The sequence below is a fragment of the Cololabis saira genome, chromosome 22, assembly GCF_033807715.1.
Source record: "Cololabis saira isolate AMF1-May2022 chromosome 22, fColSai1.1, whole genome shotgun sequence".
Lineage (NCBI taxonomy): Eukaryota > Metazoa > Chordata > Actinopteri > Beloniformes > Belonidae > Cololabis > Cololabis saira.
The window spans coordinates 5955071-6240449 of NC_084608.1; the positions used below are offsets into that span (position 1 = coordinate 5955071).

Here is a 285379-nt window from a genome sequence, read left to right on the forward strand (position 1 = left end):
ATTAAAGTACCGGTAGGTTGAGCATGAAGTTAACTTCCCACCCACATGGGGACTTTCCGTGGCCTGTGGACAGTGGTTGTTTCAGGGCATTCTGGGTAATGGTGTCAGTAGAGGGGTAACGTAATGTCCTTGCTTTGCTGGCATCTTCACCCCTGAACAACATCTGCACCATTTCACTTAAATTCTGCGATCACAACAGCTCACCCACCGAGTCCATTTGAATTTCTGTCTGTCTACATACCACTATAGAGGAGCGCACTGCAAAAACTCAAAATCTTAACAAGAATATTTGTCTTATTTTTAGTTAAAATGTCTCATTTTTAGTCCAAAAAAAATCTCATTACACTTAAAACAAGACTCATCACTGGAAAAAACAACAATTTTCACCTGTTTCAAGTAGATTTTCACTTAAAATAAGTAGAAAAATCTGCCAGTGGAACAAGATTTTTTTGCTTGTAATGAGAAGATAAATCTTGTCTCACTGGCAGATTTTTCTACTTATTTCAAGTGAAAATGTACTTGAAACAGGTGAAAATTGTCAAATAACAAGTTATTTTTCTGGTAATGACTCTTGTTTTAAGTGTAATGAGAATTTTTGACTAAAAATGAGACATTTTAACTAGAAATAAGACAAATATTCCTGGTAAGATTTTGAGTTTTTGCAGTAGGGGGGGGGGGGGGGTTAAATACTGGCTGACTGTCCATTGGGCTCTGATTATCAAAGATGGAAGGAAGTCAGTATCTGCAAAAGCCTTTTAAAATGGTAACCATGGGTGACTTCAGCTTTCAGCTCACTAGCTTATTGATATATATGTATATATTCCCCCCCATCACTTGGAAGTTGTAAAACCGGTTCTTATCATTAAATAGAACCCAGAGGAGGGGACCAACGTTGAAGGCCAGGAGTTTATCCAGTTTAGGTGGGATGAATGTAGGTGATTTTGAACAGCTGTTTAGCCATTATGTCTCTGCGGTGCTTTATTTTAAGGACCTGGGCCAGTTCATGAGTCACAACAAGATGTCAGCTCGGGGGGGGGGGGGGGGCACCACCTGTCCATGGCTGCAAAAGCTAAGCTAAAATTGTCCTTCAAGTGTTTCCTGTCAGTTTAATGTGCGGTGGTGTTGAAGCTGGGTTTGCTGTGTGCTAGTGTTAGCTCTCAGGTTAGGGATGCTACGCCATCTCATTCAGTCGCAACATGCTTCAAGGGTTACCGGGTGTTATTTCTGTCCAAATTAATGTTTTTTGCAATTTAATGTTGCAGCAGCTTGAATCTGTAGGACGGATATGAAAAAAAGACACTCCTTTAAAGAGGGCGGGGGCTCGGCCCATCCCGCTCAAAAAAACGTGACAAAACTAGATATGAATCCATGGTTGAGAAAGGAGGAGCTGGATTGCGTATCTGTGGTATTCTGACCAAAGCGTGTCACAGGCAGATCATTAAGACCTCAGGAAATTGTGTCCATTTGCGAAAAAAAGGGCATAGTATGTCTCCTTTAAGGGCAGTCTTGGGGTCCTCTTTCAATGTGAACCCATGACGTAACATCTTTCACCAGTCACATCCTTGTGGCCTTCTGAAATATAGATTTAAAATATATATAATAAATAAATATATATGTATATATATATATATATATATATATATATATATATATATATATATATATATATATATATATATATATATATATATATATATATAGTGTGTATACAGAACTGTCTCAGAAAATTAGAATATTGTGATAAAGTCCTTTATTTTCTGTAATGCAAAAATGTCCTACATTCTGGATTTATTACAAATCAACTGAAATATTACAAGCCTTTTATTATTTTAATATTGCTCATCATGGCTTACAGTTTAAGAAAACTCAAATATCCTATCTCAAAAAATTTGAATATTCTGGGAATCTTAATCTTAAACTGGAATCCAGAATGTATGACATTTTTTTTTTTTGATTGCATTACAGAAAATAAAGAACTTTATCACAATATTCAAATTTTCTGAGACAGTCCTGTGTATATATATATATATATATATATATATATATATATATATATATATATATATATATATATATATATATATATATATATATATATATACATATATACGTATATATATGTGTGTGTGTATATATATATATATATATATATATATATACATATACATACATATATATATATATATATATATATACGTATATATATGTGTGTGTATGTGTATAGGCAAACACAGATAAAACCGGTGTTCATGCGTACTGTGGCTTATCCGTATGGCTCCGTGTTAGCAGAGTTCAGGCTCCTACATGTATATGTATATTCAGTGAAATGCCAAGGGTCTATTCAAGCTAGTGATTGTAGAAATGAGTACTGTTTGCAGAGTTAGTAAATCCACAATGGACATGGTTGAATCTCCGACCCGTTGTTGCCAGCTCATATATGCACCTGTGGAACTTTGTGCACCCGACTGAGTAGAGTAAATATAAACTGTTGTCACGTCCAGGCAAATATGCTATTTTATACTCTAGATTAATACAGAGCTCTTTGAGAATATTTATGCTTGTGATTGGTCCTGCAGACCAGCACTGAAATGTTTGTCTGCTTCTTCTTCTTTCTTTCTTTGGGAGGTGGGGTGGGGGGTTTGGAGATGGTGCTGATTAATGTCTTATTTCTTGGGAAGCCATTTCTACATGGCATGTAGCTCTGTTAACGTCTGTCCGTGTTTATCTTTCGTATGAAGAAAAGAAAATTTACAGGGTCAAGTGAATGTACCTAAATGTTTAAAAAAAAAACTTACCAAAACTATAAATATATATATATGCTATTTAGACTTATTCTACAGATAGAATATATAGATATATTCAGAGCAAAAAGATATATATTTACATAGAGTCACTTGTGAATCTGCTGTTTTTGTTTTGGGTTTTTCCCGTCGCGATGGATGAGTTCTGCACTCGTCATAAACCATTCATGCAACAGAAGCCATTTAGAGCTGTGCTTTAGTGTCTGACACGAAGCACCAGACTACGATAGGGACACTACGGGACAGTTGAGGGTTCATCGGTGAATTGTCCTTTTTTTCTTTTTTTTTTTCCCTCTGCAAAAGCCAGGAAATGACAGAATTCAGGAAGCAGCCTCTTCTTTCCTCAGCTCCATGAAAACATACTTTACTGTCAGCACAAGTCTGGGAGGCGGAAGCTCTCACATTAGGTGATTTATGTTTGACTCACTCGTTACGTGACTGTGTCCCCTTAGAGGAGAAAAAGAGACTGAAAGTGTTTGTGCTTGTGGCTGTTTGTGTACCTGAACAACCTGATGTGAGAATAAAGTTATGCTTGTTGGAAACATTGTGTTTAATCTGCTTATTTTGAACGGGGATATTTAAACTCCTGGAGGACTTTTAACTAAATCTCAACATCGTTCTTTGTACACGATGGACGGACATGTAAATCAGTCCATCATCTACAAACAGTAAATCAACAAGTGTCTTGTCAGATGATTAAATTCAAGATTAAAAATGTGTGGTGGTTATTTTTGTATGAAGTGGTGTGCTATATACATATATATATATATATATATACCTTTATTTAACCAGGAAAAAAGTCTCGTTGAGATTAAAAATCTGTCCTGGCCAAGACAGGCAGCAGCACAAATACAAAGTTGCACAAACCAAGAATATCAAAACAGTTAAAAACAAGTCAGAAATACAAATCACAAACAAATCAGCAGTCAAAGCATCTACAGCCAGTTGTACTTGCGTCCAAGTCTTTCAGAAGAACCTTAAAAGCATCAAGTGACACCAGATTATTCAATTTTAAGATTTTCTGCAGCTCATTCCAGCCCTGCTACCTTGTCCAGTGCTGACCCTTGGTACAGTCAATAAAAATAAATCCTGCAACCGAAGATTCTGACTCCCAGTGCTTTTTTGAGATACCTACCTCCCCAAATAATCTGGAAGCAGGACAAGCACGTTATGACCAAAAACCACAAATCTCTTGGGTTAAGAAACACTTTTCTCTAACTTCACCCCATTTTACATCGTCAACATTTCTTTATGTTTTATATTTTTACCAACTAGCTATTATTATTATAAATTACAAAGAACATTTATTTTTATTTACTTTTTGTATTTTGAAAATAACTGGATCTAGAATTTTTTCCATTTCATTTCATTTTATTCTTTATTTCATTCATTAAAAGAAAAACAAAACAGTTCAATATAATTATAACAAATCTCTTTCCTTGAATGAAAGGGAACAGAAAGAAGACTAAGCTTATTTTATCTGTCCCTTTTTCCTAAGAAATCAAATTTCAATTAATGTAATAATAAAAAAAACGAATTACTTTCCAATAAACGTAATTTAAAAAAAAAAAAAACTACAACAAAGTTATAAAATAACACAAAATAGCTGTCGTCAAACACAGATAGTCGTATTCTTTTTTGATTCAAAGAAAAAAAATATGACAATGGTGCTAAAAAGAGAGGGAGAAAAAAAAGAAAACCCACCTAACTTAACAATTATCATGATATTTCTTCATCAAACTGGATTTTATTCTTCTTTTAAATGTAATGTTTGATTTGCATTCTTTGGCTTCTGTATCCAGATTGTTCCATAAACTGATACCTTTTACAGAAACACAACGTTCCATTAATTTTGTCCTGAATTTTGTTTTTTCTTTAAAGATCTCTGTTCCAAGTTATACTTATTTTCTCTTTTTTCAATTTTTTTCTGTATATTGATTGGCAAAATTTTCTTATGAGCTTTCCACATAATTTGCAGAATTATGTGGTCCACTAATTCAAGACATTTCAACAGTTTTAACTGAAGGAATAATGGATTTGAAGGATGATGACTTGATAATGATGTCAAACAAGGGTTAGGAAGCATAAAACCAAACCTTTGAAGGAATATTCCAGCGTTGAAACCACCCTCCGTCTACTACTGGGTAGTAAGGAGTGTGAACCTTCATTAGGGACAGAAAGCGATGTGAATCTAAACATTTTTGAGTCAGAACAGAACAGCAAAGAGGCAATAATGTCAGCAGCTGGTGCAATAGACAAAACAACGGACTATTTTGACAGTAACAAGACTCCAAACTGTAATTCCACGTAAGTGAAGGTATGGATAAGGTATGTACATAAATATAAACACTCCTCACCATGTAATAAAAGACCTATGGTTGTTTAAACTCCAGAATGTCCCTTTAAGGACTGCAGGTGGACGCTCCAACAACTTTGATGATAGATATGATCATGAGCGAGTACACACCGTTCAATCTTCTTCTGTGACAAGTGACAAGTGTTGCACCTTCCAACTGTGTCCAATTATACATGGATTTTTTCCTTTCTCATGAATAACCATTTCTGCTGTATCTATGGAAGGGAAAGATAAGAAATCAGAAGTACATGACTTCTAATGTTTCTACAAAGACAATATATATATTTGTTTGAGTCATTATCAGCTTCTGCAGTCAAACATTGTGGCAGGAGAGGGTTTGTGGCAACGTTGACCATAAAACTTTTGAGATCCCTGGGATTTCGGGCCCAAAGCCAGCTTCCGGACATCAAAACTGCAGCAGAGAAAAACAGCCAGTGGTTGTGGATGAAGAGGGAAGATCCTTGCTGCGCCCTGAAGTCGTAGGCCAGGAGGTCTGACCCAGGGAATCGGACCCTCCTGCCATGCATAGTCCCTTGGGATGTCTACCAATTAACAGCAGGGAAGCTCTCGTGACTAGTTGAGTAAGGTGATGCAAGCTCTGGGCTGATCATCCTGTTGCAGGACGCTTTTGGTAAGAGTTTATATTGTGAATGGTTGAAATACCCATGAACCAAAGGAGCATTTGTCCCAAATGAATCTTTGAATCCAACCACAGCACCACTACCCATAGTCTAGTCATCTATGAACTACTCTGGGCATCCTCAAAGGATATTAACATTTTGTTCTGTGTTTTTGGAAACTGAGAGTGTGATCAAATCTTCAATCTTCAAGGAGATGACACCGGTGAAGACCAAAGAAACCTCAGAAAGCTTATTCTCACCAGATATCACTTGGCACTCTGTCTCAGACGTGTTTAAAATGTCTTTTGATCTTATTGTTCATTCATTCATTCATTTTCTACTCCCACTTTGCAGGGTCACTGGGGTCTGCTGGAGCCAACTCACCACAGGCAAGAGGCAGGTCTCCAGTCCATACCAGGGCGAAATTACTCCAAAGTGGTTCCCTAAGATCACTTTGCCACTAATGGAGATAGCTGTGTGGACTCCAGCATCCTTTTAAACTGGAACAACGTTTACAACCATCTTTTCATAGTTACTGTCATGCAGTGGAAGAGACTCCTGGAATTACCCAGGCTTGCAGCATAACTGACCGTAAAATGTGGTCTGAAAATCATTCAGTCACAAACAGACAAACGTAATGTGCTCCAGCTGATAAAACTCAAACAATTTAACGTCTCTCTTCGGGAGATTTGGTCTGGGCTCTGCTTGGCCAGCCCTGAATCCTGGTTTGAGCTTCTCAACTCAATGCTTTTGTTTACCTTTCTGTGTTGAGGAGGAAGTGCCATGAAGCACTGCACTGCCAAAGCGCTCCGAGGTATTGAGTTTGCGAAGGATCTTTTATGAAATTCATTTTAAATTCTAGTTAAAAAAAACTTTATTCATCCCCGAAGGGAAACTAACCATTACAGTAGTCTTTAAATCTTTTCAAAGAGCCATTGTCCAAGGTCATCGAAACTCGGTTCGGAAACTCAGTGAGCGTTTATCTGTTGGTTTCCTTTTCCTATGAAAGAGTTGCAGCTGACTAATTAGAGACAGCAAACGCTTTAATTGCAAACATTGCACCGTAAACAAAAGAGTTGATCTTCATTCTCCTTCTCATTGAGTTATTTTTTGCGGAAATTCAACCATTACTCCACCATTGAGAAAGAAACACTGGCTTTGTTGCTTGCTCTCCAGCACTTTGAGGTGTACCTTGGGTCTTGCCATCTGCCGATTGTAGTGTACACTGATCACAACCCTCTTGTATTCCTCCGTCAAATGTATAACCACAACCTAAGACTTATGCGGTCGGCTCTGATCATTCAGGAGTTCCAGTTGGAGATAAAACACAAAAGGGGTGTTGCCAACTTCATAGATGCCTTATCCAGGTCCTGATACCATGGGGGTAAAGGGTGAGTTTGACAATTCCTTTAACTGTACATGTTTGTTTGGCTTGGTGCCTGAGGTAACACAAACCCCTTTTGGGTTTGTGTCTTGAGGGGGGAAGTGTTACATCCCACAGCCACTAACTGCAACTTCCATTCAGGCCGTTGGAGAGCTGTGTAGGTGCTCGGTGATGACTGGCTGTGCTCCGTTCCTGGTTGGCTGACTTTACCATCCCCGGACCAGGGGCCAGATTCACCAATATGTTCTTAAGAACGATCTTAAGAAATGTCTTAAGATCTAAAATTAAGAAGTTCATAAGAAAGTTCTTAATTGCGATTCCTCAATATTTTCTTAAGAACCGTCTTAAGAACTGTCATTTCTTACGAATTTCTTATTTTTCCTACTTAAGAACTTCTTAAAATATGTTGCATTGCACGCGCCAACAAACAACATTTATACGGGTAGTTTGGTCTTAACCGTCAGTCACTCACTAAACATGGAGAAGGAGAAAAAGAGATGCAGGAGCTTGAGGTTATGGTGGATGAGATTAATGTACAAAAAAAATACTATTGGGGAAAATTAATAATAATTAACTACCACGCTAACTAACATGCTAACAAACAGTTAACAGGCTCTTTGTGTAATTAATTACAAAGTATATCCTCAAACTATGACCTACTAGTCTAAACTTGTCTAAAATGTGTTGAAAAAGGTGATATTAGAGTCTTACCTTTTCACAGAAGACATTTTAAGACAGGTCAAGGTTGTCTTAAAGTTAAGAAAAAAGTCAAGAACAAATTTGAGAACTTTTATTTCAAGAATACCATTTATTCTTAAGAAGAAACTTAAGAAGAAAGTTGAGAAAATACTTAAGAACTTTTTTGGAGAATATGACTTCTTCTCTTTTTTCTTCTTAAGACTGAACTTAAGAAAAAAATGACACTTAAGAAGATTTTTTTTCTTAAGAATGTTTTGTGAATCCGGCCCCAGGTTTGGCCGCTTCCTCTTCTGCTGCAGCTGGTGCCTGATTGCCAGCTCTATTTGAGGAGCTGCCTGACACTTACTCAGGTCAGCTGTGTGTAACCTGCTCAGCTTGCCACTGTTTCTTTGTGTTTGGAAACTTTGTAGTAGAATTGTTAAGGGAATTCTGTGACTGTGTGATTGTGACATTAGTTTTGGTAGACATTTATTGTAAAGCCTTAGGTGAATTGATTTTGCTATATCAGACTTTTAAACTTCCACTAATTTTGATGTAGTTTTCTGAGTCTTCTGATTGGTATGTCTTTGTTTAAGGCCTATTGTAATGGCTATTAGTTTATGCTATGTTACTTTATGGGAGGATGGTTTCAGTTACCTTTTTTTCTTTTTCTTCACTTATCACAGGAAAACAAAATAAAAAAATACTTTGAATATATTTTTAAAGGATTTGTTTTGGTATTGATGCTTGCAAACCCCTTTCCCCTGACGAGCAGGGGTTTGTAACAACCGTCAAAAACATTTGGAAGTACACGTGCAGAGTTCTGAAGCGGTGTTCATGTTCAATGGTGTCTATTTTATTGTATTTATTTTATTTAAAGCATAAATGAGGCTTAAAAGGTGTAATCACTGAGCCGGTGAAGGAAGCCTCAGTCATGGTGCTCCCTCCACCGTGCTTCACTGTTGGGATGATGTCTGGATGTTGGTAAGCTTTATCCTTTCTGTGTTCTGAGTATTCTTCCCAAACAGTTTTTTTTCTATCATCAGTCCACAAAACCACTTTTCCCGTGGCGCTACAGGATGTTGAGGTCGTCTGTGCCTACGTTGTTTTGCTGTGGTAGAAAAACATTACTGAGAAGCCAGATCTCCCTCATGGGTCCATCTTTACCTCATTATGTCTGAGGACTGATGAATCCCTAAACACTTCCATCCAGCTCCATGCAGGATCAGATTTCTTTTTTAACTCATGTTCACATCAGGAGATGATTCTTTTGAACACAAACTTGAAAGGTTTGATTGTCTCTTTCGATCTAAGTAGCTCTAAACCACACCTTTCAAAGGTGTTTCATTAAATGGACTCCATCCATGCAAACTAATGACTCCAAAGATTTTAATGATGTAATTAGTCTACGGGGATCAATTTTTGTTCCACGATTGCACTAAAAGGACTTCAATTATGTTTAAATTGTAATTATCAGCTTATATTGTGTTCTGTTATTGTAATTTAGATAAGATCACATTGAATGCACTGAACCATTTATTTCCAAGCGGTTCACATACCTCTTGTTGCCGCTAGAGTTTCTAGACTGATTGGTCCTTTAGTCTTTCCAGGCAACGCTTCATGGCTCATCACTTTGTGCCAAACACCATCTCAGAAACCATCAGTCAGCTCAAAAATAAGCCCATTTCATATCGTTAAATTGCAAATAATTTGGCTCTTTTAACATCTACAGTGTATAGTATTGTGAAAGTAGCCACATGAGCTCAGGAGCACTTTAGAAATCCATTGCTGACTGAACACAGTTGGCCCTGCAGCCAGAGATGTAACCTGAAGCGGTATTACGACATGTATCGGCTCTGCGTGGAAATAATCCAGACTTCTCTGTTGCAGAGCTCATGTCAGATGGACAGAAAGACTTTATTCTGCTTCTGGGGATACATCAAGTTCTACAGTTCGGTCCAGAAATTTTTGAACAATAACGTGCGTAGTTTTTTTATTATTTTGACTTTATATACCCTCACAATCGTGGAATAAAATAATCAAGATGTGATTGAAGTGTAGATTTTCTACTCTAAGAAGTTTCACAGAAATGTGCCACCTATTACAGGAATTACAGCCTATATATATATATATATATATATATATATATATATATATATATATATATATATATATATATAGATCTCCCTCAAATCTGAAGTGGACGATTGCAGAATCATTTCACTGGTGGAGAAAAAACCCTGAGAAACATTAACAGAAGTCAAAAATACTCAGGAGAAGGAAGGCGTGTCATTTTTGAAGTCTACGACCCAGAGCTGGTGTCATAGATATAAAGTAAATACAGAAGGTTTTCAACGAACCACTTGTGATGTTAAAAAAGCCAGGAAAACCAGATCTGACGTTAGCAGCATGTTCTGGAATCATATTTGCATTTTTCATCAAAAAGCATCTCCATATGTTGGCCTAATTATCTGTAGATACAACCTTGGCCTCATTCTGAGGACATTCGTCCTTCATCTGTCTCAGTATCACTTCATCTGTGTTTAGACTCGCGGTCTGCAGCTGGATCATTTCTCCTTTTTCCACTTTGCAATGTCGCATTCAGTCACGGAGGATACAAGTAATGAAGAATTTCATTTGTTCGTGTCTCCGATGCTTCCTGCAAGCACGTCTTGAGCTGAGCAACGGTACAGAGACATCATCACAGTTTTTTGAACTTCAGAAATTCTTCATACATTCTCTAGATAGGAAAGGTCAGGAGCACCTCAGCCGTGCCTGTGTAACGCAGGTTTTGCATTGTCTTGTTTAAAAATGCATGGATTTCCCTGGAAGAAATTAAGGCTTTGAAGGCAGCATATGTTGCCCTAAAATCTCAATGTTAAGCCTGTTTGTCCTATATTGTATAAACCATAATAGAGACAGGCCTAAAATAAAATAGGAGGGTTGGAGATTATTCCCAAAAGGCTGCTGAAGTTCAGAGAGAGGTGAGCATGTCATTTTAGGAGAGGAGCACAAAAGCAATAGTTGTGTCTTGAAATGGCCTCATAATTAATAAATGGAGATTTTATGCTCATCTCCATTGTCATTTGACATTCTTAGTCTGCTTTGCAAAGAGTATTTACATTTTTAAAGGAATAACCCAGATCCACACACAACGGAGGAGAGTGCAGCGTACAGTCGGGGTTCCTGCTGTGGGCATGAAGCCAGGCCTCGCCCCGCCGAGTCCACGCACCAGTGTGGAATGCACATTCTCGTCTCTAATTGACTTGGAGGTGCGTGACCCTGCAGCCGGGGTCAAGGGTCCCTTTGGTGGGATTCTGCTCAAACAAACAACTTTCACTCCAATAGACGAAACATCCATCCATTCTCCATCGCATATCTGGAACCGGGTCGCGGGGGCAGCAGTCTCAAAAGAGATGTCCAGACTTCCTTCACCCCAGACACTTCCTCCATCTCTTCCTCCAGCTCTTCCTTCCTCCAGCTCTTCCTCCAGCTCTTCCTCCAGCTCTTCCTCCACCTCTTCCGCCATCTCTTCCTCCAGCTCTTCCTCCATCTCTTCCTCCATCTCTTCCTCCATCTCTTCCTCCAGCTCTTCCTCCATCTCTTCCTCCATCTCTTCCTCCATCTCTTCCTCCAGCTCTTCCTCCATCTCTTCCGCCAGCTCTTCCTCCATCTCTTCCTCCATCTCTTCCTCCATCTCTTCCTCCAGCTCTTCCTCCATCTCTTCCGCCATCTCTTCCTCCAGCTCTTCCTCCAGCTCTTCCGCCAGCTCTTCCTCCATCTCTTCCTCCATCTCTTCCTCCAGCTCTTCATCCATCTCTTCCTCCGGCTATTCCTCCGGCTCTTCCTCCAGCTCTTCCTCCAGCCCTTCCTCCAGCTCTTCCTCCGGCTATTCCTCCGGCTATTCCTCCATCTCTTCCTCCAGCTCTTTCTCCATCTCTTCCTCCAGCTCTTCCTCCAGCTCTTCCTCCAGCTCTTTCTCCATCTCTTCCTCCAGCTCTTCCTCCGGCTCTTCCTCCATCTCTTCCTCCAGCTCTTCCTCCATCTCTTCCTCCATCTCTTCCTCCAGCTCTTCCTCCATCTCTTCCTCCAGCTCTTTCTCCATCACTTCCTCCAGCTCTTCATCCATCTCTTCCTCCGGCTCTTCCTCCAACTCTTCCTCCGGCTATTCCTCCGGCTATTCCTCCATCTCTTCCTCCAGCTCTTCCTCCATCTCTTCCTCCGGCTCTTCCTCCGGCTCTTCCTCCATCTCTTCCTCCATCTCTTCCTCTGGCTCTTCCTCCGGCTCTTCCTCCATCTCTTCTTGGCACAACGCGGAAGCAGCGCAGCGTTTGACAGCGTGGGAAAACGCTGAGAAAATTCTCACCTCTACTGCCGAGCTTACCGGATTGCTTACCGGATACCTTCTCACCTCACCGGGCCCTTTACTGGGCCCGCGCCGGTAAGTGCCTGTTCCTCAGGCTGTCCTTAAAGGATACAGTCATACCGCTCCTGAAACCTCAACGCTGTGGACCACACACCTTGCTGCCGGAGCTCTTTTTTCTGTTCTCCCCAGCTACACAATGCCAGCCCTGCCGTGTGAGGAAAACAAACTCCTCACACGAGCTAACAAAAGGATCACCGACCTGGAGGATGATGTCAGACGACTCTCCGAAGATCTGAAGCAGAAGGACTCCCTGCTCTCCAGCGTCATGGAGGTGGCGGCCGGGCAGTCCAGGAAGATCTCAGAACTGAGCGCGGCCCTCATGGATACAGCCGTGTGGGATCCTTCCACCTGTCCACGGCCCTCCTCCTGCTCCACACCGAACCGCGAACCACCCTGGTCTGAAGTGGTGGTTCGCGGCCGCAAGAAGCACTCAGGCGGGGCCGCCTCTCCTCCTCCGCCGCTGAGCCTCTCCAACCGCTACACGGCTTTGTCGCCGGATGAAAATCCGGTCCATCCGGCTGATGTCCCACCACCTGCGGTTTCAGCTCTACACCCGACGACAGCGCCGGCCGACACCACAGCCCCTCCACCGTCAGCTGGCGACACCCAGGAGCCCCAGCGACGCTCAACCTCATCCCGGCCGACGACCTCCTCCTCTGCCCGGCGGGAAATCCTGAGGGAGGCGGTGCTCCGGCGCTCCGGGGGCCCTCCTCGTCCTCGTCCTCGTCCGGAGCCGGCAGGAAATCCCCGTTCCTCGTCTGATGCCGCGGCCACAGCCTCACCACCTCACCCGTCTACCCGGGCACCCAGCGGGGACCCTGCATCCTCCGACCGTGAGTCCCCACAACCTTCTTCTCCTCGCCCCCTCTTCTCCCCAACCGCACTGATCGTAGGAGACTCAATATCCCGGAACATTAGGTTCTTCAACGCAGCCACTCATTGCTTCCCTGGAGCCACAGTCCCGGTGATTCTAGGGAAACTCCCCGCTCTGCTACAGTCTGCTCCATCCACCATTGCTCGCGTCATTGTCCATGTGGGATCCAATGATTGCTCCAAACCGCGCTCTGAGCTTTTAAAAAATGATTTTAATGAGCTGTTCACCTTCCTTAAAAACTGTGGGAAGTCCATTTTTATCAGCGGCCCGCTTCCAACGCTGTCCCGCGGAGCATGGCGCTTCAGCAGGCTGCTCTATCTGAACTCTTGGCTTCAGAACACCTGCAGAGCTCTTAACATTGGTTTTATCGACAATTTTAATCTTTTCTGGAATCGTCCCTCCTTTTACAGACCCGACGGACTTCACCCAAATAGGCTGGGGGGCCGCGTGTTGGCTGCAAACATTCAGCACGCGGTTCTGTCGGCTCCACGGGAGTGACTATTTTCTGGCCACACCCACACTCCCAGCTCTGGCCCGGAGTCTTCCTCTTCACCTGTGGAGCCAGCCGCTCACAGCACTGCCCCCCTCTCCAGCTTCCCCCACAGGTCACAGTCATCATTGCCACCCCCACCAGATAATTCTTCCATAAAACCAGCTACATCTGGCGCCACCCACACACCAGATCCTCAACCAATTCATCCCCTGGTTTTCCCCGTCAGATCCACAGACCCACTGGTTTTAACAGAGACAATCTTGTTTTTATCAACCCGGTACGTTGTGGTCGTGAGCGCACGTCCAACACAGACATTAACTTGGCTGTGTTGAACGTGCGCTCTCTTTTAAACAAAACCTTTATTTTAAATGATCTTATTGTGCATCATAAACTTGATGGTATTCTTTTAACAGAGACATGGCTTGGCACGGACGCTGCATTTTCCCTCATCCAGGCTTCTCCACCAAATTTTAATTTTTTATTTACTACACGGGGTGTTAGAAAGGGAGGCGGCACAGCTTCAATTTTTAAAAACATATTAGCTACAAAGGAGGTCTCTTTTAACAACTACTCCTCATTTGAACACCTTGCCTTTGTTTTTAGCAGTCCTCCTATTCTTTGTTTAATTGTTTATAGACCACCCCATCACTCCACTGTTTTTATCAGTGAATTTTCAGAGCTTTTATCAATCATACATACCACTTACAACAGAATTTTAATAACTGGTGATTTTAATCTACACATTGACAATACCTCCGACCCACTGTCGAGAGAATTTTTAAACCTTTTAAACTGCATGGATTTTACCCAACATGTCACACAGCCGACTCACAACAGAGGACACACCCTGGACCTAGTCATAACCTATGGCCTGTCCACCGGTGTGTCCTCTGTTGTCGATCTGGCTGTGTCTGACCATTACTGCGTGTTTTTTAACATCACCAGTCTTAATCATCAGGAAGCCTCGATGAGAACGGTGAGGAAACGCTACCTAACTTCTGAAGTGGCTGCAAATTTTATTGAGATTTTACAGAGCACTCCTGCTGATGTTTTACCTGCATCATGTGATTTTATTGTTGATAATTTTAACAGGAAACTAGAATCCACTCTGAACTCAGTTGCTCCACTTTAAACAAAAACCATAAAAACTAAGCCTACACCCCCATGGAGAACTGAGGAAGTCAAAAAATCAAAAAGAAAATGCAGGAGTGCTGAGAGAAGGTGGAGAAAAAGCAAACTTACAATACATTATGAGATATTTCGTGATCAACTCAAATCCTACAATAAAACCGTCAAACAAGCAAGAATTGCCCATTTCTCAAAACTCATTACAGACAATAAGAACAATTCTAAATTTCTTTTCTCCACCTTCGATCTTTTAACAAATGTACATTTTAAGAATTCCTCACAACCACCAACAGACAATCTTTGTGAGGATTTTGCAGACCACTTCAGAAGTAAAATTGACAACATTAGGTCCAGTCTTTTACCACATCAAAATGTCATTTTTAACACATCTGGACAGTTGCTTTTACCCGAGGAAACACTGGAGAGTTTTGCCCTGGTTGATGCGAGGACACTTGGTCGAGTTTTCTCCCAGGTAAACCCAACAACCTGCCTTTTAGATCCCATTCCCACATCACTTTTAAAGACATTTTATGAATTCTTTGAGGAACATATTTTAAATATAGTAAATTACTCTCTTCAGACGGGTGTCTTCCCTGCCGCCTTTAAAATGGCGGTGGTGAAGCCCCTTCTGAAGAAGAGTAATTTAGATCACAGCATTTTTAATAACTACAGACCTGTATCCAACTTACCCTTTTTAAGTAAGATTTTAGAAAAGCTGGTTTTTAACCAAGTAAATTATTTTTTAATAAGAAACAATATTTCAGAGAAATTTCAGTCTGGCTTTAGGATGAACCACAGCACCGAGACAGCCCTTTTAAAGATTTTAAATGACATCAGGTGCAATTTAGATAACCGCAAACTGACAGTCTTGGTTCTACTGGATCTTAGTGCCGCCTTCGATACAGTAGACCATCACATTTTATTAAACAGACTGAAGCACCTGGTGGGCCTCTCTGGTGCTGTTTTTAACTGGTTCCGCTCCTATCTCACAGATCGATCTTTCTTTGTAAGTTTGGATACATGTTCCTCCAGAATGCATGAAATTAAGTGTGGGGTCCCCCAAGGGTCAATTTTAGGTCCGCTTCTTTTTAACCTTTACATGCTTCCCTTGGGGGACGTCATCAGGAGACACGGCATCAGCTTCCACAGTTACGCTGACGACACACAGCTGTACATCGCCGTGTCTCCTGATGACACAGGGCCACTTGATGCCCTTTTTAACTGTATTTTAGATATTAAGTCATGGATGGCAGATAATTTCCTACAGCTCAACCAGGACAAAACAGAGGTTTTAGTTATTGGTCCTGAAGGCCAGAGAGAGAAACTTTTACCAAAACTACAAGATTTTAAACCTTCGCAACGTGTAAAGAACCTGGGTGTTATTTTTGACTCTGAGCTCACTTTTATTCCACACATAAAGAATATTACGAAAATAGGTTTTTACCATCTTAAGAACATAGCCAGAGTCCGCCCGTTTCTCTCTCAGGCCAGCACGGAGGTGCTGATGCATGCTTTTATCTCTAGTCGTTTAGATTATTGTAATGCCCTGCTCTCTGGTCTTCCTAAAAAGAGTATTAAGAACTTACAATTACTACAGAACTCAGCCGCTCGCGTGCTGACGAGGACCAGAGGGCGGGAGCACATTACACCTGTTTTAAAATCGCTGCATTGGCTCCCCGTCCGTTTCAGGATTGATTTTAAGGTTCTTTTACTGGTTTTTAAGTGTCTTAACGGTCTTGGGCCATCTTATTTATCTGATCTGCTTTTACTGTATCAACCCTCACGGACCCTGAGGTCCTCTGGCACCGGCCTTTTAACCATTCCCCGAACCGCGACCAAAACCCACGGTGAGGCTGCATTCAGCCATTATGGCCCTTCTTTATGGAACAGCCTGCCAGAGAACCTCAGGGCCGCAGAGAATGTTGATATTTTTAAAAGGAGGCTCAAGACACACCTTTTTAGTTTGGCTTTTATCTGATCTCATTTACCTATTGTTTTTAGCTATGTATTGTGTCTACTTCTTTAGCTCTTTTATCATCTCTAAAACTTTAATCCATTTTAGTGACTTTTTACTTTATGTTATTTATTATTCATCTTAAGTTTTATATAGATTTCTCTAAAATTTTACACTTTTAGGCATTTCTTATTTTCTTTTAATCTTTTAGTTTTTAGCTTTTAGATGGAGGAAGAGATGGACAAAGAGCCGGAGGAAGAGATGGAGGAAGAGCTGGAGGAAGAGATGGAGGAAGAGATGGAGGAAGAGATGGAGGAAGAGATGGAGGAAGAGATGGAGGAAGAGATGGAGGAAGAGATGGAGGAAGAGCCGGAGGAAGAGATGGAGAAAGAGCTGGAGGAACTTAAACTTAAACTCTTCCTCCAGCTCTTCCTCCATCTCTTCCTCCATCTCTTCCTCCAGCTATTCCTCCGGCTCTTCCTCCAGCTCTTCCTCCAGCCCTTCCTCCAGCTCTTCCTCCGGCTATTCCTCCGGCTATTCCTCCATCTCTTCCTCCAGCTCTTCCTCCATCTCTTCCTCTGGCTCTTCCTCCAGCTCTTCCTCCAGCTCTTTCTCCATCTCTTCCTCCGGCTCTTCCTCCGGCTCTTCCTCCAGCTCTTTCTCCATCTCTTCCTCCAGCTCTTCCTCCAGCTCTTCCTCCATCTCTTCTTCCAGCTCTTCCTCCATCTCTTCCTCCAGCTCTTCCTCCAGCTCTTCCTCCAGCTCTTCCGGGGGGAGTCCAAGGCGTTCCCAGGCCGAGAGCCATAGTCTCTCCAGCGTGTCCTGGGTCTTCCCCGGGGTCTCCTCCCGGTGGGACATGCCTGGAACACCTCCCTAGGGAGGTGGGACATGCCTGGAACACCTCCCTAGGGAGGAGGGACATACCTGGAACACCTCCCTAGGGAGGAGGGACATGCCTGGAACACCTCCCTAGGGAGGAAGGACATGCCTGGAACATCTCCCCAGGGAGGAGGGACATGCCTGGAACACCTCCCTAGGGAGGCATCCAGGAGGATCCGGTACAGATGCCCAAGCCACCTCAGCTGACTCCTCTCAATGTGAAGGAGCAGCTGCTCGACTCCGAGCTCCTCCCAGGTGACCGAACTCCTCACCCTATCTCTAAGGGAGCGTCCAGCCGCCCTGCGGAGGAAACTCATCTCTAAGGGAGCATCCAGCCACCCTGCGGAGGAAACTCATCTCTAAGGGAGCGTCCAGCCACCCTGCGGAGGAAACTCATCTCTAAGGGAGCGTCCAGCCGCCCCGCGGAGGAAACTCATCTCGGCCGCTTGTATCCGCGATCTTGTCCTTTCGGTCACTACCCAAAGTTCGTGACCATAGGTGAGGGTACAGTAGGTGCGTAGATTGACCGGTAAATCGAGAGCTTCGCCTTTCGACTCACCTCCCTCTTCACCACGACGGTCCGGTACACCGATGTCATAACTACGGACGCTGCACCGATCCGTCTGTCAATCTCCCGCTCCATCGTTCCCTCACTCGTGAACAAGACCCCGAGATACTTGAACTCCTCCACCTGAGGCAGGACTTCTCCATCCAGCTCAGCCCGAAACGGCGACATGGGCCCGCCTTCCCGTAGGCCCACCACCCACAGGAAGGTCCATGAGTGGCTGGTGCCATGTGGACTGGGTAGCAGTCGTGTCGGGGTGCCTCGACGACCCAATCCCTGGACCAAAACCCTCGCAGTAGGGACATGGAATGGAATACACGAAACATCATCTGCTAAATCTCCACCGATCACCGACTTCCTCAAACTACTTCACAAGCACGACCGGAGGTTCAGATGAGTTCCCCCAACTTCAGCTCCGGTGGAGCAGAGACGGAGCTGCAGCATCGCTCCACGTCGGGCCTGAATCCAGTGTCGCCATTGCAGGAGCAGATAAAAAGGAAAGCGCTATATGGTGTTGCATATTTCTTTTTAATCAGAGCTAACGTGTTTCCACCGTCTTCGTAGCGCACTCCCACCTCACCGTGGCTCTCAGGGGGACAGAGGAGATCAAAGCTACCTCCCCGCCAACACGCACACCTCGCTTGTACATGATCAGTGGGGGAACAGAGAACTGGGGGCTGCTCTCTTTCTTTAGCTCCTTTTTCTTCCCATAGTTCTTTGAGCTACTCCCCCTTAAACACCGCCGCAGCCATGGAAGTGTTGAGAATCCGCTTCGTTAGGGATTAATAACAAAAGGCTCCAGCGAGTACCTGTGAAGTTCCTGCGTGTCTCCTGTTGGTTATACCCTTATAAAGTGACCTGCTGATAGAACTGTGTCCCCCCCCCCACCACAGAGGATCTCCCCACCACTCAGGTGGGGTTTCATCTGATCGTAGCTGCAGTCCTCTCTGTTAGAGCAGCCACTCCTGCTCTCTCTGTTTCCAGTTTGTCTTAATACGCTAACATCCGCGACGCCTCTGTCAGCACGAGCACCATGTTGGTGATGCATGCGCACATTCATCAAAGTAATTCTATGGTTTCATCAAAGATTTATAAACTCGCCTGGATGTCAGGACTCAGATGTACAAATCGGTAGCCCTGCATCTCCGAGCACTCCCGGCATTACTCCCTTCTTCTTGGTCTGGAGATGCGATCCGCCCTTCCCTACCCTTCCCCTGCTGCCTCTTGTTCTCAGGTTTCAAAGCACCCCGTCTCTCCTCACCCTCCCAGATTAGTCATCTAATGAGCAGCAGTGCTGATCAGGTGAATAATTGATGGCAGGCGGCTGGAGAGGGGCATCGATCCAAGCCGGGGCTGTGGCTCTAAATGGGAAGCAGGGAAGGAGACACCTCGGGAGGATAAGCAGACGCAGGTACATCCCTGCAACACACATGAGCTGACTGGCTGTACGACTCCAAGCTTTCTGCAGCAGCAAAGCATGGGGAGCTCTCTCTGATTAAGGAGGGCGACCTCCTTTAAAACCAATCAACATCCAAAACGTTTGCATGAGAAGAGTTGTTTGTGTTGGGAGCTCCATCTCGGTTCACCAGATACATGTGACGTATTCAGTTTGGAGCCAACAACCTTAAACTCTTCAGCATGAAGGAAGACCGTGCAGTCAATCACAGCAAATCAAGAACACGCCTTTGATTTGTAACAGAGAGTTATTTCTGCAGAATAGAGGGTTTAACTGACAACTCTTTCATTCTTGGTGGTTCCTTCCAGAAACTACTAAAACGGAAAGTTGGACCTCTATGTCCAGGATCCATCCTCTCAGAAATACCTCAGAGATGTTGAATGATAGGAATGTGAAAGTTGGACCTCTATACCCAGGAACCATCCTCTCAGAAATACCTCAGAGATATTGAATGATGGGAACGTGAAAGCTGGATCTCTATACCCAGGATCAATCGTCTCAGAAATCCCCCTAGAGATATTGAAAGATGGGAACGTGTTGATTCGTTTCTATACAAGAGCTGCGACCAGAGCAACACGAGCACGTCGCCCCTGAATGTGGGACACTTGGTTCTGGAGCTGACGGACCGTTTTGTTGGTGCCATCGCTCCAAGTGAGACCCCCCTTTTCCATGACGCTTCGATAGGGAATCTGCTACGGGGATGCTGCTCGTTGCCTCGTGGTCCAGATGGTCAAAAGCTCCCAGTGTTCCACGTGGTGGGCTCCGTTAGCCTCGGGGGGAGCCCTGCCATCTGCTCCGGTCCTCTCCGCTCCGCTCATATAACTCAGTCCTCACACTAAATAACATACAAGATTTTTTCACAATTGGGGAGAGAACTCATAATTTGAGAGGCTATGGTGATTTTAAAATGCCTAAAGTTGGAACCACTCGTAAAAGTTTTTGTGTGTCTGTATGTGGTGTGAGACTTTGGAACAGTCTGGATATCCAACACAAGCAATGCAGAAATATCCACAGATTTAAAAAGTATAAAGAGAGTGGGTTTTAACACTATGTTAAATCAACTTCGGTCTTGAAATGTTGATGTGTACTTGTTGTTCCTCATTAGGTTGGTATGTATTGTCCATTACCTTCTGGTATTGTTGTCCTTACCATTGCTGCTATGTATTATAAATGTAAGTTAACTGTCACCCATGGTGACAATATACAGGACTGTCTCAGAAAATTAGAATATTGTGATAAAGTTCTTTATTTTCTGTAATGCAATTAAAAAAACAAAAATGTCATACATGTAAGCCATGATCAGCAATATTAAAATAATAAAAGGCTTGCAATATTTCAGTTGATTTGTAATGAATCCAGAATGTATGACATTTTTGTTTCTGTAATTGCATTACAGAAAATCAAAATATTCAAATTTTCTGAGACAGTCCTGTACATTGTTCCTAAATGTACACACATTGTGGTTATGAAATACAAATACTGTAGAATAATTTTATTATAATTTGATATAGGTCTTTTGTTCATCGTTCTGGTTTAAATGTTAAGACAGGAGGAAGCCTAAAAAAATCTGTCAAGTTATTGATGAGAAACAGGGGTGGGATTAAATAAGTTTTCTTCTTCCCACTCCCTTTCCAGTGTTAATGAATGAATTTGAATATTGAACCTGCACGTCTACTGTTAAAGGTATTTGCTCAATTTTCTGTTGCCCGCAGGTCAGTTATGTTGTAAATGTTGTACCGCTCGGAATAAATATGAACTGAACTGAACTGAACTAAACGGAACTGAAAGGCTGAAATCAGCCAGCTCTTCTTCCATCATAAGAAGAAGTGAACAAACAAAAAGAAGATTGTATTTACTGATGTCAGGATTGGCCTGTTAACCACTGTCCTAACCCGTGCTCTCACCTGCGTGTACGGCACGTGTGTGTCCAGCAGAATTCAGACGAGCATCCTTCTGGAGTCATCTTAGCTCTGGGGAATGTGGAGAAAGAAAAAAAAAAAACGGATGCTTATGCCGTTCTCTGCCTTTAGGGAATTACGTCTGCCTGAGCAGTAACCTACATTTACCGAGCATTCTTACGCATAAGGTTAAATGAATCAGGCCTGCTGGAGGATGAAGAGAGGACGAGACTTTACATAAAAGCACGCACACACACACACATGCGCTCAAACAAAGAGGTTTCTGTTTGCCGCAGTGCAAAAGCTAACAAGGTTAGCAAGTAAGCAGGCAACTGAATCTGTAATTAATTTATTTAGTCTGGCTCCAAGGAGCCATGGGCGTGGACCAATAAGAGGAAGAGGGCTCTTCTGCATAGAATTGAGCTAAAAAAAAATAATACCCTGAATCAAAAGCGGAAGCCCGTCATCTTTCAGTTTCAGAGAGACAAATGTGCATCGCAGACTTGACAAGTCGCTTAACTCTGGCTGTGGGAGTTGCTTTGATTGGAGCTCTGACGCTGGTGACTCAAGGCTTCCTGGATTTAAGCAGGTGCTTGGATTCAATGCACTTTTTCGCCAAAGCTCAAATAAAAGAAATGTGTCATATTACACAATAACTACGACGAGTAAGAACTGAACACATAAATATATACCTCTTACTCCTCATCTCTACCTACCCCTCTCTTATCCCCCCATCCACACACACACACACACACACACACACAACAGTGTCCCTGGCTGGGATCCACTCTCCGTCTTCCCCTTGGGGAAGACTGCCATCCGACTCGGGTCGTCAGAATCAATTACACTCACCCCTTTTTTCTCTGACAGCGTTTACATGAGTCACATTTTAAGACCCGTCTCAAAGCATCCTCTCTCGTTCCTTACTACTTTCTTTATTTCTTTATTTCTTTCTGTGCAACAACCCCCCCATTAGGGCCCAGGTATAATTTCCCTGGCGGTTCTGATGCTTTTTGGGAGTAAAGTAGCACAAGGTGATCAACGTGTGGGGATGTGCTGTGGGAAAATATGAAATGAAGGGAGCGGGAAGGGAAGATGGGAGTCTCAGCGACGCTTGAAGGTTAAACGGCACACCGGAGGGGAAAAATAACTGTCCATCCCAGAAAAATGGAGATAGAGTTAAACAAGAAAGTTGTTATTTTTTTATTAAATGTATTTTTTTTCTTTTACTTTTTCTGCATATATATTAATGGTTATTACCATGTTAGTAAAAACCTGAGGGATATATATATTATATTTTTTTTTTTTATTGATTTATTTATTTTTTGTATTTTTTGTATTATATATATATATATATATATATATATATATATATATATATATATATATTTTTTTTTTTTATTGATTTATTTATTTTTTGTATTTTATATATATATATATATATATATATATTTTTTTTTTATTTTTATTTTTTTTATTTTAAATGTTGTGGCAGGGTGGAGGAGCAGCAATCACTCAGGTGATGGGACACAGGTGTGTCCCATCACCCTCTCCACCCTGCCTGCCTTTATAAGGCGTGGCCGCACAGCAGCAAGGGGGCTCCCTGGGCTGCTGTTGGAGAAGGTGCTTGTGCACGTGTGGATCTGGTGAATAAAGAGTTCTTGCACTAAAGCCTGAGTCCTCTCTGTCCTGTCGGTCGGGCCCCCGTAGCACTAGCCTTGCTACAAATGTGAAGGGGAGGGGGGTGGGGGGTGACATCCGCTGCTGGTCTAAAACGCGAAAAACACAGGGAAATGACGAGCACACAAGCCTTGGAGATCTGTAAGAGAAAAACAAGAATGTTGTGTTATACAGGACTGACAAAGCGAGGTACTTACCCAAGGCCTGCGCTGCCTGCTCTTAAGGGGGGGCTACGTTGGCTTGCAGGATGCCATGCAGCTGGAAACCTTCAGCCCAGAAGAAAATAATAATAATTCTTTAACATCAATACGAAGCAGGATTATCTTGGACCTGCGATGCTCAGGTATCACGTTGAGAGGAAAACAGGAGATCTGTGACCTGGGGCTGATATGTGGGAGGATTCGTGTCCATCAAGATAATCAATACCATGTTGTTCACGAGAGCAGAGCCAAGGAGACGTTCTGGTTCTCACTGTATTTCTCATATTTGATGCCTGACTGATTTTAATAGCTCACACACCTCAGGGGCAGGGTGGAGGAGCAGGGCTTCAATTCCAGCTGGCATCTGCAGACCCCTCCAAATCCTTAGGAGGCAAACCTGGGTGTTTACCTGCCCCCGATGAGTAACATAAAACACAAACAATGCACAGCGTAATCGGCACTGATGCACTTTAAAAGCCCTCCTCCTCTGCAAACACCTGCAGCCCATGAAGACCGGCGGCCCCCTGGGAAATCACACATTAGCATTTACCCGTTTCATCTGCTGCACTAATCAGAGCCAAACGTTTCAATAATACAACACAAGAGCGGTTACGCAACCCAAAAGAAAGGGCTGAGTGAGGAGAAGGAGCACTGGGTAGAAGGTATTTCCAGAGGTTGCGAAGTATTTTGGCGCCCGTGCGTGGAGCTTGGATGGATCGGGGTGAGCCAGTGACCCCAACTGGCCTCTTGCTAGTTTTTCAAGGAATAACACTGTGAGATTTGTTCATTCACTCACCCAAGGAGCCGTGGTGGGTTACTAATGTACCGTAAAGTGTCAGCTCGGCCAGGCTGTACGTTGGTGCAACAGCGTTTACAGATTCCTGCTCACATCAGGATTACTTTAACGTCACGATAACGACACCAGCACAATGATTCTCTTCTGGGGACCTAGCTTGTTGTAATGCCAGCCCTGAGCGCAGCTGTGGCCATCGCCGTGTCAAGACAATCTGAAGCAGAGCTCTAAAAACGTGGCTTCACAGAAGATGTGCATCGGGCTCGTTTCCATCCCTTGCTCGGAACAAATAAGCGAAACCGCGTAGTGAAGTTGGGACGTGGCAGACTCGGCTAATAGAGGGAATGCACATGACGTCACAGATGCAACTTAACAGCGGGTTAGACCCACTGAGTGACAGAAAGACTGAGTGGCAGAAAGACTGAGTGGCAGAAAGACTGAGTGACAGCGTAAACTTTCAGTTTGAGCAACTGGAAAACATCTAAAATGCGAAAGAGCTGTTGTGTGATCGACTGTACTCATAGATTTAGCAAGAAATCGGAGTTATAGTTTTACAGACTGATGAAAAATAAGCTTAAGAGAGACAAATGGATCACTGCAATTCACAGAAACAACTGGATTCCAGACACTGAAACGTGGATTTGTGGTTCCCATTTTGTATCAGGTAATGTTGGATTTTTGGGTAGCTAACGTTAAACGGTCAAATCATAAAGTTCGGTGTCCTCATCACTTTAATTTCACCAACAAATCCTGCCTTGAAGTTGGACCAAGCGTCAAGACTTTTGTAAGCCTTCAAGCTTTGCTTCGTGTATTTCCCCGGCGTAGAAATGAAGTACATAAATATCAGGAAACTGGATTCATGGCCAAATATTAATGTCCATGGACCACTGGTTCTTGGTAACTGTACCAAATATTAATGTCCATGGACCACTGGTTCTTGGTAACTGTACCAAATATTAATGTCCATGGACCACTGGTTCTTGGTAACTGTACCAAATATTAATGTCCATGGACCACTGGTTCTTGGTAACTGTACCAGGTATTAATGTCCATGGACCACTGGTTCTTGGTAACTGTACCAAATATTAATGCCCATGGACCACTGGTTCTTGGGGTAACTGTACCAAATATTAATGTCCATGGACCACTGGTTCTTGGGGTAACTGTACCAAATATTAATGTCCATGGACCACTGGTTCTTGGGGTAACTGTACGGGTGACTGTCAAGTCCAACTGACGCTAATTTAAGCCGATAATCGGCTGTTATCCCATCTTCTCCACAGTTTCCCAGACTAGTTTGCAGCCATTTTTGCCACTCAGTGCGAGTAAGGGCCCGTAGTCCAGTGGGGAAGTGACGTCAATGCAGACCCTCTATAGTTGCCCGCGGAGACAAAGCTTGAATGAAGAGGCAGACAAACTGAAGAATCACATTATAGCATCCCACAGGACTATACACCCCACTCTGAAGTGATATTTCAGCAATCACCGGAGGAAACGTCGTTTCCGTTCATCCTCTGGGTACCATGCACATCTCTGCATGGCTGTGTGAAGTTTGGACGTCGGCTTCAGTCTGAATCATACCTGTGAAACCCTCTGTGACTGCTTTTGCTCACACTGGCAGGTTGCTTTATCTTGAACTTGCTCAGAAGCAACTACCCAACATTTCATCAACTTGGAACACCCCCCCCCCCCCCTCCCTTCAGAAGCCAACCTACCCTGCACTCTGCTCTCCCTTCCTGGAGCTTGGCAGCCCGTGATCAGCATCTCTGGCCCGCAGCGAGCAGGAAATGACCTATTGTTCCGAGATAATGTGAAATATAATGTTCCCCTGCACTCTTGGAAGGCATCCTGCCCTGACAGCCTCATTGCTGTGGGCAACAGTAGGCGCCAAATATATGAGCACCTGCCAAACGGAGACGTCCATCAGCTGTGCGGTGATGCTGGTTTACAGCAGAGAGATGAGAGGGGAATCCCCCGGAGACTTGAGGGAAAACAAGCACCTCTCACATCGCCGTTTCACAAAAACTCACCTCCACCCACTCAGTGCAGCCAGGGAGACTTTCTTTTCGAAGCACAATGTGGAAAAAAACACACCTCTGAGTGCATTTGAGGGCACACAGACAGAGAGGTGAAAGCAAAACAATGAAGGAGAGCTTCATCATCGTTCCCGCGGGAAGGAGCCAAGTCAAGCACTCACATCAGCAAAGTGTCTCCGCTCAGCAGATTCATTCCCTTAAAATCAGTTCATCAATCCACAGGATGAGAACTACAGCAGACAAGCCAACGGGAATCACAGTTTGTCAGTTCTCACCCTGACAGATGCATGTAAGAAATCAAATGTGACCACATGAGCCGCATTTCAATGGGGGCCTTGCTGCACAGATCAACATGACGCGGACCTCCGTTCATGTCAGATCCCGGTGCCTTCATTGATCATTACAATCCACTGTGGACGTGCGCGCTCCCTGCTGTGGAAACAGTGAAGGAGTGTGTTTATTTGAGTGCATTGCTCGCTGATAAACTCATAAATATCTCTGGCGGAGGTGCAGATTAACACTTCAGTTTGTTGGAGAGAGCCGCCGGGGGAGATGACCCGTGTTGTGTAATGGGAACAAGGTGGTGTTTAAAACTGAGAGGAGGTTTGTGAACGCACCACGAGTAACCACAACTTGTCACTCTCTTATTCCGTTCCTCATGAGCGTGATGCCAGAAACATGTGCATTAGCAGCTTATTACTGTCATCTCTCTCGAAACTCAAAACATTAGCTCCTCTGAAAGATGCTGCAATTACGGAGCTTGCCTTTCAACTCCTGATGGAATAATAACTGTGTTCATGAAACTTTATTTAGGACTTGCACTCCAGCAGCTGCCAGGACCTAAAAGTTAAACAGCCCCTGCTGTCACTTGAGGTTGTGTTACACTTCTTTTTTTTTTTTCCTTTTTCCCACCAAGTCTATTCAGCTGTTGTCTGAGATAATGTGTTCCAGGGAACCATGAAGAAACGCTCCTACAACTTAAACATTCTCAAATAGGATTCTCCGTGAGGTGAAATATGCGGAGGGCGGCATATTCAGGTAATAAAGGGGTGTAAATCTGTCAGATTAGTGACAAAAATGAGAGTGTGTGGGATTAAGGTAAAGCATGGATGTGGCTTCTTTTGCTTTATTACTCATCTTACATTCAACGGATCCTTTTTTTGAAGGAGGTACGCACCTAAATGGATTAAAGTCACAATTCACTCCTTGTACAAAGCAGACATTTAGGCATATATCCTCTGCTCTGTATCTTTGTGACTGTATGCTTTGATGTTCAAACCAGCCGCCCACTGTGACTTTCTTCCAGCGGCTGAATTGTCTGTTCAGCAGAGCTTAGGCTCAGACGTTCGGAGGTGCCTAACACTGCCATCTATTGTTCTTCTTCTTAAGGCTCCTGGGTTGGGCTGCAGGGTTGGAAGTGCATTGTTTCTCAGATTAAAAGAGCCTGTTGACAAGAATCCAAAAAGCACAGGCTAGAAGTTTTATGGAAGTACTTTTTCACGAGGCTGTGCACCTCAACCAGTCCTCGTAGTTTTCCATAATGACCAGCGTCTTATGAAAGTCAGATGGTCTCTCAAGTATAACTTTTGTAAAAAAAATGGAACCAAACTGTTGCACCTGCTTTGCCTCATCCATTGGCTCTCAATCCATCATCGTCAGCGGTTCATTTGTGCACTAATGGATAGAGTTTCTGCAAGTGATGTCCATCGCTCAGATGAACTGGATTGCACTCTATCAGGTCTTAAATCAAATGTAGAGGGAAAGTGCATGACGTCACAGATGCGACTTCACATCAGGTTACGCCCACTGAGTGTCAGAAAGACTGAGTGTCAGAAAAACTGAGTGTCAGAAAGACTGAGTGTCAGAAAGACTGAGTGGCAGAAAGACTGAGTGGCAGAAAGACTGAGTGGCAGAAAGACTGAGTGGCAGCGTAAACTTCCAGTTTGAGCAACTGGAAAACATCTAAAATGGGAAAGAGCTGTTGTGCGATCGACTGTACTCATAGATTTAGCAAGAAATCGGAGTTATCGTTTTACAGACTGCTGAAAAATAAGCTTAAGAGAGACAAATGGATCTCTGCAATTCACAGAAACAACTGGATTCCAGGCACCGAAACGTGGATTTGCGGTTCCCATTTTGTATCAGGTAATGTTGGATTTTTGGGTAGCTAACGTTAAACGGTCAAATCATAAAGTTCCGTGTCCTCATCACTTTAATTTCTAAAACAATCCTGCCTTGAAGTCGGACCAAGCGTCAAGACTTTTGTAAGCCTTCAAGCTTTGCTTCGTGTATTTCCCCGGCGTAGAAATTAAGTACATATAAATGTCAGGAAACTGGATTCGTGGCCAAATATTAATGTCCATGGACCACTGGTTCTTGGTAACTGTACCAAATATTAATGTCCATGGACCACTGGTTCTTGGGGTAACTGTACCAAATATTAATGTCCATGGATCACTGGTTCTTGGGGTAACTGTACCAAATATTAATGTCCATGGACCACTGGTTCTTGGTAACTATACCAAATATTAATGTCCATGGACCACTGGTTCTTGGTAACTGTACCAAATATTAATGTTCATGGACCACTGGTTCTTGGTAACTGTACCAAATATTAATGTCCATGGACCACTGGTTCTTGGGGTAACTGTACCAAATATTAATGTCCATGGACCACTGGTTCTTGGTAACTATACCAAATATTAATGTCCATGGACCACTGGTTCTTGGGGTAACTGTACCAAATATTAATGTTCATGGACCACTGGTTCTTGGTAACTGTACCAAATATTAATGTCCATGGACCACTGGTTCTTGGTAACTGTACCAAATATTAATGTCCATGGACCACTGGTTCTTGGTAACTGTACCAAATATTAATGTCCATGGACCACTGGTTCTTGGGGTAACTTTACGGGTCACTGTCAAGTCCAATTGCCTTTAATTTAAGGCGATAATCAGCTGTTATCCCGTCTTCTCCACTAGTTGCAGCTGTTTTTGCCACTCAGTGTGAGTAAGGGGGCTGATCCAGTGGGAAAGTGACGTCAATGCAAACCCTCTATTGCTTCTTTGAGATGTAATTCTCGTGTGGTTTAATGATTTTCTATCGGGGAGACAAGCAGAAAAGAAGGCAATGTGAACGGTCTCAACATTTTCTCTCTGTGTTTAGGGGGAATCAGAAAACTACAGATTCTATTGTTGTGCAACAGCCATTACGGCAACTGGAAACACGACACCGTTCTTACAGGAACGGCTTCAAAAAAAGGCCAAGTGCCTGCTCACAGGGGCAAGTGAAAGCGGGACGGGCCTATAAACCTGCAAGCGTGCATAAACAACAAAGCCTGGCCTGTCGTAGCCCCCCCCCTCCCTTCACCTCACTGTGTTAACTCAACTATAATTACTGCGCCGTGCACCAGGCAATCTGAGATTACAGGGGTGAGTTACACCTGATGCCAAGGGAAAGTAGTCCATACTTTAAATATTTAATCAGCTCCTTTCACCATGAAGCAAATGAGGCGAGGTAAAAGTTGTGTGTGTGTGTGTGCAGGAGGGGGAGGGGGGCTGCAGTGTTTCGTGCACATGCAGCGTGTCATTACCTCGTGATTTTCCTATTGATGGGTCTTTTACCAGTCTCTCATTTCAGAGCAACTTGAGCACCTCCAGGAGGAGGTGGAACTGGTGTGGGGAGGAGTAGGCGTGTGAAGGAGAGGAATGGGGCTGTGGGGGGGGTGGGTGCGACCTGCACACCTGCCCCCTGCGAGGGTCAGGCCGGCCGGGAGGAAACAAAGGAGGAATTCTCCTCCACGCTAAGCCCGTTTGAGCTCGACCTGCTTCGGGGCCGAGCGGCACGGGGCGGTGACACAATAAGGCGCTAAATCCTGCACGCCCTCGTACGTTCAAGTGGCCGTGAAATGAACCGCTCGCAGAGGTGCGGTTAAGCGACACATGATACGGTTTAAGACGCACCTGACGCCGAGCGCCGGCTCACGGAGACCAGCTGGACCGTTGCAAGAAGTTCAAAGCAACGACTCCAGTCGCCATCTAATCAGGCAATTTGCACCAAAAAATGAATGTTAATTTCTTGAAAGAGTGTGTTTTATGAGTTGGACTGTTGGAATACGCTGAGACCAGCTGTGGTCAGCACACTCACTGACCTCTCTGGCGTCCCAGCAACAAACACACCACACCACTTCCAGGACTGAACTGAGATTAAACATCTGACGTGACCTCTGATTCAAAATTCCTGGGATGTTATTGCACAACCTACTACATTTGTTGGGTTTTTTGCTTAAATCATTGAGCTGTTCAGATTTACAGGGTGCTGGGTCGTCACAGAACCAGACCAGAGCAGAATTATGGTGGTTTGGAGTATGGTGTGGTTTTACCCAACTTTAGCTTCCAATCATGCTCCATTATCTCCACTTTTGGCGCTTTTCCACTAGTACCTACTCAGCCAGACTCGACTCACCTCCACTCGGTTTGGTTCTTTCCCACCAGGGGTCTAACGTGCCGAGTAGATACTTTTCTGTAACTATTCTGCAGAGGTTCTAAACTGCTGAGTCGGCTGTATCTGACATCATCACACTACAGGCCACCGATTGGTCGGGGGGTTGGAGTCAGACGTCTGAGTCAGGAGGAGGAAATCAGAGAAAGAGACTCTGAAGGATTCTTGTTCATTTTATTCCACCAGCAACGGCAGTAAAAGTCTGTTTCATGATCCAACTCTGAGGTGCAGATGTTCATAAACCTGGTGCTGAGGAGAGAATTAAAAAGGGATCTAGACGGTGATAAGGAACGACCAGATCCACCAGGAGCTCTGTCACTTCATAGCTGCTGGTGGCTCCAGTTGACTTTTCAGCAGCGCCGAGACAAAAAAAAAAAAAAAAAAAAGCATTGCTGCTTGAAGTTTCTCTCACTCTCATTTTTTAACTTGATATCGAACACAAGCCACAGACCCAGCAGCAGGGCCGCCGCAAGGGGTGTGCAAACCGTGCGACCGCACGGGGCCTCGCGCTATGGGCTTTTTGGGGTTTTATGGGGGTTTTTTTTTCTTCGTTTTTTTTTTTTCCTTCTTTCCCTCATAATTATCAACAGTCACGTTCCATTACAGACCTAAATGTGTACTAGTAATCAATAAATATATGTGCAATGATGTGCTTGCTGACTGATGTCTCTGCGCAGCTGCGCGTGTCTGTTGTTCAATACAACTGCGTCAGACCAAGCGCAGACACAAGCTGATCTGATCCAGACGGGGGAGTTGGAACAAACTGTCACACAATGTCGAGAGAACGAGACAGATTCAGGAAATTTCCATCAGGGAATGAAAAAAGAAAAAAACTAAAGAAAATGGAAGAGTTTAATGCCTCTCTGAAAGGCTCGTTTGATAAATTTGTTACAAAAATCACCGATCCGACCGGGTCTCAAGCAGCCGCGGGGCCCCGCGTCGAGGCAAGATATGATGATGATGAGGCAGGGGAAGGTATCCAGTATTTTGCTAATTGGAGAGTTAAAATTGCGCATATAAACACCCGATCCGACCCGAAAAACCCTCACAAATCTCCAAGACGGCTCTGCCCAGCAGCAGATCTATCATCTCCTCCAGGTTCTACATCTTTAGTGTTGTTGTCTTCTTCCTTTAGATCACACAATCAAATACGTCACAGCAGCTTCACTCCAACCTCCTACTTCTGCTCCAGGTGCTGAATTGTTATGGAAAAGAAACCAGGACGAGTTGAGGTGAGTAGAGCTGAGTAGGTACTAGTGGAAAAGTGCCATTAGAAGGATGCTTGCTGCTGCAGTATTGGTCAGTTTACCTCTTTGTTTACAGGTTCAGTTGTTTTCTGTGCTTACACGAAGCCTGCAACCAAGCTTGTCTCAGCAGTAGCAGAAGACATCAGCGCTTCCCTCTCTGGGATCTCAAACCATTCAAAAGCTCAGTCTTCTACAAGTTAGTCATGATGCCAAGGCCTTTTCTCTTTCATCTACATCCACTGCAGTGGGCACAACAGTGATTTCATATCAGTACAACAGAGAAACAGATAAGTGAACTGTCTCGGTGAGGAAGGAAGGAAGGAAGGTGAAATAGATGAACGACAGGAGAAACCAAACACCAGGGGTGAAACTGATGCCAATTTCACACCATCGCAGCTGGTTGGGGGTGAATCATGCGCAACGTCCAGTCCACAATCAATCAATCACTGCATCTGAACTGCTCTAAAAAATGCATTAAAGACGCTCGCCAAAACACTGCAGAACAATCACTAACAGCCCACAGATAACTATCATGCAAAATATCTGGAGCCATCAAGCGTCTCAGCGTTTGAGCTACAATCGATACGAGAACGAGAGCCGGGACGATTAGGCCAAGAGAAACCTCAGCTGCGAGGGGGAGACGCTGGGCGTTTCTCCTTACGGTTCTTGTCTGTACTTGTGTCATCAGATGCATCGGTCCAATCCAGAGTCCACATCCAGAGGCTCTCAGGACTCAAGAATGGGTGTCAACCGAGCCGGCCCAAGGCATAAGCCAAATAACCGGCTGCTTAAGGCCCCCAAGAGTTAAAAGAGTTGTGTGAGTGATGATTCATACATTATCAAAGGTATGTGATTGTACAAAAACACAATAATTAATATTATTACATAAACAATATTATGATAACAGACTAGAGTAGACAACTGCTGCCATATTGACTGCTGCTTCTCGGCTCCAGAGCTCCATGTAAGGGCTTTGACTCAAAGGAGGACTCAAAATGCACGACTCCAGGAACAAAAGAGTATTTATTCAAAAAACTGAGCAAAAGGGTAATAAGAACAGAAAACACTCTTGACGAGGAAAATCAGAGGCTGAACAAAAAGCGCTCTCTAGGAGGATCAATCTATCACAAACTTCTAGTAAAATATAAATATGGCGACGTGATGACACATGACTATACTCGACATGAGGCAACAAACTGGCAACAAGACAAAGGGAGACACCTATTTATACATGAGGTAGGGGAACACAGGTGGAACCAATCAGGGGCGGGGTTGACAATCACAGTGGAGGGAAAATCACACAAAGGGGGGAAGTCAGGATCTGAAACGAGAGGGAGAAGGTGAGTATCAAAATAAAACAGGAAGTGCGTTGTGCCATGTCACAAAAACTGACATATCCCTCAGGAGCAGAGAAAAGAAAGAGGATGAAAGATGAAGAAGAGAAAAAACGAAAAGATAAAGGTATGTTTGCATGTCTTAGTGTAACGTTTGGTGTCAAGGAAATTGTGAAAAGTTTCCTCAAGTTAGGAAAGTCCCTCAATACCCTTGACATTGCGTGTGCGTGCAGCCTATAGTAGCAAACGATCTAACGTCAGCTAGTTAAAAACAAGAGAGATTTCTCTTTTTAACTGGTTGGTTAGATACAGTAGCTTACTATGCAAGCTAACGTGTTTGTGTTTGCGTAATACTGAGCTAAACTGAAACTTTGATTAAGTTGATTCTCGGTATATATATATAGCCTATATACAGTCATGGATTATTAACCCAACTTTGTTTTCCTTAACCTCCCGCCCACTCCAATGCCCGGCACCACCCTACATTTGCTTGGACAAACATAATAATAACCACAAAAATAGCTCATAAGAGTTTTATTTAAGACCTGATATCTAGCCATTTTCCATGGCTTTCTTGATAATAACCTAAATCACTTAAGTTTTTACATCAATAGCTATGATGTTTTATCTATCACTTCCAGTGGCCAGTAGGGGCAGTTGCTGACTTTCCAAAATATGAATTGAAAGATTTTTCTGCAAGTTTGTTAATCTGTTGTCTGATTCCATGGTCTTAATCACTGTGGATTACAATCTAACTACAACAAAAAGTTCTTCCATCTAGTTTCTGGCCCTCGGCAGGAGGGTCCCCCCTTATGATCCAGGTCCTGGTCCAGGTTTCTTCTCTCCTAAAGGGGAGTTTTTCTTGCCACTGTTTGGCTTAAGGTTTTTCTCCAACTATGGGAGTTTTTACCTGCCATTGTTTATGTAATAATTGCTCGGGGGTTTATGTTGTCGGTCTCTGGAAAGCGTCAAGAGACAACTTTTGTTGTATTAGACGCTATATAAATAAAATTGAATTGAATTGAATTGAATAGTTTTACACCTGTATTTGTAATGACAGGGAAGAACATGAAATAAGTTTATAGTGGATGTGTGAATGATCAATAATCAGTATTATTGGCAGTAATAGAGGGCCCCAAAATCACATTTTGCTTAGGGATGGAGGCTTGGGCTGGCCCTGGGTGTCAATAGAGCATCACCCTTAAAAAGAGGCCTGGATCGGGGCGGATTCACTTTATCATTGTGTTCTGACTCCAGGGGGTCAAAAACAAGTTCAGGGTTGAGATTCAGAGATGTTTGGATGTACCGTGCAATCTGCCAGAAGCCAGCTTTCATTAGCAAAGTAGCCATGTACAGTCTGAGTGCTTACCCTTACAAAAAGACTGAATGGGCATTCTTACATTTTCATTTCAGCTGTAAAAGAAAATGAAATTGGTGCTTTTCTTTTGTCTGGCATATATCCAGGAGTAAATGATTATTTGAGCTATTCACGAGCCCAGACGTTTTCATCCACAAATGTGGTTGATTTATCAAGATAGAGCAAATGTTCCCGGGTGTTTCAGCCTCGCGTGGGCTCGCCCGAACTCAACTGTGATGTCGTTAAATACACTGTTGTTTCAGACGGACTGAATTGCTCACTCCAGTTCTTCCCAGCATGTTCTCCTGAACTCAACTTGCCAAGTATGAGCGACCAATTACATCAGTCCACACTTGGCATACTTGGTTTTGAGAAACAGCCACCGTAGCGTTCAAGGAGACGCATCAGCATGGTTTAACTGAACTTCAGCAGGAGCACAAGTGACTTGATGAGCCTCACGACGCCACAACAGAGCCGAGAAACAGTCTCGTAGCAATAGTTTCTTCCTTGGGTCAATTTCTCAAATCACAATTTATAAAAATCCTATTTTTTCTGTGGTTGTGCATCATTTTCTGGTTCATTTCTCATGTACAGTATTTTTGTTTATAAGATGTGGTCTTGGTTGCCAACTCTCTGTAAAATAAGTAAGGGACACCTCATCTGCAGGGCCGGCCAAGCCGATTGCCTTCTCCCTTCTTGGCGTGGTGAATTTTTTTAGCCCCTTTTTTTGTGAGTGAAACGATTTTTTATCTATTTGACTCGAACCTGAATTGAATTAGATGCATATTTTTGAATGCCATGAACACATGGAAAACAAATTATTATCCAGCAATCCACTTTAATAATAAAATAAAATAAAATGAACTGAATAAAGTAAGTATCTTTCTTAAAGGGGACCTATTATGAAAAACAGGTTTTTTTCTTGCTTTAACATATATAAAGTGGTCTCCCCTCAGCCTGCCAACTCAGAGAAGGAGGAAAGCAACCAAATTCTGCAGTGTCTGTACAGCCGCCCGGATGAGCCGCCAGTGTGATGTGGATCTACGAGCCGTTCAGATTCTTCAGATTCTGCTCCCTTTCATTAAGTAACCAAAATGCGGTTTACATATTTTGGCCTCCGATGCGTGAAACCACGCCCACAACTAACTCCGCCGGCCGGAGCTTCCTCCATTTTTTCGTAGCGGTGTATCGCGTCATTCAGGCAGCCAATCAGCACAGAGCCTCATTATCATAGCCCCGCCCACTCAGAATCCTGCATAGATAATGAGGTTAGAGAATGGGAAGATAAAGACATGGCTCAGAGGCTGAATTTCTAATTTATTTAGCAAAAACAATCAAAAGCTTGTTTTTAAGACATTCAAGGCCTGTTTAAAATAGATATTAGATGCCATAATAGGTAACAAGACAGAAACCTGTCCTGCTTAACTTAAGATTGTATAAATTAATATAAAACAATAGAAAGAAAGCAGAACATCCATTCTGTAATAGTGCACATTTTTAGTGCAATAACAAAAGTGCAAACAGAAAGTCTGTAAAAAACTTATTTGTGCCTCAAAGGCCATGACTTTAGGCTATAGTTGTAGTAAAACAGAAACCAATAACTTATTGGCATTTTATGACTATTTTCTGACTCTCACAGTAATACGGGACAAAGTGCGTCCCTTTTCAGCTCAATACAGGACGCTACTTTAGTTTATAAATACGGGAAGATTCCGTTTTTCAAGGGACGGTTGGGAATCCTATGTGGTCTGTAAACCAAAAAGAGTCTGTGGCCGATCCCCAGTCACCCATCAGTCATGTATCGTGACCCAGAGACGCCGCAGAGTCATTTTAGGTGTGAACGAATGCAGGTTGAAGCCAGATGTCGGAGGGTGTTGATCCGTGGGAGAGTTTGAGGGCTTCTTCTGTGGACGAGCATATGCAGGATCAGCTGGAACAGATCTGTCACCGTTGTGGTTAAATGTGAATAGAGTGTATGCATTGACGTCACTTCCCCCCTGGACCACGCCCCCTTATTCATACTGAGTGGCAAAAACAGCTGCAACTAGTGGAGAAGACGGGATAACAGCTGATTATGGGCTTAAATTAAAGGCAGTTGGACTTGACAGTGACCCGTACAGTTACCCCAAGAACCAGTGGTCCATGGACATTAATATTTGGTACTGTTACCCCAAGAACCAGTGGTCCATGGACATTAATATTTGGTACAGTTACCAAGAACCAGTGGTCCATGGACATTAATATTTGGTACAGTTACCAAGAACCAGTGATCCATGGACATTAATATTTGGTACAGTTACCAAGAACCAGTGGTCCATGGACATTAATATTTGGTACAGTTACCAAGAACCAGTGGTCCATGGACATTAATATTTGGTACAGTTACCAAGAACCAGTGATCCATGGACATTAATATTTGGTACAGTTACCAAGAACCAGTGGTCCATGGACATTAATATTTGGTACAGTTACCAAGAACCAGTGGTCCATGGACATTAATATTTGGTACAGTTACCAAGAACCAGTGGTCCATGGACATTAATATTTGGTACAGTTACCAAGAACCAGTGGTCCATGGACATTACTATTTGGTACAGTTACCAAGAACCAGTGGTCCATGGACATTAATATTTAGTACAGTTACCCTAAGAACCAGTGGTCCATGGACATTAATATTTGGTACAGTTACTAAGAACCAGTGGTCCATGGACATTAATATATGGTACAGTTACCAAGAACCAGTGGTCCATGGACATTAATATTTGGTACAGTTACCCCAAGAACCAGTGGTCCATGGACATTAATATTTGGTACAGTTACTCCAAGAACCAGTGGTCCATGGACATTAATATTTGGTACAGTTACCCCAAGAACCAGTGGTCCATGGACATTAATATTTGGTACAGTTACCAAGAACCAGTGGTCCATGGACATTAATATTTGGTACAGTTACCAAGAACCAGTGGTCCATGGACATTAATATTTGGTACAGTTACCAAGAACCAGTGGTCCATGGACATTAATATTTAGCCACAAATCCAGTTTCCTGATATTTATATGTACTTAATTTCTACGCCGGTGGAAATATACGAAGCAAAGCTTGAAGGCTTACAAAAGTCTTGACGCTTGGTCCGACTTCAAGGCAGGATTTGTTGGAGAAATTAAAGTGATGAGGACACCGAACTTTATGATTTGACCGTTTAACGTTAGCTACACAAAAATCCAATATTACCTGATACAAAATGGGAACCACAAATCCACGTTTCGGTGCCTGGAATCCAGTTGTTTCTGTGAATTGCAGTGATCCATTTGTCTCTCTTAAACCTATTTTTCATCAGTCTGTAAAACGATAACTCCAATTTCTTGCTAAATCTATGAGTACAGTCGATCGCACAACAGCTCTTTCCCATTTTAGATGTTTTCCAGTTGCTCAAACTGAAAGTTTACGCTGCCACTCAGTCTTTCTGACACTCAGTCTTTCTGACACTCAGTCTTTCTGACACTCAGTGGGCATAACCCGCCGTGAAGTCGCATCTGTGACGTCATGCGCATTCCCTCTATAAGAACCTTTTTAGAAATGTTCACACATCCCCTTTTTGTTCTTGCATGCTGTTTCCTATCCTGGTAAATAAAATATACTTGTCTATAATTACACACAGATGGAATAAATAAGTCATGTATCTCCATGGTGGTTTTCTAAGCAGCACCCCGTTTGCAGTTAAGGGTTGGGTGGAGATGGGGCTGCGGTGCTGAGTCATGCCAGGCTGTGCTGACATCACCTGCTGGATGATGTACCTCCGTAATGACATCCCCTCACACCTCTGTCAGCGGAGAGTGATGCGTTCGAGGCCTGACGCCATCTCTGCCGTGTTTACTGGAGCTCTCTCTCCGTCAGGGTGACATGAGCGCAGCCTCTTTTCCCTGAAACCAGTGAGTCAGCCTCGCTCGTCTTCACGGGAGGACGTTAGAAGTAGAAGGTGATCAGGAATTACTTGGAAGGACATGATGCAGCCCTTCGAGCTTCCTGAAAGGGTGCGCCACACTGGACCGGACTATTTCCTGTTCCACTGGACCACATTTGTTTGTTCGTTTATGCTTAAAAGCATTTGTTTAAGTGTCTGCAGTGCTATAAGCTCCAAAACCTTGAGATAGCACAACTTTGTCACTTTGTTCAGGGTCATTCAGGGACAAGTTTATTTCTATAGCACAATTCAACACAATTCAAAGTGCTTTACATCAACATTAAAAGCGGCAAGACACTATTAAACAGTAAATAACAAATAAAAGGAAATAAAATGATAAGAAAAGAGGTAAAATAATAAAAATCATAAGTTGTTAAGAAGTAAGGGCAGTAGAGTACAGCAGGTACATCTCATTCTTAAAATGGCAAGAATTACGTTTCTATACGGTCAAAACATACAAAGACCGGGTCAAATACAGTATTACAAAAGTAATCTGTAACAATTTGTACGGTGAATTAAACCAATTTGACAATTCTATGCCACAATGCCTGTTTCCAGGTCTTATTTCACACAACTGACGAGAATTACGTTTCTATACGGTCAAAACGTGCAAAGACCGGGTCAATGGCAAGAATTACAAAAGTAATCTGTAACAATTCGTATGGTGAATTAAACCAATATACAGAGTAGAGTTGTCCACTTTTCTACCTTTAACTCTCCCCAGGTTGACATCACGCTGCATCCGCTGCACCTTTGAAATAGGTAGGGTGTCTTGCAAAGCCACAGTCTGTCAACAGGGGGGTCCCGCCAACGTAAAGGGGGCTGCTGACTCTGATCTCAAGGGGCCGTACAGAAACGGAGGTTCGTGTTGGAGCTGAAACAGAGACACCCCCTTTTTAATCAGCTGCTATGAACAGAGGTGTGTAGACACACTGAAAATGGAGCTGTTGTACCATCTCCCTCTTATTGTTTGACTAAGGGTGCTTTCAGACCTGTGGGCCGCTTGTTTTGTTCCGATTCAGGGGCTAAATTGATACAGTTGTTTTGTTTTTTGGCGTTTGTGTTCACAAGGCAATCATCTGTAGCGGTTCAAAGCTGTTAACAAATGCCATGAACCAACTGTTCTCTCATTGGTCAGAAATGAACAAGGAAGGAGTTTCCTCTTCCGTACCCCGGGAAAAACAACTATGGAGCATCGTAAGCGAGTGTGGCTAGTTTGTTTCTGTGGTTAATCGGTTGCTGTGTAGATTATGTTCTCACTGCAAACGAACCGCTCCAGGTCTGGAATGGAAGCGAGCCGAGACCACCTCTCCTAGGAGATCTCGGCTCGCTTGTTTTGTCCCGCATCCGAGCGCGATTGCTGTGTTCTCATATACCAAATCAACCGATCTTTAGGGGGAAACGATCCCTGTTTTGGAACAACTGCTACAAACGGGACAGGTGTGAAAGCACCCCAAAAAAGTGCTACTGACATTTTAGTCTCCTGCCAGGCAGTTTGACCGGTAAGGGTTATCTTGAAGGCTCGTCTTCTCCGGTTCATAATCACTACTTCACACCAGTCCTTCTACCGCATCTCAAGGGGGAGCTGAGGTTGCCGGAGGAGATGGACGGATTGGTTTCTGCTGAAGTTACAAGGAAGTGCCAGCGAAAGATGCTCGTGTGAATCTCTATGAGGAAGAGGGAAAGGAAGACGCAGGAGAAAGATTCGAGGTAGAAAACTCAAGTATTTGAGGAGAATTACATTCCGTGTTTCCTTTGCTGGTTTGTGAAGCGACACCGGTTGGAAATGCATTTTTCACTAAAGCAAGACAATCCACTGGTGGGAGTGAAGGTAGGTTACACATTGTCAGGGAGAGCATGATCAAACAAAGAAGTCAGCGCAAAAGTACTGAGAGAGGCAGCTTTTTCCTCTCATGTCTTTCCTCCTTTTCTTTGTTTTCCTTTACATTCTTATATGTGCGAGTGTGAATGTCAGAAAGAAGAAAGGCTAGGGGTTTGTTTCCGTACAGAAACTCTCTATGATTCATGTTTCCTCTGCTTTGATCTGCGAGCTGTGCAGAGCCTCAGGATAAACCATTTCAGGTTGTCTAAACAATTTCCAATCACTGTTTCCATATTTAGGGCCTCGCATGCAAACACACACACACACACACACACACACACACACACACACACACACACACACACACACACACACACACACACACACACACACACACACACACACCCTTCTCTGAGTGGGGAGGAGGGGGGGAACCTGATTCTATCCATTAGGACTGAAGCCAGAAATTAATATGTGCAGACGGAACATGCGTGCGCAAACAAACACGAGCGTGGGCAGACGTGCACATCTGCGCGGCCATATGCCCTGTGAGGTCAGCTTACCAACAAACTGAGAGTGCTCTGAGACACACCCACCCCAGTCGCTCATCTCACCCCACTAACACACATCTGCTCCTCTATGTCCCGGCAACCCCCCCTTGAGCTCCTATTAGTAAGCTCCTCCCTCTTCTTCTCTGCTCACCTTCCCAATAGAGGGTATGCATTGATGTCACTTCCCTACAAAAACAGCTGCAACTAGTGGAGAAGACGGGATAACAGCTGATTATGGGCTTAAATTAAAGGCAGTTGGACTTGACAGTGACCCGTACAATTACCCCAAGAACCAGTGGTTCATGGACATTAATATTTGGTACAGTTACCCCAAGAACCAGTGGTCCATGGACAATAATATTTGGTACAGTTACCCCAAGAACCAGTGGTCCATGGACATTAATATTTGGTACAGTTACCCCAAGAACCAGTGGTCCATGGACATTAATATTTGGTACAGTTACCAAGAACCAGTGGTCCATGGACATTAATATTTGGTACAGTTACCAAGAACCAGTGGTCCATGGACATTAATATTTGGTACAGTTACCAAGAACCAGTGGTCCATGGACATTAATATTTGGTACAGTTACCAAGAACCAGTGGTCCATGGACATTAATATTTGGCCACGAATCCAGTTTCCTGATATTTATATGTACTTAATTTCTACGCCGGGGAAATACACGAAGCAAAGCTTGAAGGCTTACAAAAGTCTTGACGCTTGGTCCGACTTCAAGGCCAGATTTGTTGGCGAAATTAAAGTGATGAGGACACCGAACTTTATGATTTGATCGTTTAACGTTAGCTACCCAAAAATCCAACATTACCTGATACAAAATGGGAACCACAAATCCACGTTTCGTCGTCTGGAATCCAGTTGTTTCTGCGAATTGCAGCGATCCATTTGTCTCTCTTGAGCTTATTTTTCGGCAGTCTGTCAAACCATAACTCTGATTTCTTGCAAAATCTATGAGTACAGTCGATCACTCAACAGCAAAGGTGTATAATCCAGATGCCATAAAGTAAAAATCCTGCCATGTTTCTGGATCAGCCTGTACATTTAGAACAGGGGTTTTCACTAATAACCTACCATCTACCTGCAGAGGAGCTGGTTTAGTGATGGTTGGAACAACTGCTGGACTGGATTTTTACTTTATGGCACCTGGAATATACACCTCTGCACAACAGCTCTTTCCCATTTTAGATGTTTCTGAGTTGCATATCCAAATCCACGTTTCGGTGCCTGGAATCCAGTTGTTTCTGCGAATTGCAGCGATCCATTTGTCTCTCTTAAGCTTATTTTTTGGCAGTCTGTAAAACGATAACTCCAATTTCTTGCTAAATCTATGAGCACAGTCGATCGCACAACAGCTCTTTCCCATTTTAGATGTTTTCCAGTTGCTCAAACTGAAAGTCTACGCTGACACTCAGTCTTGCTGTCAATCAGTCTTTCTGCTACTCAGTCTTTCTGTCACTCAGTCTTTCTGACACTCAGTCTTTCTGTCACTCAGTCTTTCTGACACTCAGTCTTTCTGACACTCAGTCTTTCTGACACTCAGTCTTTCTGACACTCAGTGGACTTGCTGTGAAGTCGCATCTGTGACGTCATGCACATTCCCTCTATTACCGAGGTCCCACTCCGCAGAGCAGAGCACAGCAACACTTCAGCTTGTCTCTGGAGGTTCATGCACGGGTTTGTGTGTGCTGCATGACATCATTCAGCTGTTCCTCTGGGCGGGAACCCATCCAGCCCATAATCCAGGGCCAGCTCCATAAAGCAAGGGAGTGCCGCCACATTCCGCCAGCCATGAAATAGTGGTATTAAGTCACCCTAACTGTCAATATCCCTTCTTTTCTCATACTGAAACATCACCACGTGCCCGTCTTTCATTTACAATTTACTGTAAAGCAAAATGAGCGACATCCCAGAATCAGCTTCCTGTCGTGGTATCGAACGGGGCAGGATGCCTGCAGCAGGTGGCTGCACATTAACCTTCACCCCGAGTGCGAGGACCGCGGCGGAGCACAGAGCACAGAGCAGGGGTCCGGTTTCAGCCCCTCGCTCTTCCTTCATCCCTCCATTCCCGCATCCCAACAGACGTCCTCTTTTTTGCACGACATCGGGGCCTCTGGACAGCTGTGCACAGCTGCGGCCAGAGCTGAGCAACACCCAGGATCCGCCCTGTCCTCGCCGGACCCACAAAGAGAGGCAGGGAAACCAACGGCATCCGTCAAGTCCACCTCTTTTTCCCTCCAAACGACGCTAGGGCAAGTCAATTTCAATTTCCAACTCAAACTTGTGGTTGTTGGTTGGTCACTTCATCTTAATAGGTTGTAAACCTTTAAAGACAGAAAAAAAAGTTAACATCTTAAACATTTCAAATGAATCAAATATCTTAAACATTTTAAATGAATCAAATATCGTAAACATTTTTAGGTAACGCTTTATATTAAGGTCCTCGTAATAAGCATTAGTTAATAGGTAATAAGGCCCTTATAAGTCCTTATAAGGGCCTTATTAACATTGTTATGTGTTTATAAGAATACATAAACATTAATAATGTAATTATAATAGTTTATATCAGACTATAAGACATTTATTGGAACTTATAAGAAACTTGTTAACAGTCTGTAGATGCTTAAGAACATTAATAAAAGCTTCGTGAGTATCTTATAATTGTTCATAATAGCATTACAAACATTTATTAACTCACCTAACCCACCCTTTAAGTCTTTGTCATCTATTATCAGTTAACTAGTCACTTGTTAACAGTTAACTATGCTTTTTGCAGCTACCGGGTCTAAAGCGAGAACAATGTCTTATTAAGGCTAATACATTTTTTATTATGCATTTATTAATGGTTAATGATTTTCACAACTTCCACATCTGGAATGAATACTACATGTGGTCAATTTAATCTTTTAAGCCTTTTAAATTGAATAAAGAAAATCTAATTTCATGAATTTCCCACATTTTAAGCCTTTTAAACCTATTCAATGGAATAAAGAAAAATCTTATTTCAGGAACTTTCCACATTTTTAGTAAAGTTTTAACATAAACTTGACCATATTAAGCAGCATGAAAGCAAATAAAACATTTCACCGACCATTGGCGTCTTTGGCCTGAATCCATGAGTGGACTTGGAGCTTCTTTCCTCTAAAGTGTGTTTGTTTGACTAACTGAGCTTCCCCCAGTCTTTATCGGGTTCTCAAAATCACAATAACTGATCAGGTGACCAGCAGCCTGCTTGCTGCTATTCTGGGAAGTGTAGATGGGACCCATTCCTGAGATTCAGCTCAACAGGATCTAAAAACTGACTTTTCATGTATTCAAAAAGTTCTTCATTGTGTTTTCGAGGATAGCAAGAGGAAAAAGAAACTGGGCCATAGTTGCTTGTTATCACCAAGTATTTCTTTCAAAGTGAGGAATGCAAACAGGTGTTGGCTCCACTTTCAATCCGCATGAAGCATAACAGCGAGAGAGAACAACTGGCTGCAGCACCTGTTCTCTGCCAGGCTGGGAAACTGGATCTCAACCCAAATCACACTCGGGCTCCCAAAACAAAGAGCACAATCCGCTGTTGTTTCCTCTGCCACACCCTGAAGGTACAGTAGTCCAGTGAACCCCCGTGCGCTCAGTTTGACGGACAGCTTGTGAACGTCCGTGAAGGAGGTTCCAGTTGTTGGTCTCCCTGAACGTTTCAGGCTGCACCATAGAGACACCATGTGGTGGCAAAGTTGTGGCAAAAAAGAACCACAAAAACATCATCCACAGGCCGTCTTGTAAATCATTCATGGATCGACTCTAAATACATAATCCGTCAAAAATCAGTAGAACCTGCAGCTTATATGAGATAGACAGAGTTTTTGTTTGAAAGGCTATGTTGTGTCCTTCAAGTGTGTTGTACCTGATCACCGGAGCAGCATGAAGACTGTGGATGTTACCTGTTACAAAAACTGTGTTTTTTCAGATGTTTTCCACATGTCACGTGTGTCAGGCCGAGACTCAAAGCAGGACTCAGATGCAGATATTAGATAACAAAAGGCTTTTATTGAATTCACCAGTGACCTCGGACCGAGTGACAAACAAATGACTATAAACAAAACTACACTCTATAGTCTGACTATAGAGAGAACTATAAACACTCCAAGGAGGGAAAAAAATAACGCTAATAAAAAGAAGCAAACACAAAATGCTATGTATGGTGGAAAAACCTGCCTATATAAAATAATTTGACTACAAACACAAATCACTCTTAAAGAAAAATTAGTCCAATGTCGCTTTTCCACTAGTACCTACTCAGTCCGACTCGACTCTCCTCCACTCGGTTTGGTTCTTCTCCACTAGGGGTCTAACGTGTCGAGTAGATACTTTTCTGTAACTATTCTGCCGAGGTTCTAAGCAGCTGAGTCGGCTGTATCTGACATCATCACACTACAGACCACCGATTGGTCGGGGGGTTGGAGTCAGACGTCTGAGTCAGGAGGAGGAAATCAGAGAAAGAGACTCTGACGGATTCTTGTTCATTTTATTCAACCAGCAATGGCAGCAAAAGTCTGTTTGATCCAACTCTGAGGGTCAGATGTTCATAAACCTGGTGCTGAGGAGAGAATTAAAAAGGGATCTAGACGGCGATAAGGAACGACCAGATCTACCAGGAGCTCTGTCTCTTCATAGCTGCTCACGGCTCCAGCTGACTTTTCAGCAGCGCCGAGACAAACTAACAAAATTAAAAAGCTTCGCCGCTTGAAGCTTCTCTCTCTCTCATTTTTTAACTTGATATTGAACACAAGCCACAGATCCAGCAGCACATCTATCATCTCCTCCAGGTTCTACATCTTTAGTGTTGTTGTCTTCTTCCTTTAGATCACACAATCAAATACGTCACAGCAGCTTCACTCCAACCTCCTACTTCTGCTCCAGGTGAATTGTTATGGAAAAGAAACCAGGCCGAGATGAGATGAGCCGAGCTGAGTAGGTACTAGTGGAAAAGTGCCATAAGGTTATATTTAGGGACAGATCTGTGAGACTGTGTTGTTTTTTAAAACTGGCTTGTATTCTTGCTTACAATGACATGACTGTGGCCACTGAAGCAAAGAAACGCTGCTCAAACAGGAACAGGAACATGAAGGCTTGAAGCTGAGCCTGTGTTTCTGAGGGGACGCGGGACAACATTTCCCCCAGTTGAGATCACCTGAAAGGCATAAGGTCAACCATTCCCAGGAGCACTACATGTGAGACAGCTGTTCCAGCTAGTCTGTCCACACACACACACACACACACACACACACACACACACACACACACACACACACACACACACACACACACACACACACACACACACACACACACACACACACACACACACACACACAGGAAGCTGTGACGGCTGCTTGGATCCTCTCCAAGGCCATAGGTGTAGTGTTGAGCCATATGGTCGTTCTGGTTCACCACCTCCACTCCAGAGTTCAGAGGTGCCCCATTTCTCACTGACATTAGATTAAAAACCTTTTTTTACCAGATTTAACCAGACGCAGACTCTGCTTCAACCCTCCGCTGCTCAAGTCACATTTAACCATTTTCCTTATAGCGGGGGTCGGCAACCCGCGGCTCTAGAGCCGCATGCGGCTCTTTAGCGTCGCCCTAGGGGCTCGTGGAGCTTTTTCAAAAATGTTTGAAAATGGACATTGATGGGGGAGGGAAATGTATTTTTTGTGTTAATATGGTTTCTGTAGGAGGACAAACATGACACAAACATTCTGAACGTTTTCCAATGCTGTAACAATGTGTAGAATAAATATTACATTTCAACATTTCTGTTAACGAAGATTTGTACGGAAGAGTGTTAGGGCCATGCAGGAGAAAAATATTTGAGAGGAGAACATTTTTTTTTATTGTGCACTTCGAGAAAAAAGTCAAAATGTCGAGAAAATAGTCGAAATGTCGAGTTTAATGTTGAAATACAATCTAAGAATAAAGTCGAAACTTCGCCTTTTTTCTCAACATTTCAACTTTTTTCTCAACATTTCGACTTTTTTCATGAAATTTTGACGTTTTTCTCGACATTTCAACTTTTTTCTCAACATTTTTGACTTTTTTCTCAACATTTCGACTTTTTTCTTGACATTTCCACTTTTTTCTCAAAGTGCATAATGAAAAAAAAATCTTCCTCCTCTAAAATATTATTTTTATTTTTCTCCTGCCTGGCCCTAATACTATTCTATAGATTCACGTAACAAAAAGAGTCATGTGGAAAGACATTAGCAGCTACATTTGCAGCCGATACCCAGTTCTAACTAATATAGAAACATGCAGCATGTGTTGTCTTCATTCTAAGGCTTATAAAGACTTTTCATGTTTTGCGGCTCCAGACATATCTGTTTTTTGTGTTTTTGGTCCAATACGGCTGTTTCAACATTTTGGGTTGCCGACCCCTGCCTTATAGGTTGTGAGGTTTTCTGAATTTGCAGCAAAGCCTTAACTCTGTAATGTATTGTTTCGTTTGAGTCGTTATCTAAAACCTGATCTCCTGGGTGGAGCAGTGATGTGGTGTCGGTCGCTGGTTCAGAGGTTTATTGATGACTTTGTAATTGTCTGTGGGAGTGAGGCTCACTCCCTTGCATGAGTCTTCATCAGAATCATTGATCTGTTCAAGAAACACACCTCTAAAATGATCCTGTAGTCTGAACGCCTTCCCCGTTCCAGCTTTCATCTCTCCAACCACGGAGTTGTGCAGCTCCTGGTTCACCTGCGTGGACCTGTCTCTTCACGGCTCCACCCTCGTGCTGGTTCTGTCCTTTCAACTGGATCCAGAGGTTATTTTATTCAGAGGGACCAACATTAGCACCAATCCGTTTTTTTTTCCCATCCTTCCTCTTCTTTCCTCTGCCTGCTTTCCTCAAATGCCATATGGAGCAGAGGGAGGGGCAGGGTGTGAAGAGCCTCCCTGGGAGTGTATCTTCATCAGCGTGGCCTGGTGATGGAGCTGCAGCCCACAGCAGTTTTTTTTTTGTTTTTTTTGTTAATATTTTTATTAGGGGGTAAGGCACGGTAGAACAGGAATCAATTATACATTTACATTGAGTATCATATTATTTCTGTATGGCAATCTATAACATATAGGATATTTGACACCATAAAAATACTGTGCATCTCGATGAAATGAGAAAAGGATATACAGTCTACCTCCTAGGATGTTTTTCTGGATTTAAGAACAGAACATTACACAATTCAATGAAAATAATGATAAATAAATAACTGAAAATTATTTTAAGTAATAATTAAGTATTAAAGCTACACAGTATACAGGGCTGTCTCAGAAAATTAGAATATTGTGATTTTCTGTAATGCAATTACAAAAACCAAAATGTCATACATTCTGGATTCATTACAAATCAACTGAAATATTGCAAGCCTTTTATTATTTTAATATTGCTGATCATGGCTTACACCTTAAGAAAACTTAAATATCCTATCTCAAAAAATTTGAATATTCTGGGAATCTTAATCTTAAACTGTAAACCATAATCAGCAATATTAAAATAATAAAAGGCTTGCAATATTTCAGTTGATTTGTAATGAATCCAGAATGTATGACACTTTTGTTTTTTTTTAATTGCATTACAGAAAATAAAGAACTTTTTCACAATATTCTAATTTTCTGAGACAGTCTTGTATAGGGTATTTGACACCATAAAAATACTGTGCATCTCGATGAAATGAGAAAAGGATATACAGTCTCCTAGGATGTTTTTCTTGATTTAAGAACAGAACATTACACAATTCAATGAAAATAATGATAAACAAATACCTGAAAATTATTTTAAGTAATAATTAAGTATTAAAGCTACACAGTATATATTAAAAAATAGATGAATAAAAATAAAAAAAAACAAAGCAAAACAAAAAAAAAACAAAAAAACAAAGAAAAAGTAAACAAATAAATTAAAAGGTAGAAGAAAGAGAAAAGAGAGGGGGGGGGGTACATCAATCAGGAGGCAGGGACTGGAGAGAGTGGAAGAATGTAAGAAAGGGAAGCCACTTATTATAAAATTTGTTAGAGCTACCTTTCCCTGAATATCGGATCTTTTCCAGTTTCAGAAAAGACATGGTATCGTTGAGCCACTGAGTTATAGAGGAGCTTTAGTCGACTTCCAGTGGAGAAGAAGGTGGCGTCTTACCAGTAAGGAAGTAAAAGCTAAAATGTGTAGTTGATTTGAAGTAAAGCGGCTCTGGTTCCTCTGGGAGCCCGAATACGGCAACATGGGGGGAGACTTTCATATTCACTGAAAGTATTTTTGACATGGTATCAAAATAATTCAACCAAAAGCGAGAAAGTAGTGGGCAAAAGTACAACATATGGGTTAAATTGCAGGATGAGGCATGACATTTGTCGCATTTGTCAGTGATAGCCCACAACAGTTTTATGAATTCTTCCTGAAGTCATTTAATGAAAGGGGTTGATTTAATCCAAATTGTTTGCTTCTTCGTCTTCTCTTCAAGATGTGAAAAGCAAGGACGACATGAATGGCGCTTGCATATTTGCCGGAGACCTCTCGGGGATTTCCCTGATTGAGGATGATTGAGTGGCACCCTTGGGCAGGGCTTTGACCCGCCTGAAGTGGCCCCGTCCCACAGTCCTCCCCGAGTAAATGGCCTCTTGTCTCCCACCAGCTCCTGATTACTACCCTTCATCTGAGGTGGTGAGGAGAATGGATTGAGGGCATGAAGAGGGAACGGTGTCTGAGTGTCTGGAATAATTAAAACCAGAAGGTGGGGAGGAGACTCCACCCTTCGCATCGGCCTAAACTGGATGAGAAATATTTGATATTCTTACTTTGTCCTTATTTTTTAAGTCCTTTACCTGTTTCAGGTGTATCACATAACTAAGAACATTATGTCCATCCTGTAAGTGTGTATGCCAACCTGTGCCCCCCCCGTGCAGCACCGTCTTTGCATCTCACACATCTGAATCAGAAAAAAGCCAAGATACAAACAACCTAAAGGCAGGTTTCAGAATGGCAGTCCACCGTCATGGTTTGGTACTTCCTGTTTTATTTTGAAGGCTGTATCTTTTTGTTTGAGTTCTGGTTTTGACTTTCCTGTTTCCCATCGGCCCTGATTGTCTGCACCTGTGTCTCGTTATCCTTTGTGTATATCTGGTCTTGTCTTTCCCTTGCTCCCTGCTGGTCCGTACTGTTTCCTCCCTCTGTGTTTTCCACGTCAAGTTCTGGTAGTTTTCTTTGTCACGTTCATGTTCTTGGTTCTTGTATCCTGCTCGGCAGCGCTTTGGTTTCGTTTTGGACGAATAAATCACTACTTTTTGGAACTCCTGCTTTCTGGTCTCCTGCATCTGGGTCCTACTCCAACCGCACTCTGTCAGTCCACAAACACAAATATCAAACCATCCTGAATTCCATCCACGGTAGTTAACATTGGTGGGAGCGCTGACCCGAGTAAGATGGCACCTGAGAAGAGGAGATCTGATCAGCCGTGCACGAAAATCCCCCTTTCCCCCAGAAAATCCCTAGGAATCCAGGTCCCTTACTTACTGTCAATTCTGTCGATGTCTAATACAAGAAAGGAGTGTGGTGTTTTTGCCCGAGCTCGCAGTAAGAAGAAGTCCCCACCATCGGTACACGCGGAACCCAATACGATGGCTTACATAGCAGATGTGCTAAGAGTCACGCTGCTCAGAGTTTGGACTAAGGCCCCGTTTCCACGTAGCAAAAACGGTGATGTTTTCATGCGTTTTGGCCGTTCGTTTACACAAAAACGAAGCTCAAAGTCACCAAAAACAATCATTTCTGAAAACTCCAAAGTGGAGAGTTGAAAAACTCTGTCTTCACGTTTGCTTGTAAACAGAGGGAAACTGACATTTAGGCTTCAGAACGTCACATTATGAGACAGAAACGTCACCAGCGTCATGTGTGCGACCTGTGTTTACAATTAGTTTGGCCACCATCAATATTTTCTTGTATTTTACTTGTTTTATATTCTAACATCACACTTAAAAGTAACTCCACTTGTGTCACTTCAAACGAAAGATTCTCTTTCATCTTGGAAGTAACTGGAAGTTACTCGTGTCATTTGTTGATGTTTTTTTCCAGGATTCTGATTGGCTAGCATGACTTTATCTTCTCGTTACACTGCCCCCTGTAGGTTTGGCTGCTCATAGCACCTTAACAGATATTTATGCGGTAAATTATGGTATTTTCCAAAACGTAGAGGGGGAAGTATCTGTTTCTGTAAATACCCGGCTATGTGTAAACGTGGACCAAAAGTGACCGGCGTTCATAACTGTCTTGGAGATGTTGCTAAGGCTGTAACTGGACTAGAGGGGGTTAAACAGGAACGTGTCCAAGTTTACTAAATGCATTGGAGCAGCAGAGATTTCCTGCCTGAAAATACAGGCGGGATTGGCTTCTGCTGTAAAACGGTTGACATACCTGGAGATGACGACTGACGACCTTTAAGAACCCAAGCATAAAAAATATTTGCAAGTGAGGAATTATATTTATTCTATGCAAAACCAATCAGTGGGTATTCCTGTACTATCACCCATAGAAGAAACTATCACAAAGAATTGCAATAATAGGGGCTTGATTTCATCAATATATAACTGGCTTGTATGTGGCTCTAATGAAACCTCATTGACTAAACTTGTGACATGGAGGGCGATCTTAAAAGAGGACATTTCAGAAGATGACTGGGAAATAATATGTGAAAAATCTCAGAAACAAACAGCAAATACAAATCTAAAGCTACTCCAATATAATTGGTTAATGCAGACATATACAACTCCTGTCAAATTAAATAAATATAACAGTAATATACCTGACAATTGTTTCAAATGCAATGAGGTTCAGGGAACATTTGTGCACTGTGTCTGGGAATGTGACAAAATTAAAACATTCTGGAGGGATGTAATTAATAAAACCATGCTTCTCCTGTCCTGTATGAATATTCCACTGGACCCTACCTTGTTATTGCTGTATTTGTATCCAGCAGATCTCAATGTGAAACCCCAAGAAAGTAAATATATTGATTTTTCTGTATTGCAGACAAAAAGGATTATTGCTCTTAATTGGAAGGAAACGGATGCAGCTACAATCAGTGCTCGGATCAAGGTTATGGCTCAATGTAGGTCAATGGAGAAAATAACTTATACATTAAAAAACAAACTCGGGATGTACGAGGAAATATGGAAACGGTTTAATCAATTCTTTAAAAAGGGAGATATACTGGTGCGTCTACGGGAGGAAAATGCAGAGCAGGAACCTAAATATCAGAGTAGTGATGGAACTAGGAAGGGGAATGGTCTTTGAGGGCGACAGCAAAAGTGTCATTTTTGTTTATGTGCTTTGTTTATGTATATCTTTAATTGGCTAGAGGTTCCAATGGACTGTACTTACAATACTGTCATGTGCTATTTTGTACTAATTTTGGACCTTATAAGAAGAGAAACGCAAAGAGAGAATGGATGTGGGTTGGGATGGGGGGGGGGGGGGGGGGTTGGGGGGTTAAGAGTCAAAAGTTGTTGTGAAATTTTCCTTTTATAATAATATCCTGTGTGTGAATAAAAAATCAATAAAGCGGAAGCAGGAGAGAGAACCTGTGTAAGTCTCCAAGAAGGTGGCACGGCTACGCAACCACTGTTTGACCTTATCCAGGAAATGTTACAGAGGTGGTTGGGACTAATTTCTTTATTAAAGTTTCTTAGTATGTCCGCAGTTGTTTACACATATATCAGGGTAAACAGCTACTTAAATGGGAGATGTTTTGTGCATGGCTGGTGATGGGTCAAGACTCACGTAGACGGCTCCTTCTGTAAATGTGGATTAGTGCTCTTCAGTATCTTTTTTTTTTTAAATATTTTTATTTTTTCCCCCATTATATCACTTAGTGCTCCTACCTAAGCTACAGTCCTGGACATTGCCATCCTCTACCAACCCCGGGAGTTCCTGCACTGAGCTCAGGTCTCCTCCTTAACCTGAGGAGTGAGCAGGCCGCATCTTTTCACCAGACAGGGTGGGGTTTCTCCGGCCGGACGTAGCGCGTGGAAGGATCACGTTATTCCGACCAGATCTGGCGCCCCGGTTGGCCAGAGGGGGCATGTATAGCCCAGGACTGTGTGCATGTTTTTGCACACCCAAGGGAACACGGGGACAACATGCAAACTCCACACAGAAAGGCCCTTTCACCAACCCCACCCAGGGTGTGGGCACTGAAGTCATGGGGGAACTAACACGCACTTCAGCTAGGGTTGCCACCTTTCAGAAATAGAAATAAGGGACGCCCCGATTTCAGCAGCGCAGGCGCCAAAAAAAAAAGCCCTAAAACTTCTAAACTGAATAAAAACGTGTTTATTTTATATGAAAAACAAAATGCTTTGATTTAAAGTTTAAAGTGCTCTAATAGCATTGAACTTGCATGACTGTACAGACAGACAACCATACTAGCAGCTGAAATAGCCTCCTATGCTATGTACGACCACATCAGCCAAGATGTATAATATAGCTACAGGTGAAGAATATGGTGTAAAAGTTAATTTATTTCAATAATTCAACTAGAATATGGTGTAAAACTTAATTCATTTCAATAATTAAACTAGAATATGGTGTAAAAGTTAATTTATTTCAATAATTCAACTAGAATATGGTGTAAAAATTAATGAAAATACGGGACAAATCGCGTCCCGTATTAGTTCAATACGGGACGCAACATTTTTTTCTCAAATAAAGGACAATTCTGTATTTTACGGGACGGGTGGCAACCCTAACTTCAGCGCCAACAGCTTCCCTGGCGGGAATCGAACCCAGGACCTTCTTGCTGTAAGACGGCTGCACTACCAGCTGCACCACCGTGCCCCCACTCCTCTGTATCTTTAATTAAACTTTGGGCACACGGGGAATGGTGTTGCTAAAATCAAAACACCAATATGTCTAAAATAGAAATCACTAGCTGGAATGTTAGAGGATTAAGGGGAAAATAAAACAGGTTTTAAACAGAATCAAGCAACTCAATTCCTAGATAGCTCTTTTTTGCAGGAGATAAATTAAGAGCAACTCAAGTTGATAGACTACAAAACGATGGACTGGTTTTGTCATGCTAGAGGCGTGCTTGTGCTTATACATAAATCTTTAGCGCTCCAGATCATGACAGTTATTTGTGGCCATTATGGTAGATATATCATGGTTCAGGGTGACATATCAACGCAGGCTGAACCCGGTTAGCATCTATGAAAGCCAGCATTCTCTCAGAATTTCTTCCTCGCCGTCTCCACCTTGCAAGGTATGTTCATTATCGGTGCTGACTTTAATTGTGCTTTAGTGTGCACAAAAGATTGTTCCACTAATCTTAACTCTTCTCACAGACAGACAGGGAAAATACTGCTGCAGTCGTGTAGAGATGAAGATCTGGTTGAAATGTGGAGGGAGCCTCATCCTGGAAGTCTAGTTACACATGGCACTCACACTTTCTGTCTCCTCTGGACTCTCAGCAAGACCCCGATGAATCGATAGCATTGTCATGAGCGACCATGCATGCATCATTTCATTTGCATATAGATAAGTCTACAACTGTAGGAGTTGATCATTATTTTGAAATGAATCGTGATCATCGTGATATTTAGCCTTTATTTAACCAGGTTAGTCCCATTGAGAGCGGGAGTCTCTTTTCATGGGAGACCTGGCCAAGATAGCAGCAACACAGTTACAGAATTAAAAGATAAAAAACAAACAAACAAATTAATTAATTACATAAAGACATAATTAATTAAAACAATTGCATACAGACAGTCTGAACTCCACTGTTTTCATCAGAGCTTTAAATTCTCACAGGTAGGTAGGTTTTGTAAATGCAGTTCTGATTGAAGTTTATTCCATGCATGGTTCTGAAAACCTAAAAGCTTTTCTTCCCAAATTCCTTTTCTTATTTTTGGAACAACAAAATGCAAAATGTCCATTGAGCGGAAATTATAACCTCCTTGTAATAACTGTTTCATACCTGTTGGTGGATATAAGAGGTGGTTCAACAAAGGCGTTGAGCAGAGTTCAGATTTGTCTGCAGAAGACAACCTGATGTCAAATAATCAGCTGTGTGAAAACTATGACACTCCAAGGAAACATGTCTTTAAATACTTGCAGTCAGGGCACTAACATGAAGATTGAACATTTATCAATATCTTATATGGGAGAGGGCAGGTTTCACTGATCCATGATCTGTTGTTAACGTATTCAAGAGCCCGCTTCCAAAAAACTGGAGGCATGACTGACATGAAGGGTATTCACCTCACGTTTAGGTTTTCACAATATTATCACACTTATCTTACACCTAGCTGAATCACGTATTCCCTGATGTCTGAGGTATTTGAGGAAAATGCAGAGGGAAAAGGTACGTTAGTTGGAAAGGGAGTTCCTCTGCAGGCCAAACTTTGTTTACTAGGAATATTTCCCCGAAGACTGTGTTGTGACTCAAAAGCATTCGCTCCTATCGACTGTGGACTTTTACAAGCCAGAAGGATAATTGCATTGTTATGGAAAGGTATGGCTGCATCTTCTACTGGTGTTGAAGATGTTGAAATTGGTGTTGTTACCATGTAATAACATCCCAGACACGGTGGCCAAACAGTCAGTTTGTCAAAGTGACTTCACTTCCTGTTGGATAAAAACACTCCCACACTCAAATAAATAAAAAGATTCACAAAATGCATACATTTAAAGGTGCGAAAGAATAGAGTTTTGTGTAAAAATATAAGACTTTCACTCTCTCACTGTCTGTAGCTGAAATGCGGATTCTCGGAGCGACTCCAGGTATTTGGTGTGATGTCTGAGATGACTTGTTGCAGAGCGTCTCTGAGTCGAGTACTGACTGGCAACTGCCAAATGGTTCACTGATTTACCCTCTCAAAAGCACTCTCAAAACGATGGAGAGAGAATGATCCTCTTCATTTAAGGCCCCGTTTACACGTAGCAAAAACGGTGTCGTTTTCATGCGTTTTGGCCGTTCGTTTACACGAAAACGAAGCTCAAAGTCACCAAAAATTATCATTTCGGAAAACGTGACGTACATGCACGAAAATCGGTACACACCTGTATCATGTTGCAACTTAAAGAAAAGTCTCTTGGCGCCATGGCCGAAACCGAACAGGAAGTCGGCCATTTTGAATTTATTGTATAATTTTCGCGCAATTTATGCCATTTCTTCGGCCGCTTCTTCGCCCAAACCGTAACGTGCACCCAGGTGTGTTATACATCAAAACGGCGTCTCAATCCTGCGACAATGCGCATTACTTTTCTCAGTCAAAAGCGTTACCGTGGTGACGGTAGGTGCCAAAAAGCGCGACCCCCCCTTCATCTGATTGGTCCATACTTGATAGTCCCTACTTTCTGCCATAACTTTTGAATGGTTTGACATAAAGACTCGTGGGTGGTGTCTTCGGACTCGGTTTTGAGTCCTAGAACAAAATCGGCATGAATTAGCCCCGGCCTTTCTTCTGATTGGTCGATATCTGATAGTTCCGACTTTCTGCCATAACTTTTGACTGGTTTGATATAGAGAGTCGTGGCTGGTGTCATCTGCTAAATGTCCAGGCCTGAAGAATCTACATGAAGTCATACAAGCTTCCACTGCAGCCTGAACGTGCACAAGGGTGCGAGGGCCCGTTCATCGCTGCTTGCAGCTTTAATTGGTATTATAGTCTGTTTAATGTGGTATTTAAGCTGCTTTTTAAAATTCTTTACTTCGTTTGGTTGAGTTTTAAAATGAAAAGTTTACAGATAACAAGGTTTAAGCCTAAGATGATGAGGTGGAAAGTGAAAAATAGCGAGAGAATTAAGCATGAAGCAACATTTACAGTTCTTGTTTTTATAACACATTGCTACGTGACAGTGGGTGGTGTTAAGAGCTGCCGCATGTGTGCAGTTAAAGGAAGTCTATCACTGTTGGACGGGATTTTAAAAAGAGAGCAAATATTTAGAAACCGTCCTGATTTCTCTGGCTCAAAGAAGGCAACTTGTTCATGTGCCACTTTAGCTTTGTTTAAAACAACGGCAGCATAGCTCTCTCCATCTGTGTCTCCCTCCTGCTCGCCTCCACACAAGGCTGCACGATGCGGCGCACGGGCTCCGTGTTCATTAGTCCAGGTAAAAGGCCGGTGCCGTCCCTCCGTCTGTAGCCCTCAGGCCAGTTTCACCGTGAGCTCATGAGCTCCACTTTTAATACATCTATTTCTCTCCAAATCCTGCAGAGACATTTGCTATTCATTTAGAAATGCTGTTTGCATTTTAATATTCTTTTTCTTTTTGCAAAATGTAATTTTCACTAAGTAGGCGTTGTGCATGTGTGTAAGATTGTGACAATGGATCACATTTATAAGAGAGAGCAACCAGAGAACTGCAAATCTGGCAGAAAGAAAATGAATACATCTCTACCTGTGTCCATATATGCAATTTTAGTCGTTAGTTTTATTCATCTGGCCCCTGAAATGAGACTGATTTACTTAAAAGTGACCTTAAACTGTATACGTGTCGTCGGCATTGCAGTTCAGCTCCCAAACAGCTGCCTCTTGGCCAACTGACAGCCGCTAAAATAAACCTCCAGCTTTCATTTATCTCTTCCAGGACTAGCCGAGCCTCAAACTTCCTTCCTCAGTTGTCTAATCACTCACTGCACTGTGTTCCAGACTCCAGCAGGGATGACGTAGCATCTGCTAGATTTGAAGTCCATAGCCTTTATTCAAAACAAGAAAGAGTTAAAAAGAGTCAAGCTGCAGGAAGTATGATTGAATACAATGTGTGCTCGGTGTAATAGATCACAGGGGCCTGTGTGTGTGTGTGTGTGTGTGTGTGTGTGTGTGTGTGTGTGTGTGTGTGTGTGTGTGTGTGTGTGTGTGTGTGTGTGCTAAAACAGGCACACGGCAACGCAACGACAGGCCATCATTTCCAACAAGTGATGTCGGGATGCAACGTCACTTCTGTCTGTTTCGGTAAGAATGGTTGAAAACTCCTTTTTGTATTTTGGTCACATTGAAAAGAGTCTCTCTCTCTGAGGGGAGACGTCCTTCAGTCAGGACCGCCGGGACTGAAGGACGTCTCAGTCCCAGTCGTCAGGGAAGCTGATGCTGGGGTGACCCAAAGTTCAATTCAATTCAATTTTATTTATCTAGCATCTACAGTATTACAGGGGTCGGCAACCCAAAATGTTGAAAGAACCAAAAACACAAAAAACAAATATGTCTGGAGCCGCAAAAAATGAAGTCTTGTATCAGCCTTAGAATGAAGGCAAATGGCGAAAGGCGAAATGTTGAGAAAAAAGTCGAAATGTCGAGAAAAAAGTCAAAATTTCGAGAAAACAGTCGAAATGTCAAGATTAATGTTGAAGTACAATTTCGAGAAAAAAGTCGAAATGTTGAGAAAAAAGTTGAAATGTCGAAATTAAAAAGGAAATAAAAAAAGGAAGAAAAAAATAGAAAAAAGGAAAAAAAGAAGAAAAAAAAAGAAAAAAAGAAAAAAAAAGAAGAAAGGAACAAAAAGAGAAAAAAAGAAGAAAAAAAGGAAAAAAAAGGTCAAACATTTTTGAAAAAGCTCCAGGGAGCCACTAGGGCGGCGCTAAAGAGCTCTAGAGCCGCGGGCTGCCGACCCCTGATCTATTACAACAGAAGTTGTCTCTAGGATCTTTCCAGAGACCAGAACATAAACCCCTGAGTAATTATTACATAAACAATGGCAGGTAAAAACTCCCCTTGTGGGAGAAAAACCTTAAGCCAAACAGTGGCAAGAAAAACTCCCCTTTAGGAGGAAGAAACCTGGACCAGGACCTGGATCATAAGGGGGGAACCTCCTGCTGGTTCAGCCTCGCTGCTGACATTATACAATCCCTGAGCCAATCTCTAATACAAACCTGTAGGATTTTTTAGAATAAAAACTTTTAAAAGAAATCAGTAACTGCATTTTTCTGACATTCATTTTTCTCCTATTTGAATAAAATGATAAAAGGTTTTATTAGTGGTATGTTGTATGGTTGACATAAATAATAGCAATGTTGTTCCTTCAAGTCTTCGTGTTATTATCTGGTCATCATTATCATCATTATCTGGATTAAAAACGGTTTTTATATACTGTATAAACCAGGTATAAATCAGGAAACAACATTTGATGTGTTTCCAGAAAAAAAGAAAAAAACATCATAACAAAAAATCATGAGGAAAGGCTTGTCAGTAATTTCAAACATCCAAATAAACATGCTTTTATTTTTTTTAAATCATATATTTGATTTGATTTATGATTACAGTAGATAGATACAGTAGATAGATATTATCTAACAGCATAACTCACCTGTTAGTCCTGACATATTGAAATAAGAAAATTGCTGCAAGGTTGAAGCTTTTGAAGACGTTGCATGATAACCTTCCTTAAGTTGGCCCAATTTTCAGAGGTTCTAAATGAAATCCTTGATATGTTTTTTGTCAAAATAAATACATAAATACTTGCATGGGCTGGTTTAGGGGGGTGGAGTATGGATATTTACTATATCACACCTCTTTCTTCTCAAAAAATCTCTCTTTTGAAATCCATGTTCGAGCCTTGCTCCCGTCCTTTTTGATGTCCAGAACACATGCCATGATCTAAAGTTGGGTGTAATAATAATAATAATAATAATCAATTTTATTTATATAGCGCTTTTAAAAGATCTCAAAGACGCTTAACATAACTATAACAAAGATAGACACGGAAAATAACTGTTATAAAAGTCAATACATCAAATAAGTAAAGTAAGTGCTACATCAAAGAGATAATTGGTTAACAGAAAATAAATAATAAAAAAATTAAAATAAGAAGGAGCACCGTTATGTATTTATCCACAACAAATTAAAACTTGCATCTCTCCACTGTATAATTCCCTTCAGGAGCCCTTTAAAAAGTTTACGTATTTGCCCCACTTTGCTTCATATAGATCCAGTCTTTTCAAACATTTATATGACATTTTTTCGATTGCTGCACCTCGTGCCATCTCCACAGCCCACTCTTGAAGAGAGGGCACTCCCTCCGTCTTCCATCCCCTGATAAGTATTTGTCTGCCAATCCTGATACTAGTTTGGACATAACTTTTAATATGTTCTGTCAGGACTGAATGATCACCCAATATAAATAATCTAGGGCTAAATGGCATTTGTATCTCTGCCATCTCATACAGATTATTATAAATATTAGTCCAGAATTGTTGGACTTTATCACATGACCATAAAACATGAACTAAACTACCTTCCTCAGACTTACATCGCCAACAATTTGATGTGGGTAATAATCCTAATCTAAATAATCTGGAGGGTGTCCAATAAAAACGATGTATAATTTTGAACTGAATGAGGCGTACTCTTGCATCCCTTGAAACTACTCTAATATTTTTACAAATTCTGCTCCAACCTTCATCACTAAATGTCAGGTTCAGATCCCAGATGAAGAAGAAGGTGAAGACGAAGAAGCTGGATAATTCTGATCCGGGTCTCCGATGGCAGAGTTCGCTGCAAAGCTGAATTGCTCTAAAATAACGTTGCGTAACCTCAACATTTTCGAGTCACTTCAGAAACCAAGACACAGACTTCTAACCACGTAGCTTGTTTCATGATTTGTAAACTTTAAAGTAGAAGCTAATGGTGACGTGTGAACATTTTCTATTTGTTTTCCATGTGTTTATGTCTTTGTTACTTCATCAGGATGTTGGGAGGCATCATGACGCACATTACTGATGTGTCCGATCCTTTACGCATCATTCAACCCTTTCAGAAATCTATAATCCATCCTTCAGTTTTCGACTGCATGTCCAGGACGAGGTGGGAAACAGTTTAAACAGATATCCCCAGACCTCCCCGTCCCTGTCCACCGCCTCCACCTCTACAAAGGCAGATCTTCTCAACAGAACCATGACATTATCCCACTCGGTAAGTGCTGGGACCTGCACCAAGGCCTCTTTCCAGTGAGACACATCCAAAAGTCGGGCTGCTGGAAGGTGTTTGGCAGGCTCCTCACCCGACGCTAAAACCGGCTCCACTGGTTGCTTTTGATGTGGAGAAGCAGCAAGTGTTCTCCAAACCCCTACCAGACGACAGGCCTCCTCACCCTAAACCTAAGGGTTAGCCTGGCCACCCTCTGGAAAATAGTTTATAATGGCAGCTTGTGTTTGTGACCTCAGTCTTTCATACACAACCACAAAACATGACCATAGGTGAGGCTGGAAAGTAAAACACTGAGATTTGAATTTCCTCTCTTTTCTGGGCTGATACGTAGCCTGCATGATGGTGGATAATGACTCAGTCCTCCCACTTCATTCCACTCTGATCCATGACCGAGACCCACAAAGATGCTTGAACTCCCACTCTTGAGGCAACATTTTCTATCCATCACTGACTGGGTAATCCACCCTCCTCGTGCTCAGTACTCTGCTTCAGACATGGAGGTGCTGGGTCTGGTCCCAGCTGCAAACCAGCCCAATGATTACTGGTCTGTACTTGAAGAAACCAACAGGACCACAACATCTGCTGACAGGAACGATGCAATCCTGGGCAAACCCCCCAACCCCTGGCTGTCCATGAAGACCATGACCAGAACCTGTGACAAAGGGCAGCCCTTGCAGAACCCAACATTCACTGAACATTGTCTGCCAGCAATGTCAACCGCCCTGTCAACCAGCAGAAGCCCACACACCAAGAAGGGGAGAGTGGCCATTAACAACGCCCTGAGGATCATAACTGGCTGCCTGAAACCCATCCCCGGGTTCTACCTGCCAGTCCTAGCAGGAATTGCGCCAGCCAACCTACGGCGAGAGGCTGCCACCCTCGCCCTGGCAAGGAAAGCCCAGGAACACGATTGGCACATCCTCTATGACACTACAACCATGGCAACACCTCCAAGCAGACTCAAGTCCCGCCACCCATACAACTTTGCGGCCCAAGAGATGCTCACTTCCATCCCGGAGGAACTGTCAACTAAAGCCTGGCTGGCGGCCGCATGGAAGCAAGAGTGGGAGTCAGCAGGACAGACACGAATACACCACTACATCCGGGATCCTGGAGATGGCGCTGAAGGAGAAAACCTACCTCAGCGACAATGGACCCTCCTGAACCGCCTATGCACCGGGGTTGGCTGCTTCAAACCATCCATGAATAAGTGGGGCCTAACAGACAGCGTAGCATGTGAATGTGGGGAGCAGACTGCCAACCACATCATCCCCGCTTTTTCCCTGCATAGACCACCTTCAGAGGAGGGCCTCTTCTGAGTGGGACCTGAGACGAGGGCATGGCTACATGACACAAAGCTGGACATATGACGATAGAACGAAAGAGGAAAGAAGTCAACCACCCTGGCTCCGCAGGAACCAAACAACCTATAGCTAAGGGCTTGATACTCCTGAAAGACCTTCTCAACAACACCAACAGGTCCCCAAATCACATGAAAACTGATTGCACATATGGCCACACCCTCTCCAGTGACCTAAAGGTGGCGAAGCCCTGGTCCAGTGTTGCACGAACAAGGCGAAAAGGGAATTGTTTCTTCTGCATGTGAGGTCCAGTCTCCTCTCTCCAGTACCCTCACGTACAGTAGCCACTCTGTTTGTGTGCGATGTTTCTCGGGCACATCCACACAGAAAAGCTCATCAGCACCCAGCACCTGGAGGGACTCAGAGCAAACCTCACTCATGTTCTACCACTGAACTGCATCCCTGGTTGAGGTCAGCAGCATCAATCTCCTTGTTGAAAAACTGCCTTCCTCTCCTGAGGCAACGAAAAGTTTACTAGAATTTCTGTGATGCTGACTGATCTTTTCCCCCAATTGAAGCTGCCCAAGCAGGGTCCTGCTCCACCTGTCGGTACCTGTCAGGTATATTTATTATCCTCTTAACATAATCAAACAGACTTGAATTATTCAATGCACTGAATGAATGTGAGAGTATAAATACTTTAGCACAGTGGATCCTTGTGGCCATTAATAATATGAGTACATTAAAAGGTGCTCTTCCTTTTTCTCAAGTGTCCGTACCAGCGTTGTCTTGGATACAAGAGTTCTTGTGTCCCAAGCACTAGTACCTCTAAACTATTCACTCCAGAATGCTGCTGGTATTGACCTCTTGTTCACCTTTGGTGTGTCATGCCATCAGTCTTTTTATCACTTAGCTCCAGTCCAGGTCCTCAAGCTCCAGTTTGCTATCATGGCTGAGTTGAGAGCAAATGGAAAACATGTTTTGCAGCTGGTGCACAATGACACTGCAGAAAAGCATCTGTTAGTCATAACTACTGCGCCCAAAACCAGTCAGAATATCATGTTATGTCACATTTATTTAATAGCGTATGGCTGTTAATCAAAGAGACATTTTATAAGAGTGTTGTGGTATTCTGAGATTGACATTATAGATGCTTACACACCTGTTCAGCTGTTTGGATTTCCCACTACAGTAACTATCTTCTATACAGACCCAGGAGCCATCCAGTAAGGTTATGAACTCAGCCATGTTTTTCACTCCTGGATGAAACTTCTTTGTAATCTGATTTATTTTCTCTGGCTTCAAACACAATGCCACAACTGGAGTGGTGCTGTCCAGCCACATTTCTGCTCCGGTTGTGTAATTCCCGCCGGTCAGTAGCTGCCCTCACCGCACCTCAGCCAGCGAGGAGGTGAGGAATGCAGGAGGTGTTCACCGCTGCGGCCGGCACAGCTGCCGATGTTTAGCAGCAAACATTTCAGCGCACAATGTTCACACTAATGTAAACACTCACAAGAAAGCATTCGCACATAGACAAACACGCGCGGCGGCCCTGTCCCGCCCGAGCATCGCAAACCACATCACAAGCCAAGACGAAAACAGCAGCAGGCCTGATGGGAGCACAACGTTCAGTCACGCTATGCTTTTGAGGGGTTTGGCAGAGAACCCGGGCTCCAGTCTTACCCGGCCAACCGGTTCTGAACACATTGCTGAGGAAAGATGGGAAACAGCAGCACTCTTCTGTTCAGGCTCCAAGGTGTGATTAGATGCCTGGGAAGGGTGATGAAAGGTATGTCTGCTTGTCATTATTCCACGTTTGCACGTTTTCCAAATCAAGTGTTCGATTGGATCAGTGGCAGGATGCGATTACCCGAGTCCTCTGTTAAGAAAATCAACAAAAAAACAGAACAATTTCATAAACAAAACATCTGGTGTTATCAGACATTTCCTCCCGTAACACATTTTGTCTCCGGTTTGTAATAAACCCAGGTAGTAAACATAAAAATAAACAACTCTTTCGGCCTGGATCTGTTCACTTCATGATAAAAAAAAAAAAATAATACCATATCTTATTTAACATCCTGTGTTCTTTTTTTGTTGTCTTGCTTTCAAAGGAAATGCTGATTGTGAGCTCATTTATTTGACGTTGCAGCTGGACTTCATATGCCGGATAATAACAAACAGGAAAACATATTCCCACGGATGGTTATTTCTTGGTGCCACAATTCGCTTTTAGTTTCACTGAGGATTCCTGAAGTCGTTTTTCAGCTTTGAACTTTCTGACTGATGGTGGAAAAGTCCCCCTCGGTCACGTGGCGAGCTTGGTGTTTACACACTACATGATGGCAGTCTCTGACCCACCTGTGACCGCCAGGATTCTGCTTGTTTGAGGTGAAGCAGCAGCCAAGTGAAACCACAGGAACCCCCGTATCTACCCATCTGCTCTCTGGTGACATCACCACCTCTTGTACCTCTCATTTATCTTGTTGCAACGTATGAATGCTGTTGATGCAGCCATGCAGAAGTCTCACATAGATAGATAGCTAGATAGCTAGATAGATAGCTAGATAGCTAGATAGATAGATAGATAGATAGATAGATAGATAGATAGATAGATAGATAGATAGATAGATAGATAGATAGATAGATAGATAGATAGATAGATAGATAGATAGATAGATAGATAGATAGATAGATAGATAGATAGATAGATAGATAGATAGATAGATAGATAGATAGATAGATAGATAGATAGACTAGTTATGAGCCTGGCACCACACAGACAGATTCAGGACTTCGTCTCCGTAGGCCAACTCGTCCCCACCTTTCATAAGTAACAGTATGACATCGAGTTATGTTGTTTTCTTCTCATAAGTCTCATTTCATTTGTCCGTTTTTTCATTTCAGATCTGCAACATATTAAAAGTAAGTGGGGATAGAAAAGCTTTTACCACTTTGTGATGCTGCCATTCTTTCACTCAGCATTGAGGTAAAGTGTTAAATATTCTAACTCACCACTTTAACAGGTATACCACAGGTATACTGCACATGTTGCAGCATCCTCTGCCGGTGGTGAAGAGCATCTCTGAATGCACAACACCGGAACCTGCAGCGTGGGAGTGAGAGGGGCAGGGTAACGGCCCGGGCAGACGGGGGAGAGGTTTGTCCGCCAAGACTCCTCTCCTTGGCCCTGGCCCTTCTCAACCTTTCCCCGACCCTGCACCCCAACCTGGGACTTGATGATTGGGCCGGAGCTTCAGGAGCTGCGTGCTGGCCTGCGGTCCCCACCCCTGGTCATCCCGTTGCTGCTTCCACCTGCCTGCTGTGCTGTTGCCGTCCCTGACCCACCAGTCTGGCCCTCGGCAGGAGGGTCCCCCCTTATGAGCCTGGTCCTGCTCAAGGTTTCTTCCTCCTAAATGGGAGTTTTTCCTTGCCACTGTTTGGCTTAAGGTTTTTCTCCCACTAGGGAAGTTTTTACCTGCCATTGTTTATGTAATAATTGCTTGGGGGTTTATGTTCATGTTCTGCGTCTAGAGACAACTATACTATACTATATTATACTATACTATACTACAAGGCGCTATACCATACTATACTATACTATACTATACTATACTATACTATACTATACTATACTATACTATACTATACTATACTATACTATAATACAATATACTATACTATACTATACTATAATACAATATACTATACTATACTATACTATACTATACTATACTATACTATACTATACTATACTATACTATACTATACTATACTATACTATGCTACGCTACGCTACACTACACTACACCACAACCAGGCTGATGGACTCATCCGTCAGCTGCTGGCCTGCTCAGTTTCATGTTGGATGGCAGCTCATCATGTTGAGTGACAGGGACGGGGATGTTTACAGATGTGGACACATGCACCAAGCGACAAACAAGCTGCACAGATGCATTCTGCGCCACATACAAAATCACTACCATGCTTTTCACCTCTATTACCCCTCGCCTCACGGTCTCCGCAGGACAGTTGGATGTGAGCCTCCGTGCAACATACACTCTCGCTGTCAGGTTAAAACTCTTTCCAAAGTCCATGCTGAGACTGAACAAATGTGCACAGCCGCAAAAAAGAACACTCACAACACCCCGCAGACTGGTGTACAAGTGCGTACACATGCGACCCCCACAAAGGAAGCGAGATTAGCTTTTTGCTGTTACTGTAATTCAGTTATCCTTCGCTGCCTGAGGCCAAATGGTGGGCAGGGAGTCGGATTCTGCTGCGCCTGTACTTTGTGTGGCTGGCGGCTTACTCATCTCTCCTCTGCACAGGTGAATGTCTCTTTCCCTCCCTGTCTACACTCCGGCCCCCAACCCCCATCCGCCCCCCATCGTTTTCTCACAACCTCTGAACGCGGTGGGTGCCCCCTCGCTGCTCATCTGCCATGTTAGATTTGCTGTTCTGATGGGTGATTTCTGACGTGATTTCACATCAGGACTTCTACGGTTGCCTCTACGGCTGCCATCAGGGTGTAGGGACAGCTAGACCCTGAAAACACATACTGTCACGTACAAATGAAGGCTCAAGCTCCCTGAAACGGGAGGTCAAATCTACTCCAAGGACACAATTAAAAGTAATCTGGTCCTTACCAGGTCTGAAAAGTATTCAGATAGAATTAGATTATCATTATCAGATGTGCAAAAAACTTGTTAATAAAAACAGAATGTAATGATTTGCAACTCTCACAAATCTATATTTTATTGTCAGCAGTTTTTTCATGACTGAGGGAGGAATGGAGCAGGAGACCAACAAACTGCATGTGCACAAACATGTACTCTACATAGAGGGTCTGCATTGGCGTCACTTCCCCACTGGACCAGCCCCCTTACTCACACTGAGTGGCAAAACTAGTGGAGAAGACGGGATAACAGCCGATTATCGGCTTAAATTAGCGTCAGTTCGACTTGACAGTGACCCGTACAGTTACCCCAAGAACCAGTGGTCCATGGACATTAATATTTGGTACAGTTACCCCAAGAACCAGTGGTCCATGGACATTAATATTTGGTACAGTTACCAAGAACCAGTGGTCCATGGACATTAATATTTGGTACAGTTACCCCAAGAACCAGTGGTCAATGGACATTAATATTTGGTACAGTTACCAAGAACCAGTGGTCCATGGACATTAATATTTGGTACAGTTACCAAGAACCAGTGGTCCATGGACATTAATATTTGGTACAGTTACCAAGAACCAGTGGTCCATGGACATTAATATTTGGTACAGTTACCCCAAGAACCAGTGGTCCATGGACATTAATATTTGGTACAGTTACCAAGAACCAGTGGTCCATGGACATTAATATTTGGTACAGTTACCCCAAGAACCAGTGGTCCATGGACATTAATATTTGGTACAGTTACCAAGAACCAGTGGTCCATGGACATTAATATTTGGTACAGTTACCAAGAACCAGTGGTCAATGGACATTAATATTTGGTACAGTTACCAAGAACCAGTGGTCCATGGACATTAATATTTGTCCATGAATCCCGTTTCCTGATATTTATATGTACTTAATTTCCATGCCGGGAAAATACACGAAGCAAAGCTTGAAGGCTTACAAAAGTCTTGACGCTTGGTCCTACTTCAAGACAGGATTTGTTGTAGAAATTAAAGTGATGAGGACACCGAACTTTATGATTTAACCATTTAACGTTAGCTACCCAAAAATCCAACATTACCTGATACAAAATGGGAACAACGTTTCGGTGCCTGGAATCCAGTTGTTTCTGCAGATTGCAGTGATCCATTTGTCTCTCTCTCATCCCAAATGTTTGCAGGACTGCAAACCTGCTGCAAAGCCATGTCTTTGTAGTGGTTGCAGTACGTGGTTCAGCATTAATGCCTTTCCCAGTCTGGATGGGGGCACGAGCTGCTCAAAAATCCCTAGATACCTTTCAGGTAACATGTTCTAGTACCATTCACACTAACTCTGACTCTCAACTTTACCTTTAGATTGATCCCTAATTATAGAGGTTTGTTTTATCTCTCACAGACAATCTTAAAGAAAATACTCGGGTAGAGTGAAAAAGATTCATAATCATACCAAAAGTCACTTGGTTGAGAGACATTTAAGTTTTTGACTCTGAGAGTCAAGTTCAAAACACAAGATCTAACTCTAAACACTATTTCAGATTCATTTTTGTTTTCATTGCGATGTAAGAGCTGTTATGAGAAAATGCAATTTCTTTGTTTCTCCACTACAGCCTGACATTTATGTTGAGTTCATGCACACTAACCCCCAAAAAACTAAAGCCAGAAGGTCTAAACTGGTGGAAAGGGGACATTTTGACGCTGACAGGGCAGTGCCAGCACTTTCAAGTCCTCAAGTCATTTAGTGAGTGTTTGACGATCCAGGGCCAGCTTAATTTAGGGTGCTTTCACACCTGTCCCGTTTGGAGCAGTTGTTCCGAAACAGGGAGCGTTTTCCCCTAAAGATCGGTTTGTTTGGTATATGTGAACACAGCAATCGCGCTCGGATGCGGGACAAAACAAGTGAGCCGAAATCTCCTAGGAGAGGTTAGGTTTCGGTTCTCTGCTCGCTTCCATTCCAGACCTGGAGCGGTTCGTTTGCAGTGAAAACATAATCGACACAGCAACCCACACAACTCACTCATAAGCTGCTTTCACATAAAGCCGTTTGCGCCGCGCCCACCGCCGGGTAGTCGGCGCAGAGTCGGCCCAGAGCCTCCACCACCTTCTCCTTTTGGACACAACTTTCTCTCTTCTCCCTTCTCTCTCTTCTCCCTTCTTTCCTCTTGGACGCGCCAAGATGTCGACACGTTGAAATTAAAAAATGTTCAATTCAGGCAGGCAGGCGCGGCGCCGCGGCAGGCGCCCTCTCGGGCGCCACCGAACTCGGCGGAGGTAGCACATACACAATGAATGAGAAAGCCGGCGGCGGTCTGCGCTTTGCGCCCTCTCTGTGAAAGGGGTTATAACCATTGTTGTTTTTCCCGGGGTACAGAAGAGGAAACTCCTTCCGCATTTCTGACCAATGAGAGAACAGTTAGTTCATGGCATTTGTTATCAGCTTTGAACCACTACAGACAGTTGCCTTGTGAACACAAACGCCACAAACGAAAAACGAAACAACTGTATCGATTTAGCCCCTGAATCGGGACAAAACAAACGGGCCACAGGTCTGAAAGAACCTTAGTGAACAACTTGCATGCATACATGCTACATGTAGAGAGTCGTGAGCGTATGCAATCATGCATGCACTCAGTGGTAGGCAGCCTCCTGGCGCAGGTTCCCCACAATCCGGGGCTTTTCCTCCCTCCACCACGGACCCCTTGCCAGGCCAATCTTGGAAAGAGGTCACATTCTCCAAGGTGTGTCTAAACAGAGATGACATGTGGATGTGCTGGCACGAGACGCAGCGCTCGGCTCCCTACCACCACATCTCGCTCCCCTGCCAGAAAAACAGCCGCGCTTGTTTTCTTTCCCCTCTTTTTTTCTCCTCTTTTTCTTCTCTTTCCCTGTGAACTGCAGCATCGTGCCAGAGAAAACAGAGTCATTGTTTGTTTTTAATGGTTGTTCCATTCCTCAGGTTTATCCAGACTTAAAAATACCGTTGGAGTGGGGAACGGGCTTGACAACTAGAATGATGCTTATGTTAATTTGGGTTTGCTATTGCCTTCCCTGCCCGAGGAGTTCTCTCTGTCATTTTGTATTAAATGGCTTTTCTTCTGACTGACATGTTTGCACAAATGTATCCTTGTGACTTACTCGCTTCACAACATGACAGCGGAGTATCAACAGTATGTGATGTACAGTCTGATCTTTCAGGGTAAGACATCTAAATAGACGGTGATGGGCAGCTATGAGAACAAATAGATGGATGAATTAAATATGTCATAAACGCACAAAGAGGCAGACACTGACATGTCCTGGAGGATTCTGATCCTGGCCACGTTTTACGACTCCTGGGAGCAGTTTTATTTGCGAGTGGTACCTTCCTGTGAAAGCAGGATGTCTCCATTTAGACTGAGGTGAATATCCCCTCCAGACAGGTTTTAAAACGCAAAAATACATTGCTTTGATTCATGCTCTGTTTGATATAAGGCTGGTATTTGAAGGAAGTTTATTTAAGTTGTGTAGTGGAATATCAGCGGGTTTGCATTGACTCAATTCTCATCTCTTCATCTGCTTGTGTTGGCGTGAGCAACAGTTGTACATACATACTGAATTATATGTTAAGTAACTGTAGGAAAAAAGCTTTGGGGAACTTGAAATGGACGGGGGACAACCACCGGTGAAGACAAGGTACTAGAGCTACCAGCGTCATCACAAGCACCGAGAGAACACGCACACTTCACACAGAGTGGCCTCAGACAGGATTCAAAATCGGGAGGCGACAGCAACATGTGCTACATGATTGACGCCTGATGCTGACACTTAAAAACAGAGACTCATCCCTGCAGTTCACCAGCAGCATTTTTTTTTTGGAAACTCCCCCTTCTGGTGCCACAACAGAAGTCCATGACTAAAATGGTAAAATGACGGTCCTGAATCCCCCGAAACAATTTGAAACACAGTGTTATCTACGTAGAGTTGAGCAACACATTCTACATACATCTGATTCATCCCAGCAGGTTCAGCTGGAGCTCTGAATCCACAAGTCCACATCAGGAGAAAGACGGGATGCTGAAGTCTTCCTTTCCTGTGTGGAGAAGGTTGTTTTTTTATATGTCTATGAGATACAGGTTTTGTTTTATGTACAACTTCTACATTTGGGGAAACGTTTGAGGGAAACTGTGATGACTAGCTTTGGCGCCTTGTCCTAGTCTTTTAGTCCCTATGTCAGAAATCTGGGTGTGATTTTTGATAGTTTTTTCAAATTTGACAAACAAGTTGATAAAGTTTTTATCAGTTACGCCTCCTAGCCAAAGTGAAATCTTTTTTAAATCGTCACGACCTGGAGAAAGCTGTTCACGCTCTAATCAGCTCCAGATTAGACTATTGTAATGCTCTATATGTTGGCATCTCTAAGTCCTCTATTAGCCTTCAACTAGTGCAGAATGCAGCTGCCCGTCTTTTAACTAACACTAAAAGACGTGAGCACATTACTCCGGTCCTCTATTCACTCCATTGGCTTCCTGTCCATTTTAGAATTGATTTTAAACTTTCAATGTTTGTTTTTAAAGCCCTCAATGGCCTTGCCCCACCCTATTTATCAGAGCTTTTAACGGTGCGTGAGCCTGGCAGGGCGTTGAGATCCTCAAACCAACTGTTGTTGGAGGTTCCCAGGTCAAAGTTCAATTCAATTCAATTCAATTTTATTTATATAGCGTCTAATACAACAGATGTTGTCTCTAGACGCTTTCCAGAGATCCAGAACATGAACATAAACATAAACATAAACATAAACATAAACATAAACATAAACCCCCGAGCAATTATTATATAAACAATGGCAGGTAAAAACTCCCCTAGTGGGAGAAAAGCCTTAAGCCAAACAGTGGTAAGAAAAACTCCCCTTTAGGAGGGAAGAAACCTTGAGCAGGACCTGGATCATAAGGGGGGACCCTCCTGCCGAAGGCCAGACTGGGGGAGTCAGGGACGTCAACAGCACACAGCAGGCAGGTGGAAGCAGCAGCGGGATGACCAGAGGTGGGGGGGGGGGGCGTCAGCAGCACACAACAGTCATGTGGAAGCAGCAGCGGGATGACCAGAGGGGGGGGGGGGGGGGGGGGGGGGGGGGGGGGGGTGTGCAGGCAGGCGGAAGCAGCAACGGGATGACCGGGGATGGGGGGGGGGGGGGGCGGGAACACAGGCCGGAACACAGCTCCCGAGGCTCCGGCCTGCAAACATGCACAAAAGAGAAAAAAGGGGGGGCCGGCACAAGAAACTACAGGAACGATGGACAAAAATGATAGCTATGAGATATTTATAATAAATAAAAATGGTAATGGAGAAGAGAGGCAGGGAAAAGGAGAGGAGAAGAAGGGTGAGAGGCACCGCCCAGCTGCGACTATGACTACTGACTCTAACACACTAGAGTTTACACCTAGAGATTTACCAACACCAGCTAGAGGTTTACTAAACACTAACTATAGGCTTTACTAAACAGAAAGGTTTTAAGTTTAGTTTTAAAGGTGGAGGTGGTGTCAGCCTCCTTAACCCAGATTGGAAGTTGGTTCCAAAGTAATGGTGCCTGATAGCAGAACGCCCGCCCTCCAAATCTACATTTAGATACTCTAGGAACTACGAGTAAACCTGCACCCTGGGAGCGGAGAGCTCTGCCAGGAACATAAGGCACTATCAAATCTTGTAAATACTGCGGAGCTAAGCCGTTTTGGGCTTTATATGCAAGTAATACAATTTTAAATTGAATTCTGAAAAGTTCAAGCGTTGGGGTGGCCGAGCCCCCGTCTCTGGAACAAGCTCCCCTGCAACTTACACACTATCTCTGACCTGGGCCTTTTTAAACCAAGGCTTAAAACCTATTTATTTTTTTATTCTATTTATTTTTTTGCTCAGTCTTATGATTGTATATTGTATTTCTGTATGTTTTATTCTGTAAAGCACTTTAGCTCACCTGGAGGTGGCTGTAAAGGGCTGTAAAATAAAGTACATTTACATTTACATGTTTTAATTTATGCAGGTAAAACAGTTTGGTGGCTTGTGACCGTTAGATCTTTCATTTTTCTAGCTTTATTTCCTCCTTTATCTTTCTGTCTTCATGTTCTGCCCTTCGTGTTTTTTTCAGTTGCTTCTTGGTTAAGTTTAGTCACCAAAGTACTTGAACAGAGACAGAAAAAACACCACGTTTTGGTGTAAAACAGAACATCGGTTTAACAGGGGAACATTTTAAAGGACGTATTCACACAACCGCAGCAGCTCGCCCGCGTAATCTGGATTGCTTTCTGTTTCTCGCCCCTCTGCGTGGATGATGACACCTGGCCGAGCCTCCCAGAAGCCTAACAGGCGACGACATCCGTTTAACATTCCAACACACAAAAATGCTGATAAGTGCAGTAAAATGCCCAAACCTTTAATGTATCTTGGGCTAAAATGTGACTGCTGCACTGATTTTAAAAGTCAGGAACGATCAACTCGTGCTTTTTGGAGCCTGAAAACAAAACAGCATTTTTTTTAGTTTCAGCCATCAAAACGAAGAGTTTCCAAGCAAAAACCTACACTACAATTAAAATGTATTTTGGTGTCCAACACTGCTCTTGTTCCTTCCCGGGCTGATAAGCTTTTTAAAGCTGACAGCGCAGGATCACAGCTATCTGCTAAATGGAAATGCGATGAAAGCTACCCACACTCAGCGGATTGCCTTGGCTTGCATCATTTTGCATCCCTGGCTGAATTAGTGCTTACTGGGGGCAATAAAAAACAAACTGCGAGCTGCAACGCTGGGTTCAGGTTGAAACTGGCACGGAATGGGCCCCGGTGTGGGTGTGGGGGGGTAAGGGTGGTTCCGAGCTCACAGGTACTGCTTTTCCAGACGGGCCAGGGAACTAAGAGGCTATCAGGTTCTGCTGCAGAAATCATCACATTCAAACGTGTCCTGGTTCTGATTTACCGCCTCCCTGGCACGGCGCGCAAAACATCACCTGCATCTGGTTTCCACTGACAAATCAAAGCCAGTTGTGGTGGGAGGGCACGGAGCTAACCAAAATGAGGACCTTGAACAGTTTTATGGGTAGTAGGAGTTTACAGGTTTTAAATATATATTTACATGGCCTGGCCTTCATTACTGGAGATAAATCACGGCGGTGAGGGAGACGGAGATACGGCGAGCGCCGGCGGGGCCAGGTAGCACGCAGGGCCGGGCGCGGCGAGCAGCCGCGAGGTCACCGGGGACGGCGGCGGGATCAGGTTCGCGTTGGACCCCAGAACCTGCCGCGGGAGCAGAAACCGAAACACGAGACGCCATCTGATATCTGTTGCAGTCAATAAAGTTGATGTCATTTTTTACAGTCATTATCCTCACGTCGGAGTAAGTGCACGCTCGCTGGCGCGGTGAGAGCATGAGGTAAGAACACACAGCGGCGTCCTCGGAGGAGCTGCAGTCTGTACCTGCGAGCTATCACCACTTACAAACTCAATAAAACAGCTTCTTCAGCAGAGCCGTTTACTGGCTGGAGCCAGGGCTGCAGGGATGAGATACTGGAGATCTGGACCGAGACCGGGAGCTTCTTCACGACCCAGGTGCCATCCAGTCTGCACGCTGCCATTTTCCTTTTCAAAGCCAGGTATTTGGAAATGGAAAAGGTAAAATAAGTGTTTCTCACAAATCACATGTAAAATCCAGATGTTTCCATTTTTGGGGAAAGTAAGGAAGGATCGGAAGGAAAATAAAAACCTGTTTCAGCTACGTTCAGTGTGCGAGTCCTACCTTTCACACCTCGAGTGTACTTCACATCTGTATTTAGGATGTGTAACCATGGTAACGGTCCGCCGGGGTCATGAAAAACAAAGGCGGAGACTCTTAAATGTCTTCTTTTTTTTTTGAGTGTACTCAGCTATGTTTCAGTTTGGGCTGCTTTCCAAATGGCGGAGCCAAGAAAATACTGCAGATAGACGAACATAACGTGTTTGCATTTCACCACGATCCGTTCAGCTCACTCTCACCCTCACCTTCACCCTCACCATGCATGCTTTAACACACAACTTGTTTACTTTCTGTATGAAGTGAATTAAGAATGTTGTGAGTGGCTGCTGCTCTAATAAGTTTGATTGAGTTGATAACAAATAAACTTAATTGCTTTGAGTAAAGTTGTTTAAAGGCTCTATTACTGTACATGCAGAGATAACAGTTGCACTTATAGTTTTATTTGGATCCCCATCAGCTACAGTAAAACTGCAGCTATTCTTCCTGGGGTCCGACACATAATACACAGTACATTACAACAAAAAATTTAAAGAAAACCTAAAGAGGTAGCATATAAAAAAATAAAGGAAAAACAGAAAATAAAGAAAAAATAAAAAGTCCTTCCATTTAACATTTAGATATAAATAAAATCAATACATATTCATACATTTTATAACATCAACAAATTCAAACCATGTATAGTTATCATAGTTTGCACCAATAACCATTTTTAATAAATATTCATTTATTTATATATATATATATATATATATATATATATATATATATATATATATATATATATATATATATATATATATATATATACACACATATAGATACACACATACATATCCATACATATACATACACATATATATATACACACATACCCATATACTATACATTATTTATTTATTTAATCATAATTAAATACGTTTTATATATATCTATTCAGGAGATGTTTCTTTACTAACAAATTGAATTCTTTTATGTCTGAACTTTAAGTTTAAAAAACAGCCAGCAACTTGTCAAAACAAATCAATATTTATATCAATATAATGTCCAAGTAAAGGCGTATATCACCTAACTTGCGGGCAGTATTTATACTACGGTCATCAGGCTGGTCTGCATACTTTACAATTCAGAGCTTTTAAATGGGTTGCAGGGTTACCAGGAAAATGAACAGATGAATGTTTATTTTGATCAGGTCTTCTTCTGTTCTTGTTAAAATGCTGTGATTCCCTCACGCAGCGGATGGCTGTCCATCCCTCCCATCCAGCAGCTCGACGGCAGCTCTGCTTTGGAGCTGGAGAGAAGATCACTCTCCGCTCTTCCACATGTATCTGCACGATGATCTGAAATCTGAGCGCGCACAAGCAGCTGAGACGGATGGAAATACCTTTTTGCTGTCATTTATAGGACTGGGGATCGATTGAAATGTCAAGAATCGATTAAATTCCGATTCTTAAGATTCAGGATCAATTATCACGCTTTGATTCGATCCGATTCGATTTGATTCCGATATCGATTTGGGTTAGTGTTATTAAAACAGTTTTTTGAGCTGTTGCATGAATGATATGACTGTAGTTCTGCAACATATTAATACTAGTATCATATTGAGATTCAACAGCAAGTATTGGCAGCTAATGATGCTGTAAGGAATGCTGATAGAACTGCTTTCAGAAACATCTTGTGGATTATCAAACAGATCCAGGGCAGCAAACAGAGGATGAATGAAATCGGTTTTATTTTTTTATTAGTATATAAAGCAAAGAAATATAGACAATTTATGCAATTATAACTGAAAACTTTAATGTTTTCATACCTTAAACATATTTAAAGGCATAATCATGGCACCAGTTATTCTGGTGTCCAACAAAACATTCCTTTTTTGGGCATAAACAAAAAAATACCAAAAGTAAAAAAAAATCGATCTTTAGACATACAAGTCGATTTTTAGGAATTCATATGAGAATCGATTTAGAATCGGAAAATTGATTTTTTCAACACAGGCCTAGTCATTTAATTGAAGCTTTTCATTCATCATCCATCATTTGAACCTGCTGGTGGCGCTGCAACAACCTTCAGGATTCATCCTGTGCTGTGTGTGTGTGTGTGTGTGTGTGTGTGTGTGTGTGTGTGTGTGTGCGTGTGTGTGTGTGTGTGTGTGTGTGTGTGTGCGTGTGTGTGTGTGCGTGTGCGTGTGTGACAGGGCAGTTGATATATTTGTGTCTGGGTCTAACTGGTAAACCCGCATCCCTGCAGCTGAATCAGCAGTGAAGCTAAACAAGTGATCCAGAGAATGAATCATGTTTGTGGGCCAAGAGCTCTCATAATAGGATTTAGTTTCAGCGTCTCACAGTCAAGCGTTATAGCACAGCTCTTCATTGTGTGACGGGTTTTTTCTCCTGCTGCAGCACAGCAGCTTATCTGAAGTGTCTCGCAGAGACACCTTGACTCCCGGTCAGAGCGGTTTTGGAGGGCAGGTTCAGGTCAGCGCTGTTGTCATGTCGTGTAAAGGACTGCGAAGGGGCGGGAACTTTCCACAAAACCTTCAATGGGAGGTTTAGCTTGGAAATTTTGGAAATATTCCATTTGGCATGGGAATAAAGGTGATGATTGTGAATTTGCAAGAGTTGATTTAAACAATTTAGTGGTACTTTATCATACAGACATGAATTAGCTAAATCAGAAGATGTTCACTGCTGAATCAGCATGTTCTGTGAGAGAAAGAATATCAATATTAGATAGGATGTGGTGAATATTCCTAGTCATTTATTTATGACCTGACGGAGAACTGGGCATCGTCAGGTTGCAGGCTCCAGCCCGGGAGGAAGTGACATGCTTTGTCACATCCGCAGGGCCGTGTTGTCGTCCTGGTACTTTTCCAGAAGCGGCTGTAACCTCAGTGTCAACGTTTACATTACTCACAAATATGGTCCTGTTGGTCAGCTTCCTGTCATCCGCCTCGCTGTAAAGATATCAGTCCAAAGGACATTTAGATGTTCCTGTGAAATAAAAGAGAACTGACCAGATGCAAATACCACGACAGCCATGACAGAAAGTCCCCATCTAACCAGGTATGGTCCAAATCAAGGTCACATCAAGTCGACACCTATGTAGCCTTAAACATCATGAAATAGTACCCCAGAATGCATTTGCATCAAGGAGAGGAAATATTTTAAGACATGTTCATATATGGTTCTTCTGAAGCATGAAATGTTTATTAGGGCCTGAGCACTGACAGTATCTGTAGGAATTTTTATTTTTCTCGTTTTTCTTTGACGAAACGAGGGCCTTTTTCCCCCCTAAACGTGCCCCAAAAGTCACCAAATTTTGCACCCAAGTCAGGCCTGGCGATAAATTTGATATTTAATGGTTTGCATTAATGGGCGTGGCAAAACGGCTCAACAGCACCCCCTAGAAAACTTCGTGCCTCAAGCCCCACAATACGGTTTGACGTACATGCACGAAAATCGGTACACACCTGTATCATGGCGCAACTTAAAGAAAAGTCTCTTGGCGCCATGGCCGAAACCAAACAGGAAGTCGGCCATTTTGAATTAATCGTGTCATTTTTGCACGATTTATGCCATTACGCAATTCTTCGCCCGAACCGTAACGTGCACCCAGGTGTGTTATACATCAAAATGTGCGTCTCCATCCTGCAACGACGCGCATTACTTTTCTCAATCAAAAGCGTTACCATGGCAACGCTAGACGCCAAAAAGCGCGCCCCCCCTTCTTCTGATTGGTCCATATTTTATAGTCCCTACTTTCTGCCATAACTTTTGAATGGTTTGACATAGAGTCATGGGTGGTGTCATCGGACTCGGGTTTGAATCCTTGACTTTTATTGGTGAAAATTGCACGCGCGAGGGCCCGTTCATCACTGCTTGCAGCTTTAATTGCTCTTATGTTTTTACATTACAGCGTCACATTATTACAATATAAATAATGATGATGTTTTATATTTGTGAGTTCAAGATTAATAGCAGAGACCTATGGAAGAGTATTAGGGCCATGCAGGAGAAAAAATATTTGAGAGGGCAAGATGTTTTTTATTGTGTACTGTAAAAAGTGGAAATGTTGAGAAAAAAGTTGAAATGTCGAGATTAATGTTGAAATACAATTTCAAGAATAAAGTCGAAATTTTGCCTTTTTTTCTCAACATTTCAACTTTATTCACGAAATGTTGACTTTTTTCTGGAAATTGTACTTCAACATTATTCTCGACATTTCGACTTTTTTCTCGACATTTCGACTTTTTCTCGAAGTGCATAATGAAAAAAAAATCTTCCTCCTAAAATATTATTTTTATTTTTCTCCTGCCTGGCCCTAATACTCTTCCGTAGAGAACAAATACAGTTAAACTGTTAAAACAATAAAACCCTTCTTGGGTGGATGAAGGTCATTAGGGGCTTCATCAACGTCTGAAAAGCTGAGCAGAATTTACACTCAATCAGCTCGTTTTAACCAAAACTAGACTGAAAGAGGTTTCTTTTCCATCTTTGTTTAACTTGTCTTTTACAGGCTGACCTGCAGTTTTGAACACGTCCAGTTTATTCCCATTCAATCCCATACATTCCTGTTAATTCCCATGGAAGTTTTCCAATACAACGCACAGAACTTTCACCCCCTCGTCCCATCTGCCGACCAACCGCTGATGATCCCTCTCTCTCTTCTCTGGCTAATTTCATTTAGCCCTTCATGGCTAAAGGTAAATCCATATTAGCCTTCTTTATTAAGCACTAATTATGTTTCAGACAGCGAGCAGATGTTTGCGCGCCGCGGCTCCGGCCCTGTTAGCATGCGTGTGTGGATGTGTGTCTCATAAATCAGAGCGTTTGTCACCTGAGGGGGGACCGTGCCCTAGCAGCAACAGGAACGAGGCCCCAGAGCTTCAGCTCGTCTGCTGGAGCCGGATGAATCACACCGGCAGTTTGGAGTCGGACTAAATAGAGGGGTTGTGTTTTTGTTTCCCCGGCTTTGGGGTTTTGGAGAGCACGGCGGCGGCGAGGGAGCCGGTCCTGAGGCTGAGTCATTCCCTCCTCTCCGTTACCTTGCTCGGTGTATGTGTTTTGATCCCTGTGTGTCTCAAATTATACACCTGACCTCCAGCCTGCGCGGCGCATGCTTTCGTCATGACACACGCAACCTTTTCCTGCCTCGCAAATTCAAGAAACGCACCGCCGGTACTCAAGCTTTAGCAGGAAACGGCTTCAGCCGTGAGCTGGTGAACCCACAACACGCACAATGGTTGCATTCGTCATTCAAATCGTGGTGCAGTTTTCAGAGGTGTCTTCAGTATTCACATTCATTACTCGGGTAGAAGTATAGATACTAGAGTTTAAAAATACTCCTGTAGAAGTTGAAGTATCAACTCAAGTTTTTTACTCAAGTAAAAGTATAAAAGTACTGGTTTCAAAACTACTTAAAGTATAAAAGTAAAAGTAATGTAAGGGGGAAAAAAGCCATTAAGGACCAAAGCCATTGAAAATGAATGTATCTTAGTATAATGCAAATATATTAAAGAAGCATATATGTGTACTATTGAGCATTAACATGTGTTTCAGAGAGCAGCAGATATGATGACTAGTTGCCTATAAGTATTGTAATGGTGCAAAAAGTCAAACTTCATGTTCATGTTATCATTTATCCTAACCTTTATTGGAATGTACATCCAAGTTTAGTTGCAGGAATCTGAGGGAACGGATGTAAGAACAAAACTGGACAAGAACATCTGAAACAACCACAACCAAATTCACTCTATCCGGATGGAGCAATTTAACTGGATAGTTTTTATTTAAAGGCCGAAATGAAATAGAGTAACGAGGCTGTTTTTAAAATGTAAGGAGTAAAAAGTACAGATAATTGTGTGAAAATGTAAGGAGTAAAAGTAAAAAGTCGTCTGAAAAATAATTACTCCAGTGAAGTATAGATAACCAAAATTTCTACCTACCGGTAAGTAAGGTAAAAAAGTATTTGTACTTTGTTACTTGACCCCTCTGGCAGTTTTAGTAAAACGCTCCCACCTTCCTGTACAGTGGCGGCTTGTCAATAGGGGGCGCTAGGGCGCCGCCCCCAATAAAATTACAGGAAAAAATATAGACACAGTACACATAAATTACGTAATAAAAAGTAATTATCACATCTGTGCACTCATAAAATGTGTTTGACTTTTAATTTTTCAAGCCTTCCCATCCCATACTGGGTTTATTCAGAGTTGTTTTTTGTGCAGACTGAAATACATAGGTTTCAATGGCCAAGTGAGTGTGTATTGTATGTTCTTAAACTTTTCTTCCATGTGACTTCATATTCAAAGGCAAAAAGCAAGACTCATCACTGGAAAAACAAACATTTTCACCTGTTTCAAGTAGATTTTCACTTAAAATAAGTAGAAAAATCTGCCAGTGGAACAAGATTCCAGATGAATCTTGTCCCACTGGCAGATTTTTCTACTTATTTCAAGTGAAAATTGAAACAGGTGATAATTATTTTTCTGGTAATGACTCTTGTTTTAAGTGTAATGAGATTTTTTGACTAACAATGAGACATTTTAACTAGAAATAAGACAAATATTCCTGGTAAGATTTTGAGTTTTTGCAGTGTTTCATTACAAAATTATAATTTCATCAAGCTTTCGCCGGAGGAAAAGAAGCTGATTAAGGAGCTTGGACCGGACCAACCAGACCTAAAAACAGAACAATCTTGCGAGGTCTTTTCCGAAACTGTCACTCTTTTAAAGATCCTGATCACCCATGACCACAGCTGAAGCTGAGAGGCTTTTCAACCTTGAAAAGAGTCACGAATGACCTCCTTATGGCCTCAGATAAGGGATTAGTGTCCATACTGGTTCTACTGGACCTCAGTGCTGCTTTTGACACTATAGATCATGGCATTTTACTGCACAGGTTAGAGCATGTTGTTGGGATTAAAGGGACAGCTCTATGTTGGTTTAAATCATACCTATCTGACAGGTTCCAGTTTGTTCATGTACATGAGGTTTCTTCAGAACAGTCAAGGGTCTGTTATGGTGTTCCGCAGGGTTCAGTGCTAGGGCCAATCTTGTTCAGTTTATACATGCAGCCGTTGGGAAGTATAATCCAGAATCACGGCATACAATTTCATTGTTATGCTGATGATACGCAGCTCTATTTGTCTATGAAGCCGGATGAAACAGAACCGTTAGTTAAACTTCAGGCATGTCTTAGGGACATCAAGGACTGGATGTCCAGAAATTTCCTGCTTCTAAATTCAGATAAAACAGAGGTTATCATTCTTGGTCCAGAGCATCTTAGGAAGGGATTAGATGGTGTTGCGATGGCTTCCAGTGCAACTGTGAGAAATCTTGGTGTTATTTTCGATCAGGATTTGTCGTTTAAACCATATGTCAATCAGGTTTGTAAAATAGCCTTTTTCCATCTCCGTAATATTGCAAAGATTAGGAAAATCCTCTCACAGAGTGATGCAGAAAAACTAGTTCATGCGTTTGTATCTTCTAGACTAGATTACTGTAATGTGTTGTTAGCAGGATGTCCAAGTAATTTGCTGAATAGGCTCCAGCTGATCCAAAATGCAGCAGCACGAGTACTGACAGGAATTAGCAGGAGAGACCACGTCTCTCCAGTGTTAGCGTCGCTCCATTGGTTACCCGTAAAATTCAGAATCCAATTTAAAATTTTATTACTTGCGTATAAAGCCCAAAACGGCTTAGCTCCGCATTATTTGCAAGACCTGATAGTGCCCTATGTTCCTGTCAGAGCTCTCCGTTCTCAGAGTGCAGGTTTACTCGTAGTTCCTAGAGTATCTAAATGTAGATTTGGAGGGCGGGTGTTCTGCTATCAGGCACCACTACTATGGAACCAACTTCCAATCTGGGTTAAGGGGGCTGACACCACCTCCACCTTTAAAACTAAACTTAAAACATTTCTGTTTAGTAAAGCCTATAGTTAGTGTTTAGTAAACCTCTAGCTGGTGTTGGTAAATCTCTAGGTAGTGTAAACTTTAGTGTGTCAGAGTCGCTCCTGTGGTTTCTTGTGCTGGCCCCCCCTTCTCCTCCCTTTTCTCTCTTTTGTCCATGTTGCAGCATCCTTTGCCGGACACCGGAACCTGCAGTGTGGGAGTGAGGGGGGCAGGGTAACGGCCCCTTTTGGGCGGGGGAGAATGTTCGTCCCTCAAGACTCCTCTCCCTGGCCCTGCCCCTTCTCAACCTTTCCCCGACCCTGCACCCCAACCTGGGACTTGATGATTGGGCCGGAGCTTCGGGAGCTGCGTGCTGGCCTGCGGTCCCCACCCCTGGTCATCCCGTTGCTGGCCCCCCCTTCTCCTCCCTTTTCTCTCTTTTGTCCTGCAGGTGGCCGTGGGTGGCTTGTAGCTTGCATTACGGAGCACAAGTCTTTTCCTGACCCTGCACCCCAACCTGGGACTTGCTGATTGGGCCGGAGCTTCGGGAGCTGTGTGCTGGCCTGCGGTCCCCACCCCCGGTCATCCCGTTGCTGCTTCCACCTGCCTGCTGTGCTGTTGCCGTCCCTGACCCACCAGTCTGGCCCTCGGCAGGAGGGTCCCCCCTGATGAGCCTGGTCCTGCTCAAGGTTTCTTCCCTCCTAAAGGGGAGTTTTTCCTTGCCACTGTTTGGCTTAAGGTTTTTCTCCCACTAGGGGAGTTTTTACCTGCCATTGTTTATGTAATAACTGCTCGGGGGTCATGTTCTGGGTATGGGTCTCTGGAAAGCGTCTAGAGACAACTCTGTTGTATTAGACGCTATATAAATAAAATTGAATTGAATTGAAAAAAAGAGGTAAAACCTTTCTCAGAAACACCAGGACCAGGAGAGGCTGAATGCACCGGCCATGCTCTCCATGGAAAACAGACTTGTTTGTGAAATGACAGATTTCAATCAGAACGTCATTGAAAAATTTGCTGGCCTGAAGGAGAGGAGAGCAAAATTGATGTTCAAGTAGAGTTTATAGTTGTGTTGTAATCCACTCGCCAGTGCGCCCCCTCAAAATGTTTTATCACCAGCCGCCACTGTTCCTGAATCCTCTTTCTCTGGTGCCGCCCACATGTAGATGGCCCTGCCCTCATCGTCACCCACCTGGTTAGCAACACCCAGCCTGCAGCTCCCAGCAGGCGGCCGGGCCGGAGGCTGGGCTGCAGGGAGGAGGAGGCGGGGGGGACGGAGGGGGGACGGAGGGGGTTTATTGGTGTTGATTAGAAGATCAGAGTCTGTAATGATGCCAGGTGGCAGTGGGAGGGCACTCACAAGGCTTGTCCCAAGGCTCTGATTTGGAAATGCGTTGCAGACACAAAGAGGAACGATGAGCAGAATGGGAGAGGAGCTCCCTCAAGAGGCAACATACTTTTTTTTTGTGATCAACTGTTTTTTTATTATTTTTTTGATGCATACAATTAAATCGAACAATTATGCACGCAATTGTGTAGCAAAAACCTTTAAATCACCCGTCCCCCCACCCACCCTGTAGCGATCCAACAAGACAACAATAACACAACAGGACAAAACAAGCAGGACAAGAAAGCATTCAGTCAATGTTCAGTTCTTTCAGGTTTTCAACGGCATGTGTCCATATTTTTTATGTCCTGGTCCCGCACCATGGATTCTTGCCACTGAAAGTTCCCTATGTAAAATGTCCATAAACAAATTAAACCAGTGACATGTTGGTAGATGATGTACTGGTTTCCATTGAAAAGCAAGCATGTTTTTAGCGGCTGTTAATCCTGCTAGGTACACAACTTTTTCTTTGTATTGTAAATTTAACTGAGGCCACGTTTACACATAGCCGGGTATTTACAAAAATTGATATTTCCCTCTCTACGTTTTGAAAAATACCATCATTTACACAAACCTGCATAAATAGCTGTTAAGGTGCTATGAGCAGCCAAACCTACAGGGGGCAGTGTAACGAGAAGATAAAGTCATGCTAGCCAATCAGAATCCTGGAAAAAAACATCAACAAATGACACGAGTAACTTCCAGTTACTTCCAAGATGAACAAGAGACTTTCGTTTGGAGCGACAGAGAAGTGGAGTTACTTTTAATGTGAATGTCAATGTCAATTTTATTTATATAGCACATTTAAAAACGACCGAGGTCGACCAAAGTGCTGTACAGTATACATTTAAAATGAAGCAATACCAAAAGAAAATACAGTACAGAGTGTAGAAACAATAAAATCACTAAAATCAATAAAATCACTAACGTACTAATAAAAATAATACCAATAATACCAATAAAATAGTAATAAAAAATAGAAAATAGACGGCAAACAACAGACACACAAAGTGCACAATCACTTCTCACAGTTGTAGGCCGTACACCAAAGTGTTTTAAGTGTGACTTTAGAATATAAAACTACAGGAAACATACAAGAAAATATTGACGGTGGCCAAACAAATTGTAAACACAGGTGGCACTCATGACGTTTCTGGTGTTTCTGGTGATGTTTCTGTCTCATAATGTGACGTTCTGAAGCCTAAATGTCCGTTTCTCTCTGTTTACAAGTGAAGACGGAGTTTTTGCAAATCTCCACTTTAGCCGGAGTTTTCAGGAATGATCGTTTTTGGTGACTGAGCTGACGGCCAAAACGCATGAAAACTCCACCATTTTTGCTACATGTAAACGGGGCCTGAGAGTCATCATTAATCAGGAGCACTCTGGGAGAACATGGGATTGCCTTTCCAGTGACATTGGATACATATGTACTGACTTTTTGCCAGAATGATAATACAGACAGGCATTGCCAAAACATGTGATGGAATAAGGCAAGAGGCAACATCCTTTTAATCGACTCGGGAGAGATGCAGCAGTTTTCCTTCTGGACCCTGAAACTGCGGTCGCAACCGAAATGCAGCCCGCACACACCGGAGTCACTAAAGCGAGAATTAAAGCCCACATGCAGCCCGCTGGGTTTATGTACCGCGGCGACCCGGGGAGGAGTCGCCACCTGCTGAACCTTGAAACGATCACTGCAACCCATTAAGCTCATGACAGATGCATTGTGGGCCACGGCAGGATTATTTCGGTACCCTGCCTTTCTGGAACAGTGACGATGTCATTTCTGAAACATGACGCGTGTTGTTTTGTTTTTCTCCTACCTCAAGCTTTCCCTTTACAGAAAGTCAGTCGACATCAAGCCAGAAACTGTCAGATAAGACGTGTGGATAAGGTCCCAGCTCGGTTGTTTTTAAGCTTTTCCTGCAAAGCCACAGTCCTAAAACTCGCAGCTTGGGTTGATGACTCCGTCTAAGTGGACGTGTGCGGCTCTTCGACGGCTCTGAACTTGTATACACTCTGTTGTGGGGACAGACCACAGAGTGAAACAGTGTTTTCCATGTAAAAAAAGAAGAAAACAACAAAAAAACATGTGTTTAAAGAGGACAAAAAGAGGTGAACACAAGTTTTCTGCAAGTGTTTTTCACCTTGATAAAGATAAACCAGAAGTAAGCCAAAAAGACAAAATAATCATAACAAAAGTTACAAATCCAGCATGAGGGCTGCAGACATATTGTACTATGTAATTGTGGTTTCCTGAAAATGTAACATTGCCACATATTTTCCTGGCAAAGTGGGACAAATGTTTCCTTTTTCAGATGTGCAGGAAAAAATGACCTCCTATATCTCATCAGTCAATACCTTAGGGTCTGATGTTGCTAAATCTCGCTGGTTTTCCGTGTCTGTCATTGAAATGGACCTGCGTGTGAGAGATCAAGCCGTCAGCGTTTTCCAGCCCTGGTTACCGAAATCTAGATATTGGCTAAAAAACTAAAAAAAGTTCATATGCAAACAGAAATAGCCCAAACGCGCTGGATCTTTAGTTCAGGATTACTTTAAAGCTCTCCGTCATATTACTTTCCATCTAAAAGTCAAAGTGTGCGGAGAGTAAAAGAAGTTAATTCCACCATAAATCTGTGGAATGAAGTCTGAACTTCTGGAGATCTCATCCGCCGGTGTGTGGTCCTCTCACTCCTCCAGATGAGCAGCCTCAGGTGCTGCAAACGGCCTCCATTTAGCTCTTAAAGTGACTCGTCCAGGTCTAAATTGGACATGAGGCTCGAACAGAGACGCCGCGAGCGCAGGGACCCGGGGCACGTGGCCGCGCTCCACGCTGTATAAATCCACACCACTTTTATGGGCTCCATCAAGATAGAGATCTAAATCTGGGTTAACAAGCAGAGCTCACCACTAAGAGCCCGGGGCTCCAGAAAAGAGGGGAAAAAGTCTTCTGTCTGAAATTCATTTCCCATAAATCATCTCAACTTGGAGCCTTTTGAAGTCGCTTTTGTAGACTCTGGACAGGAAGTGTTGGGCTCAGAGGGTTTTTTTCTTTTTCCAACCTGAAGCCGTAGAGGAGAGGAAGGAACACACATCTGCATTGTGACGCTGAGAGCGAGTAGTAATCCACACATAAATAGAAACAAAACGGAGGCACGGCAAGAAGAAGATGATGCACTAAGCCTAGTTTGGACTCTTATTGTTCCCTTGCTTGTCGTCGTGCTTGCATGAAGGGGAGCGGGGGGGCTGCAGGGGCAGGCACGCCGCCAAACGCAAATATTGGAGAATAAATGGCGCTGGAGCTAAACTGTGCCACTTTGCACCTAAGCCTGTGTTGAATTAACAATGTTATCATAAACAAAACATTATGCTACGGTGGCAGAGGGCTGAGCGTTGACAGATGGTTAAGAGCATTAGGGAGATACCTGCCAACGGCCTCTTTCACCCCCGTTTGGGGCTATTAGAATTCTCACGGTGCAAACGCACCCATGGCATATGGCCCAGTAAATATTGATTGATATTTTAATTACCCTTGGCATAATCTTATAATTAATCACCAACATCAGCATTTCACCTTTACCTGGCGCCACTTCTGATCACATCCTACTGTAGCTGTTCAGGTCCTGCATTACAATCCTGCCTCCATGCTGGGGCTGCAGAGAGCTGATGCTCAGGGTGAAGTGTAATCATGATATTGTTTTTAAATGAGCAGCTAAACACAAAAGCCTGAGTCGGGGAAACTGACCTCTGTTTTCTCTTTTCAGTACTTTACTTACGGAAGAGTATCAGGGCCAGGCAGGAGAAAAATAAAAATAATATTTTAGAGGAGGAAGATTTTTTTTTCATTATGCACTTCGAGAAAAAAGACGAAATGACGAGAAAAAAGTCAAAATGTCGAGATTAATGTTGAAGTACAATTTCCAGAAAAAAGTCTCGAAAAAAGTCAAGAAAAAAGTCGGAATGTCGAGAAAAAAGTCGAAATGTCGAGAAAAAAGTCAAGAAAAAAGTCAAGAAAAAAGTTGAAATGTCGAGAAAAAAGTCGAAATGTCGAGAATAACGTTGAAGTGCAATTTCGAGAAAAAAGTCGAAATGTTGAGAAAAAAGTCAATTTTGTGAATAAAATTGAAATTTCGACTTTATTCTTGACATTTCGACTTTTTTCTCGAAGTGCACGATAAAAAAAAATCTTCCCCTCTCAAATATTCTTTCTCCTGCATGGCCCTAATACTCTTCCGTATTTACTGAACATGCATATATGTGTATGTTTTACATTTTCCCTCCAGCAGCTATTGGTTTCCTGAATTAAAAAACTAAACGAGAGTGACAGAAGTGAAGGAAATGACCTTTCATGTGCTTAAAACACTAAACCTGGTTCCTCATTCGCTGACAGGGAGTGTATGGATTGTCTTTTTTAAGGTGGCCCCCCTCACATCTACACCTGACAGCTGAATCCAGAAAACTAGAATGTCCAGTTCTAGGTCTTTGCACTTCAACCATCAATGTTTGAACAGTAGACCAGTGGTCAAGAAGAGGATGAGCTCATTTCACCGGGTCCATGCACGTACTTCATATCATAGAGGCCATTTTTGAGAATGCAAACTCCCTAAAAACTTCCCAGGAAAAGGCAAACCATCCCGTACTGTACTTCTCACATACTGCAGTTTGCACAATTCTTTTCATGCTTCATGTTACCTTTGGTTAAAATCAATATACTGTATACTGTATGGCTCTAAATAAGACCATGGACTAGTTAATTTGATCATGGTCATTTTTGCAGCAGTAGCACACCATCTGTATCATTCCTTGCATGCTGCAGATTGTACAGTTGTCTGCATACTGCATACTACATTCTGTGCACTGGTAGTGTAGAATGCAGTTGTGACTAACGTCATCGGCTGGTCGTGTGATGGGAACATTAGGTTACACTTCTGACCTCGTCTCGTTTCAAGAGGCTCATATACGTTCGCAGGGCGCTTGATTGTCTTTCCTGCTAACGAGACGGAACACCAACAATAAACTCTCCGGGTGGCTGACGTGCTTCTTTCTCTGTACCTGCATGGAATTATTTTGCAGTATGAGCTACTAGTCGGATGCAAAGTAGTTTTGAAGGCCTGATCCAGCAAGAAGTTAAGATTGGTTCTGCTAGTAGAAAGAACGACACTCTGACGTCGCCGTTCTGAGACCAAAGATGTCTTCAACGATAGCACTGGGGACATGTCTAGGGTTGCCAACTCCCTGAAAAATAAATAAGGGACACCTCATCAGCAGGGCCGGCCAACCCGATTGCCTTCACCTTTCCTGGCGTGGTGAATTTTCTTAGCCCCTTTTTTGTGAGTGAAATGATTTTTTAACTATTTGACTCAAACCTGAATTGAATTAGATACATATTTTTGAATGCCATGAACACATGGAAAACAAATTATTATCCAGCAATTCACTTTAATACAAAATAACAAACTGAACTGAATAATAGAAGTATCTTTCTTAAACAGAAACCCATCCTGCTTAACTTAAAATTGTATAAATTAATATAAACAATAGAAAGAAAGCAGAACATCCATTCTGTAATAGTGCACATTTTTAGTGCAATAACAAAAGTGCAAACAGAAAGTCTGTAGAAAACTACAGTCACAAATATTTGTGACTGTAGGCTACAGTTGTAGTAAAACAGAAAAAATAACTAGCTCAATGCCATTTTTCATTGGCATTTTATGACTATTTTCTGACTCTACAGTAATACGGGACAAAGTGCGTCCCTTTTCAGCTCCATACGGGACACGTACTTTAGTTTATAAATATGGGACGATTCCGTTTTTAAAGGGACGGTTGTCAACCCTAGATATTTCTTCCTGTGGACATGCACATTTTTGTATTTTTAATTATTTGACACACAATCATACTGTGTTTTTGAGAAAATGACTGATTATCCTCTAGCGAACAGTCCGTTTACAAAATACTGGTGATGAGCTCAAACGGTGTATTTTAAAACGAGTTCCTTTTTTCCTCCTTGAAAAGCGTGATTTTCATCATAGGTGTATACAATAGTGGTGAACATTCCTCTGTTTGCATCCTGCAAAAGGATTGGATGCATGAAAAGAAAGCTGGTTGGAGCTGAGCACTGAAACTGGGCTCAGAGTCAAAACACACACACACACACACACACACACACACACACACACACACACACACACACACACACACACACACACACACACACACACACACACACACACACACACACACACACACACACACACCTGGCACCGGCGGTGCGTGCAGAGCAACATATACAGCACATCCCACCTTCTTGCAGGGGGGGGTCTGCTCTGAGTGGGAGGGGAGGAGAAGGTAGGTGGATACGCACTGAGCAGCCACATCAAACTCTTCACAGGCCAGATGAGTTCAGAGGAAGCATGTGTAACTGAATCTGCCAGCATGCTGCAACTTTAGCGTGCAACAGAACCTTTCTGGAAGAGGCTGCACCTTCTGCTCTCAATGCCGTCTCAGGGCAGGCCTCAGAAACACCCAGCACCAACCCAGCAACAGTTGCACGGACAGAGACCTGCTGGGTTCGCTACCCTGCCCTGACTGCATGGAGGTCGTCTCCAATGGAGCTTTTCCACTAGTACCTACTCAGCCTGATTCAACTCACCTTGCCCTCGTTTCTTTTCAATACCCAGATCAGAAGTAGGAGTGTTGGAGTGAAGCTGCTGTGACGTATTTGATTGTGCGGCACAAACGAAGAAGTAAAGGCGCCAAAGACGGAGAACATGGATGAGTTGATATATCTGCTGCTTGTTCTGTGGCATTTATTTGATGTAAATTTAACACAACGCCATTGTTCTTTGAAAAAAATTAACAAGGAGCTGGGAGTCGCTCTTGAAATGTATATAATCACGATTTAGGGGACAATTGAACTGAATCTCTGGTATTATGTTTGGTATAAGCTGTGTATGTGTATTTATATGTATAGGTGGTAGGTATGTGTGTACGTGTGAAAATCTATGTGTATATGAGTACGTGCACTGTATATGGGTGTAGATGCATGAATGTATCAATGTGTATGTGTGCGTACTGTATATACGTATGCTATATGATTTGATGGTATAAAGGTTAGGGAATCTATAAGCTCGTTAGCTTCAGCCCTAACCCTTTCGGTCAGACTTACGTACCCTTTCTTGTTTTGTTGGATGGACTTTTTTTTCAATGATTGCTGATCGAAATAAACTCAAACTCAAACTCAAATGATGTCACATCCTGACTCAGACGTCTGACTCCAACCCCCCCGACCAATCGGTGGCCTGTAGTGTGATGATGTCAGATACAGCCACTTAGAACCTCGGCAGAATAGAAACAGAAAAAGTATCTACTCGGCACGTTAGACTCCTAGTGGAAAAGAACCAAACCGAGTGGAGGCGAGTCGAGTCGGGCTGAGTAGGTACTGGTGGAAAAGCGCCATAATGGCTGTGGTTCTGTTGCGGGCCAAATGCTGATACCGAGAACATCTGACAGTGTTCAGCGCTGACGGTGTGCAAGTGTGTGGAGCTGGAGGCCGGCCTGGAAAATGAGACAGTGAGGTTTGACAGGCTGGACGGCTTTCACCTGCAACTCCATGTAGGTAACAGAGCGTTTAACAGGATCCACGCAGCTCTTGCGCGGAAACTCCGACAGATAAACAGTATTCATGTACCGGCTTCAACAGATAGATGTCCTGACTAAATTAATGCTTCATTAAGACTTGGCGTCCGCCCTATCAAATTAAATCAGCCTTTATTTGTTTAGCGCTTTTCATACAAAATAAAAAATGCAACGCAAAGCACTTTACATACTGGTTGAACTCCTCCCTCTGGACAGATCTACAGAGCTCTGTACGCCAGAAGCTCCAGACACAAGGACAGTATCTTCCCCCAAACTGTTGCTCTGATGAACTCTCATCACTCATAGAGTCTCAGAGAATCAATCACCGTGCAATAATAATAATAACAGTAATTATAATAACACCATCATATGCTGTAACAATGCACCTTCCAATAATAATCATGTCTACCTCATACTGCTGCAACTTTCACTTTTTTAAAATTGTATATATGTTAATAAGTGCCACATTTGTTTATTACTGTTTGCTACTTTTTAAATCTGGGTACAGTGATTGAAATAACCGGAGTCAAATTCCTTGTCGGGAAATGTTCAAACTTCGCCAATAAAGCTGATTCTGATTCTAATAAAACATATAACTTAATAATATAATATAACTTAAAAGAAAGCAGGATAAGATGCTTTCTTTTAAGTTATATTATCCTTATATTATACGCAGGATAAGATGCTTAAGATAAGATAAGTTAAAATGCACCCTAAAAGAGTTTAAAAGTATAACATAAAATCCTAAAACTAGGTCTAGAAAGCACTAGACCTGCTAAAACAACCATAAGAACAACTTAAGACCATAAGACCTGGGTTAAAACAACAAAAACAGCTGGTTAAAACAAGGGTATACAAGAAAGACTAAAAGGAATCGGCTAAAAGCCAATTTAAAGAGGTGAGTCTTGAGCTTTTAAAAGCATCAACAGTCTGTGGTCCCTGAGGTTCTCCAGCCCTAGGTCTTGTAGTTTGTCTCTCTCCCGGGCCAGCCCTCCGGGACGCCAGCCCTCCGGGACGTCAGCCCGGGGTTTCAGACTGGAGTTGAACCCTCTTCTCCTCCTATTGAACGGTGCCATGTTGCAGACCTGGGTCGATACAGCGCTGGGTAACAAACACGGTTCCTAGGAAACAGAAGTGACGGCGGCCAGCCGCCGGCTGTGCCAGGCACCAAAATAATCGATGAAAAATAATACCAGGCAATCAAAGTAATTGTTGCTTCATATAATTTTAAAGTTGATGTGCCACAAAAACAATCAGCTCTCTGTCTAAGGTTTATGGATGTGAAATCCAGCTGTGGAGGCCAGAATGGGTCTGAACCACAATTCTGTTCACTGCTCCTGCAAAGTTGGACCTGGACCGTGGAGACCGTCCAGGAGACTGACTTGCACTGGCATCCCAACCCCTGGTGGTCAGTTGGAGTACTGCAACTTCTTCATGTCTGTCCCACCTGGTCAGATCCACGCTGGGGATACTATTATACTGACTGCTTTTACCTAAATAATACATATACAAGGGATATTTTTTGAAAGAGAGGGAGGCTACAACCTCAGGGGTCAGTTTAATTTTAAAGTTCTCAACAGACGCACAAACATTGAAGAGTTTCTTTATGTCGACCTGCGGATGAAACTGTGGAACAGCCTGAACATGGAGATAAAACTAAGTCAAAACATATCACAATTTAAAAAAAGATACAAAGAAACATTTTATTAAAAATACAGATGCGAATAAACATGTAGATATGAACATGTATTAATATATGTAGATATATAGATGCATATTATGGATATAGATATGTTATATGTAGGTATGCATATAGATATAGTGAGTTATATTATACGTACAGTATTTATATATCTATATCTCTATTAATATATACTGATTTATAGTTATATGTAGATATGTCGATATATAGATTTATAGTAATTTTTATGTATATAATTGGAGGTAAATATAAGAACCAGTATATATAGCATATCTTCTCTTATATAGTTATTCAAGTATATTGTTATATCATTGCTGTCTATTGTTCTCTATTATATTGTATTATTATAGTAAAGTAATGATAATGTAATACTATGCATTATAATTACTTCTATTAGTACATACATACATAGTAGCACAACTTAATGCTGGGGGTTTGTTCTGTTTGCCTTGATTTGCTTTTGACTATATTTATATATAGATATAATTGAGTATTATATCACTGTATTGAACAGTTATTGAAACTCGTCTTGTTATATGTAAGAATGTATGTCAGATCCAGGGGTAGGACTGGATAAGTGGTTACTTCAATCCTACTCTGTTTCGAGCATGTTGGTGGATCCGTCAACTATTATTATATGAAGGGCTGTACCATATATATATATATATATATATATATATATATATATATATATATATATATATATTACATGCATTGTTTTTTTTACTTTTTTGTACTCCTTTTTTATCATGCATGTTCAAAATAAAATCTTCAAATCAAATTCAAATCATCTTTTTCTAATGTCTGGATGAAGAACACGTGACTAAAAGGACAAACACTTTAAGGATGTGATTGATCTGAATCCTTCAAGGAGGGGTTCACATTCCAGGTATCTGAGGTCATAATTAGTAAGTAGTTTTTTTTGATCTGCTGACAACAAGGAAGAATCCCTGGAGTCTTGGACCGGGTTCTGTAGTGAATAAAAACAGCGCAGCACCGCCCTCTAGTGGAGGGCAGGAGAACGTGCAGCCAAACACGCCGTCAACCTTGTAACAGAAGCTACAGAAATGTTACCTGCAGAAGAACAACACGACAAATGTGCCAACTTTAAAGGTTTATTTCTCTAATAGTTCTTTAGAGCACAAAAAAAAAATCTTGTAAAATGGATTTTAGGATCTGTATATAAACTGTACACAAACAAGGCACTATACACTGAAGCCACTCCATCAACACGCACGCTGCCTTCATCTGTAATCCAGCCTGTAATCTTTCTATGTGACAAACCTGCAATAATAGTGGTGCATGGATGTAAAGCTGCTTCATTAGTAAACAGCCAAAGGTGATCTGTACAACAGGCTCTGTTAACATCTAGCACTTAACACAGGACACACATCTCTGCAGCATCAAACACTTTATTCCATTATTCAATAGTATCTAAAGTAGTGTTTAGTTCCTATGTGGGTTTCATATAAATATAAATCATTTGTAACGCACAGACATTCATACAGGTATAACAGGGTGTGAGGGGGAGTCCGACGGGCTGCCAGACCCGCGGTGGCTCCCACACACGGCTGCAAGGCTGACAATGGAACTGCACTGGCCCTCTTGCATATGGTACATATGTACATACGTTAGTAGTAAATCTAGAGGAACACTAATAGCACGGCCACTCAGAGATGCGTCCTACTTCTCGCAGGCAAAGCATGATCACAGACTGGAGCAGCATGAAGCTCCCGTCGCGGCTCCTGGCGTGGCCTCTGACCCGACACTAACGGGCTGAACTCCGGAGCGGCAGTCCCCCCCGAGCTCCACGGCACACCGGCGTAAACCAGAGAAGCCGGAACAACATCCCGCCGAGGCTCTCGCATCACTTCAGAAAAGTCCTCGGGCTTTCTTCAGGTTCACCTGCTTCCATCCAGGCAACGTCCCGTACTCCTCTCTGCTCATGTCCAGAGCTTTCTGTGGGGGGGGGGGACACAGACACCGGCATCAAGGTAAGGCAGGTTTATTTATATAGCACTATTCAACACTAGGTCATTCAAAGTGCTTTACATCAACATTAAAAGCAGCAAGACACAATTAAAACACACTGCAAAAACTCAAAATCTTACCAGGAATATTTGTCTTATTTCAAGTTAAAATGTCTCATTTTTACTCAAAAAAATCTCATTACACTTAAAACAAGTGTCATTACAAGAAAAATAACTTATTTGACAATTTTCACCTGTTTCAAGTAAAATTTCGCTTGAAATAAGTAGAAAAATCTGCCAGTGGGACAAGATTTATCTTCTCATTACAAGCACAAAAATCTTGTTCCACTGGCAGATTTTTCTACTTATTTTAAGTGAAAATCTACATGTACTTGAAACAGGTGAAAATTGTTGTTTTTTCCAGTAATGAGTCTTGTTTTAAGCGTAATGAGATTTCTTTAACTAAAAATGATACATTTTAACTAGAAATAAAAGATTTTGAGTTTTTGCAGTGCATAAATAACAAATAAATTGAAGTAAAATGATAAGAAAAGAGGTAAAATAATAAAAAGCAAAAGTTGTTAAAAAGTAAGGGCAGTAGAGTACAGCAGGTACAACTCATTCTTACAATGGCAAGAATTAGGTTTCTATATGGCCAAACGTACAAAGACTGGGTCAAATACGGTATTACAAAAGTAATCTGTAACAATTCGTATGGTGAATTAAACCAATTTGACAATTCTACGTCACAATGCTTGTTTCACAACTGACGATAATTAAGTTTTTATACGGTCAAAACGTACAAAGACCGGCTCAAATACAGTATTAAAAAAAGTAATCTGTGCAGATTCGTGCGGTGAATCAAACCATCAAGCACAGGCCAGTCTACAGTTTCAGTCAGTCCTGCAGCCGTCATGGTAACAGTGATGTTTCAGACATGCATCAGGGATACAAAACACACACACTCTTCTAGTTCAGTGGAAACAACACCGTCCCAAAGCTGTCACATCTCCAGGACTCAGTCCAAACACGTGTGAACGTCATGCTGAACAAAATGACCATGTTAGCTCTGAATTAGAGAGCAGAGCCGGAGCACAAAGTGGCTTTAAGGTGACGATGTAAAACACGGAGTGAGGATGTGGCAAGTCCGAGACTTCCATGCTCAAACCAGTCGACTCACCTTCTCATAGGCCTCCACACCCTGGAGGTGGAACAAGTGATAGGGTGAGTTCACAGAGAAACCAGGGGGGAAAAGTAAATGCACGAGAGAAAAAAAAAAAACGTGAACCTCGATGGAGGCTCAGTAAAAAGGCCCAGAGACACGATGTTAACACACATTTCATCTATGACATCAGGGAGCTTCATGGGTTTCCATAACAACAGACTCTTTCATTCATTTTCCAAACCTGAAATACACCAAACTCCAGGTCGACTACGGTTAAGTACCTCCCTGCCTCTAATGATGCCTTTCTGAGACTTAAAGAAGGTAATAAAAATATATTGACAGAGTGGATTAAGGTGTTTCAAAGATGCTGCCAGAATGAACCAGCAGGTTCACCTCCAGGAGGACAGAGAGGACTGAGAGGATTTCAGATCAACCACACAGTTTGTGTTACATAGTGACTATACACTGATCTAAACTGCAGCAGAGAACTCAGATATAATAAGTAGAAGCCTCTCCTTCAGGGGTTCACATTTTAATTGATAATTTACTCAAAAGCTGCTTCCTTTCCTCTCGTTCTTCACTGACTGAAGTTCTGCTGCTTTGTGTTTGTTAGCATCTCTTTCCTGCCCCCCAACCGGTGGCAGCTCCTCCTGAGTCCGGTTCTACCTCCCCCCGCCACATACGCTCATGACCAGGGACTCAAAGGCTACGTTCACACTGCAGTTCCCAAGTGACCCAAATCCGATTTTTTGCTCATATGTGACTCAGATCCGATTTGTTTATGACAGTGTGAACAGGACAAGTCACATGGAATCTGATCTTTTCAAATCAGATTCAGGTCGCTTCCATATGTGGTTCTAAATCGGATACAGGTCTGATGTTTTGTAATGCGACCTGAGTGTGAACAGCCAGGTCGGAATTAATGCGACTTTGACGTCACACGCAGAGCCCCGAGCCGCGGGGGAGACACGGGAGACGGCGGGGGTCCCTCCGGGCCGCCTCCTCCTCTCCTCCTCCCCTCCCCCCCGCTCACCTCTTTATACGACCTCAGATCAGACGAGACAACCCGCTGAATTTAAGCATATTACTAAATAAAGAAGCTGAGGATTCAAATCAGCGAAGCAGTCGTGGTCGCATAACCTGCCCGTTTTACAACGAGCTGGACCGTGTGTTAGGTGATAAACCAGCTGAACGCCGGAGAGCAGAGCTGACACTCCGGGGAGCGGAGCTAGAGCCCTGCTATAGCGGGACTGTTTTCTTCATCCCGCTCCCGCTGCATTTCTGACCATTACCGCCCGCACCCGCAACGTGTGTGTTCCTTCCACTCCCGCCCGCGCCCGCAGTGTTTACATCCGCTCCCGCAAAACTCTGATTTAATGTTAACATGATAATTGTGGAGCTTGATGGATAATTGGCAGTTCATAGGCACCTGTTGGATGCAAATCCATCATTGTCATCATCACACGCCTCTGCGCATGCGGGTCAGTTCAGGCCGCGATGCGTTCACATTCGAGTCGGATATAGGACACATTTTAAAAGATAATGTGAACAGCCACACAAAAAAAAATCGGATATGGGAAAAAATAGGAATTGAGCATTAAGGACTGCAGTGTGAACGTAGCCAAAGTGAAGACTGAGACGTTTTTGTGAATTATTATTAAATCAAAGCAATTATAATGAATTGGAGTATAAATGAATTAATTTGGACTGTATTTTACTTTTATTATTCTATTCAAATAAAAAATAATTCATATAAATATGCATCTGGAGGCTGGTGCTGTGAGCTCTCTCAGTGCAGGAGACACCAAATTAAACCAATCCATAAGAAAGAAAGTGAAAACAACAGCGTGGTACATTTTTTAGAAGTGTACAAAAAAAAAAAAAATCACTCCCCAGGATGTGAACCCATGTCATCACCCAGGTTTACCGGGAAGGTAAGGCTTCATGAGGAATAAAGGGGGCAAGCATTTAGAGAGACCACGTACAACTTTCGTAAAAACGTCTTAAATTCAAGCTGCATTCTGGAAAAATGAAAAGAAGAAAAGGCAGCATTAGGGATGTCCCGATACCGATACTGGTATTGGTATCGGAGCCAATACTGCTCTCATATACTCGTACTCGCAAAAATTCTCCGATACCACGCACAGATACCCGTTCATTGTTGTTGTAGTTACTGGTTAGTGACTCTAGGGGGAGATGTTGAGCTGCAGTCAGCGTGGTGATGAGAAGAGAGTGATACATGAGTGAGAAGAGAGTGATACATGAGTGAGAAGAGAGTGATACATGAGTGAGAAGAGAGTGATACATGAGTGAGACTGGCAGCGCCGTTTCAGGCAAGATAGTGACAATTAATGCAGCGGGACGTCAGCAGTGTGGACATGTTTCAGAATAAGGGACGATAGAAGCAAGACAGACTGAAGCTACTGCTGCTAAGGTGTCAAGAGGAGGGAAGGAGAATACGTTGTTTAATACCAGAAACTTGATAATGGTAGAAGTATCATATCGGTACTCGGTATCGGCAAGTACACAAATTAAAATACTTGTACTCGGTGTGAAAAAAATGGTATCGGGGCATCCCTAGTCCGGATGATGGCATGAGCACGAATGGCATCCGCAGCCACAGGTTTACATGTGTTAAATGATGGCAGGAGGGAAGAAAGAAGCAGAAGTGGACAGGGACGCGCTGATGGATTAAACCCAACGATGTATCTGAATCAAAAGGGTTGTAAAACAGAAGCAGGGTCATCACCTCAAAGTCTTCGTCAGACAGGTAGACCTCCAGGCGGAGGGGGTCCACGCCCTCGGGCAGCGGCCGGGCCAGCAGCTCCTCCAGGGGGTACATGGTCTTACACAGCTGGGCCAGCACGTCCTCCACCAGGATGATCTGGTTGCACACTTCCTCCTCCTGAGATCACACAGAAACACTGGATGAGGCTTCCACCTGCAACAACTCCTATCCCAGACTGCTTTATTTTCATAGGATGTGTGTGTGTGTTAGGCCTGTGTTGAAAAAAATCGATTTTCCGATTCTAAATCGATTCTCATATTAATTCCTAAAAATCAATTTGTATGGTTAAAGATCGGTTTTTTTTCATCATTACATTACAACTTTTGGTATTTTTTTTGTTTATGCCCAAAAAAGGAATGTTTTTGCCTTTAAATATGTTTAAAGGTATGAAAACATTAACGTTTTCAGTTATAATTGCATAAATTGTCTATATTTCATTACTTTATATACTGTCTTGGGGTTACATTTGCATAAAATGCTAAAAACCCAATTCTCAAAACTTAAAAACCAAAATACACTGAACATGGAAAAAAATGTAAACGGAATGAGGGAAAAAATAAAACCGATTTCATCCGTCTCTGTTTCCTCCCTGGATCTGTTTGGTAATTCTGACCCACATGATGTTTCTGAAAGCAGTTCTATCAGCATTCTGGGAGCTGATTGGTCCTTACAGCATCATTAGCTGCAATACTTGCTGTTTAATCTCAATATAATACTAGTGTTAATATGTTGCAGAACTACAGTCATATAATTCATGCAACAGCTCAAAACACTGTTTTAATAACACTAACCCAAATCAATATCGGAATCAAATCGGATCGAATCAAACCTTGATAATCGATTCTGAATCTTAATAACCGGTCCACCCACCCTCTCGGTGATCTCGGCGATGTCCTCTCGGTGCTCCCAGCAGGGGAACATGTTGGTGAAGGTGAGCGGCTCCAGGCCCGCGTGGATCAGATACGCCTTGGGAGCTTTCTTCTCATTCTTCTCTGTGAAAACAAAAGAGCAACCCGTCTGTTCTCCAGTGGTCTCTACCAATCACACATCAACCCAACACGAGCAGGCGGCGTTGTGGACCTGACCCCCACCTCTGCAGTACTGCAGCACCGTCTCCATGGCACACTTCCTGTCCGAGTCCCAGCGGATCTGGGCCGAGCCCGTGCTCTCGCTGTCCTGCGGCCACCAGCCCTGCCACAGGTACACCTCGTGGTGGTTGTCCACCAGGAAAAGGGCTGAGCACAGAAAAGGAAGCAAAAGGATACAACTTTTCAAGACTCAAGTTTGATAAAAGACTTTTTGAACACCAAATTCAATTTTTATACAGAAAATAATTAGTTAGAGAAAAAGCATGTTAATTTGCCTCATTCAAATCATCATCTTGAAGTTTGCATCATAACTTCTCCTCAGCTGCCGGTTTACCTGCAGATCTTCCACCCACTTTTCTCCTGATTGTCGCTACGTTTCTCCATTTTCTGTTATCTCTTCTCTTATTCTCTTTTCTTTCTTACCCCTATTTTTTATTTTTCTTCTTCATGACTGTGGTTCGCTTTGGCCTGGGGAGTTAAAGGGGACCTATTATGGCATCTAATACCTATTTTAAACAGGCCTAGAATGTCTTAAAAACAAGCTTTTGATTGTTTTTGCTAAATAAATTAGAAATTCAGCCTTTGAGCCATGTCTTTATCATCCCATTCTCTAACCTCATTATCTATGCGGGATACTTAGTGGGCGGGGCTATGATAATGAGGCTCTGTGCTGATTGGCTGCCTGAATGACGCGATACACCGCTACGAAAAAATGGTGGAAGCTCCGGCCGGCAGAGTAACACCGTGTCCTAACTGCATGCGAGCGAGCGAGTGTCAGCGTCAAAATTAATTCCATTGCTTTATTTTCTATTGGACTGTCCTATCTGGACGCAGCGCACCGTTTTGAGCTGAACATTGTCGGACGCCCTGTTTCTATTTTCTTCCTGTCGCTCGCGTTGAAAGCCGGTTGAAAGCGCTGTAGGAAACAGTCATGATGAGGAACGGCACTTTTTCAGTCTTATTTCAATGCAAAAAACACCGTCTTATATTCGGGCCAATAGGGAACTGTAAACTGAAGAGTGAGAAACGTTTGCAACAGAAGGACAAAGATTTCTGCTGATTTGTGGATCCAAAGCCCATTGTAGTCTCCCAGCTGAACGATGGGTGATGTGTTGGGGTTGGGGGGTCCCTGGAGACCGGAGATCAGCGTGTCTGGTGTGTTTGCGAGCGCGTACCTGGCTGGGAAGCTGTGTACAGGTCTTCCTGCAGGAAGGGCATGGAGTTGACCTGCGCCGGGTCCCTGGAAGGGTAGAGGAACTCCACGGCTGCAAACTCCCCCGAGCTGCTGCTAAGCTGGTACAGGCGGGGGGTGAAGTTGAACCGGCCGGGATCTGAGGGTCACACGGTCAAACCACGGTCAAACCACCGTCAAACCATTGAATGTAAATACTATTTCCCTTGAACAGGTTTATGAGACAAAGGTGTTGGGTGTAATTTTAGATCATAATCTGTCATGGTCCTAACAAACTGATTCTGTAGTTTGCAAAATGGGAAGAGGTGTGTCACTAGTAAGAAGAATTTCTAAATGTTTATCTCTATATCAAGGGTCGGCAACCCAAAATGTTGAAAGAGCCATATTGGACCAAAAACACAAAAAACAAATATGTCTGGAGCCGCAAAAAAATGAAAAGTCTTGTATAAACCTTAGAATGAAGGAAACACATGCTGCATGTATCTATATTAGTTATAACTGGGGGAAGATTTTTTATTTTTTTTCATTATGCACTTCGAGAAAAAAGTCGAAATGTCGAGGAAAAAGTCGAAATGTTGAGAAAAAAGTCGAAATTTCGAGAAAAAAGTTGAAATGTTGAGATTAAAAAGGAAAGTAAAAAAAAAGAGTAAAAAAGGAAAAAACGAAGAAAAAAGAAAAAGAAAAAGGAAGAAAAAGAGAAAAAAAAGAAGAAAAAAAAGGAAAAAAAAGAAGAAAAAAGGAAAAAAAAAAAAAAGGTCAAACATTTTTGAAAAGGCTCCAGGCAGCCACTACGGCGGCGCTAAAGAGCTGCATGCGCCGCATGTGGCTCTAGAGCCGCATGTGGCTCTAGAGCCACATGCGGCTCTAGAGCCACGGGTTTGCCGACCCCCGCTCTAGATGTTAGGAGACAGGCTTTGAATGCTTTGGTTTTGTCGCAACTGGATTATTGTTTTGTAGTTTGGTCAAATACTTTAGTTAAGAATGTGAAGAAATTACAAGTGGCACAAAATAAAGCTGCACGTTGTGCTCTATTGTCCTTATAGATCTAATGTGTCCATCAGCATAATAATCTAGGCTGGTTATCTATAAGACAAAGGTCTACTTATACTATGTTAAATTTTCTGAGGAATATACTGGTGACACGATCTCCGAAACAACTGTATGACAGATTATACTATCAATTTATCACCATGTTTACAATACAAGAACTACATCAGAAAGGAGGTTCATACCAAGGGTGAGAACAGGTTTGATACAGAGAACTGTTTTTTACAGAGCCATGGTTGGCTGGAACTCTATACCAGTTCATATTTCTCATGTAGGTACTGTAGCAAAGATTGGTTTAAGATTCAGTTGAAACAATATCTTTTAAAATGTAATGAATTATGATTTGACATTTGGAAGGAACAGAGTGAAGGTTGAATAGAATTACAGGTAGTGTAAACCCTATCACAATAAAGGTGAAAAGTGGTCAAGAATTCTAAGATAAGGTCATTTCAGGCAGGTATTGTTTATGAAGGTGTTTTATTTGATTTCATTTCTATATATTTATGTCTGAGAATGATGGTGATTTAGTTTTATCCTCTGTGTTGTTTGTGATTAAGGGAGTTGTGTATATTATTGTGTTGTTTGTCATGTATAATGTATGTCTGTTATGTATTAAGTGTTAATTTGTGTGTTGTGTTTATGTCGGACCCCAGGAAGAATAGCTAATGCTGTTGCTAATGGGGATCCTAAATAAAACCAACCAGCAGACATGTTGGCAAAAGCACCGTTTCCAGAGTCCGCCTTGGTAAAGCAGCAACGGAGCGGCTGATGGAAAGTATGTCAAAGTCACAAAGTCAGAGTCATCTGTGTGTTTCACGTGCACTGCCCAGTTTGAGGGCGCATGCGTGCCCGTCCTGCTGCGTTTCTCCTACAACTGTTTTTCTTTGTGACTTTACGGAAAACAGCCACATCCTGTTTTTGTTTTAAATCCACGGCTCTCTGACAAATACAGCTGCTGGGACTTTACACAGCCAGAGTGTGCATGAGCGAGCCCACACATGCACACACCTGTATGTTTTTACTGTAAATATGGAACTACACTACATATTTATTTGACTAAAACCACAACTATGAAGTCAACAAATCCTGTCTCCTCCCAGAGGACGGAAGACGGAAGCAGTCAAAGTGTAACACATCGGTCCTGGAGAGGAGGTCCTAGTCTGACCGAATTGGGGGCCTAAGCGACATGTTATTTGGAGCCCCCCCACACCTCTCCCCATCCTGAATGTATCATTGGTAACAAATGACCGTATAACCCGCCATTTAACTTGACAACCTTTATCAATAATAACAAATGTACGGTATGTATAGATAAAGTAGTTTGACTGTATGAGTAAAAAAAAAATAAATTTAATCAGCCTGACATAAATAAATATTAAATAAAAACTTAAAACTGAAAAACAAAACCAAGTCACAAATAGGGATCAATTACTCATCAAAAGAAATTAACTTCCACCACCTCAAAACCACCATAAAAAGCCTCAAAGCAGGTCTAGCAGGTCTGAAATCAGAAGTAAACACGCATGTCTGCCTTTTACAGACAAACGTTCATCTCCTTAAAATAGTTACTTCTTAACAACATAAATTGATATAAAACTATAACCAATATGTTATACATTGGCTGGAAATTATAGCTTATATATGACCAACTGGTCATATACTTCACTCTTGTCACTCTTTTCCAACAGAGATGAATGCAGAGGGACGTTAACAAGGCGTTCAATAAATGTTCATCAGGACCGCTAGAAAAACACAATTCACCAGTCTAGACACGGATTCCTATCTTATGAGTGGCAGCTCAGGTGTTGGTGCTACACTGTTTTATTTCAATAACATCCCCACCTTCAACTTAAGCACGAGTTTCCTCGTGTTTTGCCTTTTTCTCTTGCTTGCTCCTGATTGGTGATGTCTTTTGAACGACATGTTGAATCTCCCCTTCTGTAGCTCTGTAAGAGCCCGCCTGCACACGCAGCCCTCTGATTGGTCAGATGTCGAGTGTTGCTAATCATTGCGTGGTCAGATTACAGGTCTCTTTTCCCTCCTCTGCCTCCCGGTCGCGCACATGCGTTACCGTGCAAATGCGTTACTGTGCGTCCCCTCGCGCAAAATGTGGCCCCTGTTGGAAGATGAGGCCCTATGCACAACGCGTGTTCTACGTTTAGGGAGGGGACATGCGTCCTGGAACAAGCGTGAGCCCAGAACAGACCACTTGCATGCTCACGGCTCCTGCAAGCAACCAGGAAGAGTTTGGTACAATCTGAACAGCTACCTTGCAGCATGCAGTCATATCCTTTCCTGTCCCTCCTGCCCAGAACTTCCCAGAATCCCGTTGGCTCGGCTCCCTCGTCGCACTCCCAGATGGTCACCTTGCTGCTGCAGTGGAGCCCCGTCTCCAGAGGACACCTGCACAGAAACCAGACGCTGTTACCACACGGTCACTTCAACCTGTTTTTTGCTCTTTAGAAAAGAAGGAGAAAGCTCCACTCACTGCTCTTTGAGTTTATTGGCAGCCGTGCACGCCACCTCTCGCGTGTGCGGCTGGGATTTGCAGCCGTGCCACAGGTACACGAGAGCCTGGCTGCCGCTCAGCAGCACCATGGAGACTCTGGAGCGCAGGCTGCTGCAGTGACAGGCCACCTCCAGCAGGTGGCCCTCCACCTCCCGCTCCCCGCGCACGCAGTACAGACGCCAGTCATCTGAGGGAAGAGAGGAGACGGAGGTCACGCAGGCACGCCTGGACCGGAGGCTTTGGTAGACATGTGGTCATTTTAGTTTACCTTAAACAGGTATTACACAGTCAGAACACACAGTTATATTGGATAACTGCCAGATATTGAAAGTTGAAGTTATCTTGGGGAAAGAATGGGCAGGAGCACTCATTCTTTGCACATTTGACAATTTTACAACCATAAAATCTAAATAAATCCAGGTGGCCTGAATGTAATTACAGATATAGAAGGGTTAAAGTCTTAGAAAGACACTGGTTTACCAGGCCTGCTCACAGTAGTTAATGTACATTAACAACATGTGCAATAACAACATGTGCAATATCTGTCTACCTTATAAACATCCTACTGTACCTGTTTTTTTTTTGGCACTGTTTTTCTTTCCCGTACTGCATTCCTTTTTATTTTTCATTCCAATGTATATACTGTTTATATTTTGAGCAGACTTACTCTGGGAGTTTTCTTCCTCTTCCTCCCTCTTTCCTGAGTGCACGACCATCCCTCCTCTGAAACACTGCAGGAAACACGGCGGCTCCTTCCCCTGCTGGACCTGGACCTGCAAGGTGACGAGAGTAAGGCCCCGTTTACACGTAGGAAAAAATGGTGGTGTTTTCATGCGTTTTGGCCGTTCGTTTACACGAAAACGAAGCTCAAAGTCTCCAAAAATTATAATTTCTGAAAACTCCAGATATTTATGCAAGTTCGTGTAAATGATGGTATTTTTCAAAACGTAGAGGGGAAAATATCAGTTTTTGTAAATACCCGGCTACGTGTAAACGTGGCCTAAGAGAAGAGTGATGTTCCCACCGCCGTGCTCTGACCAACTGTCTGGACACAGAGATGACAGAGGGACTGCTCTGCTCACCTGGGCCCCCCGCTCCTCGTCCAGCTCCACCGTCATGAGCGCCGACGTTCCCTTCTCGCTGACCGTGGAGTTGCGGCCCTGCCAGAAGAAGTAGCAGCACTTCTCCTTCCCCGCTCCCGCCGTCTTCAGCTGCTCCGGGTTCTGTCTCCTCCCAACTGGCGGCACAAGAACCACATCAGTGTGAGATGCAGGAACATCATGAGTGAGGTCCAGCTGATGACTTTAGCTTTAGATGTTGTGCCCACTGGAGACACCGAAATATAAGCTCCGGAGAACAGCAGGAGTAACCATTTAAAACTTAACTTAACTTAAAACTTATCTCTTAATAACCGATCTGCAGGGTCTGTACCAGTGTTGTGCATGAACGCGTTCAAATGAATGCCTTCATTGAACACGTTCATTTCTGTGAGAACGTTGAACTGAACGCAACATATTTGCAAATAAAGAACTTGAACGTGAACTTGTTCATGTGAGTTTCAGTTTCACTGTTTAGGTCCAATTATTACAGAATAATCCTCCTTCTCATTTCACCAGCGGGCGGCACATTTAAAATACTCGACGAGACGACTTCACACTACATTACCCACAATGCAGTGCACACTAGCATAACAACGGGTACCAGCTCCATGGCAACGGTGGCCTGAGCCCGGTGCATCTTTACATGACCAGTGAAGAGAGAGACGTTGCAGACGCAGATGATGATCCTTATCATTATCTGCAGGAATTTTACACATCGTCTCCCAAAGAGTCCGACGGAAAAAATCTAACCTTTCTTTTCAAATTCTGTCCACCTGAGAAAACAAGTCTGAGCTTCTGCCTCGTCAACTTCACATTGTAAACGTCATGTGGAGTTAAAGCATCCGTCCAGTGTGAGAAAATATCTGCAAGTCCTTGACAATCAAACAAAGTGATCAGGAAAGACCAAGAAGACCCAACAGCCCCAAACGACCCCAGTCATTGCTGCTCCTTCAGGGGGAGGATTTACCTGCAGAAACACTGATAATGGACTACAATGTTGGAGATTTACAGACTCTGAGTAAAGTTGAAAAGCCACTAGGACAAAACATGATTGTATAGTGAACAGTTTTAGGATAGGGGGGCGTTTCATTCGTACTTCTCACCTAAAAATATTGAAATGAACAGAATTTGAACTAGTTCAAAATGAAAATGGTGAACTATGAAAGTGAACTGTTCATTTTTAAACCATGTGAACTGAACTTTGAACTAGTTCATGAGAAGTAGGAACTTGCACAACACTGGTCTGTACCTACTTTTAAGAGCAAGCTAAAGACGCTAAAGACGCTAAAGCTCTTGAAGGAGCACTTGGGCATCTAGATGCATGCACTTATGACAAGATGGTGTCTTCTTAGACGTAGCTTTCTTATTTAAAAATATATATATTCTAGCATTAGCATGGCAGCAACCGTGTCCAACTGCACTCTCAGCAGTTTGACCAGCTCTGATCCAGCTGGACCTCATATGTGATTTCTTGCTTGTTTTGTTCTCTCAGGTGTAAGTCGCTTTAGATAAAAGTGTCAGCTAAATGACAGTAATAGTAGTAATAATAAGACAACCTAGGAAAGATCATTAAAACAGTTAATGTGCAGCAGCATTTGTCAACCTCTCTGGTCAACTGTTCACCCTGTGTGGGTTTAGTTTTGTGGAAGAGTTTGACGTCACTGGGCCTGGTGGAGACCAGCAGACGGGAGGGTCAGCTGCTCTGCATCTGGACGCATTTAGCCGTGTGAAGCGTAACCCGAGAGGGCTGGACGCCCGATCAAAAATCCGCTCTCATTTTTCCTAGACGTGCTCGGAGTAAATCGGCGCTCTTTCTCAGAGGAGAAGTTTATTTGTTTTGACTACCCTACAATAAACCTTCCCAAATCCAGGATTACATTGTACTTTAGAGCAATTTAAAAAACATTTACTTAATGAAAACCAGCCTCACTGAGCACTAAACTTTTTATCTCAACTGTCTTCAGATTTCCGTGAAGGATCTTTGAATCCAGATGATACCACATGTTAATGTTTCATACGTCCTCAATAGGCCTGTGTTGAAAAAATACATTTTCCGATTCTAAATCGATTCTCATATTAATTCCTAAAAATCTATTTTTATGTCTAAAGATCGATTTTTTTTTATCATGACATTACAACTTTAGTTTCTTTTGTTTATGCCCAAAAAAGGGATGTTTTGTTGGACATGAGAATAACTGGTGCCATGTTTTTGCCTTTAAATATGTTTAAAGGTATGAAAACATTAAGGTTTTCAGTTATAATTGCATAAATAAATTGTCTATATTTCATTACTTTATATACTGTTTTGGGGTTACGTTTGCATAAAATTATGAAAACCAAATTTTCTAAAATTAAAACCAAAATAGACCAAAAAAGGAAAAAAATTAAACGGAATGTGGGAAAACTAAAAGCGATTTCATACGTCTCTGTTTCTTCCCTGGATCTGTTTAGTAATTCTGCCCCACATGATGTTTCTGAAAGCAGTTCTATCAGCATTCTGGGAGCTGATTGGTCCTTACAGCATCATTAGCTGCAATACTTGCTTTTGAATCTCAATATAATACTAGTATTAATATGTTGCAGAACTACAGTCATATAATTCATGCAACAGCTCAAAAAACAGTTTAACCCAAATCAATATCGGAATCGAATCGAATCAAATCTTGATAATTGATTGGTGAATCTTAAGAATCATAATGGACTCCTGACATTTGAATGGATCCCCAGCCCTGGTCCTTAACCATCGAGCCGGCCACTGACCTGCCGTGCTGACCATGTATCTCCACTTGACCACGTAGGTGTCCCCCTCGTGGAAGTGTCCGATGCTCTGGCGCGGCAGGCGGCTGTAGTCGAACTCCAGGATGTGCCACACCTCCACGGCCTGCGTGCTGATCTCGTAGCTCCGCCAGTCCTCGGCCTCCACCAGGCCGTAGCCCCGGCCCACGCTGAAGCCGTCCAGCCGGGTGCTGACCGGGGCCTGGTGGACGGGCAGCATCAGGGCCGCGTCGTAGGGGCGGGGCTGCTCTGACCCGGGCTGCTCCTGGGGGGAGATTAAAACGGTCACGTTCTGGTCCCAGTCTGACAGAGATACAGTGTGCCACTCCAGTCCGCTCCACCCCAGCAAATGCAGTGTGATGTAGCTGGGTGGAGGACAGATAATTACCGTATTTACCAGACTATAAGTCACGTTTTTTTTCATAGTTTGGCCAGGGGTGCAACTTATTATGTAATTAAGAGTATAAGGGCCAGGCAGAAAAATAAAAATAATATTTTAGAGGATGATTTTTTTTTCATTATGCACTTCGAGAAAAAAGTTGAAATGTCGAGAATTATGTTGAAGTACAATTTCGAGAAAAAAGTTGAAATGTTGAGGAAAAAGTCAAAATTTCGTGAAGTTGCAATGTGGTGAAAATTCGACTTTATTCTCGAAATTGTATTTCAACATTAATCTCAACATTACGACTTTTTTCTCGAAATTGTATTTCAACATTAATCTCGACATTTCAACTTTTTTCTCGAAGTGCACAATAAAAACAAAATCTTCCCCTCTCAAATATTTTTTCTCCTGCATGGCTCTAATACTCTTCCGTAGACTTATGCTCTGGAGCAACTTATGTGTGAAATTATTAACACATTATTACGGGTATATAATTTCACATGTTATTTTCACACTAAACCACAGGAGGGCGCTCTAGGCCTAGGCTGGAATAATTGGAACTGCCACTGATGATGAGTCTGACGTAAGCGATGTAGACGAGGAAGTGCCGCATCTTCTACCTTTGGAGTTAGCGGAGTTGTTTAAAAGTGACACAGAGGACGAAGATTTCATTGGATTTTAGTTATTTGGAGAGACACGGATGGTTTGGTAAACTTCTTAGCATGTTATTTATGCTATAGTTATCTGAATAACTCTTAACATGTTATGTTAACATACCAGGCAAATCTCAGTGTCATGTAACGTAAGCATACCGTACAATTATTCAGCCTGTTCTGTTTTTAGGCTGCTTTCAGACCTGTGGCCCGTTTGTTTTGTTCCGATTCAGGGGCTGAATCGATACAGTTGTTCCGTTTCTCGTCTGTGGCGTTTGTATTCACAAGGCAAACGTCTGTACCGTTTCAAAGCTGTTAACAAACGCCATGCGCGAACAAGCTGCTCTCTGATTGGTCAAATGAACGTGGAAGGAGTTTCCTCTTCCGCACCCCGGGATAAATGACACGCCCCTTTCAGCGCAGCGCAGACAGCAGCCGTTGGTTTTAGGTTGATTTATGGTTCCGCGTTTCACCAACGCAGAGCCTACGGTGTAGGGTACGCCGTAGGCTCTGCGTCGATTTAACGCGGAACCATAAATCAACCTTTACCCATTCATTTATGTGCTACCGGTGCAGAGCGGAGCTCAGCGGCGGGCGAGAGGGCGCCTGCTGCAGCCGGTGCGCAAACCCTGCCTGATAGAACATCTTTTAATTTCACCGGTCCGTGCTGGGACGACATCTCGGAGAGAAGGTGGTGGAGGCTGCACCGACTCCTCTCCTTGCACCGCGGTCGCACATACACAATGAATGGCGTTGTATCGGTTGCTGTGTGGATTATGTTCTCACTACAAATAAAAAAAATTAACCGTTTCATTTCAGGTCTCGAATGGAATCGGGCCGAGACCACCTGTCCTAGGCGATCTCGGATCGCTTGTTTTGTGCCGTTTCAGAGCGCGATTGCTGTGTTCACATATACCAAAACGTTCTGATCTTTAGGGGGAAACGTTCCCTGTTCCGGTACAACTGCTTGAAACGGTACAGGTGTGAAAGCACCCTTAAATTGCCTTTCAAGATGACATGTTTGTTCTTGGTGTTGGATTTTATAAAATAAATTTCCCCCAAAAATGCGACTTCTATATGTTTTTTCCTTCTTTATTATGCATTTTATGGCTGGTGCGACTTGTACTCCGGAGCGACTTACAGTCCGGAAAATACGGTATACTCTGATCTGGGCCTGTGATGTTCTGCAAATCTGAACGCTTTACTTTAGCGAAAAGGTTGTAATGTTGGAGCTCTTAAGTTAGGGGTTCCTTTAAAAGGCCAAATAAATAAATAAAAAAATATTAATAAATAAATAAATGAATAAATCTTTCATCATTGGTCCCTTTTAGTTACAGGGAGAGAGCTTTGAAGGAATATTTATATTTGCACCTTTTGATCAGCGACTTGCTCGCTGTTGGTTGGGCTGGGAGTCTTCCTGGAGTCTCTCCAGTCCTGGAACTTCTCCTTGAACAGCGTGGTCTCGTTGTGCTGGGTGAGCCGGCCGAACACGGCCCAGTCCGGTCGGCCCTGGCCTTTCCTGCACAAACCACACAGAGGTCCACTGAAGCTGCAGTCAGGGTTAAGGCCGGACAACATCCCGGCGGTGACCCCTCTCAACATCCGGAGGGGAGAGGATGTGCTTCCTTACTTGGGTATAAGGGAGTTGCACTCCCCCGGATCCAGCGGGTTGATGTCACAGTTGGTGTAGTCGAAGGTGCCGTTCCACAGGTGCTTGGCCAGCTGGAAGGCCACCTTCCTCTGCGCCAGAGTCACCTCCTTCCCGTGCCAGATGTACATCTCGCTGCCAAAATCAAACACCAGAACCTGCACACACAGACACAAACACAGAGTGAGTTGCTGCAACGATGTCTGTGAGCCCACGTGCACCACTGTGGCTTTTATAAAATCTGCTCTGCCCAGCTGGTCTTCAGCAGGAGGTTCCCCCTTATGATCCAGGTCCTGGTCCAGGTTTCTACCCCCTTATGATCCAGGTCCTGGTCCAGGTTTCTACCCCCTTATGATCCAGGTCCTGGTCCAGGTTTCTTCCTCCTAAAGGGGAGTTTTTCTTGCCACTGTTTGGCTTAAGGTTTTTCTCCCACTAGGGGAGTTTTTACCTGCCACTATTTATGTAATAATTGCTTGGGGGTTTATGTTCTGGTCTCTGGAAAGATCCTAGAGACAACTTCTGTTGTAATAGACGCTATATGAATAAAATTGAATTGAATTGAATTAAAATCCCCCAGATGTGGTTGATGCCATTAAACCCCCCATCCCTCCACCCCCCCAGGAAGTGAATGGGGCTAGTACCCACTAATTACACTGGACTTTTTACCAACTACCTCCTCGCACTACTGTAAACACTTCCACACTCATGTAAATACTGCAACCACCCATGTAGATACTGTAATTCAAATCTGTGTAAATCATATAATCACATCTCATCTGTTCATAATATATATTATCATTCATTCATATCTTACCTGCACTTTATAACAATAGTTTATTTATTTTAGGGCTGTCAAACGATTATTTTTTTTTAATCGCGATTAATCGCATGTTGTCCATAGTTAATTCGCGATTAATCGCATATTAATCGCACATTTATTCACACATTTTTTTGCTGTTCTTAATTACCTTATTTTTTTATGTTTTTAATACTGTTAACAACATGAGAATATGCAAATATGCTGCTTTATGCCAATGTTTATTCAAATTTCAACAAAAAAAGCTTTTGACCTGAATGTAACATTCCTTCTTAAATACAAACACAATGTAGTCCCAACTTTACACTTTAGTCTTGTCCAGCGAAACATCTGGGCCTCTTTTTGAAAGTGAATTAGCTGTACTTTTCCTCAGGCTACGGGTGCTGTCGACGGCCAAACTTATATAATGCTTTTTTTTTTTTTATCCTGCACGTTAATTGCGCGTTAAAAAAAATTGTCGGCGTTGTGAGGACGTTAAGTTAACGCGTTAACTTTGACAGCCCTAATTTTTATATATACACATACATATATACATATATATATATATATATATATATATATATATATATATATATATATATATATATATATATATATATATATATATATATATATATATATATGTGTATGTATGTGTATATATTGTAGATTGTATTTATTTCACTGCATGAGCACTTCTGGTAGATGCTAACTGCATTTCGTTGCCCTGTACTTCGACTTGTGCAATGACAATTAAGTTGAATCTAAATCTAAAGAATCTAAAGAAAGTCCGACCTCTTTGGGTCTGAGCAGGGAACAGCGTGGCATTTTGGCCCAGAAATCGTCGTCCGGGACCAGCTTGTCATCCATCAGACGGTAGATGCAGTTGGTCTCCACGATGGCGCCCTCGTACAGCTCGTCTTCATCCGGCGTTCCTGCAGCTGCAAGAACAGAGAACAGAGACGGTCAGGGGGATCCAGCTTCCAGCAGCGTTTGGTCCAGCGCTGACCGGAGCCCGGCTCCTTACACTGGTAATTCGACTGTCCCCCGACAATCTTCCAGAAGTCCTTGGCAGCGTGGCCGTGAGCGCCGACGCCCTCATCGATGAGCTGGACGTGGTTGGCACGGCAACCCAGGTCTCTCTTGCTCTGGATGAAGTTGGCCAGCTCTGAAGCCTAAAGGAACACAGACAGATTGTCTTATTTGTTTATTTAAAAGGATCCCCATTAGTGAGGCGAAATGGAAAGACATAGAACAAAATCTAACAAGTGTACCTCTCCCATCTCTTCTAGGGGATAAAAACACTCCTAAAGCAAAATCTGGATACAATGACTAGTTGGATTAGAGTTCCCTTAAATATCTGGCACAAAAAAACTGCACTGCAAAAACTCTTCCAAAAATCTTACCAGGAATATTTGTCTTATTTCTAGTTAAAATGTCTCATTTTTAGTCAAAAACTCTCATTACACTTAAAACAAGACTCATCTCCAGATAAATAACTTGTTATTTGAGAATTTTCACCTGTTTCAAGTATATTTTCACTTGAAATAAGTAGAAAAATCTGCCAGTGGGACAAGATTTATCTTCTCATTACAAGCAAAAAAATCTTGTTCCACTGGCAGATTTTTCTACTTATTTTAAGTGAAAATCTACTTGAAACAGGTGAAAATTGTTGTTTTTTCCAGTGATGAGTCTTGTTTTAAGTGTAATGAGATGTTTTTGACTAAAAATTAGACATTTTAATTAGAAATAAGACAAATATTTCTGTTAAGATTTTGAGTTTCTGCAGTGTGGACAAGGGACTCTCCACAATGTACTTCAAATCCAGATGGGAGAAGGAAGCAGACGTACTTTTAACTGAAGATGACTGGCTAAACATTTGCAGAACACACTCCACCACCTCTAGTTCTGATCTGTGGAGACAATTTACCTGGAAGAACACACTAAGGTACTTTATAACTCCTAAAATCAAGAGTTCACAGACTAACAACCCAGAATACGACAGTGTTGGAGAGAATGTGGGAACAAGTCTGCTGGCCATTACCAGATATTTTGGGAGTTTCCCAACATCTCCACATACTGGGTTGATGTAGTAACAGCAATTAGAATAATAATAATTGACTTACAGCTGGATTTTAGTTTTGAAATTATTTACTTAGGGAACATACCAATTGGGCTGGACAAACAAGATAAGTATTTACTGAAAATACTGCTAGCAAGTAGTAAAAAAAAAGGCAATAACCAGGAAATGGCTGAGCCGGGAGTGTCCAACAATTTCAGATTTTAGTTAAAGAAATCCACAATATGGAACAACTAACGTTCTCCCTCAGACATGAATCAGATAAGGGAAACAAGTTCTAGAGGAAATGGAGACATTACATGGATTTGGGATGACGTGTTATAAGGATGTTTGTTTACTGTCTGAGGATATATGGAAGAACATGATGATGTAAATGCTACATGAACAAGGGATTGTCATAGAAAGACTGTTATGGCAGAAAGGAGCCCAAACCAAAGCTGCCCAGACTCTTAAGAGTGATGAAGACTTTTTTTCTTTCTCTTTTGCTCTAGATGACCCTGTCTGCTGTGTTTGTTTATATGTACTGTATTTGTTATTTTTACTGGTACAACGTATGTATTATGTAAAAAAAAAAGAAAAGTATTCTGTAATGTCAAAATACAAAAAAATAAAGTTAAAAAAAAAAAAAGATCCCCATTAGCTGACGACAAAACGAAAGCTAGTCTCCCTGGGGTCCAGACAATAAAATACAAAATCAAACATACAATCTCAATTCATAAAGTACATTTTTTTTTAAATAAAATTACAAATAAAAAATAAAGATAATTTGATGTATTGATCTCACTCAATCATATGTTGTTAAGGTGATGACAACAAATACATTCTTAGTCTTCGTTTCAAATCATCCTTTCTTTTGATGTCACCAATCTCACCTGGAAGGGTTTTCCAATATGCAACTGATGTATAAAGTACTGTCCTCTTCATAGAGTCAGACTTAGGTAAGGGGAACATAATCCCACCACTATTTCCCCCTCGAGTGTTATATGAATGAATATTTGAACAATAAGTTATATTATTATAGAGAAATGTAGGAGTCTGAGTGTTAATAATTCTATGGAAATATGTAAGTATATTAGTAGATATCCTATCCTCAACCTTATAGGGAGACCTTGCTGAATATTCACACAAGAAATTCATTATAGAGGGAATACGCATGACGTCACGGATGCGACTTCACAGTGGGTTACGCCCACTGAGTGTCAGAAAGACTGAGTGTCAGAAAGACTGAGTGTCAGAAAGACTGAGTGTCAGAAAGACTGAGTGTCAGAAAGACTGAGTGTCAGAAAGACTGAGTGTCAGAAAGACTGAGTGTCAGAAAGACTGAGTAGCAGAAAGACTGAGTGTCAGAAAGACTGAGTGTCAGCGTGAACTTTCAGTTTGAGCAACTGGAAAACATCTAAAATGGGAAAGAGCTGTTGTGCGATCGACTGTACTCATAGATTTAGCAAGAAATCAGAGTTATCGTTTTACAGACTGACGAAAAATAAGCTTAAGAGAGACAAATGAATCGCTGCAATTCACAGAAATAACTGGATTCCAGGCACCGAAACGTGGATTTGTGGTTCCCATTTTGTATCAGGTAATGTTGGATTTTTGGGTAGCTAACGTTAAACGGTCAAATCATAAAGTTCGGTGTCCTCATCACTTTAATTTCTACAACAAATCCTGCCTTGAAGTAGGACCAAGCGTCAACACTTTTGTAAACCTTCACGCTTTGCTTCATGTATTTCCCCGGCGTAGAAATTAAGTACATATAAATATCAGAAAACTGGATTCATGGCCAAATATTAATGTCCATGGACCACTGGTTCTTGGGGTAACTGTACCAAATATTAATGTCCATGGACCACTGGTTCTTGGTAACTGTACCAAATATTAATGTCCATGGACCACTGGTTCTTGGTAACTGTACGGGTCACTGTCATGTCCAACTGCCTTTAATTTAAGCTGATAATCAGTTGTTATCCCGTCTTCTCCACTAGTTGCAGCCATTTTTGCTGATGTTTTGCCACTCAGTGTGAGTAAGGGGGCTGGTCCAGTGGGGAAGTGACGTCAATGTATACCCTCTATAGGGAGACCTTGCTGAATATTCACACAAGAAATTCATTATTTGACAAAAAGACCATCATGTGAGCCGTGACTCCTCACCTTGCTCTTCTCGATGACGTTGGCGAACTCTCCGACCCAGACGAAGCAGTGGTGGGGCGTGACGAGCAGGAAGCAGTCGCCGCTGTTGAGCGAGGCGGCTCTGGGCTCCACCAGCCGGGTCTGGATGTGCCGCCGGCCTGTTCTCACACAAACACAGTCTAGTCAGGCCACATTTCTGTCCCCCTCTCTGATTACCACTGTCAACACGTCGGGTTTATCATCCCCACGGCTCCGGCTGTCGTCAGCTGACCCCGTTAACGCATCCGTCTGCTCCGGTCACACCACAGTCAACCCCACGTCCGTTTAACGTGGGCAGGAGAGCCGGTGGTCGACATGTGATGCAGTCAGTGCTTAATCAACGCTGTTCACACGGTCAGGACGGGGGAGCTGTAATACTGTATTTGACCCCGTCTTTATACGTTCACTGCAAAAACTCAAAATCTTACCAGGAATATTTGTCTTATTTCTAGTTAAAATGTCTCATTTTTAGTCAAGAAATCTCATTACACTTAAAACAAGAGTCATCACCAGATAAATAACTTGTTATTTGACAATTTTCTCCTGTTTCAAGTAAATTTTCACTTGAAATAAGTAGAAAAATCTGCCAGTGTGACAAGATTTATCTTCTCATTACAAGCAAAAAAATCTTGTTCCACTGGCAGATTTTTCTACTTATTTTATTAAGTAGAAATTGTTTCTATATTTTATTATTTACTGATGCAGAAAAACTAGTTCATGCGTTTGTATCTTCTAGACTAGATTACTGTAATGTGTTGTTAGCAGGATGTCCAAGTAATTTGCTGAATAGGCTCCAGCTGATCCAGAATGCAGCAGCACGAGTACTGACAGGAATTAGCAGGAGAGACCACGTCTCTCCAGTGTTAGCGTCGCTCCATTGGCTACCCATAAAATTCAGAATCCAATTTAAAATTTTATTACTTGCGTATAAAGCCCAAAACGGCTTAGCTCCGCATTATTTGCAAGACCTGATAGTGCCTTAGGTTCCTGGCAGAGCTCTCCGCTCTCAGAGTGCAGGTTTACTCGTAGTTCCTAGAGTATCTAAATGTAGATTTGGAGGGCGGGTGTTCTGCTATCAGGCACCATTACTATGGAACCAACTTCCAATCTGGGTTAAGGAGGCTGACACCACCTCCACCTTTAAAACTAAACTTAAAACATTTCTGTTTAGTAAAGCCTATAGTTAGTGTTTAGTAAACCTCTAGCTGGTGTTGGTAAATCTCTAGGTAGTGTAAACTCTAGTGTGTTAGAGTCGCTCCTGTAGTTTCTTGTGCTGGCCCCCCCTTCTCCTCCCTTTTCTCTCTTTTGTCCATGTTGCAGCATCCTCTGCCGGACACCGGAACCTGCAGCGTGGGAGTGAGAGGGGCAGGGTAACGGCCCGGGCAGGCGGGGGAGAGGTTCGTCCGTCAAGACTCCTCTCCCTGGCCCTGCCCCTTCTCAACCTTTCCCCGACCCTGCACCTAACCTGGGGCTTGCTGATTGGGCCAGAGCTTCCGGAGCTGCGTGCTGGCCTGCGGTCCCCACCCCTGGTCATCCCGTTGCTGCTTCCACCTGCCTACTGTGCTGTTGCCGTCCCTGACTCCCCCAGTCTGGCCTTCGGCAGGAGGGTCCCCCCTTATGAGCCTGGTCCTGCTCAAGGTTTCTTCCCTCCTAAAGGGGAGTTTTTCTTGCCACTGTTTGGCTTAAGGTTTTTCTCCCACTAGGGGAGTTTTTACCTGCCATTGTTTATGTAATAACTGTTCGGGGGTCATGTTCTGGGTATGAGTCTCTGGAAAGCGTCTATAGACAACTTTTGTTGTATTAGACACTATATAAATAAAATTGAATTGAATTTTAAGTGAAAATCTACTTGAAACAGGTGAAAATTGTTGTTTTTTCCAGTGGAGTCTTGTTTTAAGTGTAATGAGATTTTTCTTTGACTAAAAATGAGAAATTTTAACTAGAAATAAGACAAATATTCTTGATAAGATTTTGAGTTTTTGCAGTGTTTTGACCGTATAGAAACATAATTCTCGTCAGTTGTGTGAAATAAGACCTGGAAAAAGGCATTATGGCATATAATTGTCAAATTGGTTTAATTGACCGTACGAATTGTTACAGATTACTTTTGTAATACTGTATTTGACCTGGTCTTTGTAAGTTTTGACCATATAGAAACGTAATTCTTGCCATTAATTGTGTCTTGCTGCTTTTAATGTTGATGTAAAGCACTTTGAATTACCTTGTGTTGAATTGTGCTATACAAATAAACTTTCCTTGCCTCTCAACAATGCATAGCACTCTCTGCAGTGGATTTGTTCTGGATTACAGACGGTAGGGTGTGGGAGAACGGATCAGCCCAAGATAGTCTTAGGTGACCCGGTGAGGTTGATTTAGAGCTACAGCTGTCACCAACGGAGGCATGAAGGAGGTGCAAACTCACCAAAATAGCACAAGTCTCGTCTCCTATTTTAGATATCCTCTGAATAGCACAGCCTTGAAATCAGCATCCTTTGAGCTTTGTGTCGATCCAAACACGTTTATTTCAAGGCCCTCTTAAGTCTGATACACACTGTGGAATTTCTGGCTGTTCCAGATTAAACGATGACCGTCTTAAAAAGAACCGTGTCAATATTTGTAGCTGCGGTCCTGGATCAAACAGTCGTAGAGGTTGAAAAGCTGTCGGAGCAGTTTTATGACCAAATATAGCCAAGTACGGACCGCTGACGCCGCTCTGGATTGCTTGTTAGGTTTACGATGATTCTGCGAGTCATTCCACCCGACGGTGCAGGTGTCCCTGTTCCTGCAGAGCAGCCCCCTCTGCTAAACTCACCTTTGACCTGCAGGAGCATGAGCTTCTTGTACGGCACGGCGCTGTTGTTTGACGTCTGCTCGGAGATGTTGACGTTGCGCAGGTTGACGTTGCTGAAGTTCTCCTTGCTGGCCAGACCAGCGAGAGCCACTTCCGAGAAACCCGAACTCTTATTCACTGCAGTGAACGTGGGAGCACAAAGAGCAGACAGCAGACAACAGGAAAATTACTAAAAGATACGACAACATAGTCCCATATTTTACAGAAGAGTATTAGGGCCAGGCAGGAGAAAAAAAAAATATTTTAGAGGAGGAAGATTTTTTTTACATTATGCACTTCAAGAAAAAAGTCGAAATGTCGAGATTAATGTTGAAGTACAATTTCGAGAAAAAAGTCAAAATGTTGAGAAAAAAAGTCAAAAATTTGTGAATAAAGTTGAAATGTTGAGAAAAAAGTCAAAATGTCGAGAAAAAAGTCGAAATGCTGAGAAAAAAGTCGAAATGTCGAGAAAAAAGTCGAAATACAGAGAAGAAAGTCGAAATGTTGAGAAAAAAGTCGAAATGCAGAGAAAAAAGTCGAAATGTCGAGAAAAAAGTCGAAATACAGAGAAGAAAGTCGAAATGTTGAGAAAAAAGTCGAAATGCAGAGAAAAAAGTCGAAATGTCGAAATTAATGTTGAAATACAATTTCGAGAAAAAAGTCGAAATGTTGAGAAAAAAAGTCTAAATTTCGTGAATAAAGTTGAAATGTGGAGAAAAAAGGCGACTTTACTTTTGACTTTATTCTTGAAATTGTATTTCAACATCATTCTCGACATTTCGACTCTTTTCTCAACATTTTGACTTTTTTCTCGAAGTGCACAATAAAAAAAAATCTTCCCATCTCAATATATTTTTTCTCCTGCATGGCCTTAAATACTCTTCCGTACATATTTAGATAGTCAACAGCTAGAAACCAACACGTGCATCTCTATATAAGTGTTTTCTCTTCTGTCGGAGCAGATGGAGGAAGTTACATGAGCCAGACTTCTCTGATGTCACACTCAAAACAAGCTGCAGAGCATGCAGCTTGCAAACGACAGCGGACCTGAGGTCTGCTCTGCACAATCACAGGAAAAACCCCCGAATGCAGGTCAATGCAGACTCCAACCAAGCACGTGCCGGCCGTTCAAAGGAAGCGTGGGAAGTTCTCCAAGTGTTTTACATCACTGACACTTCATGTGCGTTCTGCTCTAGCCGTCTGGAGTCTCTTTGTTTTTAAACAATCACTGCTAACAGATGAGTTTGGCAAAGACGCGACTCATATATCGCTCTCGGTGACGACAGAATCACAATATCAAAGGTGATCAGACATGGTTTTAGAAAGCTTAATGCATTCTTTAAGAGGTAAGGAAGAAGGGGACATCACAGAGAGACATGCAATGTAAAGTATTTGGTTATGTTTATCGGAGACTATGACACAAAATGGCTAGTTGCATGTTCCACCTGAGTATCTGAAATACCACCAGGTTGAAAATGTTGCAAAAATCTGAACTTCCATCCTCAATACCATTGATCTGTGGCTGCAAACACCTTCTAAGTACTTAAGCCAACCAGCTCATTCATAAATGATTCAAGCAACTAGACCAGGGGTCGGCAACCCGCGGCCCTAGAGCGGCATGCTGCTCTTTAGCGCCGCCCTAGTGACTCCCTGGAGCTTTTTTAAAAATGTTTGACCTTTTTTTTCCATTTTTTTCTTCTTTTTTCCTTTTTTTTCTTTTTTGTCCTTTCCTTTTTTTGTATTTTTTCTTCCTTTTTTAAATCTCGATATTTCGATTTTTTTCTCGAAAATTTGATTTTTTTCTCGACATTTCGACTTTTTCTCAAAATTTTGACTTTTTTCTCGACATTTCGACTTTTGTCTCAAGATTGTACTTCAACATCAATCTTCACATTTCGACTTTTTTCTCGACATTTCGACTTTTTTTTCCGACATTTCGACTTTTTTCTTAAAGTGCATAATGAAAAAAAAATCTTCCCCAGTTATAACTAATATAGATACATGCAGCATGTGTCGTCTTCATTCTAAGGCTTATACAAGACTTTTCATTTTTTGCGGCTCCAGACATATTTGTTTTTTGTGTTTTTGGTCCAATATGGCTCTTTAAACATTTTGTGTTGCCGACCCCTGAACTAGACACTGGAGATCCAGTCATTCTTATTTGGTGATATAAATCATACAAAGTCCTGCGTTATTGCATCATTAGCTCTGGATAATGTGAAAAACAACCTAAATTTATACAGAGCAGCCCGTTGCATTCTACGTCTCACACACTCTGCAGCTCTCCCTCCCCCCTCACTCACTCTTCTCCGTCTTCATCCTCTTGCTCTCCAGCAGGCCGATGTTGAGCCGCTGCTCCGTGTACTCGTGTCTGATGTCCTCCCTGGCCGCCAGCATCTTCAGAGGGTTCCTGGACGCCTGGACGTTCCTTGTGGGCCGCACCGCCCGCTTGTGCTGCACCATGGCCGAGGTCAGCCTGCAGGGAGGACGGAGGTGAAGGGTCACGAGTGACAGAGAACAGCTTCCCCCCCTCGTCCCCGGGCAGGAGCTCACCTCGGCACCTCAGGGTCGAAAATGGCATCAAAGTCCTCGTCTATTTCCACCTTGTTGCTGTTGGCCGGGAGATCCTCCACTTGGCGGTAGAATTTCGAAAAAGTTTCATCTTCCAGGGTCATCACTTCCTTTACCTTCTTCTCAGTCACAGTTATGGTCCCTTCTGTTAGCCCGAACACTGAGGATCAACGAAACAATGTGCATGTTGGTTTTAATGTTTTCTTGTGTGGTTATAGTATAAAAGAAGAAGTATGATCACACCTTTGCTCCAATAAAGACACAAACTTGCTGTTTTCACCGTGTATAACTGATTATACCACGGTCTGTGTGAATACTCTATTCTGATTGGCTGGCAGGTGTAGGTTAAAAGTGATAACCTACATCTAGAAAACAAGTTTGGTCAAATTGCCTGATATCTTTAATATTTTACATTGCGCTGGATCAACTGCCAGGTGGTAACCACGGCAACAGAGATTCAGAGAAGAAGATCCGGCTACCGCAGGACGGAGACATGAGTGATTTTGTAATTTATTTTATATTATTTGGTGAATTTAACAATTTTGATGACTGGGATGCAGAAGAGGAGGGAAAAGAAAACAGCGGAGCGGAGCTGAGCGGACTAGAATATCTCCCGTTGCTAAGTCGTATCTCAGGTCCGTCCTAGTTCCTGGAGAATCAACACTGTGTCCATTAAGGACCTTATGGGACGGTAGTGATGGTTCCAGGTATTAGTCAGACCCTCAGGTGTTAAAGGAAACTGAGTTATGGCTTGTTAAAAAACTTTGTAACTTACCAGGTTCCAACGGCTGCAGACGAGAGATTAAATAGTCGCTCAGCCGCATAAAGCATGAATAACTGATTTAATATTTATGTTTTTTGGTAAGTGACCGTGGTATAAGCGGGATAATGCCCTTCGAGGTCACATTAACATACTGTATTTTCTGGACTATAAGTCGCACCTGCATATAAGCTGCATCCGCTATATTTTTTATACAAGCCGCAGATATTTATGTTGTTAGATTAGATATTTACTACATGTACAGAAGGATTTTGAACTGTAAATGATGTACATGTTTGTACCTACTGTAAATAGATCTTTCCTAACAGTGTCTTTTAACACGGCAGCAACTTTGCTGATTAAAACGGGACAGAACCAAGAGAAAATAACCAGTATTTATTTATCTGTTTCAAATCTGCTTCTACCTACTTCTATCTGCTAAAGAAGAAGTAGCGTATTCCTCTTTGCATTTATTTTGTCTTAGTGTTGATTCTAATTCCAGTTAGAGCGCCCCGAGTGGTGGAAGAAAAATCCACAGAATAGCTGCACCTTTGTATAAGCCGCATGGTTGAAAACCTATGAAAAAAGTAGCGGCTTATAGTCCAGAAAATACGGTATATATATGGACTTCGCGGAGGCAAACCGTTCACGCCCCCGCGTCGTCCATATATTTATGATAATGGACACCTCGTCGGGCATTATCCCTTACTTAATGGTTCGTAAATGCATCAGAACTGATAAGGACTTGCACTCAAGTCTTCATGGGAAAACGCAGCTCTGAACGTGACAGCGATTCCTCATGCACGCCCGTCACGCTGCTGGACCACGAGCATCACCTTTACTGTTGAGCCTGCCCAGGAAAGACTCCAGCTTGTCCAGCTTCAGGTCCGTCTCCAGGTTCAGAGCTGGCGCGGCCTTGATCTCTGCACGCAGGAACACACATGTTCAGAGTTAAACAGAGTTAAACACCCGCACTGGCTTTCATTAACTAAAAACAACAAGCACAGCATCAGACCGCAGTCAAGTATTTTACAGGTTACAGCCAAGAGGCAGGACTTCATTACACTTTGATCATTTCACTCAAGTCTTTTAAAAGAGAAGCAATTAGTTATATTACGATTAGAACAATGAACCTGCATGAAAACACAGAGAAGGACATTTAACACGTCTCAGGTCTCTGGTCGAAATAACATTTAAACTCATTAATGGCATCAGTTTTGGAGCATTGATGTCTGGTTGAGGATTTTTTTTATTTTATTTATTTATTTGCACATTTTTGAAAGAGGAAAAGAAAGAAATACAATGCAATGCGTTTAGAGGAAATAAAAAAACAACATAATAAAAGAAAATGTGCTGGAGAGGTCAGAAACCTGAGAGGGCTTATCGAGTGGCCTCCCCTCTATGATACACTTCAGACAGTAAAACCAAAAATACTTTAGGAAAAAAAAACACAAGATGGTTAAATAATAGTTAAAATAGACATCATAAAAAATATGATGAAAAGTAGCAGAATGTAGAATATACCAGGGCTGGGGATCGATTCAAATGTCAAGAATCGATTCGATTCCGATTCTTAAGATTCAGAATCGATTATCAAGATTTGATTTGATTTGATCCGATTCCGCTATCGATTTGGGTTAGTGTTAACAGTTTTTTTGAGGTGTTGCATGAATTATATGACTGTAGTTCTGCAACATATTAATACTAGTATTATATTGAGATTCAACCGCAAGTATTGCAGCTAATGATGCTGTAAGGACCAATCAGCTCCCAGAATGCTGATAGAACTGCTTTCAGAAACATCATGTGGGTCAGAATTACCAAACAGATCCAGGGAGGAAACAGAGACGGATGAAATCAGTTTTATTTTTTTAACACATTCCGATTAAATTTTTTCCATTTTCGGTCTATTTTGGCTTTTAATTTTTGAGAATTTGGTTTTAAGCATTTTATGCAAATGTAGCACCAAGACAGTACATAAAGTAATTAAATATAGACAATTTATGCAATTATAACTGAAAACTTTCATGTTTTCATACCTTTAAACATATTTAAAGGCAAAAACATGGCACTGTCCAAAAAAACATTCCTTTTTGGGGGATAAACCAAAAAATACCAATAGTTGTAATGTAATGATGAAAAAAGATCGATCTTTAGACATACAAATCGATTTTTAGGAATTAACTCTGCTGAATAAACTTCACTAACATCGTGACACAAGGGGAATCAGAGGAGACTTCCAGTATGATCAATACTCACTGAAAAGTTTAAAAAGAGCATGACTGACCTTCCTGTGGTTTAGAGATGGCAGGACTGCCGTTCTTGGCTTTGGACAACACGGGAGACAGGAGAGCAGAGGGGGAGGCCAGGCCTGCACAGAAAACACACACAGGTCACCAATAAGGCTCTAAATAAGGTGTGAAGATCATTTAAACATTAAATAGACTGTTAAAGGCCCTGCTCGTCTCGGAAAAGTTTTACTTGAAACTTTATTTCCAGACCCAGTCAGATATAAGCAGGTTGTTGTTGAGCAGATCTGGGTTTTTGCTCTGCATTTGATCATTTTTAACAACTTTAATAACGTATTTATCACTGTTCTGATCAATACAGGGAAATATGCATGCTGCTTCACTTGAAAACAGCGCGTGCAGTAAATATTGTGTGAGCGTCTCCATACGGCTGGAACATCTGTCGCGTGCTAAACTGCAGCAGTCACAGCTGCTGGGTCGGAGCCACGGAGAAATAAATAGCCTGGAAAGCAGCCACAGATAAGGACGCGCTCGTTCCACCTCCTTACCGCTTTCATACGCAAAGCGTGTTTGTTCAACAGTTCAAAACGCAGCGGGAGGCAGAAAGTGTGACCAAATTAATCCGACCGCATTTACATCTGAAAAAGAAATGAAAACAAATCTTTACATTCTCGTGTTTTATGCATGAGGACAAGATAAGAGCTGTGTGCTCCGGTCCAAGTGTCAAGATTAGGTTAATACAACCTTGATGATACAATAACACTTGATGTATTAAAGCGCAGCGCTTGGAAAACTAACCACACCATTGTTGCTTCCATGAGAATTAAGAAGGTTTATGTGAAAGTATGATGCTGCTAATAAATGAATAAAATCCATCTTATTATCAGCAGGAAATATAAGAATGTGAAAGCAGATGTTTCGGAACTAGGAAGTTCTGGAGCACTCAGATGTGAGAAAACACAACACAGATGAGGAAAGACTTGCAAACCAACCAAGCTGGAAGGGTCATGAAGACATTTCCAAACTATTTGGAGTCCATTATTCACTAGTGATGAAGATTATTCCTAAATGGAAAAAAGTTCAAGAAGATTTGCTCCGGGAGTTCAGGCAAGTTCATCCAAAGGTCAGACCATGTAATGCTCAAATACCATCAAAACAGTTGCACCTCAGACTGTACGGGCCTCAGTCCGGCCTGGAGTTGAGCGTTAAGCTCCTGAAGGTCTGGTTCTGAACAAGTAGGGCTTGTCTGAACTTATTTCACTTGAAGCCTTTCGCTCTAAAAGGCCGACAACGAGAATCCTTTCGGCAGTGCCTGTGTTTTTAAACTACATGTGCCCGTGTTTTTAAATTACTGAAGCTGTTGTTTTTTTTCCTACATATCACTGAAGTCACCACTACTGCACTTTATTTGCTAAAACAGTTTGCACTCTCATTTTAATGTTTATTTTGTGATTGCTGTTATTTGTGTGTTATTTGTGGACGTGTGCTGCTGCTTCCTTGACCAGGTCACCCTAGTGAAAGAGGTCTTGATCTCAATGGGTCTTTTATCTGGTTAAATAAAAGGTGAAAAAAAAACAAAACGCATCATACACTGCAAAAACTCAAAATCTTACCAGGAATATTTTTAGTCAAAAAATCTCATTACACTTAAAAGAAGAGTCATTACCAGAAAAATAACTTGTTATTTGACAATTTTCACCTGTTTCAAGTAAATTTTCACTTGAAATAAGTAGAAAAATCTGCCAGTGGAACAAGATTTATCTTCTCATTACAAGCAAAAAAATCTTGTTCCACTGGCAGATTTTTCTACTTATTTTAAGTGAAAATCAACTTGAAACAGGTGAAAATTGTTGTTTTTTCCAGTGATGAGTCTTGTTTTAAGTGTAATGAGATTTTTCGACTAAAAATGAGACATTTTAACTAGAAATAAGACAAATATTCTTGTTAAGATTTGGAGTTTTTGCAGTGTACCCACACTTAAGCACAGTGGTGGCTCCACCGTTTTAGAATGACATGTGCGGCCAGCTTGCCCTCTCACCTTTCTTGGCCATGCGTGCGGCCACAGTGAACTGCGTGGAGTCGTTGGCCACTCCGTGACCCTTGCTCTTCCAGGCCTCCTCCCGGGCCACGATCAGCTGCTTCCTCTCCTGGATGGACATGTGAGCCTCCATGTCCTGGTTCTCCAGCTCCTGGTTCTCCATGTCACACTCTGCCAACCTCTGAGGAAAGAGGGGGGAGATGTGTCAGCTGTACCAAATCTACCAAGACTTCTGTGGATCTTTTCAGTGAGTGTAAATGCTGCTACTAGAGAACATGAGTGGGACTGGTGTCTGCACGGTGCACAGTTCTGACAGGGTCACCTTCCGTCTCCAAGGGTGTCTCTCATCCACCTGCGTGGGTCTGGGAGATCTGGTGGCCTTCACAACCAGAGGGATGGATCACGAGAGTGGAAAAGGATGAGGATTAAGACATAAGGATGAAAAATGCCAGAAATAAAACCCAAGTTCTGCACAAGACGGGCGAGCTGCAGGGGCCATGCTGGGTTTGCAGTGGACTGGAAAGACTATAAAGGTACGAAAAGATGGCAAAAGGCCGGTTGTGAAGCACTATGGAGCCAGAGTAGTCGTCATGTCTGCCTGCAGAAACATTTTTTCCAGAAAGCTTGGTGTGAAAGCAGTAACGTTGACAGGAAGCAGCGCTGATTAATGACGCCCAATCAAGCCCAATAATATTTTCCCTCTCAATGAGGAATTTAAAAGTGAATCGCTAACACACACTTTTAACAAAAGGTTTTAAAAAGGGGGACCTCTAATGTGTTAACGGGTTTTATTTGGGTTTAATGAAGTGGGTGGGGAGGAAAGCAAACAAAGTGCAAGACATGGGCAACACCCTACCTGACTGGCTGTGTCATCGGGGGAGGAGGTTAGGAAAGGAGGCTCGAGGGGAGAGAAAGTAGCAGCAAAGACTGGCTCCTGTGGCAGCCACAGAAAGACAAAAGTACACAGAGAAACATAAGGAGAAGAGAATAAAGAGTACATGCAGTACGTGGTCGGGATTTGGATATTCGTCAGTCTTGGGCCGAGGTGGAGTTGCAGGGATTTCATTAGTATGATGTCAGTTTGGGGTTGAGAAGAACCTTGTGGGTTTAAGAGAAGCTGGACAAAACCTTCTGTGATGTCATCCACAGCTTTTCAGAAGAAAAGCCTCTGCAACACGGCCACTTTATCTGAGTCACAGGTTTAAGCTTGTGCTAACCCTATGATAATCCTTAATATCTCCTTACATCTATTCTGACAAAACATGTCTAACTATTCTTATTTCAGGTGTCGTGACTGAAACGAGTGCTTCCAAAACTGGAATGAGAATAACCAGAGCTCTGCTGGGACACAGTTGAGACCGTGGCCCGTGGCTAGGAACCGTGGCTCCTACATGTAGCTCCTCCAGCCGATCCTTGCTAGAGGATCTGGGGAGATCCTGGCAAATATTTCAAATAGGACCTTGTGTTTCAAATGTTTCAGTGGTGGAAAGACCAGTAAATGCCGCTGCTCTTAGCAAGTGTTGTCCTCACAGCAGCCTGTTAGTTCAATTAACAGCACAACTAAATGTATTTTATCTAAAATACGAACGACTATACTGTGTCTTTATTCACAGGGCAGAAACCATGTTCAGAGATAGCGCTAAGTAGTACGTTGATTTCTGCAACAAACTTGGACATTTTAACAAGGGTCAATGAATGGATCCAGCCCCGGTGGCCAGATGAGGAACTGCAGCTTCTCTTAGTTCACTTAGTTCAGTGTTTGCATTTGATTATGACCAAGAGTCTGCATTGCGACTCGGAGGTGTAAACCAAGCAAAGAGTTTCTTACGAAACTCACTGTGAAGGTTAATCACTGAAAACACTGAACTAACTTTGTTAAAACTTGAAATGACGAGTCAGGATATCGTGCTTTGCTGTTTCAGTGAAAGTAAAAACTGTTTTAATGAGACTCGTATTTAAAATGCATTCATTAAAAAAAGGGTGTTTTTTTGGTGCCATAAAGGCTTAAAAATGTTTCATTCATTGAAATGTTCAGATTTGCAGGGTCCTATTGCATCACCGCCTGAAATCTGAGTAAACACTTTCCATTTATCTCCACCAAACTTCCTAACATGTTGCATTTACTGTACCTTTGAAGTGGGTGGTAAAAGCTGTAGTGGCAATTTTAAGTAAGGGGAGAAGTGTGGGATGGACTCTTTGAATGGCTGAGTCCGCCCCTTAAATCCAGGGATATTTTACTGCATCGCCGACATTTCCCGTCACAATTCATTAGACCTCATGAAGTTGTGTGAATTATGTGACCAAAGATCAGCCGTCAACTTGACTCCAAGCACAGTGCAGGTTACGGAAGAGTATTAGGGCCAGGCAGGAGAGAAATAAAAATAATATTTTAGAGGAGGAAGGTTTTTTTTATTTCATTATGCACTTTGAGAAAAAAGGCAAAATTTTGTGAATAAAGTTGAAATGTTGAGAAAAAAGGCGAAATTTCAACTTTATTCTTGAAATTGTGTTTCAATATTAATCTTGACATTTCGACTGTTTCTCGAAATTGTATTTCAACATTTCGACTTTTTTCTCAAAATTGTATTTTAACATTAATTTCAACATTTCAACTTTTTTCTCGACATTTTGACTTTTTCTCGAAGAGCCAAATAAAAAAAAAATCTTCCCCTCTCAAATATTTTTGCTCCTGCATGGCCCTAATACTCTTCCGTAGCAGGTACCGTCCCCTCAAGCACAGTGTAATAGTGTCCCAACAACTCTGAAACAGGGAGATAGACTCGAGAACAACTCCTACACAGGGCTTACATTCACAATAAAGAACTAAATGTAAATCGGTTAGAGAGGGGAAAAAGTTAAACGTCAGAGGAAATTGTCAAATGTGTGAGACAGAATATGAATCCCTTGGAAAAACCCAACAATCAGTGGCAAAACTGTTGATATGATAAGGGGGGGTAAGGGGGAGGGGTGCACACCCACAAACTAATAAGTTCATTACCTCCACCAACACCACATGAACACACACCTACACAGACACACACCCACCCACACACACTGCTGGTTGGATGTACAGTATGACACCCGGCTGCATTTATCAACGTGCCAGAAATAACATTTTCAATCAGCAGCCCAACTTAAATGGAGGGAATGTGCATGACGTCACAGATGAGACTTCACTGCAAAAACTCAAAATCTTCACAAGAATATTTGTCTTATTTCTAGTTAAAATGTCTCATTTTTAGTCAAAAAAAAATCTCATTACACTTAAAGGAGCTTGAGGCAGGATTGAGGCAGGATTTATGAAAAAAATGCGTACACGTTTTAAGTTTTCTAGTAATAATGTCAGATGAAGCGTTCCAAACCAAAAAGAATGAGCCCTCTAGTGTATCTCTCCGTTGCCTTGAACAGGCTGTGTGCTGCAAAATGTGCTGCAATTCGGACTCCCAATTTCCCGCGCTGGGCTGCGGATGTGACGTCACATGACGCTGCATGCACGTTCTCCCCGTTCTCCCGTGCCGGCTTCACCGTTGGCTGCAGTACCCCCGACGGCCGTCGTGGTGAAGGGTGGCGCTAGAGAGTCTCATTTCTTAAAAGGAGCCTCATGCTCCTTTAAAACAACACTCATCACTGGAAAAAACAACAATTTTCACCTGTTTCAAGTAGATTTTCACTTGAAATAAGTAGAAAATCTACCAGTGGAACAAGACTTTTTTGCTTGTAATGAGAAGATAAATAATCTAATTTCTGGTAATGACTTGTTTTAAGTGTAATGAGATTTTTTGACTAAAAACGAGACATTTTAACTAGAAATAAGACAAATATTCCTGGTAAGATTTTGAGTTTTTGCAGCATGTCAAGTCCAACTGCCTTTAATTTAAGCCCATAATCGGCTGCTATCCCATCTTTTCCACTAGTTGCAGACATTTTTGCCACTCAGTGCGTGTAAGGGTCCAGTGGGGAAGTGACATCAATGCATTCCCTCCATACAGTTGATAATTAGCAGCACAGTGTGTGTGTGTGTGTGTGTGTGTGTGTGTGTAAGTGTGTGTGAGAGAGGCGGGGCTTCACACTGGCCTTACCCACAGCTGGTCGGACACAGCAAAGTCATCAATCATCATGGGCGCTTCGTCGTCCTACAGATAAGCAGCCGGAGAGAAGGGACATTTCTGAAGGGTCTGGCGTCCCAGCGGTCAGAAATCACGTCACAAACCCTGATCTACCGGAGCTTTCCTCAACTCCCCATCTGATCTCTCTTTAAGCACCAGTTCTGCGTGGAAGTGGCAGAACTCCTGTCTGTGTGCGAGCCAGCAGGACTGGGATCTGCTGGGGGTATTTGCTCCAGGACACTAGTTTTCCAGCTCGACTCTGTGCTCGCTCTGCTTTGATCCGAGACAGGAAATGTTGCTGAGTCACGTCCAGCATCTCTCTCATGAATGGGAGGATGAAAACAAGATGAACGCTGGCTGCACTTCCTCTTGACCTGCACTTAAACTTGATCAAGTATTTAATGAGCCTCCTGATTAAAACATGATGCTGTTTGTTGAAAACAAAAAAAAAAAGCTTCTTCGAGTCCAGCGCTCAGTCACGCAGTGATGAATCACGGCCTTCGCAGCAAAGCTCTGCCTGACCTGAGGTCAGCTCTGGAGCTGAATAAACCTTGATAAGCAGCTGGAAACAAAGCCAGCGGTGGAGAATATGTCTAAACAGAGAGGTACGTGTACGCCGACCCAGCCTAAACCTCCCTTCACAAACACAGTGGAGACAGCAAAACAGAGACGCAGCAAACATTCAGAGAAAGAATTTAGGTTTATTATTTTTAAAAAGGTAAGAGACATGCAGACTGAGACAGACAAGAGTGCAAGGTTACATGGAACATGCAGCTGAGTGGAAAAAAAGATAGAAAACCAAAAAAAAGGCAAGATAAAACAGAACAGAAGACAGTAAGCCGCTAACGCTGTCATGTGTGCTTGACAGGTAGAAAAACAATTTGAAAATGGTATATACAGTGATTACACTTTGGAGGATGAAAAACATTACATCTTAATGTCTTCAATCAAAATAACTTACAATTAAACTACTCTATTCAAACATGTGTTAGCTTTACATATGCAGGTCTGAAAACTAAAATGAAATAATCTGCTGACACAGAAAGTGTTTCAGGACGGTGTGACAAAAGTAAACTTTAAAATAATCCATTTTAACATTTGATTTAACATTTTAATGTCATGTGAAATGCTGCACATACATTTTAGAATAATGTGCAGTGATGTCCTGTCATTCTTGCAAAATTATGACAAATTCATTTTTAAAAAGTCACCTAAACTTTAAAATGAAAATACAAACTGAACTCCTTAAACAGGTCGGCTTAATAGGTGACTGATACGCGCCAAATTAAACCATGATCAAGCTGAATGCTTGAATATTAGGGCCAGGCAGGAGAAAAATCTAAATATTTTAGAGGAGGAAGATTGTTTTTCATCATGCACTTTGAGATAAAAGTTGAAATGTTGAGAAAAAAGTCAAAATGTCGAGATTAATGTTGGAAGTACAATTTGGAGAAAAAAGTTGAAATGTTGAGAAAAAAGGCGAAATTTCGACTTCATTCTCAAAATTGTATTTTAACATTAATCTCAACATTTTGACTTTTTTTTCTCGAAGTGCACAATAAAAAAAAAATCTTCCCCTCTCTAATATTTTTTCTCCTGCATGTTCCTAATACTCTTCCGTACTTCCCCAGCGAGGGGAGAGTTAACCTCTCGAGTGCGTCTGGGGTTTGCCCTGAACCCTCCTGAGACATGCTGTGGGAAAAGGCTAAGAGATATCCTGACCACTGACCAAATCCCAAACAAACACGTCACCCCGAGTAACAACTGTACTCAGTTTCTACAACCGAAGCCCTCACCGCTACACTCCCCTCACCTGAAGAGGGCGCTACGCTCAGCCGCATGCGCGTGTCCTCACCACCCACAGCTACCAGAGGTGAGTGACTACGTTTACATGCATCAATAACCCTTTTCTAACCGGAATAGCTAAATAACCCGGTTTTGCACGGCCATGTACTGTAAACACCAATAAACCCTTTGAATAACCGGAATTTGCTCATATTCCGGTTTTTAAAAACCTCAAAATGACCCCTGGGTTACTCCTTTTCTAACCCGAATATTTAGTCATGTAAACGCCTAACGGGATTTCCCCATCAGAAGGAACAGGAATTTGTTTTCTGTGCATGGCTGGAGGCTGGAGGAGATCCGGTGATAAAACTAAACGACTTCCCATCGGTTTGGGTTTCCATTGTTGTTTCTCGTGTTGAGTTCTGCGCATCGGTATTACGGGTAACTTATACCGGGAACTCGTGCAATGAGAAACGTTCCGCGCTGTTTGGAGTGCAAAAGTAAATTGCGATTAAATGCGTTATTTATTTTTTTTGTTGCGTTATTTTTTTTTGTCGCATTATTTTTCTGTAATTAATTAATCGTAATTAATGCGATAAAGTCCAAGCCATAATAAAAACAATTAAAATCACAATTGCCAAAAGCACAAGGTCCAACTCCGCCGAGGACCATTCCAACAGGGGCCGACACATGAAAACACTCCCTCTCACAGGAAAGGACTCCTCCTTCTTCTCCTTTGGGCTTTTCCCTTCAGGGGTCGCCACAGCGAATCAGTTGCCTCCACTGAGCCTGTCTTCTGCATCCTCTTCTCTTACCCCAACATGTCCTCTTTCACTACATCTATAAACTTCCTCTTTGGTTCCTCTGGTTCCTCCTGCCTGGCAGTTCATAACTCAGCATCCAAACCTCTAACATGTGCTGTCCCTCTGACGTCCTCATGCCTGATTATATCCAATCTGATCACTCCCATAGAGAACCTCAGCATCTTCATCTCTGCTTCCTCCAGCTCTGCCTCCTTTCTTTTCCTCAGTGACACAAACAACATCTCTGCTCTCACCACAGTTTGTACACCTTTCCTTTCATTTTTCTCTTTTATCACACTTCACTTTTCTCCACCCGCTCCATCCCGCCTGCACATGTTTCTTCACCTCTTTTCCACACTCTCCATTGCTCTGAACTGTTGACCCCAAGTACTTAAAATCCTCCACCTTCTCCATCTCTTCTCCCTGTAACCTCACTCTTCCACTTAGGTTCTTCTCATGCACACACATATACTGTAATTCATATACTGCACAATCACAGGAAAGGACTCCGTGAACCTCTAACTGTGTTTCCATTACTGAATGTGTCAGGAGGGTTCTCGGTAGGTTTGAGCGTTTTTCAAACTAATCCTGGCATACTGGAAAGAGCCATACTCAAACATCTGTCAACCCCAAAAACATCTGATTTGAAGAATGTATTCACCACAGGGACTCCACTGATTACATTTTAAATTATCCACTGAGACGTTGTCCATATCTGTTCTTTGTGAAACTGTATAAAATCTAAAATGATGATTAGCTGATTTAATTCCAAGATTCTTGCATATTTACGCGATGAAAACAACATGCCGCATCATGTTATGTGACCGCCTTAGAAACCGTATCCGTTTTACTGCTGAGAGCGCAATAAATGAAGATTATGTGCGGTACAGTCCAAGAACAAAAAACGTGCAACAGCTGTTTGAGAAAGAGAAGAAGAAAGATACAAACAAATCAAAAGAAACAAACACGGACATGCACAACCTCTCTGTTTAGAGATATAGAAAACTGTTACCACCTGCCCACTCATTCTCAGCAACTGATCTCATTTAATTTCTGCAAGCGTACAACCATATGATATAAATACTGTCAGTATGTTGGGTCTGTGTGTGTTGGAACTTGTTTAGAAGGTGTCGTAACTGAGTGCTCAGCACCTTTCCAACGCTTTGGTTAAAGAACAAACAAACTACTCGAGTTACCGGAGGTGAAACGCAGGACAGTTGGGTCGGAGGGTTAAGTCAGGCGGTTACCTTCTTCTTGAAGCTCTGCTCCACTTCCCAGAGCTGAGCGTGCTCATCGCTCGCCGCGCACTTCGCCACGTCCTGCTTCTTATTGATCCGGCACCTCCAGTCGTCCTCGCCGCTCTTCTTCAACAGGGCCACTCTGAGGGGAAAGGGCAAAGAGCGGTGAGATCAGAAGCACAGCTTCACATTTTGTTCAGAAAAGTATCACTTCCTTTTCTCAAATTTTCCAGCGAACAACACAATTTATAATATTCTGTCAATATCCCCTTAATGCAAGGCTCTAATTTCTGCTTTCTATAACACTATACAGGACTGTCTCAGAAAATTAGAATATTGTGATAAAGTTCTTAATTTTCTGTAATGCAATTAAAAAAACAAAAATGTAATACATTCTGGATTCATTACAAATCAACTGAAATATTGCAAGCCTTTTATTATTTTAATATTGCTGATTATGGCTTACAGCTTACAGAAAAGAAAACTGGAGGACGGCGTGATGGCGGAGTACAGGATCCGCAAGTTCATTTCTCCACCGCGAAAAAGAATTAGAACTTGTGAAGGAAGCTTTTGCAAAAAAAGACCTCATAGTAAAACTTCTGAGAGCAGCATCTCAGATATTGCTGCTCTAATTTCGAGCATCCAAGAAAACTCATTCCCACCAAGAAAGAGGATGAGGATAGAAGAGGAAAAGAACTTGGCAACAGCAACCATCTCTGAGTCTGTTCCAACTACTGAGAGTTCAGTGACTAAAAGGACAGAAGGTGCAATGGCCTCGGCAATAGCAAGCACCTCTAACAGTAATCCCACTATAGAGATGTCATATTCAGAAGTGTCAGTGAAGACAAGCAGCAATAGAAGGGAAAGGAAAATAAAATATGCAGATGAGGTGAAAGCAGAGAACAGGATCCACAAGACCATTTCTCCAAAAAGAGAGAAAAGAGTCCGATTTTGTGAAGCAAACCTTTGCCAAATAAGATATTTTAGTGACATTTCTGAGAACAGCATCCCCAATAGTGAGAATATATTTCCACAGAAAAAGATGAGGAAGAGGATGGAAGATGAAATGGAAGTGGCCATAGCAAGTACTTCTAAGTGCTTTGGAGCACTTTTTCAGAAGGTAAGAGGACGAAAGATGACATGACCTCAGCAAAAGCAAGCACGTCTAATAATGTTGCTACAACTGATATTTCCTCTTCAGAAAGTAAGGGGGGAAAAAGGACCTTCAAACTTGTGAGAACTTTTAAAACCGTTTCTTCAGTTGAGAACTCCTCAGAAAATAAGTCAAGAAGACTCTTCTCCAAGAACAACTCTAAGAAGGGGAAATGAGGTATAATTTATAGTCATAAATAGGCCACTCTACGTCATAGAAGGCCACTTTAGTCATTGCCCTTTTTTTGTTTTTTTATGCCACCTCTTAAATGTCTGAATAAAATTTTAAAATGTAAAGCAAGCTGCTTGGAGATGTTATTTTAGCATTTGTCTTCAACATGTGCACCTGCCATATTAACACGCTCCAGTGTGTAGAACAAGAACACTGATGCAGGAATGCTGTTTGTTGACTTCAGCTCAGCATTCGACACGGTTGTTGATGCTAGTGAAAAAGCTAAAACAGATTCAATAAAAGCATGATAAAAAAGTGTCATTATTGTCCTATCAATGTGGAAACGGGACAACTTCCTCAGACAGAACAGCCGCTGGTGTCCCTTCCTGCTCACAGCTTTGCAGTTCTCTTTAAATTTTAGGGTAGAGTCAATGATTGTCCCCAGATATTTATAGGACTGCACTTGTTCAATCACTTGTCCCTTAATCCTAACAGGTTCAGGTATTTTGGCATTCTTCCTGAAATCAATTGCCATGTCTTTGGTCTTTGTCCAATTGAGCTGTAGGTATGAGTCTTCACACCACTTGACAAAGTTTTCAACCACAGGGCCGTGGTCGTTTTCATTTCCCTGCAGCAGGCTAACAATCACAGAGTCATCTGCATACTTTAAAAAGGTCTGTAAAGGTCAACCAGCAGATTATATACACATGTTCTGGTCCTGCCCCAAACTTAACACATTCTGGAGCAGCATTTTTAACGCCTATTCCACGATGCTTCAACAAGTCATCAACCCCAATCCTGTATGTGCCCTGTTTGGATTCACTCCTGAAACACACTCCCTTAAAGGGAAAGCTCATGTAATTATAGCTTTCTCCTCCTTGATTGCCAGACGTCTCATCCTTCTTTCCTGGAAAGAACCAGCTCCACCTAACTTCACCAGGTGGATTAGAGATGTCATGCATTTTTTGAAGCTGGAGAAAATCAGATACACCCTTAAAGGCTCCTCACAAAACTTTAGGAAAATTTGGGCTCCCTTTTTAGAGTAGTATTACAAACACCACTGAATGACAACTAGAATATTATTCCCCCCTTTTTTCCCCTTTTCTTTCCTCCCTTTCTTTTTTTTCCCTTAATTTTTAAATTTGATCTTTTACACTGGAATATTATGCTATATTGTATATGCTCCTTCTGTAATCCTGGGTTGTACAAAAACCTCAATGGACAATCATTTTTATGTACATCTGGACTCAAAGGGACAAAGGGGATTGTTGGGAGAGTAGTGGGTGGGTAGAGGGATAGCTAAGTATTTGAATATTACAGCCGTACAGTACTATGCTTGTATTCTCTATAATCTGTAACACTGTAAACATGTGTATATTGCTTAATGTAAAACCAATAAACATTTCTAAAAGAAAAAGAAGCACCGCTTCACCCAACGTCACTCCACTTAGGGTCAAAATCAAGAAGTGTACATAAGAAAACGAGAAAATGTCGCTGCCTTTCAGTGAACACTACGTGCACTCCTCAGAAACAACTGGTTTTCAGCCTTAATTTGCCATAAAATGTGACCTGATCTCCATCCAAGGTATCCATGTAGTTTGTAAATGGACATTGCAAAACTGTGGCAACAAAGCACATCTAAAAGTCTGAGGATGTCACTGGGATTGAGCAGAAGATCCTCCGTAGCTGCTGAAGGAGGTCTGACCAGCTATCAACTAGGGATCTGAGTCACAATACTATATAGCAATATCCACATTTTGGGATATATTGAGTGTTGTGTTATACACAGTTCGCTGAAAACTGTAAAAGGCATTATGCCTCTTAAAATCAGAGTTGCACGCACATCAGATACATTTAATTACATTGTTTTGTACCATGAATTATTATTCATGGTACAAAACAATGTAATGCAATGTATCCATTATCGTAACTATACAAGCTAAAGCTACAACATATTTACATATGTTTTTCAGATTATTTACTTCATATGAAAATGAATAAAGTCGTGCTGGTTTACAACCCGTCTGAAACATGATTTATTATTTGGAAAATAATCAATATTTTTGCCCACCCCTGTTATCAACTTAACTCTTCTTTTTAAACTCCAGCACTGTGATTGTTTGACATGAGAAACTATAACTGCCTCAGTTATCATCTTTAACACATTGTGTGTCTATTATTTTGACACAGACTAAGATGAAAACATGTTTTAAGAAAAAAAGTGAAATCCAAATGGTTCAAATATGTTTATCGTTGTGAACTGAAAGCGTACGAGGCGTGCAGCGGTTACAGGGTTTATTCTGCACAGCGACCTCGGCTAAAACTGATATCAAGCTCCTAAAAGTAGACAGATTTATTTTGTCATTAGCCATGTGAGCAACTGAAGTAGAGATGGAAACAAGGGTAAATGAACTGCTGGGCCCCTTTCCAATAACCCAAATACACTTACAACTGTAAAACAAACTGATTACGATGATATTCGATTTACAAGAGTTATGTTCAACTGATTTTGACGGACGAGCAGAGACGACCAGGGTGTCGTCCTCCGGATCAACAAGCGTTCCTATGTTTCCTCACGCTCTCTGGCTCAACCTTTTTGATTTGATTTTTATTTGTCTCAAACACGCACAAGCATAAAACAAACGGTATATATAATGATGTAAAAAAAAAAGAAGCACATTGCGATGAAGTGCAAGTTAGAGAAGCTGAAGGAAGCAAAGCTTAACAAGTTCAGCCCCCCCTTATATTGTCATATAGTATATAATACAATATATAAAATACAATTACATATACATATATATACATACATACACACATAAATACATACACACCTATACATATACACATCCATTTACACACATATACATTCACACATACAGATACAAACACACATTCATACAAATTTCAATTCCATAAGAATCTTCATAATCCATAAATCAATGCAATCCAAAAAACTTGCTTCCCTGAAGTTGTCCTGTCACCACTGTTGATACATAAAGCAGAAATCTTCCCACGCGCCTATTTGTGTCGTTAAAGGGGGGAGATGGCAGACGCTGAGCAGAAGCAGCAAGCAAGTCATTTCCAGCTACAGTTACAAAATACAGCACTGGCTGACGGGACTGTACTGGGAGAGTATTTGAAAGTCTTTACTATTGACACAAAAGTAAAGAAATTATATCAAGTGTCTACGAAAGAGTATTAGGGCGAGGCAGGAAAAAAATAAAAAATAATATTTTAGAGGAGGAAGATATTTTTTTCATTATGCACTTCGAGAAAAAAGTCGAAATGTCGAGAAAAAAGTCGAAATGTCGAGAAAAAAGTCGAAATGTCGAGATTAATGTTGAAGTACAATTTCGAAAATAAAGTTGAAATGTTGAGAAAAAAGGCGAATTGGCTTTACGATTTGATTTGAAACACATATCACACATATGCAGTTGCATAACTTCAGAAACGTAGCCTTAACGTTCCAAGGATGTCTCCAAGGATGTAAGTTAGTTAGTTAGTTAGTTAGTTAGTTACGGCTGCTGCTGCAGAGCTGTCAGTCGCTCTAACTGGATTTGATGGAGGAGGAGACATTTACACTTTATTCACCAAATTGTATTTCAACTTTATTGTCAAATTTCGACTTCATTCACGAAATTTCGACTTTATTCTTGAAATTGTATTTCAACATTCATCTCGCCGTTTCGACTTTTTTCTCAACATTTCGACTTTTTTCTTGACATTTCCAATTTCAACATTAATCTTGTCATTTTGACTTTTTTCTCAAAGTTGTATTTCAACATTAATCTCGACATTTCGACTTTTCAAATTTTTTCTCGACATTTTGACTTTTTTCTTGACATTTCGACTTTTTTCTCGAAGTGCACAATAAAAAAAAAAAAACTCCCCCTCTCAAATATTTTGCATGGCCCTAATACTCTTCCATAAATGTCACCGCAGAGAGACGTTGCTGAAAAACTCCAATACAGTATCTGCACCTGAACTTTCCTCCACATTTGCATGAGGAGTGTGTTGATGTGGGATTTCACACGCGGGATGGTTATCTCAAGTGTGGAGTGAACAACAACAGAGGCTCTATTGTCTGGAGTCGGGAGAAGATGAGGTTCATAACGGAGGGTCAGGATGTTGGCAGGGCCGCTCTCACTGCCACCCTCTGTGACAGAGCAGGATGTGTCCTCACTCGGTAACAGAGCTCCACACCGCTGCCAAAAACAGGACGCTGCCAGCTGTAGCCGAGATACAGTTACCGCCTGCGGCCAAACGCCATGCAAATACGCGGCAACGTGTTCACAAAGTGTGTGAACGCGGCGACACATGCAACATACACCCCTGAACATGTGTTAACATGTCGTTTTATTATGTCACCAATCAATTTAGAGCGTGATGTGAGCCCAGCTGCCCGGGACAGTTAATTCAGCGTGACCTAAGTGGACTTATGCAACAGTCCGGAGGTAAACAGATAATACATCTGAAACAGACTCATTTCACGCCATCGTTGGAAACTTACATCCAGTGAACTCGGAGCCGGGTCACACCACGAGGAAGTTAGAAATGGCTCACAGATAATGAGGAAAAAAAGATTTAGTTGAGAGCCTGTTTTGGTTTCTAATGTGATTATCAACTTTAAACCTCCAACAGAGCTCTCTTTGTTTGGCTCCGAGGATGGAAATATGTTGTAGCTATATGTGATATGGTGTCATATTTGTTGGAAAGTGGGACATCACAGACCCACTGCAGTTTGAAAACAGCCCTTAACATGTCTCCTTTAAACTAACGTATCGACAATGTTGGTCTCCTCATGAAACGTTGTGTTTGACGGCTCCATTCCTGCACTTTCACCACCAGCTTCACAGACACCAGAGGTAGGGCTGCAGACCGTCTCTTGAAAAACGAAATCGTCCCGTATTTATAAACTAAAGTACGTCCCGTATTGAGCTGACAAGGGACGCACTTTGTCCCGTATTACTGTGAGAGTCAGAAAATAATCATAAAATGCCAATGGAAAATGGCATTGAGCTGTTGAGTTCATAATTTATTGTTTTCTGTTTTACTACAACTGTAGCTACAGTCGTGGCCTTTGAGGCACAAATATGTTTACAAGTTTTCTACAGATTTTCTGTTTGCATTCACCATTCTGGGTAGAAAAACCTCTAAAATTCACCATTCTTGGTAGAAAAGCATCTAAAATTCACCATTCTTGGTAGAAAGCCTTTCAAATTCACCGTTCTGGGTAGAAATGCCTCTAAAATTCACCATTCAAAGCCTCTAAAATTCACCATTCAAAGTCTCTAAAATTCACCATTCTGGGTAGAAAGCCTTAAAAATTCAGCATTCTGGGTTGAAATGCCTCTAAAATTCACCATTCAAAGCCTCTAAAATTCACCATTCTGGGTAGAAAGCCTCTAAAATGAACTGAAAACGACTTGTTATTGCACTAAAAATGTGCACTATTACAGAATGTTCTGCTTTCTTTCTATTGTTTATATTAATGTATACAATTTTAAGTTCAGCAGGACAGGTTTCTGTTTAAGAAAGACACTTATTTTATTCAGTTAATTTTGTTATTTTGTATTAAAGTGAATTGCTGGATAATAATTAGTTTTCCATGTGTTCATGGCATTCAAAAATATGCATCTAATTCAATTCAGGTTCAAGTCAAATAGTTAAAAAATTGTTTAACTCACAAAAAAGGGGCTAAAAAAATTCATCACGCCAGGAAAGGTGAAGGCAACCGGGTTGATGAGGTGTCCCTTATTTATTTTTCAGGGAGTTGGCAACCCTAACCTAAGTTAGTAGCAGCTCCACCCCCCCCCCCTGCATGGTTTTATTCTGACCTGGGTCTGTGACGCCACCCAATCCTGCAGATCTAAACGCGCTTAACGGAACGACACACCTCCCAACCGAGGCGAGGAGTTTGGACGACTCAGAAAAAAGTGATCCCATTTTGATGTGACTAATATCACCTTCATCAGTGCATCCGGGCAGGAAGACTACTTGTGAAGTGAAAAGTAGGACATCATTTCAATCGGGGCATCTATAATTATCTAGAAATGACATCTGTTATTTAGAAGGTTTAGTGTAAATATAAACGCGGGAACGATCTAGGTCACCTCAAAAACACTGCTGCTGCTTCGTCTTCATCCTGGAGAGTCCCGCATAAAAACGACAAATCTAATAACCCACTAACTCACTTCGACTTGTCCTCGTGACTTTGTTTTGCACTTCCATCTCTAAAAGTAACTGAAGCAGATTCCTCACTTCCCGCGGTCTTGTGTTTGGCTGAACTGGTTCACAGAAGGCTACGGTGGACCAACATTGAAATAAAACTTAACATGTCTGGTACAGAAAGTGATGTAAGAAGTGGACTCCCACCTCTCTCTGATGGACATGTGTCGGGCTGACATCATGTCACTCATGTCGCTCATGTCGTCCCCCAGCTCGGCCTGAGCCGGGTCACCTGCGTGTCTCCCTGCTGGAGGCCAATCCTCACTCACGGGAGATCCCGCCGCGTCTCTGGACGTCACTTCCACGGCCGACTCTGCAGCAAGAACAGAGAAGCACAAACACAACTGAATCAATACTTTGACAGCAGCTGTGCAAACGTGAGCACCGCTGCCTTGCTGCACTGGGACAGGCTACTTTAAACCACTAAATAGTGCTGTTATTCCAGAACTGCAGGGCTTTGTCGCTCTCTTACAGTCCAGCAAACTCAGCAGGGTGGGAACAAACGTCTTTCTCGCTCACCGGGAGGTTTCTGTCCGGATGCAAGGAGCGGCGCAGATGCTTCTCACAGCATTTAATGTCTCTGCCACGGTTGTAATCAAATAACCTACAGTACGCTGCAGAGACGCCCGGCTTGTCTCGCCGACGTGCTACTCACAACCTCTCTTTACTGTTCTCTGGCAGGTCTCACTAAGATCTGAAGGAATCAGTCTACCGCAGCTCAGATATGAAGGAAGAAAGGAGCGTGAAGGTTTGAAAAAAGGAGGTGTGGTTGGAGAAGGGACTGACAGAGCTGATAACTTTGTGTGTCAAACTGCTCTGTGGTCAAAACTCATGGGAAACATGATTTGTTTTCAAATGTCTACAAATTTATAACAATAAAAAAGCTGAGTTAGCACCAGGAAATCATTTTTCCCCATCCTGCTGATTCATTACACGTACAGCATTATTTGATTTTCCTCTTAACTCAGTTAATGCTTACATTATTTAGCACAGGGAAATCAGCAAATCATGTGTGCAATATCTGTAAAGTAAAAGTAAGCTGCAGAGGAACAAGAAACAACCACATCTGTGGAAAACTAACTACATGCTGCCCTTAAAAACAGCACTGAGTGAAGCCAACAAGAACTTGCAGGCAAAAATCAAAGCCACCGGCTGCAGCTTCTGCTGCGTTTCATTGAAAAAGTACAGTCGACTCCAGTTCGGCAGTCGCTGTCCGACATTTAACGTCAAAATTCAGCCAGCTCCGGTTTCACTACCTGCTGTTTCAAATACTGCTCAAGGTTTAGGAGATCTGGTATGAGAGGGCTTTTATTGTTAACAATGATCAGAGCAGGCCCTGTCACCTGCTGCAGGGGAGGATGTGGAGGTTTGCTGTTTGTAAATGACATACAGTTGCACGTTTCATCATAGCAAAACTCCAACATTAATCACATGTGGAGATGACTGTTGGCTAAAGCAGAATTTGTGGGTAAAATGTGCCAGGGGCTACACTTCTATGGTGTATCGTTTTCACCGTCCGAGTCCAGCTCAGGGTCCTGCTCAGACCGGCTAATCAGGATCAACTTCATCCACCTCCCCGTCAGCTTACAAACCTTACAACATTAAAACAGGAAAAAGTGGGTCCCGTAGTAGAAGAGGCTGTGGGCAGTGAAAGGATGAAGCTTGTGCTCCCGCTGTGCTATTCTTCATTTCACTTTATTTTGTGTAGAGGGACATCCTACATTGATAAATATTTTAAAATGTAAAAATAGACCCAATTGTAGCCAAAAGGCTAATTTGCATTGGATTTGCAAAAGATACAAGCAACATGACACGACACACAATATCAACAACAATTAAAAATCGCACAACACTGCAATTGTTCATACAATAATCAATTAATGATCAGAAATTTCAGACGTTTTAAGCCAGGGGTCTTCAACCAGGGCTCCGCGGCCCCCCTAGGGGTCGCGGAGAAACTGCAGGGGGTCCTTTTTTAACCAAAATAATTTGTTGAAAAAAGTTTAAAAAATAAAAATAATAATAATTAAAAAAATAATAATTAATAATAAAAAATAATTAAAACAATAATAATTAAAATAATAATTAAAAATGATATATATACACACACACACATGAATGAGAAAACTCCATTAACAGGTGATAATAATCTACTTTTGACAATAAATATTTAGTCTACAACTCTACATAAATGATTCCCCCGACGTGAGTCATGTGACTAATGTAAAGTTTAGAGCAGAAAAACGAGCTAGCTAGCTGTTTAAGAAAATAAAATTCATTGCAAAATTGACTTGGCTATTTCCTATTTAACGCTAGTTAGACCTGATGTATAAATTAGTGACAGTAACGAAGCCTAAAGCTGGAGATTGTAGCGTTCCAGCTCGGCCTAACGTTACTCCTTCCACGTCTGACGAGGACAAAGTTTCATCAACCGTAAACACGTGTAGCTAATAACCCAGTCAGGAATTGGTTAATAAGGTGATATAAGCAGAATAAAACACATTCTAAACTTGACACGTTAAAAAAAAGGGAAAACATAAGAATTCCAAGCGGGGGTCCCTGCTCTGTTTTTCTCCCCTGATTTAAGCCATTCCTTGAGATTTCCCTTAAAGGAAGAGTATGAGGGACAATCCCTTATTGTAGATGGAAGGCTGTTCCTGGTTTTCCCGCCTACAACAGATAACACATTCATCCCAAAGGTTGGTCTATGGGGCCCGAGCGTTCACACCACCCACAGATTTCCTTCTGAGGACTCTTTCAGCGGCGCTGGTGCAAGACCATGAAGGCTTTAGTACAAAGTGCAGGCATATCTGAAGGTTTGAAAATGCTGGCCTCTTACCTCCGCTGAGGGCTCTGCCTCTGTAGCTCTCACAGAGATGTGCTTCCTCCCTCAGAAGAGCCCTGTGCTCCTGCTTCCCGTGGAGCCTGTGGCTCTCTGGGCTGTGCAGAGCGTCCTCTCCCCCCCCTCCGGACAGCCACTGCTCCACCCTCTCCTCGTCCTCCCCTTCCCCCCACCTCTCCCTGCCGCTCCGGGGCTGGGGCAGAGCCGTCTGCCTGGCCGCCGTCTCCGGAGAGGAAAGCCTCCTCTTCCCCGCGGTCACTTCGGTGGGGTTTTTTTCTCCATGTTGCGAGGTCAGGGGCCGGTGGCGGTCCTGGGACTTTGAGACGTCCGGGTTGTAGGGCGTGCTGGGGGCGAGGGGCTCCACGCGAGCCGTGGCTCTGGTGATGTGGATGTCTCCGGCGTGGTCGGTGGAGACGGTGCCTCCCGCTCGGAGAGCGGAGGATGATGGAGTTGAGGGGAAGTTTCCAAAGCCAGAGCCCGTACAGTTTTGAAGCTGGAGAGAAACAAACACAAGTGGGTCAGTTTTTGCTAAAAAGGGCTGAACAACATCCCTGGGCCGAGTGCACACACAAGCAATCAAGAGAATCATGCTGACTCGTCACAGTCTGACTGACTCATTGCACTTCCTGGACATCAATGGACGGCCTATCTTGCTGGTCAAATGCAGCCCACATATACAAAGCCATGCCAGCAGTCGTCCCCCCCCTCCGCCGCATCACACACTCTCACTCACACACAATTCAGCTCTGGCTGATGATGACACACTCCACAAACTCCTTCAGATGACCGACCTGACATTTTTGCTGAGCAACCACTGAGAAGCAGCAACAGACGTCCATTAACAAGTGCACGACTCTTGTAAAAGGCTATTATGCAAATAAAGTCCTTCAACTGATTTTTTTCTTTTGCTCTTTCCTTCCTCTCTGAAGAGGCCGATTGTTTCAAATGTCCCAAAAGACAAATAGCTGCTTTCAGTCCGAGTGGTGGTAAGCAAAAAAAAAAGAGAAAGTAACAGATGAACTTCGTGTCTATTGTATGGAAGAGTATTAGGGCCATGAAGGGGAAAAAATATTTGAGAAGAGAAGATTTTATTTTTTTTATTGTGCACTTCGAGAAAAAAGTCGAAATGTTGAGAATAATGTTGAAATACAATTTCGAGAAAAAAGTTGAAATTTCGTGAATAAAGTCAAAATGTCGAGAAAAAAGTTGAAATGTCGAAATTAATGTTGAAATACAATTTCAAGAATAAAGTCGAAATTTTGTGAATAAAGTCGAAATGTCGAGAAAAAAGTCGAAATGTTGAGAAAAAAGTCGAAATGTTGAGAAAAAAGTCGAAATGTCGAGAAAAAAGTCGAAATGTCGAGATTAATGTTGAAATAAAAAAGTCGAAATATCAAGATTAATGTTGAAATACAATTTCAAGAATAAAGTCGAAATTTCGTGAATAAAGTCGAAATTTCGAGAATAAAGTTGAAATACATTTCGACCTTACTCGAAATTGTACTTCAACATTAATCTCGACATTTCAACTTTTTTCTCAAAGTGCATAATGAAAAAAAAAATCTTCCTCCTCTAAAATATTATTTTTATTTTTCTGCTGCCTGGCCCTAATACTCCTCCGTACTATCCTCTTCTTCCCCACAGACACATCTTTCATGCACATGAGCCTTGCTGAAATGCGACCAGCACCGTCCTCCATGCACATGTCTCGTCCCCCTTTATTGGACCGGCGGGTGATGAGCTCTGACTCAGAACTTTACCAGAAGCCGGGCCATGCAGCGCAAATTCATGATGGACAAAAGACAGCATGTTGATGTGAACAGAAACGCCTGGTCATTTCTGAGAACAGCAGCTCCGGCTGTGTCATCTGCTGCTGCAAACGCGTGCCGGTGGTTCTGGAGGGGCTTACTTGGAGGTGATCAACCGGACTATCACTCAGCTCCTGCTCGTCACTCACGTCTATGTCTGAAAGCTCCTGAAAAAAAAAAGCCATTCGCAAAGCCAGAACAGCTTATTATTCAACGTTGATAGAGGATAACAAAAGTAACCCACGTTTTCTGTTCAGCACTGTAGCCAGGCTGACAAAGAGTCACAACTCTGTTGAGCCGTGCATTCCTGCAGCTCTCAGTAGTGAGGACTTTATGGGCTTCTTCAACAGTAAAATCGCGAGAATTAGAGAAGAAATCAACCAGCCGGTTGTAGGTGTTTCTTCAGCTTTAGCGACTTCCCTTGGCTCTGACTTGTCTCTAGACTGTTTTGATCCTATAGACCTCCCTGAGCTGACTTCACTCGTTAATAGAGCTAAGTCAACCACATGTATGTTAGACCCCATCCCGACTCCACTATTCAAACATATTTTTTCTCTTATTGGTACGACAATACTGGACCAAATTAACTTATCCCTAAGTTTAGGATATGTACCACAGGTTTTCAAAGTCGCAGTAATTAAACCTTTACTTAAAAAACCTTCTCTTGACCCAGACACCTTAGCTAATTATAGACCAATTTCCAACCTTCCATTTGTGTCTAAAATTCTGGAAAAGGCAGTTTCAAGCCAGTTATGTGACTATTTGTATAGAAATGATCTGTTTGAAGTCTTTCAGTCAGGGTTCAGAATGCATCATAGCACAGAGACAGCACTTGTTCGAGTCACGAATGACCTCCTTATGGCCTCAGATAAGGGACTAGTGTCCATACTGGTTCTACTGGACCTCAGTGCTGCTTTTGACACTATAGATCATGGCATTTTACTGCACAGGTTAGAGCATGTTGTTGGGATTAAAGGGACAGCTCTATGTTGGTTTAAATCATACCTATCTGACAGGTTCCAGTTTGTTCATGTACATGAGGTTTCTTCAGAACAGTCAAGGGTCTGTTATGGTGTTCCGCAGGGTTCAGTGCTAGGGCCAATCTTGTTCAGTTTATACATGCAGCCGTTGGGAAGTATAATCCAGAATCACGGCATACAATTTCATTGTTATGCTGATGATACGCAGCTCTATTTGTCTATGAAGCCGGATGAAACAGAACCGTTAGTTAAACTTCAGGCATGTCTTAGGGACATCAAGGACTGGATGTCCAGAAATTTCCTGCTTCTAAATTCAGATAAAACAGAGGTTATCATTCTTGGTCCAGAGCATCTTAGGAAGGGATTAGATGGTGTTGCGATGGCTTCCAGTGCAACTGTGAGAAATCTTGGTGTTATTTTCGATCAGGATTTGTCGTTTAAACCATATGTCAATCAGGTTTGTAAAATAGCCTTTTTCCATCTCCGTAATATTGCAAAGATTAGGAAAATCCTCTCACAGAGTGATGCAGAAAAACTAGTTCATGCGTTTGTATCTTCTAGACTAGATTACTGTAATGTGTTGTTAGCAGGATGTCCAAGTAATTTGCTGAATAGGCTCCAGCTGATCCAAAATGCAGCAGCACGAGTACTGACAGGAATTAGCAGGAGAGACCACGTCTCTCCAGTGTTAGCGTCGCTCCATTGGTTACCCGTAAAATTCAGAATCCAATTTAAAATTTTATTACTTGCGTATAAAGCCCAAAACGGCTTAGCTCCGCATTATTTGCAAGACCTGATAGTGCCTTATGTTCCTGTCAGAGCTCTCCGTTCTCAGAGTGCAGGTTTACTCGTAGTTCCTAGAGTATCTAAATGTAGATTTGGAGGGCGAGCGTTCTGCTATCAGGCGCCACTACTATGGAACCAACTTCCAATCTGGGTTAAGGGGGCTGACACCACCTCCACCTTTAAAACTAAACTTAAAACATTTCTGTTTAGTAAAGCCTATAGTTAGTGTTTAGTAAACCTCTAGCTGGTGTTGGTAAATCTCTAGGTAGTGTAAACTTTAGTGTGTCAGAGTCGCTCCTGTGGTTTCTTGTGCTGGCCCCCCCTTCTCCTCCCTTTTCTCTCTTTTGTCCATGTTGCAGCATCCTTTGCCGGACACCGGAACCTGCAGTGTGGGAGTGAGGGGGGCAGGGTAACGGCCCCTTTTGGGCGGGGGAGAATGTTCGTCCCTCAAGACTCCTCTCCCTGGCCCTGCCCCTTCTCAACCTTTCCCCGACCCTGCACCCCAACCTGGGACTTGATGATTGGGCCGGAGCTTCGGGAGCTGCGTGCTGGCCTGCGGTCCCCACCCCTGGTCATCCCGTTGCTGGCCCCCCCTTCTCCTCCCTTTTCTCTCTTTTGTCCTGCAGGTGGCCGTGGGTGGCTTGTAGCTTGCATTACGGAGCACAAGTCTTTTCCTGACCCTGCACCCCAACCTGGGACTTGCTGATTGGGCCGGAGCTTCGGGAGCTATGTGCTGGCCTGCGGTCCCCACCCCCGGTCATCCCGTTGCTGCTTCCACCTGCCTGCTGTGCTGTTGCCGTCCCTGACCCACCAGTCTGGCCCTCGGCAGGAGGGTCCCCCCTGATGAGCCTGGTCCTGCTCAAGGTTTCTTCCCTCCTAAAGGGGAGTTTTTCCTTGCCACTGTTTGGCTTAAGGTTTTTCTCCCACTAGGGGAGTTTTTACCTGCCATTGTTTATGTAATAACTGCTCGGGGGTCATGTTCTGGGTATGGGTCTCTGTAAAGCGTCTAGAGACAACTCTGTTGTATTAGACGCTATATAAATAAAATTGAATTGAATTGAATTGAAGACAAACACGCACTTGCTGCATGAACGTTCTGTCCGGGTAAAGGAATACCTTTAACTGTTACCACTAGTGACAGTTTTTACAAAATACTACACACTGTGTACTTAAAATACTTGAGATCTTGTGCTAAGAAGTGATCTTTACACATCTGGAAGAATCACATTTTGGTTAAGTCATAAATAACAGCTTTTTCTCCTTTAGGTTAACAACAACATTTCTCTGTTAAACATTTATACTCATTCACAGCCTTTAAAACGTGTATAAAGTGTCTAGAGTCATATGGAAAAGAAAGCACACCCTTTTAAATGAAAAGGTTTACATATCAGAAAAATACGGAAGCGTATTACATTCATTTGAGAAAAAAAAAATCTGCTCCGTTTTTCTGAATTAACGAGATCATTATTTCAGAATTGTGAGAAAAGTTTTAATAAAAAAAAAAATCTGCCCTGTTTTTCTGAATTAACCAGATACCTCACAACTTGCAAGAAGCTTCATTCACTTGAGAGCTGGATTTCATGGAAGCAAACATGTTCCTGTCCAGTTTAATCCAGTTTTATTTTGCTTTTGGTTTGAAACATTGGGAGATACTCTTGTCTTTAAGTTATATAGTATTGTTATTAGTTTGTCGACTTTGCGCAGGCACCTCAGGACTTTGCGGTTGTTCAGACGGAAAGCCTGTTCTGATCTGCTGGACATTGCAACTTTTCTCCAGGATCACTTTTGTCGGAATTCTGAGATAATTATCTCGTTAATTCAGAAACAGAGCAGATTTTTTTTTTTTCTCAAGTGAATGCAATACGCTTCTGTAGAAAAAAATAGATTTGTCTTAAAATTAAGTAAATATGATCTCAGATGAATAACAACCCACGACATATTAAATTCTGGCATTATTTACGCCAAAAGAAACAGGAAGTAGCTTGTGAAGAACTTGATGATTATCAGGATTATTCAGAGCAACTCATAGGTGAGGAAGCTGGTGGGAGGATAATGTGCAGTGCTGGAACTCACCAGAGAGTGGCAGCACACGCAGGAAAGCAGCATGTAGCGAGTGCAGGTAAAGGGCCATTCCCAATACACCCCCTACTTTCTACCACTAGCCCTCACCCACTACCACTAGCCCTAAAATAGGTAGGGCCCTTGTAATGTTCCCTAGGGATTGGGACACCACTTGCTACGTCACTGCGTGGTTTACGTTCGGGTACGTAAGAGACTGTGTAGTTACGTTTGCACAAACATCACACCATATCAGGAAGCCCAGAGATAAAAGCTGTTTTAATTTCAGCTGTAGCGCTGTTAATATGCCACTTTATTAAGTTTTAATATTTTTTCAGGCGTAAAAGTAACCGTTAAGATCCCCAACCTGGGCTCAGTTTATCCAAATAACACCTGTTAAGAAATTTGCTCCGATGTTTTCGGGGATGAGAACAGCCGCCGGCAATTTATGGTTCTGCGTTAAATCGACGCAGAGCCTACGGCGTAGGGTACGGCGCGCGTCGCCGTGTAACCTACGCAGTAGGTTCTGCGTTGTTGTAACGCGGAACCATAAATCAGCCTTTATTCTGGCGAGATCTGAACAGACTTTGCAACAACGGGCAAGAGAGTGATTATGTACATTCACTGAGTGAATAGTATGAAAGTAAAATATATATTTCTCGCTAGAAATGTAATCAAAACGCATTTTTATGCAGAAACTAACTCAAAGTATTGATTTTATTCACTAAAAAATAAGAAATGTCCGCCATGTTTTTTTGTTTGATTCAGTCTGCAAATGATGACGTAAAGCATTCTGGGAAATTTTCTCTAGCCCTCGGTCGGCGAGTCAGAATCTGAAATCCCTTGCTCTGTAGGGCTAGATTGATGCCCCCTAGCCCTCGATATCCCCACCAACCCTACATGCAAAGAGTAATTGGGACACCACTACCCTCACGAGAAAGCACAAAATTTAGGGGTAGGGCTGAAAAGTAGGACTGAGGGGGGATTGGGACTGGCCCAATGTTCAGAAAACTGAAGCATTGGTGTAAACTAACATTTTCATGGATGGCAAGATTTTCTTACTTTTGTCCCGATATAAGAAAAGGATGTACTTTCTTTTACCAGGTGAATCTACGTATTAGCATCACCAGTAGGCTACTGGAAGGAGAATTTTATCTCCCAGGACTGGCTGAGAGAATTACAGGGAGGTGGATGGGAGTCTGCTCCCTCAAACACACATTACCTGCTCCATGTCTCCCAGGGTGATGGGCTGCGTCTGGTAGCGGGAGTTGGCTCTGCGCTGCCGGGCGTCCCCCCTGGTGCGGGTGACTCTGGTCGGAGGCTGGGCCAGCCGGTTGAACAAGGCCATCTTTTCTGCCAGGCTCAGGGTGCAAAGGTCGGGTTCTTCGTGCTCCTGACTCTGCCTCTCTGCCTTTACTTCCATGGGGTACGTCTGCTTGGGGTCCCGGACCTCCCGGACCTCCCGGACCTCCCGGACCTCCCGGACCTCCCGGACCTCCCGGACCTCCCGGACCTCCCGGACCTCCCGGACCTCCCGTGCCTGGAGCTGGGCGGCAGAGCTCTGCTGGTGCGAGGATGCCTGCAGGCTGGAGGGAGTAGGACACCCACAAGACAGGCAGGTAGGAGAAAGGGAGATTTCTGGTAAGCTTGGAAAGTGCTCATGCAAAACAGCCAGCTGCTTTGAAAAAGTGTTTTTAATACATCTACTAAGAGTTAACGAGGAGATCTGTTACTCAGGCAGGGGATTCATGGCTACCAGGCAGCTACGTGAATGTTTCTGTTGGCGCTTTTCCACTAGTTCCTACTCAGCTCGACTCGACTCGCCTTGGTTCTTTCCCACCAGGGGTCTAACGTGCTGAGTAGATACTTTTCTGTAACTATTCTGTCGAGGTTCTAAGCTGCTGAGTCGGCTGTATCTGACATCATCACACTACAGGCCACCGATTGGTCGGGGGGTTGGAGTCAGACGTCTGAGTCAGGAGGAGGAAATCAGAGAAAGAGACTCTGACGGATTCTTGTTCTTTTTATTCAACAGGTAATGGCAGCAAAAGTCTGTTTCACAATCAAATACGTCACAGCAGCTTCACTCCAACCTCCTACTTCTGATCTGGGTGTTGGAAAGAAACGAGGACAAGGCGAGTCGAGTCAGGCTGAGTAGGTACTAGTGGAAAAGCGCTATAAGAGTTAACGTGGAGATCTGTTACTCAGGCACCAGGGAGCTACGTGAATGTTTCTGTATGTCATCTAATCGTGTATTTTCCTCCGATCACACAGGAGGGCACCAAAACACAAAAGACCCTCTGCATGAACCGTTTTCCTGCATCTACAGGTTCAACTGTGAGAGTGAAGGGAGCTACGCCGTGGTGACGTGTTAGTCGGACACCGCAGGTCCATGAGAGCATTCACGCTCATGCAAACGTGTGACTTGTACCTGTAGGGCGGGGCAAGGCTGGAAACTAGGGTGGGGCTATCGGCGCGCGCTACAGCCGAGTGAACAGCCACCGTTTGAGGTGCGTGAGAGGGGACACTTCACCGGAGAGACCGGACAACATCACACACAAACACAAACAGGTGGAAGAGACAACACATGGGGGACAAAAGGAATAAATTAGGGTGAACTTAAGGCATGTTGAGGCATGGGTAAAGTAGGAAAAGAAGCTCAATGTCACCAAGGAGTTGATGGAAGACAAACAAAAGTTGAAATCTCAAAATGGAGGAAGAGATAATGAGCTGTTTGGATGATACTGCAACGAACCTGGTTCAGGTTGTTTCTACGACTGGTGTCTCACTCTCCAGAGACGTTTATGCAAATCACCCCTAGCCAGTGAAGTGGAGGTTAAACCAACTTACGAACTGATGGGTAATTTAAGAAAAAAAGACCTTTTGAAGACCCTGACTTCAAGGTTTGCTGTGAAATTCATATTTGAGCTTTTTAGCAGAATTTCTCAAGGTAATGGTCAAAAGTACGGAAGAGTATTAGGGCCAGGCAGAAGAAAAGTAAAAATAATATTTTAGAAGAGGAAGATTTTTTTTTCATTATGCACTTTGAGAAAAAAGTCGAAATGTCGAGAAAAAAATTGAAATGTCAAGATTAATGTTGAAGTACAACTTCGAGAAAAAAGTCGAAATGTTTAGAAAAAAGTCGAAATGTCGAGAATAATGTTGAAATTCAATTTTGAGAAAAAAGTCGAAATGTTGAGGAAAAAAGTCAAAATTTTGTGAATAAAGTTGAAATGTTGAGAAAAAAGGCGAAATTTACATTAATCTCGACGTTTCGACTTTTTTCTTGAAATTGTATTTCAACATTATTCTCGACATTTCGACTTTTTTCTCAACATTGACTTTTTTCTCGAAGTGCACAATAAAAAAAAATCTTCCTCTCTCAAATATTTTTGCTCCTGCATGGCCCTAATACTCTTCCGTACAAAAGGACACTTTTGCAAATTTGAAGCTCTCCTTATTTAAACATTAGCGAGCTCATATCCATTCTGGGTTCCTCCCACGTCAGACGAGCAACTACTCACACATAACTGTCTGAGGAAAAGGTTCAAAGTTCATAAAGTTTCACAATAGAAAAGGGATTAGTACTAATCCCAGTTCTGAGACGGCGAGCACGTCGGCTGGGTTCTGACTGAAGACCATCAGGACTAGTTACCTGAACCGCACTAACGAGGCAGACTGAGCCGCGTTCACTTTGACAAAAACAAACAAAGCTTCAGCACCACGATAAGACCTACGTGGCGGCGATGACGACCTCCTCGGTGGTGACCGGCTGGGTCCTGGATCGGTCCTGTGTCCGTCTCAGTCTCCGGTCCACCGCTGCGTTCCTGGACCGGGGCTTAGGGAGTCCCCCGTCAATGCTCTTCTCCAGTTCCTGGATGTTGCAAAGGTTACGAGTTAATGGCAACTTATTTTCACCGCAGTGACTTCATGAAGCTTTCAGGACAAAATTAATGGAACATTGTGCTTCTGTAAAAGGTATCAGTTTATGGAACAATCTGGATACAGAAGCCAAAGAATGCAAATCAAACATTACATTTAAAAGAATAATAAAAGCCAGTTTGATGAAGAAATGTCATGATAATTGTTGGGTTTTCTTTTTTTTCCTCTCTCTTTTTAGCACCAGTCATATTTTTTTTCTTTGAATCAAAAAAAGAATACGACTATCTGTGTTTGACGACAGCTATTTTGTGTTATTTTATAACTTTGTTGTACTTTTTTTTGTTAGTTTTTTTTTTTAATCACGTTTATTGGAAAGTGTTTGTTTTTTTTAATTTGCGTAATTTGTAAAAAAAATTTCTTTTATTATTACATTAATTGAAATGTGATTTCTTAGGAAAAAGAATAAAAAGAATAATAAAAGCCAGTTTTGATGAAGAAATATCATGATAATTGTTAAGTTAGGTTAAGTTCTCTCTCTTTTTAAATATTGTCAGTTTTTTTTCTTTGAATTAAAAAAGAATATGACTATCTGTGTTTGACCACAGCTATTTTGTGTTATTTTATAAATTTGTTGTATTTCTTTTTATTACGTTTATTTTTTTTTTAATTGCGTAATTTGTTTTTTTTTATTATTACATTAATTGAAATTTGATTTCTTAGGAAAAAGAGACAAAATAAGCTTAGTCTTCTTTCTGTTCCCTTTCATTCAAGGAAAGAGATTTGTTGTAATTATATTGAACTGTTTTGTTTTTCTTTTAATGAATGAAATAAAGAATAAATGATAAAGCTGCTTCAGGTGGAAAGGCACTTTTGTGTATTTAACTCAAAGGATATTTTTCTGTTCTTTGAATTTGCAACTGGGTGTGTGGACCAACCAACTGCAGATGAAACTCACTCTGAAGAGAGAGCGCTTGGCCGCGACGCTCAGCTTGGCCCGTTCATCGACTTTCTCATCGTCAGCTTCAGAAAAGAGACAAAAAGACAGGAGGATGTATCATAATATCACTTATGTCTTCTTCAGAGGAATAACACTACAGTATATCTGAAAAACCTTGCAGCAAACATGTTCTCCAGGTCACTATTTGAAACAGAAAAAAAATAGCTCTCAAGAGTTTCCAGGGACACGCAAATACAATATTTTATTTATTGTTAACATTATACTCAGTCAGTGTGTGAGAAAGTGAGCAACCCCTCCCCTGACTTGTTTTTAATGTGTGTGTCAGAGTGGAGGATTGGGCGTGGTCTGCGGGGGAGCAGCACACAGGTGTGCCTGGTTCTGCTGATTGTGGCACACCTGTGTCCAATCAACCTCTCCACCCTGCCTGGGTTTATAAACAGCAGCTGCATACCAGAAGAGGAGTCTGCTGAATGGAGGAAGCTTGTTGAGAGGCTATGCCCCATTGTGCCTTCTTTTTTGGAATGCTGATTTTGCACTCCGCCTGTCTGTGTTTTTTACATAAAATAAAAAGCCTTATTTTTTGGGCATTCTACGCTCTGCGAGGGTTTTTTTACACCTCATCACTCAGGTCCAGTTTTGCCTTGTCCCCTTGTACGTGGGGAGGCCGCTCTGGTTCCTCACACAGTGATAGTGAACATGGAAATATATCACCTATAGCTTTTGCCTTTTCATATACTTCAGTGTTTTAAGCCAGAAAATTCAGAAAGAGCCTTAGACGCCTTTAATAAAATGAAAAAGATCATTAATCTGGCGTGGACTTAATGAGCGCGCTGACCTCAGCGGACTGCAACTCGGCTCAAACGGCTCCTTTCATCAAAAATAAATCATCGGGTAGTGTTTGAGAAGCACCCATAATAATTAGCGGAGCAAGTTTATATTATAATCAAGTATATCTTTTTATTATAGTCTGTTAAGAATCTGAGAAAAATTCAGTTTGACACAATTGCATGAAATAATCGAAAATAATCTTTATACCTATAAACCTAAAACATTGTTTTACTTTAAATATGTGCACATACAAGCATTGACTTCCTTAATAAACATATATGTATTTAAATATGTTTGATAAAATCACAGTAAAACAGTACACCATTACACACCGACAACATAAAAATGCTAATCATTTTTAAGTTTTTTATTTGATCTGACTCTTTTGTTCTGAGCAAAACATTTATTTTGAAAGACATTATGGATCTTTTTTTTTTTTTAAATAATAAATAGATAAACAGTGATTAATGTTTTAATAACATTCATGTGATTTGAATTCAAACGTAAGGGTCTAAAACCAAGATAAAAAAACAAAACAGATTTTGTTTCATCTCAGAAATATTATTTCGACTTCTTTGAACCAATAAATGATAAGTGTATTGGGCATCAAACATTTTGAATCTACACCTTTTATCATTGTAAATACTGGACACAACCAAAACCATCAGGACCTGAACGCTGGGAGCAAAGAGGAAGCTATAAATCTGACCGGGGTCTCCATAGCAACCACAAGAAACAGGGCAGGTGTGAGTGGCATGGCTGCAGGAACACACACACACACACACACACACACATGCACACATGGAGCAAGACATGTGACATGACATCAGCACACAACTATTTCCTTTGACTCCACCACGCTCAGCTCTGCTCCACATAATTCATCAGCACCAAAAGTGTCCCAGCAAACTATGTTTATGAGAAGCAGATGAGCTCTGCTAGGCCTCTGTGAGCCGCGTTAGGAAATCTAGATGTTATGCTTCACTCATTTTTATACAAACACAGATAAACAAGCAGATCAATATATTATCTTACAATCAAGCTGCGTCATTTATTCATTCAGAATTCACGTTACTCCTTTCTGATGTCACGTGCGTCATGTGGTAGCGATGGAGTCTGACCAGCTGTACTACTTCATCTAGCAAAAATCCTTTCTCTGATGCCTTGTATGCCCCAACCCTGTTCCCCACGTACCCTACCTGCTTGTTTATGACATTTTCCTGCTTAAACACACCAGACTGGATCTCCAACATAGTCACCAAGGTCTCAATCTGTCAATCTGTCAATGGTCCATTGAGGTCAGAGGAGTACAGTTGTGTGAAAAAGTGTTTGCCCCCTTCCTGATTTCTTATTTTTTTGCATGTTTGTCGCACTTAAATGTTTCAGATCATCAAACTAATTTAAATATTAGACAAAGATAACATAAAATGCAGTTTTTAAATGAAGGTTTTTATTATTAAGGGGAAAGAAAAATCCAAACCTACATGGCCCTGTGTGAAAAAGTGATTGCTCCCTAAACCTGGTTGGGTCGCCCTTAGCAGCAACAACTGCAATCAAGCGTTTGATGATCTGGAACATTTGAGTGCGACAAACATGCAAAAAAAAAAAGAAATCAGGAAGGGTGCAAACATTTTTTCACACAACTGTACACATCTGACCTAAATGGAAGGACCATTGACAGATTGAGACCTTTGTGACTATGTTGGTGATCCAGTCCGGTGTGTTTAAGCTGGAAAGTGTCCAAAACTAGTCTCTGTAGTCCACCAACTAAGTCGTAATATAAGTACACAGAACTTTTAGTTCTCCAGCTAACGGATAATGACTACGAGTATGATATTTACGATACTTTTGTGCTTCTCCTCTCTCTCCCTCCTCTTTCTTCCTCCTCCCAGCTGGCCTTCAGCAGGAGCCCCCCCTTATGATCCAGGACCTGCTCACGGTTCTTCTTCCCTCCTAAAAAAGGTGGAGTTTTCTTGCCACTGTTTGGCTTAAAAGGTGTTTCTCCCACCAGGGGAGTTTACTTGCCATTGCTTCTTTTAAGACCATGTCCTGGGTCTCTGAAAAGCACCCAGAGACAATTTACATTGTACTAGAAACTAGGGCTGGGTATCAATTCAAATGTCAAGAATTGATTCGATTCCGATTCTTAAGATTTGGAATCAATTATCAGGATTTGATTTAATCCGATTCGATTTGAAAATGTCTTTTGAGCTGTTGCCTGAATTATGTATGTGAAATAACTAGTGAAATAATAATTTCACATCGAAAGAAAAGTTAATTTAGTTCAGGAGTTTTCAAAACCAGCGCTTTGTTAACACTACCGCTACTCTTCGACATCATGTTCATTGTTTGATAGTTTCACACCACGCGCATGTGTGATTTAAATGATGTGACTACTGGGATTAAAGTTCACCGGGCGAAAATGTAATTATCAAAAAAATAAATAAATAAATCGATCATATGAATTGATTTTTAGGAATTAATATGAGAATCGATTTAGAATCGGAAAATCAATTTTTTCAACACAGGTCTACTAGAAACTATATAAATAAAACTGAATTGACTTGACTTGACTATGTCCACTCGCTCTGTCCCTAGAAGTCTGGTCGAAACCAGACTAAACCTTTTTTCAAGATGGATGGAATGACAACGGGTAGCCCGATCTTTTTCAGAATAAAACATGGATCCTGAGAAGAAAGTCCTCAGTCGGGTCGATCCATCCAGTTTAGCCCATTTTGTGGGTAGAGTTCAGGCTCTCTCCAAAACTCAAGCAAACATTTTTCACCTAAATTCCTCCAGAACTGCATGTGCACCACTACAGATTTTGGAAAAAAGTTTGAAAAGTCACACTGACAACAATGATTATTATAAATGAAAGGCCAGCCTTCCTTGTTACAGATTACTTTCTTAATACTGTATTTGACCCAGTTTTTGTACGTTTTGACCGTATAGAAACTTAATTCTTGCCATTGTAAGAATGAGATGTACCTGCTGGACTTTACTGCCCTTACTATTTAACAACTTGTGCTTTTTATTATTTTACCTCTTTTCTTATCATTTTATTTCATTTTATTTGTTATTTACTGTTTAATTGTGTCTTGTCACTTTTAATGTTGATGTAAAGCACTTTGAATTACCTTGTGCTATACAAATACACTTGCCTTGCCTTAAAGACCCGGTATAAAACAAACATTTGCCATAAATATAGACTTTACTTGAGAAGTTCTACCTCAAACACAGAAAAGGAGAACTACATACCTTCTGTGGATGCGAAGTCTGAACCCACGCAGGACCTTCACAAAAACAAAAACAGGATAATCAGCAAACCTTGTGAAGATGCACCACTGAACAGCTGAGTTACATCACAGTGATGAGAGAAGGTGAACGGAGATGGAGTGAAGAGCAGCTGCTTCTTGTAAGCCGAGTGAAACAAAGTTCATTACAGAAGAAATGGAAAAGGGAAACAGTAACGCAGACTAAACCGCAGAATTAGATTGCATTACACAAATCTTTTTGAGTGCACGCTCTTTGAGCGTGATAATCGACAAAGAGCGATTCATGCTTGGTCACATGGAGCAGCCGCTGCCAAGGCCCGGTCGGACGGACCTTCGGCCTTTAAGCTGCTTTGTTGGCTTATTTTCCTCTAGGAATCAGGAAAAGGTAGGAATAATTCATGAGTTTGTTTGTGTACGTGTGACTCCTACAGGCCTGAAGAAGCCATGAAGCAGCTCATGCCGTGAATCTGATTTTTGATAATACTATAAAATCATGAATTGTTCAGCGGAAACTTGTTACTTCATAATGTTTCTTCACTAATCAATTATTTCTACAATCAAAATCACTAACATTTCTTTCTCCCTATCTTGTCAATTTCAATACAGCACAACAAAGCAAAGAATAATTTATTACCGGGACATATACAGGGGATATTTTTTGAAAGAGAGGGAGCTACAACCTCAGGGGTCAGTTTAATTTTAAAGTTCTCAACAGAAACACTGAAGAGTTTCTGTAAGTCGACCTGCGGAGTGAAACTGTGGAACATGGAGCTAAAACAGTTAAAAAAGATATAAAGAAACATTCTTTTCAAAATACAGATGCGATTAAACATGTAGATATGAACATGTATTAATATATGTAGATATATAGATTTATATTATGGATATAGATATGTTATATGTAGGTATGTATATAGATATGAGTTGTATTACACGTACAGTATTTATATATTTATATCTCTAATAATATATATTGATTTATAGTTATATGTAGATATGTCGATATATAGATTTATAGTAATTTTTATGTATATAATTGGATGTAAATATATGAACCAGTGTATATATAGCATATCTACTCTTATATAGTTATTCAAGTATATTGTTATACCATTGCTGTTATAATTCTCTATTATATTGTAGTATTATAGTATTATAGACATTATAATTACTTCTATTAGTACATACATACATAGTAGCACGTATATATATATATATATATATATATATATATATATATATATATATATATATATATATATATATATATATATATACATATATATATATTTATAATTGAGTATTATAGCACTGTATTGAATAATTATTGAAGTAGGGGTTTTTGTTATGGGTGTTTTATAAATAAGCTTATTGAAACTCTTGTTATATGTAAGAATGTATGTCAGATTCAGGGGTAGGACTGGATAAGTGTTTACTTTAATCCTACTCTGTTTCCAACATGTTGGTGGATCCATGGGGTCTGCCCAAGTGCTGTCTTGCCTTCTGTCTACAAACATATATATATATTTTCACTTTATTTTTTTACTTTTTTGTATTCTTTTTTTAACATGCATGTTCGAAATAAAATCTTCAAAAAAAAAAAAAAAAAAAAATCAATGATCGAAATAAACATGTCTGTGCACTAAGAAGGACGTTGATGATTTATTTTACATGTTAGATCATGAACTTGTTTCATTCCTCGCTCTAAGCCATGCCGTTTTGAGTGGAGAGCATTACCTATCGGTCTCCTGGCGTTCAGCAGACGTGACCGGCTGCGTCCTAAACCTCTCTGAGGTCTTTCTACTCTCCCCGGGACAGATATACTGCCGAGGCCTGCGCCCCCTTTCTTTCTCACACCTCCACGGGGCCTGGAAGCCCCCAGGTCCCCCGTCCCCCTCAACCCCGCTGGAGGGAAAATCAGAGACAGAGATGGAGCCGCAGACAGGGAAGCCAGAGGAGAGAAAAGACAGCGTGGTGAGGAGACGAAGAGAGGAACAAATGGAGCGGTTTAAAAGCAGAGCGGTCGAATACTCAACCGTAGCTCCAGTTTTTAAAATCAGGTGTATGAGCACAGCCATGCAGGTTTAATAGTGGTTAAAACACACACACACACACACACACACACACACGCACACACCCTATAAAAACCAAAAACAGCAGCACCTCTACGAGGCCGAGGGTTAGGTGATTAGCGCATGAATGCCACTTCTAAAAGATTAGAAAGTCTCGTTCCACATCATCTCCAGCAGATCTAGATGTGTGTTAGTTGCTCCGTAGTGAGTTAGATGACAAGCAAATGGCGTGACGTTCCAGAGCAGCCAGCGCCTGAGCAGCCAACGATGCAACATTCGACGTTTTCACCTACAGCTCGTTCCTGCGGCCGCTCGGAGGCGACGCCGCGCTCTCCATGTACGAACTCCTGAGCTGGGCCACGGACAGCCTGCTGTCCTGGTGGACGTCTCCGTTACTGACGCCCTGGTCCTCCCTGGGGTCCCTGGGCTCCCGGGGGTCCCGGGGGTCCTGCGTCCGGGGCTGCCGACTCCTCCGATTGGGCGCCGGTTGATCCAGGCCCGCGGTTGAGCCACCCGGGGCTGCCTGTGATGCTCTGGCCTGGACGTGGGATGCCGTCGGACCTTTGTGAATATAAACGGCATGTTCCCTCTCGAAAGCTCTGACCTCGGCCGCCTGCAAGCGGGAGTTGTGTTCAGTTTCTTCCCTCCTGGTGCCGGCCGTGAATCCTCCTCTGGCAGGTTCCTCTGCTGCAGCCTCCCTTGCGTGGGCGATGCTCCGTACCCTGGACACCCCCAGGTCCTCCTCGCCTCTTCCTCTGTGCGGGTCCTCGGTGCTCTTCTCCCTACGCCGGATCTCCGAAGGGAGCACTGCTTTCCTGCTTCTCAAGAGGCCTTCTGTCTTCACATCCCCAGCCCCCTCCATCTCCTCTTCCTGGACCTGCTGATGCTGCTGCCCGGGTCTGGCTGGGGGACCAGAGGCCATGGACAGATACGTGGGGTAAGCTGCAATGTCTTGCGGCCCCTGGTGAATGGATCGGCTGAGCTGAGCTTGTGGGTGATGGTGGTGTTGGGAGTAGACCTGCTGGGCGGCCAGCAGTTCCCTGGGGTGGCGCGCAGAACTCTGTTGCTGAGGATGCCGGCGCTGCATTGGGACTTCTGGTATATTTTCAGGCTCCGGGTTTCTCTGGTGGCCCTCCACCCTGGCAAGCCTCTCCCTACTTTTAATTCTTAAGGGAGACAAAGGACGAGTTAACGTTTGGATGGGATGAACAGACACATTATAGAGGGTCTGCATTGACGTCACTTTCCCACTGGACCACCCCCCCCTTTACTCGCACTGAGTGGCAAAAACGGCTGCAACTAGTAGGCGAAACTATGGAGAAAACGGGATAACAGCTGATTATCAGCTTAAATTAGCGTCAGTTGGACTTGACAGTGACCCGTTTCTGCCACTCAGTCTTTCTGCCACTCAGTGGGTGTAACCCACTGTAAAGTCGCATTCGTGACGTCATGCGCATTCCCTCTATAGGACAGACACAACTCAACTTTTCAGCTACAGCAATAATTTATAACAAATCGATGCTTCAATTGCCAAATGTTGATCACATACAAAATGATTTGTATTTCCTTTTATTCCCCTTTCCCTAAGGTTGATTGTGTAATCAGTGATATTACACGATTAACCATTAGTTGTGGAAGGCAATGAGGAGAGGAGCGATGCTGATGTCACACCACTGAAACGATGTTTAGCGTTTAGTTCAGTAGAAGCCGACACACCACAGGGAATGGAAAAGCTTGTGCATGGGCCCCTCCCTTTTTAGTGATGCTGAAATCCTCAGACAAGTTATTTGTTGAAGCGGGGGGGGCAAAAACAACAAACTTCACCAAGCTTTCTTCGCTCATAAGAGCTGGTTAAGTTAACAAGGTCCTTTAGACTTTTCTTTCCCCCCTCAGAAAGATTAAAATCAACAGGGCAACAGGTGCACGAGAGATGAAGTTATAGTTTAAGTAAAATCAGGTTTGAGATGGTGAGGAGGAGGATGATGATGATGTCAGCTGACTCTCAGCGCTTGAACACAGAGTTTCTTAAACGTTTGTGGTTTTCAATCAGCACAGGACCCAGACCGAGGAAAAGCAGAGTCGGCGGGAAAAATTCAATCATTAAGTAAACACAGAAAGGTAATGGTGGTGCTGAAGTGGACAGTACTTGGTCCTGTTGTGACCCACAGTTTAAGAAGCACTGCTCATGAGAGTTGAGGGAGGGGGGGGTTTAGTCCAACTGAGTGGGGACAAGAAGGTGAATGAGACTGGAGGGGACACATGACCAGCCTAGGTATACCTTGACGGCCAGTTGATGAGGGAGTGGGTGTCGCCCTCTGCATCGGCCTGCAGGAACCAATCGCTGCTAAGGAAACCCAGTGAGAAACATCAGTGAGTGGCTGGGTGAGTAGCTGGGTGGGTGGGTGGCTGGGTGGTTGGGTGGCTGGGGAACAAGTCTGTGTGGAGCTTTTGTTTCTGAGCACACACGCTCCACAGAAATACACACATCTCTGACTTCACGTTAAGCCTGAGTGAGGGAACAGCAATATCCCAAAAACAGCGAACAAGTTGTAATGTTTTTGAACCAGGAACTTTAAGGGTGCTTCCACACCTGTCCCGTTTGGAGCAGTTGTTCCGAAACAGGGAGCGTTTCACCCTAAAGATCGGTTTGTTTGGTACATGTGAACACAGCAATCGCGCTCGGATGCGGGACAAAACAAGTGAGCCGAGATCTCCTAGGAGAGGTGGTCTCGGCTCGCTGCCATTCCAGACCTGGAGCGGTTCGTTTGCAGTGAGAACAGAATCCATACAGCAACCGACACAACTCACTCATAACCATTGTTGTTTTTCAAAGGGTACAGAAGAGGAAACTCCTTCCGCGTTCATTTCTGACCAATGAGAGAACAGTTGGTTCATGGCATTTGTTAACAGCTTTGAACCGCTACGGACGGTTTCCTTGTGAACACAAACGCCACAATCGAAAAAACGAAACAACTGTATTGATTTAGCCCCTGAATCGGAACAAAACAAACGGGCCACAGGTCTGAAAGCATCTTAAAACCTTATTTAATTCTCATTTCTGATAATTTTTCAGATCAGCAGAGGAACTGACATACAACCCTGAAATCAGCATCGAGGAGAAGGACACAGGTATATCTGATGGAGGCAGAAGTAAAAGAGTTGGACCCAAGTGGTCTTCATTTGGAGAAACTGTGACCCCACCCAGGACCAAACTGGAAATATGTTCAGACCAATCCAGATCATGTTGTTAGCTGACGGGTTTGTTTAACAGCTAAATTTCAGGTGGGTGTGTTGGAACATTTTGACCTCTAACTGGATAGAAGCATAGCGAATGTCAGTGCTGATCATGTAACGTGTTGGAGTCACCTTGGACCAGGCAGGTGTGCTGACAGCTGACAAGTGTCATGTTCCTTAGAATCCAATACAAAATTCTGCATATAAAGCCCAAACGGCGTAGCTTCAAGATACTTGCAAGACCTGATAGTACCGTATGTTACTAACAGAGCTCTCCGTTCTCAGAGTGCAGGTTTACTCGTAGTTCTTAGAGTATCCAAATGTAGATTTGGGCGTCCTTCAGGAAAAGACTAGAGCAGCTCATCTTAACAGAGCTTCATATGTTGCTATAGACCTACGATGTAGGGGGACACCAACATGATCCCTCTAACCCCTTTCGCTCTCCTCTCCCTCCATTTGCCTTCTTTCGCTCAAGCAACAGTTATACAGTAAGTATCTCATCAGCATCATTATTAGGGCCCGAGCACTTTTCCTCCTTCTTCCCGACAAAATGAGGGCCTTTTTCCCCCTAAACGTGCCCCAAAAGTCACCAAATTTTGCACGCAAGCCAGGCCTGGCGAAAAATGTGATATTTAATGGTTTGCATTAATGGGCGTGGCCTAATGGCTCAACAGCGCCCCCTAGAAAACTTTGTGCCTCAAGTCCCACAATACGGTTTGACGTACATGCACGAAAATCGGTACACACCTGTATCATGTCGCAACTTAAAGAAAAGTCCCATGGCGCCATGGCCGAAACCAAACAGGAAGTCGGCCATTTTGAATTAATCGTGTCATTTTGCCGCAATTTATGCCATTCCTTCAGCAGTTAATACGGCCCGAACCGTAATGTGCACCCAGGTGTGTTATACATCAAAATGTGCGTCTCCATCCTGCGACGATGCGCATTACTTTTCTCAGTCAAAAGCGTTACCGTGGCGACGCTAGACGCCAAAAAGCGCGCCCACCCTTCATCTGGTTGGTCCATATTTGATAGTCCCTGTTTTCTGACTATAACTTTTGAATGGTTTGACAAAGAGTCGTGGGTGGTGTCATCGGACTCGGTTTTTTATTATTATTATTAACCTTTATTTTACCAGGAAAATCCCTTGAGACTGAATCTCTTTTACGAGGGAGACCTGGCCAAGAGGCTTAAATGGTGCAACAACAATAAAATCAATTTAAAAACAACAACAACACAGTGCAAACAACATTACAATTCGTTACATTAAAAATAGCAGGTGCACATTTCTGTTAGATTCTGTTTAAGAAGAACCTTGAATTCTTCAAGGTGGAAGTTTTGAGTCCTTGCACATAATTGGTCCCCGCCCCTTCTTCTGATTAGTCGATATTTGATAGTCCCTATTCTCTGCTATAACTATTGAACGGGTTGTGATAAAGACATGTGGGTGGTGTCATCAGACTCGGTATTGAGTCCTTAACCTCATTGGCCTGAATTAGCCCCGCCCCTTCTTTTGATTGGTCAATATTTGATAGTCCCTATTTTCTGCTATAATTTTTGAATGGTTTGACATAGAGAGTCTTCGGTGGTGTCATCAAACATGGTTTTGAGTCCTTGAACATCCATCCATCCATCGTCCGCCGCTTATCCGTTCCCGGGTCTCGGGGCCAGCAGTCTCAACAGAGATGCCCAGACTTCCTTCACCCCAGACACTTCCTCTAGCTCTTCTTCCAGCTCTTCCGAGTGGAGTCCTAGACGTTCCCAGGCCAGCCGAGAGACATAGTCTCTCCAGCGTGTCCTGGGTCTTCCCCGGGGTCTCCTCCCGGTGGGACATGCCTGGAACACCTCCCTAGGGAGGCGTCCAGGAGGATCCGGTACAGATGCCCAAGCCACTTCAGCTGACTCCTCTCAATGTGAAGGAGCAGCGGCTTCTCCATTGTTTTTGTAGTTTGTTGTGCTGGTCTGTCCCCTTCTTTTCTCTTTTGTGCATGTTTGTAGGCCAGAGCCTCAGGAGCTACATGCTGACCCGCAGTCCCCCCCTCTGGTCACATCAGTCAGTGCAGTTACATGCACATCTAAATCAAGCTAGTGGCAACAATCTAGCTAAGGATTAAAACTGAAGTTTCAGTGAAATCCACTATACATGCGCGAGAAGACAATCGATGCATGTAAACGTACTGAGTGTCTGCTGTCTATATCTGTTTTTATAGTCGTCTCTAGAGAGGTGTGCTACAGATCTGTAGTAGACCAGCTAAGTCGTAATATAAGTACATAGAACTCTTAGTTCTCCAGCTAACGGATAATACAAACATCTGTTTATAAAGTCGTCTCTGTAGCACTAAATATGAAGAGAACAACGTCAAATTAGGATACATATTACTGATCACATAACAGACAAATTTTAAGGGAAATTTCATTCAACTCTCTCAAGTATAGAAAAGAACATCAAAGGCAAGAAAGGAAAAAAAAATTCAAAATTTAAAATTCATAGTCGCCCCACAGATATCCCGAGAAAACGCAGAGGGGCGGGTCTCCCGCTTGCTTATTTTTCCTCAGTTCTGACTTTTCCTGATCAGACCCAGCTGTGGGTCAAAGATGTGACCGTGGAGTCACACTGAGCCACCCAGTAACACAACACCCTGCATCACACAGATGCTCGCTGCTGGGCCAAGTCCTGAAACCTGAGGAGGACACTTGGGGGGGCGGACGGTGTGGGATGGAGAGTAGGAGAGAGATGGTGCAGGAACGAAAATCTGATTGAACCTTCAAATGTGTTTTAATGACAGGAGACAATATGACTGTGACATCATCAGGGTTGGGTCAGCTCTCTAGGTGCGAGGGCGGTGTGTCTGACAGGCTGCACCTCTGAGGCTGATGCTGCTGTCTTCTCCCCCTCTCCTTCCTGTTGGTTCCCTCCTCCACAGGCCAGCAGTCGGTTAGCAATCAGGAGGTTGGGGATAAAGAGGAGGAGGAGGAAGGCCTCACTCTCTCACTCTGGGGCAGCAGTAGCAGGGGAAGGTTAGTTTTGTTTCCCTTTTTGGGGAACCGTTAACCCTTATTTTTCCTCTGTCCATAATGGCAGAGTTTTCTTATTTTAGTTTGAGTTGGAGATTGCCGGTAGTCGTGTTTGGTTTGTTTAGGGTTATAGGTTTACCTGGTTTTTCTTATTTAGTGGGGAAAGTGCAGGGTCCGACGGCCCATCGCGTGGCTGGCCCTGTGCTCACCCCTCTTTTGTTCTTTTTGGCCGGGATCTCCATCTCCTTTTGGTTCATTACTTTTGGGTTAACCTTTTTCCTTGTTTATTTTCTCCCCAGCAATTTAAAAACAACAAATTAATAAAATGTGTTTTTTTTCACGCTTGAAATCTTGTGTGGCGTCCTTAATATGTTGTGGTCTCATTGAGCCTAATTCCTTTACTTTTATGAGGCTGTAACACACATCAGATTATCAATTTAATATGGCAATTACCTTTTAAGTTCTTAATTGCAGCAATTGCTTAAAGCTGTGATTCTCAGTGAAACTTGTGCACCTGCAGACAGGTGTTTGGGTTAGGGTTAGGGTTAGGGTTAACCTTAACCCTAACCCTAACCACCAACTGTCTCAAGCTTAAAGGGTTTCTTTTCCTGACTGAATGTTTCAGCTTTTCCTCAATGACAATCAATAGGATTCAGAATCATGACCCATTAGAAAACCTCTTCAGAACACTACAGTATTTTGACTTATCATTTTTGGTCATAATTTGAATTATCTGTCTCTTCAGTTTTTACCTTTAACTTGCTTGTCTAGAATTTTCTTTCCTCCTCAGACTCCTCTCTGCTTTGATTTCTCAGCGTTTTCACTGTGACAGCAAACAGCACAGTGACTTCTCACCCATTAAAACAGTCAGACTCATAGCGGTGAGATTGAAAACACCTGTGTTGCTAATCACAGGACACACTTTACTACACCACGTCACTTTAGTTTAACACGGTTAATCTTTTCCTGGAGTAACGACCAATTTGTCCGGGTCAATGTGATTAGCTTGATGATTCTGTTGAACCATGATTCAAAGCCAATGTCTGACTTTCATTATCCACAGTGTTGTTATTGTTGCCAGGTAACTTATGGAGAGGAGTCGGGGTGGGGGCTACTGCTTAATATGGCCCAGACCCCCAAACTGATGTTTCTTCAACTGGAACACCACCCAGTCCCAGACCACTTGGTAGTTAACCGTTTTAAGTGGCTCAAGTGGGGTTTTTTTTTATTTCATGTTAACACATCCCTCCATCCAGCCCTCCCTGCTGTTCCAGGATCTTCATGGGGAGCTGCTGGAGTCTATCCCCACTCTCTTCAGGGGAAAGGGAGGAATCCTCCCTGGAGAGGTCGCCAGTCAATCACAGGACCACGTATCAACTAACAACCATACTCACGCACTCGTATGGGCAATTTAAAATTATCCAACTCCTTGGACTTTGGGAGGAAACTAAGGTACCTGAAGAAAACCCACATAAACCATAGGACACACAGGAGTTCCTAGGAGTCGCTTCATCGTTAGCACCTCCTGGGTACCTTTAACTTGCTTGTCGAGACTTTTCTAGTTAGTGCCGAATATCGATTAAAATGTCAAGAATCGATTCGATTCCAATTCTTAAGATTCAGAATCGATAATCAGGATTTGATTCGATCCGATTCAATCCGATATTGATTCGATCCGATATTGATTTGGGTTAGTGTTATTAAAAATTTTTTTTTTGAGCTGTTGCCTGAATTATATGACTGTAAAATAACTAGTGAAATAATAATTTCACAATAATTACTGTGAAATAACTAAGAAATAAATAACTCAAATAGGCCTTTCAATATCCATTTAAAGTGCAAAAAAAAGAAATAAATTGCAACAGTTCATGCAGTAAACAAATCATTTTAGCTTGTCTGATTTGTTCTGTCACCAGAGACACACATTGCCATGAAGCACCAGGCATTTTTTAGAAGTGTCATGACAAACTGTGTCCGACTACTGGGATTAAAGTTCCATGGACGAAAACGTAATGATGGGGAGGAAAAAAAAAAAAAAAAAAAAAAAATCGATCTTTAGACATAAGAATCGATTTTTAGGAATTAATATGAGTATCGATTTAGAATTGGAAAATCGATTTTTTTCAACACAGGCCTATTTCTAGCTACTGTTACCATCATCTAGCTCTCACAGTCTCCCTACTACCAGCGCAAACAAGTCAACATTTAGACTCCTGTGTGACTACTATCCCCAACGTTTTGCTTTACAGAGCTGTCACGCATCAACAACAATAACGCTTGTGGACGTCATTGCAGAGGAAATTAATAGAATCAAGAAAGTAATGAGAGAAGGGACAAAAACAAGAGTGACTGACCCAGACAGTGTCATAAAAATGACTCAAACCCCACGCCTACATAGGGACACATTGAGCTGAAAGTGTCAAAAGCTCCCTTGTTTTGATGCATTAAAGACAACGTGTAAATAATATGCACCAGTAGATGCAACACACACCGAGATATTAAAGGATGGAAACACAGTTAATCGTTCTTGAGCGTTCCTGAAAAGCTCCAGCCCCAGGTTACGTAACGAGGCAGCTGCACCCCTGATGAGGCCTGTTTATTTGCAGATATCTAATGAGAAGAACAATTCTCTTTCTGGATCGAGACAAAAAACCAGCGCTCGACTTCCTCCAGTCTTGGAAATAACTCTTACGAAACCCTAACGGCTCGGCCAGCGAAGGCTCCTTTGGCGATTCTGAAATTACACCAGTTTGATTGTTTCAGCAGATCCAGCTGAAGTCTCTGCAATGAAACCACAACACACGTTCTGAGTTAAATTGAATAATTTGCCCTCTGAGGGTCTTTGCTGGAGGTGTTCTGTTTCTGACCTGGGGAAAAAAGAAAATCCACCTGCCAAGAGGATCTCAGGAGTGAGACGGAGAGACACGGAGAGCAAGACTGCAGATCTGATGGTTAACACAGTCACAGCAAGAAACTGTAGAGGCTAAGGCCCTGTCCCAATACTCCCACTACCCCTAGTTTTCATCCCTACCCCTAAATTTTGCACGTTCCCGTGAGGTAGTGGTGTCCCAATTCCTCTTTTCACCTAGGAAGAGTGAAGAAAACGAGTGTAGTGGCTATGAATCCGTCCCTACGGATCGAGGGTTTTCGGATGCTTACTAGTTGAACTAGGGCCAGAAAAATTTCCCAGAATGCTTTTCGTCGTCATTTGCGGAGTGAATAAAAAAAAAAAAAAAACATGGCGGACATTTCTTATTTTTTAGTGAATAAAATCAATATTTTGAGTTAGTTTCTGCATAAAAATGCATTTTGATTACATTTCTAGCGAGAAATATATATTTTACTTTCATAATATTCACTCAGTGAATGTACATAATGACTAGTTTGCCCGTTGTTGTGACGTCTTTTTCAAACCTCACCAGAATAAAGGCTGATTTATGGTTCCGAGTTACACCAACGCAGAGCCTACGGCGTAGGTTACGCAGCGACGCGCGTCGTACCCTACGCCGTAGGCTCTGCGTCGATTTAACGCGGAACCATAAATCAGCTCCCGAGCCGGCAGGCTGTTCTCATCGGCTTCTCAATCAGGCGTTATTTGGATAAACTGAGCCCAGGTTGGGGATCTTAACGGTTACTTTTACACCTGAAAAAATATTAAAACTTAATAAAGTGGCATATTATCAGTGCTACAGCTGAAATTAAAACAGCGTTTGGCTCTCAGCTTCATGATTTTAGGGGTGGTGCTGAAAGTAGGAGTAGTGGGAGTATTGGGACAGACCCCTGGGAAGATTTCAAGTGCCCTAAAATCTGTGGCTTCTTTTTTAGGGGTAGTGATAGTGAGGGAGGGCTAGTGGAAGAAAGTAGGGGGTGTATTGGGATTGGCCCTAAGGCAGAGTTTGTGTCCGAGCACTCACCCCTGTCTGCTGAGGATACTGTGGGACTGTTGCTCGATGAAGAGATCCCCCGGAGATGATCCATGCTTGGGGGAGGAGAAGGACGAATGTCTGCTCATCTTGGGTGAGCTGGAGGGCACCGATGCCCCCGAACAGTCCTTAGCAGGCACTCTGGCAGAGGAGGACAGCGAGGTCACATCCATGTAGGAGGACGGATACTCGGGTGCAGCCGCTCTGCGTTGATTCTCCAAGTTCATCAGCCGCTCCCTCTCCGAGAGCGAGTCCGCTCTGGCGTGAGGTGCATCGTAGCCCGGGTCGGGGTGACTCTGTGGTAAAGCTGAGCCCCGGGACCTCGGGTGAGGGGCTGCGGTGCCGGTGTAAGCGCTCAGGGTGATGTCCCCGTCCTCCTCTCCTCGGTTATACCTCTCCGAGCTGTCCGACTCTTTCCGGATGCGGCGGGGTGGGTAATCCAAGTCCGGCTCCTGATCCAGAGAGATGCCGTAGCGCTCGGCCAGCTGCCGGCGGCGCTCCGCCTTGTAGCGGGCGATGCGGTCGGCCTTGGACTCCAGCTCCGGGGCGCCGGCGCTAGAAGCTGTTCTGTGGACCGGTTCCATGTGGATGGAGGACTGAGGCTCGGGCCTGGACTGAGTTCTGGACCGTCGCTCCGGAGACTTCACCATATCTGAGCTCTCCATCCCCTCTGGGTCATACTGCTGGACTGGCACTGCAAAGAGAGAACACAAGGTGTAAAACAAATAGAATAAAAGGGAAAAAGGGGCAGATCAGAAAAGATTCTTCTTCTTTCTGCTCCCTTTTCATTCACAATTTAAGAACATTTGTATTTGTATTGAATTGTTTTATTTTTTTTGAATGAAATAAAGAATAAAATGAAAATGAATAAAAAAAGAATCAACAATTCCACTTTTCATATAAACCGTTAGCCCTACAGGACTGTCTCAGAAAATTTGAATATTGTGATAAAGTCCTTTATTTTCTGTAATGCAAAAATGTCATACATTCTGGATTCATTACAAATCAACTGAAATATTGCAAGCCTTTTATTATTTTAATATTGCTGATCATGGTTTACAGCTTAAGAAAACTCAAATATCCTATCTCAAAAAATTTGAATATTCTGGGAATCTTAATCTTAAACTGTAAGGCATGATCAGCAATATTAAAATAATAAAAGGCTTGCAATATTTCAGTTGATTTGTAATGAATCCAGAATGTATGACATTTTTGTTTTTTTAAATTGCATTACAGAAAATAAAGAACTTTATCACAATATTCTAATTTTCGGAGACAGTCCTGTAGATGCGATATGGAGAAGGGTTATACTTGACTGGGACCCACATTTTAACTGGAATGATGTATGGACCAATATAATATCATCTTCCAGAAACCCAAATCATCAGCTTATTCATTTTCAATTTGTACACAGATCTTATTTAACACCTTGTAAGCTTTACCATATGAAGATCCTGGCTAGGTCTTTATGTACATTATGCTTTCAGAATAAACCAGGAACCTTCATGCACATGGTCTGGGAATGCCAACCTGTTGCAAATTTCTGGCAGGTTGCAACTGCATTATCCTCCATAACAGTACAGAATATTCCAGTAAACCCTCAAACACTTATTTTAAATAATTTATCAACAATAAATGCTTCACTATGTCAAAAACGAATTTTGCTTGCTGGCCTAACAGCAGCAAAAAAGATAATTGCAGTAAGATGGAAACCACCACACACGCTTAACATCTCCCATTGGTATCTGACCTTTCTTGATATTATCTATCTGGAAATATCTACAGCTCGAATCCATAATGCAAAACAACTAAATATTTTATTTTGGTATATGACAGATAAAATTAAGGCCAAACTTGAAAGATGTATTTAAAATTGATATAGACGACCTTGTTGCAGCTATCCTTGTCCAGTTTTTGATATTATGTTTTGCCTTTGTTTTATTTTGTCCTTTGTTCTATTATCTTTGTAGTATCTGTTTTTCTTTATTATAATTTTTTTTCATCGCTTACGCGCAAGGGGTGGTTTGGAAGGGACTGAGAATATGTGTTAATGCTTGTTTAACATCATTGTGGATGCCACCGTTGATAATAAGAAAATCGTGAAAAATAAATAAAAACATTTGATCACAAAAAAAACCCAATCCCACTTTTCCCTTTGGCGGTCTCACCAGCGCGGGGCTCCAGCGGGTCCGAGGCCCTGGTGTACCGAGGCAAGTCCTCCTCCAGGAGACGCTTGGCTACCAAACTGGGCAGCAGGGATGGATGCACCTCGCCCTCGATGCCCTCCAGCCGTCGAGCGATGCGCTCCTTTCTACATACAGGGGAGAAGGAATTCAATTCAATTTCAATTTTACTTATATATCGTCTATTACAACAGAAGTTGTCTCTAGGATCTTTCCAGAGACCAGAACATGACCCCCGAGCAGTAGCGGAGCCAGAGGGGGTTAGGGGGCGGTCGCCAACGGGCCCACAAGCTCATAGGGCCCAATGATAGGGCCCAGTTTTTTTTGTGATACGTTCATATATAATCGTAAATTGTAGGCTATAATTACGATAAAATGTGCATTGTGAGGCCAGTGTAGGCTAATTCTTACTTTACAACTGTCCTGAACGCATCAGGTATATGTGCATCGCCGCGTACCCTACGCCGTAGGATCTGCGTTGGTGTAACGCGGAACCGCAAATCAGCCTTAAAAGGAGCTTGAGGCTCCTTTTAAGAAATGAGACTCTCTAGCGCCACCCTACGCCACGATGGCCGTTGGGGGTACTGCAGCCAACAGTGAAGCCGGCACGGGAGAACGGAGAGAACGCACATGCAGCGTCATGTGACGTCACATCCGCAGGACAGTGCAGGAAATTTGGGCCCGAATTGCAGCACATTTTGCAGCAACAGCCTGTTCAAGGCAACGGAGAGATACACTAGAGGGCTAATTCTTTTGGGTTTGGAACGCTTCATCTGACATTATTACTAGAAAACTTAAAACATATACGAATTTTTTTCATAAATCCTGCCTCAATCCTGCCTCAAGCTCCTTTAACAGTTACAGCCAAATTTGCCGACTCAGCAAATTTGCTGCCATGAAGCAGACGAGCAATAAACTTTAAAAGAGGACTAAGCATGTACAAAGTTTTGAAAGTTAACCTGTTTTCCACGTTACCTGGATTATTTTGTTCGGGCCAAGGGTTATGGAAGAGTCAACTGCCATTGGTGAGTCAGTGTAACCTTCATAAATAATTTCTTTATCAGAATGATTCCTGAGATCAATCTCTATGTCCAATAGACATAATCCATCCGCACCTCCGTTCAAAAAATACTTTATATTACCTATTCATAAACTCAATGTTTTTCACTCATGTTTATTTGTGCACAAGTTTATCAACAATAAGCAAGATCTTCTGGACATCTTTCATAATTGCTTTAGTTTTCCATCTGACTTGCATTCATACTCAACTAGACACAGTGTCAATCTACATTTACCCTTCTGTCGAACATCTTTTCATCAGTTTAATATTTCATTTAGAGGTCCTAAACTCTGGAACAATTTAGATATGTCTCTGAGGTTCACATTCTCATGTATATCCTTCAAAAAATTGCTGAAAAAATATCCTGTGTCCTAATTTTTCAATGTATTCTCTAGTTTTCCTATGTTTGTACATTTAATTTTCTGTTTACAGTAGATGACGGGAGTGGAACTCTGTACAAGCCCTTTGGGCTTCGTTCCCTCCTTGCACTGTTTTTTTTAAATTGTGCTAAATAAATAAATAAATACAAAATGTTGTGTAGCCTTGACCAGTTGCCTATTCTAATGAGCTTTGTGTTGTTGTCAACTAGACCGCCGAGTCTATTCTCTGTTATAGAGCTTAGAAATGATGTTAGAGACCGCTGTGTCTATCTAAATAGATTGCGTCATTTTAGACCAGTTATGTTTTTTTGTATTTAAGCTGTATCAAAGATGGAACTGAGTCAGTCCGTGACTATCTGAGTTTTCAGCTCCATGTGATTGACAGCTGTCAGGCCTGTGTGTGTGTGTGTGTGTGTGTGTGTGTGTGTGTGTGTGTGTGTGTGTGTGTGTGTGTGTGTGTGTGTGTGTGTGTGTGTGTGTGTGTGTGTGTTCTTCTGAACAAGTTTGTGACTTTACTCTGCTTTCTGCAGCATAGGCCTATAGGCTTGTCTCAATAAAAGTGAGAATAAATGTAGTTTGATGGGTAGGATGATGTTGTTGAACGTTAAAATGACCATCATAAGGGCCCATGGAGAATGCTCCGCCCCCTCTGTACTGAGACCCACGCTCCGCCACTGCCCCCGAGCAATTATTACATCAACAATGGCAGGTAGAATCCCCCTAGCGGGAAGCATCACAAACACACACCCTGCAGCCGCCACCATGGAAAACTCTTGCACACTTTTAGTTGCCTCACCTGTTCATTTCACAGTCACTTGCACTTGTGGTAATGCCTTCAAATCTTTTCCTTAATTCAGACACTTGGAACAAAGAGAAGAGGGAAGGAAGACAAATTCAGCCTGAGAACGTAAATGTCTTTCAAAATCCACAAGTTTTGTAAGAAACTGTAAAGCGACTGACGCCTTCCTTTAGTGGAGACCAACATTCATCTGGGCTTGTTGCCCAAAACATCACGACCCAGCATGCATTGATATTATTCTGGAGGAAGTATACATTTTACTCGTCAAGTTACAGATTGGGGGGTCTATTATGTTCACCATCTATTGGGACATGTCAGAGCCCTACAGGAACATCTCTCTCATGAAAATACATGTTAAGTAATACAAAATAAATAAATGCCTGTGGATTGCACAAAAAAGTGCATGAGAATTAACTGGGAATTGCACAACAGCAACAACCAAAGAGTCCTGGACATCCTGACGTGTGTCTATCAAGTTCAGCTGCAGAGAAAACCGCAGAAAAGTAAACTTACTGACCTTTGGGGAGATTGGCCAAGAGGCTAACATCTATATCCTTGGTGCTTTTGGCTGGATCCTCGGTTTCGTCAAAGGAGAATTCTTTCTGGAAGCTGAGGGGGTGCAGAGAAAATACCCACTGTTATTGAGACGGGCCGAGCTGCGGGAGGCTGGGCGTGTTCACACGCCGGCACCGGAGGTAATTGGTAAGACCTCACTTAATTCAATTTACTGTAACTCCATTTTAATGTGATTAATAAGTACTCCAGACCATCAGAACACTGCTAGGAGAAACATTAGTCTGAATTAGTCAAATATTTACAGTATGTTGAAGAGACGTTTAAACCTGTGTCACGCCCTCCGCCTCCCACAGACACGCCGTTTCTCTTCCAGAAACATATTGAAGTCATTTATAGACTTGATGCAAGACCACAGGGTTGCAATAGAGCTATAAAAGAGCTGGCAGTTGATGTTTCATGCGAGGAAACTATTGAGAAGTGGAAAAACATTATTGAGATGTTTTGTCCAGTCCAGCAGCCGTAGAGTTGAGAGCTCCAGGACACTTAAGACATAGGAGGACACGCACTTAGGCAAATGTTCTGGGATAATAACGCTTGTTTTCACGTTCTCAACGTTTGACTTTGATGAGGAAATCAAGCCATGCCCAATCGGGCCCAGTCGTCTTCAAGGGACCGGTCTGCTAGCACTTCTCTAATGGCGCTTTTCCACTAGTACCTACTCAGCCCGTCTCGACTTGCCCTCGTTTCTTTTCAATACTCAGATCAGAAGTAGGAGGTTGGAGAAGCTGCTGTGACGTATTTGATTGTGTATCTAAAGGAAGAAGACAACAACACTAAAGATGTAGAACCTGGAGGAGATGATAGATGTGCTGCTGGATCTGTGGCTTGTGTTCCATATCAAGTTAAGAAATGAGAGTGAGAGAAGCTTCAAGCAACAATGTTTTTTTTTGCTGAAAAGTCAGCTGGAGCCGTGAGCAGCTATGAAGTGACAGAGCTCCTGGTAGATCTGGTCGTTCCTTATCTCCGTCTAGATCCCTTTTTAATTCTCTCCTCAGTCACCAGGTTTATGAACATCTGACCCTCAGAGTTGGATCAGAAACAGACTTCTGCTGCCATTGCTGGTCGAATAAAATGAACAAGAATCCGTCAGAGTCTCTTTCTCTGATTTCACATCCTGACTCAGACGTCTGACTCCAACCCCCCGACCAATCGGTGTCCTGTAGTGTGATGATGTCAGATACAGCCGACTCAGCCGCTTAGAACCTCGGCAGAATAGTTACAGAAAAGTATCTACTCGGCACGTTAGACCCCTGGTGGAAAAGAACCAAACCGAGTGGAGGCGAGTTGGGCTGAGTAGGTACTAGTGGAAAAGCGTCATCAATGTATGAAACTTCCCGTTAGATGGAAAATGTTGGAAACCATTTCCTTCTAGTGTTTGAAAGACATTCATGGAAAGCAGTGGCTCTGGAACATGCCCTGCCTGCAGGCCACTCACTCTGTGGTTGTTGCAGGAGCAAAGCTCCCACTCCTTTTGTTGACGTCTGCATGCAGTCCTGCTCAGTAGCGGAACATATCAGAGCCGGGTTGGGGGACAGGGCGTATGACCGGGCCCTTTGCTGCAATTTACCACACACTCCCATGTTCTTGCTGCCAGTGTGTCTGTGATGGTTCTAACTGTAGCTACCTGTAAACCTGCTCCCTGACCAGGATGCAGCTGCTGGCGGCCTGGACCCGGGGATGAATCTCTGCTAACAACGTCAGGTTCAGCTCCCACAGGAGGAGGATTAAGGCCAACAAAATATGTGTCTAGCTTGGGCAATTTGGCTTTTTCTTGCTCCCTTTTTTCTTTTTCTTTGCGTTTTATCGCTCCACTTTTGTGTTTCTAACTCCCGCTCATGTTTAGGCTGTAGGATTACTGCGCTCTGTTGACAAGTGATCCATGATGACGTTGATAGACGGCTGTTGATGACAAACGATTTTATCCAAAATACATTTGGAGATTCACTTGCAATTTTTGTTTTTAATGTTAAATGAGTGTGAAAATCTCAGCACAACATATTATACAATGCTTTGTACCTAATATGAACCAAGTGCTGCCACAAAAAAAAAAATAAAAAATCTCGTGGGCGGGGCCTGCTGCCTCAGGGGCCCCATTGGGCCCCGGGCCGGGGGAGTACCGCCCCCCCCCCCAGCCCCCCCTGAAGCCCCGCCCCTGGTCCTGCTGTTATAATTCAATCAAGTTTGTTTGAACTTTTAATCATGCTCAGAAAAGATTTGTGTTATAATTTGGGGAATTAAGATCTTTATATGCACGCAAACACATAACAAAGAGCATCTCTGGCATGAATGTTAGCAGGTTGTCACGCTGGCAGGTTAGATGTGCTGGTAATATTTGAAATATGCTGAAAAGTACAACTCTGTGGTGCTTACCTGAGCGCCCTTTTCTGCAGCAACCGGGGGTGGCTGGCTTTAACGGGGGTGTCACTCCCGAGACCTGAGAGCAGAAGAAGAAAATCAAAATTAACATCCGGTCACACCTCACAGAACCCTCGGTTGTTGCTTTTACTGGACGGACAGCAAAGTGCAGGCAGGCGTCTGAAGGGGGAGCAGCTGCTTGGCACTGATCATCAATTAAGGACTTCTACAGGGAAAACGAATGATGTGGAAAACAGTGGCCTGCCCACTTCAATCCCACCCAACAATAGGTGATGTGTTTGTTAAAAGGTCACCCCCACACACTATTCTACCTCAACCAGAAAACAGCCAAAAACACCATTATTGCATTCACACCCGAGACAGATCTGTGGAACAGCTGAGATACAGAAATTAAAATGTGTAGCACGTTATTACAATTCAAAAGCACCTATAAATATACAAAATGATTAATACATATAAAACAAAAGGTATAATACACATAGGCATGTACAGTACCTATGGACATGTGTATACAGAACTGTCTCAGAAAATTAGAATATTGTGATTTTCTGTAATGGAATTACAAAAACAAAAATGTCATACATTCTGGATTCATTACAAATCAACTGAAATATTGCAAGCCTTTTATTATTTTAATATTGCTGATCATGGTTTACAGCTTAAGAAAACTCAAATATCCCATCTCCAAAAATTAGAATATTCTGGGAATCTTAAACTGTAAACCATAATCAGCAATATTAAAATAATAAAAGGCTTGCAATATTTCAGTTGATTTGTAATGAATCCAGAATGTATGACATTTTTTTATTTTTTTTTTTTAAATTGCATTACAGAAAATAAATAACTATCACAATATTCTAATTTTCTGAGACAGTCCTGTGTATATATATATATATATATATATATATATATATATATATATATATATATATATATATATATATATATATACACACACACACATACATACATATAAAGTATGCGTATGTATGTATGTATGTATGTATGTATGTATGTATGTATGTATGTATGTATGTATGTATGTATGTATATATATACACTGTATGGAATGATATTTAGTAATGACATGTGGAATATGCTGTATGTTTGTGTACAGTCATTTTGTTTATACTCGGGCAACTTCTCATATGGATTTATTATCTAAATTATCTAAATCCAAAGTGCACTAGTTTATAAAAGCTAACATTTTTTTTTCCCCGAGTCGTCATAAGCTTAGGCTTCATTCTACACCTTTTGGTCCTTGGTTTTTAGTTAAAAATGTATATATACCAAAAAAATTATATATATTTATTTTTTTGTATAACACTGACGATTTACACCTGTACTTTGGGTTATTTGTGTTGTGAAAATTGAAAGGACCAATAAACTAAACTAAACTAAAAAGACGTCTCCAGCTCAGGAGCTCAGTCGCAGCTCAGTCTCTGACAGAAGAGGCTGCGCGTTGTTGCCTGAAAAAAGCCTTGTCACGGAAGAAAGTTGCATGGCAGTGCAGCGGGAACGGTGCCAGGAGGAGTGGAAGCACGTCAGTGTTCCTGCTACCCCCATGACTGCAGACAGAGGACACGGGGAAATGGAACATAAACTGCTTTCTTTAAGCTTACAAAGACTTAGTTTTAATGCTCTGTGCAAAAACCTAACTGCACAAGCAAGCATCACCTGCCTAGGGAGAAGTACGACCTCATTACCGAGAAAAAGGCCATTAGTGAGGGTTGAGCTTCGTAGAAAAACATGCAAGGAATGCATACTACATCAGCAATGTCTGCAACCGCCTGACTTATTAAGCCAAACCTTGTTGTGGTTGCTTTTTGACCTCAGAGAGGCCAAAGCTGCCCCAAGTTCAGCTCAGGGGCGGCCTCACCCCCTCCAACCCCCTCAGAGCTCCAATCCATCTCCTCTCCAGTGGCCACCCACCCTTTACCCCCCCATCCACTCCAGATCAGTCGGAGCTTCTTAATACACCAACCCTGTCCAGCTAAAGTAAAACAGAACTGGAGAAGAAAGCAGCTTATTTGGAGAGAGAGGGGTCCGTCAGGATGTGCTGGGGGTAGTCCTGTATTGTTTCAGCTGGGGGGAATGATGCTCAAGAAAACACAGCTCGTTCCTCGTGAGGTTTCAACGACAGTCTCCGTTATCTTATCTACATTTTTTTAACTTTTTCAGTGATGCATTTTTGTTTCTGTAATCCCTGAACAGTGTTGGGACTAACGCGTTACTAAATACGCGGTAACTAATACTCTAACGCATTACTTTTTAAATTCAGTAACTCAATTACCGTTACCAAACGGTGCGTTACTCCGTTCTTTCTGGCCAACTACAGTGAAGCTTTTTTTCCCCAAACACGGAGACCGGAGGAAATGTAGTAGGCGTGTGCATTCAAAAACATGACGGTCATGGCGAGCCAAGAGAGCAAGGAGAGTTTTGCAACGTGAAGATATTGTCATTATTTCAGTTTTGTCGAGCAGCACAATGACACAAACATTTCAGTGGAGTTTAACCGAGGGACGTCTGTAAGCAGGTCCAAGTTGACAAAACAATTGCACGGTATGTGGTAGAAAACATGCTACCTATTTCTACAGTGGAGTCACCCGCTTTCAGCCAGCTAATTAGCATGATAGCATGCTCAGGCTACTTGGATAAGGAATATACAAAAATGGGAAATGAGCTATAGAAGACATTGGAAGGGCTGGACTACATGTCGACCACCGACGTGTAGTCCAGCACTTTTGTACTTTTATTCTGAATAATAGCTTATATTCAGCTTTGTGTTATTTATTTCAGAGGTCATTTAGAAAGAAAAAAAGGCTTTTGTTAGACTGTGATGTTTTATAAAATCCTGCGTTTGTTCAGTTTATGGCTGACTTAAAGGGGACCTATTATGAAAACCAGGTTTTTTCTTGCTTTAACATATATAAAGTGGTCTCCCCTCAGCCTGACAACTCAGAGAAGGAGGAAAGCAACCAAATTCTGCAGTGTCTGTACAGCCGCCCAGATGAGCCGTCCAGTGTGATGTGGATCTATGAGCCGTTCAGATTCGGCTCCCGTCGTTACCACGCCCACAACTAACTCCGCCGGCAGGAGCTTCCGCCATTTTTCCGTAGCGGTGTATCGCGTCATTCAGGCAGCCAATCAGCACAGAGCCTCATTATCATAGCCCCGCCCACTCAGAATCCTGCATAGATAATGAGGTTAGAGAATGGGAAGATAAAGACATGGCTCAGAGGCTGAATTTCTAATTTATTTAGCAAAAAACAATCAAAAGCTTGTTTTAAGACATTCAAGGCCTGTTTAAAATATGTATTAGATGCCATAATAGGTCCCCTTTAAATAAATTGCCATTTAAAAATAGCTTTGTGTTTGTGTCAGATTTGTTTGTACAGACCATAATGCTTAGCAGATTTCAGTGATGTGAATGCAAATGAATTGAAACTGTCAAGTTGATCAACAGTTTGTATTATTCTCCATACACCATGCTGAAATGAGGCTAGAGGGACATTAATGGGAGCATTTAAAATAATGTTTTTTTTAAGTAACTAAAAAGTTACTTTTCATAGTAACTCTTTACTTTTTGGTCCAAGTAACGGAGTTACTTTTTAATGAAGTAACTAGTAAGGGTAACTAGTAACTATGTAGCACAACACTGTCCCTGAGCCACATGCAGGATGCGTGCTGTAGCGGGGCGGAGACAGTGGGGGGTGGGCCCATGTCCTCACTGGATTACGTCCTTGTGAAAAACAGTCCACACCCCCCCCCTTTCAACTATACACTCATCTGCTGGAGTCACTGAGCATGGCAAATTAATGTATGGCTGCAAATCATAAATAGTAGCGTAAGACTCCACTTCTGAGGATGATGTCTAGGAAATACAGGCCAAACCAGCCAATTTCAGTAATGACCGAAGCGTCCCGGAGGAGCGGTGCAGCCGAGGTCCCGGAGGAGAGAGCTGCTGATCGCCCGGAGCCTCTCATTAGCCGTCAACACAGGCGGAGCGTCTCGTCGCTGTAATGCAGGAACATATCAGCACGGACCTGATTACCGGTTCAACATGTCTCAAAGAGTCATGAAGGAGCATCTTAAAACGTCACCCTTCAATTTAGTAAAGAAGTAAGGATGAGTCACTAAAACTGAACTGGCGGAAACAAATGTAGGATGGAAAGTAATTGGGATTTGTGCAAAAGAGGACTAAAATAGTACTCGCTTGTTTATTTAGATTGGTCTCTTTGCTATGAAACATGTGAGATTTGGTATTAATGTTTACTGTGCAATGGAAACGTCACAAGTAATGAATCACCTCTCCTTTAAACGCCCATGAAAACATGGCTGGGTTTCAGTTCAGCAGCATTTTAAAGCTCGGGCTGCTTCACATTTTGGACTGTAAAAAGTTGTGCCGTTGCAATTTACCATGGGATCTACAGTAAATAAATAAATGACAGTCAGAGAGATTACTCTTTATACTGAAGATAAGATTATTATTTGTTTGGCTCTCTGGCTGTAGGGATTATGAGCAGATTAGCTTCCCGAGCCCCACAGGGCCTGAGCTCTCTGCTGCAGTCCAAAACACCCCAATCTCTATAATCTAGAAGGACAATGAAATGTTGTCGTACAGATTACACGTTGGGACCAACACCCGAGAAGACAAATACAATGGTTGAAGAAAAGAAGCCGGGTGTTTCTCCAGAAATACAGCAGTCATGCTTTAAAAGCAGATAATGCGACACATTCATATATTCACTAATATCGGCTAGTTTCCTTGTTAACACGATGTGACGAGCAGAGATCTCACATCTGCACCCGTTTCCTGTCCATCATGGTACGTAACCATTGAAGTTCACTGCAAATAACCGGCCTCCTGCCTCTGTGGGGTTTTTCGACTGTTGGAACTTATAGAGGGTCTGCATTGACGTCACTTTCCCACTGGACCAGCCCCCTTACTCACACTGAGTGGCAAAAACTGCTGCAACTAGTGGAGAAGACGGGATAACAGCTGATTATCGGCTTAAATTAAAGGCAGTTGGACTTGACAGTGACCCGTACAGTTACCCCAAGAACCAGTGGTCCATGGACATTAATATTTGGTACAGTTACCAAGAACCAGTGGTCCATGGACATTAATATTTGGTACAGTTACCAAGAACCAGTGGTCCATGGACATTAATATTTGGTACAGTTACCAAGAACCAGTGGTCCATGGACATTAATATTTGGTACAGTTACCAAGAACCAGTGGTCCATGGACATTAATATTTGGTACAGTTACCAAGAACCAGTGGTCCATGGACATTAATATTTGGTACAGTTACCAAGAACCAGTGGTCCATGGACATTAATATTTGGTACAGTTACCAAGAACCAGTGGTCCATGGACATTAATATTTGGTCATGAATCCAGTTTCCTGATATTTATATGTACTTAATTTCTACGCCGGGGAAATACACGAAGCAAAAATTGAAGGCTTACAAAAGTCTTGACGCTTGGTCCGACTTCAAGGCAGGATTTGTTGTAGAAATTAAAGTGATGAGGACACCGAACTTTATGATTTGACCGTTTAACGTTAGCTACCCAAAAATCCAACATTACCTGATACAAAATGGTAACCGCAAATCCACGTTTCTGTGTCTGGAATCCAGTTGTTTCTGTGAATTGCAGTGATCCATTTGTCTCTTTTAAGCTTATTTTTCGGCAGTCTGTAAAATGATAACTCTGATTTCTTGCTAAATCTATGAGTACAGTCGATCACACAACAGCTCTTTCCCTTTTTAGATGTTTTCCAGTTGCTCAAACTGAAAGTTTACACTGACACTCAGTCTTTCCGCCACTCAGTGGGCTTAACCCGCTGTGAAGTCACATCTGTGACGTCATGCACCCTCTATAAGTGAAGTAAAACACCAAAATAACATCTTTGTTCAGTATTATCAGTTCATAAATAATACAGAAGAACTGCAACTGGAATATTTTTGCTGACAGTTATATTGTCAGACTCTTATACCGGCCAATGTCCAACCAAACTCCCCCCCAACTCAACAGAACTCAAGTATCTCAACACATCCATCACTCCAGACACAGGCATGAACAACTTTACTGATCACAGATGTCGTGAAGGCTTTGATGCAGGTTGTAATCTACAGATAACCCACTACTGCTCCAGCTTCAAGGGAATGGGGCAGGAAGTCCTCAGTGCTGTGTTCGCTGTGTGGATGACGCCGAGAACGCAACGTGGTGATGATAAATCACCAGAACAAAACCATGTTGTGACTCAGTGGGGCGTCTTTCACATTCTTAAATGGCGACAGACTTTTCTGCTAAAGTACAGTCGATGTAATATACAAAATAAATTCAATTAAGTTCATTAATAAAAGGTAATCCCGGGGATACTTTAGAGAGAAAGCAAATAAATTCAACGCCAGTTCAGTTTAAAACTCTACAACCACGTCTCTAAACAAATGACGCACGTTTTACGAATGCACTGATGGAGCTCGTGAACTCGAGGCTTAAATGAAGAAGCAATAAAAACAATGACGATCAAGTGTCAAAGATCTAAAAATAACGAAACACATCCAGAGTAACAAAAGAGAAAGTTGAGTTGGGATCAAATGAAAAAGAAAGCACCCTTTTTCAGATCTGCAGGTTTATTGTATCAGATTATAGATGAAAATAAACGCCTGCACCTTTCCAAGTGTTAAATTTAGATAATCCCGACCTCAGAGAAACAGCAGCACAAGGTTTTACCGCGAGCCGCTACTCACTGAACAACGAGGCTGAAATGTTGATGCCGTTTGTGAAAAACTAAATACTAGGGCTGGGACTTTATCGCTTTAATTGCGATTAATTGATTGCAGAAAAATAATGCGACCAAAAAAAATAACGCATTTAATCGCAATTTACTTTTGCACTCCAAACAGAGCGGAACGTTTCTCATTGCACGAATTCCCGGTGTAAGTTACCCCTAATACTGATGCACAGAACTCAAGAAACAACAATGGAAACACAAACCGATGGGAAGTCGTTCGGTGGGCGGAAATTTTAGTTTTAAAAAACTACCGAGTGGAAAACTGGATAAAATGGTTGGTTGTTACTGTCAATTCACACTAATGTTGATCAAACTGTTATGGCTTATGTTGCAAAGAGTTTTTGCTCAGGACAATGGCAAAATAGGAGGGGCTTTCATCAGTTGATGGATCATTTTTGTTTCTGTTGTTTTTAAAAACCATTTATGGTAGAAAGGGCACTTTATGTTTAACTGTTGGTCTGTTTATTTTATGCCAAGGATATTTGAACTATTTTGCAATGTTCAGTTTCCACTTTTCTGGAATGTACTTGAAAGTGCTGTTTGTGGCAGGGTGGAGAGGTTGACGGGCCACACCTGTGTCCCGTCAGCCTGAGTGGCTGCAGCTCCTCCACCCTGCCACACTGTTCTTTTAATTTTACTAAACAAAAACAAATGTGTTTAAGACGTAGAAAGTTTACAAAATGTCCTGAAAAAGCTTGAATATAGCTAACTTGAATTTAAGCTTGTGCCTTGTGGACGATGCAATCATATTCCTATTATTCATACTGCACTTTATGTTAACACTCAGTTATCAAAATAAACACAATTTTGTTGTTTAAGCTCATTTATACATCAATTCAATGATTCAGTCATATACCAAAATCCATTTCCATTGAAAAATGTTGCTTCTCATGTCAAATATTGATTAGATTAGATTTAACTTTTTGTCATTGCACATGTCAAAAGTACAGGGCAACGGAATGCTGATGATGCGGAATGCGGAATTGATATGCGATTAATTAATTACAAAGCTTCTAATTAATTAGATAATTTTTTTTAATCGAGTCCCACCACTAAATACTAAATACACGTCATGGATCGTAGACGTCGGTTTTTCACATCATTGTGGACAAATGTCTTTCTTTACAAGCTTGATTTGGAGGTATTACATGTGCACATGCATCTTCAGCCCCCGCCACATTTTTGGCCGTGTTGCAGCTCGAAACGTGGAGTCATTGCAACACCTGGTTTCTTTTCATTTGGAGCCGCTCTGCTGGAGATCTGGTGGAGAGTCTGGGATCCCGGTCCTGGATGGGTTGCAGCCAAGCTTTACTTACACAGGTGGCCCCAGACTGGACTCCATCATACTTTGAGACACGGAGGAGTCATTAGGCTACTCAAACATCGCAGGAAAAGGCTTCCTCCCGGGAACTCTCCCAAACAATCTTTTCTGACTGTCATGGAGATTAATATTCAACGCACTAAACGAAGCTTGCAGAGTTTTGCCGTTTTCTGCGTTTCATCAGCAGCTGCGGCTGCTTTCCTTTTGTATTCCTGATTAAGCAGTGAGGACATGTTTATTTTTTCACACGCTTCCTCTTTAGGCCTGTGTTGAAAAAAAAAAAAAAAACGATTTTCTGATTCTAAATCAATTCTCATATTAATTCCTAAAAATCGTTTTGTATGTCTAGAGATCGATTTTTTTTTTTTCATCATTACATTACAACCTTTGGTATTTTTTTGTTTATGCCCAAAAAAATGAATGTTTTGTTGGACACAAGAATAACTGGTGCCATGTTTTTGCCTTTAAATATGTTTAAAGGTATGAAAACATTAAAGTTTTCAGTTATAATTGCATAAATTGTCTATATTTCATTACTTTATATACTGTCTTGGGGTTACATTTGCATAAAATTCTAAAAACCAAATTCTCAAAAATTAAAAACCGAAATAGACTGAAAATGGAAAAAAATTAAAAGGAATAAAACCAATTTCATAGTTCCTCTGTTTGCTGGATCTGTTTGATAATTCTGACTGGGTGAGACCCACACAATGTTTCTGAAAGCAGTTCTATCAGCATTCTGGGAGCTGATTGGTCCTTACAGCATCATTAGCTGCAATACTAGTATTGATATGTTGCATAACTACAGAGTCATATCATTCATGCAACAGCTCAAAAAACAGTTTTAATAACACTAACCCAAATCAATATCGGAATCGGATCGAATCAAATCTTTCTGAATCTTAAGAATCTGAATTGAATCGATTCTTGACATTTGAATCGATCCCCAGCCCTACTTCCTCTGCATTTTAGAGCTTCGAGAGGCCAACGTTCCTTGATCACATGACCGTATATCCAACTCGAGATAAAGAATTAACTTTGACTCCGAGGGATTACGGCGAGACCAAAAAGGGAACCTGTCACTAACGGTGCATTACATCACACTGCAGTGCGTGTGGCGTCTAAACACTGACCACCAACCAAACACTTGCCCAAGTACTCTACCAGCTGGCCCTCGTGGGCTGTAACTAATACTTCCTCTCTAAGAGAGGCTTAAGAAGTATGGCATTTAAATACACAGATGGAGAATAAGTAGGTTATACGCCATGGCAACAGACTACAAAAGGGATGTCAAGTAAACCAATTAAACTGCAATGCAGGTATACAAGCCACTCGGTGCCAAGTGGATTCTGGGAAAGCCAACAACCCTGCTGCTTTTAAAACCTAAACCGCTACGACAAGCCTCCGTATTCAAGGCAACCCCCTCGAACCGGTGTCACTGCTCACATACAGTAACAGCTGGGAACTCCACAGCTTTGGAGGATCCTCAACCAGTTAGGCTCAAAGAGGCCGGGTCTTAACGCTAAGCTCCCACCCAGGAAACATGTCGGGGTGGGACTGAGACGCAGGCGTGAACCAGAGACCAGTCAGCGATGCCTAATCATTCATCACAAAGACTGAGGTGGATGACAGAATGTTTCATTGCTATATAGACATGAGTGGCTATGACTCCCAAGTTACTTTAATTAATAAGTCATTAATCACATGTAACAATGCACGCATCTGTAATACTGGATTTGTACGTTTTGACCCTATAGAAACGTAATTCTTGCCATTGTAAGAATGAGAGGTACCTGCTGTATCTACTGCCCTTACTGACTAACAACTGTGCTTTTTATTATTTTACCTCTTATCATTTTATCTCACTCTATTTGTTATTTACTGTTTAACCCTTGTACTGTCTTTGGGTCCTAATTCTCCTATCCTTCCTGCCTCCTGCTCTCTCCTTCCTTCCTGCCTCCTGCTCTCTCCTTCCTTCCTTCCTTCCTGCTCTCTCCTTCCTTCCTTCCTTCCTTCCTTCCTTCCTTCCTTCCTTCCTTCCTTCCTTCCTTCCTTCCTTCCTTCCTTCCTTCCTTCCTTCCTTCCTTCCTTCCTTCCTTCCTTCCTTCCTTCCTTCCTTCCTTCCTTCCTTCCTTCCTTCCTTCCTTCCTTCCTTCCTTCCTTCCTTCCTTCCTTCCTTCCTTCCTTCCTTCCTTCCTTCCTTCCTTCCTTCCTTCCTTCCTTCCGCTCTGTCCTTCCTTCCTTCCTTCCTTCCTCCTGCTCTGTCCTCCCTTCTCCCTTCCTTCCTCCTGCTCTGTCCTCCCTCCCTCCCTTCCTCCCTTCCTCCCTTCCTCCCTTCCTTCCTTCCTCCCATCCTTCCTTGACCCGAAGACAGCACAAGGGTTAATTGTGTCTTGCTGCTTTTAATGTTGATGTAAAGCACTTTGAACCTTGTGTTGAATTGGGCTATACAAATAAACTTTTACACCGAGACTTTGGGGCACTTAAGACCATTCGGGCCATTTGGGCCGAGCCTTCTCCTGCTACCGACTAACTTCCAAGTCAGTGTAAATCTGAATTTCATGCATTGCATGCAAACCCCTGAATGACGCTCTGATTTATAATTGTCAGATTTACTTTTTCCTGCAGGCCGAGGCCAAAGCCCAGCAGAGCGACTAACTCCTGCTGGCCTGACCATGCCGCTCCCCATGCACAAGGTTTTAAGCATGACGAGTGTGAGCAAAGAAAACAAAACAGCGGTACAGATGCCCACAGTTGTGCCAGAGCCGCTGCTCAGCAGTCTGACGGTGCCAGTACACGAGACCAGGGCTGGGGATCCATTCAAATGTCAAGAATCGATTCCATTCAGATTCTGAAGATTTAGAATTGATTATCAAGATTTGATTCAATTCGATTCCGATATTGATTTGGGTTGGTGTTATTAATACTGTTTTTTGAGTTGTTGCATGAATTATATGACTGTAGTTGTGCAACATATTAATACTAGTATTATATTGAGATTAAACAGCAAGTATTGCAGCTAATGATGCTGTAAGGACCAATCAGCTCCCAGAATGCTGATAGAACTGCTTTCAGAAACATTGTGGGTCAGAATTATCAAACAGATCCAGGGCAGCAAACAGACGTATGAAATCGATTTCATTTTTTCCCACATTCCGTTTAAATTTTTTCCATTTTCGGTCTATTTCGGTTTTTCATTTTTGAGATTTTTATTCTAATGTAACCCCAAGACAGTATATAAAGTAATGAAATATAGACAATTCATGCAATTATAATTGAAAGCTTTAATGTTTTCATACCTTTAAACATATTTAAAGGCAAAAACATGGCACCAATTATTCTTGTGTCCAACAAAACATTCTTTTTTTTGGGCATAAACAAAAAAAATACCAGAAGTTGTAATGACTGAAAAAAAAAAAAAAAAAAAAAAAAAAAAGAAAATCGATCTTAAGACATACGAATCAATTTTTAGGAATAAATATGAGAATCGATTTAGAATGGGACGTACAGTATCAGCATCACCAAACAGCAGACGCTGCTCTCCTCCCCACATGTGCAGAGCAGTGGGGATGGCACCTTGTGCGTTTGTTTAGTAATCCTCACATAAAAATGCTTCAGATCTCAGTCATCCCGGCGGTGTCGTTACATCGTGCCAGTTCAGTTCCGTCAACAAAGGAACCAAAATTAAACGCACATGAGAAACTATTCATCAAACTGAGGGAGCAGAAGCGTCTTTCAGTACGTCGTTCACCGAAAATAAAGCGTGTGAAAAAGGTAGAAAGTATGTTAAATGTGTATTTTTATGCCCCTTTTAGCTCGGGTCTATAATTTCCACAGTAAATTATAACTGTTTGCAGCTCAGCGACACCAGAAAAGGTTGTGAAAAGTTATGTGCATTTATATTTATTTATTTACTTCCCCATGACGCTTGGAGTTGAAAAAAACGATGTCACAACGAATTTAAGCAGAATATTCTCAATATGATCTACTTTACAAAGGCCCTAAAAAGGTAAAGCCTTAAAAATAAGCAATAAAGAAAAAGAAAACTATTTGCACAGTCATACAAGTTAAAAATGGTTATCAGCAGAGTGAGCACCATGACTCAGTGATCACGGTGGTACTGTTGATATTAAAGGAGCCAATTCAAAATGTTCTGTTATAAATTGATCACTCGGACTTAAAAGCTGGTAAGTGAAAGAATTTTGATCATTTTATCTTCTGAAAACTGTGACGAGATCAAATCAATACGCTTCAATAACAATCCAGCCCCCGGGCCAAAAGCCACAACGATGGATGTAACGCTTGAAAAAAAGCTGCGCCCCCAAAACCTGACTCCTTGCAACTGTGGGACACAGAAACTACGTAGTGCCCTTGGAGGTTACAGCTGCAGTGCAAAGACAGCTGGCTTGAGAGCAGAACGGTGAGCAGAAGAGGAGGGGAGTCTGCCAACTTCCACAAGCTCCGACTCCCAAAAACACAGCCCAACCAGAGGAACCTGTTCCTGCGCTCTGAGCTCTGCGCTCTGAGCTGCGTGTCCCCGTCACGGCCTCTTACCTTGACTGCAAAACTTGACGTGACTCAAGTAGTTGGAAATCCACGGGTTCCGGTACATTTTGGCAATAGGGGGTCAAGAAGTTAATGCAGAAAATGAAAAAATAAATAGTATAAAAAGAAGAAGAAGGGGCAGCTGCCTTGAGAGATGATGCAGCTCAGAAAGTACTTTTGTCAGTGCTCCGGAACGGACAGAGGGAAAGAGAGGGGAGTCAGGTAGCTTTAGAGAGGAGGCAGAGGAGGGAGGGGAGAGGAGAGAGAGAGAGAAACAGAGAGAAAGAGAGAGAGGGGGAAGGAGAGAGAGAGTGCAATGCAGCCGCAGTGCCGGCACGAGCGGGAGGTGGTCCTGGTAGGCAGAGAGATGAGGGAAGGTCTGGCTGCAGCTCTGCCTTTTCCTCAGATCCTCCACCCTGGCTCCCTTTAAACATTAAAAGGGATAACCAGAACCTACAACAACAACAACAAACGGGGCCGAAAGCTGCAGAGCACGGGGTAATCTCATTAACCGAGGCAAGAAAATTAGGCTCCGTCCCCTTCTGCAGACCGAAGCAAAAGTGTCCTCCTGCAAAGGCTTCACAACCAGCCCCTGCAGGAATCAGAAAGAGTGGGGGAATAGAGAGAGAGAAGTGTGCATGTGAGAGAGACAGGAGTTAGGAGTGTCTCATGGGAGCACTGCCTCCCCCTTGGCTCTCGCAAAAGGCCGGCCGGATGCCAAAGAAACCGGTGCAGAGTGTCAGAAAAGGGAGGGATGAGAACGAACGAACGCTCGCAGGGTCTGGAGGACGGGAGTGGAAATAGCATGAGCAAGGGAAAAAAAAAAAAAAAAATGAAAAGAGGAGACAGTTAAAGTGACCCCTCTCAGTCAGCAGAGAAATTCCAGTCATCCCTCAGAAAGGGACAAAATGAAAAGAGGAGCGTGCACACGGGCCGACACGGTGGGAAGGGCAGAGAGAAGGTGAGAAGGAGAGGAGGGTGCGAACAGGAATGTGAGCTCTTCTGTGTCGACTTGTGAGTGGTGATGTCATCGCGCCCACAGGAGTCACAAGGGAGGAAAAAACAGGCTGCTAAACTCTCCTTTTAACACATGTTGGGAGTCTTAAAGCATCCTTGTAAACTCTGCAGCGTTGGATTTGTTCATGGCTGCCAGTGTTCAATATACAGGACTGTCTCAGAAAATTAGAATATTGTGAAAAAGTTCTTTATTTTCTGTAATGCAAAAATGTCATACATTCTGGATTCATTACAAATCAACTGAAATATTGCAAGCCTTTTATTATTTTAATATTGCTGATCATGGCTTACAGTTTAAGAAAACTCAAATATCCTATCTCAAAAAATTTGAATATTCTGGGAATCTTAATCTTAAACTGTAAACCATAATCAGCAATATTAAAATAATAAAAGGCTTGCAATATTTCAGTTGATTTGTAATGAATCCAGAATGTATGACATTTTAGTTTTTTTTTTTTAAATTGCATTACAGAAAATAAAGAACTATATCACAATATTCTAATTTTCTGAGACAGTCCTGTAGAGCCACAAACACACACCCCCCAACAACACACCGGTGTCACAATGACACACTTATTGTTAACGGTCACAGAGCCTTTCAGGGGCTGCTGGGAAAACAGCGCTGCATCTTATCATCCTGCAGCAAACTGTCCCGAGCCAAATCCGTCACTGTCACAGTCACCGCCGCCGCCTGCATCACCAACACGGCCATCAACATAAAACAGACCTGGTGGCTGCCTGGACACAACTGCTAACGCACAGCTCTCACTCCAGCGGCTGCTGCCGGACAGAAATAGCAGCATGAGCTCGCTTTCCTTCTCAGATCTTTTTGAACAGATCTAAGTGAAATCTCTGTGCAATCCAAAAATAGGTTGCTGGACTGCTTTAAAAAAAAAAAAAGCTCAGATCAGACTTTGCACGTCATTTAAGTGGTCAGATCACATCAATGTGTCTAATGTGTGAAGAGTGTCCCGATGCAGCCTAAGCATGTTTGGATCCGTCTCTCAGATGAGGTCATGTGGATCACAACGAGGGCAGCGTGTCTTACACTCTACAATCACGCACTTTTAAATTCCTACTACCTGTATATGGGAACCTTTTTTTTTTTATTCCCACCAGCAGCATATAAAAGGTGCACTGTGGGGAATTTGGAGACATCTACCGATGAGGTTGCAGATTGCAAGAAACTCAAAATTCCTCCCTTTTAAGTCAGCTACGCTCAATGTTCAGAACCAAAAGTGTATAAAGTCGGAAGTTAAAACAATGTGGTTAAATTTAGGGATAATTGTGTCAGCGTTGCATTGACTGGTCAGTAGGCCGTGTTGAAAAGATTGATTTTCAGATTCTAAATGGATTCTCATATTAATTCGTAAAAATCAATTCATATGTCTAAAGATCGATTTTTTTTCATTCATTATTACATTACAACTTTTGGTATTTTTTTGTTTATGCCCAAAAAAGGAATGTTTTTTTGGACACGAGAATAACTGGTGCCATGTTTTTGTCTTTAAAGGAGCTTGAGGCCGGATTGTGGCAGGATTTATGAAAAAAATCCGTATACATTTTAAGTTTTCTAGTAATAATGTCAGATGAAGCGTTCCAAACCCAAAAGAATGATTCCTCTAGTGTATCTCTCCTTTGCCTTGAACAGGCTGTGTGCTGCAAAATGTGCTGCAATTCGGTCCCGAATTTCCCGCGCTGTCCTGCGGATGTGACGTCACATGACGCTGCATGCACGTTCTCCCGTGCCGGCTTCACTGTTGGCTGCAGTACCCCCAACGGCCGTCGTGGTGAAGGGTGGCGCTAGAGAGTCTCATTTCTTAAAAGGAGCCTCAAGCTCCTTTAAATATGTTTAAAGGTATGAAAACATGAAAGTTTTCAGTTATAATTGCATAAATTGTCTATATTTCTTTGCTTTAACTGTCTTGGGGTTACATTTGCATAAAATGCTAAAAACCAAATTCTCAAAAATTAAAAACCGAAATAGACTGAAAATGGAAAAAATTCAAATGTAATGTGGGATAAAATAAAAGCGATTTCATACGTCTCTGTTTGATAATTCTGCCCCAAGATGTTTCTGAAAGCAGTTCTATCAGCATTCTGGGAGCTGATTGGTCCTTACAGCATCATTAGCTGCCAATACTTGCTGTTGAATCTCAATATAATACTAGTATTAATATGTTGCAGAACTACAGTGTCATATCATTCATGCAACAGCTAAAAAAAACATGTTCAATAACACTAACCCAAATCAATATCGGAATCGAATCAAAACGTGATAATTGATTCTGAATCTTAAGTATCGGAATCGAATCGATTCCCAGACCTGATGGTCAGTTTACTTTTACTTCTTGGTAATAACTTCAGGCCAACAAGTCAATGACTGGGAAGTGGGGGGTCTTTGAACAGCTTTTTGCAGCACATAATCAAAGTGAAAAGAGAGACGCACGCTGCTGCACCACAGCGAAGGAAGTCCCAGATTATTTTTCTGCACAGCAGGTTTTCCACCATGAAGAACCACAATCAGGACAGATGTCTCCGTTTGAGCGCTGACAACTGGAACGGTCGGGGGGGGGGGTCTTATTCCTGAAAACTATCCAGGCCCTGACCGTCTTAGACAGGCATCAGAAAGCAAACAGTTTGTTCACACCGAGCTTCATGTGCGTCAACGTTTCATCACATGCTGGGCAACGTTGCAGAATATTGAGTCATGTGACCCCTGCTGTTGCAACGGTTCAACAAAATGACAATATCATGGCTCAGAGAAACACAGTCCTTCTAAAACATGAAGTGTGTTAACAAGCCAGCTATCCCCCAGAAACCCCTCCCAACGCAACACTGGCTCTTTTCAGGGTGGATATCTAACAAGCTGGATATCTGGCTGCATCGGGGGAATGCTTATTCCTCCCTTCCACCGTTTTCAAACAATCAGCCCGTGTCCTGCCTGTGGTTAGACCTCATTCCCCAAGTGTGTTTTCATGATATAATGCGACCATGGAGACCAAATCAGGTGACCGGGTCACGATCAAATCACGTCCACTCCTGATTACAAAACCGCCAGTCACGTAATCTGAACAACCGCTAACCAGCATCCAATTCTCATTTGGGGACTGAAATTTCTCTCCGTTAACCCTAAAATATGTATATGAAATCTCAAAACGCACGCGATGTAAATGTGTGTCGAGGTTCAACTTTTCAACTTTTAATAGGTTTTTTTTATGCTTGTGCAGATATAATCAACTTAGTTAATTATTGGTTTTTCAGTGTCTATTACATGAGCTCATCTTTAAATGACTCAAAAACAAAAACATTGGATAGTGTGAAAGATGAGGCAGCGTGGAGTGACATGACATGGCTTGCTAGTAAGAAATACAGTCTCAAACTGAAAGATCTCCCTGTGCCAACTAGCTCGTAGCATCTGGCCGCCAGACTGGTGTGTAATGTTCTGCTCTTTGACTCATCTGCTTCAGAGATGATATCAGTCCTACAAGACCACAGAGAGCTTCTACCCCGTTATTAAGAAACCGTGCGACTGCCAAGTAAGGGCAAGATCTTACAGGTTGCTGTGATGATCTCAGTGATGTAACAGCGCTCTTGTTCTGCAAGGACCCTCGGAGAGGGAAAAAACATCCATATAAAACAGGCATATGCATGAACATAAACGCCCGAAACCAGCCCGTAAGAAGCCGTATCATCTGTTGTGAGCAGCATGAGGTGATAGTAGGGAAATGTGCTGCAGCAGATACAGTAAGAGGAAGCTGCATTTAGAGGGATGACTGTTACACAGCAAAGATGAGAGCACTTCAAACACACTGGGGAACAAGATGATTTCATATGATTATAGATCAAAACACCCAAATAACACTCACAGTTCATGTCTCATTATTTTACCAGGAAGTCCCGTGAGATAAAAGGTCTTTGTGTGCATGTAAAGGGATTTACAACAAGCAATATGGGATAAAAACTTACAAAAGCAGAGCAGACAATAATTTAAGACCTGTTTAAGAATATCAGTTACACTCTTCGGTTAAACAGATTGTCAGTAAAGTTTTAAAGTAATAAATTTGGAAGCTGAAAAAACATTTTTACTCTTATAAATCGTACCTCCATCATCTTTTAAAAAAAATAAAACTCCTAAAAAAAGCACCAATTATTTTCTTTAGAAAGCTGCAGGAGCAGATTTTGACATCTATGAATGTCGGCTCAGAGAATAAAGTCCAAGTCAGAGTTTATTATGGATGGAAACCTGAGACATTTGTGCCATCACGCTGCAAAATGTAACTTTACAGTGAAATTGATATTACAGCTGTCAGAGAGCTGAGCTACAACATTGTCTCCCACTGATGAAGATAAGACTATTGTGTTTTTGTGGGGTTGATGGATCATTAGTCCCAGGCTTTTAGATCGGTAGGCCTCTGAAATAAGGAGTAAAATACAGTAAATCAGCGAGTCAGTGCTCTGGTGTGTGAACTGCCTTTGAGCTGCACATGAGAGAGAGCAATGACCAATGAGCAAGGCACAGAGAGAGGTCATTGTGAGGAAGGGAAGTACACAGAAAAAGGGAGAGACCCTGACCAGCACTGAACAAATCCTTGATGTTTGTGCTGCTTGTTTAGTGGCAACCCCCCCCTGGCACTTTTTGCACGTTTGTCAGCGAAACGTGGTTTGCAGCCAGATTGTCTCGGTGTGACCCAGTCATTGCCATGTTTCTCAATCATCACTCCACCGCCTTCACTGCCTCAAGAACATAGCACTCCAATTCTGTCGTTCCTTCGTTTGCTTCCTGTTCAATATCGCATTAATTTTAAAGTTTTATTGCTGACTTTCAACGTCCTAAATAACCAAGCCCTAGTTATTTTAAAGAACTTTTAACCCCCTACCTGCCAGGGCTCCCTCAGATCAGCAAGGCCTTCTGATCATTCCCAGGGACAAACTTTGGAACTCTTTACGTGCTGAGATCAGGTCAGCAAAATCCCCCACTGCTGTTAAATCTTCACTAAAAACAGTCCTTTTTAGAAAATGTATTTATTGTGTCACTAAAGCTTTTAGTGTGAATATTGTTATTAATTTTAGACTTGGTTATTGTTGTCTTATGTTCTTATCCACTATGCACTGTATTTTTTATCTTGATGTATTTTATTGTTCTTGGGAAGCACTTTGTAACTTTGTTAAGAAAGGTGCTATATAAATAAAGTTTATTATTATTATTGCCGGGTCCGTTGCCAGTACTGTGTGATCTACTGTCAATCTGTGTGTTTGCTACAGTTTATTTGGGCTACAACAACTAGACTAGGAAGCATCATTGGACAGCTTTCCTTGTTCCAGTAAACATGCAAGCGCTTCCCTGACCAAACTATGCAACTCTCTGCTGCTACAGGTGCCATTAATGATGTTGACATGCATTTTAAAACTGTGTTTTCAGTCAGACTAATGCAATGATTAGACTTTTCTTAACATCAAGTAAACATACTGACTGATCAGTAGGGATGGGAATTGATACGATTTTTAGGATTCCAATTTCATTTTTGATTCTGCTTCACGATTCGGTTCTTTATCGATTCCCTTATCGATTCTCAATTGAAAAAAAGAAACAACAATGAAGCAAATGGTGCTAATATTATAGGCTGTGTTCGTTAGTTAATTAGTTACCGGCAGTATTATTAGCCAAGAACACACTAACGTTGCTGCTGCTGCTGCTGCTAAGAATTGCTACTGTTAGTCCAGAGTGGATCGAAAACGCAACATTCATTGATTAACTGTTTGCTGTTTGCAAAAATGTTTTTGCATGTTGGTAGTATTTCCTCCCTTTGATGAAATATTCACTTGGCAAGTATTGCAAGTTGCCCTGCTGTCGTCTTTTTTACTGAAATGTAACCAGACCTTTGAGGGTTTGTGTATCTTGGGTGCCATGTTTACTATTCATGGCAGTATTCAGTGCTGACGTCCTTCATGCCCATCGCAATCGAAAAGGGAATCGTTTGCAAAATTTGGAAACGATTCCAAGGAATTGAAAAAGTGGGAACCGGTTCTGAACAAGTAACATCAGTAACATAGTGTGAACACTATGAAGGGCTGTAACAGATCCTGGATGAGTCATTGTCCGACCGGATGACTGATAAATTTGCATCCTGTTACAGGAGCCACATATTAATTTGTTTGGTTAAAAAAAAGGGGGGAAAGAAGCCGCCCCTTCCCATATCAGCCAACATCCCAGCAGATGTGCAGCAGCTACACAACAAGCTGGATGTGATTTCAGCCTGCACAAGCTCACATGTGCAGCCAGTCACTGGGTCACTGCTAGATAAACATTTCCAGACAGTTCATGTTTGCACTGGGAGTGACCCCTAATGCTCAGAGGCATCCTGACAGGTTTGCCGGCAGAAAAGCCTTTAATGCGCTCATCAGGGGGAACGATTTTTCAGAAGAATGGGAACACGGAGGAAGAGGAGAAGACCTGAGCAGGTCCCGTGACCTGGTCCGGGCTCTTTCAGAAATAAGATCCAATATGAAAAGAGTCAGGTTTTTTTCTAACCAAGGAGCAGCTCGGGGTCCCTGCAGATGCATCCGAGCCGTCTCTGCAGTCTGAGCCACTGCAGGGTGGACATATGGCGCTTTTACACTAGTACCTACTCAGCTCGGCGCTTTTCCACTAGGGGTCTAACGTGTCGAGTAGATACTTTTCTGTATCTATTCTGCCGAGGTTCTAAGCGGCTGAGTCGGCTGTATCTGACATCATCACACTACAGACCACCGATTGGTCGGGGGGTTGGAGTCAGACGTCTGAGTCAGGAGGAGGAAATCAGAGAAAGAGACTCTGACGGATTCTTGTTCATTTTATTCAACCAGCAATGGCAGCAAAACTCTGTTTCATGATCCAACTCTGAGGTGCAGATGTTCATAAACCTGGTGCTGAGGAGAGAATTAAAAAGGGATCTAGACGGGTGATAAGAAGTTGAATAGCCTACTCCTGAAGATAAAATTCATTTTATGAATTTAGACTTATATTTTCCTCAATTATTTATGAAATAATTATTTTTAAAGGATTTTTGCATGGATGCTACTTTTTTTTTTTTTTTTTTTTTTTATTGATCTTTTTATAGGAAACAACATACAATTTTTTTTTTTTTTTTTTTTTAAACACACAAAACCTAACTAAGGAACAGAGTCTCTGTAGCGTTAAATAATAAATAAACAGATGAGCAAGAAATGATCAAAGGAGGAAAGTAATGTATGAGCAAAAATGCATACAAAAAACAAATGCAGTGGTGAATGTAGATGCCCATAAGTGATATCCCATTAACTGGAAATAAATAAAACATAAAAAAAAACAAATTAAGGAGATGAAAAGAAAATTAAGGGAGGGGGGGGTCAGTCGGTGGGTAGAGTCTTCAACGCGGTAAAGTGGTCTATGAAAGATTGCCATTTGCGAACGAATTTAGCTGCGTTGCCTTTTAAAGAGTATCTCACCTTCTCCAATTTAAGAAAAAACATAACATCACTAAGCCAAATAGAAATAGACGGGGACTTGGGGGATTTCCATAGAAGTAAGATACGACGTCTTGCTAAAAGGGATGTGAAAGCCAATACTTCTGACTGTGTGGGGCTGATATGTGAGGAGTCAACAGTGAGTCCGAATATTGCTAAGAGAGGGGCCATAACAACTTTTTTACCCAGAACTTTAGACATAATCACAGAATAATCACTCCAAAATTTCTGTAACCTAGGACAAGAGAAAAACATATGACTTAAATTGCATGGAGAACCCTGGCATCTGTCGCATAGGTCTGCAACATTTGGATATATTTCCGATAATCGGGATTTTGATAGGTGGGCTCTATGCAGCACCTTAAATTGAATAAGTTCAAATCTAGCGCAAGGCGTGCTAGATCGTATGCTACGGATAGCTTTATCCCACAGCTCCCCTGTGAAGTCAAGGCCCAACTCTCGTCCCCAACCCTCCCGAGCTTTATCTACAGAATGATCATCAAATGTCATACACAGTGCATATATCTTAGATATCAGAGACTTTTGACTGAGTTTCATTGTTAGAAGATCATCCCACGGTTGGTTAGCAGGAAGGGAAGGGAAGCATGGAAACAGAGCAGAGGCGCAGTGTCGAAGCTGGAAGTAGCGAAACAAATGGGAGACAGGCAAATTGAACTTTGACCTCAGATCTGAAAATGTGGAAAAGATACCATCCTTATATAGATCCCCGAAGTGCTTAATGCCCCGGTTGTACCAAATCATAAAAGTGGTGTCTACTAGTGATGGAGGGAACAGATGATTCTTAGTAACAGGTGTATAGATGGATGGAGAAGCAAATTTAAAGTGGCGCCTAAACTGTGACCAAATCTTAAGGGAGGAAAGCACCACAGGGCTATTTGTAAACTTAGAGGGATTCAATGGTAAAGAGGAGGAGAGTAGGGCCGTTACAGAGGATGAAGAGAGTGACTGAGCCTCCAATCTGCACCATAATAACTCGGGAGACTGAAGCCAATAAATTAGTTTGTGAATATGCGCTGACCAATAGTAAAGCATAAAGTTTGGTAGTGCTAGACCCCCATTAAATTTAAATTTTTGGAGAAGCGAATACCTCACTCTGGGTGTCTTACCGGCCCATAAAAAGTTGGAAACAATTTGGTCAAGTGATTTAAAAAAAGATTTTGGTAGAAATAAAGGAGTGCATTGGAACAAAAAAAGAAATTTAGGCAATACAGTCATTTTCACTGTGTTAATTCTTCCTATCAGTGACAATGGTAGGGAGTTCCACCTCTGTAAGTCCGCCTTCACTCGAGTTACCAGTGAGGAAAAATTAGCGGTGAAAAGAGAGGGCAGAGTGCGGGTCACATTAATCCCTAAGTATCTAAAGCCTGACGGGCTGAGTTTAAAGGGGATATCAGATTGTTTGAGTTGTAAAGCAGAGGAGTTTATGGGGAAGCATTCACACTTGTGAAGATTGACCTTATAGCCGGAGAAGGATCCATAATTCTTCAACAGAGATAATATTGGTGCGATGCTGGTTAAAGGGTCAGATACATATAAAAGGAGGTCGTCTGCATAAAGTGACAATTTAAGTTCCACATTGGACCTAGAGACTCCGCGAAATAGAGGAAGAGTTCTTAAAGCAATTGAAAGTGGTTCGACGGATAGAGCGAATAGCAAAGGGGAGAGAGGGCAGCCCTGTCTCGTGCCACGTGATAATGTAAAATAAGTGGAGTAGTTGTCATTGGTGTGAATGCTGGCCTGAGGGGAAGTGTAAAGAAGTCTAATCCACGATATAAACCTGTGTCCAAATCCGAATTTATGAAGTGTTGCAAAAAGATAGTTAAATTCGACATGATCAAAAGCTTTCTCAGCATCAATTGCGATAACAACTTCAGGGAGTGGAGAAGAATCTTTAGAGAGAATCACATTAAGAAGTGTACGAACATTATAGAAGAGCTGGCGTCCCTTGATGAAACCATTCTGCTCCTCAGATATGATGCTAGGAAGGATCTTATCAAGACGAATTGCTAGTGCTTTGGCTAAAATTTTGACATCTACATTCAGTAAAGACAAGGGCCTATAAGAAGTGCATGATTCAGGGTCCTTGTCCTTCTTCAAAAGGAGGGCAATAGACGCCTGCATTAAAGAGGGAGGCAATGAGCCATGATCAAGGGACTCATTGTACATTGAAAGTAAAAGGGGGGCTAATTTGTCTTTGAATTTTTTGAAAAACTCAGCTCCGAACCCATCGGGACCAGGGGCCTTGTTGCTTTGCGTAGCTTCAATGGCGGCAGCAATTTCTTGCAAGCTGAAAGGAGCATCGAGGCCATTAGCCACATCCAAATTAATAGTAGGGACAGTGATATTATCAAGAAAGGAGGTCATTTCTGCTGTGTCAAGTGGAGATTCTGACTCATAGAGAGAGGAGTAGTATGATTTAAAAATTGTGTTGATGGCGATTGGATCGGTGGTAAGTGTGCCATTAGAATCTCTAATGCTGGGAATCAGTCTCGACGTTGCTTGCCTTTTTAATTGGTGAGCCAATAACCTGCTTGGTTTATCGCCGTGTTCATAATAGTTGGCATGAGCGCGTAATAGGAGCCGTTCAGAATCGGCTGTCGCTATAAGATCGAATTTTGACTGCAAATCAAGCCGTTGTTTCAGTAAACTCGGACTCGGGTTAACTGAGTTTAGTCTGTCTGTGTCCTGAATTTTAGATGTGAGCTCCTGTAATTTAGCCCTGCGGATTTTACTGGCGTATGCTGAATAAGAGATAATCTGTCCTCGCAAATATGCTTTGAGTGATTCCCATACTAGCGAAAAACTGGTAGAATCTGTTTTGTTTAATGCAATGAAATCATCTATTGAAGCAGATATAGAAACATTAAATGCATCGTCGGATAAAAGCAGTGGATTAAACCTCCAGGGAGAAGAAAAACGGGGGCGCTCAGACCATGTTATATTCAAAGTTAGAGGGGCGTGATCCGAAATAACAATTGGGTGGTATACGACAGAAGTAACTTTGGGGAGAAGAGAGCCATCAACAAAAAAATAGTCAATACGTGAATATGACTGATGTACTTGTGAAAAAAAAGAGAATTCCTTATCTCCAGGATGTGAGACCCTCCACGGATCAACAAGCCCGTTCTTGACTGTAAAATCGGTAATAGATTTTGACATAGAGGATTGAGTCAAAGTACGAGGATTCGAACGGTCCAAAGAAGGATTAATAACACAATTCAGATCACCGCCCAGTATTGTAATATGCGTATTTAAGAAAGGGAGGTTGCCAAACAGCCTATCCGTAAAATTGGGGTCATCAAAATTAGGGGCATATATATTCACCAACAATACAGGGTTACAGTATAGAGTGCCCGCAACAATAAGATATCTACCATTCTTATCGGATATTGTCCTGGAGACGGAGAAATTGACTCTTTTGTTGATCAAAATTGCTACTCCTCTAGACCTAGAATCAAAATTTGAATGAAAAATATCACCCACCCAAGCTCGTTTGAGTCTGAAATGATCTTTATTTCGCAAATGAGTTTCCTGAAGGAAAGCTATGTCAGTGTCCAGGCGTTTCAAATGTGAAAAAATCTTTGATCGCTTAATTGGATTATTCACACCTTTCACATTCCAGCTAGTGAATGTAATGTTTGATCCAGTATCAGGCTTGCGCAGATTACGATCGTTCATAGGCATTCTCTGAGAGAAAATAAGACCGACTCACCCACCACCAGAGGAGATATAAGGAAAAGAGGTAAAAGGGAAAACCAAAACAAACAAAACTCAGGAGTATATACATACCTACAGAGACAAAAAGCCAACATCCCATAACCCCCGCCCACCCACCCAACGCACATTAGATGATCCCATCCCCAAACGATGGAAACAGCCGTGCTGGCTTCAAAGGAAGCCATTCTCGAAAAGAGATGCTTTCGACTATAAAGCTAAATACAAAAACAAAAACAAAATTAGCTCCTGCAGAGTTAAAACCTTAAAAAAAAAAAAAAAAAAAATATGAGGCATATGAAACCATCAATCTGAGGCATTCTGACGATCGCTGTCTTGTCAGGGTAACAACAAACGTAAATTAAGGAGATCTTTGGCCTATAGAACAATAATATATACATATATGCACTCACACACCCACACAGACACGCACACACATGCACACAATTTAAGCAAAGACAGGGGTGTGTGCATATTTTCTAATCAAGGCATCATACCAGAGAAATGATTAGGCCATCAATTTAAAACGGTGTTGTTCCCATTGATAGTTAGAAGAGAAAAGAAAAAAAAATTAATAAATAAATAAAAAATAAAAAATAAAAAATTACGACATAAAGTCCCATTTTCTGAATTGACTCAGTCACTCACCCCGGGCCAGAGTCCCGCACGGACATCAAGCTGGATAAATCGTCCCAGAAAACTAGCTGGTAGTCACTTTTTTTATTTTCCTGATGAATGCCAGGGCTTCATCTGGCGACGTGAAGTCCCGCTGCTGGCCGTCATGGGTTACACGCAGCCGTGCGGGATACAGCAATCCATACCGGACTCCTTCAATCTCCCGCAGCTGACGGCGCACGTCATTAAAGGCAGCGCGCGCCCGCGCTGTCTTGGCTGTGTGGTCCGGGAACACGGAGATGCTCATACCCCGGACTTTGATCTGCTGCCGCTCTCTCGCCTTTCTCAGGATGTCAGCGCAGTCGGTGTAAAAATGGAGCCTTGCCACTATTGCGCGGGGCCGCTCCCCGGGCTTCGGTCTCGGCATGAGGGTGCGGTGGGCTCTATCCACCACCGGCTCTGCGTCGAGGGAGAAGGCTTCCGCCAATAGCCTGGAAACACCGGCTGCAGATGAAGAGTCAGGATCCTCCTCCGGGACGCCAATAATCCGTACGTTCTGCCGACGAGACCTTGACTCCAAATCCTCGCATCTGTCCTCCAGCCTCACATATTCTTTCGACAAGTGATCCACTTTTTTCTGGAGAGCAACGATGTCGTCTGAGCAGCTTGAGAGCGAGAGCTCGATCCCAGCGACCGTGGTCGCGAGACCCGCGACGTCCGCCTTCATGGAGGAAATACTGCCAGAAAGATCGGCTTTAAGAGAAAGCAGCTCGGACTTAATGGACGTTAAATTCTCGGTAAGTGCTGCCTGAAGCTCTGACCGAAATATAGCTGCAACATCATTGCGGAGAGCGGAGAGGAGTTCGGTTTTAAGCCGGCTGAACTCTGCAGCTGGAACCTGCGCAGCGCAGGTGCTCTCCGGAGGAGGAGAATCACCGCGGGGCGAGGAGACAGCATGAGCAGCAGGCCGCGGGTTAGCTGGAGGGTTATTCCCCACTTTAATGGACTTTGGAGGCATTTCCGTGGTAAGTTGTCGAAGTAACCGCGTTGAAAATAATTTAGTTAAAACCAAAGCCGTGGGAATGATGCAAAAAGTGCCTATAAATGTTGAATTAAAATTAACTCTGCAGGAGCTCCGCTAATCACGTCTCACCCCATGTACAGCTAAGCCGGAAACTCCGGATGCTACTTTTTAAATATATGTATATTTTAAAATCTCACGTACCCCCTGGAGTGTCTTCACGTACCCCCAGGGGTACGCGTACCCCCATTTGAGAACCACTGATTTAGATCAATCAAATACGTCACAGCAGCTTCTCTCCAACCTCCTACTTCTGATCCAGGTGCTGAATTGTTATGGAAAAGAAACCAGGCCGAGTTGAGATGAGTAGAACGAGTAGGTACTAGTGGAAAAGTGCCAATATATTTAGACTGAAGGGGGTTGGAAAGTGAAAGGTAAAGTTATGCACAAGCGCACAGGAAGGGAGTTGATGAGAGAAAGGAGGATAAAACTCCATCAGCTGTCTGGTGTGACTCAGCGAGATGAGGTTTGAGCAGGAAACATCCACCTTTCATGATTTGGGCCCTGACAAAAAATAGTGAGTTCATTTATATTTACTCAAGTTCAGACTATTTCAACAAAAGTGTTGCTGCATGTCATGGACATGAACACCGGTGACGTCATGCCCGACCCAACCCTCCTCCTGGTTTAATGCTAGCGTGACATGGATAGTTTTCATAAGTATCCTCGTGTATCTGCAGCGGCTTTCTCTCGCAGCTTTGTGGGGCCCCTTTGATCAGGTTTCACAGACTTCAGAAGACACTCCTGCACAAGAGCTCCAAACCTCATTAGCAGCTTCTTCTCACAACAGAGCACAGGTCTTTGAACGTTTACGACTGCACTGGAAATAGACACGTCCAGAAACCGCCCGACCTCTCCTGGCGTTTGCCGTATTAACACCAGGAAAGCCACAAACACCTCAGCACAACTGTCCCAAAATAAACCAGATAAGAGGTCTTAAGTGGTCTACTTCTGGGCCTATCACAGCTTTAATTCAGCCCAGGGGCTTCAGCCGCGTCACATCTCTCCTGTTTGGTAACTGAAGAAGAAACAGAGGCAACCGTCTGCATTACCGTATTTATATACCGTATGCAGACCATTAGGCGCATGATAAAACATACAGTATGAAGCGAAACAAAACAGTGCAGTAAGTTGAACTTTATTCGACTAATTAACAATAACGCAGAATACCGTCCAGTTGTAACTAATACAGAAAAATACACTCACATGTTAAATCATCCCTCTTTCACAAATCCACCAATAAAAAGTTGAGGATGTAAGCGTTGTACTACGTCCTGTTCTCTGATTGGTTCATCATTGCCAGCAATAGCGACACCTGAAGTTAGTGTGAGGTTGGAACAACGTTGTATTCCCACATTGGATTATGATGTAGATTTGAAAATGGGGTTTATGCTAAAAACCTAACGTTGGCTTGACTTCTAATTACTAGTGGTGTAACAATATATCGTGCCACGAAATTTCGCGATACAAAAACGTCATGATACGTGTCATGGAAGTGACAAACTGTATCGCGATATTGGGTTATTAATATTAATCTATTGTGTTGACTAGTAACAATAGTCGACCCGCGGACCAAAATCTTCCTCCGCTCAGAAGAAACTAGTCCCGTTTTGGTCCCGATCACGGGACTCTTGCAGGGTTTTGAGCTCTGAACTTTTACTTATGTAAGTCTGGTGTAGAGTTAAGCCTTACCTTATTAAATTAAACCTTTTTGGGGTGGTGAGTAGGATAAACACGGGGACAACTTCTGCTGAGTTCCAGTGTACTTTAATGTCCCTCAACAGTGTAGGATTTTAGAACATCAACACAGCACCTAGTGCCGTACTGTGGCGTATCACTCCGCCCAATCTAAAACAGACTAATCACTACAGATAAACTGACTAGTGTCATTATAGTCCCTGATTTACATCAGAATAGAAAGAATATATTTATAAAATAATCAACCCTGAATTACCAAAATAACCTTCTTAACAAAAATAAATATCCTCTTACACTTATAAGGTGAGCATGAATCAATCTGTTTTATGATGTAAAATTGTATGTATTTATTTACTTTTATTTTACTTACTTTACTTTTATTACTTTTATTTATTTATTTAATTTTAGTTGTTAAATTTCTGGAAAAGAAAAAAGTAAAATCATACATGAGAGAAACTATTCAGTTTGTGGCATAATATGTTTACTTGTATGAAACTGAAGATGCATAATGCAAACCTGACATTTACTTTTAGTTCAGTTTGTGGAAAATGTTTGGCCTGGCTTTCTCTTTAAAACTTAAACAGTTATAAAGCATTACAAACTGGAACAATAGGGCAAACGCACAGTATTGTTTTGTATTTTGTGTCTTTCAAATAAAAGACATTTTTTTCCAGTCATATGTTCCTCATTCAAGGTTGTTAAAAAAATACTGCTATAATATCGTGTATCGTACCGTATCGTGAGATTAGTGTATTGTTACACCCCTACTAATTACAGTAAGGTAACATTGACTAGATGTTGGATGATGGTTGCAGCCACCGCTACATAATTATCTAACGCTGTCTGACAACCCGTAGCCAACCAAGGACAGACTTTAATGTAGCATATCAGCTGAACGGTCCATCAATCAAGCGGAGCGGCTTCGTCGCTACCAAAGTCGCACTAAAACTGCACCATTTTTCAGCGCGGTGTACCACATAAAACTGGTTCGAGGTCAGAAAGCTCAACAAAATTCATACACTGCCAGTTTTTGAAAAAAATTAAGGATTTTACGTACGCCTTATAGTGAGGAAAATTTCTTCCTGTAACGCTGAACTGTGAAGAGATCTTGCTCTACAGTTTTATGGTCCCCACACCAAAACCAGACATCTGTCATTTCCATTTTCTGTTTAAAAGTTCAGCAAGGCTGCTCTGGTGAGACGTCATTTTTCTTTTTCTCCTGGTCAGATATTCATGAGAGTTAAAAAGCTAATCAAAACCATCCAACAAAAACAGTAGAAAAAAAAAGAAAAGAAAAGTCTTAGGAATGCAACCTCCTTAGTGAAAACTTCCATGTTTTCATTTCCTGAGCATAATTATGTAATTGCAGCAATAACAGGTGGTGAACAGCACGTTCTCTAGATCTAGGGTTGCCGTCATAACCGCATATTTCTCAATGATGATGATGATGATGATGAGACCCTGGAGGGAAAGCGAAGCACCTGAAATGCTTAGACGCTCATTTGTCTGATTGAAGCTCTTCACCACAACAAAGCACAGAACTACGCCCACAACAATCTGTGGTTCAATAATCACATCCGGAGGAAGAGCACCAGGATTCTTCGCAATTTATGTTTAAAATCAACAATAAAACACTTCCTGACAGCATTCAGAAGCTCTTCCAAAGCAGAGTTAGCCAATATGAACTAAGGGAAACATATATGTTCAGGAAAACTAAGGCAAGAACCAACGTTAAACAACGATGATCTCAGTGACAGGAGTTAATCTGTGGAACAGCTGAGATACAGAAATGAGAATGTGGAGCACGTTATTACAATTCCAAAGCACTTATAAATACAAAATGATTAATACATATAAACAAAAGTATAATACACATAGGCATGTACCTATGGACATGTGTGTGTATGTGTATGTACAGGACTGTCTCAGAAAATTAGAATATTGTGATAAAGTCCTTTATTTTCTGTAATGCAAAAATGTCATACATTCTGGATTCATTAAAAATCAACTGAAATATTGCAAGCCTTTTATTATTTTAATATTGCTGATCATGGCTTACATCGTAAGAAAACTCAAATATCCTATCTCAAAAAATTTGAATATTCTGGGAATCTTAATCTTAAACTGTAAGCCATAATCAGCAATATTAAAATAATAAAAGGCTTGCAATATTTCAGTTGATTTGTAATGAATCCAGAATGTATGACATTTTTGTTTTTTTAATTGCATTACAGAAAATAAAGAACTTTATCACAATATTCTAATTTTCTGAGACAGTCCTGTCTCAGAAAATTTATATATATATATATATATAAAAAGATATACATACATATACATACATACACACATATATATATATATATATATATATACACACACACACCGAAATGTTATATATATTTTTTGTATTACACTGATGATTTACACCTGTACTTTGAGTTATTTGTGTTGTGGAAATTGAAAGGACAAATAAACTAAACTAAACTTGATGGATCAGACTCTTCTCGTGTTTCCATCCTCCAGTGCCACGGACACCGTCCAACAACTGTCATCCAGGAGGATGGGAACACTAAGAGGAAGGAGCGACGCCGGTGGAAAGCTTGTGTCTCTCATGTCCCTCCAGACTGGACGGTGAGGACGGCCAGCTCAGCAGAGGCTGCTGCTGCAGAGCTGAACCTGAACATGGCTGCAGGGATCTCACCTGGCAGCATCGACCTGTTTCCAGAGAGCCGGGAACACAGTGAACCTGGAGCTCTCTGGTGGCGTCCTGCTTTCAAATAAAGCCTTGCCAATGCATGAGGTACACACATCCGTGGCTCGGTTACTTTCTACAACTTTACGACCTTCACTTCCAACCAATTTTTGATCTCCTGTATCCAACATCCAAAGTCAGGGCTGCAGGAAAAAATGTGCAGATGTCAGGGGGAGTCCAGCCAGACTCCATGACAAACAGAGGAATTTCTACAGAAGTGTCCAAAGACCAGTCGGCACGAGACGGCTTTGCAACGTTAAACATTCGCCCTTGCTTACTGCATGATTCCAAGAAGATGGCGCACAACCAACATGAGTCTAAAAAACTAACCGACATGTCTAAATTCCACTTTGCTCTGAATGTTACCGTTATTAATAATCTTTCTTCCCCTCTCTCACGTCTGAGCAGAACCTCCAGCTCCACGGCCTTCATGCCATCGATTGTTCATAAATCACCGCTGATTATGTTTCAAACTGAGGTCGACGGGTTTAAAACGAAGTGAAAAACTGTCAGGGAGAAGTAATCATGCACTGAGGACAACCAGAATGACTGTTAAAAGACTGTTACCGTGTGTTTAGGTTGCATTAAAGCGCAGTGGACACCGACACCTCATTTACTTTCCCCACAGACTGAAGCTGCGGTCCAGAGCTGGGAGTCGGGCTGTTTCATGTCAGCGCCGACCATCACGCGCTTTGGATCAAAAGGAAATACCACCACCACAGCGCACCGTAGCAGCTGCGACTCCAGAGGTCCAGCAGGCCGTTCAACACCTACAGGTCAAGCTTTCTGATCTCCTTCATGGACTCTATATTAGAAAGCATCAATGTTAATGTTGAGATAATAGTTTCCAGTTCTTGACAGTTTTTTCCCCTCCAAAAGTCGTCATTTCCTGAAGTCTAATGGCGCTTTTACAGCCTGACTCCACTCGTCTTGCCCTCGTTTTTTTTCAATACCCAGATCAGAAGTAGGAGGTTGGAGCGAAGCTGCTGTGACGTATTTGATTGTGTATCTAAACGAAGAAGACAACAACACTAAAGATGTAGAACCTGGAGGAGATGATAGATGTGCTGCTGGGTCTGTGACTTGTGTTTGATATCAAGTTAAAAAATGAGAGTGAGAGAAGCTTGAAGTGGCGACGCTTTTTCATTTTTTTTTAGTTTGTCTCTGTGCTGCTGAAAAGTCAGCTGGAGCCGTGAGCAGCTATGAAGAGACAGAGCTCCTGGTAGATCTGGTCGTTCCTTATCACCGTCTAGATCCTTTTTAATTCTCTCCTCAGCACCAGGTTTATGAACATCTGCACCTCAGAGTTGGATCATGAAACAGACTTTTGCTGCCGTTGCTGGTGGAATAAAATGAACAAGAATCCGTCAGAGTCTCTTTCTCTGATTTCCTCCTCCTGACTCAGACGTCTGACTCCAACCCCCCGACCAATCGGTGGCCTGTAGTGTGATGATGTCAGATACAGCCGACTCAGCCGCTTAGAACCTCGGCAGAATAGTTACAGAAAAGTATCTACCCTGCACGTTAGACCCCTGGTGGAAAAGAAACAAACCAAGTCGAGTCGGGCTGAGTAGGAACTAGTGGAAAAGCGCAGTAACTGAGACGCCTGTGAACCCCCAGAAACAGTGAAATGCACCGTCTTCAGCCGTGTCTGCACCTCAGGTCATGTTTAGAGAGTCAGATACTGAACTCTGCTTCCCTCCTCTTCCTCACTGCGTGAGGCAATGTTTGGAGATCAGTCGTGCAGCTTTGTTTCACTCATTTCAGAGGATGTCTGGGGTTTCATGTGGGGTTCAAGTGGTATACTGATGTGGCTGTGTGGGGTCACAGCAACTGTAAAACTGAAAAGCTCACTTGACCTGTTCAGAGCTCACTGGGGGTTTAGGAAAGTGAGTTGGGCAGCAGCTGGAATCTCATGATGTTCCCAAAGTATCGCACTTTCATTTTGCAAGCATTGCATCTCTCACCTCTGAGGTCAATGTTTTTGTTCAGTTCCCTTAACTACCAGTGCTGTGCATGAACAAGTTCAAATGAACACATTCATTTCTGTGAGAACATTGAACTGACATTGAAAACATATATATGCAAATAAAGAACCTAAACTTGTTCAGATCTGCAAATAACGAATTGGAATTTGAACTGTTCACATTATGTGAGTTTCCGCTTCACTGTTTAGGTCCAATTATTACAGAATAAACCTTCTCATTTCACCAGCGGGTGGCACATTTAAAATACTCCACGAGACGATGACGTCACACTGCATTACCCACAATGCAGTTCACACTAGTATAACAACAGGCACCAGCTCGACGGTCCTATTTTAAAATCTAACTTTTCTGTGACAATCATGTCCACCTGCGCTGAGAAAACAAGTCCGAGCGTCTGCCTCGTCAACTTCACATTTGAAAACGTCATGTGGAGTTAAAGCCAGTGTGAGAAAATATCTGCAAGTCCTTGACAATCAAACAAAGTGATCAGTAAAGAGCAAGAAGACCCAACAGCCCCAAACGACCCCAGTCACTGCTGCTCCTTCAGGGGGAGGATTTACCTGCAACAGGTAGAAACACTGATAATGGACTACCGTATTTTCACGACCATTAGGCTCATATAAAGGTCTTTATTCTTTTTTCAAAATGTGCTGCGCGCCCAATGACGCAGTGCGCCGAATGTGGGCGCCGAATGCGGGCGGGGAGGTTGGCTGCCGCTTGGGCGGCGGGCTCCGTCGTTTACTGTTGATTGATTGTAGATGCGTGGGCTGACGTGTCTGTTTCGGCTGGACTGTTGTTCGAGCTTTCGCAAAAGCCGGCATCATTTCCGAGGGGCCGCACGGCATGGAAAGTGACTCTGACAGCGAGGAAAGTGTGACTGGCACAGTTGATTTAGCATAGCTGTTTAATTCAGAAACGGAGGATGAAGACTTCGATGGGTTTGATTAATGCAATAACGATTGTAATAACTTAAATAAAGCACAATCAAACTAAGTTTTGTTCCCGCTCTATTTTTAAATACACACACTTGTATGCTTGTGTGTGTGTTGTTGTAAGGCGGTGCGACATGTTTGTGTGTTTTAAATACGGAAATGACACACAAAACTGAGGATGCGCCTTTCCACGCCATATGGTCGCAAAAATACGGTACATTGTTGGAGATTTACAGCCTCTGAGTAAAGTTGAAAAGCCACTAGGACAATACATGATTGTACAGTGAACAGTTTTAGGATAGGGGGGCGTTTCATTCGTACTTCTCACCTAAAAATATAGAAATGAACTAAATTTGAACTAGTTCAAAATGAAAATGGTGAACTATGAACGTGAACTGTTCATTTTTAAACTATGTGAAGTGAACTTTGAACTAGTTCATGAGAAGTAGGAACTTGCACAACACTGTTAACTAAATACAGTTTTAGTGCTCTGACGGATCCTGCAGACTTTCTTTAACATTAATGACTTTAATAGTGCATCTCCTGGACTGACATGAGTGTTTAAGTAAATAAGCCATCGGGGTCTTTGCTCGGCTCACTGAAAGGAAATCTCTCGAGTAATTACTTACTTCTGCACAACAAAGATTCATCAACACTCTGTCGTGTTGACTTCCAGCACGAGCTGCTCTGGATCTCAGCCAAACACATCCTAGTGACACCAGAGCTGACGAACGGCCGGGAAAACTGACAGTGACACAGTCAACTTAAAATGTGTAACAGAGGATCGCTGCTATGTTTCACCCCCCACCCCCCCCTTGGAGCAGGAAATCAGATCAGACCTCAGCCAATTAAGTAACAGAACTAGGGCTTGTGAATATTTAGAGCATGAGATAAAAATAAACCCATCACTCAGATCTTAGAGATTAAACACTCGCTTGAACAGAAGCCTCACGCTGCCAAAATCACAACATCTTATCTGCCAATTAAATTCATTCAAAATATCCAGTTCATTCATTGCAAAGTAACTGCAACTGGCAATAACATTTAGTTTTTTTGTTATTTAATACAATCTGCCATGCCTAATAATTGTTTTAATTCAAATATCCCTTTAAAAGATGCATTTATTTAAGTGTGTCTACATATATTTGGCTTTGCTTTGTGACTGAAACATGAAATAGATACTGAACTGCAGCAGCAACGGTTTCAGAGGGATCCGCACATACAATAGGATAAAAGAAAATGAGTAAAACAAATAAAAACAATACAAAACATTTGCAAATGTATTCATAATGATATAAAACAAAACATTTAGAAACTGCAAATGATGAGATTAATTTGAATATATAACAAAACAAAAAGAAAATTTGATTTTCTGTCTATTATTTCATTCGTCAGGCATCAAAGGGTTAATAATAAAACCACTTTCGACATCAATTCTTTTGTTTTTTTGCAACAAATTCCAAATGTGTCCAACAACATTAGACATTAAGCACCATGGAGATAAACTTGGATATCATTTAACCAAAGCAGAAGATGTCACAACAATGAGGCGTCACACAGAAATAGCCAGGTTGATGAAAAGCTTTGTTCTTTTACGGCTGGAAAGGAACCAGTCACAATAATCAACCTTGTAGTGATCAGGCTCTTAAATTACATCTATTTTTTGGTGTTTGATCCTTAAAAAACGTAAAAGTTTAACTTTTATTTTGAGACATGACGCTGCAGCCAATAACAAGCAGGGGCTCCGTGCAGTTGGAGGTTGTTCACGACGACGCACTCGGACAGGATTGGTATAAATGGAAAAACTTGTGTAGAAATATTTGGTGCGTGTCGCCGTGTTAGGCAGCGCTCTATTTCTGTCGGCGTGTCCTGACGGAGCGGGAGCAGGTGCAGCACAATTAACAACTGTAGTCCGCCCAAGTTTGTCCGTCACACATGAAGCGGTTTGGAAACCAAACTCTTAAATCATTCCTTTCGATGACATGTGCACACACACAGAATAGATTCCTCCTGGAAAACTGCTGCTTTTTGGGTGATCTTGTCTGAAAGTCTCAAGACACCATGAATCCATGAAGTTAAAACTGATTTTTTATCTAAAACACACAATTTGAGAGTCCAAAATAATGTAATAATTGCTTGGGGGTCATGTTTTTGGTCTCTGGAAAGATCCTAGAGAAAAATGTGTTGTAATAGACACTATATAAATATAAATAAAATTGAGCTGAACTGAAAAGAGACATGCAGTTTAACACATATACAGGACTGTCTCAGAAAATTAGAATATTGTGATAAAGTTCCTTTTTTTTTGTAATGCACTTAAAAAAACAAAAATGTCATACATTCTGGATTCATTACAAATCAACGGAATCTTAAGATTCCCAGAATATTCTAATTTTTTGAGTTAGGATATTTGAGTTTTCTTAAGCTGTAAGCCATGATCAGCAATATTAAAATAATAAAAGGCTTGCAATATTTCAGTTGATTTGTAATGAATCCAGAATGTATGACATTTTTGCATTAGAGAAAATAAAATGACTTTATCACAATATTCTAATTTTCTGAGACAGTCCTGTATATAATTAAAACTCACATTTATAGACCTTCTCAATCATCAACTGACAGCCACATACCTTGATAACGGATCTTCTTCTCGGGAAATCTGTTTCTAGTTTCAAATGTTTTTGACGGACAGACCAAGTAGAAAGTGTTTCCAGGATTTTCAGGGCTCCTGTGGAAGGTCAGAGCTCGGGAGGCTTGTGGGACTGGACCGCAGGGACGTAAAGATAGCGCGACAGGTCCAAAGCTCCGTCACCCCCCACCCACTTTCCATCCCCAGGCCTCCATTGGGGACATGTGTTGTGTCCCGCTCTGCAGTGTGCATGGACCGCAGGGGCGGGCGGTGAGATAGGGGATAAATTTAGAACGGTGCTTTCCCAAGTCCATCAGCGGCAGGCCAGATCAATCAAGTTACGAAGGAAAGCAATGGTGGTTCATTTAAAACCCTGAAAATGGTTTTATTCAAAATAGTGAACAGGTACTGTACTCTTTGGTTACAAAGTTTCTAAAAATGACCTTCCAATGATGACGGTTTTCTGTTACTTTTCACTTGAAATAAGCAGCAATGACGACTTCACCACTCTGATAAGGAGAGACGGCATTCAGTCAGACAGTCATATTTGTGTCAAAACTTTCATTCAGACACTTGACCCAAGTGACAAATACCTGATTAAAATAATGTTAGCAGCCAGTAAAAAAAGCTCTAACAAGGAGGTGGCTAACTAAAGAGCCCCGGACTAAAGAGGAATGGACAGGAATTGTAAACGAAATATTATGGAAAAAATAACCTTCTCCTTGAACCTCAATATGGGTAAATGTACTACTTACTGGTGGAAGTGGTCGTCTTATTTTGATGGGTGAGGAAGAAGGTATGGAGGTGTGTGTACATCTTTGTGAGAATGTGGAGGTAGATGTTTATGAAGATAAACAGTTGTACAGGTTCTTCACATCCCTCTGTGTTGGTATAAACGCATGTGTAATTGATGGCCTAGGATTTTTGTTTGGGACTTTTGATGGAGGTGAACTTCCAATGCTGCCATGTGGCTTTCTCTTTGCTGTTGATATCAGAGTGGACCACTGACCCGACCTGTTGTTCCTATCTGTGCACTTTTCTTTCTTTTGTTTTGATTTTATGTCACTGTTATTAGGGCCCGAGCACTTACAGTGCGAAGGCCCTATTGTATCTGTAGGAATTATTCTTTCTTTTCTCGTTTTTATTTTTCAGACGAAATGAGGGTCTTTTTTCTCCCTAAACGTGCCCCAAAAGTCACCAAATTTTGTACCAAGTCAGGCCTGGCGAAAAATGTGATATTTAATGATTTGCATTAATGGGCGTGGCCTAAGGGCTCAACAGCGCCCCCTAGAAAACTTTGTGCCTCAAGCCCCACAATACGGTTTGACGTACATGCACGAAAATCGGTACACACCTGTATCATGTCGCAACTTAAAGAAATGTCTCTTGGCGCCATGGCCAAAACCGAACAGGAAGTCGGATATTTTGAATTAATCATGTAATTTTGGCGCAATTTATGCCATTTCTTCGGCCGTTAATACGGCCCGAACCGTAACACCCAGGTGTGTTATACATCAAAATGTGCGTCTCCATCCTGCGACAATGGGCATTACTCAGAACAAAAGCACAAAAAGCGTGTCCCCCCTTCATCTGATTGGTCCATATTTGATAGTTCCTACTTTCTGCCATAACTTTTGAATGGTTTGACATAGAGTTGTGGGTGGTGTCATCGGACTCGGTTTTGAGTCCTTGAACATAATTGGTGCAAATTAGCCCCGCCCATTCCTCTGATTGGTCGATATTTCATAGTTCCTACTTTCTGCCATAACTTTTGAATGGTTTGACATAGAGAGTCATGGGTGGTGTCATCGGACTTAGTTTTGAGTACTTGACCTTTATTGGTGAAAATTGCATGCGCGAGGGCCCGTTCATCGCTGCTTGCAGCTTTAATATTTTTGTTTTAATGTCTAAAATATACAAATCTTTAAAAGTAAAAAAAACCTAAAAACTTTCATTCAGACACGTGAACGTGAGAGTCACTCACAGATGCTCCGATAGCAGATCATGTCAGTTTACGCAACTTAAGTCTTCACAGAGTTTGCTTATACTATTGTCAAGAACAGCGGCCGAAAATAACATCTAAATGTTAAAGCTTATCCAGCGATAGGGGTTCCTCTAAAATCTCAATGTTGTGATTTAATCACTCAATGGGAAGGTGTAATGACAGATGTGATGCATTATGGGAAAGGTAGGCTACTGTTTTTGTAGCTGCGATTCCCGACCTGAGATGACTCCAGCGCTCCAGTTGATTTTCCAGTAGCTACTCAACACGTTAAAGCCACACCTTATTTTATTTTACGAAGAACTGAACTTGAGAGAAGGTGAAGCTCTATGTGGTGACATGAAAAACACATTCCAATCCAGAGGCAGAACACATCTGGAGACATTGAGAATGATTTCTGAAGACATTCAGTTTTGTTGTGTTCATGCAGATGTGGTCTAATAAACAATTAAGTACAAGTTTTCTTAGCCTTATGACATGCCACAAAACCACTATTGTAAATAACCAGTAAACAGCTTGAAAAGTCCAAAATTGAATTAAAACTAATGAAAAAAGATATCAAAATTGAAACATTTTACCTGATATGCTTGTAAATAATTTATCAAAATACCATCAGAAAAAAACATTTAATCATCTCAAGCTGTCCAGCACAGGTTTACAGTATGCTGCTACTACTACATAATAATAATAATAATAATATTAATCATTTATTTCAGCCAATCACGTGTTGGAATGACTACCGCTCAGGTTTTTTTTGTTTTTTTTTAAACAAAACTTTATTGAAAATATACAAACTCTCAAAGAGGATAATGGATACATATCAATTTAAATGCAATATGAAAAGAAAGGGGGTTCTTGTAAGGAATACAAAAAACTAAAAAACAAGGCTCTCTAAGAATTAAAATATGAATGACAAAATAAATTAAGCATTTAAATTCACATAATGGAGCATAGAAAATGGGGAATTATTACATTAGAATAACAAATAACGAGCAATGATTAGACTTATTTTACTTGAATTTTTGTTTCCTACTCTTTTGAGACATGTGAAAAAAATCTTAAAATCATTGAAGCCATTCAGTTTCCCCTAAACAAACTTGGAGGATGAAAGTTTTGTTGAACACAATCAGAATCAAACTCGGCTCGGAGCTTCACAGCCAACAGCACCATCTAGTGGTGACCGGGGTGTACTGCAGGAGAGCCGCACAGCTGCTCCTGTTACGAGTGTGTGGAAATGCTAAACTGTAAAACAGGTCCGTGCTTTTCCAGCTGACAACCAGCAGCTCTGGGCACACGACCAAGGCTTTGAAGCACCGCAGCAGAAAATATCAACAGGGTTCAGTCACTCCAGGCCTAATTACCAGCTGGAGAAAAAACTGCCTGGGAACTGTCTGAGAAAACATGATTTCAATTTACCCCCCCTGGTCGAGCAAGTGTTGAATGCCGGTTGCCGACATGCTCCAACCAGACTGGACTGTCAGCACAACACAGACGACTGAGGGCACAAGAACTGGAGGCCTGTTTTTCCATAAACAGCTTCAGACAGACCACAACAATGTCCTGGGATGCGGGGAAAACTGGAAATATGTGTACTATTAAACCCCGTCCCCTCTCCCCTACTTCACTTTGATGAAAGTCAGCCATGTATGCAGACTCCCAGTCAGCAGCTTCTGCTTCACAGAAAGACAGAAACATGCCGAGGCGCCGCAAGAGCGAGGGGTTCATGAGAACCGACCTGACCGTTCAGCCCTGAAAGTGAAACCACGAGACGGCCGTTCCTCTGAGCACGAGCCTCCAGCGCCGGCTAAACTAGACCAAGTCTTCGCAAAAAAATCCCATGACGGGATGACCAAGGTCCAGCCTGTTATTTAGGAAGTGGTGACGATGCAACCCGGGACGAGAGTAATTGGTAGGTAGGGTGGGTGACGAGTCCGTGTACAGACAGGAGGTGGAACAGCTGGTCCAATGGTGCAGTCAGAACCACCTGGAGCTGAACCCGCTCAAGACTGTGGAGATGACAGTGGACTTCAGGAACCCCACCCCCACCATTCTCAACAGCACTGTCAGACACCTTCAGGTTCCTGGGATCCACAATCTCCCGGGATCTGAAGTGGACCACCCACATCAACTCTGTTGGGAAGAAGCCCAGCAGAGGTTGTACTTCCTGTTTCAGCTCAGGAAGTTCAACCTGCCACAGCGGCTGCTGACCACCTTCTATTCTGCCATCATTTAGTCTGTTCTCTGCACGTCCATCACTGTCCGGTTTGGATCAGCCACCAAACTAGACAGGCACAGACTGCAACGGACAATTAGATCTGCAGAGAGGATAGTTGGGACTAACCTCCCATCTATCCAGGACCTGTACTGGTCCAGGACCAGGAAACGGGTAGGTAGCATCTCTGCAGACTCCTCACACCCAGGACCAGGACCAGGACCAGACCCGTCACACCCAGGACACAGTCTGTTTGGACTCCTCCCCTCTGGACGGCGCTACAGAGCTCTGTACACCAAAACCTCCAGACACAGAGACAGTTTCTTCCCCCAAGCTGTTGCTCTGATGAATCTCATCACTCAGAGTCTCAAAGTAATCAATCACTGTGCAATAATAATAACAATCATATGCTGTAACAATGCACCTTTCAATAACCATGTCTACCTCATACTGCTGCACCTTTCACTTTTAAAAAATTGTATATATGTTATATATGTTGTCTATTACCTATTTACTGCAGAGTGAGCGAAAATAACCGAGTCAAATTCCATGTCTTGTTTGACCTGACTTGAACCGAGTGTCGTGGTCCCACGTTGCAAAAGGTAGAGTCAAAGCATATTTCTTTCTATCAGACATTCAATCTTCCTCTTTGACTTTACAGTTCACACCGGACCCACACAGGCCTGAGCTCGCCACGAGCATCTTATACTACAGCAAAGATTTCAGGGAGTCCTTCAGCGGCCACAAATAGACGGTGAAAGAGAAGATAAGCGTTTCAGAAAGTGCAGATAAAGAGGCCGAAAGAAAGAGGGGGCAGAAAAGGCACGAGGGGAGGTTTAAAAATGCATGTTTGGTCAAAAAGTCAACATGATCATGAAAAGTTGGGATACAACATCAACATAAAGAGTCCATTTTCCCCAAACTAAAGTGGTATTTGGGTGGCGAGCACTCCATCTTGACAGCAGCCATCAGAGACAGCTGCTCTCTCCAAACATTTATCAGTCCTGCCGTCCTCTCCACATCTCCCGGCTAACATCCCCCCCCCCCGCCATGACCTACATGGCCACTCAACGGCAGCCAAACTGGCGGTACATTAACCGGACCCCCTCTTCCCGTCGGCCAGACTTTGCAGACAAACAGGCTTTCAAAGCACTTTAATGAGCGCACGTAACGGGAAAAAAAACAGAGGCTGACCATTTAGACTCTACCATAAAGTGAGGAAGACTGAATATGAGGCGTTTTCCGTACCTTTCATTGCTCTCACTTGCAGTTGTTCTTTGTAGGAGAAAGACTGAGTAAGACTGCTGGATAGTAAGGACTGCGGGGAACAGGCGTCAAATGATCGGACGAGGGACAACAGGCAGCTGGACAGTGACCACAGCCCACAAATCCAAACGCCGGGTCTGTTGGGGTCAGAGACGTTGTCCCATTACAGGGATGAGGGCCACCGGGATCCCAGCCAGGCCGTGTGCAACTGGAGCACTTGTAGACATTATAACAATCAGAAATGGGCATCCGTCCTAATTAGGAAAGGGGGCTGTGACCGATTCATCCAGCAGAGATGGGAAGGGGAGGAATCTCTTCTTCTTCTTTCCCCTCTTACCGGGACTGATGAGTCAAATAGCTTTAGGGGCAGTAAAGCAGAAAGAAATAACGGCTCGGGGGCCGGGGCAACTACTTTCCCACATGGCTGAACCCCCAAACAGCCGTAGCAGACATAAACGCCGACACAAACAAGGTTGGAATTCCTCCAGGGAGATAAGTGGGTGTGCGATGAGACCAGCTTCACTTGCAGTGAGCAAGTGTTCACTGCACATGCCACACTCGGAGTCCAGAGCGTATGAAGCACCAGCCCAGGGTTTGGACACACCCATCCAAGGCAAAAATCCTCAGGAAGAACGGAGTCCAAGTCAAAATAGCTTTTGAGTCATCTTTCAACTGCTCCCTTTAGAAATTGGGCAACCAGTGACTTGTTCGAAGGTTAACTGTGACATCACCACCATTAATGACCTCCAGTCACCGTAACAACAGCGAACCTCATGTTTGTGAGTCTAAATCTCTGCAAGGCAAGGCAAGTTTATTTGTATAGCACAATTCAACACAAGGTAATTCAAAGTGCTTTACATCATTATTCAGATGAATATCATTTAGAGACATAAGACTTTGATGGCTACAGTCTCAGTGCTGTGGTGTGGCTGAAATCCAGACTGAAATGCGTTAAAAAGATTGTTTTGCATCATAAATGTTTCTTTGCTTTTCTGTCGTTTCTTTGCCTTTTGTTGTTTTTTTGTTTTTCTGTAGTTTCTTTGCTTTTCTATTCTCACTTTGGTTTTCTGGAGGTCGGTAGCCACAAAAAGAAAGTTGGTAATATAGGATAGGCTTTTGTAAGCAGTTTGCTTCAGCCTATGCCTTTTCAGTCATTGATCAACACATTGGTTTTGTATGAAATGTTAATGCTGTACAGAATGTTTTTTTGTTTTTTTCGGTGTTATGTTTTGTGTTGTTTTGACTGAATAAACTTCATTCATTCATTCATTCATTCATTCATTCATTCATTCATTTACTCATAAAAGCATGAATTTGCTGGAAAACGACCTTTTCAATGATTTTCCCCCAAAATGGCAGATTTGATATTGGCCTATAGTTATTAAGTGTTGTAGCATCCAGATTTGATTTAGCCATTAAGAAGAGTAACAAAGTCACTGTCTCAAGAAAAGGAAACCCGACCGACACTTTGTTCATACGACTGGATCGGTACTAACAGAGAACCGGCAGGAAAAGAGGAGCGGATGTGAGAACCTTTCCTTCCTCTGCCGGGGAACAAGAGCAGAAGATAACAGCTAAGAGTTAAACCTGAGATGACTTACAAAAACAATTGATGCAAATACTGAACCTTATGAGATGAAAATTGTAAATCACTGCAGACGGTGAAGAGTTTTTACGGGGCGGTATGAAGAGCAAACACCCCAGAAGAGCGCTGAGAGAGGAGCAAATGCACTCCTCGTTATGCAAGACTTTAATGACCAATATCTACCAGATGTTGCAACAAAACAAGCCGGAATGAGTCTGACTCACAGGAACATTTCAATTCAATTCAATTCAATTCAATTTTATTTATATAGCGTCTAATACAACAGAGTTGTCTCTAGACGCTTTACAGAGACCCATACCCAGAACATGACCCCCGAGCAGATATTACATAAACAATGGCAGGTAAAAAACTCCCCTAGTGGGAGAAAAACCTTAAGCCAAACAGTGGCAAGGAAAAACTCCCCTTTAGGAGGGAAGAAACCTTGAGCAGGACCAGGCTCATCAGGGGGGACCCTCCTGCCGAGGGCCAGACTGGTGGGTCAGGGACGGCAACAGCACAGCAGGCAGGTGGAAGCAGCAACGGGATGACCGGGGGTGGGGACCGCAGGCCAGCACGCAGCTCCCGAAGCTCCGGCCCAATCAGCAAGTCCCAGGTTGGGGTGCAGGGTCAGGAAAAGACTTGTGCTCCGTAATGCAAGCTACAAGCCACCCACGGCCACCTGCAGGACAAAAGAGAGAAAAGGGAGGAGAAGGGGGGGGCAGCAACGGGATGACCAGGGGTGGGGACCGCAGGCCAGCACACAGCTCCCGAAGCTCCGGCCCAATCAGCAAGTCCCAGGTTGGGGTGCAGGGTCAGGGAAAGACTTGTGCTCCGTAATGCAAGCTACAAGCCACCCACGACCACCTGCAGGTTCCGGTGTCCGGCAAAGGATGCTGCAACATGGACAAAAGAGAGAAAAGGGAGGAGAAGGGGGGGCCAGCACAAGAAACTACAGGAGCGACTCTGACACACTAAAGTTTACACTACCTAGAGATTTACCAACACCAGCTAGAGGTTTACTAAACACTAACTATAGGCTTTACTAAACAGAAAGGTTTTAAGTTTAGTTTTAAAGGTGGAGGTGGAGTCAGCCTCCTTAACCCAGATTGGAAGTTGGTTCCAAAGTAATGGTGCCTGATAGCAGAACGCCCGCCCTCCAAATCTACATTTAGATACTCTAGGAACTACGAGTAAACCTGCACTCTGAGAACGGAGAGCTCTGACAGGAACATAAGGCACTATCAGGTCTTGCAAATAATGCGGAGCTAAGCCGTTTTGGGCTTTATACGCAAGTAATAAAATTTTAAATTGGATTCTGAATTTTACGGGTAACCAATGGAGCGACGCTAACACTGGAGAGACGTGGTCTCTCCTGCTAATTCCTGTCAGTACTCGTGCTGCTGCATTTTGGATCAGCTGGAGCCTATTCAGCAAATTACTTGGACATCCTGCTAACAACACATTACAGTAATCTAGTCTAGAAGATACAAACGCATGAACTAGTTTTTCTGCATCACTCTGTGAGAGGATTTTCCTAATCTTTGCAATATTACGGAGATGGAAAAAGGCTATTTTACAAACCTGATTGACATATGGTTTAAACGACAAATCCTGATCGAAAATAACACCAAGATTTCTCACAGTTGCACTGGAAGCCATCGCAACACCATCTAATCCCTTCCTAAGATGCTCTGGACCAAGAATGATAACCTCTGTTTTATCTGAATTTAGAAGCAGGAAATTTCTGGACATCCAGTCCTTGATGTCCCTAAGACATGCCTGAAGTTTAACTAACGGTTCTGTTTCATCCGGCTTCATAGACAAATAGAGCTGCGTATCATCAGCATAACAATGAAAGTGTATGCCGTGATTCTGGATTATACTTCCCAACGGCTGCATGTATAAACTGAACAAGATTGGCCCTAGCACTGAACCCTGCGGAACACCATAACAGACCCTTGACTGTTCTGAAGAAACCTCATGTACATGAACAAACTGGAACCTGTCAGATAGATATGATTTAAACCAACGTAGAGCTGTCCCTTTAATCCCAACAACATGCTCTAACCTGTGCAGTAAAATGCCATGATCTATAGTGTCAAAAGCAGCACTGAGGTCCAGTAGAACCAGTATGGACACTAATCCCTTATCTGAGGCCATAAGGAGGTCATTCGTGACTCGAACAAGTGCTGTCTCTGTGCTATGATGCATTCTGAACCCTGACTGAAAGACTTCAAACAGATCATTTCTATACAAATAGTCACATAACTGGCTTGAAACTGCCTTTTCCAGAATTTTAGACACAAATGGAAGGTTGGAAATTGGTCTATAATTAGCTAAGGTGTCTGGGTCAAGAGAAGGTTTTTTAAGTAAAGGTTTAATTACTGCGACTTTGAAAACCTGTGGTACATATCCTAAACTTAGGGATAGGTTAATTTGGTCCAGTATTGTCGTACCAATAAGAGAAAAAATATGTTTGAATAGACGAGTCGGGATGGGGTCTAACATACATGTGGTTGACTTAGCTCTATTAACGAGTGAAGTCAGCTCAGGGAGGTCTATAGGATCAAAACAGTCTAGAGACAAGTCAGAGCCTAGGGAAGTCGCTAAAGCTGAAGAAACACCTACAACCGGCTGGTTGATTTCTTCTCTAATTCTCGCGATTTTACTGTTGAAGAAGCCCATAAAGTCCTCACTACTGAGAGCTGCAGGAATGCACGGCTCAACAGAGTTGTGACTCTTTGTCAGCCTGGCTACAGTGCTGAACAGAAAACGTGGGTTACTTTTGTTATCCTCTATCAGCGTTGAATAATAAGCTGTTCTGGCTTTGCGAATGGCTTTTTTATATACTATTAGAATATCTTTCCATTCACGATGAGAGTCTACAGACCTACAAGAGTACCACTTCCTTTCCATTTTACGCACGTTTTGTTTCAACATGCGGATATCTGAATTGTACCAGGGAGTTAAGCTCCTGTGGCTAGAAACCCTCCTTTTCAAAGGAGCAACTTCATCTAAAGCTGAATGCAACAAATCAGCAGTGTTACTAGCAAGGAAATCAACATCTGCAGAGGTAGAACCCAGGTCACTGGCCTCGACTACATCACTATTTCTATTTCGCACTGTCGTAAGATAAGCAATGGCCTCCCTAAATTTAACAATAACTTCATCAGACAAACATCTGCTAAAGTAATACCTCCTATTTTGCACTTCAACATCAACAAAATTAAATTCAAACGTTATTAAGTAATGGTCGGATAAAAGGGAGTTTACAGGTGACACCAACAGACCATCAGTTTCAACACCGTAGGTGAGAACGAGATCGAGAGTATGATTAAAACAGTGCGTCGGTTTATCCACTTTTTGTGAGATACCCATTGATTCTAGAAGAGAATCGAAGGCTAATTTAAGATTATCGCTTTCAACATCCATATGAATGTTAAAATCACCCACTATGATGAATTTATCTGTGCTGATCAATAATCCAGAAAGGAAATCTGAAAATTCAGACAAAAACTCCAGATACGCACCAGCAGGGGGAGAGATTTTGTGGGAGGAATTTATCACCCCCTTAGTAAACGCTGACCGGTAATCCAAGATAAAGAGCTGGGTTAATCAGATCAGGATGGGCGAACAGATGCAGCCGAAGAGCCTCGTACTGCTGAAACAACTTCACGTTTACTTGTAAAACTGCCGTCTGCTGCTGGAGACTACTAACCCACATCACTGGGCTGCTTCTGTGTGGGAGACTCGTCAAGTGAGCAGGAGGCTTCATCAGTAGGGCTGGGGATCCATTCAAATGTTAAGAATCGATTTGATTCCGATTCTTAAGATTTAGAATCGATTATCAGGATTTGATTCGATCCGATATTGATTTGGGTTAGTGTTATTAAAACGTTTTTTTGAGCTGTTGCATGAATTATGACTGTAGTTCTGCAACATATTACTACTAGTATTATATTGAGATTCAACAGCAAGTATTGGCAGCTAATGATGCTGTAAGGACCAATCACCTCCCAGCATGCTTTGCAGAAACATCGTGGGGCAGAATTACCAAACAGATCCAGGACAGCAAACTTTTAACTTTTAACACATTCCGTTTAAATTTTTTCCATTTTCTGTCTTTTTAGGTTTTTCATTTTTGAGAATTTGCTTTTTAGCATTTTGTGCAAATTTAACCCCAATAAAGTATATAAAGCAATGATAACTGAAAACTTTAATGTTTTCATACTTTTAAACATATTTAAAGGCAAAAACATGGCAGTAGTTATTCTCGTGTCCAACAAAACATTCCTTTTTTGAGCAACCAAAAAAATACCAAAAGTTATTTGTATGAAATAAATAACTAATAAATAACTCAAATATGCCTTTCAATACCCATTTAAAGTGCAAAAAACGAAAGAAATTGCAACAGTGCATGTGTAAATTAAATGAGGTGGCTACTGGGATTAAACTTCTCGTGGCGAAAATGTAATATTGAAAAAAATCTTTAGACATACAAATCGATTTTTAGGAATTAATATGAGAATCGATTTAGAATTGGAAAATCGATTTTTTACAACAGGCCTATTCATCAGATGTTGTGATGAGCACTCAGAACCTCCACAACTCTTAACAAAAAGGTTACAGATAGGGCTGGGGATCGATTCAAATGTCAAGAATCAATTCCATTCCGATTCTTAAGATTCAGAATTGATTATCAAGATTTGATTCGATTCCGATATTGATTTGTGTTAGTGTTATTAAAACTGTTTTTTGAGCTGTTGCATGAATTATATGACTGTAGTTTTGCAACATATTAATACCAGTATTATATTGAGATTCAACAGCAAGTATTGCAGCTAATGATGCTGTAAGGACCAATCAGCTCCCAGAATGCTGATAGAACTGCTTTCAGAAACATCGTGGGTCAGAATTATCAAACAGATCCAGGGAGGAAACAGAAACGGATGAAATCGGTTTTATTTTTTCATTGGAATTTTTTCAATTTTCGGTCTTTTTCAGTTTTTAATTTTTGAGAATTTGGTTTTTAGCATTTTATGCAAATGTAAAAACATGGCACCAGTTATTCTTGTGTCCAACAAAAAGTTCATTTTTTGGGCATAAACAAAAAAAATACCAAAAGTTGTAATGATGAAAAAACATCGATCTTTAGACATACGCATCGATTTTTAGGAATATGAGAATCGATTTAGAATCGGAAATCGATTTTTTCAACACAGGCCTAGTTACAGACACAGTCATGCCCCCCCCCCCTGCAAGGCATCGTGGATGCTTTCCTATGTAAGGCAAGGCTTCATCAGCGTGGCAGCGGACCAAGGACAATGATGAGCTGCACCAGGTGTGCAGGTCTCTCCGTCAGCGCAGCACAGTCAACCAGGTCAGACCGGGCGATGACTTGCTCTCCAGCTCCTCACCCAGACAAGGAGGCGGGAGGAGCGAGTACATGGAGCCGCCTCGTCATGTTGCACACCGTGACCTCACCCCCCTCGGCTGAGTCGGCCCTTGTGTTTTCTTTGGGCAAACGTATATTTTTCAGGGGATGATTCAGCCGAGAGGAGCTCCAGATGGGAGAGACTCTCACCAGAACATGCCCTTCAGCTGTCGGTGCACGTATCCCCTTTCATGAGTCATGCCCATCTCACACAGCGCTGAGCCAAAGCTAAATGTTTCTCTGAAACACAGCGGGGGGAGAGAAAGATCACATGGTACAGGAAATAAAAGGAACAATGTACTGTACATGAGACGGACTGATCGTTAAAAGAGGGAGCTACGGGAGAGGATTAATTACACTTTTCCACTAGTACCTACTCATCTCAACTCGGCCTGGTTTCTTTTCCATAACAATTGAGCAGCTGGAGCAGAAGTAGGAGGTTGGAGCGAAGCTGCTGTGACGTATTTGATTGTGTATCTAAATGAAGAAGACAACAACACTAAAGATGTAGAACCTGGAGGAGATGATAGATGTGCTGCTGGATCTGTGACTTGTGTTTGATATCAAGTTAAAAAATGAGAGTGAGAGAAGCTTCAAGCAGCAACGCTTTTTAATTTGTTTTGTTTGTCTCGGCGCTGCTGAAAAGTCAGCTGGAGCCGTGAGCAGCTATGAAGAGACAGAGCTCCTGGTGGATCTGGTCGTTCCTTATCTCCGTCTAGATCCCTTTTTAATTCTCTCCTCAGCACCAGGTTTATGAACATCTGCACCTCAGAGTTGGATCATCAAACAGACTTTTGCTGCCATTGCCTGTTGAATAAAATGAACAAGAATCCGTCAGAGTCTCTTTCTCTGATTTCCTCCTCCTGACTCAGACGTCTGACTCCAACCCCCCGACCAATCGGTGGTCTGTAGTGTGATGATGTCAGATACAGCCGACTCAGCCGCTTAGAACCTCGGCAGAATAGTTACAGAAAAGTATCTACTCGGCACGTTAGTCCCCTGGTGGAAAAGAGCCAAACCGAGGCGAGTCGAGTCGGGCTGAGTAGGAACTAGTGGAAAAGTGCCATAAATTATGCGTTTATATTTATTAGAGGTGTAAACAGCCGGAAGTTAGTGAGAAACTTATTCTGCTACTTAAACACCACGGATAAATCCAACCCCCTAACCATAAAAAAACTTCATCCATCCATCTATCATTTATAGCTGCATCTTCCTATCCAGGGTGACAGGGATCTGCAGGAGAAGGGCAGGGATGCACCTGGACAGGATCCTGTTCAATCACAGGGCCACATGGAGACAAACAACCACTCACGCTCACTTTCTTTGGGCTGCAGGAGGAAAAGCGAGTACCAGGAGGGAACCCACACAAGCAAAGAAGTCGAGCAAACGTCACAGAAACTATGACAACTCAGGATTAATCAGATATGTTCTTTTTTTTCCATCTTTGTAGCATTTCTTTTTTCTCTTTTTTTCAGCATAAAATTGATAACTACAGAAGAGTATTAGGGCAATGCAGGAGAAAAAATATTTGAGAGAGGAAGATTTTTTTTTATTGTGCACTTCGAGAAAAAAGTCAAAATGTCGAGAAAAAAGTTGAAATGTCGAAAATAATGTTGAAATAGAATTTCGAGAAAAAAGTCGAAATTAATGTTGAAATATAATTTCCTGAATAAAGTCGAAATTTCGAGAATAAAGTAGAAATACAATTTGGTGAAGTGTAAGTGTAAATGTCTCCCCTGGCCCATCAAATCCAGTTAGAGCGACTGACAGCTCTGCAGCAGCAGCCGTAACTAACTAACTAACTAACTAACTAACTAACTGACTAACTGACTAACTGTAGCAGTGTGAGTGCCACGGGGGCCCGACCGACAGGATGGAGAGGACACAGAGTTTCGTGCAGACCCTTTTATTACAGCAGTTCCACCAACACACAGGACACACGTGCTTCCAGCTCCAGCAGCTTCAGCTTCAGTCTGACCCAGCTGCAGTCTCCCAGTCCTCCTTATCAAGGCTGGCAGGGTGGAGAGGCTGATGGGACACACCTGTGTCCCGTCAGCCTGAGTGGCTGCAGGTACTCCACCCTGCCACACTAACTAACTTACATCCTTGGAGTGGAACGTTAAGGGGACGTTTCTGAATTTATGCAACTGCATATGTGTGATGTATTTCAAATCAATATAGTCATCAAATTTTGACTTTTTTCTCAACATTTCGACTTTTTTCTCGTAATTATACTTCAACATTAATCTCGACATTTCAACTTTTTTCTCGACATATTGACTTTTTTCTCAAATAATGCATAATGAAAAAAAAATCTTCCTTCTCTAAAATATTTGTAATTTTCTCCTGCCTGGTCCTAATACTCTTCTGTAGATAACTGCTTGGGCATAAAAGATCTACAATGCTGTTATAGCAGATATAAGAAGTAAGTTGAAGTAACTGCATATGGCTGGATCTTTACCATTATTTTCACATGAAAAGAAACTTTATAACCTAAAGACTCAACCCTGCATGCAATCACATTAATGGATAATGACAGCTGCGGACTCAGCTATATATAAAAAAAAAAAAAAACACCACAAAAAGACGGGAGAGAGTATCACTATATGTAGTGAAGTCTGGTGCTAATCATTTTAAACCTAATGCTCGGTTAGATGTCTAAACGTCTACACGTTGCAGCTCTAATAGCAGATCCTGACTGAAATGACATCATTCTTTATAGCTTTTACAGCCATTTATACACTTTATAGAAAGAAACACACTTTGAAACTTGTAATCCAGATTCTGACGAGTGAATTAACAAGTGGGAAAATTGGCCATTACAGTTAACCGCGGTGTAGCGGTACTGGAGTAAACTACATTAAACCAGGACACTTGTTGGTTACAATTATGGTATGCAGCAGCATCGGCTTTTGTATACATGTATGCAAAAGGACAATGTCTCTGATTGTCTTCACAATAACTGTGAGGACAATCAGAGAGATATGAGTCCTGATGCAACTACAGGCCAGAGAGAGAGAGAGAGTTATTTCCTAAAATTAAACAACAAGTCCAGGATTTTGATTCCCTCTCAGATCAGGACAAAATCCAACATTTAATTGGAGAAAAAAAAAGGAAAGTGCTTTAGAAGCAGCTAAATACATCAGCGCATGTCATAGATGGAGAGAAACACAACATGACAACTCGGTCTCCTTATACACGAATCCAGCAAAACCCGGAAGTCGAGCAGCCGCCATTACTGCGGTGGCGGCTCCGCTCCTCCGCTCCAGCCCATTGACATAATACGTATATAGATCCATGCTCCGCTCCCATGGATCTATTACTCCGCTCCCTGCCAGGCTCTCTTAATGTATTTGTATCATCGGAAAACTCCTGTCCCGGTCACGTGCATTTGTTTTGATAGTGAATGAAGACGGGACGGACTTTTAAAACTACTTTTCTGTTTCACCAAGTGAACCGACGGAACGCAAAAAAAAGATGTTAAACTGCTGGAAAGGAACTGGAATTTACCGGGATACCTTAAACAAGGAAGCCAGGGAGCAGTATATGGAGAAAATAATGATTATTAACGGTCTGGATCCATATGAAATCCCTACTAAAGAATGGAGCTCCGATGAGGATTTACTGCCGCAGTTCTGCACAACCCACGTCTTACTACCTTGTTTAGTGTTTGGCAGCTGCTTTGGTAAATGTTTGACTCGCCATGTGTTTCAATAAATTTGTATAATAGTACAACATACAGTACATCTTTTTTATTACTCTTACGTCTCTTTTCTTTTTTTTACCGCTATATTATGCTGAAGAGGCTCCGAGGCGTGAGCAATATTTTTCTTTTCCTCGTGAGATTATTTTTTTCTTCTGCAGCTACAAATAGAGTTGATATTTTTTCCTCAACAAACTAGTTTTATCTGCAGATTGGGGTTATGTATGTATGTATTCTGTATCATCCGGAGCTGAGATAGTTCTGCCCTTCAATTAGAGACCTGTAATTGCGTTTTTTTTGGTCATCGGACGCCAGGCGATCAATAAAATATTCTTGGATACCTAAAATAAAACAAAACATAAACAGGTGTTGTTGTTGTTGTTTTTTTTAATGACGTAGCCTTTCCATAATGATTACATTTCGCGCTGCTAACGTCACACGTAACGTATGCTATATTACAGTGTTTAATCATACACTCCCTTATCTCCCTATTCCTCTATTCTTTCCTGCTTATCGCTCAAACAAATCATTATTTATAAATTAACATCAGCATTAATTTAAGATACCTTCATTATTTATGGAAGGCCACTGTCTAACATCATCAATCCAGCTATAATGATGCTGTAGAGCGTCAGGTTACAATAACAGCGCTGCGGTGGCAGATTGACACCTGCCACCGCAGCGATGGCGCCGCCGCAAGATGGCGGCACACACAAACCGGTCGCCGGATTCGTGTATAGCCCTGCCTATTAATGTAAAATAGTTCTGTATATACAGGACTGTCTCAGAAAATTTGAATATTGTGATTTTCTGTAATGCAATTACGAAAACAAAAAATTCTGGATTCATCACAAATCACCTGAAATATTGCAAGTCTTTTATTATTTTAATATTGCTGATCATGGCTTACAGCTTAAGAAAACTCAAATATCCTATCTCAAAAAATTAGAATATTCTGGGAATCTTAATCTTAAAATGTAAACCATAATCAGCAATATTAAAATAATAAAAGGCTTGCAATATTTCAGTTGATTTGTAATGAATCCAGAATGTATGACATTTATTGTTTTTTTTTAAATTGCATTACAGAAAATAAAGAACTTTATCACAATATTCTAATTTTCTGAGACAGTCCTGTGTATTGTATGCATGTGTCAAATATTTAGGCCCCGTTTCCACGTAGCAAAAACTGAGGCGTTTTCATGCGTTTTGGCCGTTCGTTTACATGAAAACGGAGCTCAAAGTCACCAAAAACCGTACCCTACGCCGTAGGCTCTGCGTTGGTGTAACGTTGAACCACAAATCAGCCTTAACTGGAAGTTACACGTGTCATTTGTTGATGTTTTTTCCAGGATTCTGATTGGCTGGCATGACGTTAACAGCGTATTCATGCGGATCTGTGTTAACAAAGAGATTTTGAAAACGATCTCGTGTAAACGATGGAATTTTTAAAAACGTAGAGGGGGAAATATCCGTTTTTGTAAATACCCGGCTACGTGTAAACGTGGCCTTAATGTTAAATATTTATTGTAATTGTATTAATTGTATTGTGGTTTTTTGTATGTATATGTATGCTTTCGGCAACAATGGTTACCATTCATGCTAATAAAGCCAATTTGAATTTGAATTGAGAATTGAGACAGAGACAGAGACAGAGAGACAGAGAGACAGAGAGACAGAGAGACAGACAGAGACGGAGAGAGAGAGACAGAGAGAACTCCATGAGGGAACAATTGAGAGCAGATTTCCTGGGTAGGAAGCAGGTCAGAGTCCATCAGGGTCTCTGCTAAAGCCCAGCATGCACTCTACCACCCACTGACACAACAAGGCCAGTCAAGCCTGTGCATGTGTGCATGTGTGCGTGCGTTCTCTGCGACACCGCTTTATGTGTCAGCGCAGCAGCTGTTGAGGTCTCATCATCCCAACATTTAAAAACACATAAAACACAAACAGTGGAAACTTATCGGTGCCAACGAGGGTGTCGGTTTATTGAAGTTACACTTGTGCTCTCCGTTTGATCTCCCCCGTAACCACTCCTGCTGCAGACCAGCCCACCACAGAGGAAGTTATCCTCACACAACCTCTCCAGCGAGGCTGCAGCAGCAACACACTACCGTACGTTCTGGCCGCCGGCTGTCAATTAGCCAAATACCCCATGGTGCAAATCAACATGAATAGAGGAGCAACTGCTTCAGCAGATCAGCCGGTGGGCGGCTATAAAAACCAAGCAGGCCGCCAAGCCCACTGGTTCCTGTCTTAGCCCAAAAATTTGCTTTTATTGTAAACTCAGAGAAAACCTACAAACTAACAGTAATGTTTGCGGACTAAGACGTTCCCAGCTTCAAGCTTCAAACATAACTTCATTCAAAAGCATATATAGGGCTAGTCCTCAGAAGAACGGCATGGGGTGTAGGGGTGGGTAAAAATATTGAAAAATCGATGCATCGCAATTATCCCCGCCCTAATTCAATATGGATTAAGCAAACCCTCTGAATCCATTCACCTCCTGGCCAGTGGGGGCGCTGTGCACAACATTTTCTTATGATCCGCGTTTTGTGGACGGTGGCTGCACGCGACCAAACAACAATAAAATGGCGACGATGGCAAGTGGAAAATCTTTCAGATCAGACGTTTGGACTCATTTTGAATTCCCATTTTATTTTTATTTTTATTTTATTCATATGCACAATGATAACACAGTAATTATTTTAACATACAAGGACAAATAAATTGTGCAGGAGAGGAAAAGAAGCCTGAGGGGCTTATAAAAAAATCCTCCCCCTCAATACAAAATCACAAAAACAAATCAATCAATAGAAAAAAGAAGGAACATTTAAAGAAGGAACACGAGAAAAGGACAAAAGTAGGGTGGTGTGTAAGTTGTGCCAGGCAGAACTAAAATACAACAGCAACACGACAAACCTGCGGAAACACTTAAGCCGACACCATGCGGACGCCCTGCAACAACCTACGGATAAAACTGTGGACCCAAAACAGATGCAACTTCCACAACGTCTTTGTCTGCAAATTACCGCCAAGATCTGTCCACGCACAGAAGATAACGGAGTCTGTGGTGTCTGCATTTGTAAGGACCTTCGACCGTACAGTGTTGTGGAAAATCAAGGCTTTAGGAAGATGGTACACACCTTAATCACGATACACGATCATGTTGACACAGAACTGTCATGTGTTTTTTTATTTTAACTTTTGTACTAGAGTACAAATGCACAAGTGAGCCATTATGGTGCTGCTAAGTTTAATTGCTCAGTTCATTTCTATGTGAAGTGCATGCATCGTGTTATAGGCATGAAAATAAAAATTATGAAAAATTGCCAACAGGTATTGTGTATTTCTACGACTTACTGAATCGATATCGAAGCATTTAAATTAATATCGAAATCGAACTGAAACCTAAAGAATCGAAATTAGGTTCTTAACAACACCCAGCCCTAATGGGGTGTACGATGTCTTCTTTATGTTCTCTGATAGAGCAATATCGATGTTTCATTTTTAAATCACCTGTTCATCGTGTGGTATGACAGAACCTGGGGAAGTTTCAATAAACAAATTGACAAAAATGCTAAAAGTCGTGCAGTCCTGATGCAGAACTACCAAAAGCCCTTTCACGCAGACTACTCCACTAAAAGTGATGTTTGACCTTCAACTCCAAAGGTTTAACTGAGTTTTAACTGCTTAAGCACATTGAGTTAGTCTACTTTTAAAAATTACTGTAGATCAGATCACAGTTGAGTTTACAGCAAAACTATGCAGAAACTAATTCACGCTAAAGGGGGTTTACGTACATTCTTCTTGCTAATGTAAAAGTTCTGGCCACAAAGCACAAAGTGTAATTAAAGCTGCAAGCAGCGATGAACGGGCCCTCGCACTCATGGCCACCGCCCCCCATAAGCATATCAGAAATGACACCACCCACGACTTTCTATGTCAAACCATTCAAAAGTTATAGCAGAAAAAAGGGACAACCAATCAGAAGAAGGGGCGGGGCTAATTCAGGCCAATGAAGGTCAAGGACTCCATACAGAATCTGATGACACCACCCACGACTCTCTATGTCAAACCATTCAAAAGTTATAGCAGAAAATCGGGACAACCAATCAGAAGAAGGGGCGGGGCTAATTCAGGCCAAAGAAGCTCAAGGACTCATTACAGAGTCCCATGACACCACCCACGACTCTCTATGTCAAAACATTCAAATGTTATAGCAGGAAATAGGGACAACCAATCAGAAGAAGGGGCGTGGCTAATTTTCACCAATTATGGTCAAGGACTCAATACCGAGTCCCATGACACCACCCACGAGTCTGTATGTCAAACCTTTCAAAAGTTATGGCAGAGAAAAGTATTCTAGGGGGCGCTGTTGAGCCGTTAGGCCACGCCCATTAATGCAAGCCATGAAATATCAAATTTATCGCCAGTCCTGGCTTGCATGCCAAATTTGGTGCCTTTTGGGGAACTATCAAATATGGACCAATCAGATGAAGGGGGGGCGCGCTTTTTGGCGTCTAGCGTTGACACGGTAACACTTTTGAAAGAGAAAAGTAATGCGCGTAGTCGCAAGATGGAGACGCACATTTTGATGTATAGCACACCTGGAGGCACGTTACGGTTCGGGCCGTATTAATTGCCGAAGGAATGGCATAAATTGCGCTAAAATTACACAATTAATTCAAAATGGCCGACTTCCTGTTCGGTTTCGGCCATGGCCCCAAGACACTTTTCTTTAAGTTGTGCCATGATACAGGTGTGTACCGATTTTCGTGCATGTACGTCAAACCGTATCGTGGGGCTTGAGGCACAAAGTTTTCCGGGGGGGCGCTGTTGAGCCATTTTGCCACGCCCATTAATACAAACCATGAAATATCAAATTTATCGCCAGGCCTGCCTTGCATGCAAAATTTGGTGACTTTTGGGGAACTATCAAATATGGACCAATCAGATGAAGGGGGGCACGCCTTATGGCGTCTAGCGTCGCCAAGGTAACACTTTTGAAAGAGAAAAGTAATGCGCGTAGTCGCAGGATGAAGACGCACATTTTGATGTATAACACACCTGGGTTCACGATACGGTTCGGGCCGTATTAATTCTCGAAGGAATGGCATATATTGTTCCAAAATTACGGGATTAATTCAGAATGTTCAAAATGGCCGACTTCCTGTTCGGTTTCGGCCATGGCGCCAAGAGACTTTTCTTTAAGCAGCGACATGATACAGATGTGTACCGATTTTCGTTCATGTACGTCAAACCGTATTATGGGGCTTGAGGCACAAAGTTTTTTCTGTCTGAACCAATCAGATGAAGGCTGGGCGCGCATTTTGGCGTCTAGCGTCACCAAGGTAACGCTTTTGAAAGAGAAAAGTAATGCGTGGTGTCGGAGGATGGAGACGCACATTTTGATGTATAACACACTTGGAGGCACGTTACGGTTGGGGCCGTATTAACTGCCGAAGGAATGGCATAAATTGCGCCAAAATTACACAATTAATTCAAAATGGCCGACTTCCTGTTCGGTTTCGGGCATTACGCCAAGAGACTTTTATTAAGGTTGCGCCATGATACAGGTGTGTACCGATTTTCGTGCATGTACGTCAAACCGTATCGTGGGGCTTGAGGCACAAAGTTTTCAAGGGGGCGCTGTTGAGCCATTTTGCCACGCCCATGAAAGCAAACCATTAAATATCAAATTTTTCGCCAGGTCTGGCTTGCGTGCAAAATTTGGTGACTTTTTGGGCACGTTTAGGGGGGCAAAAAGGCCCTCCTTTCGTCAGAAAAATAATACAAAGAATTCCTACAGATACAATAGGGCCTTCGCACTGAAGGTGCTCGGGCCCTAATTATGTGAATTGGACTAATTCAGTAGACTTAACAATCCTTTAATTAGATCATAAAAATGTACAACTCATACTAAAATACTGAACCACAAAGTAAAGGTTTGTCGCTGGAACAACCGGAGGCCATATAAAAAGAAGAAAATTAAGAACTTCTTAAAAAGAAAGCACTAACGAAGAAAATGAGAAGCTCTAACATGTTTGAGTACAAAAGAGAAACAAGCTAGGACGCTAGACATTTCCATGGAAACGGGTGGAGAGATCGGCTTCGTATGCAGAGCCGTGGTCTCATCATTATAGCCGAGCATGATGCCACAAAGAGTTACCACCGCGACAATAAAGGGATAATGCTCGACGAGGTGTACATTAACACAAATATATGGACGACGCGGGGGGCGTGAAACATGGTTACTTACCAAAGAAACATAAATATTAAATCAGTTATTCATGTGTTTTCAGTGTAAATCAGTAGTTTTATAACAAGCCACAGCTGAGCGACTGAGCGACTATTTAATCTCTCGTCTGCAGCCGTTGGAACCTGGTAAGTTACAAAGTTTTTTAACAAGCTATAACTCAGTTTCCTTGGTAACACCTGAGGGTCTGACTAATACCTGGAACAATCACTACCGTCCCATAAGGTCCTTAATGGACACAGTGTTGATTCTCCAGTAACTAGGACGGACCTGAGATACGACTCAGCAACGGGAGATATTCTAGTTCTTTTCCCTCCTCTTCTGCATCCCAGTCACCAAAATTGTTAAATTCACCAAATAAATTAAAAGAAATTACAAAATCACTCATGTCTCCGTCCTGCGGTAGCCGGCTCTTCTTCTCTGAATCTCCGTTGCCATGGTTACCACCTGGCAGTTGATCCAGCGCAATGATATTAAAGTTATCAGGCAATATTATATTATACAAAGATGGTTATTATTATTAGTATTATTATTATTATTATTATTATGTATAGTATATTATATTATTATTAGTATAGGTATCGGATAGTTGAATGGATGAATGAATGGGATGCCTGGGTCTGGGGCCCTCCGTTGTCGGGCCTGCACGGATGTCGCCTTGTTGGGGGGTTCCCTCTCTCTGGGCCCGTCTCCGGTCCCCCCCGCTGCCTCTGCGGCGGGGCGCCCCTCTGGTCTTGGAGGGCCACTTTCGTGGGGGACGGGTGCGCCTGCCCGCGTCGGCGGCCGGGGCGGCTCTGTCTCTCCGGGCAGGCTGGCCCCCTGCCGGGTGGGGGTCGTTGGCCTGAAGGGTGAGGGCCTCCTGGCCGCGTGTCCGGCCCGGACCGGGTGGCCGGGGATTGCCTGGGTCGCGGTCCGCCGCCGCGGGATCCCTGGCTGCTTCTTCCCGCGCCTTCTCGGCCGCCGCCGGGGGTGGGCGCTCGCAGGCGGTGGGTTGCCTCCCTCCTACTTCTCCCCTCTGTGGGGTTGCCGGTGGCCTGGGTTCCGGGCTCTTCCGTGTCGACCTCTGGTCTCGCGGGTGGCGGGGTTGCTCCCCCCCCTCCCCCACTATAGATACACTTCAGGTGGAGCTTTGTTTGGTTTATCACACACACACGATCATATACATACACACACACACACATAGACATACACACTGGCTTGTTCACCTGCATGCTGGCTCTCTAGTTTTTGGGTTTAGGTAGCGGTAGCGATAGCTTAGCTCAGACTGCGACGATCAGATCTCAAGATTTAGGTCGATTGCTGTTATTGTTTTGGTTGGCTCCGTGCCGGTTTCGTGCTTTGTTTGTGGTTTTTTGTTGCAGATTTCCAGTGCTTGACGTGTGTCTCCGTGTTTTCCTGCTTCCTGGATTGGCAGTGGATGTCGTCGTCCCCCCCCCCCCCAAAAAAAAAAAAAAAACACTGGGTTTGTATGTGTATATTTATGTATGTGTACGCATATGTGTGCGTATATATATGTATATATATTAAATATAGTAATGTTGGAACTATTGTAAATAAATAATAAGTTATCATGCTTGCTATTAACAGAACATATGATGACTGGCTTACGCCTGTGACACACTGATAAAACAATGCTGTGTTTAAGTGATTATAAGTACTGCACAAGAAGTTTCCGGATATCAGCATAGAGCAGATATCTGCAGAGAAGAGGAAACTTCTTGTTGCTAAACAAATGAGAACAAGAACGAATCAATGCCTGACTCAATACCTGAATCCGCTGACTGTGACCACTCCTTTCCCCTCCCTTTAGGGGCGCAGTTAGCTATGTAATCTAGGGTACACCCAGAGTTAATAAAAAGCAAGGAAGCAGCAGAGACAAATCAGAGTATGTTGGAGATCTTACAAATCTCGACTGCTCTCCTTGCAAGTAAATTCTAACCGTTTTGTGTCTTTCTTTGTCTCCAGAGAGTTTGATGTTACAAATGTTACGTGCCTGAACCTAACATTTAATAATGCACATATATATACTTTTGGTTTCTACCGTCATGGTATCAATCATTAATATGTGTGCAGACAAGGTTAAAAAAAAAAAAAAAAAAAAAAAAAAAAAAGGTTATCAGGCAATTTGACCAAACTTGTTTTCTAGGTGTAGTTTATCACTTTTAATGTACACCTGCCAGCCAATCAGAATCCAGTATTCACACAGACCGTGGTATAAGTCAAGTTAACCGAGCGGCCAACAGAGGCCCAACAAAAGGTCAGCTGATGCACAATATGTCCTCTTGATTGCAAGCTGCTCTACGTTTCCTTTTGCTCCATGAAACAATTGAAATAGCGTACTTACAACACAAGCTCCGCAGGTTTCAGTCCTCCGCTTCCCGGGGTCGGCGCTTCTGAACACCAGCTCGTCCTGAAACAGCCAATTATTAACAGTCACGATGGGGTTCAGCTTCACATTTCTGCCGTTTCTCCCCTCAGAGGAACAAACACGGGGGGAAGACAAGAAAATGAAAGCAGTGCGATATGTTGCAATCCCCAAAACAGGATTCAATTAAAAGCTTGGCCTCTTATGGTGGTTTTATGTTACAAGCAGATAAACGATGATGATGTACGAGCACAGGCCAACAAGGCAATGCTGAGAAAAGAAAAGAAAAACCTGTCGTCATACTGCATATGCCAGATATTAAAAATCTTCATGTTTAACCACTTTTATTAAATCAATTTTACATTTTCCTGGATTGAGCATGTGAGAGAAAGATGCATCGTATTATTATTATTATTGTTAATTATTGTTATTCCACGATGCTGTCATCATTGCATTCATTCATTCTGAATCAAAGACTTAAGAAGACATTTAGATGAGTTAATTTTACTACTGCACAAGTCATCCGCACACATCCTTCACAATTAAAGCTAAGAAAAGAAGGATTTACACCCAATTTAACACAGAATGGATTCTGATTTGATGCAGTCTGATAAATAAATGAAATAATTAATAATGATATACAAAGAACTAAATAAACCTGGGCTGTTACTAACCTTTATTAACCATTAAATGCCTTGTTTCCACAAATTTCTGCAGTTCCAAATGGTGCAATGACCACCACACCTCAATCAGTTACTGATTACTAGGACTGTGAAAACTCCTCTCGTTTTTCAGTATCAGCGCTGAAAAAGTGTTTCCACGTCAGTAAACATTCATCTGTAAGCAGTACTTGAGTTGTAAAAAGAAATCAGGGGGGATGGTGGATTTTATCATATGGGGACAGATCATTTGTGCTAATTACAAATAATATAATATATTACAAATAATAGCAGTGACCAAAACACCTGCAGAAATACTGCAGGAATGACATAGCAGCAGTTAAATGCAGCCTTCTGTAAGCTTTAAATATCCACTGGGCTTACATCAAATACATCAAAACACAACAATAAAAAACACTTTTCTGAACTTATCAATATGACTCTGTCCTTCACAGGATAAGTAACATGGATCACTGCAAAAACTCAAAATCTTAACAAGAATATTTGTCTTATTTCTAGTTAAAATGTCTCATTTTAGTAAAAAAATCTCATTACACTTAAAAAAAGACTCATCACTGGAAAAAACAACAATTTGCACCTGTTTCAAGTAGATTTTCACTTGAAATAAGTAGAAAAATCTGCCAGTGGAACAAGATTTTTTTGCTTGTAATAAGAAGATAAATCTTGTCCCACTGGCAGATTTTTCTACTTATTTCAAGTGAAAATGTACTTGAAACAGGTGAAAATTGTCAAATAAGTTATTTTTCTGGAGTTATTTTTCTGGTGATGACTCTAAATGTTGAAATAGCAGTAAAACCACATTCATTGATGAAATTACATAAGGGATGGAAAGGAGGGATGGCAGTTTTACAGGGGGGGATGATTTGGACCGTTTTTATTTCATGGGGGATGCCATCCCCCCTCAACTCCAGTACTGGCTGTAAGTAGAAAGCACAACAGGAAGTGCTTCTACAGCCTCCACGTCTGCTACAATGAGTGCAGACCACAGATCATCTGGGTTCAAGATCTCCACAACTTCATAAAAAAATAAGCAAAACTACCAATAACAAGAGCAAGTTCCTGCCAAAAGAAGCGTAATCGTCACGGTAGACGAGTCTCCTCATATCAAATGTCCGACACTTACTGTGTAACAGTGCACCATTGTTTCTGTGACCTAAATCAGCCTATAACCAGGGTGTATAATCTATGAAAAATGCCACTAATGAGGATGTATTTTCCCCATAATTTGACCCCTTTCAACATAAATATCCAGTTTGCTTATTTGGAGGAAAATGTTAACCGTTACGGTCCCACATGTTCCCAGATGTGGGGAGTGCTTGTGAATGGCCCGTGTGCCAAACGGAAGCTGTTGTTTGATGTATGGCGTCATGTCCCACAATCCGGCTTAAATTGGGTTCAAGAATGAGACAACCAAAAAAATGTGTCAGTGTTGAGTTTACAGCGATGAGATTACCAGACCTCTGGAACTGTTCTGGAGGTTAAAGTGTTTATAACGACATCATCAACCTTGTATCGTCAGATCAACTCCAGGGCTCGGCTTGGCGGGGGACGGTCAGTCCACAATGGTACTGTTCTCGGTCTTAAAGCTGAATCCTGCCAGAGCCAAAGTAGGACACACAATGGCTGCAAGTGAAGATGCTCAGTGAGGGAGGGGAGAAGGGAGGTGGGATATTTGACAAATGCTGTGTCTGAAATGCCATACTAAACGGTATATACTCAAAAAGTATAGGCTACTTAAGTTCGGCACACTTTGAGTAAATATCAGTAGTATGCATTAATTGGGACGTACTACTCAGAGCCACACGGCACTTCCTGCCGTTGGGAGGAAGCAGGGAGGAAGCTGTCACAGCAGCAGTAGCAGCACCGCTCCGCTCTCTCCCGTTTATCCTGCCCCAAACAAGATGACATTTCTCCTGCGCTGTGTGGTTTTATTCTATTATTTACCACCTATTTTTATCCTATTATTATTATTTTATTATTTTATTGTAGCGTGATGGTGGTGGTGATGCTGCTGCAGCTTTGCTTGGTACCGGTAACGTTATCCTCCATTTTTGTTGGTTGCTAAGTATCTGCGCAGCACTTAGCAACCAAACACCGCTGCATTGCATTTTTCTGCTTAGCTAGTGTCCATCAATCCACACTAATATATTTCTCCAGAATGAGTATGGATAGTACATACTATTGAGTACGTACTAATGTTTCGGACGCAATAAAAAATCTCACATACTGTTTTTGCTACTCATTAGGGTGGAAGTATGGGATTTCGGACGCAGCCAAAGTCTCAGAACCATCAACGTTTTATCTCGATATATACATTTTCTATAATTTTTCAAAAGATGACCAAACAACAGCTCTCAATAAAGTCCAACGCTGCAAGATGAGAGATTTAACGTGTAAATCTGTATCAGCGTCTTCCCTTTAAGGCCACTCTGTCACACTGGGAGGGTTTAAACTGTTTGCAATAAATCAGGCAATAAATTGTTGGAATCACCTTGGCAATGGTCATCAGAAAGGTTTTTCACACTTGTTTTCATCTTGTGAGCAACAGTTTCACCTTCACTTGGACAGAAAACACGCAAACTCGGATTTTTAGTTGGGTCAAAAACGGATGGGCCATTAGAATTTAAATACTAAGAATATATAGTTATATTAGGCCTTTGTTGGAAAAAAATTGATTTTCCGATTCTAAATAGATTCTCATATTAATTCCTAAAGATAGATTTGTATGTCTAAGGATCGATTTTTTTTCATCATTACATTACAACTTTTGGTATTTTTTTGTTTATGCCCAAAAAAGGAATGCTTTTTTGGACACTTGTGCCATGTTTATGCCTTTAAATATATTTAAAGGTATGAAAACGTTAAATTTTTCAGTTATAATTGCATAAATTGTCTATATTTCATTACTTTATATACTGTCTTGGGGTTACATTTGCATAAAATGCTAAAAACCAAATTCTCAAATTAAAAACCAAATTAGTACGAAAATGGAAAAAATTAAAACGGAAAGTGGGAAAATATAAAACTGATTTCATCCGTCTCTGTTTCCTCCCTGGATCTGTTTGATAATTCTGACCCACATGTTTCTGAAAGCAGTTCTATCAGCATTCTGGGAGCTGATTGGTCCTTACAGCATCATTAGCTGCAATACTTGCTGTTGAATCTCAATATAATACTAGTAGTAATATGTTGCAGAACTACAGTCATATAATTCATGCTACAGCTCAGAAAACAGTTTTAATAACACTTACCAAAATTAATATTGGAATGGAATCGGATCAAATCCATCCATCCATCCATTATCTATACCCGCTTCATCCCTTGCGGGGTCACGGGGGTCTGCTGGAGCCTATCCCAGCTCATTTCAGGTAAGAGGCAGGGGTTACACCCTGGACAGGTCACCAGTCCATCACATGGCCGGATCAAATCAAATCTTGATAATCGATTCTGAATCTTAAGAATTGGAATCGAATCTTGACATTTGAATCGATCCCCAGCCCTAAGTTATATTGTAATTATGAAAATAGTATCATGTTGAAAATGAGAAATGGTGCTGACTTTTGTTATTCTTAAATACAGAAATAATTTTTTGGCCCTATGCTAACCCCTGTGAATTTCTTGTCTTTGTACTGTGACATGTGTCACCAACAAACGATCCACTACAACTCTGTCAGGAAACCATTAGTACTTCTGATAAAAGCTGTAAACCGCTCAGCACTAGTTTCTGTCTATTAGCCAATTCAAGGCATTAGGACATCAAGGGGAAGACCTGGAACACCAAACCTGAAATACAGACTCAAAACTAAACAGGTCTTCATGTACATCGGGGAACCTCGAGCACAAAACACAACCCTGTTTTCCAGATGCAGCGATCTGGAACAATGTGAACGCAGAGTGAAAAAGGGCACCAAGCCACATGAAAGCACACTGCTCCACGGTTTTTCTTTGGACTGTAATACGCTCTGAGACTTGTTTTCTCTAGTTTCAGATCACAGTAATCCCAAAATTCAAAAACTTCCACTCTAAATCCCTCTGATGGAGGGATTTACACTCACGGCCTTCAAAAAACAGTGTTAATATAAATCAAGTCTGATCTAGGAAGTTTCTTTTAGGGATATTTATTATATTTTTCGGGTGACCGATTTGCTGGCAGTGAACTAAAGAGGCGGGGTTGTACTGAGGATTGTAGGCCTATAAATCATTGATGTTTTTCATGTTTTCTGTTGGATGTCTTGACAACCGAGCCCACCCAAACAACACTCCAGAAAAAGCTGCAAAAACACTGATGGGGAAAAAAACACACACACACACACACGCGCACCCGTGCAAACCCCCATCTATTTAACAACAGAAGTTGCTAGTGAAATGTGTTCTTTAGCTAATTTCTTTCACTTCCAGACAATAAAATAAATGCATGTACCCGTTGAGCCGTATGTCATGTCTCCTAACAAGAGATCTGCTAAACATCTGCTTCCAACAGAGAGGAGTCTGTGGGAGACTGGGGACCCGTCTGACGTCTCCAGGACCGGGGCCCCCAGAACAATGTTGTAACAGCCCTTACTCTTATGTAACTAACCTCTGCTGGTAGTTTCCCACTAAGACACAAAAGGTAGAGAACATGGGAACGCTCAATAAAAAGTACTGTAATTCAGAGGGCGCAAACATTGTAAATGCACCGAGACGGCACCCACACCGGAGACAGATGGAACAGTCGCCATCCTTATTTCAACCACATCTCACTCGGAGCTACTTGCCTCAATTGTTTGTTAAAGTTGAGCCACAGAAATATTTTCAGGATCATTGTAGTAATGAGCATATAAAAAATAAAAAGAAGCAGGTAATGCACATTATACCAAGGGCTGTGTGAATACTGGATTCTGATTGGCTGGCAGGTGTCCATTAAAAGTGATAACCTACACCTAGAAAACAAGTTCGGTCAAATTGCCTGATAACTTTAATATCATTGCGCTGGATCAACTGCCAGGTGGTAACCACGGCAACGGAGATTCAGAGATGAAGAGCCGGCTACATGAGTGATTTTCAAACGTTTATTTATTTGAATGATTGATAATATCTGTAGCTAAATAAAACGATTTGGGAAACTATCTGTAGATAGTTTCCCATACGGTGACGTGCACCGTACGGCCGCTCGCTCCGTAACCTATGCCGTAGGCTCTGCGTTGGTGTAACGCGGAACCATAAATCAGCCTTAACGATGCGAGTACCGCTGCTGAGAGCGCGGGCATATTATTATACATTATGGGATGTATAGAGTTTGTAGCCAGCCAACTATGGCGCCGGCCAAAAAAAGAAAAAATATTGCGGGCGACAGACAACATGATATAAAGAAATGTTTCTGCCAGGTACGTGTTTGTGTTTGCATGTGACGCTGCAGGGAAGCATGAAGGAAAACACAACCCGACGACACCCCAATGCGTCCACGGGGTCCTAGCGCCGGCACACGTAGAGCCAATGTTATTTTGTGTGTGTGTAATAAACAACTAGCACGTTTATATTTTGCATTTTGTTTTCTTACTGTACCGAAAATGAACCGAACCGTGACCTCCAAACCGAGGTACGTACCGAACCGAGATTTTTGTGTACCGTTACACCCCTAGTATTGTATCATAAGGTCCTTGGCAATACCTCTCCTACTGATCATCTGGAAGGTTTTTTTCAACTTTGGTAGAAGAGAAGTCGAATAAAATGCTCTTGCTCTTATGGTTATGTCAGTAATCGATGAATAATCTTGATGCAGAGCCGTCTGCAGGATCGAGGTCACTGTTACCCGGTTTCTGCTGGCTCCCTTGGCCTTTACACGGATAGAGCTTTCCACATTCACCAAATCATTTAATGATATTAAACAATGTAGAAATAGAAATTAAAAACTCCCCTGCAGCCTCTATTTGAAGAATGTTGTTTTAAAAAAAACACTAAAATGATTTTCTCATGAATTGATTGAGAACATAGATGTCCACTGCCCCTCCTCAAAGACTTCCACCGATGCTCCGCTGTACTAAATCAGCATCAGTCAATCACCAAATAAAATGAAACATATTTTTTCTATGTGCTATGTAAATTAACAAGTGTAATGAAGCCGGCTCGAATAGCTCAGCGGGTTTTTAACAGGTGCACCATAGGCAAGGCGCTCGTGCAGGTTAGAAAAGATGAAAAAACACATTAAGAATCGGGTTCATACTGCGGGTAAAGAAATAAAAAAACAACAACAACCCTTTCTTCAGAGAGGGCAGGTGTTTGGGCGTACACTTGACTCACGACAAGAATCTTGGCTCATGTCATTTCCCATCCAGAGCTAAATGACGCAGAACAGGTCAAATGTCCTCCTGCAAAATACATCTCTCCAAAACTACTAGGAAATTCTGATCTGGCAAGAAAGAAAATTCTTATTCCGCCAGAGTCCTTACAAACACAAGGAAACTGGACCACATTATCATGAAATCACTACACTGGCTTCCAGTGATTCAAAGGTTTAGGAGTTTAAAATCCTACTGCTGGTCTACAAAGACCTGAATGGTCTTGGACCAAAATACATGAATAAATACTTACCTGCTGGATCTACTGCCCTTATTTTTAAACAACTGGTCCTTTTTATCATTTTACCTCTTTTCTTATCATTTTAATTGTTATTTACTGTTTAATTGTTTTTTACTTTACTGTTTATGTCTAAATACTGCACACAATGTCCAAATACACCCTAAGGAATGTTTCTTTTTTACAAAAATTGCCTTTTGCACTCAACTTAGTACTAGAAAATGTTGTATTTATTTATGTGAACTTTTTAAGAATGTCTGTCTATCTGTTGTGCCTGCGCACTTTATATGTTTCACCGAGGGAAATGGGAAACGTCCTCTCGATTCCTTGTATGTCTGACATGTGAAGAATTGACAATAAAGCTACTTTGACTTTGACTTTGAATTGTGTGTTGCCGCTTTTAATGTTGATGTAAAGCACTTTGAATTAACTTGTGTTGAATTGTGCTATATAAATAAACTTGCCTTGCCTTATTTCATCCCAAACATTATCCCCTGCAGCAGAGCTGACATTTCTGTTCCCAGCAGCTGAGCTGAAGTATTTTGTACTATAGTACAAAATACATCCCACATCTTTGTTACGGAGGAAGCTGCACGACGAAAGCATCAACTTTACAAAGTCTTGGTCATACCAAAGAAAATGTTGACGAACATCGACGCCGGAGTGAGGATGCTTCAGTCTTTTAGGTAACACTTTTCAAACCCGTGTTTGGTCACAAAGATTCAAAACCGCACTAAACATGGCCCTGGGGAGCATGAAATGGCAGACTGTTTATTTAGTTGGATAAGCGTTTATCAAGACCAGGTCTTGGGTTAAAACAACTTCAACGCTGATGTTTCAATAACAAAAGACGTCGCTATCAAAAGGCAGCAGTCATTTTTAAACATCCTACTGACTTATTCACTTCAGGATTGACCTGGAAAGTGAATAACGAAAGACAAGTGGAGTAAAAAACGTTTTGTGTGAGGACTTGGCAACAGCGGGTATTAAAGTTTCAGGTGTCTCACTCCTTTTATTTATATGAGGACTTGGGATCTGATCAAATGTTTGCTCAGGAGTATAAATAATAATAGAGGGAAATGACCCAGATATATCTAACTTAAAACATTTTAAATACTAATGGATGTGAGAATGTGAAAGAATTTGATCGCTTTAAAGGAAAACCAGAACCAAAAGTTCAGATACTGAACTAAAAAAAGTTAAAATAAAGAGTATTTAGGGTCAGGCGATCAAACAAGACTAGCTGGAGTGTTGTCAAAATGTTCCTGTTTTTTTAAAGTGACCTTAAATCCTCAAGGATGCTAATCAGGTCTCCTGTTCACTTCCCAAAGGAGCAGAGGAAACAACCCAGAAGCAGCCCTCCTAATTACCTGGAGCTTATTTATTTTGGCTGCTTCTGTGCAGCAGACTACCTGCCAAACAAGATGGGAAGGAAAACACGAGGAGACGACACCGTGTGTACACGTGGGTGTGTATTTATGTAAACTGTTTGATTTAAGTGAGCGAAATGTGCATTTACTCAACATTTCAGCTGAGACAACGGTCACGAAGTTGTTTCAAACAGAAACATGCATCATGGCAGTGGGATGATACGTGATGTGCATTTTGATCTGAAAAGCCCATTGCTGAATGCGGTTCGCATAAAAGAGGTTGTGGGTTTTAAACTTCAGCTTTGCTCATCAAGGCAAGGCAAGTTTATTTGTATAGCACAATTCAACACAAGGTCATTCAAAGTGCTTTACATCAACATTAAAAGCGGCAAGATACAATTAAACAGTAAATAACAAATAAAATGAAATAAAATGATAAGAAAAGAGGTAAAATAATGGGCAGTACGGTACAGCAGGTACATCTCATTCTTACAATGGCAAGAATTACTTTTCTATACGGTCAAAACGTACAAAGACCGGGTCAAATACAGTATTACAAAAGTAATACTGTATCAACAGACATCAGTTTTATTCCAGCAGGATCTCAACCTTGTCTGCAATGCTGAAGTCCAGCTACAAAACCTGGTTTTTCAGTGTTGTTTGGCTCAGTTTCCCTCAGTTTCCCAGCTGTGTTATTGTGTCATGTGAAACATCATACATATTTGATGAGTTCACAGATAATAAATGTGTCTAATGAGTCCCGGGTCATATTTCAAAGTCTCCTAGTTAGTGCTGCGGCTACTTTTTAGGTTTAAGGTCTTTCTTTTTTTTTTACGGCCCTTGAAAAGATGTCATCTTGAAAGCAGCGCAGGTTGCTCTTAAATTTTAATACGCTCTAATGTTGCAATCACAGAAGTGCAAATGATCTTAGGCAAGCGCGCTGATACAAAGAAAACCATCACAGAACCTGGCTTTTAGAACTGCTGATCATTAGGGGGCAAAAGTATCTTCATTGCAATATATCGCGATACTTTGCCAGCAGATTCAATATTCAAAATTTGAATATCGTTTTTTTTTTTCTAATAATAAATCATGCTTCAGACGGGTTGTAAATCCAGTACGACTTTATTCTATACATGGGCTTAAATTATATTTTTAATGTGAATCTCATATTTTGTAAATAAAATGAAAAACATATGAAAATATATTGTAACTTTAGCTTGTATAGTTACAATAAAACATCATGGATCATTTGAATTACAATGTTTTTATCACTATAATCTGATGTATGTGAAACTCAGATTTTAAGATGCATAATACCTTTCACTAATGATCTAATGGTCTAATGAGTCCCGGGTCATATTTCAAAGTCTTCTAGTTGGTGCTGCACCTACTTTTTTATGTTTAAGGTCGTTTTTTATCACCTAAACGGAACTGCCTCCACCTGAATGAAAGATGGGCTCACCTGGATGGACACCCCGAATAATAAAAACATCCAAGCTTCATGATCCAAAGTAGGTTTGCCACCCGTCCCTTGAAATGTGGAATTGTTATGTAATTGGGAATTAAAATTTGAATATATATTGCAAAACTTTTCAGTAAATTCAACTACATGTGAAACTAATATATTATATGTGTATGTATGTGTGTATGAAACTGGGAGTGTGGGGGAGTGGGGTGGGGGGGAGGGGGGGGGGGGGGGGTGGTGAGGGTACAAGGGAGATTGTTTCTTTTTACTTATTAATGTAAAGCACTTTGTGTTGCACTCTACCTGTATGAAAAGTGCTATACAAATAAATAAAGTTTAAGTTTAAGTTTTATTTCCCACTACATGTAAACTGAGATATTTCAAGCCTTTATTTGTTATATTTTTGATTATGGCTCACAGTTTATGAAAACTCCTAAAAAAATTGAATATTTTATGAAATCAATAAACAATTCAATTATCAAAAAGACTATGACCATGCTCAGGTTCAGGCTGTATGTACAGTCATGCAGGTCCAATGCTATTAAAGCACTTTAAACTATGTTTTTTCATATAAAATATATACATTTCTATGCATTTTAGACGTTTTTGGGGATGTCCCTTTTTTTTTATCCAAAGCGCACTCCGTTATTAATAACCTCCGACCGCAGCATGTCTCACCTTGACAGACTTCAATTATCTTTTTTTAAACTCCTTTAACGCTGTAACGAAGAAAGTTTCGAGCTGATAATTAGTTTTGAACCTTTTCCTCGCGTCGGGAAACAACAAGGAACTGCGTTTACACGCGCAAACAAACACTTAAGTGAATGCACTCACCGACTCAGTCCCGGAGGAAGCGCTTCCTTTCTCCGCTCAGCTGCAGCTCCTGCTCCGGCAAACAGAGCAGTATCTCCGGAGGAGGACACGCACGTACAGCAGCGGGACTGGGCTGTCACTCACGCTCAAACCCCCCCGAGCCGCCGCGGCTGGAAACAGTCATTTAAAACTTACATCAAGTTCACCGTCACTATAATAAGCAGCCGCCGGCGCGGCCTTTCAAAATAAAGCTCTCGCGGCATCAGTTTGTGTGCAGTAAAGAGAAACATTTAAAGGAGACCTATTATGGCATTTAATGTATATTTTAAACAGGCCTTGAATGTCTTAAAAACAATCTAAAGCTTGTTTTTTCTACATAAATCAGAAATCCAGCCTGTGGGCCCTGTCACTAGTTTTACCGCTTCTAACCCCTTTTTCTGTGCTCCATTCTAAGGGAAGGGGGGGGTATGATAATGAGGGTCTGTGCTGATTGGCTCCCTGAATGACGTGTAGCAGGGGAGGAGAATAAACCTCGCTCTGCCAGAGCAGCTCGAGCCTGTAAATAAATACAACACTGAATTTTCACAAATGGCAACTTTATTGTTAAAAAAATAAAATATGAGTTGTATATAAATAACATTTATGCACTATTTCAGCCGGATCTGCCCGGCGGATGCTGAACGCTGGCCCCGGAGCCACGCCGGGCTCCGGGGCGCATCGCCCGTTACCGGTGATCAAACCGACAGATTTCGCTGAAAATCTCGGAGGGTGAAGCTGGTCCAGCCTGGGACGGACCCCAGAAATCCCTGCTCCCAAAGCGGCTGGGAACCTGGACAATTTAGTCGGAAACCCCGCTTTGGGACCAGGAAGTAGGCTGGAGCAGCGTGCATCACCGCGGCTTTAACCGGGAAATCTGACCAGTTCCGACCGGCCGGGACCGCAGGAACCGGCCTGGACTGGTAGCAGGGACTCCCGGGGACCGACCAGCGGAATTTCAGCCGGATCTGCCCGGCGGATGCTGTGCGACGGGCGCCCGGCGCACAGATCGGCTCCGGGGCGCATCCTATGCGCATCGCCCGTTACCGGTGATCAAACCGACAGAGTTGACTGAAAATCTCGGAGGGTGAAGCTGGTCGGACCTGGGACGGACCCCCAAGGACCCAGCTCCCAAACCACCCGGGAACCTGGATGATTTAACCCGGATCCGCTCCGCCGCGGCGCCGCGTCCGACTGGCTGAAGGAAGCACCGCTCCAGCAGCGGAGAGAGCTGGTTGTGGGCGTGGTTTCAGCAGCGGAGGCTGAACCTTTGGAAATCTGCTCCCGTCGTGACGTCACGACAGGAGCAGATTCTAATCGGCTCAAAAAAAACCACGTGACACTGGGGGACTCTGTAAGGTGGGGGTCAGAGAGCTTGCAGAAATTTATGGTATTTTGTCTCCCCTGTGCTGGCAGGGTGAGGGGAGACCACTTTATATATGTTAAAACAAGAAAAAACGTGTTTTTCATAATAGGTCCCCTTTAAACCCCACAATGCCTTGAATTCAGAGCCATATCTTGCCTGCAGTCGTAACCAATGTTGATATCGGTCACAGGCCCAGGGGCTCTTGATAGGGGGGCTTTTTTTTCTTCCTTTTTTTTCCTAGTTGCTGTTTTAATTGTTTTATTCTCTTTTTACCTATGTCTTGACTTTGTATCCTTTTATCTCTTATCTTGATTTTATTTCTGCTTCCTTTTTAATTATCAAACATAAGGACTTTGAGATTCGCAGTAATGTAAAGTGCATTATAAATAAAATGTATTATTATTATTGATAATTTAGTTAATCCTACAGATAACCCAAGCAGCGTTTAGGCTCATTTTATGACCCTCACTTTTTTTTAAACAATACTTTTATTATTTTTTCACTTTTACAAGTAAAGAATGAATACATAACTATGATCCACAGAAATAACAAGCAAAACAGGCAAACAAACAAACAGAACAAAAAAAAAACAAAAAAAAAATACACCAGCTCAGATCCATATAAATAATACCCTGGGTTACAGTAAAAATATACAGTATAACCAGTCAAGAAAGTCCCTGCAACATGATATTAGAAACATCAGGGCTCCCAAACGTTATAGAATTGTTCTGTTTTTGAATGTAATATACATGTAAGGTTCTCTAATGGCACCAGATGAAACACCACTCTTTGCCAGCCATATGACCCTCACTTTAAATGATATTCAGTATAACCTTTGCAAGGCATTGCTTTTCAGTTCAGCTACGAATTAGATCTCGTCAGGTCTTTTATTTGAGCTAAACATATTATATATCTCGTGATATTCACATACAAAGAATGGCATACTACAGAAAACACTGCATACGTGCGTTGCAGTAGGTTAGCAACCCGAACCCAACCCTCTAAATGTTTCTACAAGGCCGAACGTGGGCGGCCCCGTCGTGGGCTTTTATTTTGAAGGCTGTATCCATGTTACATTGATCCGTGTGTTCTGGCAGAACTCTGCCGTCTGGCTTGACTCACCTTTTCCCTGCAGGAGCTCAGCCAGCCCTTGTCTTTCCGCTCAGCTGTGGTCAGACAACTTCAGCGTGTTTGTTCCTCCCAACAGTCCATGTATGTGTGTGCGTGCAGGCAGCCATGTGCACTTTAATAATAATAATAACAACAATCAATTTTATTTATAGAGAAAAGATCTCAAAGACTGTGATCTTCACATACACAAACCTAAAACGTTGAGATCAAGAAAATTAAAAATTAAAAACCACAGGATAAAAAAGATAAGAGATAAAAAAAAACAAGATAAAGGATAAGAAACAAATCACACATTAAAAGCTGTTCTGAATTGGTGAGTTTTGAGATGCGATTTGAAGGTGGGTAAGTCTGTGCTATTGAACACATGTCAAACGCATGTCTATACATGTGTTGAAAAGTGATGTCAGCCTTGAGATGCCTTCCTTTATTATATTTATTTTATAGTTTAGTGCTCCCTAGCCTGATACGCACACATAAAGAGAAAAAGCTTCAACCGAGTTTCTTGGTGCGCTGTGTTGTCGGATCAGCCTCCCTGCAATGGATAATCAATTTGCTGTTTGCTCTAATGGCACCGTGCACAGTGCACATATCCTGTCCACTAAAACCAAGCCCGTGTAAACATTCAATTTGCCCACAGTCAAAGCTCTGCCTGTCTTTGTGAGTCCATCTCTTCACATCTCATAAAATGCAAACTGCTGACTGTCCATAGACAAGCTTCTGTTGGTGACTAAAGAAATTGAAGTAGAGGCTGCCTTATGTGGATGTTTAAAGTTTTCTATCAGATGCCGTTGCTGAGGTGGAACCGTGTGACAGGGTTACTGGTCACCCCTGTTCTTTGTCCACTTTGCCTCCTTTGAATAGTCTGCACAGCAGTGAGTTTTGGAGCAGGTTGCTAAGGGAGACAGACCAATAGCAAACAAATGATCCCTCACCGCAGTCAGAATAGTTGATGAGGCCGTAGTGAACATGAAACTCACCAGCAGCCATATGGAAAACACAGACTAGGGGGAAAGGGTGGACCTGTAATCTGCTAACAAGGCCTTGCAAATGTTAGTCCATCCATTACTCAGTGTAATGATATTCTAAGCCACGAAGCGTTCTTGTTGCAAATCCTGGTATCTCAATGTATTAACCAAGAAAGACACAAAAGAGGCAAGGCAAGTTTATTTGTATAGCACAATTCAACACAAGGTAATTCAAAGTGCTTTACATCAACATTAAAAGCGGCAAGACACAATTAAACAGTAAATAACAAATTAAATCAAATAAAATGATAAGAAAAGAGGTAAAATAATAAGAAGCACAAGTGTTGAAAAGTAAAGGCAGTAGAGTACAGCAGGTACACATCTTATTCTTACAATGGCAAGAATTATGTTTCTATACGGTCAAAACGTACAAAGACCGGGTCAAATACAGTATTACAAAAGTAATCTGTGCAATTCGTGCGGTGAATCAAACCAATTTGACAATTCTACGTCACAATGCCTGTATTCAGGTCTTATCCAGGACTGCGTTTCCATGCATCAATAACCCTTTTAAAACCTGAATATTGGCAATAACCCGAATTTGCACGGCCATGTAAACACCAATAACCCCTTTGAATAACCCGAATTTGCTCATATTCGGGTTTTTAAAAACCTGAATATGAGCCCTGGGTTACTCCTTTTAAAACCTGAATATTGGGTCATGTAAACGCCAAACGGAATATCCCCATCAAACGGAACAGGAATTTGTTTTCTGCACATGCTCTGTTCACAAGGAATCCTGGTCTTTTGAGTCCAGGAAGTTCTTATAAACACGGAGAAACCAAGACCAGGAGGAGACTAATCACTTCATAAATGGAGTGAAGGATATGAACATTTCTGCATTTGTAGACGGTAGAAAGTACCGGGATAGCCAGATTTACAAAAAGGTGAGCGAAAAGTTGCGTGAAGCAGCATTTGTTTTGAATTTGGATACAGGAAGAAGAAGCGGAAATGACGGGAATTGCGTCATGACGTTCTCCGTGCGTCACTGTTTTGATCAAGATATTGCAAATGATTAATTACCATGTAAACGGAATATTCCGAATGTTTCAGTAACCGGAATATTAGCAATAACCCGAATTTTGACTGCATGTAAATGTAGTCCATAACTTCTGGCGGTTTTCAAAGGCTATTTAATTCAAGAGTACGCTTAAATAACAAAAGAGGACTCTAATTCAATGTTTCTTTTGTCATTGAGCGTCTTATAGATGTGCGTAATCTTGTGTAACAGAGTCACCCCCTTGAACAGCGGTATCTGGACACGAGAGTGATGAATTAGACTCTCAGAGTGCAGACAAGCAGACCACAAGCTGCTAAGTGACCTGCCGCCTTCACTACTGATAGCAAATGATTTCTTACTTCTCTTTTTCTGGGGAATGAAACCCTTATCTGTGAATATAAAACCTGTTTCTGTTACAATAAAGTGGATGACGGAAGTGCCTCAAAAAGATGTTTTTCAGTAAACAGATATTTAGAGAAACGGGTCAGACTGTACAAGAATCTTACGGCAGTGTCTGGACTGGTTGGTGATGAAGCAGTACAGGCTGGATTTACCGACGTCAAGACAAAAATACTCATCGATCACTGACCATTGTTATCACTTTCTCAGCCACTTATGGCGCTTTTCCACTAGTACCTACTCAGCCTGACTCAACTTGCCTCACCTCGGTTTGGTTCTTTTCCACTAGGGGTCTAACGTGTCGAGTAGATACTTTTTCTGTATCTATTCTGCCGAGGTTCTAAACTGCTGAGTCGGCTGTATCTGACATCATCACACTACAGGCCACTGATTGGTCGGGGGGTTGGAGTCAGACGTCTGAGTCAGGAGGAGGAAATCAGAGAAAGAGACTCTGACGGATTCTTGTTCATTTTATTCAACCAGCAACGACAGCAAAAGTCTGTTTCATGATCCAACTCTGAGGTGCAGATGTTCATAAACCTGGTGCTGAGGAGAGAATTAAAAAGGGATGTAGACGGAGATAAGGAACGACCAGATCCACCAGGAGCTCTGTCTCTTCATAGCTGCTCACGGTTCCAGATGGCTTTTCAGCAGCGCAGAGACAAACAAAAAAAAAAACGTTGCTGCTTGAAGCTTCTCTTTCTCTCATTTTTTAACTTGATATTGAACACAAGCCACAGATCCAGCAGCACATCTATCATCTCCTCCAGGTTCTACATCTTTTGTGTTGTTGTCTTCTTCCTTTAGATCACACAATCAAATACGTCACAGCAGCTTCACTCCAACCTCCTACTTCTGATCTGGGTGTTGAAAAGAAACAAGGGCAAGGCGAGTCACATGGATGGATGGATGGATGGATGGATGGATGGATGGATGGATGGATGGATGGATGGATGGATGGATGATGGATGGACGGATAGATGGATGGATTGATAAGCATCTCTTTTGTGGATAAAGAATTGAGGGGAAATGAAAAGCCCACTCTCTCAGTTGGACCATCCTGTTCCCTCCCTCCTCTCCCCCTGAAGTCATACATGATTAGGGTGATTTTTTTCTTTTTAATCCAGCTGTTTGGTGTTAGCTTTCAATAGTTTGGAGGTTCAGAACCAACTACACTTGTCCATAGCTTTCAGAGGACCCAGTTAGTTTGATGGCATTTCTATTTGACATTCAGCGTATGAGAAAACACACGTGGTAGTGAGTAAAATCCACATGAAAACCATCATCCCATCTTTGTTGTACACAGTAATGCTAAAGCAGAAGTATCAAAAGTAGAGATGCACCGATCAGGATTTTGAGGGCCGATCACCAAAATCAGTATCTGCCGATCCCAATATTTCCGATCACCGATCACAGCCTGAAATCCATAAATTCTTCAATAGTGTTGTCTCATGTTCAACACTGACATCGTATTATTAGGTGTAAAAATGAAGAGATGAGAAAGTATCATGAATTAACCACTGTTTTATTGCAGGCTGAGGCAATGTGCAATATTTCACCCTCTAGAGACTCTTAAAGATGATTTAGACTCGGCTTTCAAAGAGTTAGTGTAGCTTACTAGCTTAAGCTTTCTTGTGGTAATAATTGTGTACAACACAACATGTGCACCAATACAGACAACAGTAAACATGTCACTCTCTTAGAGTTGATACAAGTTGTAAACTATAAACCTTAGTTTTCCTGAGGAAAAAGGAATAAAACTTAAAATAAAAAGGAATTATGAATTATTAAGGTATGTTAAAGCTTTAGCGGTAGCATCCGCCGCGTGTGAGGAAACTCTTGTGAGTGAAGCAAAACTTTCACACTAGAACTCCACATGTCACCCGTGAAGCGACTGACACGATTGTCGTCCTCATAAGGCTATGGATGTGACTGTATTATAGTCTGGTATAACTCTGGTGGGCATTCATCAGTGAAATATTTACAACGCGGCAGCACGTACTGTGGATCCAAGCAGCTAACGTAGCGTTTAAACCTGACGTCTTTTACAACAAAAAGCGGCGGATCAGCAAAGCAAATGAATTCATTACCTTATGATGTAGTTCTTTATTTTTCTTGCTGTCGTTTATAAGTCTCTGTTACATTCAGCTAGGTTAGCGCCGTTGCTGCACGCTATTTTTCTTTCTCTGCCTTAGCGGCAGCCAACTTTGGCAACTCAATATACTCCTTCGTGTGAAAAACTTTCAAATGTCTTATCAGCTTCATTGTGTTGAAATTCTTTCATAACATTCCTCCTCGGGGTATCTTCTTTACACACACCTTGCAAACTGCAAAGTTGTTCCTATTCGGACATTGTAAAACTCCTTTACCGGTGAGGCCGATCACGCCCCCTTAGGACCGCTCGGTCTGAGATGTGGGAACACACGCGCGGGCGGCATTTGTTGTTGTAAACGTCATCAGATCGGCCTGCTTTGAACTATTATTTTCCGATCTCCGATCAAAACCGATAGGGCCATTATCGGGCCGATACCAATCAGTGGCCGATCAATTGGTGCATCTCTAATCAAAAGACACTCAGGGTTAATATACAGTACCTGGCCAAACATATCAAGATGATAGTGATCCTTGCAGACTATCAGTTCCCAACATTGTGAGGTTGGATCCATGGTGGATGCACGTAGCCTATGCATGGAACGATGATTCCTCTATCTTAGCAGTCGGATTACCCTAAGAATAAGATATTATGTTTTTGCTGAGAGTATTGCTTAAGGAAATACCTCAAAGTTCTGAGAAGATATGTCAGATCTGGTCTAAAAAAGTGCTAAACATGACAATCCCAAATCAGAAAATGTGCGGTTGGTATTGAAAGAGACGATACAAACCCCAAATAGTTTAGGGTTTTTCTAATCAAATTCCAGCTCTGCAACACATTCCAAAACAGTTTACAAGGGATAAATGAATGAAAGTAGGAAGTTAAAGTAAACTAAGACTAAGAGAGAGGTTGGATGGACTATTTCTCCTCCTACAGCCCAGAATGGGCACATTTCCACTAGCTGGAGTTTTAAAGGCCGTAAAAGGGAAAGACACAAACCTTAGACGGATACCTGTGGTCTCAGATCCCTCTCTATGTCAATACTATTCATCAATAATTGAAATAACCACATGGGGAAGGAAATAATGTGGGAAACCTCTCTTAAGTGAGACAATATGAAGCTACATTCACGAATGTTACTTAAAACTGTGCACAGAGAATCCTTGTGTTAACAACAGGGAGGAAATATTATTTTAAGTCAGATGAATCAATTCCATATTTTATTTTATTTTCATTTTTCTTATGGCAGAAATGGAGAGACTTGGATTGATTTGGATTATGGTCAGAAACAAAGCCAAAAACCTGGTTCTGTGGTGGTACTGGGTTGTATCAGTGCCACTGGTAAAGATTACTTACACCTCTGTGACGTCAGCATTAATGCAAAAGTAAGATGTCTCATTCATGGATGAGGAACCGTGGGGGATCAACAGGGTGATGAGCTTGTGCAGTAACGCAGACTCTACACTGCTCTGTTGTGCTGAAGAGAGAACTGAACCACAACTCTCTCTTTACCAGTCGATCTATGTTCCCACTCTTATTGACGGTGTCACGACACGGCTCAGGGAACTAACAAAAATGTGACACAGAGGCAGATGAAAGTGGTAACAAACATGAATTTATTTATAAATCAAAACAAACAGCTAACTCAACAAGCACATGTAAATTAGATGTGAGTGTCAGGTCACGTTTACACGTAGCAAAAATGGTGGTGTTTTCATGCGTTTTTGGCCGTTCGTTTACACGAAAACGAAGCTCAAAGTCACCAAAAACCATAATTTCTGAAAATTCCGGCCAAGGTGGAGATTTGCAAAAAGTCCGTCTTCACGTTTGCTTGTAAACAGAGAGAAACGGACATTTAGGCTTCAGAACGTCACATTATGAGACAGAAACGTCTCCAGCGTCATGTGTGCGACCTGTGTTCACAATTAGTTTGGCCACCGTCAATATTTTCTTGTATTTTACTTGTTTTATATTCTAAAGTCACACTTAAAAGTAACTTCTCTGTCACTCCAAACGAAAGACTCTCGTTCATCTTGGAAGTAACTGGAAGTTACTCGTGTCATTTGTTGATGTTTTTTTCCAGGATTCTGATTGGCTAGCATGACTTTATCTTCTCATTACACTGCCCTCTGTAGGTTTGGCTGCTCATAGCACCTTAACAGAGTATTTATGTGGGTTCGTGTAAATGATGGTATTTTTCAAAACGTAGGGGGGGAAATATCCATTTTTGCAAATACCCGGCTATGTGGAAACGTGGCCTGAAATACAGACAGTTAGCCAACAGCCAATCAGCAAAGGGTAAGAGAGAGGGACGTCACAACGGTAACAAACTGTGGGCAGTTCCTGAAAGAACAAGACTGCAGATACAAGACCCAATGCCATGGGATTCCTCCGTAGGGTGGCTGGACTCTCCCTCGAAGATCCAATGAGAAGCTCCATCCGATCTGGACCGGAGTCGCTGCTCCTCCACATCAAGAGGCACCAGCTGTGGTGGTTTGGGCATGTGGACAGGATGCCTCCTCGAGGAGTTACTAAAGGCATGTGTGACTGGGAGGAGGTCCTGCAGTAGGCCCAGCAGATGCTGGACAGATTATGTGTCCCTTCTGGCCTGGGAATACCTTGTTATTTCTGGTAAAGATGGCTCAGGAGAGAGATGTCTGCGCCTCTCTGTTCTGGCCGGTTCCCCAGTAACCCAAACCCAAATAAGTGGAAGTTAATAGATAGATGGTTTGATGGAGAAAGTACCGCCTTGTTAGGAAAGCTTTCCTTGTACGGCACATGTTATCCCTACATTACTACAAGATGCCGTTTATAGGAAAGAATGGGCAGACTGTCTTTCTTTGGGAAGCGGAGGTTCTTCAGCGTTTGCAGCAGGATGTCGGATGTGGAAAGGGGTATAACAATATATCGTGCCACGAAATTTCGCGATAGAAAAACGTCATGATACGTGTTATGGAAGGTACAAACTGTAGCGCGATATTGGGTTATTAATATTAATATATTGTGTTTACTAGTAACGCGCATCCTATTGGTGCAGCGGGATCACGTGACGACTGTGCCTCGACCCGCGGACCAAAATCTTACTACGCTCAGAACCTTTACTTATAAGGTGAGCAGGAATCTATCTTTTTTATGATGTAAAGATTGTGTCGTCCCCAAAGGTGGAATGAAACGATACCGGGGTTCACCTTACGGCCTCAGGCTGGAGCAGGTGAAGCTCTGAGCTCTGGCACAAGATCAATAACAGTCATCGTGCATTTGGAGTTTGGGACTTTTCATAGTTTATTTATTTACTTTTATTTATGTATTTAATTTTAGTTGTTAAATTTCTGGAAAAGAAAAAAGTCAAGTCATACATGAGAGAAACTATTCAGTTTGTGGCAAAATATTTGTACTTGTATGAAACTGAAGATGCATAATGCAAACCTGACATTTACTTTTAGTTCAGTTTGTGGAAAATGGTTGGCCTGGCTTTCTCTTTAAAACTTAAACAGTTATAAAGCATTACAAACTGTAACACAAGGGCAAACGCACAGCATTGTTTTGTATTTTGTGTCTTTTAAATAAAAGACCATTTTTTCCATATGTCATGTCATATGTTCCTCATTCAAGGTTGTTAAAAAAATACTGCTATAATATCATATTGTTATCGTGAGCTCAATATCGTGTATCGCACCGTATCGTGAGATTAGTGTATCGTTACACCCCTAGTTGTGGAGCAGCATCAGAGCCAGGGACTTAGAGAAAATGAGCTGATAAAGAAAGCCGGCTCTGTTCCGGGGACTGTTCTGACTCTAGAGCTGATTGTGTGAAGGATCTTACATGCACCGTATTCACACAGCTTTATTCCATCCATCAATTGTGATGGGTGCAGTAATTATTTGTGATGTCAGATTTACACCAGGGTCCAAGTGGTTATCAGAGGTTAACTGCGTGCCTCTGTTGCTGGACTGTTGCTTGCTCTGATGTTACAGCAGTATAATTTAGGTTCTCCATAACAAATCTGCCCTGACGCAGAATAACAACACCAACGTTTCCAAATAACACAAGACCAAAATAACTCACTGCTTCTATTGGAAAGTAGTTTGGAGGTCAAAAGAAAATGATTAAGTGGACATACATGATGTCATATTATAATATGATCTAAACTTCCAACAATAGTACGATGATGATAACTGAACCAACTCTGTCTTTTAAATACAGACCGTTGAACACATTTAGCTGAAAGCCCTAAAACTGGGGTACGGGCATTTGTAGGCTTCAAACACCGATTATTTCATTTTGGATTTATAACTATACTGATCTAATGTGATTAAAAATGTCCACTGTCATATTAAGCTTCAAGTCAGAAAGTTTAATTTCCTACAAAGTAACTTAATATGTATTTATTCTCAGTCAGTAAATAGAAAGAAATGTTTGACCTAAATGCACAAAATACCCTTTTAACTAAAAGTATTTAAAATATGCAACAATCCAGTAAAATCTAGCGTCATGACGTGAATGTTTGCTGCAAGGAAGCTTGCAGATATGGAAATGACTCCCCAGCTTCCATGTTTGCTGCTTTTGTTCCACATCCTGCATATTATTTAGTGATATTTCATGTCTTTGTTGAACACGGCTGTGTTTGGGAGGCTTCAGAGCACAAGGCGGGCTGGGTTTGTGTGGGTCGGTCTCATCGCTGCATGCCAAGTGAATGTGCATTCTTGGGTATTTAACTGGCCCATTATGTCCCTCAACAACTATGGGACTAGTATAAGTCCCAGTAATGAGGTCAAACTAGCAATGTACTCTGGCAGCTCTGCATACGCTAATAAGACCGCTTTTATTCTCTTTTGTTCTCCTTCTGAGCGGCTGACTACAATTCAGGTTTTCAACCTTATAGCTTCATTTGTTTCTACAGACCATATATTACAGGTGCCCCAACCTCCCCTTCCCCCCACCAACACTTTTAATTGTAGTTTGCAATAATAATATACTTTAAAATCTTGTATCAGTGGGGAAGAAAGACATAATGTGCACGTTACAGAAGCAAGCATTCATAATGACGGTCTGAGAGAAACTGTATCAATATGTCTACCGATGGGCTCGACGAGCACGGAAGCAGGACATGACCTGCAGGAAATCATCTTCTGAAAATTGCAGTCTGGATGACAATGCAGCGTTTAAAGCTGGAGGATCCTCCTCCTCTCCGGTCTATGCATTGTGTTTTAATTACAGTGAGTGGCTAAGATAACTAAATGAGATGTTATTCAAGGTCAGCAAGGTGCTTAAATGAATGTTATTCGGGGGGGGTCGGAAAAGTTTTAATTGTAGAGTTTGTTGCCTTTATATGAACTTCATATTGCAGATGAGTTTCTTTATGTTTCACAGACAGAACAAAAGCACCTCTGACACGAGCTGTTGCATGAAATCCGATGTGAGCTTAGATTTTTCCACTTGGACAAACTTAATCTAATTTTGATTCCTGCCATTAAAATCGATTTTAATTTGGTGTATTTTAGCCCATAACACTATAATAATAATCATACTGTTGTTGGAGTTTTGTACTTTTTAAATACTTCAGCTTAAGCATATTTACACATTTCCTGTAAAAACTGGATATATAAACTCTGATAAAATTAATAATTCAAGAAAGCATGTAATTGCTGCATATATACAACCAGTACATTACGTTTGAACTGTTTGCAAGGAAATACTAAAATACATTTTTTTTTTAGTCTATCCTGGCCAGATACTCATATTTGGGAAAAACAACCAGAGTTAGAGTAATTGCGAAGCTGAACTGAAATCGATCTCATGGGTGGTCGTATATCACCGTCCTGTTTACAAGGTACAGAGGGGTAATGGAGAATCATTGATTTGCTGCCTCTGTTTGATCAGTATGAATAATAAGAAAATGGCTGTGAATCAACAAGGGTGTTGTTTTTGGACCTTGCATGACAACTGTGCAAAAAGAGGTGTTATGGGGGTTCAATAAAAATAAGGTTCCTGTGTTAAAAGTGAAAGACGGCTTCAAGGTGGTAAGTCAACCAGAAAATTAGAAAGATTTAGCTTGAAACTAACTGCTAACTGGCATCCATAACGGATATCTGATGTATTTCTATACAATATCTCATCCCATCACCATCTTTATTAGCAACAATCAGAATAAGATTAGTTCATTCGTTGTTATAAAATCATATCTTAGACCGGTCTAAATTCTTCAAATATTATTCCTGACAGCAAAGCCTTGTCCACAACAATCATGACATTCCTGCCAATCTGTCCTCTGGACTATCCAGAGTGATCACACCGTGAGGTTTCTGCATCAACAGTTTCATAAATGTGTCATTTCTCAAGAACGTTCCTTGTTGGATGCTTCCTTGTCCGGTCCGATAAATTACTTGTTCAGTGAGAAATACAGTCAAGGTTATAGGTTTTGGACAAATGCAAATGAAAAACATTATTGCCCATATTTCTTTTATGGATCAGTTCCTTGGGTAAACGTGGCATATTTTACTCTCTGGAGGAAAGGGTAGGCGACCTGTTACAGACTGCGAGTTGTCCTGTCTGGTACCATTTAATTCCAGACTGACCTCGTAAATTTCTTCTGCTTATTAAGCGCTTGCAAATTACAAGTGCATGCTTTTAGTGGCCTCGGGCAACAGTGCTGGCTGGAAGTGGTGCCGCGTTGCAAAAACTCACATGGCATCACTTGTCTGTTATTTATTGTTTGGGTGCATTTGTATATATATATATATATATATATATATATATATATATATATATATATATATATATATATATATATATATATATATATAGACCGCCAACAGTTTGTACAAATAAGGGACCACGAGTCCGGGTGTTCAGGTGTTTCACTGAGTGTCCCCCAGGGGTCAGTCTTGGGTCCACTCCTCTTCATTATCTACCTCCTCCCCCTTGGCACAATCCTTCGTCACCATGGGATCCATTTCCATTGCTATGCCGATGACACACAGGTCTACATCTCCTCCAAACCCACCTTTGCCATCCGTCCCACCTCTCTCATCACCTGCCTCCAAGACATCCGGAGCTGGATGAGCAGGAACTTCCTGAAGCTGAACGGCAACAAAACTGAGGCCCTGCTCATTGCCTCCAAATCCTCAATCACCAAATCTCAACACACCCCAGTCCCACCCATCTTCATTGACGGATTCCTGGTACCCTTCTCCAACCAAGTCAAAAGCATCAGTGTCATCCTGGACAGCACCCTCTCATTTGCACCTCACATTCCAAACATCACCCGGTCTGCCTTCTTCCACCTCCGCAACATCTCCAGACTCCGTCCAGCACTGTCCCAATCCAGCCCTGAAATCCTGGTCCACTCTTTCGTCACATCCCGTATCGATTACTGCAACGCCCTCCTCACTGGGCTCCCTACCAAACTCACGACAGACTCGTTCAGAACTCGGCCGCCCGGATCATCACCCACACCAAGTCATCTGACCACATCACCCCTGTTCTCATCAAACTTCACTGGCTCCCGGTAAAACACCACATCCACTACAAAAACCTCCTTCTCACTTACAAGGCTCTCCACCATCTTGCCCCCACTTACCTCTCTGACCTCCTCCAGGAATACAGCCCCCCCCGCACCCTCCGCTCAAACTCTGCTGGACTACTTACAGTACCATCCCCACATCACGCCTCAGCACCATGGGTGCCCGAGCCTTCAGCTGCTCGGCACCCAGACTCTGGAACTCCCTCCCCCCACACATAAGACTTTCAGACTCCATAGTAACCTTCAAATCCAAACTCAAAACTCACCTTTTCAAACTGGCATACTCCCTCTGACTGCACACTGTCTCCGTGGCCACAATATCGGTTAATGTTGTTTGGATTATATTGCTTGTTGTCATTTTATGCTTGTTTGTTATGCTTACGCTTATATGTATGCTCTTATTCTTGTAAGGTGACCTTGGGTGAGACTTGAAAGGCCCCACCAAATAAAAAGTATTATTAGAGCACTTACAGTGCGAAGGCCCTATTGTATCTGTAGGAATTTTTTTTTTTTCCTTGTTTTTCTCGTTTTATTTTTCTGACGAAATGAAGGCCTTTTTGCCCCCCTAAACTTGCCCCAAAAGTCACCAAATTTTGCACGCAAGCCAGGTCTGGTGAAAAATTTGATATTTAATGGTTTGCATTAATGGGCGTGGTCTAATGGCTCAACAGCGCCCCCTAGAAAACTTTGTGCCTCAAGGCCCACAATACGGTTAAACGTACATGCACGAAAATCGGTACACACCTGTATCATGTCGCAACTTAAAGAAAAGTCTCTTGGCGCCATGGCCGAAACCCAACAGGATGTCGGCCATTTTGAATTAATCGTGTAATTTTGGCGCAATTTATGCCATTTCTTCGGCCACTTCTTCGCCCGAACCGTAACGTGCATCCAGGTGTGTTATACATCAAAATGTGCGTCTCCATCCTGCAACGATGTGCATTACTTTTCTCAGTCAAAAGCGTTACCGTGGCGACGATAGACACCAAAAAGCGCGCCCCCCCTTCATCTGATTGCTCCATATTTGATAGTTCCTACTTTCTGCCATAACTTTTGAATGGTTTGACGTAAAGACTTGTGGGTGGTGTCATCGGACTCGGTTTTGAGTCCTTGAACATAATTGGTGCAAATTATCCCTGCCCCTTCATTTGATTGGTCGATATCTGATAGTTCCTACTTTCTGCCATGTGTTTGAATGTGTATGAATGTTGGTGGTGGTCGGAGGGGCCGTTAGGCGCGATATGGCAGCCACGCTTCCGTCAGTCTGCCCCAGGGCAGCTGTGGCTACAATGTAGCTTACCACCACTGGTGAGAATGTGTATGAATGAATAATGATTTCTGTAAAGCGCTCTGGTTGCCTAGAAGGGCGCTATATAAATCCAAGTCATTATTATTATTATTATTATAAGTTTTGATTGGTTTGATATAGAGAGTCGTGTGTGGTTTCATCCGCTAAATGTCCAGGCCTGAAGAATCTACATGGAAGTCAGCATGCCTGAACGTGCACAAGGGTGCGAGGGCCCGATCATCGCTGATCATATATGTATATATATATATATATATATATATATATATATATATATATATATATATATATATATATATATATGTATATATATATATATATATATATATATATATATATATATATATATATATATATATATATATATATATATATATATATATATATATATATATGTATATATATATATGTGTGTGTATATAGTGTGTGACGCAGCAGCTGGTTAGCTCTGAGTAATGTTTTCGGGCTGGGAGCTGGAAGGGGACATGGCTCGTTGTCCACCAGAGCTGGTGAATATCAGCATGTAACCTTGTGCACATGATTTCACTGACATCACACAGCATAAAAGAAATGAAAAACAGGTGTAAAAACTCTGTGTCTTGCGTGTTTCTGAATTAAGGAAACTGTATGTGAGAGAACCTTTTTTTTTGCCGTCTGTTTTTCTAAGATTACTGAGACCTGAAATGAGGCCAGGGTTAGGGTTAGAAATTCACATCTGCAAACGATTATCGTGAAGTAACAACAAACTATATGAGATTGAATACGAGGCAGAGAGCATGACATAATGCATTCACTTTGAGAAAGGTCACGGTTCATGAATAGTCATGGCTTTTGAGCTGCTATTGTGACAGAAAAACTACTTTGAAACAGTTGATATCTTTTAAAAACGATTTTCTTTGGCATAACAGAAAGCGGCGTGGATGAAACTAACAGAATTTACCAAAAGTCACGGAAAACATCCCTTCTCTTTAAAAAACATTTCAAATTAATGTGAAACATCTGGATACACTGACAGCTTGATCTATTACAAATTCCTGCACAGCATTAATTAACTATGCCATTTCTGCATCACACATAACCTTTTCAGCGTTCGGAACCCTTCAAACGTGCCACGTCCCATCAGCATCTGTGGAGCCATGCTTCATATTCTCCCCTCACAAGGTAAAAGTCTCATGTGATGGTGAACGGTATTCGGGGAAAGCATGAACCTTTGGCTCGGAGAAAGAATAACTGTAAACATTTAAATAATGAGAAAGCTCAGTGGGCCATGCACTTGAGAAAGATCACACAAACAACTGCCTTGTTGTTCACCGGTTGGCGTGGTGCGCTGGTGGAGCTGCTTGCACGCAACAGAAAAACCTGGAGGACTGACATGAGGAGACGAAGGGAAAGAGGGAGAGAAAGCTCAATGCTGGCTTTCTTGCAGGTTCTCTGTAAACTCTCTGATCCTGAGAGTCAAACCAGTGATTGCACCAAATAAACTGCTGTCCAAGAACAATGACAACCTGCCAAAAATCAAGACAAACTATGGTAAAAGAACGGTGATGTATAGAGCTATGTCTGCATGGAACCCACTTCCCAAACACTTTAAGCAAACTATTAACATAAAAGAATTCAAATTGTTAATAAAGAAAAATCTCTTGAATAGATACATATAAATCGTATTTAATTATTATGAAATAAATAAATAATGTAGATAGTATATGAGTATGTGTATGGATATGTATATACAGTATATATACATATATATATATATATATATATATATATATATATATATATATATGATAATCAGCTGTTATCCCGTCTTCTCCACTAGTTGCAGCTGTTTTTGCTGATGTTTTTGCTACTCAGTGTGAGTAAGGGGGCTGGTCCAGTGGGGAAGTGACGTCAATGCAAACACTCTGATTGAAACTGATTCGTGCCATTGTAAGAATAAGATGTACCTGCTGTACTCTCCTGCCCTTACTTTTAACAACTTGTGCTTTTTATTATTTTACCTCTTTTCTTATCATTGTATTTGTTATTTACTGTTTAATTGTGTCTTGCTGCTTTTAATGTTGATGTAAAGCACTTTGAATGACCTTGTGTTGAATTGTGCTATACAAATAAACTTGCGTTGCCTTGCTGATCCCTGGAATAGTCTTCAACAGCCCCGGGACCATAATAACCGGAGTGAAGCAGACCTGGAGAATGGAGGAAGTCAGAAAACTGACTGACTGTTTCTTTTTGTTTTTGTCTAGCTCTGTTCTGTGCGTCTGTTTGTGTCTCGGTTGGTGTGTTTGTGTGGGGTAGTTTATGTCTCCTCTGCATGTGCGCATATGTTTGTTTCATCGGGCAGCGGCCCGCAGAAACCCAGCCTTTCTGGCTCCGCGGCTGCTCCGTCACCGTCAGGTCTCTTCAGCAACGCAGCAGTGACCCGGCGTCTCTGTCGCCGAGGCCCTGCCTGTTGTGCTGCCAGAACCAGGGTGGTCTCCTCACATCCTGCCTGCCCTTGTTGTCAAGCGGTATTATGCAGATTTAAAAGCAATAACCTTTCCTTCCTCCCTGTTTCTTCTGATTTGATTTGAAGATTTTATTTCAAACATGCATGATGAAAAAAGGTAAAAAAAAACAGAATACAAATATATATATATATATATATATATATATATATATATATATATATATATATATATATATATATATATATATATATATATATATATATATATATATATATATATAAAGTGTGAGGCATCCACCAACATGCTCAAAACGGAGTAGGATTGAAGTAAACACTTATCCAGTCCTACCCCTGAATCTACATACATTCTACATATAACAATACGAGTTTCAATAAGCTTACTTATAAAACACACATACCTACTTTAATAACTGTTCAATACAGTGATATGATACTCAATTATATGTATATAAATATAGTCAAAATCAAAGAAGAAGAGAAAACAGAACAAACGCCCAACATTTAGTTGTGCTACTATGTATGTATGTACTAATAGAAGTAATTATAATACATGGTATTACATTATCATTACTTTACTATAATACTACAATATAATAGACAGCAATGATATAACAATATACTTGAATAACTATATAAGAGTAGATACGCTATGTAAACTGGTTCATATATTTACATTTACATTTACAATTATATACGTAAAAATTACTATAAATCTGTATATCGACATATCTACATATAACTATAAATCAATATTGATAGAGATATAGATACACAAATACTGTATGTATAATACAACTCAATATATCCATATACATACCTACATATAACATATCTATATCCATAATATACATCTACCGGTATATATCTACATATATTAATAAATGTACATATCTTTATATGTTTATTCACATCTGTATTTTGAAAATAATGTTTCTTAGATTCTTCTTGACCCAGCTATCAAATCAAATCAAACTTTATTCATATAGCGCTTTTCATACATTTATAAAATGCAACACAAAGTGCTTTACATAAAGCGTTAAACAATGAAGTGAACAATGAAATAAACTATGAAGTTAAAAGACACACTAAAAAAGTATAAAAGTATAACAAAAAATCCTAAAAGTAGGTCTAGAAAGCAAGACATGCTAAAACAAACATAAGAACAACTTAAAACCATAAGACCATAAAGCCTGGGTTAAAATAACAAGAACAGCTAGTTAAAACAGGGATATACAAGAAAGACTAAAAAGGAATCAGCTAAAAGCCAAATTAAAGAGGTGAGTCTTGAGCCTGCTTTTAAAAGCATCAACAGTCTCTAGTCTTTAGTTTTAACTTTGGGAATGATTAAAAGGCCGGAGCCGGACGACCTCAGGGTCCGCCAGGGTTTATAGGGTAAAAGCAGATCAGACAGATAACAAGGCCTGAGACCGTTAACAGATTTAAAAACTAATAAGAGAACCTTAAAATCAATCCTCATCTCTTCTCATCTCTCTGTCAGCACTCATACCATTCTCAAAAATGAACTTACCTCATGTTTGTGCAGCTCTTAACTATTTGTTAACATCTTATTCACAACATTACAGTTTTTACCTGTAATAAACTATAAGGAAAATAAGGCAGAAAAGTCAAAACAAGTGATTAGAGATCACACGATAAAGTTTACGAGACCTTTTGTGCCAGAGGGCAGAAAGAAAGGTTCGGGATGAAAAGAAAAAAGGAGCAGCAAGCGCATTTCCAGCTGTCTTAATTAATGCTGCAGGGCATGAGAAGAGGTGTGACTTTGAATGAGCAGGTGAATGAGACAGACATTGTACAGGCACTTAGTAGAACCAGACAAGGTCAAAGGGGAGCAATAAAAGTGCAAGCTGTTTATGTTTCATGTGTGAAGGTTCTGCTTCATCACAACTATGACCTGTAGTGATAACAAGTAATACTTATGACCCCATAACTGGCAGCTTTTCACCAGGGCACAACAAAAGAAAACACTGTGTGTATTTCGGGTGGAATGATGCTGTCCTCTGCTGGACAAACAAATGAAATAATCATTGTGTTTTCATTTAAATTATAATAACAAAGATCAATCATTTATCTTAAATGATTTCCAGTAGTTGCCCACATGGAAATTAATAACATAATAAACTGCATAGTGTATTTCATTTTAATGTTTTTGATTTGTTTTTATTTAGATAATATGCCACAATATTATTTTAACCACATGAACACTTCAGGAAATCTTTTTTTTTTTAAGTTTAAGTTTAAGTTTATTTTTAGACGGGACAATGCATATTAATGAACACTACATTAAACAGTGTAAATACAAGGAGTTTTAGCGGAAATGCTAGTTTGCACCCGCAGTCCCCACAGAAAACATAAAAACAATTCATTCAAACAATACAATCAAACAAGGGAACAAACATAAAACATACAGTATATAGTAGCAAAATAGATTTAGCAGCATTTAAAAGCCGTATGGATTGTATCTTAAAGTGACTTGAGTCTTAAGTGACTTGAGCAAAAAAAATGCATATTACGATAATGAAATACCAGTGATGGTATGGTACTGAGAGTATCCAAGTCGTGTAACATACAGTACAAAGTGTGTGTTGCATTGTACATCGCCCTAGTACTTACAAATTAAAACAGTAAAAAAAAACAAAAAAAACACAAAAAGCAGATAACATAAAAAACAGATAACAGATCATTTTTGTGATCGGACAACGACTCAGTCTTCCATCATCAATTTATAGTACACAGAAAAGGCAGAATTTCCACCTTAATAAATCTCGCTAAGCTTCCAAAACAGATATTCTCTCATTACTTGACCACCTTAAAATTAAATATTAACAGTAAAACAGACAGAGATATTTATTTTGATCAACCTGAAGATGACTAACACCATACAAGCAGTTATCGTCCAGTTATGTGGGAAGAAGTTTAGTCCAGGTTAAACAACCACATGGCAACAACTGGAGGAACTGGCTCATGCTAATGAATGTCTGTGCAGCTTGTGTTCCCTGCACACACAGAACGCATGGCAAATCAGCAGTAGCTTACTGTGCACGCTGGACATACTGTCAGTGCAATAATGTGGAAAATGTCAAGACAAATCAATTTCAATAAATTCTGTGTTCGTGCAGTGCACCCAAAGGTCCATTCCGAACTAGGTAAAGTCTTCTGCACCTGCTGCCTGGAACTCCCTACAGAAGACACTAAGGCTGCGTCCGAAATCGCATCCTTCCACCCTAATGAGTATGCAAGATTTTTTAGTGCGTCCGAAACATTAGAACGTACTCAATAGTGTGCTCTATCCATACTCATTCCGGAGCTTTTTTTTAGTGTGGATTGATGGACACTAGCTGAGCAGAAACTTCCCACAATGCAATGCAGCAGCGTTTGGTTGCTAAGTGATATGTATATTTATTAAGTATAATATTAAGTATCATAATATCATATAATATCAATATTATAATATTCGTATATAATAATATTATATGTTGTTTCGGCCAGAATAAACGGGAAAGAGCGGAGCGGAGCTGCTACTGCTGCTGAAAGATCTGAAAGATCTCATCACTGTTGGAAATTTTAAAAGCCGTATGAAGGATCTTGCAGAAGCTACTTTTCACACTTGTTTTAATGTTACTTCTTAATCTTGTGTTTTAACCTAGCACACATTTTTATCTTGTTGAGTGTTGAGTATTGTATTTATTCATTTTATTGAGTGAGTTGGTGGTGTCCGTTTTTAATTGTTGCACTTTTAATGTTTCTCTGGCTGCTGTCTTGGCCAGGCTTCCCTTGAAAAAGAGGTCATCGTATCTCAACGGGACCGACCTGGTTAGATAAAAAATAAAAACCCAGCCAAACAGTAAGTAGTAAGTTGTTGAAACAGTCAACCTAAAGAACGGGGTGTCATGGCAGGGAATCAAACCACACTCGAGACAATACACAGACATTGTGGAGACCCAAAGTTTTAATCATTAACTACGAACAAAGACAAATTTCCACACACTTTATCCAGTTAGAATTAAATCATTTCACATTTTACTTCAGCTTACAATGGCAGACTTTTGTCCGGATCACAAATCCATGGAGCTGTGGGCACAAAAGAGCAGAAGAAAACCTTGTATGTCACCTCAGTGGCCTTGGGCAGCCAGCGTGTTCAACTGCACCGCCAGCATAGATGGCACTGAAGCCCATCCCTGTTGTCACGGAATGGTGGTTGTTCGGACCCAGATGCAGGAGAGCAGGCGGCAGGAGTTCCCAAAAAATACTGATTTATTTAATCAAACAGAAAGCGCTGCTTTGCAGGATGGCAAAAAACCCGGAACAAGAATTAAAAACTACTAAACACATGGAAAACACGGAGGGAGGAAACAGCATGGACCAGCAGGGAGCAAGGGAAAGACAAGACCAGATAGGCTATACACAAGGGTTAACGAGACACAGGTGCAGACAATCAGGGCTGATGGGAAACAGGAAGGTCAAACAAGAACTCAAACACAAAGACATTAGCTGCGTCCGAAATTGCATACTTCCACTCTAATGAGTATACAAAAACAGTATGTGAGATTTTTTAGTGCGTCTGAAACATTAGTAGCCTACATACACAATAGTATGCGCTATCCATACTCACTCCGGACAAATGTATTAGTGTGGATTGATGGACACTAGCTAGGCAGAAACTTCCCACAATGCAATGCAGCAGTGTTTGGTTGCTAAGTGCTGCGCAGATATGTATATGTCATAAGTATAATATTAAGTATAATAATATTATTATATAATATGAATATTATAAAATTCGTATATAATAATATTATATAATGTCATCTTGTTTGGGCCAGGATAAACGGGAAAGAGCGGAGCTGCTACTACTGCTGTGACAGAAGAAGTGCTCTAAAAGAACATACTGTACACGCCACATACACGATGTGTCACTTGAAAAAACAAACTTCTCCTTGCAAAGGCTTGCTTGCATGCAGCCTCGGCACCCTTTTTTTAAGCAGGCTATGTAAATGGATTGAGTTCTCATACCCCCTAGGGTTCCCAAAACTACACCAGCCCCATTATTTGAGAAGAAGTCAAATGAGCTGTCCTTATATTACTGCCTGGCAGGAAGATGTGATGTTGTGTTGATGGTTTAGTGTTGGGAAAAGCTGCCTTCTGCCTCTGAAATTGAAAATTGCAGTATCTCAATCACTCAAGTCTTCTGACTGATATGAGTTAATGCCATATTACATTTCATTTAAATCAAAATAAATAGTTGTCACTTTAAAGAGTTATTTGAATATGTTTTGGCAGTCAGCATTGATTGAAGCAATCTGTTGTTTAATTGCTGTTCTCTGAGGAAGAGGTCCATTTCTATGGAACCACAATGGAGCATCAAAATCTTCAATGGTAATTGGGACACTTGAAAGATTTTGTTTTGATCTTCCTACATTTAATTTTTAGGTCACTGGTTGAAAGTGGTGTAATTTTATGGGTGGCTCAAAGTACAGAATTTGAAGTGGATCAAAATCACACTTTCATGTTCAGCAATATCCATTCTTCTCTTAGGAATACCAGTAAATGGTTTCTGAAGTAGAACTTGTTGATCCAAAGTGCTGTTAGCAATTATGCAGCCATCTAGGTTGTTTTGAACTGTGGCTCTTAGAAACCACTGAGTCATCGTGTAGCGCCTGCCCTGAACGTGGGATGAGTAGCGGCTGTGAATGGGAGTGGTACCAAACCCAGGGGAGTGGGACGGTTCTGTCCTCCTGAAAGTCTATGATCTCCTTTGTTTTCTGCTGTGTTCAGTGTCAGATTGTCGTCTGAACACCAAGCTGAGAGCCTCTGCACCTCGTCTCTGTAGGCTGACTCGTCTCCCTGGGAAATCAGTCCAACCACAGGGGTGTCGTCAGCAAATTTGTCAAATTTTGTCAGCAAAATTTTACACAATGTATATCAATTGTGTCAAAGGTTTAACATGTTTTTAAACTGCATCCAGCCACATCTTGCCAAATTTGTTGTGGGAGCAAGCTGCAGCAAACAGTGACGGACTGCTAACCCTCAGACTACAACGTGTTTCCTACTAATAAGCACTAATTGAATCCTACATATAAAGAGAACCCTCTCTACAAATATTTGAACTTTGGCCATATCTCTAAATGGCACAAAAGTGGACTGGAAGCAGTGGCTTTGTGTGTGTATGTGTGCGTGTGTGTGTTTCCTTCACTAGCCTTCTTGGCAGTCTACAACATTTTATTGGTCCCTCAAGTAAAGGAAGGGAAAAAAGGGAGAAAAAATTGGAAAAAAGGAAGATTCTGCCAAAGAAGAGATTACCGAAAGTGAAACATGAAAATGTAGGACAATAAAGATAGTGATGGGTGCAGTTTGGTGAGTGTGTGATGTGATGTAGTATGTGTGAATAAATGTGTAATGTGTTGTGTTTGAGAAGAAAGAGACATAAGAGAGACAAGTATTTATAAACAGGAGAGGACAGAGAATATAAAGGTTTATCATTGAATAAATGTGGTGTGACGTGCATGTGCAGTGTGTTGGGGAGGCATTTAGGCCCTGTGAGTATAATTAAGTTTTGAGAGGGGGATGGCTGTGTTGATATATCATATATAAATGACATAAAAATATCATCTTTGACTGCTCGTACATATTTAAGTATACCAAGATGAAGTCATGCAATACATACAGTCAGTTAGTAAATATACATATTATATACATATATCCACATATATACATATTATACATTTCACATCACTGCCGTCCGTCACAAGGAGAGAGTGAGTTTGAGTTGGAGATGGACAACGGAGGAAGCTCGACGTGAAACAGCTTGGACCTGATCAGCCATACATCAATATCAATTGATCATCGACTCAGTCTTTGTCCAGGAATCATGCAGCGGTTCAGACAACATACAAAATATCAGGTACGAGTTACAAGTTACAAGTTGACTTTATTAATACCCGTAGGTAGATTTGTTTTGCAGTAGCAGTAGAAGGCATCTCACACACAATCTTTAGAGTCATTAATTTGACACAGGAAAAAAACAATGAACAGGTTTACAACAGCACAACACAGACATGGCAGGTACTCACGATGCTCACTGAACAGGATAAAAGTAGATGTTGCCCACAAGGCAAATAACAATGAATAGAGGTAAAAACCAAGGTCAGGGTTTCTAATAAATAGAAATAAATAAGTTAAAAGCAGGATAGACCTCAGCAATAAATAAAATGCATTAAGATTTGTTTAAAAGAGAGACAGCAGCAGGGACAGAGCTGTTCCTGTAGCGTGTGGTCCTAGTTCTGGGGACTATGAATCTGCGTCCTGATGGCAGTAGCTGGAACTCACTAGCTAAGGGATGGGAGGCATCGTTGGGAATGGAGCTGGTAATGGTAAAAAAATGGAGGTAAATTAATGTTTTATTTCTTTAATATTTCTGATGTTGTGTTTTCCCCTGTGGGGCTTGAACTTAACCGTTCTTGTTGTTTTACCTGGAAAGTAAAGCTTAACTTTTCTCTTCTGGTCCTGATCAGAGGTTCCCTCTCTAATTTCTCTGGAAAACAGTATCAGTGTATCTCAGCTGGCAAAGACACGCCAACATTGGGCCCAGGTGACCTTCAAGTGACCTTCAGGTGATCTTCAGGGGATCTTCAGAGGGGAGCTACATAGGTGAGATAGAAACTAAATGTGTGGTGTTGGTCTTTTACAATGTTTTTAATCTTAGTGGTGTAATTGTGCAGAAAAGTAGAGAACACACCTTAGAATAGGTCATGTAGAAGAAAATAGTCTACTTTTATAGAGGTGCTTTTTTAATTTGCATTTTCCCTTAAATTAAATGAACACATAATAGATTCAATAATTCGTTTTTATATATTACATCATATATATTGTAAAGCATCTTTGGTTTGTGCACAAGACCGGTTCTCCTGCTACACTGCTACAAGCAGTGAGATTTCAGCAATACGACAACCCTGAAGCAGCACTGAACACCACCATGGAGATTTATCCTCTGCTGTATGGAGGTAGATTTGTTTCTTAATTATTCAATCAAATAAAAAGATTGTTTCAATCAAAAACATTTTTTTTTATTTAACCTTTATTTAACCAGGAAGATCCCATTGAGATTAAAAACCTATTTTCCAAGGGATAAGATAAAATAAGATATTTTCAATAAAAAAAAAAATAGTGCTGTTGCTCTGCACCAGCTCTTCACCGAGAAGAAACTTGTCAAAAACATCCCTGACTTTAACCAGAGTCATTGAGAAATGTTCAAGGATAGAAGGACAAAATATAAGCACAAAAAAAATGAATGTCATTATAATGTTGTTATTGTTAGTTTCATTTACTCAAATACAGATGTTCCGGATCAGTCTCTAGCATAGCGCAAATGCTTTTGTTTCTTATAATCTTTTTGCGCAATCTCCTTTGTCCATAGTCTCAGTTCCGTCCTGATTTGTGAAAAAAAGATGTGATATCAGCACTAAACGTCGCGATGGTGGTATAGTGGTGAGCATAGCTGCCTTCCAAGCAGTTGACCCGGGTTCGATTCCCGGCCATCGCACATCCAATCTTCTTTTCATTCCAATATTTTACGTTTTCCAAACGTTTGTCAATAAATAACTCAGAACTGCACATTTTACAGTCCTATAGAGATGTGAAATCTGCCGAATATGATCTCATTTGATTCAGCCGTTGTACCGACCTTCTTGTGCGTACATCAACATTTTTTTCTTCCAATTCAAACTCTTTGAAGCCCTTTTTAGAACTCGATACCGCTTGTCTCCAGCAGATGGCGATATGCCACGTCACTACTTTCCTCTCAGGACCAGATATGGAAGGGGATGTAGCTCAGTGGTAGAGCGCATGCTTTGCATGTATGAGGCCCCGGGTTCAATCCCCGGCATCTCCATTATTTATGTTAACATCTCTCTTTATACAGGAAGGAGTGATCAGCGACATTGATTGTTACATTAAAATTATATAATCCACGGGCGTAGGTTTGCATAGGGACTGTAGGGACATAACACTACCAACTCTTCAGGAGGCTCAAATTGTCCCCACCAACTTTTAAGCAACCTTACTTGCATTATATAATGAGTTCAGATATAAAGGTAATTTAATCTGTCATCTGTCATCCTACGTCCCTTTTGATAAAGACTCATATCCGGCACTTTAAAACCTCATATTGTACATTCTGTTTATTTCTGTTTATACATTTTATTTTATTCTATCTCTTATTTTATCTCTATATATGTGTTTGTTTTTATATTTTTATTGTATTGCACCAATCACCACAACAAATTCCTTGTGTGTGTTAACAAACTTGGCAATAAACCCCTTTCTGATTCTGATTCCTTTGTTGCAGAGCAGGCCCATCGAAAACCGGTTTTACCCAGTATTGCTGAACTTATGACGTTTATGATCCACATCTGTGCGATGGTGGTATAGTGGTGAGCATAGCTGCCTTCCAAGCAGTTGACCCGGGTTCGATTCCCGGCCATCGCAGCACTACTTTTGTGAAAAATCTGAATTTTTACAGTTCAACAGACTCAGTTCAACTCGCAACTCTTAGAACTTCGTGTCTTCCTGTCTTCGGGATGGACCCCAAAGGGGATGTAGCTCAGTGGTAGAGCGCATGCTTTGCATGTATGAGGCCCCGGGTTCAATCCCCGGCATCTCCATTACTTAATTTAACATCTCTCTTTATACAGGAAGGAGTGATCTGCGACACTGATTGTTACATTAAGATTATATCATCTATGATAGAGCAACCATCAGTAGAGCTCAGATACCGTGATGAGAATAGTAAACGCTGTTGATCTTCCTATTTTACTTGGGTAGAACTCAACATATATGTCATTCATAATAATATTTCATAATAATTATTTCAGTTTCAGTTTATTTTCGGTCATTACATCACAAGAAAAAAAAAAAAAGACAAACAGCAAAATAGCTTTTACAGAATTTAACATAAAATAAAATAAAAAATGCCAACATGAATAATCAAATCAAATCACCAAATACATGAATAACCAAATCAACATAGTGGACATCACCGCTTATTACTTTGATATAGAGAAATCATCCTTCTTTTCAATGTTTTTTTCAATGTTTGTGACTCGGTCCACTTTTCGGTCCAGTTCTGCATCATTCACTTTCTAATGTAACAGAGAATAAAGTAGGTTTAGTATGTTGTTATTAATCAAACAAGCATTTGCAAGTAAATAACAGCTTACAAAACTAACAACCCAAAGTATTTTGTGTAAAGTATGAACATATGGTGATATTTGACTCTGAAAAAATCAGAAGGATGTCACGAGTACAAGTCGTGGCTGATTTGATCGCATTTAAATCTATTCAGACAGTCAATACGCCCAGTTCCCTAATAGGCCTGATGACACACCTGGATGCCTTTCTCACTCGGGTCCCGGTGATGAAGGGTATGATTTCGTATATATACAGTCATATTCAAACCTTATCCTCTACATCTCTGGATTCTGTGAAGGCTCTTTGGGAGGACATGGGGGAGATGATTTCTGGTGAGCTGTAGGAGGATATTCTTAAACGGGTACATACCTCTTCTGTCTGCGCCCTACATGGGTTGATCCAATGTAAAGTTGTTCACCGCACTCATTGGACCAAAGTTAGACTTTGTAAGGTTTATGATAGTGTTGATCCCTCTTGTGAAAAATGTCATCAAACACCAGCCAATCATGTGCATATGTTTTGGTCATGCACATCCCTGAATAACTATTAGACTGCAATTTTTAAGACCTTGACGGAGGTAACTGGGACAGTTATTGAGCCTGATCCCATTACTGCATTGTTTGGCATCTCTCAACTGCCTTTGCTTAAACTTCAAGCAGATCTGATAGCTTTTGTGACATTATTGGCTAGACGTCTTATTCTAATGAGGTGGAAATCACCAACACTGCCATCACATGCACTGTGGATAAAGGAGATTTTCAACAATTTGAGGCTTGAAAAAATCTGACACACTCTGAGAGGCTCTTCCAGAAATTTTAGTGAAATGTGGGGGCCTTTATTTGCCTATGCAGAGAAAGTCACCATCCCAGTTACACTTGAATAAGATTCCACTTTTATTATTTACCTTTTGTCGTTTATCTATTTATTTCTATTTTGACCTGAAAAGTGTGGTTATTATCACTGTAATATGTGAAATATGGCCAAACCGACTTTGCCGAGTTTTTTTTGTTAGTTTTTGTTGTTTGTTTGTGTTTTGGATCATATATTACTGCTATAAATGCACTTTATCTTTGTCAATTTGTGTCTTAAAAATCAATAAACAAAGTTTACAAAAAAAATAAAAACTTCTGACTGACTTAATGCAATATTATATTTAATTTTGAAAAGTTTAAATTGCTTTGTCTCTAGAGCCTCAGTGTTGCATCCAGTCCTGCCTTTTGCTGCAGAGCAGACCCATCGAAAACCGGTTTTACCCAGTTTTGCCCAAGCTATGACGTTTATTCTCCACATCTGTGCGATGGTGGTATAGTGGTGAGCATAGCTGCCTTCCAAGCAGTTGACCCGGGTTCGATTCCCGGCCATCGCAGCAAAATTATTTATTATCAAATCACAATTTTCCCACTTTATTAGAGTTGTTTCTCCGGGATTCGTAACTATTTACAACGTAATATTTTAACAAGCCCCCCGATATGTAAAGTATAACCACAATACAGAAGATTAGAGGAAATATCAATAATCCATGGATTCACCGTTCCACGGCCATCTATACATAAAGTAACCCCGTTTTCTCTTAAAAGTCCATTTTGAAAGTCCATCCCGTCTTTCTCCAGCAGATGGCGCCATCAGTCTAAACGAATGAGGCTCAGTGACGTTCTCAAAAAGTTTTACACCAACTAATAAATGTCACATCGGACATGGGCAGCAGATGTCACATGGACTGCAGCCAGCTCTGCATCTCACTCCAGAAATATTGCACTGAATCACAATGAAAGAAAAGATGTTGCAAAGTTTCAATTTCCCTTTCACAAAAAACACAATTATTCAATTCAAAATTAAATTTTAATCTCAAAAACTCGTTTGTGGGGTAAATTTCATTTAAAATTGTGAAGTTATTTTCGTTGGAAGTGGAAATGAAATATATTTTTTTCTTATTTTCCTAATCTTTTCCACTTCAAATTCCTTTAGGATATACCATCTTTTTATTGGGTTAGGGTAATATTCTTCTAGCAAAATGTTTCTAATGACTTTGTTAGTACGTTTAAAGTCACAAAAATCTAAACCTTTAATGCGTATCAGGAGAGACCTTAGAGTGACGAATGTCTTCTTTAACCATCGACCTCTCTATTATAATGCTTAACAGTACATTGAATTTGGTATTTTTTGCAAAAATCCTCAAACTGTAACACATTACCAGTATCATCCAGAGAGTGTGCAACAGCCCAGACTCCTTTTGATTTCCAATCCTCTATATAAACAGATTTTCTACTGAGCAAAATGTACCTGTTGTTCCATACAGGTGTGTTGTGTGGTGTAAAATTATGACTATAAATCCATTTCCAATAGAGAAGGACTAGCTGATGGAAAGCAGAGTTTACGTGGTAATGAGCTATAATCAAAGTCACAGCATAGAAGAAAGTCTATTCCACCCATTTTTTGGAAAATCATATTAGGAACAATAAACCAGAAGGAATGTCTATTTGGAAGGAAGGATTAGGGATTAGGATTAGGAAGGATAAGGAAATATTGAAACCATTTCAGTTTCAATACACCATTCATAATATCGAAATCGATCACATTCAACCCCCCATCATCATAGTTTTTTTACCATGTCAATCTTTCTTATATATTGACATCTATTTATCGTTATGAACTTAAAATTAACGGTATATTGTTTTGATCATTTTTGTTGAGATGGGTAAGGAGAATGCCGGATAAATTAGTCTGGACAGACTATCCATTTTTGATAATAAGATTCTGCCAAAAATTGAAATATCCCTTTGCAGCCAACTGTTTATAATTGACTTACACTTGTCCACATTGTTCCAAATATTCATCTTTTCAATTGCTGTTTTGTCCTTAGAGATAACAATCCCCAAATATATGACCTCCAGTTTTATCTTTATATTATACAGAGATTGTAACCAAAGCAATGTTATAATCTCCTACATCATCCAATATTGTCATGTAAAGTTGTTCGTTGTTCTAATCTGCTACTGCTCCTACCGCTGCTACTACCGCTACTACCGCTGCTACTACTGCTACTACCGCTGCTACTACTGCTACTACCGCTGCTACTACTGCTACTACCGCTGCTACCGCTGCTACTACCGCTGCTACTACCGCTACTACCGCTGCTACTACCGCTACTACCGCTGCTACTACCTATACTACTAAATATTTAATCACTTTTCCAACTGTTGCTCTGCTTACTGCCCCCTATCGGTTGCATGGACCAAATTCTCTGAGGAATGTTTCCAGTACCTTGCTAAATCAAGGATTAGTCATCTAGTCGTGCCTTTTGCTGCAAAGCGAACAGACAAATGTCAGTCCCATTGAAATCCGGTTTTTCCCTGTGTTGCGGAAATTATGACGTTTATGCGCCAGATCCGTGCGATGGTGGTATAGTGGTGAGCATAGCTGCCTTCCAAGCAGTTGACCCGGGTTCGATTCCCGGCCATCGCAGCACTACTTTTGTGAAAAATCTGAAATTTCACAGTTCAATAGAGTTATTTCTCTTGAACTAGCAACTCTTAGAACTTCGTGTCTTCCTGTCTTCAGGATCGACCACGAAGGGGATGTAGCTTCGACGAAAATTTCTAACCAGCCAATCACATGGCAGCAAATCAATGCAATTAGGCACGTAGACATGGTCAAGAGAATCTCCTGTAGTTAAGACCAAGCATCAGAATGAGGAAGTACGGTGATTTAAGTGACTTTGAACGTGGCATGGTTGTTGGTAACAGACGGGCCGGTCTGAGTATTTCAGAACCTGCCAATCTACTGGGATTTTCACGCAAAAACCTCTCTGGGGTTCACAGAGAGTGGTCGGAAAAAGAGAAAATATCCAGTGGGCGCTAGTTCCTTGGGGGCAAATTCCTTGTGGATGCCAGAGGTCAGAAGAGAATGGCCAGACTGGTTGTAGCTGATAGAAAGGCAACAGCAACTCAAATAACCACTGGTTACAACCGAGGTATGCCGAAGAGCATCTCTGAATGCACAACACGTCGAACCTTGAGGTGGATGGGCCACAGCAGCAGAACCACACTGGGTACCACTCCTGTCAGCTAAGAACAGTACACGGAGGCTACAATTCACTCACTCAGGCTCGCCAAATTTGGACAACAGAAGTTTGGAAAAAGGTTGCCTGGTATGATGAGTCTCAATATCGGCTGCGACATTCGGATGGTATGGTCAGAATTTGGCATCAACAACATGAAAGCATGGATCCATCCTGCCTTGTATCAACGGTTCAGGCTGGTGGTGGTGGTGTAACGGTTTGGGGGGATATTTTCCTGGCACACTTTGAACCCATCAGTACCAATTTAGCATCGTGCCAACGCCACAGCCTACCTGAGTATTGGTCCATCCCTTTATGACCGCAGTGTACCCATTTTCTGATGGCTACTTCCAGCAGGATAACGCGATGTGTCATAAAGCCCGAATCATCTCAGAACGGTTTGTTGAACATGACAATGAGTTCACTGTCCTCAAATGGCCTCCACAGTCACCAGATGTCAAATCAATAGAACACCTTTGGGATATGGTGGAACGGGAGATTCACATCATGGATGTGTAGCCGACAAATCTGCAGCAACTGCGTGACGCCATCATGTCAATATGGACCAAATTCTCTGAGGAATGTTTCCAGGACCTTTTTAAATCAAGGATTAGTCATCTAGTCCTGCCTTTTGCTGCAAAGCGGACAGACAAACCTCAGTCCCAATTGAAATCCGGTTTTTCCCTGTGTTGCGGAAATTATGACGTTTATGGGCCAGATCCGTGAGATGGTGGTATAGTGGTGAGCATAGCTGCCTTCCAAGCAGTTGACCCGGGTTCGATTCCCGGCCATCGCAGCACTACTTTTGTGAAAAATCTGAATTTTCACAGTTCATAGAGTTATTTCTCTTG

The 285379-nt window shown here is 41.9% G+C and overlaps 1 protein-coding gene and 7 non-coding genes across 20 annotated transcripts; 7 read left to right on the forward strand and 1 right to left on the reverse strand.

Annotated features, from left to right (window-relative positions):
• Positions 1–94389: 94389 nt before the first annotated feature.
• Positions 94390–192719, reverse strand: svila (supervillin a). Of its 13 annotated transcripts, XM_061713143.1 has the most exons (43): positions 192296–192719; positions 179609–179672; positions 177180–177271; positions 176660–176723; positions 174409–174551; positions 172232–172934; positions 164347–164412; positions 162362–163234; positions 161734–161901; positions 159980–160014; positions 155891–155955; positions 154791–154927; positions 153485–153580; positions 152276–152639; positions 147331–147396; positions 145419–145914; positions 142727–142892; positions 135037–135169; positions 131175–131228; positions 127952–128029; positions 127418–127474; positions 127096–127276; positions 125096–125179; positions 123645–123731; positions 122031–122208; positions 121781–121953; positions 119460–119615; positions 116630–116766; positions 113429–113576; positions 113197–113342; positions 111588–111763; positions 111329–111476; positions 108908–109187; positions 106130–106284; positions 105715–105820; positions 105027–105234; positions 104808–104941; positions 101475–101630; positions 100303–100446; positions 100082–100203; positions 99173–99328; positions 96439–96459; positions 94390–95247 (listed from the first exon to the last, which is right to left on the reverse strand). In XM_061713143.1, exons 1-43 carry the CDS (start codon positions 192351–192353, stop codon positions 95161–95163), a joined length of 7161 nt encoding a protein of 2386 aa, XP_061569127.1. In that variant the 5' UTR covers positions 192354–192719; the 3' UTR covers positions 94390–95160. The 13 variants fall into 13 exon arrangements, with proteins under 13 accessions (XP_061569127.1, XP_061569132.1, XP_061569136.1 ...); XM_061713148.1 differs by lacking the exon at positions 164347–164412; XM_061713152.1 differs by lacking the exon at positions 161734–161901.
• Positions 192720–278753: 86034 nt separating this feature from the next.
• On the forward strand, positions 278754–278825 carry trnag-ucc (transfer RNA glycine (anticodon UCC)). The gene has a single exon. It is a non-coding gene; the product is annotated as a tRNA-Gly (tRNA).
• A 276-nt stretch (positions 278826–279101) lies between these two features.
• Positions 279102–279173, forward strand: trnaa-ugc (transfer RNA alanine (anticodon UGC)). The gene has a single exon. It is a non-coding gene; the product is annotated as a tRNA-Ala (tRNA).
• Positions 279174–279697: 524 nt separating this feature from the next.
• Positions 279698–279769, forward strand: trnag-ucc (transfer RNA glycine (anticodon UCC)). The gene has a single exon. It is a non-coding gene; the product is annotated as a tRNA-Gly (tRNA).
• A 104-nt stretch (positions 279770–279873) lies between these two features.
• trnaa-ugc (transfer RNA alanine (anticodon UGC)) lies at positions 279874–279945 on the forward strand. The gene has a single exon. It is a non-coding gene; the product is annotated as a tRNA-Ala (tRNA).
• Positions 279946–281765: 1820 nt separating this feature from the next.
• On the forward strand, positions 281766–281837 carry trnag-ucc (transfer RNA glycine (anticodon UCC)). The gene has a single exon. It is a non-coding gene; the product is annotated as a tRNA-Gly (tRNA).
• A 2024-nt stretch (positions 281838–283861) lies between these two features.
• Positions 283862–283933, forward strand: trnag-ucc (transfer RNA glycine (anticodon UCC)). Its single transcript has one exon. It is a non-coding gene; the product is annotated as a tRNA-Gly (tRNA).
• Positions 283934–285252: 1319 nt separating this feature from the next.
• trnag-ucc (transfer RNA glycine (anticodon UCC)) lies at positions 285253–285324 on the forward strand. The gene has a single exon. It is a non-coding gene; the product is annotated as a tRNA-Gly (tRNA).
• The last annotated feature ends 55 nt before the right edge of the window (positions 285325–285379 follow it).

Bases quoted from the DNA above. Each gene is read 5' to 3' on its own strand.
- svila (XM_061713143.1), bottom strand. From the start codon at position 192,353: ATGTACCGGAACCCGTGGATTTCCAACTACTTGAGTCACGTCAAGTTT. The intron at 128,030-131,174 runs GTAAGGCCAGTG...TGGCTGCCACAG, and splicing joins CTGTGTCCGACCAGCTGTGG to GAGCCAGTCTTTGCTGCTAC. The intron at 119,616-121,780 runs GTGAGTGAGGGG...CGTTCACTGCAG, and splicing joins GAGGATGAAGACGGAGAAGA to TGAATAAGAGTTCGGGTTTC.